This window comes from Apus apus, chromosome 3 (assembly GCF_020740795.1).
Source record: "Apus apus isolate bApuApu2 chromosome 3, bApuApu2.pri.cur, whole genome shotgun sequence".
NCBI lineage: Eukaryota > Metazoa > Chordata > Aves > Apodiformes > Apodidae > Apus > Apus apus.
In genome coordinates, this window is record NC_067284.1 from 7,579,858 (window position 1) to 7,868,215 (window position 288,358).

Here is a 288,358-nt window from a genome sequence, read left to right on the forward strand (position 1 = left end):
TTCTCTAAGATAGTGACTACAATGTCTTAAAATAAACCATATGCTTTTTCTTCTCCTGTACAAAAATGGAAATAAAAGAGGACTTTCCCCCAAAGATACTCAGCATTGACTGAACTGCTCTTGTGCCTTGCTGCATCTTGAGGAGGTCTGACATATGTCCACAGGGTTTCTTGTTCCAGACAAAAGTCCAGACAAATGAATCATTTAATTTTAATGTTAAAACGAGAAGAAATTAAACTTCCATAAAACCCCCATACCATATCAAACTCAAATATCTTTCCTCGCCCTGCTCCATTTATGCAAATACATTTATAATGTTTCATAAACCAGCAGCGTAGCAGCTTAAATGTTTAAAAATAAAACTTCTGCAGAGACATTAGCTTTAATTCATTTCAAAGTGCCCTTCCCCCCCCCCCCCCTTTTTTTCTTCCCTAGGGATTTTGTGAATTAAGGTTATATTGTGTGGGATTTCTCTTTAGCTGTGAATTTCTGTCCTCATTTGGGTGCAGAGAGCCCTCGCACAGGGCAGTGCTGTTGCACGTCAGGAGCATCCCTGCCTCTGCCAGGCAGGAGCAGGTGCTTGATAAGGATGTTGACAGGTCAAAGGCTGTCACCATTCATCCTAAAAAGCTATTTCTGACTAACCATCACAATAGATACACACTGTAATATGGCTACCAGGTTCAGTATTGATTTCCCATCTAATATAATATCATGATTGTATATTACTTGTTTTTTGTACTTTATTATTCCCTGGAATGTTAACTTTGAAGGTTTAAGAGCATTTAGTTCTACAGCTGCAATCCTTAACACCTCTGCAGACTCCTATGGATCACTTTGTCACCCTCGTGCCTGTGTGCTCAGCTGACCTGATGCAAGGGAAAAACCCTTCCTGTTCACTTCATCAGAAGGCACCAGCTCCTGAAACACCAAGACACAGTTTTAAAAGATGCATCACTATTAGAAAAGGGCTTCTTAAAACAAACAAACAAACAAACAAACAAACCCAAACCAAAAACCCCATCCACCCTCCAAAAAAATCCCCCCAAAAGCCAAACAACCCAAACAAATGCAAAAAAGCCCAGGTCTTTCCTCTGGAACACCTTTAGAGGTTCATCAGAGAGCCCTGTGCTGGTGGGGACTTCAGGGGACTTGTCTTTGGGGTTGGATCTCAGGAGGGGTCACATGCTTCCTGCTGGTCCCTCTCCCCTTTTGCTGTCTTGTGTCTGCTTGGCCCCTCTGGACTTTGAAGCTTCTGGGACATTCTTCTGCTGAATGCTCTAATCCACCAATCATCTGGGTTCTCCCACATGCTGCTGTAGATGTCTATAGCAATCCAAGTCAATTAGAACATAAAAATGTTTAATTGAATTCTCCTTTGTTCCCTGATGATATTCAGGACGGCAGCACATGGTACCTGCAGATGGGTGGCAGCTAAACAGCCATTAAAGCTGCAAGCAGAAGTGGAAGTTTGTTTTCACTCATTTTCTCTCTCTCGTTCAGATATGGCAAAACATTTATTAATCCTCCTCCAAACCATATGCCATATGTCTAATGAGTGGTAGGTTAAGTTAATCATATAAAACCAACCAAGTATAGCAAAAAACCCATTGCGGAGTAGGTGAAAAAGCTAATACTGTAGATCTGAGTTACTTAAATAAATGAAGGAGATGAAGAATATGCAAGGTCAGACCCTCCAGGAAGCTGAAGTAAATATTGAGTCAGCTAAAATTTTTCAGAGTACTTGAGATGGTCTCTTGGTAACTTTTGAACCGCTGGCTGGGACATCTTCACAGCTTTTGTGAAGGCTCATGCTGCAAGTACTGCTGGCCCTGCTTTGTAAGGTTCAGGTATTATACTCAAGTTTTAGCAGATATAGATATTTGTTCAGGACAATCACATGATTGCTTCAGGCTGCAAGGAACCAGTGGGAAACTTGAATCCAGAGGTTTTCCAGTCTCACCCGTGGAGTATCTGAATAACTGAATGAAGAGTTTTCCAGATATCTTCTACTGAAGAAGTGACATGACTGCTCATAAACTATGATAACACAGAACATCTGCAAACTTAGCAAGGAAATGATGGAGGAATTTGTTGTTTGTTTGTTTTTTTGTTTGTTTTTTCCACCATTTAACCAGTTTTAACAGGTTTTGGTATCTGTTACTCTCTTCTTTCTGGGACAGCAAATGCTGACTGTGAACAACGAGTGTTGACAAATTCTATGCAAATTTCTGTGCATCGTTCAGTGACAAGTTATAACCTGCAACAGCTCTTTTATTCTCTAGAAATTAGCCTGCAATGCTAATTGCAGTTTTGAGAGCAGTTCTGTGGCTTGTGCAAACAGGACTAGGAAGACACTATCATATTCATTCCATTTGAGCCCTATTTTGACCCAAAGATTCGATATCCAGCTTCCCTAAATTCAATATACTACTAGCCTACTCCTCCAGCTAGGCCCTTGAGTCCTTTACTCACTGGAAATTATGCTCCTATTTAATTATAAATATTTATAAAACCTCTGTGATCCTTAAAAATGTGAGAACTATCTCGCTGTTTATAACTGTTATAAAAAATATCCCGATCCCCCTAATTGAATGAATCTTTCAAATGTGAGTAATTTTTTATTTGAATTCTACATCCTTATGTATTATGTAACAATTAGTAATGATGTGATGGATAATTTTTTTGGAACAGTTCCTGATTCCATTACTCAACTACTCGATCGACCAGTAATTATGAATCATATCTTTAATTAGCTGCCGCTCTTCAGAAACATATGAAAGCCAAGGGCATAAAGTAATTGGCATAAAAGTTTTCCTAATTAATTTATCTGTCCATGTGAGTAACCAGGACTGGAGTCAGGGGAACATTTATAACTCCAGGAAGGCCAGCCCTAAAACCCAATGTCAAACGAGATTTATATTTCTGAATTATAAAAAGAACAACAACAAGCCACAAAATTACATTATCCCCAACTCCAACAATGCAGCACATAATGCGTTGCTCAGAGATGAGCAAAAACTTCTTATTGATCCAATTCATTTTCATCATATTCTCTAGTGGGTCTTTCAAATCTCTCTGGCTATTTCCCTCATTCCACATAGTAACAGTAATCAAGCACATTAAGCAATTCATTAAACAACAGCCCCACTGACCACAGGGAGTATTACAGCTAACATTCATTAGGCTACTAGCAACTTTATTTAAGCAGAAGAGAGCCCATGAGTGCAAGACTCAACTCTTTGTCTTTCAGGAGGAGCCTGTGGCCCACCTAAGCAGTGCTGTATCTGCTTTTCACAAACTACAAAACCTTGAAGCTGGCTGGCACAGACAGTGCCTTTTTCAAGGGGCTGCCTGGGAGAGAAGACAAAACAGATCATGTGCTGCTTTAATTCTCAGCCTGCTCGAGATTAAGTTAAAATCTGAGCTTGTTGTTAAGTACGGGTGGTTAAGATTTATACCTGGTATAAAACTAAAACCTTACAGTATTGATATTTAGGTCCTATATTTTTCAGATCTGATTTCAAGAGGGCCAAAGTTGTAAAGCATCCAGGTTTGTTCATTTGAATATCTTGGCTTGCCTGGCACTTTGCAGTAAAAATGATATATATTGTCCTTCATAATAACTGAGGAAAGGCTAAAACAACAGTAGGAAAAAAGCCTCTCTACAAACAATGATTAAAAAAATGTTAGAAAAGTTTCACTAACGTTTGGCCAATATGCCTGCCTGGTGTTTCTGTCCCTATTAACAAAGAATCTAAGCTTCACATTTGTTGCACAGTCCTGGAAAAGGAGATAATTCTTACAAGTAAATGTACTGCTGTTCTTGCTTGCTTAGTTATTGATTTCTTTTTTAAAGCCAGACCACATTACAGAAAGGAGACAAAATTAGGTAATATTACTCCTCATTAATGTTTATATAAGGATTCTTAAAGAAATCTGAGCTATTTTTTGAAAAAGTTGGCAGTCCTGAAGCATTAAACCAATGTTTAATTAGTTATTTTCACAGTCTACTCAGCGATTCAATGGCATGAATATATATGCACAAGGCTAAAGAGACCCCACCCCCCCTTCCACAGTGCTCTTATTTTCTATTCTATGAAAGCATAAACAACTTTGGCACAGATACTATTAAATTACACAATGCTTGAAATGACTTGGCTTCTTGTATGGTTTAACTTAGCATAACTCCCTTGATTTCAGAGGAACCAGATAAACCTAGAAGCTGATTCATTTTGTCACAACCCTATTCTGGCTTTAAAAGCTTCCACTCCAGCATTCATGTTATTCCCTGTTGCTGGTACAGAAATTATTAAGAGTATTAAAAAGAATTAATGGCATTGCTGATTACTGATATTTGTAACTGGAGGGTAGAGTCAGCCCTGCTATAATTTGAAAATACATTTCTGGGGTGTTTAATTATTTGAAACTCGATGATTAAAACCTGCAAAGCAACTTCTCCAGAGTGACTTTTCCCGCTAGGACATCAGCTTTCTGTCTAAACCTTGTATCTCATTGGCAAAATACCAGATTCATTCCTCCTAGCTCATATGTATTGATTAAACATTTGAGATGGTGCCATCAGTAAATAAAAAGAGAAAATATAAAAAAATCCCATGTGCCTACTCTGACAGAGTGGTGCAGTGTGAGGCTCTAGGGAAACCTGGGCTCAGCCCTCACTTCAGTCTCGCTCTCTGAGCTGCCATGGCCAGAAATGTGGGAAGAAGTAGGAGGGTCCTTGCCAGAAATTTGAAGTTTGTCCTCTCCAGATGGACCCAACCCTGAGGGGGGTGGCAGTCTCCCACTGCTGAGAAACCACAGGACAAACTTATTGCCCTACTTCAAGGAAGATAAAGTGAGGGGTGGGGCTTAATTCCAGAAGCTAACTGAGGGAAGGGTGCTTGAAACCTCTTCACCTGCTTGCAGGGCAAGGTGTCAAAAGGAAGATAGGTGGGGGCCAGAATGCTGGTATGAAAACAAGGCCTAGCAAGTGGTGTGGGCTGATGGGAGAGCACCAAAATCCAATACAGCTCATCAGGCCCCTTTGCCTCATGTGCCCCACCACTTACAAGCACTATCGTCTGTAAGAAGCCATAGGAAAAAATAAGACATTTATCTCACTCAGACATCTTGACAGCTTGTGAGAAGAATGGGTTTGGCTGGATGACTAAATATTTTGGGATAATATGAACCCTGGGTCCACATTTCTGGCCAGACAGTTCAGAGCCCAGGTTCTAACAATGTTATGAGATTTAAAGGGCAAGGGGGTTATTGTTTTCTTCCAAGACACAGAGCCTGCAATTTCAACTCTGTCCAACGACCCCTGGAAAACAGAAGTGTATCTGTTTACAAAAAGTATATCTAACATATACAGTTGACTGCTTGTATTTTCTGCACTCTGTTCCAATACTGGCATATAAATGCATTTGTACTTGGGCAGAGAGTTTATTATATATGATGAATGGCACTAAAATGTCAGTTTTATCCTTCCTGTAAAAACAGGGAACATAATTCATAGCAGGTGCAGCCTCCAGACGCCAACAGTGTTATTGGTTTCAGGGCCAGGACCAGGACAATACAGATAATTTTGCTAATTCCCTCCATTATATTATTATATTCTTACCTGAAGTGTGGGACAGCTTATCACAGAATCTTTAGAGCAAAAATGCATGTTTAATGTTATATTACCAAAAAATTAAATGTGTGCTGCAGCTTTAGCAACTTTCAAACATTATGCATTATACACTGAACTCTGGGAGAATCTAAAGTGTTTGTATATTTATTTATTTGAGGTATCTGGAATGTTTGAAAACAATTATTTTTTTTTAATGTTGAGAACTTTAAAAGGTCTCCACCAGCATAATATCTAGGCGTGGAGGTCCTTATTATTTATAAGGCTTCATGACAAATGACCACTGAGCACTGTCACAGGGCCTGGAACAAAATTACTTGGTTCCTTCTTTCCTTTCTAGTTCCCACTGAGTTTAACCCCCTAGATAGGGACTACTTAGCTGTGACTACATAGGAACAACTGCTGTAGTAATGGAAGGGAGTTGTTGCTTAATTTCCTAATACTACAGGACCACAGGGGAGCCTGCTCGGCACTCCTCTACAACCTTGATTACACCTCCCAGAATGGGGATAATATTGTAATTCTTGCTTTATAGGTGAGGCACAGAAAGGAATTTACTTGTTCACAATTCCCATAGGGAAAATGTAACAGTGCAGGTATGAAAACCAGGGTCACTCAAGCACCCTATAAATGCTGTAATCACTGGACCAGTGGGCATTTAATAGATTTCAAATTGTCTTTTTTTTTTTTTTTTTTTCACTTTTCTCTTATTTAATTTTTCCATCACTTTTAATTACCTCATTGATTTCAAAGAGATCCCATTGCCTCCTGGAAAACCTTGAAAAGCATTCATTTTTAGAAACAATTCTGCTGATATGTAGTTTACCTTATATAGCTTTCTTACTTTATTATTATGCAAATGCCTTTGGAATAGAATAAGTGTACTTCTGAAGAATTGCCCTCCTAATACTGCTTATTTGTGTCTGAAGCCATTCTCATCTTGCTCTTGTAAACACAAGCAGCAAGTATGGAACATGCAGGAGAGCAGACTGTGAATCAAGTGTACATTTTCCTGCAATATTTTGTGAAGGTGCCTTAAGAGTACTGGGAGTTTGCAGTTCTACCTTATCTGAGGCTCAGGTTTTATTTTCACTGAGCCTTTGCAAAAACAGCCTCTATAAGAAAAGATTTGGCTGCATTAGAATCACACTCTCCTGCTCTCCTGCTGATCTCTTCTATGACAGATGGGATCAACTGAGCTGCTTTAAATGGCAGTGACTGCCCGAGGACAGAAAGGGAAAGGGACTTGCCATTACTCACAACCCATCAAAACACAAGTCTGAGTTTATTAAGATCTTTCCAGCGTCCAACACAACACTCACACATTCTGTCCAACAAAACACAGTCTAAATCGCTATGTGGTGAGTACAAACTGGTCAAAGACTTCTGTTTTCAGAATGGTACCAGTGTCCTTCTGCCAGGAAAAGATGCAGGTGAGTTTTGCAACAAGGTGCAGAGACCACACAAGGCTTGAGCGGAGACTGGTCTCTTCATCATGCCCATGATGGACAATGCAAAAGTTAGAAGGCAGATGATTGTGGGAGGGTTACCAAAAATTGGAGAGCACAAGGTTCAGGAAGATATTAGAAACTTCCGCTCACTTCTACACTCATTTTCTCCCTCCCTTAGAGCTTCTTGTACTTAGTTCCCTTTGAATTGCTCTTCATCCCTTCCCTCTCTGTCCTCCCCAAACATGGCTGATTAATAAAAATTAGCCACACATGTAGGGTGGGTAATCAAAGTTGCTCTGGTTGCCTTCCAGGGCAAGGGATGGAGATAGAAAATATTTTAAAGATTTTAATGTTCCTGCAGTGTTTTCAAGCCATCATTACATTAATTCTGATTACATCATCCATTTTGGTTCCCCCCTCCTTACTCCGTCTTGCCCATAAAGATTAAACCCTTGAGCTGGAAACTGTCAGTGTGTTTGTACAGCAGGGTCCTGGGCTTGGCTGATCTCCAGGTACAAGTGTATAAACTCGTATCATAACAATGCTGCAAAGTTCAACTACACTTGATGTGCACATAGGCAGTATAATCTAATTTTTTTCTTAGCATTTAAAAATGCTTAAAACTATACTAACCATGAACAATTTCATTGTCAGGCTCCACACCACTAAGTCTCCCTAACAAATTCTCAGTTTCAAAGGCACTTGGGTGCCTGACTCTCCTTTCATTTTACCAAATACCTTCGAGGAAATTCAGCTAAATTGCTAGGATCTACAACAGATACCCAAGATCCAGTGTCTACATCACACTTAAGATTTCACATGAGCCCTTCCTCTGAAATGCTTAATTTTGTCCTTGCATCAGATTTCCAGGTTTGCATTTGCAAGTGGGCCACAAAAGTAAAACTCATGGATGCGGTTATCCTACAGGAATAAACCAAGTTAAATACTTTTTTGCAAAAAAAGCATTTTATTGTCATGGATGGGAACTTAGGCTGTTCTCCCACAACAGTGGCACAGAAATCAGCCATGGAGATCATGATAAAAATCCCCCCATGAAATTCCACCATGCCAGCTAACATCCGTGGCATCTAAAGTACCTTTTAAATGTTAGTTTTCCACCATCTTTCAGTAAAACCTGAGTTATAATCAGCTAGAAATTAAAACACTGTGCAATTTTAGCTTTAAATCCATCACTGCAACCTTCTTTCTATTAAGATGCTAGATTTCCCTTGTACCTGTTGGAAAAGAAGATCCAAATGGTTGTAAATTTTAGGAAGCCTCTGATTTAAATAAGTTAGGATAATAGTTTCTTAGCACTACTTAGTCCTCTGCAGCACTTTATTAGTAATAAGTATATCTAGTTCAGTGTTCTACATTCTCCAGTAGTAGGAAAACATGAAAACAAATTGTAAATATGTCATCACTGAAATGTGAGTACAGAATGGCAGGTTATAACTTCTTTTTCTTTACCTCATTAAAGAAGGCTTAATGAGTATAAATACGGTTTTGTCAACTTTTCTTGTACTTTAAATTTACTGACATATATTGTATTGGTACTTTTTATCATCTGTTTGAAAAACACTGGAGCAGAACTACTTACTATAGCCCTATATTTCTATATCACCCAGTGTTAACACATATCTTCTGCACATTTCCTTAAGCTGGACTGACACTCACACAAATCAACACAGACAGTTCCATATAAACAACCTGATACAAACCTCTTCTTAATTAGAAAGTAATTTGGTTTTTTTTTCCATAAAGATACGTAATTAGAGTTTTTTCGCTGCACGAAAGCTTGGGAAGTTTGAGGGTTGTTTTCAAAACACTACCAGTTGAATCTGGGACTAATTTTGTCCTGACTGCAGCAGGAATGGCGTGCAAACAGAGACTAGATGCACAAAAACCTTATTGTCTGAAGTCATCCTAGACTTTTATCAAGGAGGTTGGTGGGTGGGCAAATTGATGCTATTTTGAGGGTTCCTGCTCCAGCGCAAGAGCCAGCGGGCATGGGGAGATGGTACCTGAGCAGAGGCTGATGTTCCTGTCCCTCCAGCTCTTCCCTGGGAAACCTGGAGCAGAGCAGAGGACAGACTGAAAGGCTCGCTCAGCCAAGCCGTTTGAACCCACCCCTAGCACTGAGATTCAATGTTAAGCATCTACTTAAAAAAGAAAACAGTCTGGGGCGAGACACATGCTCAGTGCTGTAATTTAATAAAGACTTCCCCTCTGAAAGCTTTACTTTCCTTTGCAGCCGCTCCACACATCATTATTTGGCACATGCTTTAGATCTTTAAAGTGTGTACGTGTTGGTTTTGTTCCTTTCAGCCAGTTCTTATTCTTCTCCTGCCCTTAACACTCCCCACACCCCGGCTGCTGTTCTCTCCCTCCCACCCGCATCCACCAACTCTTCCTCCCCCCCACCCCTGGCATTGCGGAACCACTGCCTCAAACTATATAAAACGCTTGGCCTCAAACCAGAGAAGACCTAAATGCAGGAAAGTAAGGATAAATTAAAGTGACAGGGTCTCAGCAGTGGAAATTAGTGCAACTCTTCTAATTGCATGTCTAGCCTGAATGATGGGATACTTAATTCTTACACATCCCAGACAATTGCTTTATACTAACATGAGCTCTGGGAAAAAGGCAGATTCCTGAGACATATGGAGCAGTAGATGGAGTGGAAAAATAAATCAGTTGTCCCAGCCACAGTGGAAAAAATGCTTTATCTGCACTGTTAATATAAGGTGTTGCCATCATTAAAGAAAACTGATAATGTCTCCTTCATCCATTCTTGCTATAAAAATAGAACATTAAATAATTAAGTGGCAAAGTGGGCTTTAGGCTCTTCTTATTGTTACTTGAACAAGAAATGAGCTTTGGGTGAGGAGGTTACATTCTTCTAGTTAGTGGACACAGTCCTAAACACAGGATCCCCCGAGACACAGTCAGGGCAGCAGAATGCTCTACTCCACTTCTATACGAACTGCTAATAAAAGGCTTCAAAACTAGTATGGGTTCTTATATCTATTTAACCTTTTGCCCCAAGAAGCAAAGAGCATCTGGTTAAGTGGAGAGTAAAAGCACAGCTACTTTTCATTATCAGGGCTTTGAGCCAGACTATGTGGAAGCCTGAGCTGCCAAGCCTGGGTTAAATGCTTGTTGCCTTCACTGCCTGAGGCCATCTAGCGTGTTTAGAAATGATTAAGTACTGCAGCCTAGAAAGGACCTGTCCTGAGCGTTCATCTCTGACTTCTAGCAGAAAAGAGAGCCTGGCAATGACAGAGGCAGATGGATGAGTCTCATTAGTATGGCCAAGCAGCGAACCAGACTGCCTTCACTGAGCTGTCCAAAAAAAAGAGAGCAAATTAAAATAGGAGCAGAGAAAACCAATGAGCAACTGTTTTAACTCTCTGATACCTGGATTCATCTCCAGCAGGTTAGGCAGCTGGCTGTCCTTCCCAAGAACCTCTGATCCACGAGCGCTTGGTAGGCACGGACATTTTCAGCTCTCTGTACTTTAGTTTTGCATCTGTTTTTTGGTGAGCTTTGAGAAGATGTAGAATACTTATGCACACAATACCTCAGATACACATACCTGAAATATTCTATAGTATGGCAAGAGCAAACTAAAGCATCCTGCACTTAACAGTATTCTCTTCATGCTTTAATGATTATCAAAACCCACAAAGTATGATAATTAGGTTATGACAGGAAATTATGGCATACAACAACAGCAAGGGGATGTCAAATCTCTTACATAAATAAATACTATACCCACAAGAATGATGAAGATATGCACTAAAGAGGATTATTGCCACTCTGAAGAACAACGTCTTGCTGCCTGGGGAGTTATATGAAACAACCTGGCCCAAAAAAGTAGCAACTCTAGCACTGAAGTGCAAGAAGCCCCAGTACAAGAGTCTGGTAACTCCATGGCATCAGACACGCCACCCTGGAAGTCTTCCTAGTGTGATGGACCAGCGAACCTGCAGCTATTTTTGAATGAGACTTCCTGCAAGACTGATGGGAAATGATATCAATTTATTACCCGCTTTGATTTGTTTGAGTTGATTCAGGCACCATCTAACCATGAGAAGAGGAAGAAAAAGCATCTGAGTAATTCAGAGTGCAAATTGCTGCATGCAAGGCAGCCATTTTGCTTTGTCTATTCATGCAAGATGAATAGTGTAGCACAGCAGAAATGTACCTAATGCCCTTCATTTTTCCTTCAATGAGGTAAGTAAGATCAGAAGCCACAATTTAAAAGAACTTTGAAAGCAGTCAGAGATCTAGGACCTTCTCACTGTAAAAGAGGCAGTAGAACTGCCCCAATAAAAATAACTCCGCAACGGATCGTTAAAATAATCAGGATTTTGTTATAAATAAAACTTTGTGTGAAAGTGCTGGTACCTGAATACTCAGGAGTATATTGGAGGAGGTGCTGAAGAAAAAGGTTCATTCTCCACCACAGGTCTCTGCTGGATGAAGTCACATAAGGAAATGAATCTCATGGAGGTTTTGTTGTTCGTGGAGCCATAAAAAAAGCCTTCCATAATCGCAATAGAAAGTAGAATTCTTGGGCACACTTTAATGTCTCTGAAGTCTACAAGGACATGATTTTCAGATATGTTAACATCTCTGTGCAGTCCCACTTCTTGTTTCCTACTGAGCACTCTTGGCTTGTGATGCTTTCATGTTTGCTCAGAGACTTCATTCCACCATTGTCATTGTGCCCAGGAGAGTTTAGAAATACAGATGTTATTTTTTTTTTTTAATTTGACTTTTTCTGTTCAAAATGAATGAGGGATCACTGCTGCAAGGGTATTAGAAGCCTAAATGTTTCTGAGGAGGAGGAACAAAATTACTTTTCTCCTCCAGTGAAAACAAGCCATTACAACAAGGACTGGAAAACTGGGAGCTGCTGCTTCCTCCCCAGTTCCTAAGTTATTTAGTATTCAAAGCAGGAAAGATGACCTGACAGAGCATCTTTGCTATCCCTTTATTTTCACTTACCACATTATCCTCTGTGCTCCCTTCTACCTGCCAGTTTGAGGCAGCTGATCTCCATCTACTACTAATTCACTTTTTCTGGGTGGTGCTGGGGCTGTTAAGGGCACAGCTACCAAGGAGAAGATTATTCTTTCTTCTCACAATTACGGGATCTAAAAGCCTATGGAAATATTTCTTCTTAGCTTTTGTTTGTTTGTTTGTTTAGCTAATAGAGACCAATGCAATTTTTTCCCCAATTGCTTCAGTTTAAGGTTATATGAAGTTAGTGATTAACTTTCAGGTTTCAGGAGAGACCATGGCAGGCAACTAATCTGAGTTGTGATATAGCAAGAGTACAGACAATACTGATTTCTTATATTTAATATTTGTTTCAACTGGAGCACTTCCTTTTCTGAAAATCTAATCTTGAATCAAAAGCTACTTGAGATAGTGAATTAAAGGCAGTTCTTAATAAGTTTTTCCACTGGTCAGATGTTTTTGATAATTAGAATTCCTCACTAATCTGAATGTGTAGAATTTTAACACTCAGCCATTCATCTGAACACCTAAGACATTTTGAAAGAATGGTGGCAATAATAAATGGTCCAGGCTTCAAACTGCAGTTTTTCAGATGGGCACCTGGAAGATGTAGGGCTTGCTAATAAAGGAAAGACTTCAATAAATTGCTTTAAAACCCAACTGCTAGCTGCAGACAAGGGCTTGGGTATTTAAAGGACACTTAAGTTTACACCTCTGAAAATCTCAGTTGAAAATCTCACCTAACACTGGAAATACTAGAAACCACAGTCTCTGCCATTTTTCACCTTCACGTTTCTCACAAGTGCCTCAGAGTTGCCAGGAGTGAACAGTCGGATGCCTTGTTTGTGCCTGAAGCCTGTCATCACCCATAAGTGAGATGTTCTTCCTCTTAGCTTCATGCAAGGTTTGAGTAAACATACCCAATCACTCTCCTCCCAAAAGAAGGTCACTTTCTTCAAGAGTCCAGATTAAGATAAGTTTCCAGTAAGTTTCTGCTTGGAGGACTGTTCCCAGATCATAGAATCATAGAATGGTGAAGGTTGGAAGGGACCTTAAAGATCATCAGGTTCCAACCTCCCTGCCATGAGCAGGGACACCTCACACTAGACCAGGCTGCACAAGCCTCATCCAACCTGGCCTTGAACACCTCCAGGGAGGGGACAACCACAATCTCCCTGGGCAACCTATTCCAGTGCCTTACTACCCTCATGCTGAAGAATTTCTTCCTGATGTCTAACCTAAATCTCCCCTCTTCCAGTTTAAAACCATTACCCCCTGTCCTATCACTGCCCTCTCTGGTGAAAAGCCCATCCCCAGCTTTCCTGTTGCCCCTTCAGGTACTGGAAGGCTGCTAGAAGTTGCAGCAAGTCTTCAGCAGTTCTGTTCTTAGCCTCGTGAGATTCAATCTTACCCTATCTCTGTCTCAGTGCTTCCCCAGTGCATGGGGTATTCTCCAAGCCTTTGAGATGGTGTCATTATGAAGATAAGGTAATCAGTTCACCATTTGCCTGAACTTCATAATTCACAGTCCACCATAGGCTATTGCATTGTTTTTTCCCCAGAGCATCCTCATTTTCTGTTCTAATGTCATAGTAAAAACCTGCTGATTGCAGACAATATTAGGGATTTCTTCTGGTCCTTGAAAGTACAGAAGTTTTGTCTTTTTCTTTGATAAAAGTCAGTGAGGGAGTGGGTAGAGCCATAGTGCCAGGAGCAGGAGCTAACCTATACACTTCATGAAGTGTCAGCTCTGCAGGGAGAGCAGTGGCAGGAGGCAGAAGGGAGGCTGGATATCTACAGCACATACTTGGTCCCAACACCCTAGCAGCTGGGTCAGAAAGAAGCTCTGGTACAGAAAGGATGAAAGATTGAGAGCACTGTTTGGAAAGCTCCTGTGGTGGAAAGCTGAAGGAGCATTGTGGAGACCATGATGCATCACCTGCCCAGGCATCACTGCTGGGATCCTGCTCTGAAGGCAAGAAAAGGGAACAAGATTATTGCCCTCTCTCAAGATTTTCAGCAACATGGCAGCCCTACATTTGTCATCTTGAGGGGTGTATCTGGCAGTGAGAAGAAGGTGAAGGGGGAAGGAGGAACCTGGGAGGGGGGCTGGCCTCCACATACAGCTCTCACCATGGCCTGAGAATTTCTACATACATGGCACTCTGTGGACACAGCGCAGGGTAGATCTTCCTGGAAAATACTATTTAGCTCCCCCATATTCAGGCCAGCTCAGAACCAGCCACCTGTAGACAGTCAAGTAATGAAAGATCATCAGAGTCAGTGCTGAACTCCCAGGGGGGCTGTTGTGATGGGAGGGGGCCTGGGCTCCTGCCACGACTTACATTTGGGGATGAGGATCTGTGGGTCTCATATCTCACACAGAGTCAAGCTACTGACTGAAGGCTAGAGAAAAGAGATCTCTCCTTCAAAAAAATATTTGGTGCCAGTTACAAGAAAATGCTCATGGACAGGGGTCAGGAATTATACTGCCATGCTGACCTCTGAAGAAGAGAGAAATAGCAGTAGGTTTACAATCAGATTTAATTACATATTCCAAATTGACTGTGAAATTTTATCATTATGTAACTAACCTCTTTTAAGTAGGAAAGGTGAATGATGGAGTGAGACTGCCTCATTGACTATTATTGCTTTACCTGGATTCCTGTGTCTCCCTAATGCATCTACTAATCCTTTAGTTTAACTTAATATGAGGAAGAAGTCAGCTTTGTTTAATCCATTTGCAAAATGAGAAGATGCCAACTTTTCCCTTATACGCTGGTATTTATTTTAACTAACAACACGAAAAAGAGCACTAATCACTTTCAATCAATGTCAACTACATTATTAGTTAATGGGAGTTTATACTGCATAATATTATTTGTTTGTGAGCCATTTTCTGACGTTTTACATCTAGTTAAATGCCTTATCCTTGTGTATTTTAAATACAGAAAAAAATGAAGGCTAGAATCAGTGAATTTGTAAACATTGGCACATGGAATTAATTTTACTTAATCATAATGAGGACATAAGTTAGTGGTGTGAAAGTATGACTTATTTCTGCAAACCACGTGTAGCAAGCTCTACATAGAGCCACATTTTCCTTTTTAAGTCTTTTGCCATCTGATTCTGAGCAGATAATTATTTCTAAAATCTGGTTGTTAAAATTAGTATTTATAAATAAAATATTCTTTACAGAGAAAACAAAGAATTGATATGGTTTTGGTAGCTGTGCAAGCTTCTTAAACCCCACATGGACATCCCACATTCCAGCCTCTTACATGCAAACCACTGTATTGCATTCTCTTGATGTAATCTCACTTTTTGTGGGGCTGGGAAAACACTTAAAACCTGCAGTTTTCCTTTGTGTATGAAGAAAACTCAAATCAGCAAGAAAATTGCATCGTAATGAACTTGCCTATAGCTGAACTGCCTGGGAGTTTTGCATTTCCCAACATTTTCCAGTCCTACTTTGACCTAATATTCCCTCTTTGCTCCTATACATCTCCTTTGCATCATCCCAATCATTAACTAAATGGCTATGAGTAATAGTAGAGTAACAAGCAGATGGAGCTTGAATGAGAAAGGAATGAACTATATATGACATAACTCTTTTGCTTAAAAAGGACTTCCCGTGCCATTATTACTTTATAGTACAACAAAAGCCTGACCTGAAAGCTAATAAAGAGAGCATGTTTACTAATTAGGATTTATTCTCATTGGTCCATGTTAATTGCAAAATATCAATCTATCTCACTTATGAATATGCAAATGTATGTCAAGAGTGGCACAAGTTTCCAGCACACAGTACTCTGCTAGCTTTAATTAGATCAAAAGTGGGTCCAGCTCAATTCAACAAGATGGGCCCTACTCTTTAATCAGGAAAATAAGTTTGTCTCCTAACAGTATCTTCCTTTGACAGTCAGCAAACACTAATTAACAGACATAGCTATATTAATTGCATTACTCCACTGTATTCTTATCAGCTAGCTGATGTTGCCTGTTTGCTAATGCAAATAGTTGCTGCTTTAGTAAAGTCAACTTGCAAAAGTCTTTCTAATGCTAACTAGCAATCAATGCATATAAGATTTCTAAGATTTCTGTAGGGAATTCTGCATAATAGATGTATTCTGTCTTTTGAGGTATCCACGGCCATTTAGTATAATTATTCCTTAGAGCTGCACCTATCATATTATCAGCTTTTTTGGAGGATAAAGAACACAACTTATTTGTTTAAGAACAAAGGCCGATAATCGTTTCCTTTAGGAATCACTAAATCACTAAGTTAAATGAAGATGTATGACCCAATGGAAAACTTGCATTTATAGTAATTATGTATTTTTTTTCCCCTTAAGATCCCTTTAACATCTTTTAAAAGGCAGCTTACTAGTTTTACAAAGTAGTGACTTGACAGCCCTGGAGACTGTAATCCCACAGAATGGGTTTATGTGGACTGTGCCAGGCAAAGCCTCCCAGGCTGCCCTGTCCATGGGTTTTGCCTTCAATCCTTTTCTTTGAAGACCACTGGGAGGGCCAAGAGAGTAATCCAGTTTCTATTTTCATTCAGCTCCTAAACTCTGGATTGCCAACTTGGGTGTTGATCAATGCCACTTGCAAGAGAGTTTTCTTCATGTAGACAATAAGCTGCCATGAGCAAGGCTGAGACCACCCACCCCTTCCACATAGACTGGCAAGCAGCTGTTCCCAGGTTGTTAATGTTTTGTCTATGCTGGTTAGCACTGGTATCCTAAAAGGAATCAACACTATCATCTATCAGATGACATCTCTCTCTGCAGCCAGCCCAAGCTCTCCCACCTCTGCTTGTATGCAAAGCAGGCCATGATAAATGGATCATGAGAAACATATATGGTTGCATTCATAAAAACCCATGTGCTGCTAGAGCTGGGTAAAGCCAGGCATGCAGATTTTAGGCAACATCATAACTAAGGTGGCCAGGTTGGATGGGGCTCCAAGCAACCTGGTCTAGTGGGAGGTGTCCCTGCCCATGCAGTGGGGTTGGAACTAGATGATCTTTTAACGTCCCTTCCAACCCAAACTACCATATGATTCTATGATAGCTGTACTTTCTTAATAACAGTGCCTTCTTGCACTTGGCTGTGGGAGGATCTGAAGTAAGAGATTGTCCACCCAATCCAGACTTCCAGGATTAGATCAGACGGAGGCCACCGTCATGTCAAGTTGAGCTGGTGTTATTTTAGGACTGCAACCTTTAACTTTGTGATGTAGAAGGCAAGAGAGTCAATAGGGCTCACGTAGCACAGCGTGAGTGATACCACACCAGCTGGGTGTGATGGTACTGAAGGGAAAGCCAAATGCCCACTTGGTATTGCAGCACCAACATTATTACTACCAGTGGAGCCACACCAGAACAGAATAGTGCTTATGATTTTTCCTGGTAGAAGCAAGACTAACAAGGTTTGGGGCTAATATTCCCAAGTGGAATCTGCAAATGAAATTATTATGTATTATTTATATATTTATGGGTCTACCTTCACACAGTTGACATTTTAATGAATCCCTACAGGGAGAGAGTGGAAGTGATAATGAAACCTCCGTGTCAAAGCCTCTCCAGCTTTCTGGTGTAGCTGGGATCCCCCTTTATCCTCCCTCCACAATTTGTTTGCCTTTCCCTTTATTTTTTTCTGGATAGAAAAAAGAAGTTGCAAAAGGATGCTCAAATACATTTAAAGTGTAAGAGCAATAAGCTTATGTACAACAGTGACATATTTTTCAGATCCTACCAATTCTTTAAATAATGTTCCAAATCTAGGTGCAAAGACATAAGGGGGAATCTCAGTTCTAATGATCTTTTTGCCCTTTTTGTCTTCTGACATGATATTTGGGGTATGAAACCTGGTCATGCTTTCTATACTCAGTATGAACCCTGAGGACTGTCTCACAGCAGGATGAATTTTGTATAGGAATGGCAGATGAACCTCAATTTTTGCAAAATACACTGTAAGATTCAAGTGGGCTTTTGCTTTACCACCAGCTTTTTATGCATGTAAAGCTGGCTGTTCTGAGTATCATATCTTAGTATTATGGTAGTAGATTCACTTAAGTAGCTTTGTTAAACTTTAAGTGGCTAGAACTTTCCATGCTGGAGAGGCAGTATATATTTTCTAGGTTTCAGTTAAAACTGGCAGATCACTTCTAAAGGGAAGGCTAGTGAAAAAACATGGGGTTTGCATGTTGAGTAATTCTACTGGATTAAAGAGAAGTTCAGTGATGTAAGCTTTCAGGCAGGTACTTGATGTTTGTCTGTGACAATTTTGGGGGGTTAAAAAATGTACCCACTGTTCTCCCTGTGAAAAATTTGTTTGAATTTGGACAAATTAGAGCCTCTGAAGGAAACCTATGTGCAGGTTGCATGTGTTGTGTAGATATTTCTTGGAGGACTCTTCACAGCTAAATGTGTTGTACTTTAATCTTCACAAAGGCAAGAAAGCCATCCAAAACTTCTAGCTCTATGGTTGGCTCAGCCACCAGGCTGAAAGACAAGCAAGAATTATGCTCTGGGTTTCAGTGTAAAAGCCAGAACAGCTTGAAGAGTTTGGCACCAACTTAGGACCCTACTTCAAACCCCTAAAAGGCAAAAAAGGAAAGACAATCCAGGTGCTTCCCCTCTCAAAAATTGTGTATGATCTGAACAAGACTCCCCTACCAGTGCTGACCACCTTTTGTATTCAACCCTGAAACAGATATGGATGCTGATTATGCTTCTCTGTCCTGGTGACAGGGTTCATCACCCCAGAATCAGTTCTTATCTCCCTCACTGTTGCCTCAGCCTGCCAGGGTGAAAATGCCAACTTGATGGACCAAGGGAATCCCTCCCTAAAACAACCAGTGTTCCCTGGAGAGGCTGAGGCTCAATTTGCAGCACAGAGGAAAGATCTGCACATCCTTCCTCCCCAAAGGTTAACCTAGTGACTGCACCGTCAGGTAAAGGGACATAGATTATATCCTCTGCAGCTGATTTTGGATTCAGCCCCTCACATCTCACGTTTGTGTCACAGAAGAAGAAAGTAAAATACTGTATTAGTTTTAAAGAGAGTGTTTTAAGTGAAATGTTTCAGGCTGGTTTGCTAAGGAGATGAGGCTTCTGTCCTTTTGGCTCTCCACTTCTCTGTGTCAGTCTTCTTAATAACTTTTTAGTCTGTTGAGCAATTTAAGCTGAACTTGAAAGAGGAGCAGAAGTTTTAGAGACAATTAACTGAAGTCTGCAGCTGGGAAGTGGAGAGAGACCCAGCATGAAAACCCCATTGAAAAGAGGGCAGGAAGAACTCGGATGTGATATGTTATGTGGTGTGGTAGTAGCCAGCTGCCCAATCTGCATATGCATGGCTCCAGATTAGCCAGGGTATGTGTTATTTCTTGCCTGACAGATGTCAGAGGGTTTTCAGAGGGAGACAGAACTATTGTGGTGGGAGTGAGGGAAGGAAACGGGATACAAATCTGTAGGAAATCAGGCTCCATGAGCTGTGATACTCACAGGACAAGTTGTTTTCTTTTTCATCTTTGGTAAGAAAAAATTACAAGCATTGTCAGGTTGCACCTATCCAAATGCTTTTCTGTTCCTTCATTTCCTCTATCAGTTAATTAAAAATCTCTGTTGTGTAGCCTAATATTTTTTTAAAAAGGCAAATTATGGAAATATACATAGTAAAAATTGCACTAATAGTGATTTCCAGTGTCCAGAGGACTAGCAGGCAGCATCAGTCTCCCTAAAAGAGACAGAAAGGGCAGGATGAGGTAGGAAATAAATTTGGTGCCTCCAGTCCCTTTTTCAGGGAATGGTGGGAGCAGTGGCAGGAAAAGAAGACACCTCTGGGTTAACAGGGCTTGACAGCAGGAGCAAACAGGAAGGCTAGAAGGTGGCAGCATGCTATGGTGAGATCTCAACACATAGAAATGCATCTCCAAGAAATGGCAGAGATCATTTTGTCAGATTTCCTTTTTTATCTCATGGCAATTAACCCAAGCTTTCTACACCCAGGTTGTTCCACTACCAAAATCAGACACTGGGTTTTGTTAAAAGGTTTTTTTGGAGAAAAAAAAAACACACCTTCTCCACCTCCTCCTCCTAACCCGGAGCTCTAACACAAAAACTAGAAACAGATAAACAGGGAAGACCAGGAAAACCATCCTGCTCCCCCTAGCTGCAGTGCTTCTCTCCCCCTCTGCGTGGCTCTGAGCAATCTGGTCTAGTGGGAGGTGTCCCTGCCCAAGGAAAAGGGATCTATCCGATCTTTAACGTCCCTTCAAGCCCAAACCATTCTATGATTCTATGAACACTAGGGTCCAAATATGACTATGATCTCGTTAGGCTGCCTTCATAGCACTTAGAGCTGTCCCTGCAAACTGGTGTTGCTGTGCATCCTCCAGCATGCCTGGCAGAGTCTGAACAGTCTTCTCTAAATATTCCCCATGAGAAGTATAATTTTGTTCCAGCTCATGGTCTTTCCTGTTAACCAGCCTTTTCCATCACTTCCCTGTATGCTCACTTAAGGCAGGCGTCACTATATAACAAACACCAGCACCCTGTGACCCTCCTGTCAGAGCCAGCTGTGCTCCTCCAGGCTCGAAAGACATTACAGCCACACAGGCTCTGATGGAGCAGACCCCACTAACTGCAATTCACGGTTTGTCTCAGCCTGTATATATGTGATTTTTCTTTGTCTGCCTTGATCTAGCACAATGCAGAGCACTTACACATTCTTTGCTGAGCTTGTTCTCCTTTGGATTTAAAGCAGCGCTTCACCAGAGCTGCCTAAAGATTAATTATCATACAGAACAATGCTTAGAACATGACTGACCATCCCAGTAAGTATCAGGTTATTGTTTAACTCTACTCTCTTGTCTGTGCATCTATTATTAGCTCCTATTAAATGCTTAGCATATGGTTACACTTAACACTTTCTTTAGTAAAAGACAAAGCTTGCACTGTAGCTCCATGGAAAATCACACTGGCACAACGATAGAGTATCTGGAGTACCGTGTCCTGTTCTGGAGCCCCCAACACAAGAAGACATAGAGCTGTTGGAGCAAGTCCAGAGAAGGGCCATGAAGATAATCAGAGGGCTGGAGCACCTCTCCTGTGAAGACAGGCTGAGAGAGTTGGGGCTGTTCAACCTGGAGAGGAGAAGGCTCTGGGAGACCTTATAGCACCTTCCAGTGCCTGAAGGGGCTCTAGGGGAGGGGCTGTTTACAAGGGTGCGTAGTGACAGGACAAGGGGTAATGGATTCAAACTAGAAGAGGGGAGATTTAGATTAGACATTAGGAAGAAATTCTTTCCTGTTAGGATAGCGAGACATTGAAACAGGTTGCTCAGATAAGTTGTGGATGCCTCATCCCCTGGAAGTGTTCAAGGCCAGGTTGGATGGGGCTCTGAGCAACCGGGTCTAGCAGAAGGTGTCCCTGCCCTGCTCTGTCCAACACCTTCCTTGTGTTGCTTTTCTGTTTCTCATGTTTTCTCGTTGGGAGCCACACATGGAAAACATAATGATTTCATTAATTTTCTACACAGATGTTAGCTAGGACATACCACATCAAGGACTTCACAAACAAGCACTTTTTCCTCTTTAAAGGGCCTGTAACCAATGACGTCAACCAAAGATCTCAACAAAGAATATTTTAAGTTTGTCTCATGCTGCAATCCAGTTGGAGAATGGAACCAAATCAATGGCACTTGGTGAAGATAAAAATCTTTATCTTGTGAGACACTAGAGCTTGTTTTTCTCCCTGAGAAAACTGCTGTTAGGGGCTGCCCATAGAGATTTGAGGCCAGACAGAGGCACCTACTTGCCTAGTTGAAAAACCTCCATGACCCAGTCATCTCAGTGTGCAGCAGCCCTCTATGTAACATGGACCTGGACATCTGGGATGTCATCGGTGGTCCTGACATTTCAGAGAGGGGGTCTTGCAAAGACTAAAGGCTGAGCATCAAGGTGCATTTAGAAAAAAACACTTATCCAATTTACTCATCATGCTGCTGATTTTCAAAGGTACACTGTCATGCCTGTGCAGCAGTCCTGAAAGCAAATTCTGGTTCCAAGCAGGTGACAAACACCTTAAACCCTGCTGCATATTTCACAAGTCAAGCTGAACCTGGAGCATTTGTGCTGTGGTTTGGTGACTTGACAAGCACAAACAACAATGGCTGTGAGGAGCAGGGCTGGATTCTCTGTGTACAAAAATACAGCTTTCATTTACAGCACAAATATTTGAAGGCAACTCACAAGGATCCCTCCAGCACACAAAAAATGGTTACCTCTAGACATCTTCATTGCCAAAACCTTAATCCTTATCAAATGGAAATCGCCATCTGTCCATTAGATCAATGACTGGCACTTGGGTCTCATTGATCTAGCTATTATGGAAAAGATATCATATAAGATACATGATAAATTAGACTCTGTCATGGATACTTGGTCAGATTTTGCTCAGCCTTTCCAAATGAGATAATTAGCTATAGCTTTCTAATTTTAAACTAGTGTAAATGTTACAGATTAAGTGACTGTAATCTCTCCTTCTTATCCACTTTTCTTTTCACATACATGCATAATGAGGCTTTTGTCTATAATTTTGGTGTCACACTAAAAACATTAAGATGTGAGGAGGAGATTTCCCCCCTAGCCTGATATTTCAAACTTTTTTATTAGTCAGAATCAATCACTCTACAAAAATTCAAAATTATTTTCTCTGCATATTAAATAAGAAAACTTCAGTCATTTGATCAAAAATTGCACAACACTTTTACCTCCTAAACACCTTTGCTTGAAACAATCACAGTGCCACCCCAGATGTCTATCATGGCTGTCATAATTTTTAAGGGTACATGCATTTGTTTTAAATGTCATACCAGAAAGACAAAGTAATAACTGCAGAAACGTGGCAACTGCCTGTGTTCAAACATGCAATCTAGGTGGTTGTTGTCGTTTTTTTCCAAGATGAGATTTTTAAGGTCTCGCAGACCCACGCTTGAAAGCAGCTGCCATTGTCACCAGCTCTCTGAAAGTCAGTCCTCCCTGTGGCAATTGTAGAACCTGGCTTTGTTGCAGAGGAAAGGCAGTGCTGCTTATTATGGGCTACGTGGACACATTGATTTAATCCATATGATTGGCTACTATCTTTCTTCCATCTGTGTCCCAGCCAGCAGACTCAGAAGGCACTTTTCTCCACTTCTGTGTTGTGCCCATCGGTCCTAGCAAGTTTTGAGTACAATTACAGTGGTCTACAGCTGACCTTGAGTTCCTCAGCCCTCTGCACTCTGCTCTGTACCCCACTGTCACACTTTAGAGGCTTTCAGGGGTGCCCAGCTCTTTGCATCATGCAGGCAGAGGGAACAGCACTGACCTTGCTGCCAGAAGTTGCAATTTCCTTTATCCCCTCTGTTCCTAATCCCCAGCTCCCCATGGGCTGCCCTGCAGGCAGCCAGCTCAGGGGACTGACCATGGTGATTTCCATTTCCATGTTATGTTTGTCCGTGGGGTAGGTTGCACAGGTCAACCCTGGGAGCTGTTTAGACCTGTGCTTGCAGGTATGATGGCACAGGCTAAGGGAGGACGGATGGAGATGCCCACTTAGGGCTGGAGACAGGCAGGACTCCTGGTGATTTTAGCAAAAGTAATTCATCAGTGGAGCTACACGTTTACGTGGCCTCACTTTCCCAGTGTCAGGTTCATTATCCCCAGTTTGCTTCAGAATGAAGCACCACAGCTAAGGCTGAAAACAGAAGTTTCTTAGTGGAAAAGGCTGGGGAAAGAAATGAGAGGAAAGCAGCCTGAAGGGCTTGAGCCTTCACCTCAAGCTGATACTAGAAGCTGTATCTCTGTATCTAGCACAGCACCAAACCAGCTGTCAGCCCTACCTGGTTAGCTCACAAGCAATACCACCCTCCAGCTCCCCCCTTTCTCCTTTCCTACCCCACAGGCTTTTACTAACTGTTTTAAAGCACTTCTCTCTGTGAGCAATTACCATGTCCTACTTGTTTAGATTAAGTTGCTGTCAGTTCATTTTCATCCAGAGTCCTACTTCAGTCAGACAGTAAGGAACTGCTAATGAGACAGTGTAATCTCAGTTCAAAGAAAAGAGCAGACCAGAAAACATTTTTCCTGGTTAAAACGTCCTCAAAATTACCTTATACACTTGGCTACATGTCTCTTGAAAAGTTGTGGCTGCTGTATCTGCCACAGGATCCAAGGTAGCTTGTAAAATTATGATCCTACAAAGTTTTCTTGAAAATACTAACATTGAAATTAGTCCTTACGGGATTTTTAAGCCTTCCAAAATAATTTAAACCAGGGAAGATTTGTCATCTTGAACCTCCAAAAACCATGCATCAACATTTCTTGGGGAGGTGAACACCGTCCCATCCATTTCCTGGTGTTATTCCTGAAAGCTAACAGTGATGATGTACAATTATTTAGGTGACAATTATTTCAGTTGTCAGTCCTCCTGATCAAACTATGGCTATACTGTTTATTGGCATGGTTATTTTGCGCCACACAACTTCCACTCATCAGGAAAGTCTCACAAGACATTTCTCCTCAAATTCTACATTGGAGTTATGAATAAGTAGTATATTATTACTTGGAAATCAACACTAGAATAAAGTTAGCAAACAACATAATAAGGGATGTCCTTTGCAATCATTGTTATGTTTACATTAATTACAAACAATATTATTTTTTTTGGGGGGGTGGTGGTGGTATCTGAACTTGCCTCAGAATTTCCAAGGAGCTGTTACATATTGATGTAGGAATTAATAAATCTAGCCAGGGTAGCCAGCTGTAGACAACCTTGCCACAGACTACTCAGAATCTTGATTTTATAAAGACAGGAAAGAGGTGCAACATCTGAGGGTACAAAAATGCAAAGGACTAGGCAGCTAAAAGTACAGACATACAGGCACCCCTGGCACTAGCACCTTCCTACATCAGCCCTGACTAATAAAAATGGAGTTTTTAGCCACTAAAAAGGGACAAAATCTGCCTGTCTTTTTCCTGCTGCTTCTCCAGAGAAGCCAGTGACATTCTTTGACATCTCACGTAATATATGCTAGTGCAGAATTTGCTGCTGTTGCTGCTTTCTCCCAAGCTCCCAATTCCTTAAAGCTGGCTGTACTAGAACTTTTAAAGCCAGGCAAACCGAATCTATATTAGCTTCTCCTTATTTTTTCATGATACCTCCTAGCCACTCTTAAGTTCCTTTGTGCTGTGGGATCTACAGTTTATGTCCTGAAAGAAAGTACTTTCATGACTCTGAGGACAAAGTATCATGCAGTTCCAGTTTTGCTGTGTTACTAAAAAATAAATCCATACCAACAAAACAACAACCCCCAACAAAAAAAAACAACAAACAGTAAGACACAAATTCAGAAAAAACCCTACTATATAGGTACCTAATAATGAGGTAATACACAAGATCCTATTTCACAGCATCTAAACAGTGTACCAGCATTATCTCACAGCACAAAATGATGTAAAATGAATTAACAGCCAGTGTGCTACCACTGAAACTCGCTGCTGTCAACTTCTAAGTGAGAACTAATTGCTCATATGATTCACTTTTAGGTTCTCTCCTTCCTTCCCACGTAACTTCCCCTCTATTTGCAGTACTGTTTTCAATAAACCTAATTAATTGCATAGTTACTATTTCCTAACGTGTCTTTGTTTGAGTAAGTCAAGAGTTGGCATGGGAATCTTTTGTTATTCAGCAGAACTCTTGCTTCAGCAAAGTCACAGTCACACTGGTTCTCCTCTTGCTTTTTCTTTCAATAAACGCCATGTGTGTTGTCACTTATTTGAGGGGTTTAAAGCTCCTATAAAGTGAAATTCTCATCAGAAAATGTGTGAAATCAGAATCTACCTCTACTGCACACATACTGTAAGATATATTCAGGTAGTGTCCTCTTTGTCTTAATACTCTGTATCACAGATATTTGTTCTTAGGCTGTCATGAAAAAAAACACCTCAGAAAACAATGTTAAAAACCATTTCTACAATAGCAACAACACCACACAGAAAAACCCCAAACAGACCAGAGCAAACCCCCCTACCCTATAGTTTAGGCCAAGCTGCAAAATCCTATTACAAATTCAATCCTATTAAAACGTTCCCAGATTTAAGCCTGCTTTGGAGTTTTTTCTTAAAGAGTGTGTGACCCCAACCCAAACCCCTCCATGTGTGGTCAAGGGACCTGCGGATAATTGTAAACTTCACGGGCTCCCATTAATCTCGGCACAGTCAGATATTAGCGCTTGTAAATCAGCACCTAAACAAGGACAATAGTTAAAGCCATCAATAGTCTTTTAATGAGGCAGATCAAAAACAAATGAAAGCAGCGGGACACTGGGATCTGCCGAGGAGGGGCAGGGAAGCCAGGGGGGGCTTTGTCTTCCTCCCTCGCACACCAGTCGGTGCGAGGGCTACAAGCCCCTCTCCTCAGCCCCGACGGACCCGCGCACCGCCCCGGGAAGCTGCCGGGCGCCTGGGAACAGCCGCCCCGAACCCACCGCCGCCCCGCGGGGCCCGGGAACGCCCTCACACGGGGAGAGGAGCCCGGCCCACCGCTCCCGGCTCCGCGCCCTCCTCTCGGGAGCAGAGCACAGCCCGCCCGCCGAGCCCCTCCAGCCCGGCGGGGTCCAGCCCGCCGCTCCGGCGCGCTCCGGCTGCCCCCCCGGCCGGGGAACGCGATGGGCCCGGCTCCGCTCCCTTCTGTGCTTCCCCGGCCGCCCCTCGCCTCCGAACCGCGAGGGAGGAAGAGGATGAGGCGGAGGATGATGATGATGAGGAGGAGGGCGGCGCTGCCCGCGGCAGCTCGGGTCGCCACCAGCGCCTCGGCACTTGCCAAGGAGTGTGGCGAGGACGCCGCTCCCAGCCCGGCCCCGCCAGCGCTGCCTCGGGAAGGGGGAGCGGTGCCCCGACGTGTGCCGCTTGCCTTTGGAAAGCACCCGGTACTTCCCGAGGGCACCCACCTTTCCCGCCCCCCCCCCCCCCCCCTTTCCCGCCCCCCCCCCCCCCCCCCTTTCCCGCCCCCCGGCTTAATCATCCCCCGAGCCCATATTTTGGGTTCCAAAAGGTAAAGAGTTTAGCGGGAAAGTGGCGGAGGTGAAACCCCAGCCCCGTTTACAGGAAAGTCCTGCGGGGAGCCCCCCCACGCCCAAGCAAGCAGGGTTTTTCACCTGTGTAGCGCCACAGCGCCGGGGGGAGGGTGTGAAGAAAGTGCCCGCAGCCAAAGCTGCTCCCGTGGGGGAGTTTTGCGTGGGGAGACGATGTTTTGGCAGCCCCTGGACGTGGCACCGAGCGACAGGGAGGCTGCAGGAGGCTGAGCACGCCGAGCCGAGGCTGCCTGGGCCGGGAGGCACTGCCCGGGCAGCCGGACAGACACCTGCCTCCTGCTCTCCAGCAAATATTTGGGCTTCTTGTTTGTTTTGTTTTGTTTTGTTTTTTCTTTGTCTTCATCCCCATGTAAGAACTGCAGAGGCTGTGTGTGAGTAGGAATGAGTCATTAAAGCACTAGGAAATAATTCTGTGGCTGATAATATTTTCTTTCTAATGAGATCGCCTCACGCTCGCTGGCACCGACACAAACATTCACAGCTAAGTGCTCAAAAGAGGTTGAAAGTACGAACTGTATATAATTCACCGCTTGAGAAAACACTATTTCAGCACAACACAAGGCGAGATACTCTCAAGTGTTCCTGAGGCAGGAAGAGAGTACCACAAGTCGGGCTGGAGTGACTGTTTACATCAACCTGATTGCACTTATTCTTTAGTTAAGCTAACAGCTCCCTGCATTATTAGCCCATCTTCTCACTCCTGAGGACCTCCCAGATAAGGGATGAAGCCGAAATGACGAGGTGCCCAACACGGTGTGTACCGCACACCTGCAGTCAGAGAAGTGCTTCAGCTTTGGGTTGGAATGCAAGCGTGCTTTTTTGCCGGGTGCCCGGCGAACTCTGGAAGGAAGCCTGGCAAAATCTCCTCCTCACGGCGCCCTCGCCGTGGTCACAGCCGAGGTGTGACCGTCACACGCAGGCAGGTGCCGGCCTTAAGGAAGGTCTTTCATCTCACCCCAGCGCTGTTCTTCTGGCCGTTTTCATTGCAGAAAACCTCCTCTTTCCCTGGACTGTAAACCCAGAGGAATTAGGAGAGTTAGAAAACCTTTTAAGCTAAAGAACAACAAACAACAACTCCCTTGGTTTCACAGGTTCCTCTGCCCTGGCTTTGCTGAGATGTTCCCAGACAACTTAGTCCACCCATGATTTGGTTTTCCTGGTCTCACAGCAAAATAGAAGCATGGAATTTAATGAAATTTGAGGGTTGCTGACTTAAGTTTACGGTGTCAGGTGTAAAAAGTGATGCTTCTATGAAGCAGAGTAATGCAGAAGTAATGGTTCTCCAAGGCATACTGTCATACATACCTTGAATTGTAACACTTAGCACATGCACACACACACTATATACATGTATATATATATATTAAGAAGCATTTTTCAGTTATGAATATGCAATCTGAAATTGTAGATAAAAAACATAGGTTTGATATTTTTTTTTTTCTGAAATAGCTTCATTTGTCTAATAATTTCTTTCATATGAAATCTAGAAAGTAAAAATAAAATGTGGTCCTGAGTGTATACAAAACCAAGCAGATCACTGGATTTCCTGCGAAACCCCAGAAAATCAAAAGAAAAAATAATGCCCAAAGCAAGTATTTCCTTATATATTTAATGGGAGAAGCCTAGTCTTAACAGCTGTGTCTTTAAGCAGGAATTATTATCCTTTTTATCGATATAGGGCACCATGGAATGGAAGAGCACTCAGGTTCACATACTGAGTCAAGGGCTCAGTAAAGAGTGGAGCGTAGTCTGTTCTCTGTCTGCTGCCCAATGCACTGTTGTACTCTGCCATGTAATTTAATCTAGTACAGGCAGCAGCATTAAATAACAGCAGGGACACAAAATATTGTTGGTGTGTCAACCCTAGAAACTATAAAGCCCTTCTTAAAATGTTGCTCTTTTGTCTGTTTCTTCCCTTTTTCCCCTCCAAGGGAAAAAAAAAATGAAAGGGAGAAATAAAATTGCTGTATTTCCAATCCCAAGGTGAGAACATTCCTGTTTCTCCTGATCTACACAGTACTACGTGTGTAACTGAGTGGAAGGGAATACCACAAAAAAGCAAATTGACCTGCAAGGATAAAACTGGGGATGAAGACCTTAATTAAATACACATTATTAAATAGGGTCTGATTAAATACCTTTACACTGGGTGCAGTACTGGGTTACAAAATGTGTCCTGTTGGCTTGGCTGTAAGAATTGTAACCCCAATCAGGAGAGAGGGAAGGAATTCTGGGGTAGTCACTCAGAAGACTTGCAGATTCTGTGTACTCCAACATCAGCCTTTGTCATTAGGGGCCTCAAGGCATTCGGAGCTGTATGTGGGGTCAGTTAACTCACACTTACCTTCTTCCTCCGAGAGATGTCAGAAGGTAATTCTAGACACCTGCTTACCCTCACCGGGAGTGCCACATGCCACCTTCCTGCTCCATGTGTATGTAATTGCAAAGCCAGCAGGGGATATTGGATGATATTAGGAACTATGGCACCATTAGTATGCGCTGCAGCTTCTTGTCATTAAATACAGAGTATGCATTCTCTCTATTGTCATCAGGCCTGACTAAGGCAGGAAACTACTGGAGAAGAAACTGATTTTCCAGGCAGAAAAAAACAGGAGCAAGCTGAAGTGGTTAGAGCAGGACTCTGGGGTGCTTTGCCCATCCTCTATCAATTTATTTTCCTGTCTGTCCTGTCCCACTGCCAGATAGACATGGTTTCTCGAGGATCAGCTGTGGGTTCCACCTTCATTGTCACCTGCACCTGACATACTCTTTTGATGTGCAACTCACTGAAGTCAGCCACAAGCCAGGTACTGAAAGTGCCTCTCTTCAAAACACCCCCCCCGAACCATGCATGAGCTTCTCTCTTCATTGCTGGTACTTTGTGCCTCCATTAGAAGTTCAGGCATTTCTATACACAAACCATGTAGGTCCAGACTCCTACTAATACACTGCATTCCTACTAATTTTGCCAGGCAGTTTAATGAGTGGCGATGGCATTAATGCCACTAGCTGGTCAGGAGTTAGATGTTCACTCTAACCTAGATGTCTTGATGCCATCAGCAGTTGTTGGTGAGAGACTGGCACCTCCATAAGGCAATTAATCTCTGTTTCAGAAACCATTTCAGAGTGAGAGGAATTGTTTGCTGAAGAGCAGTTTTTCTCTCTTTAGTCTAGAGGGAATCTACATTAGCTTAAATGGTATATCTAACTTTTCAGCCATCAACTTTGTGTAAATCAGTCTCAGCCTGGTAATTATTATACATCCTTGAATGCTGCATTTCATTTGTCCTTGCCTGCATGCTACACATTTGGTGACTAGTTGGTTCCTAGTTTATTTAAATAAAGTTTGCAACATGCAACTTTGTACACTAAACTATTAAAATATCATGCTCATCATCACCAACATCTTGTTTTATAGGACTTCCATATTAATTAGGGGGCAGCTCACTTTGTGAGGGAGATTCATCAACCAAAACCAGATAGTATGATGCATGATTCTCAATATCTTTCAGAAGACTGAACCTCAAATTATGTTGTGGATTAGAAAAATGTGTGTGATGTTGTATGGCACAGAAAATTAGAATAAAAACTTCATAAGAATAGGTCCTCTGTAAGCTTTCAAATTATTCTTATGCCCTAAGAGTGGTGAAATATACTGTTCAAATATTATAAGTATGCCTATTCTCTCAAAATTTGAAGCATCATTTTCTAATTTTAAGAGGTTTGCGAAACTGGAGTGGCATTATATTATCCAAGCTCTCCTCTTATTCTAGAACCTGGTGAGTTTAGGGTAGAGAAGAGGTTCAAGTGTAAGCACATGGCATGTGCATCTCTGGGAAATAGTTTGTTGGAGGAGGACCTTGTGAGCACCTTAGAGTGAAAAGCTTACTAGGACATTCTGAAAATTTGCATGATAAGTGTCCGTAAAGTCACAGGGTGCAGTCCTAGTCCTGTTTAAATCAGTAGGGTTACTGATTTAATAGACCTTTCTTCTGACTTCAGTGCTGCCACTCTTGTTCTTATTAAATCTGTTTTGTGGCCAAATTATTGAAATTTTTCAGGGGCATTAATTGTCCTAGAAGATAATCAAATAAGAACGCAAATTTTATGTCTTATTTAACCCACGCTATTACTACAGGTAAATCTGGAAAGCAAGAAACAAATTGAAGGCTACAGTATGAGATTTTTTTTTTTTTTCCATGTGGAGAACTTATTAGTTATACCTGCAATCATTTGGTTAAATTATGTTGCCTGAACTGTAAAATATTAAAGATCCGAGATAAAAAAGTGCTCCCATGCTTCAAATCTGACCAATTCTATTACGTGCACTATTGAAGGATGAAACTTTTATCTTGGATCAAAATGCTGGCAAGAAATATTTATATTTTATATAAAGTTATCTTTCAGGAAACAAATAGACAGAGTGAAGCAAGCAGCAATATAATGACTTTTTAATTTTGAAGTAGGTCAGCACTGGGTATATTATTCTTATTGCAACAGTCATGTTAAGCTTTTCAATTAGGAAAGGATGCATCTATGAGGTTTGTCCAGGTTTTATTGATCCTTATGTCATTTTCAGGGTGATGAATATCTGTACCTTATGCAACTTGAGCTAAGGAAGCGTTTCTTTCCTGACTTCATCTGTCACTGAAGGGAATGGCTTTGGCCATTTCAGTGCCCATCCACTTTGCCATCAAACGACTTTATATTAAAGGAGGCTTAATGTATTTTTAATGTCTGTTACAACACTGCCAAGCCCTAAACTCCTCAGCAGACACTAGCCTGCTGCAAAAATTATGGTCCTTGTATTTCCAAGCCCCCCAAACACGATTCCAAGTCTGGATCCCTGGGAAATTATCTCAAGTGCTAGATACACTTTGAAGCACTGGAACCCTCTGTTCTGTCCGCTCAAGGCAAATGAATGTGTTGCCTCAGCATCCCCAGGTCCAGACACATGCTTCCAACTTCACTGTGGAACTGGAGAACCATAATGTACTTTGGAAAAAAAGGAATTAGGCAAGGCAGAATTACCAGTTCACTATTAAGATTATTTCTTTCTCTTAAATAGGCTATTCTGCTCCTGAGTGCTGAAAAACCACAGGCAGCCTCCTTGGTCTAATTCCCTTACCACTGTGGTCCCAAGGATGGGCAGAGTTCATCATCTCAGGCAACCTGGCACTTTGACGTATAAGAATGGAAAACTTCTGCTTCACAGAGAGGCTGTTCCTTAATAAAGGAATAAGAATTTGTCTTTATTTTTGTCCAGCTGACAGAAGGAGCATTTTCAGTTTTCTAGCTGTGTCCTATGGGAAGTTCCTGTGCTTTCTATTTTTGGCAGGTCATTGTATGGATGAGCTACTGAGTCCATGTACTCAAACGTTCTATGTGGTGACTTCCAGAAATAAGGGCAATTTCAATCCTGATGAGCACAGTGCCTCTCCTACCTAATTGGGTAGGTAACCCGTGCCTAGGGGGATCTAGATCTATTCGTCTCCAGATCGTATAAGAAGACAAAGTGTAGGTGACAGTGAGGGTTGTGATCCAGCCAGAGTTAGAAATGGAAGGGTTTGTGCAATGGAAATTGGGTTAATCACAAGACAGGGATATATTCTTTTTCTTCAACATATCATAATATGTAATTTTCTTGAATACTTTTAGACTGCGCTGCAAAAGAATAACTCTATAGAAAATGTTAATATTTGTTCAGAGTAATTCTTTTTATCATGCTTTGAAAAAGTAATAAAATTGCAGTCTTGGATCTGTTTTATGTGGTTCTTGGACATGCCTGCATGAAAATTAAAAAAACAAGAAATAAAATTGCTATGAAATCACACAATCCTCATACACCTTCCAAGACACACCGAATGGTTGGATAAAATCTTTTCCCATGTGGCCACCTGGTGCTGTGGTGACCTATTTAGAAATGAGCAATTCTGCCTCATCTTGCAAGTATGAAGTCTCCATTTTTTAATTTACAGAATTTATTTCCTAGCTTCACAGTGCTGTGCCAGCAAAAGGAGATATCCAGAGGTGCTGCATTACTTCCCATTATCTCAGTCCCATTTAACAAAGATTGCTCCAAGGGCTTGTTGCTCCCTATCCCTAGGAAACATTTTTGTATCCAGTATGTTTTTTTAACTTGTCTCCTTATCCCCACCAGCAGAATACGTTTTTTTTTTTTGCAAACATTCCCACAACAGGTCATGACCACCATGACCACTGAAGAAAAATGAGAAAAAGCAAGGAAACCCAGTCTTCTGCCCTTCCTCAATACCCTACCAACACATCAAAGACACAATTGCTTAGTTTTTCAATCCTTGATGCCACCCAGTACTCCATTCAGAGTGAATGCCACAGTATTTGGTTTCATTGATCATGCCTCCTCTCCCTATGTGGTGGATGAATGTCACTTAACTCTTTTCTCCTCTTCCCATTGGATCTGCCTTGCGATGTCTCAGAAGAACATCTGGCCCATCCTGACATTTCCCTGTTCTGGTGGACCCTGCCCTAGTCCCTCAAACATAGACCAAAGCAGCCTCCCATTTTAGGGTTCTTTTCTCTGTTTCTTAGTTTTTTGCTGGATGTGGTGGCTGCTGCTAACCTAGCTGAGAAGGTGGACTTCGGGTTTGGTTGGCATGGCCTAACCCACCCTGCCTTTTGTGCTGTACCTTCAAGGAGTTTTTCTTACCAACACAGCACGGCGGACCGGATCGGCGTGCCAGGCTGCGTGTTGTTAACAAACCAGCAGAATAACTGGAATCTGCTAGAGGTGCAATTAAGCCTTTCTTCCAGTTTCCTTTCATGTGTGCCAGATTGGCCTAGCCTGCCATTTTATTGAGCCTGACAGCAGCTTTCATCCAAGCGACATTGATGTTAGTGCGTAGTTGCTCACACCATCAGCCTGCCAGCTCCAATGGACAATCTGAATAGCTGTGATCCTACATTAAAATGTCAGCTTTAAGGGAGGAGAGTGCACCATTTTGTTGCACAGCTGTAAAACCACTTCAGCAAGGCTTTCAAGCTCATTATTGCACAAGCAAGGGGTTTCAAGCATGAGTGCTCATGCCCCGTTCTCCATTCTCCCTCCCCTCCCCCTTCCTTGTCAGCCTTGCTTCTATAAATATGCTTTTTTTCCCTATTTTTTTAAATGGTATTCCCTGTCTCATCAAGGAGCAGCTCTCAGGCTGGGGCAGCAGCAAGGTTGCAGACATAGCAACAACACAAACTTTACAACTGCAGAGCAGGACAGTCTGAGCAAATGAGGGGCCATCTTTTAGAGACAGTTAGCTCTCATTTTCAGTAAATTGCATGCAGGCTGTCTTTCCAGTATAGAAACAACACACTACCAAAAAGGTTTTCCATAAATGGCTGAGGGTAATTCATTACCCAAACAAAAAAACAGCAAAAAAGAGGTGTGACATCTTAGAGCAACACTTACTTTCCTTCTGGTAGGGGGATGTATCTGATCACAAATTCTTCATGATAAGGTCCCTTAATTCTTTCTTGACTGTACTTTGCACTTTGTAATGTCTTTATGCAGAAGGATACTCTGGAAGGTTAAGAGAACATAAAAAATGTACTAGAACGTGATGATGAAATTTAAAAAAACCCCTTATTTTATTAAAATAAAATTCCGTGTGGAAGTATGCATACACATTTATATTTACCATTTCTCTCTTTGAGCCACAGCTTTCCTTTAAAGCATTGTCTTCTCTTCTAATATCCTAGAAAATCCTGCCAGGTGCTGGAAAGTGATCCTTCCCACATACTCCTCTCCTCTGCTCTCCTCTCCTCTGCTCTCCTCTCCTCTGCTCTCCTCTGCTCTCCTCTGCTCTCCTCTCCTCTCCTCTCCTCTCCTCTCCTCTCCTCTCCTCTCCTCTCCTCTCCTCTCCTCTCCTCTCCTCTCCTCTCCTCTCCTCTCCTCTCCTCTCCTCTCCTCTCCTCTCCTCTCCTCTCCTCTCCTCTCCTCTCCTCTCCTCTCCTCTCCTCTCCTCTCCTCTCCTCTCCTCTCCTCTCCTCTCCTCTCCTCTCCTCTCCTCTCCTCTCCTCTCCTCTCCTCTCCTCTCCTCTCCTCTCCTCTTCTTCATAGAATCATAGAATGTGTGGGGATGGAAGGGACTTTTGAAGGTCATCTAGTCAAGCCCCCTGTAGTTCACAGGGACCTTTTTAAATAGATCAGGTTGCTCAGAGCTCAGAACCTCGTCAAGCCTGACCTTGGATGTCTCCAGAGATGGGGCCTCCACCACCTCTCTGGGCAACCTGTTCCAGTGCTTCACCACCTCATTGTGAATAACTTCTTCCTAATGTCTAACTTAAATCTACCCTGCTCTAGCTTAAGACCATTACATGTCCTATCGCTATGCACCCTTGTAAACAGCCCCTCCCTAGCTTTCCTATAGGCCTCCTTCAGGTACTGGAAGGTGCTATAAGGTCTCCCTGGAGCCTTCTTCTCTCCAGGCTGAACAGCCCCAACTCTCTCAGCCTGTCTTCATAGAAGAGGTGCTCCAGCCCTCTGATTATTTCTGTGGCCCTTCTCTGGACCCTTTCCAACAGGTCTATGACTCCCACTTGTGCTGAGGGCTCCAGAGCTGGACACAGTAGTCCAGGTGGGGGTCTTACGAGAGTGGAGTAGAGGGCTTTGTTAGAAGTTCTTGGTTGCTTTGTGTGATTGTGGGCCTATTGCTAGTTTCGGTCACTGCTGAACACAGCAACCATTTCTCGTCCTAAGGAAGCATTTTCCAACCTGTATTTTTGTTTGTCTGTTGCTCTCCTTGGAAATTCCTGGACCATTTGCCCTTACTTATGTCAAGTAGACAGATGTTGCAGTGGTAGAAACACACATCTGTGTGTGAACCAACATGACCCCTAGAGAATTGTCAGAATAATTTAAATAAAAAGACTCCAACCATTGAAGATAAAATCACAAACAACATCAAAAGCTAAAAATGTATTGTGGCTATCAGTACTGAAGAGAATAGTGTTATCTATGCTGATATTTTGAGTTTGTATTTGGTTGGTATTTGGTTGTTCAGTAGCTGGAAGTGAAATTTTGCAATGAAAATCTGGTATGAATAAAAGGAAACGTGCTTTTGGAATGGTGAATTTTAGTAAATAAGTATGATTACTGAGTTCTTTCTCAGGCCTCCAGGTAGTTCCTACTTTTATTAGCTCAAAAGATAAATTGATTAATACAATTACCTGCATTTGAGTAGAAGCACAAGATATCCATTAATATCAGAGCTCATTTTTGCTAAATTGTAGGCATCTGGAGCTTAGGATCTAGTGCAAATAATCATCTAAGATCTCTGTGCAACCAATGAAAATGGATAAAATACTAGGGATAATGAATCTAATGACAGAGGAAGTGTTAGGGTGGAATGACTTGCTCTTTGGAAGTTCTTGTTCCCCTTTCCCTGGGGGGAAGGCTCTGAGAACAATCATAAAACCTGTAGGTGCCTGTGACCAGGTGAGGTGGATTCCACAGACTGTTGTCAATTGGCTTCCCGAGCGTGCAGCCAAAGTAACTACTAATCTTTAAGATGATGTTTTATATTGGTCCTGAGTCAATGGATGTGTTTATTTCTGGATTTTCTCAGGCTTCCTGGTCATTTTAACTTGAATATGGGAGAGGTTTCTACCTTCAGCAACACGAATGTGCAGAACAGCTGAGGGACTTGATGCATCGGGAAATGATGCGTCTTTTGTGGTGTTCCACAGGGTTCTGCAAATTATGTTAATGGTGCCTTTAAAAGGGTAACCATGGTTTTTGTCTCATGGTTGAGGATCTAATAGAGCTGCCTGTTGAGGCCAAATTGGATCTTAGTCCTGGTATCCAAATGTTGTTGATACGAATTTTGCAGCAAAATTTGTCCATTACAGGCTTTTTCTGTGTGACCCATCATTCTTACCAGTTCTTTGAAGGCATGTCTCAAAATCCTTTTGTATGTGATTCAACTTTTACTAGTATTATTCTTCCTGATTTAGTAAACTTCATGTGTTTAGTTAATTAATCTGATTGTCTTGAAATTTTCTCCAAGTGTGTCTTCCATCTGTGATCTATTTTCAGTTATTTTTGTTTAAATTGTTAAAGAAGAGGTCTATTTAAGAAGAGGAGGCAAGAGTAATCAAATTCTCACAGGTTTTACTGGAAGTGGTAGCTGGAGGAGATACCCACATCTGGCACTTTCTGAAGGGAAGGCAGGGACAACTGGCACAGCTAAGTGGTTGGGCAGTTAGATATTCAGCCAGATCCAAATTGGCCCCAGTGTAAGCTCTCCCTTGCCCAGGACACTTTGCAGGGGAAGATATTAGAGGGATGGTGACAGAGAGCAAGGCTCTGCTGGAAACCACTCTACTTTAGAATACACAGAACAACTGCTTTGTTAAAATGTTGATAAAGCTTTCTATTATGCAAGTCCTTTTTTATCACTTACAATGAATTATTACTTTATTTACTGCACTTTAGGAGAGCTAATACATGTGAGGACGCTCTCTAATAATAGTGTGAATCTTCTTTGACTGGTTCTCAGGTTGTATTGGCATGCTTAAGTTGTCATCTGACCCAAACACTTTCCTGTGCTCTGACTCTTTCCAAACAATCAGTCATTTATACACATTAGCTCTTGAGATGTGGTTGGAACTTAACAATTCTTTTTATGCAAAAATTCGTCATTGAAGAACATCAGATATAATTTTAGGATTAAGTGGGCAACTTTAGGAAGAGGTGGCAAACAGCCACATCTGCTATTTCCTGATGTATAAATTCAAAAGTTTGCTAGTTCTTCAGGTTGTTTATTTAAGATCAGCATTCTTCTGGGCAGCTGCCAAGGAAAAGGCTACACCAAGTCAGTGCTGTGTGAGTACCTGTTCTTTTATGCTTTCCCATATGTACTGTTTAAACCAACCATGACCTGTAGGCACAATTTTTTGCTGTATTTAGAGCTTTTTTAAAAAAAGCTTTCTTCCTGTGCTGTGGGAAGGCAGTAAAGAAGAAAAAACCCAACAACAAACCCAGCACAATACAGCATAACTCCACCTTCAAATAAAGATTTTCTTTCCTCTGGGTTCAATTTTCCTGATATCTTAAATGTCTTTTATGCTTGTGGATATTTGTTTTACTCTTTGATACGACCCACCAGATGCTCACAAGGGAGCAAACTAAAATGTATTTACCTGCTTGGAATTTTTCTAAAGTGGCTGTGGAGAGACCCCACCCAGAACACTGTCTCATTTGCATCATCTCTCTAATCATCCTTTTGTCCCTCAGAAAGCAATCCTGCTGAGAGCTCAGGGAGAAATCCTGCAATTCCTTCATTTTGGTATCTTGCTTTACCATCTTCATTTCCATTTTTTGTTTGATAAATTAAATAGATAAAAGTGAACATCTTCTGCTTGGAGATGGCTAATCTTGCAGAATGTTTATTCATCAGGAGTTGTAGTTTGTCTTCCCATTTTGGGCAGTTGGCACTAATTTGAAAAGCTAGCAAAAAAAAAAAAAAAAAAAAGCAGATAGCTTCTTTGTTTAGAGCAGAAGAATGATCCAGCTCTAATGGGTCACACTGGACCCAGTGTCCACTTTAGAAGAAGAAAAGGATGAGTAGATAAGTATGTTTTACATCTCTCTCTAGTTTGTGGGAAGGGCTGTTTCTAAATGATCCTTGTTTCCCATCTGAGCTTTCTGGAGCTAAGGCCAAAGGTGTGGCTGCATTATGAACCACAGATAACAGCTTTCACTGCTCTCCTGGTTCTCCTCGTGAGACTGGCAAGAAAGTACCAGGTGGCAACATCTCCTGTCATTAAGCAGAGTCTGATGTCCTGGAAAGCCTGACTAGTCTTCCCTTCTGACACTAGGACTGTGAAATGGGCATCTTCAGCAAATCCAGCCTGCTTTCCAAACACCACCTTTTCGTTTCGTTATAATTTCCCTGCTTTGTAGGAGTTATTTTGCCACCTCAAAGGGGACAGCTGCAGTTCTGGATGGTGCCATGTGCTGGAGAAGACATTTGCAGAATCAGTTGATGCAGAGTGAACGGTGGACATCATCTACCTGGACTTTTCCAAGGCTTTTGACATGGTCCCCCATGGCCTCCTCCTGGAGAAACTGACTTGTTATGGCCTTGACAAGTGGTCTGTGCAGTGGGTGGGGAACTGGCTGGCAGACCATACCCAGAGGGTGATAGTAAATAGTCCCTCCTCAAACTGGCAACTGGTCAAAAGTGGGATCCCCCAGGGATACCTATTGGGCCCAATTCTGTTTAATAGCTTCGTAAGTGACCTGGATGTTGGGATCAAGGGCACCCTGATGGTGTTTGCAGGTGACACCAAGAAGTCTGGAAGGAAGAGCCGCCTTCCAGGATGACCTGGACAGACTAGAGTGGGCTAGCAGGAACCCTATCAAGTTCAATGGGACTAAGAGTAAAGTCTTGCACCTGGGAACACATAATCCAGGAGTGCAGTTCAGACTGAGATCCACCGGGCTGGAGAGCAGCCCTGTGGAAAGGGACCTATGGGTCAACAACCCCTTGCAACACTACAGGCTTGGGGAAGAGTGGCTGGAAGGCTGCCCAGCAGAAAAGGACCTGGGGGTGCTGGTTGACAGACAGATGAACATGAGCCAGCAGTGTGCCCAGGTGGTCAAGAAGGCCAACGGCATCATGGCCTGTATCAGGAATAGTGTGGCCAGCAGGAGTAGGGAAGTGATCCTGCCCCAGTACTTGGCACTGGTGAGGTGGCTCCTTTGAGTACTGTCTGTGGTTCTGGGCCCCTCAATATAGGAAGGATATTTCGGTGCTGGAGCGTGTCCAGAGGAGAGCTACCAAGCAAGTGAGGGGTCTAGAGAGCAAGTCATGAGAGGAGCAGCTGAGGGAACTGAGTTTGTTTAGTCTGAAGATGAAGAGGCTCAGGGTAGACCTCATTGCCCTCTACAACTACCTGAAGGGAGGTTGTAGGAAGGTGGTTGTTGGCCTCTTCTCCCAAATAAATAAGGATAGGACCAGAGAAAATGGCCTGAAGTTGTGCCAGGGAAGGTTTAGATTGGATGTGAGGAAGAATTTCTCTACTGAAAGAGTGGTCAGGCACTGGAACAGCCTGCCCAGGGAGGTGGTTGAGTCACCAGCCTTGGAGGTGTTTAAGAGACGTGTAGATAACTGAGGTTGTGGGTTTTTTTGTGGGTTTGTGGGGTTTTTGTGTGTGTGTGTTTGTTTGTTTGGGGGTTTTTGTGATAATGATTTGACTTTGTGATCTCAGAGGTCCTTTCCAACCGTGACGATTCTGTGATCTTGTGATTCTGTCTCAGTAGATAACAGGCTCAACATGAGTGAACAGTGAGCTACAGTGGCGAGGAAAGCCAACAAGATGCTGGGCTGCATCAACAAGGGCATCACCAGCAGAGATAAAGAAAGCATCATCTGGCTCTAGGCAGTGCTTGTCAGACCACACCTGGAGTATTGCGTCCAGTTTTGGTCCCTGCTCTCCAAAAAGATTGTGAACAGGCTTGAGAGGGTCCAGAGAAGGGCCACAAGTATGATCAGAGGACTGGAGAACCTGCCCTATGAGGAGAGGATGAGAAAACTGCATTTGTTCAGCCTTGAGAAAAGAAGGCTTTGGGGAGACCTTAGTGCCATGTTCTAGTACTTCAAGGATGGCTACCAAGAAGATGGAGACTCCCTATTTACAAGGATTCACGTGGATAAGACAAGGGGTAATGAGCACAAGTTGCTCCTGGGGAGATTCTGATTGGACACGAGGTAAATTTTTCACCATGAGGACAGTCAAACATTGGAATAGTCTCCCAAGAGAAGTGGTAGATTCCTCCACATTGGACAGTTTTAAGTCTCAGCTTGACAGGTGCTGAGCCATCTCATATAAACTGTAGTAGTACCTAGAAAGGTTGGACCAGATGATCCTTGAGGTCCCTTCCAACCTGGCATTCTACGTTTCTATTATATGATTCCATGATTATCTTTGCTCTAACACTGGTTACTTGAAGTCTCAAATTAATTGTCCCCTTTGCTTTGAGAAACATACTGTGTTTCCTAATGAAAAATAGCTCATAAACTCAAAACCCTTGTTGTACACAATGAATAATAAAAAAAGCACATGATGCACCATTTCTCAGGCATGAATTTCTCCAAGTGAGAGACTGAAATATATTTACAAAGAAAATTAATTACAATGCACAGTTCTAGGCTCACTTAAAGTGACACATTTGGCAGAGGTTTTCCTTCAACAGTCATCCCATCATGCTGGCCTTTGCTGCTGGACCTGATACCCTCCCCTTGTAAGGGGCTCATAAGCAAAAAAAGGTGATGGTCTCTTTGTCAGTAGCATCAGGAAAACCAGCCACAGACCACATCTTCTTTAGGAGACAGATTTTAATTCCAGGTCACTTCTCATAGTCTACCTCAAAACACCATATAGCCTTTCTTTATTCCATACAAATTTAGTGAGGATTAAGTCTCCTTTCTGAGCAATTACTATATTTGAACAGCTGAAAACATGAAAAGGCCATATTTACTACCAAACTTATTATAAAACACAATTTTATAAGAAAATTTAGGAGGAAGAACTCATCAATTTCTTATTACTCAGATTGGCCTTTGCTGGAAATTCCTGCTGAGCGACTGGCTAGGTGATGGCAGCAACACCCACCTGATCTGACCTTGCTGAGTCTTAAGAGAGATTTTGTACATGTTGTTGAAACAAACCTTCTCCATTAGTAGAATTAAATAGTAGGCTTTATTACAAGTAACCAGTCTGCCATTTTGAATGAGAATGTTATGATGCAATGCTGCAATTCAACAAGAATACTATGATTTGTCATTTGTACTGTGATGAATTTTAACTGAGAAAGTATAGGAAATATACACTCTCCATTTTTTTATCTGGCTAATAGTAGACTTTTCCCAATTAAGTCTGCAGAAGTGGTGTGTAAATGTTAAGCCCTACCTGAGTTTGCAAGTTGAGCTTCAACTTTTGTCTGACCAAATATCTGAGGATAAGGTACATCTACATTTTATGTAGGAAGTCCTGAGAGAACTTCTGAAAATACCTCTACACTTAGAGAATGAGGAGGGGTGGACATTTCTGAAGATCTCGAGAGGTCTGTCTTTGCAATTCCACTGAATGTGGAGGAAGCCAGCACAGTTCTTCTCTCAGTTTGAGTTGCAAGCTGTCCAGCCTCTTGCACAGGTAGGATCTTATGGAACAAGGTGCTCTTATGAGGTGGTGGCTTAAATACACAGATGTGACTGGCTCAGGAGCCAGAGGGAAGCTGAATGCCCACGTGCCAACTGTGGGGATTTCAAACAGGAGGCAGTAGAGATTCTAGTAGTTGATGTGAGGCCCTTTTAGAGTTGAAAGGAAAGCAGGAAGGTAGGATCCTGACTTCAACCTGGAATAGTGCATAGCTAGAATTTCAGACCTTGGCCCTTGCCCTTGAGATGAGTCTAAGTTTACCATCACTCCATCACTGATAAAACGCTGACACTCCCAGGGCTACCTTTCCTCAGCAGAAGACCTAACCTAGAAGCTTCCTGGGCTTCTTTGTGTTTCTCTAGCTTGTAGGGAGTGAGATGTACACCTAGCATAGCCCTGGCCTGATATTTGAGGCATTTTTGTGGATCTCTTCTTTGGATGTTTTAACTCTTAAATAGTAACAGAAAAGAACCCCAAGAGCAGCTTTTATGTTAAACCACAACCAAAGTTCCCAATTCCAGTTGGTAGGATGTAGATGACTCAATGTCTAGATCTCAATTTCCTCCTCTTAGAAGTAGGTTCCTATCCTGCAAGAAGAGAGTTTTTCTGAGTACATTTGTCTCTAATCATAGACAGCTCAGGAGCTTTCTACAGACTGTGGAAGAACATGTGGAGTTTTAGCACTGAAGACTTCGAGTAATGCTTGGGTGTAGGCAGTCCAGATTGCTATCTGTGTTGTAGGTGGAACTTTGGTTCTTAAATCATAACTTAGATTGGGTACAGGGGAATGGTACCAGGCCTTTACTTTCTGAGCAAGAGAGCTAGGAATTTCACAGAACCACCAGTCAGTCACCAGGAGTGAATTTTGTAAGTAAAACTTTAAATCTTGCAGAAATCTTGATAAACATTGCAGTATAATTTGATAGACCCTATATGTCAGAGAAATATTTTTTTCCTGTCCCAAATCCTGAAAATGCTAATATGATTTTTATCTACTAAAGATAAGGTAAGAATTCAGTTTACAGAAGGCCTGAAATATAATTTAATCTTAGTGGGACCATTAGCAAACATATGCAATTTCAACTACTAGCACAGCCAAAGCAAGCAGGAATCCATCATTAGAGGAAGGACAATATTGCCTAATAGTTTCTGTTCTCTTTCCTGGTAGTAGTTACCAGTGTTCGTGGGAAAGTAATATTAAATCTAGTAAAATGATTAGTAACTGATAGAAAATACAATTCAGTTTAGAAAAAAATAAAGCACATATAGATCTGAGGGAAAGTTTCTAAATACTCTGGAAATCCAGGACTTCCCAAGCTCTATGACATGTTTCTGAGAACGTGGTGGTTTGGCTGCAGGTACTGCATCTTCTTAGAGCTAAATCAGAGGACAGGGACAGTTGTGGGATTTGGAACAAATTGCCTAAATTAACCCCCAAAAGAACCCACTGTTACCAGAATGGTTTCATCAGTAGGAATCTGAAGTCATGCTTGGTTACTGAAAGTCAAATAATGTTTTTGTTAAACAGAATTATATATGGGGTGAGGGAAAAGCTAATTCAGCAAGCTTGCTTTATTTGCATATTTATTCAACCAAAAATCAAAAGAGGTTAATATCTGGGCAAACTAAGCTCCCTGATGTCACTGAGCTAATATTTTATTGGTATTTATTACCAGATATTTTGAAGGTGAAAGATATCATTGTGTCTTGACACACTGTATATTATTTGAAGAAAGAGTAGTCCAGCTTTTCAAGAACAGGAAGGAAATGTGTGGCAACTGAGAGAAGATTAACCAGAGGAAAGTATCTCTGCAGTGTTATCTTCACAGGGGTGGTTTAGATTGTTTTATAGAGGAGTCAAACACAGGCTATCATTTCTTCTGAAATCAGCAAGGTGGAACATACATGCCTGCATAAAATTTGACCCATAGGATTAAGTCTGCCATTGCAAAGAGAACATCAGTGCTATCATATACAACTATGTGTACATGTATGTTAAAGAATGATTATACAGATATGGAAAATCATGTCTACTTTATTGTTCTTCTAAATGCCCTCCCAGGAGCTTTTCTCAACACTGTCAAACATTAAAGACTCTTGTTTGAAAGTGTGGAATTTGCTTTGTATTTCCTTGGAAAGGAATACATCTTTCACTACCACAACCTTCTGTAACCCTCCTGCCCTCCTCACTCCCACACCCCCACACAAAGACACTCCTTAATTGTATTACTGTTAGGCTGACCTCCAACCCCTACTAAAATGAGGACAAGGCTAGTTTTGTGTTTCATGGGATAACAATTTATGAGCAATTAAAAATGAAGAGACACAAAGCATTCATCACAGTCTCAGCTAGACAGGCAGCTGAGGTCAAAGGTTCTAGCAATGAAGTGTGCACAATATATTTTTATTTCTGTTTTCACTAAGAAGGAAACGGGTTAGCTAGAAATTATGGCATACAGCTTCCAGTTCAAAATAGGTGCACTTAATCTTTCAAGACAGTCCATGCTTGGGCAGATAGGTTACGGCAGCACACACACACGCTTCCAGTATCTGTAGAAGAATTCAGAACATGTTATTGGCAAACTCAAACACACAGTTGCTTAAAATGAGATGCACTGAGTGCCCTGAATGCTTATGCAGCTTGCAGCTTACAGCTTAGCAGTTATAGTCATCATGCAAAACATACTTTTTTCTCTGATCCCTAAAAATCAAGCATGGTAGGAATTTATCCCTTTTGTTCATATTTCAAACTGCAGTTGAGAGCATGGAAACATCATATATTTACATTCCTGAAGCTACAGTAGATAATTTACACAAATATGGAAGTTAAGGTACTTCTGTGTCTTCACAACTGAATAAAAATGTCCTGTAGAGACTTTTGGGTTTGTTTCTATTGATTTTAAAGATAGACCATACAGTCCCAAACCTGACCCTGATTGCCAATTTAGGGTCTGTTGTCTCAGTCTGGCACCAACAGAAGTACTGGTGAATCATCTATTCCATTATGCCATGAATTCAGCTCAGTGTGATTTTGCAGAGTGTCATATTTTCAGCCTGGATCCAGACTCCAAGCTGAGAGTGAACAGTTTTGAATTGTTATTCTAAAAGGACTCAATCTCCTTGTTTAATCAAAGCACCTGAATGGCAGTGCTGAGAAGAACCACGTGAAACATCACCTAATAGGTACAATTTTGCTAGAGATGTGAATTAACATGGGCTTATATACACATGTGCAGTGCTTGTGGGATTACAGTAATTGAAAGTCCACTTGCATAAATAAGGACATTTCTAGCCTTCTGTAGTAATTTTCTATTAGAAGAGGAACTGTAAGTTAAAATGTGTTTTGTTTGCATCAGCATCCCATCACTTTACAGGTGGATACATAACGCAAACTACCACGGGGTGCCTAGGATTTTGGTGCTGTATTTTTGTTGACTGAAATGACACTATAGTTTATTCAATAAGGGATTCTTTTGAGTGAAAAAAAGTGATTTATGTGAAGCATGACATCTTTTCTTCTGGGTTAAGCCAAATGATCAGTAAAGAGAGCTGGTATTGATTGGACTGTAGAATGTGGTGCATTTGTTAATGGGAGTTTCTTTTCACTGGGGCTGAAAGCCAGTAAATAGTTCTCACAGAAAACAGGGTATAGGTAAAAACTCGATGAGACTTTTAGTCATTGCTGGCAACTAGAAAAAAGAAGGCTTAATAAGAAAGCAAGGTAAGAGATTTAGTGGATTGTGTCAGAAGGATTAATTTCATTTCTGCAATTTTGAGAGCATTCTTTGACAAAAGATATGGTTATCTCAAAGACTCTACTCAGAACACAGCCATAATGAAAAGATGATTTAAACATCCTAAGCATCTATCATGCAAACATAGTCTAATAGGGTTAAGTGCTATCCTAAATGCCAGGCCAAAACCACCCATGGGCATGCACACCAAAAGCTGATGGGAGCTGCTGGCATGATGCTCATAATCAAGTCTGTTAACACATCAGTCATGTTTGGGACTCCCACTGCAACAGAGCCGTGGCTGCTCCTGAAACATCTCCGGGTCAGCCACAATGGCAATGGGGCAGACCCATTCTGGTTCTGGGAAATTATTAGTCATCAACTACTGTATTTTTTTATTTTTTATTTTTCATATTAAAGGACAATAGTGCATAGACTTAGTTCCTTCTGGCTTAATAGCGGTAGTGCATAGGAAGAAAACAGTCCTTCAGGATTCAAAGAGCTGTGTCATGCAGGGGGATTATGTGAGATAAAATATGAAAATTATTGTAAGAATACTGATTTAGGTGTATGGTATATATAATGTATACGTATATACAGTGTACCTACAAGAGTTTATGTATATATAGTGTTTCAGCTATCCTTACTGTTAGAATGTACAGTGAAATATGACATTTTTACTTTCTTCTTCAAGGAGTGAGGCATCAACAAGGCATACAAAGTCTTTCTCCAAGATATTGCAAACCTGGTAGTAATGATAATTTCAAATTATAAGTTATTTTCTGGAGAGTGGCATATTCCAGAAGAATTTTAAATTGAAACAATGATAATTTTAATTAAATATTTTGGCATCAATGGTAGCTAATAACAGATGGCTAGGGAATAACAGAAGGAGGAAAGAAATGAGATTACAGCAAGGCCTTTTTGAGTCTTTAAAATAATATAAAGAAACCTGTCCTACAGCACATCTCTCTCTTATCATTCTTTTCAGTGAAGTTTATATGTTTGGGCTGAGGAGTGTATTCTAGTTGTAGAAACATACACCTGGCAAATGTGTCCTGTCCAGCCACCAAGAAACCAACCTGTGAGCCAGAATACCTCAGAAGGCTGAGACATGATATGCCCTAAGGACAGTGGAGATGCATCTTTCCACTTAAAGTATTTCTGTTCCTGGCCAGAGGAGTTCCTGGGATTCAGCATGCAAAATGAGAATGAAGTAGTTTAGGATTAGATTATTATGGATGCTTGTAGAGCTCTGTTATGGAAGTGCCCTTTGTAATTACCTTCTTTAGCTTGGTTAAGTTTATATCAAGGGGCGTTTGTATGTTCCATCTTCTTTTCTACGCACAGAAGAAAGATCCCTCAGATTCTCTGCTCTCCAATTTCTGGCAGAATCCACAAATATTTTAATATGTCATTCAAAACCTGCTGAGGGAGAATGGTTCATTGCTCTACCAGCACGATATCTAGACCTTCAGGCACTGCTCCAGTGTGAGTGTTCAAGAATTTTGTGCTAGTCTGAGAGTAGTTTAGTGATTCTTTCTTCTTGCACAGAAAAAAAAAATGCCTCTGGTGTCTTACCAGGTTACAAATGGCAATGGTTATGAGAAAACCTGTTGCATACATTGTCTTTAATGAGTTTGTTTCCTGTTATTTTGGAATTGGAACAGCCTGCCTACAAGGTGAGCTTGGGCTGGGAGAGGATTTGGTCAGCTTGGTGACAAAGGTCCTTCTTCTAAGTGACTTCCAGTTTCTAGGTGAGGAGCAGAGCAGACAGTATGGTGCAGAGATGTCTAAGATGGGTTGTACTGCCTTGATTGGATTCTGTCCATGTATGGGCTAGGTTCAGTGCTGTTGCTTTGGCCAGTACAAAGTTGGACCACATCTGGCAAGCCTTGACAAAGGAATAACCACTTGTCTTGATTGCTAAAAGTTATCAAATCTTGTTGTTTTTTATTTCCCCAAGATGGTCACTAGTATCAAAAACGTATTCTATGTTGTGGGTCTGTGGTTGGATTTTTATCCCCAGGTACTTGTTCTTATTGTGGCCATCTACCATGCTGCTCAAACAACTTTCCAGTGTCCACATCCTGCTTCTGTCTGGGACCAAAGTCAGCAAAGAGGGTATTTTCCTGGAAGTCACCATTGGTAGTTTGGGCACCATGCTCTGCTGAGGAATGACTGTGAAGGATGGAGTGAGGGATGGATGGAGGGACAGGAGAAAGCAGGGAGCGTGTTCTGCGGTTCTCTTGGCCAGGAGAGTGATGGGTTCATCTGCACTGAGGAGACACCTGATAGCCCCTGGAGACAGCTCCCTGGGAAACCTCTGATCTGATTATTTATACTGAGCTCATTGGGATAGTGTTAGAGGGTACTAAGAGGTCACAGGATATTAGTTAAACCATCACCAAATTTTTGGAGGATTAGTTCTGACATTATGCTTCCTAATGTGGAACACTTCTTATTTAATTCAGTTAATAAATTCAATCAATTGTTAACATTTGGTCTGCAAAGTGAGGAATCAAGTCTCAAAAGCATCTTGATAAATGGCAAGAATCTTAAATAGGTGGCTTCATAAATTATAGATGCATATATTTACGAACACATCCACATCCACTGTGCTGTGAACGTGTCCTTTACTGAATGAAACACAGCACATCTGAGGCCTGAATTATTTCTTTGGTGGATCTTGGAGATAGACTGTTGGACAACGCTGACTGACCACTATGAGGGCAGCTCATTTACTTCTTATACAGCTGCACTAAGTGTGTTTCACCTTGGGCTTAGCTCAGGCCAACTTACATTTTGCAGAGACTGGATACAAGCCCCCTGAACCATTTTGGCGTAACCTAAGCTTAAATATTTTGTTGGTAATGTTAGAGTTTTCACTGTGAAGAACTGTAAAGTCAGGAATCTTAAAATGTTTGTAGAATTGACAAGCACAGAGGGGTAGGTGCAAAGCAGAAAACAAAATCCAAACCCTCCAGAACAGCACATTCATGCACTGACTCTCCTTCTGCATGGACAGGAGTTTTGCTCCACATCCTCCTTTTTGCCTGCTTGTCTGCTGGTCCAGTGTTGCAGCAGCACTGTCCCTGAGGCCAAGATCTGAAACAGGACATGGATGATCCTTGAAGGCAATGGGATCTTCAGCAGGAGCTTCTGGGGAGCTGAGGATGTTTAGTAATCAGCTGGCTAGTTATTTAAAAACCCTGCCCTAAATATTTACGGGAACTATGTAACGTTTCACGCCTCTCTGCTGTCCCTCTGTGTGGCCTAGATGAAAAACATCAGAGGAAGAAGTGCCCTGCTCCTGACTGGTTTCCAAGTCTCATTAAGTACAATGGGTTTGCAAGTGCTTCCCTACATACCGGCTGCACTACATCATCCCTTGCATTCCTGGGGCTGAAAGCTGCAAAAGGCAGCCAACGGGGAGGGGATAAAGAGCACACTTTTTGAGACTCTTTTCCCAGCTTCTATTCTTTCCTCCGACCAAAGGAATGAAATCGCAAAGCCATTACCTCATTTGTGAATGGTTTGGAAGGCAGCTCGCTCCCCTGTTTGGAGCTCAGGGGGGATTTTTTCCGTTGCTTGAAAAAAAGCAGAACTTTTGTGATGGGATTTTGTTTGTTTGTTTGTTTTATAAGACTCACACGTTGTCGCAAAGTGAACATGAAATGGTAGCGAGTTGGAAGTTGAAATGCGAGAGTTTGCAGGGACTTGTTTCCCAGTATTTGATTCCAGGCATATGTCTCCCCTGCGGCTTTGAAGATTTTAGTAATTAATTTTTCTCTCTAGAATTTAGATGATGCTCTGTCTTTTTTTGCATCCCCAACTCTCTTGGTTTTTTTTTGAGTACCACCAAAGTTTGGTAAGGAAAAAAAAATAATCTGTGGGATTTTGTGAGGCGCTCTGATAAATCCTCTGCTTTAATTTGTTTTCTTCAAATTGTTCAGTACAAAATGTACTAAAAAAAGCCATGCTAAGAAAAGCATCATATGGAGAGGCTTTAATTGTTCAAGTAAAAGAGCAAAGTCTCACCTCAACATAATCATCAATGGAGTAGTTTGTTTGCACATGCTATCTAATTAATTTAGTTTTTCTAATGAAATTTTTTTCCTTGAATGGAGAACCTCAAAATATCAGACAAGCCTCAGTGCCTGTCGTTAAGTCTTAATTAAATCAACAGATGTTCTCACATCAGAGCTGGTGCTCGGAGATGGTCTAGGCTTTGTATCCATTTTATACTGGGTACTCCTTTTGTGGGGATCCAGGCTGAGCAATCAGGTGTCTTCTGCCTGCTGGTGCCGTAGCAAAACAAAAGTCGTTTTGCAGTGCAAGTCAAAATGAACGACTTCTTCATCAATTGTGTAGCTCTTCTTTTGCCTCAGAGTTAATGGCAGCCTAGACCCAAGTTCCACAATGCACTCTTCGTGCAGGACCTACTGTGCCACATCCTGTGGATGGACAGTGCTTGGGTGCTTCTCACCTGGCCCCAAATCTGAAGTAATACCTCTTTTGTCCTTCAGGTTTTATAAAAAATTAAATTTCCCTGATGTAAAGAATCACCTTTTAAAATTTCAGTTTCCCAAATATAACTTGCCCTTGTTTACACATGTAAGCACCTTTGATTTTTTTTTCATTCTTTTTCTATTGAAAATATTTATTTAACCTTGCATATATGACAGCTACAATAAATAGTTGCTCCTGGTTAGTAACTAACATATACTACTATTTTTATGCAACAGCTGAATATTATTTCATGAAATAACCATCAGAAAAAGCCCTTTCATGGCTTATGTTTATTTTCCAGAGGTGACAGTATTTGCCTAGTCACCAGGTTCAGAGTGATGGTTCAATTTAAAACACAAATCCTCAAAATCACAATATATTTTTCAAACTGAAACACATACCTTAAAAATCACAGTAAAATTAATCTAGCTATTTTGGCTCTGAATCAGAAAACCATACCCTTAAAGACTTTAAGCATTAAAATTAATATCATTTAAAAGCTTATGTATGTTCTTAAGCTGGAGATCCTAGAACTGCCATATAGCAGGTAGTGCCTCTGCTGTTCTAAACTTTAGACACCCAATTTGCTGTGGAAGAAAAAGAGCTAGGCTGAACTTCTTTGTTTCAGTAAATAACAAAACATTTTGCAGAATTTTAATGGTTAAAATTGTAAAAGTCACTCTCCCGTATCCTGTTGAAAACATCAACTTCAATACAAATGTCTTCATACGAAAATTCCAAGCCAGAATAAAAACAAGTGTTAAAACCTCATGAGTTGTCATTAAAAGGAAATGCTCCTTTAGCTTTGTTGGCAAATCCAGGACCATGTTTCCTCACTGAGTGTCATTAACCAAACCCAAAAAATGAATCCAAAAAGTGTATAAAAGTTGCTGTCTGCAGTAAAGGTAGCACCATCTCCTTGTGAGTTATTGGTGTCAAACCTTTAGTAGAACTTTCTTCTCACAGAGGCCTTGATCCAGCAAGGAATTTCAGAATGTGCCGAGTTCAAGTGCAGAAAGTAATCTAATATTAATGGGATTATTCCCATATTATTTTTTAAGTTTAGACCTGTGCTTAAGTTGCACTGGAACCAAAAAGCCCTTCATTCAGGGAGTTATGGTACAAGGAATAAAGCCAAACTGTAGTACTGGTTGTACACAATTGAGTGTATTTACTTTAAAACTAGTAAAATGACTTCTTAAGAGATGCGTTTGAGCTGAGTTTATGTATGGCATGCAATGCAGAGGATGAAGTAATGATTTGGAGCTGTCCTCTCTTTCTGCTTACTGTGAAATTATCTTGTACAAGAGGGGACAGAGTATCTGCATGGCAGTGTTACAGAAATGGTGCACACATTGGCCATTGATAGCATATGGACTCTGCAATATTTTATCCATGTGTTTTTTTAAAAGCAACTTTGCTCTAACCCTTATAATTAATACAAACATAGGCGCATGTTCTTTTTTTCAGTTCACTTCCCATCTTCTCTCATATCTAGTGCTTAAATGTCTGCTACTCCAGCTAGCAAAATGTAGGAAGATACTGTACATGAAGGGAGACATTTTGACAGTGTAAAACTGTAAGAGTTCAGATTCATTTCTAATAGTGAGCTATTTCTCATTTAAGAGTGAGACATGTGTCCCAGGATACCACAGTACATGAACACAAGGGGAAGCCTTTGCTTGTAACCAAATGTTGTAAAATTTTAGCTGTCATTGCTGAATATAACACTTCCCACAGCATATTTTCCTTTGAATGATGACTGACCTTCAAGATGGTCGACTCACCCTTTCTGCCACAAAGGCCCTTTTGTCTCTGTGTGTTTGTGTGTGTGTGTGTCCCTTCTGCCCATTTCCTCCTCACAGTGAAAAACAACCTCTTGAATTTTTCTTGTTTTTGTTTGAGAATCACAATCTGATGGAAAGAGATTAAATAAATCAGCAAGTGATAATATGAAACCATTAATATAACTTTTCTGCTCAAGTAGTTTGGCAGCCTTTATCTGCTGGCTTAAACTTAAACAATTACAGGCTTCCAAACTAATTACAGTGGAGAACATTATAGGATTGATGAAATTTGGCAGCTATCACTTAAAAAAAGGGAAAGGAGCGGAAGGAGAAAAAGTTCATATCTATCCATTATGAAAATGTCCTGAAAGTTCCTCAGAACAGAAATAATACACTACTGGTAAAGCCCTTCAGCAACTCTGAACATCTTGACTTCTAATTTGTACATTTTGTTCATTTTTCATGCTTCATAAGCAAGCTATGGAAAATGCTGTGCAGATCTTATGCCAGCAAAATGTCTTCTATACTATTTAATTTACAGCATCAATGCTTTAATTATATTAACTAATACACAGCCTGTAAATAAGCTGACAGTTGTCTAGTAAAAAACACACTGTAGTTACCATCCTTTGCCAGACAGAGCTCTAGTCCTTGTTGATGGAGACAGATCACAACAGGGAAAGCCATGAGCATGACTAAAGGGTGACAGATCATTTATGGACTGTGAGAAGCGAAGCTGGCACCAGCACATCCCAGTGCCTCTGCAGAGGAACCTGCAGTTGGGGTCACCAGGACTAGAGGACAGGTGATAACTGTGGACCAACATGAACTGGCCCCGCAGGAGTGCTTTGGGGGCATTTTTCCTCCTAACCAGCGACTTGGGTTTAGTTTGTCAGCTAAACACTTGAAAAGCCAAACACCACATGCAAGAAGACTCTGCTCTCTTTTGGATCAGTGTAGGGGCGTATCGGAGTAATTTTGTTGGCTATGCTGATTAAAGTCCAAGAGCAGTAGCTCCAGTAAGGGCAAAAATGGTTTGGTTTGTTTTTTTTAGCCTAGCAATGACTATGACACATTTCAGACAACACGAGTAAGATCTCCTTAGATTCATGAAGGTTCCTTCAGAATATGATTTAATATATTTATTATATTGAATTCTGATTCCATAGGGCTGCAGCACTTGAGCTGAGAAGTGGAGTTGTAAAACATGGCTACAGGAGCAAAGGTTTAAGAAAAACCTAAAAAATGCCAGAGTGGACAATGCATCATGGGGTGACATGTTCCCAGGCTGAGGAGCCATATGGAAACGATGGAGTTCTTGTTCCCAAGGAGCATATTGATGTCTGGCATTGTGTCCATGCCTTCTGCTCAAGAAGATCTCCAGTCATAAGAAGATCCTCGTGAACTTTTTCTTTCCTTAGGGTAACTTTAGTTGATGAGCATCCCCTGGAACACATGCTAAGAAAGTAGTCTCATTTATAGCACCAGTAGTGTAATTCCTGCTCTGCATTGAGATTTCACTCCTGATAAAGCACAAGCATCAGATATAGGGGTATATAGGGAAGGAACGGCAGAAAAATCTTTTTAAGTAAGACCAGACTTCTGTTGAGGGAAGTAGCAACTGCATTTGCAGATTTTTGTAATTTACCTACCCGCACACCTTAAGAACCTGTCTGAGAAACAAATTGGTTTAGTGAGTCACATTAAATTAGATTGCACTAGATTTGTAAGTAAGCAAACTTGGTTGGGCCAACTGTGACACAATAGATGGGTTGGAGAAGGCCACATTTGTGACTTGAATTGCAATCCACCATGGTGAGTAGGAGCCCAGCTAAGCCCTCCAAAATACAGACTGACTTAGAGGCTCAGTTTTAGCTGCTTTTATTATTCTATTTTGGGTGGTATACAGTCTAGGAACTGTGTAAAGATGAGTGTTTTTTCTACATTGTCCCTCATCACTGGTTTTGCCGGAAGTGATAGGTGAGAGTCAACAGGCTGAGAGCTAATTCAGGGAAAACATGGACTGGGATGAGGCAGGTTCTACCCTAGAGACTATCCATCACTATCAGTCTGTACTGGGGCAAAAATAGCCCAGCATCCTTTGAAGCTGTCCAGTGCTGTGTTCTGTTCTCTCTTAAGCACCAAACTCCTAAGCATTAGTATCACTTTTTTTCCCTGTGATTAATTAAACAATCATCTTCTTTAAAGATTTATTTCTTTTTTTTGAAAACATAAAAAATTGATGGCATTTTTTTAATGGAATCTTAAGAATTGATCAATGTCCACAAATGCTATAAAATACTGTAGGCAAAGCCACAATTTAAAAATTGATCTCTTTTTCTCTACATCCATCTCATTCCTCTATGGAGGAAGTCCACAGACAAAAACTAAAACCCAGGCTGAGGTGAATATAAAAAACAAGGCATGCTTTTAAAAACACACCTGTAACCTGATGATCAGTACTGGAACTGATTCAACACAGACACTCCAGTGTTTTTCTTGGGTCAAAGTGCCTTGAATTCTTGCTGTGAAGTATCACATGCACAGACACACACGTGTATGTGCATAAATATAGACATGCCTACAGATACACACATTACAGACACATACACGCTTAGTTTGCTAACTGTTGCTGAAGAGCCATTAATTAGGTATTGTGATTAATGGCAGAATAGTATAAACTTAACCTGGCTAATTAAGGTTAATTCAAGTGAAGGTAGGTTTGCCTGTATTTCAGCATGGTGCACACTCCAGTGTGTGCTGTAGAAAACCACAGACCTTCAGTGTGATCTTATGTTGCTAAGGAAGTGTGCTTTACTATATCTTGGGTACAACTACATGTGCAAACTAAATTGAAGGTAATATGGGTAAAAGTATCCATGTGACTTTATATCTGCAGTGCTGTTCTACGTGTTCTGATATGTATATGTATATATTCTGTATATTCTCGTGAGGCTGAGTGGATCTAGGTTTTTAAAAAATGCCATTTAGTTGTTGAAAGATACAATCAGACAAGTTTTTATGGTGTTGAGGATACATTAAATAGTGCTAAAGCCCACAAAAAGCATAGAGGATGCCTAAGTACATTAAGAAGTCCATATTCAATGAAGACTCCTCATGAAGCTCCTGCTCTGCTTAGTTAACAGTTCTCCTTCTGACCTGCCTTTCACACTACATGTCATACTGACAGCAGAGTGCTGATGAAGTATAAGAAGCAGATTTGCCAGATCTGTCTAGATTCAAATGTTTTCCCAGAGTATCCAATCCAAAGTTGACTGAAACATTGAATATGAGTGTGATGCTGGTGGCTTTCCTTCCTTTGCCACCTCAGCAGAGTCTCTCTACCAGCCTGTTTGTTGGAAAGATAGAAATTGATGAGGCAGGGGATGTACCAGCTATCTTTTCTTCTCCCAAGAAAATAGTATCCTGTCCTCCCTCGTGAATGCTGGATCCAAATTCTTCAGTTCTAGATGGTCCGAGTTATAATCTTAACTTGACACATGACAAACACTCTGAAACACAGATTGCTGAAGCCAAATATAGACATCTGGGAATATGAAAAAAACAGAGAGAACTAGACATGTGCTAGTGGCTTTAAGACAAATGCTAATAAAGGAAACAGAAACGTGATGACTGCCTTTCCTGGAGGATTGAAGGAATCAAGCCCAAGCCTCAAAAAAGGTGCAAAAGTTTGAGAAAGAGGATGAGAAAGATGATATGTGACATGACAGAATTTTAGCAAATCTGTAACTTGAAAGAACTCAAATCCTCACCAGGCAGTATTCAGCTTGCTCTCAATTTCCACAGTAGTTGATACTGTTTTTAATTTTGTGTGACAGGAACTGGATGCTTTCACATGGTTTACCTTAAATTCAGGGAGGCCAAGGGTAGGACATTTTATGGCATAGAGTCCTGTTATGCAAGAGAAAGTGTGTTCTGGCCCAATATGTGGCTACTGGAGAAAATCACAGTGTCTGAGAGTAAGGGTTGGCTTGCAACCTACTGCAAGGATTACATCTTTGATTTAGTAAGGACAAAACCATACGAGATCTGTGTACTTGAAAATTAAGCATATGCAACATAGAAGTTCCCTCCATTGTTTCCTGAAGATCAGTGTGGACTGCTGCATAGAGTTAGTTTTCTTTCTTTGGTGTTTTCTGTGTGATGTAAATTAGCATTGGCTAGGCAGCACACATATTTCAATTTAAGGAAAAAAACCCAAATCCTGTATAAAACTTTGTATCTATAACATCTTCATGCAGTAGAGAAGGTCACTGAAATTTTAAAGACAAGTGAGTAATATTAAGGTCCCAAAAACATACCTGGGCTCATAAATAGGAGGTGGTGGTGAAGTCACTCAGTTTCCATGAACTTCACAGAAAGCAGAGAGCTGCAGATTTGCTTAGTTTAAAAAAACTATTTTGGATATTATTACCTTGTGTCTGCGGACTTGAAGCTCTTAATAGTCTGCAGGAAGACAGGCAGAAGAACAGGAAGGAAACAAAGGTGCAGGAGAAGAGGGAGACAGATGTGAAGGGATTGGACAAGGAAGAAAAACATGTGAAACAAGGGAAATTGCATGTTGGAGACCATGAACTGGAAAGAGAATGGAGAAAAAGAAGAGGACAAGGAGACATAAAAGAAAAAGATGGAGGAAAATGGATGGGCTGCAGTGAAGACAAGAGAAAGAAATAAGAAAACCCACCCAGGGACTCTTGCCAGTCATAGACAACACAAAGCACTGACCCAAGATGAAATGATTCTGAATCTGACTGGAAGACTTTTAGAGCTGTGGGCCTCTGCATGGGATTCTGAGGAAGGGACCTTGCTGATTTCCCTGAAAAGTGGGTCGCCATGGGTTTTAAATGTGGAAGAGCATATATGAAAAGGCATTTTTGATCCCTGTCAGAAGACAAAAATTGGAAGAGGAGTTGAAATGTACCATTCTGTATAAGGTGTCAGATAGCAGACAGACAGAGAACAATTAAGACTGCACAAGGCTCTCCATCAGCAGCTTACAATGGGAATAGGATTTTCTTTTTCCCCGGATGTCAGCCCAGCCACTCAGGCGAGACGAAGAGAATTTCTTCCACTTAAGAAATCCTTTGTTCAGGAAAGAGCTGTTCAGGTCTCTCTGTTCTCTCCCCAGCCAAATTGTGTGTAGTTTTCAGGGAGAAGACTTCACTTTCTGAGGGGCACTGGTAACCAAACAGCTTCTGGACAAAATGCAAAGCGCAGCGAGTCCAGAGTGTCCTTGGAGTTTGAAAGGGAGTTTAAAGAATGAACGGAAATATTTTCAACTGCCAAAAGGTTGATATTTATTCTTGCAAAATTTACCATTGTGATTTTTGTCCTGTGAGCCTTGCAAGAGAAGAATTCACGTTTGTTTTCTGCAAGGTGGATGCTCAGTTCTGTTCACATTTTTGTTGAATTGTGTTGGCTGTATTTTCAATACAAACAAACTGTAAGTAAATCTGTAAAAACCTGCCTAGGTCCTTGTGGAAGTATAGAACATTCCCATGAAAACTATTTAACTAAGCCATGCATAGCCATCATCTATGCCAGTTTAGTTACAGCTTTTCTTTTCTCCTGGCATGTAATACTGCATATTAAAAAAAAAAAAAGGAAAAAAAAAAAGAAGCAGGGAGCTGTTCAACAAAGAAGGAAATGAGACATCCCCACTATCAGCATTTGTTTAGCCTTTGTTCAGTGCAATTGAAACCACTGGATTCAGCAGAAATTACTTGTCTGACTTCTTTCTCTTATGCCATGAATGCCTATGTGCACATACATGCAAAAAAGCTGGAATGTACATGCACACACTGCATGCATGTGTGTGCACATGCAGATAGAGAGATGAAAGCTTGGAAAGCAGATTTTAACACCCAACTAATTGTACCAATTTAGTAAGCTCTGTGGATTTTATTACCCTGCTGATACTGTAGCAAAGACACCCGTTTATCAATTGACAGGTTTTTTGTGTGAAATATTTAAAAACTCATAAAATTATATTAAAAAAATGTAGGACTTTTCAGCTTGTGCACGTTACTTGAAATTTCTCTTTCATAAGGGTAGAAGAAATCCTGGGCATAGACTGGAATATAGAGGTACTGTAATGAGGAAGCTTTCTGTTTTATATCACAGTGGCTATATATAGTGTCAGTATTTACATGTAGTGCCCTGTTTGCTCTTACAGACCAGACTAGAAGTCTCACAACTGGGTTTGACACTAAATCCTACTCAGTGGAAGGAGAGCAGGCTGTCTGTCCCATCACTGCAGGAAACTATGCACCTAAAATGCACATTCAGGTGTTTATATCGTAGTCTCAATGCAGAAATGCTTAGGAGTCCATTCTGTCAGCCCTATCTCCCTGATAGGGTTACTGATTACTGGTAACACACCTGACATGAATCTGCATCTTAAGATGGCTTGGAAATGTCACCTGTTGCATATAGTGGCCATTCACTTGCTAATGGGTGTTTCTCACCAGGATCTCATTACATCTGGGCCCCTTTGTCTGCTCTCACTTCTAGTTCATTTTCAAGTGTAGTGTTATACCCTGGTTCAAATTTGTGTGCTTTTTAATAGTTTGGTTCCTTGATACCCAAATAAAACACCTCTCCCTTCATGTGTGACCAGGAGGCTGAGATCAACAGACAGGGATGAAAACTGTACCTTGCTTCCCAAGCTGGCCCATCAGAATGTGGGCTGGCTGGTTGATAGGTGATAGAGCAAAGCTTGGCTTTTCTTCTAGAGGAAAAGAAAGAATGGGCTGCACTGATTGATAAGGAGGCTAGGAATGCTTGGTGCTTGGAAGTGATTTTAGTTTTTTTGGATAGCATCTCTATATTTAGAGGTTAATTTTTGAGCATGTATTCAAGCATCACATGCCTGTATTTATAAATCCATCAAGTGGATTTCAGAAAAAAAATACCAATTAAGCAATTAGCTACAGCACTTGTATCTGCAAATGCTTTTTGGTGCACATATTTGTCATCCTTTTGCTGGCACCCTGTGCTTTGTAGTATGGATGTCTTTACACATCCTAAAACTGCCTCTTTCTAATCCTTTCTTATTTTCAACCATTTAATTCAAGTGAAGTTGTGTGTTACAACAGGGAAACCCTTCAAGTTCTGTATTAGCTTAATTTTACAAAACCAGACCACTGTCCCTGTTGCCTCATATTACAGAAGCTATGAAGCCCACACAGGACAGGACCGAAATTCCAGCTTTAAGCAGAACACATGCTGTCATCATTTTTCTTTGACAATCAGGAATAAATGATGGATTAAAATAAATAATAAAATAGCCAGAAAATAATATACAATGTTTTGTATTCTCTCAGTTATCTGCAACTACATTTGTACTGCATATTTACTGAAGCTAGAGCTGATCTACCTAGTGCTCCTCATTTTAAAACAATCATTTATGGGTGTTAAAGTATGCTGGTGAAAGCAGAAGTGTACTGTGTCAATCAAAGCTAATCACTGGTACAGGCAAAGTGCTTTTGTTGGCCTCCATGCTCTAAGCCACGCTTCCACATCTGTGTTTGAAGAGATTAGAGAGGTGCTTCATACAAGAACTGTATTAGTTAAAGCTGATCGACAGTATTCGGAATAAATCATGAAAAAGTTCAGTGCTAGAAGGAAAGGCACTGGCGAGCAAGTTTGAAATGGACTAGGGCTAAATCCGTCTCCTTCCCATGCTTCCCACTTCTCCCTCCCCCAGACAGAGATGTATAAACATCTACACACTTGTTCTTCTGAGAGCACTACTGTTATCTCCCTTCAGCTACTTTACAGCTAATGTGCAGCTGCACAGCCAAACGTACTCCAGCTTGTTTTTACTGAGATACATACTGTTTATTGGCTGAGGCACTGATATCATATTTGATGTGTTTATATCAGTCAGGACTGGCAAGGGATGGGGAAATGGGTGCTAAAGGAGTAGAGCTCTTGCAAACTGCTGTGGTTTGGAGCTCTGCAGCTCCCCCCACCTGCATTTCCAGCAACGCTCTGGCCTCATGAATGCCATACACTTTCAAATAAATTATGAGTGACAAGTATTTGAACCAATAAAGAGGGCACCATATTTTATATGCAGTAAATTTAATTCCAGATTGTGTTTCACCTCAGCAGTGTGACATGTTTATTGCTGCTGAAAGATGAAAGCACCAGGAGTTAGAGACAAGCGTCAGCAGTTCTAGTGGGCACCAACAAAATGAAGATTTGACAGACTGGTGGCTGAGCCCGTGAAATGAAATGCCAGATCAAATTTTACCCAAAAGGGGTCAGATGTACTGTCATGCCCCCAGACTCTCAATACCGACTGAATAAATGACTCTGGTTCAACAAGCTGCTGAGGAAGATGGTGCGTGATCCATAATTCACTGCTAGAGGGCTATGATGCCTTTCAAAATACACCGATGATTGGTAGTGCCAGGGCTGGCTTTGAAGGTATAATATGATGAAGTAACTCTGTTGGTGTTCAGCTCTTTTGGGAGGTACAGTTTAACCAACTTCCAAAATTTGTTATTGGAGCTCCTTTTGTTCCACAGTTAGACCTGGAACTGCCAGCATTAACAGTGAAAATCAGGCAATAAGGCGTACTCTTGTCCAGTAGTGTATGCATACATTTGAGAAGTTACTTTCCATTGGAGTGGCCCAAATCTGAGGAAAAATCTTTTGGCAATCAGCTGCAAAATGGAGTTTGGGTAGCATCACTTTGGAGGCTGGAAATAATAAAGAGAAGCATTGTGCTTGTTCATTCCAAGGCAAGCTTTGCCACCTTTCGTCATGTGTAGCAGCACTTACTGATGTGAGTTGTCCCACTGGGAATTGTTAGAAACTGTTTGTTTGAGGGTTACTTAACATAAGTAAGGCTGGCAGAATTGGATCTATTATTTGCATGCAACAAATCATATTAGAGGCAACTTGTATGCAGATTTAATTGCACAGTGCAGGAAAGACATCTAGAGAATCTTTTGTCTTTAGTGAGACATTGTCACTCCACATCTTCTGGTCAGCAAACTAATTTTTACTGACTCATTTAAAAGTTTCAGATCAAATATCATTTATTGCCAATGGCCACAAACACTAAAAAATATCTCTCAGTGCTCCCTATAGGCAACAATACCTCCAAGATTCAGAGAACAATAGAGTGTCAAATCTGCAGGTCAGCAAACTCTGCTTCTTAAATCCATCTTGTATCTCTGGGAAGACAAGACATATTTCAAGCTGCTGCTGCTTAGAAGTAGTTATAATGTTTTGTCTTCATGTAACAGTGGGTGGCTGTTCCAGATGTTTACCTTATTCCTGGTTATAAATCCTCTGATTTCCAAAGTGAACCTAGTCATGGGCAGTTTATACCTATTTGTTTTTGTGACAGTCTTTTCAAAATAGCTTTAACCCTGTATAAATAGCTTTTCACTCTCTCAGATGTTTTCCAGACTGATGAGTATATGGCCAGTCAACAGGGCTTTCTTTTGCTAAATGCACTGAGATCTTAGATTTCCTTCTGATAAGACAGACCCTGGGGTCCATGGCCATCATAGTATTTTCCCGTCACTATTCCAAACATACCAGCAATTTTATAAACCCCACAATTTGAGTCCAGCTGAACACGGGTGAGTAGAGCTCTAAACATTATTCCAGGTAAAGAATAGAATGTTATATAAAGTTATCCATAGGTTTGAATGTCTTTCAGAAAGACATTGCTGGATCATCCTAATTTTGCACCTGCTCTCTTCATGGCAATCCCAAGTGGCATGTTGTACATAGAGTACAGGTACCACCAGCTCTTGGGCAGGGCAACATCTCTGACATCTAGGTATTCCCCACTGCCATCTCCCGTTGCTCACCTGCACCTGTACAAAAAACTCTGGAGAAGATATTGGTAGCATTTTAGTTGGCTCAGACACTTATATTAGTGGAAATGATTAGGCCTGTAGGGCTCCAAGCTACTCATACGTGGCTGGGTCTCAACAGGAGGTTGGTGGCCCTGAGGAAACAAGCCCAAAGTGAGGAACCTGGCACTAACACTGCTCAGTCTCATTACCCTCCAGGCCCATTTCTCAAACCTTATAAAAGCAAAAGGTTTAAATGACCTGTCTGAAAAGAAAGAAACGTGTGGTTTTCCATCCCCCTAAAGAGGTCCCTTGCTACATGTTTGGCGTTTAGGTCCAACTTTGTCTTCAGGTCTCTCGGTGGCTCAAGGCTGCCTTCACCATCAGGCTGCCTGGACCCCTTGCTCTGTTTGTCACTTCCTAACTAGCATGGACATTCAAATCCCTGCACGGGTTCTGCAGAATAAGGTGCAGTGGTACAACACATCTTCACCAAGATGCAGGCTGGAGTCCTTGAGCTGATAGCACAGAGCAGGAGACAGGATTAAAGCAGGAACATACTGTTTGTGTAACAAGGTGACGTGCTGCAAGGAACACCAGGCAAGGTGCCTCCATTTGAGGAGAGCATTTTCTTGTGCCTCTTGCAGATCAGTTTAATCCTAACTTCTGCTCGTGTTGTCAGTCCTGTCAAATGATCCCAACAGCTAACTCTTAAAGTGTTATCATCTTGAATAAACAATACAGGTTTTATAAGTTAAGAATTTGTTAAGCCATGCTTTATTTCAATTCAGCTGTAATAAAGTTAATGAACTACAGTAATTGCTACAATAAAACCCCATGCAGTGCCTTGTACATAGACTACAAACGGCACCAGCCCTTGGGCAGCACTAACAGTGTGCAGAGATGCCACAAAACACTTCAGTATCTTACTGCCAAGAAAATGGAAAAAAAAAAGATCAAATTTATCTGGAAATTTAACAGATGACATTGCATCAGGTCTTGCTGTTATTCAAGATACAAACTTTGTTACCACAGGCCAGTGATTCCTAAGCTAAGCAAGTGCCAGGCCTAGGAAATGATCAACTAGAGCCATGTTTTACTGCATGCTACATATATACATGAATATCCATATAAATATATATTAAGCTGTATTGACTAGTGCATATATATATATAGATATAGATATAAATAATAAGCTTCTTTAGCTTTGTCCTAAATTTAAATTGCTCATACTCTGTTCTATAGTAACTATCACACAGGAAGCAAGCCTCTGTTTTCATTGAGCTAGTGTCTTCTCTAACTTTTGAGTTTACTGTTTTCAATATATAGGTATTGCAGAAGCAATGCATGATTGAATGTCTCCCAAAATCTCTTAAATTAAAAGCCTGTGGGAAAAAAAAAAAAAAGCAGCCAAATATTTATCTAACTCCTTATCCAACATTATATTAGAGATTTTTGTTTGTTTTGTTGTGTTTTTCCCCTATTTGTAAAGCTAGGGCATCACTGAATCTCCTCTGCAGCAAATGTAAAGGTCTTATTCTGAAGCACTTTCTGTGTGAGAATTACCATAAGAACTGCAAGAATAGGCACAAAAATATATGAATACACATAAGTCCTGAGTTTTACTTTGGCATCAGTAACAACAGATTTTTTTTCCTAGAGAACCAGAGCAAGTATTATTACTAGTAATAGAAGCAAAAATTAATCTTTTAATAAAAAGAGAATCTAGCAAAAGACTATTCCTATGTACAGGGCTTTTTATTTTTAGCTTTTTTATGAGTAATTTTTTCTACATTATTACATCATCTGTGTCTTTTTATTGCTTGTATATTATTTGGATTTTTAAAATATTGTAAAACCTTACCAGATTTGATCCTGAGATATACCCAGAAAACCTAAATAGTCGTATCTGGATGAAGCAACTTTTACATTTTTTTCTTATGATGTCTTTCCAGTTTCCTTTATATTGTATGAAAAATCTTCTGAAAAAAATAAAAATTAAAAAATTATGCTGTTCTAATTCTTTTCAACCTTGCTTAAGTTGGTTAAATCTAACTGCTGAAGTCCTGTAGAGGACCAGATCTTTCTACTTTATTCAAATAAAGCTTTTCTTTGAACTCATTTGGGGTTATGTGTAATTAAAAACTTATGAAATTTAGCTTTTACTCATTCTGTATTCCAAACCCCTCTAAAAGATGGAAATGTTTTTTATGGGTATGATTTTGTTATGCGAATTATCTGTGTTAGTAATAAATTATAATTTCTTAACAACTGGTTGGTAATCAATAAAACATATGCAAGCATTTAATTTTAAGTCCTGTTTATAGATCCAATAATGTTGACATGGCTATCTGTATGTTTTAAATTATGTAAAAGCTCACAGAGTTGTACTCTAAGACTTGTTATAGTCTGGATCAGTTCACCACAGGGATTAACAGGGTATCTTACTTTGCCAGACCCTCAGCTAAGTATAAGCTGAAATAGCTTCAGCCCCTCATGATCATGCTGAGTAGTTCAGGCTCTATAAAGTTTATGTTATTTTAATATACATCAACCTTTTGGGAGGGAAAAAGTATTGAAGTGGAGCATGAAGAAAATGGATTCAGTGTCTAGCTCAGACAGAGTTTCTCTGTCAATTTGGGTAAATCCCTTGATTTTTCAGTGCTTCAGTTCTCCATCCATAAACTGAGGAATTAATATTAGCTCCTTTATCTGCCTTGTCTATTCATACAGAAGACCCCTTGGAGCAAGGATTGTCTCTTGCTGTATATATTGCATTATTGAAGTGACATTGCATCCCTTCCCTTCATTTCGCTTTATGTTCATCTGAGTTAGCCTTTAAGGTTCTAAAAGCATGCACTATTTTCTTAATTTTTGTGAAGTGGTTAGTGCCATAAAAATGAGGAATGATAAAAATAAAAAGCAAGTAATAAATCATATTTAGCTATGAAAATACTTTATGACTGCAATTGATGGTAATTTCACCATTTCCCCAGTCCTCCTCTGTAAAATCATCTCAATTTAAGCTCCTCTGACAAACATTCTTCGTTCTAAACTCTATGTCAGGTAATCCTTTTTTTGCAGGCCAAATCTTCAGCTGGGGTAAATAGAAATAGTTTCAAAGTTATTCTGTCAAAGTATGAATCTCTGAAGAGAGATATTGACCTGCAGGTACCGATTTATGCTGACTTGGATCTCCTGTCTTCCTTTACACCACAGAAAGATCTTGGTCCAGTCCCTCTCAGTGAATGTCACAGAAAATTGTTAACATTAGAGCAGCTCACACCGTTGTCTTTCCTCCAATTTTGAAGCAGTTTACCTTCACAGAAAAGCCTCTCAGCTGTTTGTTCTTTTTAAAGTTTTATTTGTTTCCATTCATAGAAGTTTCAGGTTAGTTTGAATGTTTACTTTGCTACCTAAGCAACTGGTATTTTGAGGAAAGGAACTATCAATTTAAAAAGTCAAGTTTGCCTAGAATCTGATTCTACATCTAAATCTCGTTTTTTGCCTAAATCTTGCAGAAGAGAATGCATCAAAACTTTATGTCTGTTCACCTAGATGTTAAGGAACATGCAGGTATCAAACAGTGATAGACAATACAACTATTTTCAAATATTCCTTCTAAGATAACACACAACCAAAGTCTTACCTGTTTGCATTACTCTGGAATGGCTTTACAAGATTAGAAAATATTAGGATGGATTTTCTCCATATCAAGAGCACAGTCACACCTTTTGAGCTGTAGAAGAGGCACGGAGGAGACTCCATCACATGCACTGAGGCTGTGCTTTCTCATGAGACCTTCACAAGAAGTCCTGCCGACCCACTCTGGTCGGGAGACAAAATATTTTTGTTACTGTATTAAAAATTTCTGTATACCAAATCTCATGAGAAATTAAGGCAGAATAGTATCTGAAAAGTGAGTGGCTATACAATTGGGCAGAATATTCCTGTAATCTTTCATGAAGGAACTTTAAAAACAGAAGAATCATTATTCCTAACCCATCATTGAATTTAAATTGCACACTTAAGCAAACTTTGTACTGTACCACACAATAAGCATTTCAAGTAAACCTATGCTTTTAATAGTTAATCATCTGATGCATGACAAGTATCATTTGAAATCCTGTGTGAACTGATTCACAAAAATCATTCAGTAAATGAATGTAGTTTTGCAATATTATCAGTAAAACAGGCAAGCAGCCAAATGTCTAATGACAAATTGAAGGGCTTTGAGATATCTCTCTCTCTGTGTGCAATCCTGAAATTGTTTTGAAAACAGAAGCACCCTGGAAAAAATTGAGCAACACCATGTGAACCATAGCACTATTATGAACATTCAATAAATAAATAATGTGACTTATATGCAAATAGGTTTTTCTATCCTTCAACTTTGCCATCAGACATTTTTTAGTGGCCCACTCTGAATTCCGCTGAAATAAATGGCAACTTTTCCTTTGGGTTTCAGAGAAACTGATTTCCTCCTATAGCCAGCATTTATTCAGATCTGGTGTAATTTTTAGGCTGTATAAATACAGCATTTGTAAAGCCTAAAAAGGAGCCACTCTGGAGAGAGGGTAGCAATCTGTCAAAGCAGTGGTTATTGTCTGGAGCATTACCTGTCTTGCAGGTGCTATTCCCCTCCATTTATCTTCGAGCCTTGATCTGATGGATTGGGGATTATTGCTCTTTTGGCAATCAGATCCTGAACATATCTCCTATTTAACTCTGGGCTGTAAAAAAGGGAAAATTAAAAACCATTATGAGACCTCCATATAATTAATCTTCAGATGGCTTGAAGCTCAAGCATGTAATGTCCTCTGTATACTGTCTACTATAACAAGTAACAGGAGGGGGAAAAAGTCGACATATCAATACACTTTATCCAAGGGAAGAAATTCCAGTTGTAGCATTAAATATAAATACAATAGTGTGTTGGCATAATGTAGTAAGGTTCCTGTACTATTAAAGGCTTTGTTCTAAAGCGTATCTGTGTACACAATGAGATGATGAACACAGTGCATCACATAGCTAAATTTAATATATGCAGGGGTATGATGTTTGCAATGCATGCATTTCAGCAGGTCCCATTAGTACGCCTTTCCCCTCCAGTGAAAACAGAATGAACCACAGCCCCTTCTGGTTTGCATAAAGCAAACAAAATTAGATTTGCTTTGCTGAATTGAAACCCGCTTGGGATTGTGAGCCTCTCTCGGGGACAAATTACTTCAAACAATCCCTTTGTACCATAACAAAATCAAAAAATTCAGGCCAATCAACATGGCTCAAAACCCTTAACACAAGAATTAATAATACAACCTAGTCTATTTTTATTGCTTCTGAGCTACAGATCCTTGTTTTAATATAATTACACTTATTTGTGGTCCACATGTTAAATAAGCTTGCATATGTTAACTAATGTGACATAAAACAACTTCTATAATTTCACTATTGCAGCCAGTTTTGTTCCCCCTAGAGTAACATCCCTAACATAGGACAAGCTAAACTTTGGTTGCATTCAATTAGATCTATATCACGATTTTTCTGGCCTGTATAAGTAGAACAGGAAACATTTCTGAAGTTAAGTGTGTCACAAATATTTCATTTAAATTCCACTGTAAATCATATTTCCTGATAGGTTTCCAAATCTAACTCTTCCTTCAAAGAAATAACTTATTCTCTCTAGCAGAGAAAGCTCATTTAAGGTGGCCCAGTGTTTTCCCTGCTTATTAATAAAATACCTTTACCTTAATAGTGTAATCCAGGTCATGAGCACAATGTACTTGCGTGCCACATTTCACTCCAAACTAAACTGATTTTTACAATATTTCCAGTTTTTTCTTAGAGTACAGAATTTTGAAGCATGGTGATACCTAACTTGAAAACATACTGTAAATGAAAGCAGCGGTTTTCTTTGCTTTCTTCGTCAGACACACCCAGAATGAACCACAAGGAAGTGTGTTTGTCTTTTCTACTTACTTCAAGATTTTATATATTGCTCCAGACAGTATTATTTCTTAGCATTTTTCAAACTCCAACCTTGGTGTTGCACGATATAATTTTAAATACAACAAAATAATGGCAAACATAACCAGCTCTGATTTTCCATCTTAACGTAATACAAGATTATGGACAAAAAAGCAGGAGGTCACTTTTATTACTTTCTAATAAGACTTTACCTTATATGAGGCTATAAGCAATATATCAAGATGTCATTTTGTGCCTCCTAATATGACATTGTGGTGATGGAAGGAACCAAGGAGTTAGCACAATTTTCTGAAGTATTCTCCCCAGAAGCATGTTTTTGCAATGCACAGTCTCAAGCACTTGGAAAGGAAAATGCTGACATAGGGCAGAATTATACCCTGACTCATAGTCCATGTAACCCAACTGATGGATGCATAACGTATCAATCAAGACAGTTCTGCTCCTGGAATGTATATTTTCTTCACAGAAAACAAACAAAAAAAACCCCCAACCTTTGCCCAATTTAACCTGAAAAATTAAGCCTGGAGATATGCAGAAGAAATAAAAGGTTGAAAAGAGTAAGCAGTGCCTTTTTATTATAGCCACAGGAGTGTTGGAATTAATATTTACATTTAAAAATTGTGCCAAGAGACTAAGATACAGAAGAAACCTATCGAGAACACCTTAGCTATGCCCTGTAGTGTCACTGTGCATGCATAGATGGCTATCAGATAATAACACTTTTAATCTCAGTAAAGTTGATGATAATTTCTAAAGACAGCTTTGCTTTTTCCATTTTTCCTCTCACATGTTACTGGAAAATGAACTTAGCTGGACTGCGTCCCCTAATCAAGTCTTTTGCTGTAGCTCTAAATTCCTTAGGACTGCAGTCAACCCATTGACACCTGTTTTCCTCAGACTTTTAATAGATGTTCTGTTTCTAGAAGATAATAACTCATGTCCTCCTTCGTTTTGCTCCAGACAGACACAAGAAGTTTTGTAGTAATACCAAAATGTAATTTTATGTTGGAAGGAACATGGTTTCCAGAAGAAGGTCAGATGGTCATTTGCCAGAGTAGGGGAGTTAATAAGAAACACCATAACTTGAGAGAAATGATACTCACCGAGACAGAATAAGGAATAATAAAGGTTTGTTGAGCTCCGTGTTTTAGACAGATTTTGGTACTTAAAACAGACGAAAAATAGGTTTGTCTTATGCATTCCTTGTTCTAAATAGGTTAGTTGTGACACAATTTCATTTTCAGCCACTGATGAGTTTGTTGAGCTAAATCAGCAATCCACAGGAGATACAGAAGCTTCTGCAAGCTCCAGCCAGTTCATGAAGTTGAGTGGGTCAAAAGCAGAGGCAATGAAAGGGCAGCTCCAGCAAAAGCGAGAGGCATGAATGTTGCAAGGGTGCAAGAGGAATGACTGATGGAAGGGCAGCCTTTAACACAAGTGAGGGACAGGCTGGCATCTCTGATCTGCCCAACTTCAAAACAGTCATCTGATCTGAAGGTTAGTATTCAAAATACAAAACTACTACTCCATATTTTCTGGAACATTTCTTACTTCCCACTTTCTATCTGTTGTTGTTTTGTATCAGTCTAGACCTGCAGTACAGACAGCTCGACTCTGTAGCTTATAAAAGCCTCAGAGTTATAATATGTTTTTTGTTAAAAATCTCTTCTAAGGGCAACTGCACAGATGCTTGAATGAACACTAACTCTACAACGTGTTTAAATACTAGTAAAATCAATGTCTATGGAAACTTGCTGTATGGTATAACAAGTTCTGCTATGTTGTTGTGTTGTAATTCTTGTTTTGTGCAATACTGTTCTTTTAAGTCTCTGTTGCACCTTGCAACCACTGCATGTCACTATAAAGACAGAGCAATAGAGAAAGATTTCAGAAAGATTTCTAAATTTCCACTGGAGATGGATGCCTCCACCAGTCAGGTAAAAGCTGCCCCCTATTTATATGTTCATTTATTGTTTAAACCCCAAACAGCTAAAGTGCTCAGAAGAATTCACAGTCCACTCTGTGCTACACAATTTAGATTGTGTAGGGTTTTCCATGTATTTGTTATGTATTTAAGTGTGTGTTAAACCATTAGATCCCCAGAAAATCATAGTAATTCATGATTCATTGGGTCATTCATATCTGAAACCTGAGCCCTAGCACCAGTGTATTTTCTTGGGTTGAGATATGTTCCTCCTACAAAATATATAAAGTATTATCCATGGGCAATTACCCACTTCTACCAATATTTCAGTGGAACCACTTTTAGTAATATAAATTATTCATATTATATAATGCAGCATACAAGTGGTGTACTCTGTCAGAAACTCGGCCTTTTTGCCCTTTTTATAGTTTTCTTTTTGTTTTGCTTAATATGAGGGCAAAATCCTCTTCAAATCCATTTTGCTTTGGTATTTTGGACTTCTTAGATGCTCAGATTTCCAACTGGTGTAAAGGCAAATATGTATGTCAGTACAGTAGATCAACGTAATCAAGAACTACAGAGCAGATGAGAGGAAATTTTGGCTTTGCAGGAATATGTCATGCTTTCAAAGGCAAGTGAGGTTAATTAAATTTCTCTAATCAAATCGATTATTGGTACTCATGTATTTCTTAAGTTTTAGGACCTGGAGACTCTTTATGTCTCCATGTTTTGATGCATCCCCTCCTGCTGTGGCCTGGCTCTGTGCTAACACCCAGCTCTGCAGCATCTCTCCTTGCTTCTTTTCCCATTTTACTGGGGAGAAAAGCAGGTCTTCATCTGGTGGGGAGGCTGGATCCTGACATGGAGAGGAAATCAAGACCATGCCTCCATTAGCTCACATCTGCTGCACAAACACAATGACAAAATCAATGCAAGTTGTGGCTCCTCTGTCATATGTTGGGCAAATACAGATGACAAACATCCCCACTGCAAAATGCTTAATGCTTGCACTGTAGATAGTACACAGTATGATATTTGATTGCTCTGAGGAGCTGGATTCTATTTTCCCACCTTCAACCCCAATTTACCTTCTCACAGTCATTTTCCTATGAATTGTTTTAACAAGGGTTCACCAAGCAGTGGTGGTGAACCTTACCTGTGCTCTTCTAAGGGAGTTAGACATCACCATTGCAAGGACTGCTCTAACAATCGTATTAATTCACTATCTTTGTATTAAAACCTTGATACTGCTCTTATAAATAGTTTCTGCTAATGCATTTTGGGTGAGATGCTGCCAGGTTTTAGTGATGCAAATTAAGATGACTGTAAAATTGTTACTTAGTGGTTTTGTTAAATGTAAATTTGCAGTGTTGGGTAGTGTCATTCTGCTTCTTGCCGTATGTTCAAGCTAACAGGCAGAACCATGCTCATTTGTATAATGTTAATATCTTCTTGCTTAACTTTTATAACATTCTGCACAAATTAACGTTAAGATCCTAATAATCAGGCCAGCTATTAAAGAATTCTGTGATGTGTTCCAAAGTGAAGTGTGTAACGCCTATTGGGTTCACACAATAATTACAGCCCGACTGCCGTCTGCTCTTCTCATCACAGTGACACCTGCTCACAAATATGCTGCTAACTGTGTTTGCAGCATTGCAAATAGGCAGGTGCTTATTGGCTGCTACAGGGCCAGGGTACTCGGCCTGTGTACTCACCAGTGGAAGGTGATTTAACAAGTCTGCTTTGATGTGCTGCTTTTCACAGTGTGAGGCTGTATTTTGCATCCTGGAGTTCCCAGGTACAGTGTCACAGAGCGGGTACTTCTCTTGTCACCTCTCCCTTTTCCTGCTGTCACGTCCTTTGGTGGTCACAGGGTTTTTTCAGCTTGTTGGCATTTCTGCTGAAAAAACATTTGGACAATTTGGGAAGCTGGGGGCCAAAAACTTCCTTTTGTGTATGTCTGTGTGCATGCGAGTGTGTTTTGGTGTATGAGGCAGAGAGAGAAGAGCAAGAGATAGATTCTTTCCTTACCATTGCAACTTTATGTGTACAGTATGTAGCTACATGTAGACTGGTATGCAATAAAAATATGAGACATACCTTTTTAGAAATAATTGTGCATCCTTACTAGGAACAGTTCAATGATCTAAAATGTGTTTCTGCAGATATACTTAGGTAATGAAAAAGGTAACTGTAAAAACTGGTGAAAGAAATTGACAACATCTTAAAAATACGATGTCTAGTTTCACACAATGCACAGAGGCATCCCTGGCCCTTACCCTACTGTGAATAGAGTCTAAGATTTGGATTAATATGTGAATTTTAAACTGGTGAAGTGAACTATTTTGATATATTTTTATCCTCTTTTATTTGTTTATGAGAGTCTAGTTTGAATTCCAAATACAAAACCATAACCCGAAAGGTAATAACGTCTTCCTTAAGCACCAGGTTCATGTTCCTTGCTACATTTCAGACAATAAGTGATTAAATAACCCTGATGATCATACTCAGTGAAATAGTTCTTATTCAGCCCTACGACATATGTTGACTTCTTTACTGCTTCTGCTGGATTACTAGAAACAACAAACTTTCTCAAAAATAAACCTTTAGGTCTTCCAAAATCAAATTTTCAGAATTAAAATCGAAAGCCTATTTTTAGATAGGATGGGAATGGGGTGTTTTAGAAAGGGAGGGATTGTTTCATATCAGGATGCCAAAAAATTATTTAACACTATGAAATGTTGCTTTCAGGTTTTGTAATGGCTCTTCTGAACATGGGAAAGAATATGCTCAAAAGACTAAACAAGCTTAGACAAACTGAGTATCCAGGAGTTTGCCAATGTCTCCAAAATGGGAAGAAATGAAACCACAGTCTGTTTTTTCCATTAAACTACATTGTCTGTATGATGCAAATTTTTGCGATTTGGGCACAGAGCTGGCTGTGGGAACAGATGACATTTGACTACAAAAAAAAACTGGTCACAAAATCTACAACCTACTGATGTAGATGGTTGTTTTCCCAACCCATAATGCATTGGAAGAAGAGCTGAGAAAAAAAAGGTTGATTTATGAACAGCTGGAAACCAAGTAACCTTCAGCTTGGCTAGTCAAGGTCTACAAGGTCTTGCCCATAACTAGAAATTTGAACTGCTGTAGTGTGAACACTTTAAAGTGCAGTTCAAGTTACTCTGATGTAAGATATAAAAGTTGCCCTCCTTCATACTCCACTATCACTGAATCTTATATTTCAGCTAAATTCTGAAAGTTAGAGAAGAAAGGGAAAAACAGGCTCTACGTTCACTTTGTCTTACTATGGTCCTCCACATACCTAGCTCTTGTGAAAGGTCTTTCACAGGGAGGATGTAGACAAATCCCAGAGGCTCATTAGTCTCATTAAACAGTTGTAATGGGACTTCCGACCCTCTGAGCTTTTCTCTACTTTCTTCCATTCCACTTTTACTGAAGATAAAAGATTTGTTTCTGCTGTTCCCTGACATTTTCTTACATCTTTTCTTATATCTAACCATGAAAAAGCAAAGCTGGGAAACTAAAAGGGGAAAATATCTAAAATATTCCCAACTCTAATCCTACTCAGGAACAGTACTTACTTTCTTAAGAGTCAATCATCCTAACATCCATAAGGTAAGGTGGGAATGACAGATGGTGGCATGCCTCACTCTAATTTTGGGCTTGCAGATAGATTGCCTGCTTGGCTTCTCTTCTGGTTTGGAGTGGACCAAGAAAAACCATTTCCTTAGCTACAGTGTCCAGAAGTTTAGGAATTTTATATTGGTAGAGGCTTATTCTCAATATCCAGAGGTGTATAAATGCACGCGGATGTATAAAAGATTGGTGTTGATCCTGATATATGTGCTATTTCATTGAAGAGTATTTTTCATCTATTTGAACCATATAAGTGAACTTTCTAAGACACTACATGACTTTTTTATGGCACCTCAGTTAATGAATATTCTAATTTTAAAAGGCTGATTTGTAGTTTTTGCATTTTATTACTCAATTATTTAAGATCAAGCACATCAAATGTGAAAACTAAAGCCTAACAGTTTGAGATTTAGAAAATTTGTGATGGATTTTTAATTCCAAGTGAACAATTGGTTTCTTAATCTTATAATTTGTCCTTGATTCATGGTTGGTTCTTTTTCTGAAGGAATTCTTGCAGGATTTAAATTTTATAATATTCAAAGGACATAAATGTTCAGGATTTAAGTGATTTAAATTCACACTCAACAGGAGACTGAATGGCACAGGGACTGTTGTCAGAGTGTGCAGTCTATCACCTTCATGGCACCGGGCCTATCTGTCTTTTTAGGTGCTTATCTATGTCCATAAGAATATAATCTGTTAGTTCAAATCAGATACAGAACAGATTGTATCATGCACTGGCTAATCTGAGGTGTATGGCAGTCAGAAAGATGAGAAAAAACCACCAACACTTGGCAGCAGTTGACGTGGGCTGGGTTGTAACACAGCTCAGCTCTTCCCTATTGTGAGCACAGGTGAAGACACCCAACTGGTTTCGTACTTCATGGTGGGGAGCTGTTAATAAGTATTGGCTTGTTAATAGTGGTATGACTTGGTGATCCAAAACTTAGTGTCCATATCAAATGGTCCCTCTTCCCTCTTCCTCAGGGATGAATGAACATGGAGACTGAAAAATGTGTTCATTTTTGGAGGTGCCACAACTAGGTCAGGGTTGAGAGGCATCGACAAGATAGCTTATGGAAAATTGTGCTACTTGCAACATAGCTGCAATTTAGATAAATTATGGAGTTCAGTCCCATATGATGCCAATCCAGCTTCTTTTACAAGGCTGAAACTAATTTTTGAAGACAAAAATTCATTGCTATAAATTACAGTAAAACACATGGTTATTACTATACAAACCATTTACATTTCCAAGCTATCTAAATGCACAGGGTGCCTTGGGTACTTTTCCTGTATCTTCATTTTGACTTACTGTAAATATTATCTTTTTCAATATATTATATTCTTTCATAATTACAGGTGCAGCATTTTCTTTTTGACTAATAATATGTTTGTCAAGAATGGCTGTCTACATGCTACTCAATTATTTCATCTCAGCTACTGTTGCTCAAATTATTTGGCTTTCAGTGATCACTCTGTATACAGCTGATTTGGATAAAATCAAGATAAGGTGTGTATTTCAGGATGAAATTTTGAAGGCTTGGTGTTGTAAGAAGAGTCCTGTATATGTAATTTGTCATTAAATAAACCCACCAGATTTACTCAGGTAATTCAGGTTTAGTTGGTTGTTCTTTTGGGGGGTTTTCTTACCTTCCCTTTTCTTACCCCCTCCCCCCCCCCCCATCAGGGTATCTGAAATGTTATTTTACCTAGAAAGTGAAAAGGAATGCCTCCTATTTAACTGAATGTGTCTCTTGAATCTGTTTCTTCAGTGCTTAGCATCCTGATTTCACAATCTTGCAATTAAATCATGACCTTTCCCACACACAGTTGTTGTCTTTAATAATTTTCTTTTCTTTTCTTTAGGACTGCTGGCTCAAATGTCATCTCAAGTCTTATTTCCTATTCCTTGTCTGTAATTTGGCAAATAAGAGTAGAACCTAGAAAAGGTTATCCATTATCAGTTACATCCTTTGCTCACAAGCATCATTCCTTGGCCCAAAATAGACAATTCACCAGATCTTTTGCACCTCTGACTTCTTAATTATATTAATGTTTAGATCCTGTAAAACAACTGCAATAGAAAAACTCTCTCTCTAATTAGTGGCCTAGATGTTTGTCACATACATTGCACTGTAAAATATGCTACATCCCATCATACTCTTTCTGTATTTGTGATTTTGTAAGCTAAATAGTTTAGGAGCACAAATACCTGAGTCAGCTTTTTTTTTTTTTCCCCCCCTAACCATACAGGAAAACCAAAGCCAAGCTGTGTCAGAAGGATCTCCCAATAATCAGTTCCATACAGTCAGAGTAATCTTCCTCCTTCCTTAGTTATCTTGGGAAATTACACTTTTTTTGGGGGAACTAATTTCTTCTCTGGTACTGAATCTGCTATATAAATTGGGACTTGGTGGGATGGCAGGGAGAAGAAGCTTTTAGAGAACCAAGACTTGCCTCCAGTTGTGCCTTGCTGACCAAATGTAAACAGAATAAATAGCAACAGCAGATACCTAATCTTATTATAAAAAATGTTTTCTTGATGAGAAGGGTACTCACACAATTTTGTAAGGAAAGTCACCTTCTTTCACCCTTTTAATCTTGATTTAAGGCTCATATTCAACTCCAAATCATCTACTGCTCAGTCTCACAAATCAACATTAAGATGTTCTTATTTATTGTTTAGCTTAGCTCAGATGAATATATAGAGCTCATCTGACTATTCAAATCACTTATTCCTTTGATAAGCAAGAAATTTCCCAAAATCAGACTCTCAAAAAAGTCTAGAACTGTGACATATAATTTTCGATTAAAATGCTAGCATAACAGTTAATCTCGTCACACTTTTTGGCTTAGAAGACACAAAACCTGGTTGCTTGCAAAAACCATGTAAAGGTTATAAGAGGATAAGAAATGTATAGATTAAAAATGTGCAGAGATTTTGGGAGCAGACAGACCTGAGATCCAGCTTAGTTCTTTACAAAATATAGTGGAGTTGGTCAAATTCAATAATTTCCTTCATAAAGCAAAGTCTTAATATTGTTCCTGACATGTTCTTGAGGGATCCAGCCCTTTTGGCTGTAATAATATCCCTATTCTAAGGCTCAGTGTTTAACACCTTAAATAGTGTGGGATACTGAGACTAAGCTATTCATAAATAAATCAAGGTCAAAAGAATCATAAAGGGGCAAAAGCAAGCAATTAAATGAGCAACACAACACATAACAACATGAAGAGTTCATAAAACTGAAATGGAGACCTGAACTCTGTGTACATTAGAATACAGACTTTCCATGTTTTGATTATTCTTGTAAATAAATTTTGTAGAAAAAAAACCTGAACCAACAAAATGAATAAAAGTGAACGTAGGAGCCACATTGCTGAAGGTCACCAGGACCTGATGTGCTGGTAACATGAATTTATGGTGTGAATATTAAGAGAAATCTTTGCAATGCTTTTGGCCACGTGACCTCTCTACATGCTGTGTGTATACCTCACAAATACATATCCCTCTCTTCTAAGCCAGATGTATCTATCAGGGCTGTAAAGGCTTATATGTCATATCACAAGACATAAAAGGCAAAGCGGTCACAGTTTCCTTGTTATGTATCTATACAAGCATTGGTTAAAGGCCTCTACACCAATGGGGAAGGAAGGGCAACATGGGATCTATCTACCCAACAGCATTTCAGAGAACTTTAATTATTGTAAGATAATCTCTGTTCCTCCAGCAGTGGTCCAGTTGGATCTCTTTGTGGGCAGCTACCCATTACCACACAAGAAGACAGGTAATAAAATGTTTGTCTAATTAACAACTCCAGGGGACCTCATCTAGAAATTCTTATCCTGAGACAATGTCTGGTGAGTGTTTCAACCAAACTCCTGGTAGCTGCCCTGGGCAGCAATGAAGTATAGGTTCCCCTAAAACAAGCTACAGATGTTGTCTGAGCCTTAGTAAACTGAGTCCTAATTGAGAGGGGAGGGACAGTTTGTTCAACGCATGTGAGACCCTCGTACAATTTGAAACTCCTTTGAGAACCTCTGGAAATAAAAAAAAATTAAATCTCCCTGGGTTTATTACCAAAAGCTACAAAAAGCCTGAGAGATTTTCAAAATGGCTTTGTTCTAGAAAGATGAAAGAACATAGCTCAAAGAACATCAAGTGTATGAAGTTTAATCTCTGTGGGAGAGGCACGAAGCTTGGGAAAAATACTGGTAAATGTATAAACTTATTTGAATAAAAACCTGAAACAATTTTAACAAAAAAAATAAAATAATTCTGGACCATAGGGAATAAGCTGTTGAGGGACCTACCAAAGTCTGCGTTTTGCACATGCTGCAAGATGAAGTGATAACTACCGTGAGTGCTGCTTTTTTCGAGAGGTGATGAAATGATATGTTCAGAAAGAGGAAAAACACCACAATATTAGATTCCAGATAGAAGAGAGAAAAGGATGGCAGTTTTAAAAAAGGAAATCTGAACATGGTGAAGTGTGAAAGATCTTAAGCTGCAGAACTTTGTGTGGACAGCAGAGAAAATACAGTCTAGTAGAACATACACAGATCCCAGCATGTGCCGTGGAATTTACTGAGTAGCATTTATTTTCAGCTTGTTTACTTCTGCCTTCTGTATTTGAATATGTGCTATATGCTTTATCATGTAACTGATCAATGTTTTATGGAATCAGGGTGGTACAGGGAAGGCAGATAAAATGAAATTTGGTTCCATTCTTAGCTATTCAGAGTAGCTTTGAAAAAGTTACTTTAATATTCTCTGCTTTGATCTCCAAATGTATAAAAGGAAGCTAATAATAATGACCTGTTTGTATGAAGTGTTTCAAGATCTCAAAATAAAAGGGATAATATTAAAGCACAGCATTATTATATTATTATTATTACTACTACTACTACTACTACTACTACTACTACTACTACTACTAGAACTACTACTACTACTTGAACTAATTGAGATATTTCAGAGATAATATCCAGCTATTTGAAAGATAAAAATATTAAAAATAGAGAAAATATCAGAAGATTGAATATATCTCTGAATAGAGAGAAGAAAAATCCCTTCCTTTATATGTAAATCTTGCAGACATCTTTTTGTGCTGGATCATAGTTTCTTGAACTCCTCATAAAGAGCAGACAAAAAGATTATTGCTCAGGACAAACAGTGAATTTTGTGAACTCAGGTTTTGAAATGGGGGTCTGGGAATAAGGCCAGATTTGTGTCTGTTGGGTAACTTTTTTTTGCTAGAAATTGCTCAGTACCTTATGGAGAGAATCACTTCTAAGAAGAAAACTTGAAGCATAAATTGTACCCAAAAAGTGTATTTTATGTTTCTGGAATCATATATTTAGTCCTTGGCAAGGTAATAGAGGTAGTTTCAGCACACTAGTTCTGCGAAAAACCTAGAGGTCAGTTTTGGTTAGTTGACTAGCTTATGCAGTTATTTGAAAGGGGTCTAGTCTAGTTCTGTTTGAGCACAGATGCAGGGTAGCACCACAGCAGCTTTCATGGTAGATGGATGCAGAGCAGAAAGTGGTTATGAACCAGCAGCAAGCCATCACTGAGAAGTGACTTCAGCATCAGAGACACCTCCTTTGATATTTCCATCAGAAATCAACTTTAGATATCATGCTTTCTGACATCTGCTTAACCAATGACTCATGAACTGAACTGCTCTCTGGCAGATGCATTCCTGTTGGCAAGAAAGCCGTTTAGCCTTTTGGTATCCACAGCCACGGCTGACACACGGGCAAAGCAGATTTTAAAGTCTGGAACTCAAGTGTCGGCCCTGAGACCTGTGTCTCAGCACTTATTTGAGACTCAAAAGCTGATTTGTTTCTTCTCTTGAAGGGTTATTTCATGTTTTCTCTCCTTTTTGTCAGTAGGCTGCAGAATGGCTTGTAATACCAACAAAACCTGTGTGGAACAGAGCAGTTCCTGGGTAGATAAGGCTGATGAAATTTTCTGAGCTCTCATGTATACCTACAGAGGAATCCTGTCAGAAATGAGCTTAAAGTCTAATTCTTTCTAACTTGTCTCTCTACAGAAGCAAGTCTTAAGTGTTTGAGTCTGCCAGTCTGTGTTCATGCATCTATCTGACCAGACAAAAGCAGATTTGCATCTGGCTAGCAGTTTTTACACTCATAAGATTCCTAAAAAAATCATGAAAATAGATTGCTGGGAGAGGGGACACCTCCTTGCCTCAACCCGAAGGAAAAATTTCAGAAGCAGTGAAATCCTTGTCAAATCAGAGAACCTGCCCAGGAGGAGAAAAGCTGTGATGCCCCCATGGCACAAAGAGCATCAGTCACAGCTCCTCCACAGCCAGGCACTGGGAGACCTTACTAAAGCACATGAATTTCTGAGAAGTCAAGCTTCCCTGGTGCCACTTCTCCTGGGCCTACTAATGCACAGTAAAATAGCAACAGAGTGCTAAACTCCAGAATTTCTTGTCTTGTGGTGGAAGCAGAGAGAATGGCTCGAGGGGTGGCATGGCAGTTGCAAAAGAGGAAGAAAAAAGGCCGAGGAGCAGATCTGATGCGACTACCTTGATTAATGTTTGCTTACAAACAAAGATTTATATTCCTTGCTTATATCAAGAACCTGAAGTGAAATACTGACCAATTCGAAGCTGGTGACAGATCTCCCATAGCCAGGATTTCATCCTGATTCTTTTCTGTAGACTCATCTGTGATTTGTGTTATGTTAATAGCAAGGGGAAGTTAAAATGCTCTGAATCAGGAGAAATATTTTACAGAGTTAGGTAATTTGAGAAACATCTTTCATCTGTTAAGGTTTGAGCTTCTCCCAGTAATAACAAGAATTTGATCAAGCATGAACACTCCCTAGCTATCTATAGATTTGTACTACACAACCTTAGAAATGTCATTGGCACACTTCACAGTATAATCAATACATTCTTTTTAACCTTTGCGCAAGAAGGTTGGGATACAGACTAAGATTGATAAAAAGACTCTCCTGCAGTGTGAAGGATGCAAAATTAGAAAAAAAGCAGAACTCTGAGATTTTATTAGTGTAATGCCCAAGCTGAAATGTTCTGTGTTCATTCCCACGGGCTGTGTGTTTGAGCAGCAGTTTAAGTCCAACTCAAACTTCCAGAGAAAATAATTCAGATGTTCTCTCTCCTCTGGTCCCATATTCCTTCCCTTCTGGGAGGCATCAGAGTCTTGCCACTCTCGTCCACTTTGCCTCGTTTTTTGTGCTCTCCATCATTTTGTATGTCTCAGTCTCCTAAAATCTGAAGGTCTTCCTTCATTCTACATAAGCTGTAATTTTTGGGAGAGGACTTCTGCTTCAGTTCCCCTTTCAGCATGAGGAGAATCATTGCCTGGGATGGAATATATAGCACTAGAAGTTCTGCTATAGCTACTCTGCTGAGGAAGGAGCAGGAAACACTGCAGTTTCTAGTATTTTTACCTAAGGTAATTCCCTAAGATTTTCTAGCAGCTGACCAACAGGAAAAAGAAACATAATCTCCACAACATGATGCTTTTTATGAATCTGAGAACAGCTGAAGTGCTTAGCAAGTATTTTTCTTCTCCTGCTGTCTTATTAGAGGGCAGGGATTTCTTGACTGTTGACCCTGTCCCCCATCAAAAAAAAAATAAAAATCTGCTGTGCCAAAGGAAATGTGCAAGTGACTGTGATGGGACCTTGTAATGACATTACAGGGCTGTGTCTTGAATATCAGCAGTGAATACTTAGATCACATACTGAGTAAACCCCAAAATGAGCCTGATCCTGTCCAGCTATAAAGTCAGGATCTCATCCCTATTAACATTTTTATGTACTTTTAAACTTATTTCTTATATCATCAGAAACACATTTCACCACAACTTGGCCTTTTTATTCTGCAGTTTTACTCTCTGGAAATGTTGGCTGCTATATCATCTTTTTGTTTTTAGTGTTGTTTTGTCTATCTCAGGTTCCCATCTCAGGAGGAAATATAAAGATTTGAAAATAGAGACTAACAGAACAAAAACTGCACATTTTTTGAATGAGGGCTGAAACTTACAAGTTGTTGCTTGACCCTAAAGTAACTCCTTTTCACAAGCAAACTAGCTTTGGCCACTATCAATATTTTATTGTCATAAGCTGTTTGGTGCAATTCATAGTAGATCACATTTGTAGATGTGTATGAATTACAGTGGTAAAATGTCTATTTTGGTCATTTGTGTACAAGATAATCTCCACAGTGCAGCTGGCAATTGTTTCCAAGGAAACTTTTGTAAAGCAAAGAGTCATTAGGAGAAACAAGGGGACTACTGAAGTGAACAAACTGGAACCCTTGAAATCTTGTCTTTTGACTGCTGATCAGTGTCTGGTACAAACAAGAGGCACTGAAAACAGAACCAAATCTCTTTCTCATGATTCTTTGTGGTTTGTTATCATATTTCTTTAAACTTTTTTTTTTTGTAAAAAATGAGTTTATAAGCTTTCTTGCCATGTTGAAAAGAAAATGGTATGGTTTGTGCCTCGTGCCTTTTGTATAAGCTAATTTTTAGGTGGTCTATAGGCAAATGAGATCTTCATTGCTTATTTGCTCTTCACAGGTCCCATTTTGTTACAGTTTGTAAACGAAGGAAGGAAGAGAGGAAAAGGGAGCTCTCTGCAAATCAGAACCTCAGCAAAAAATATTTTAAATCATGAATGACTCAATAGCAACTCACTTGTGCCATGAAGTAGCAGAGAAATACTTGGCAGCTGTGAGGCAAACAATAGAAGCTAGAAAATATTTTTTGGCTTGACACATTGTTCACAGGAGCAAAACAATTAATTCATCAACATTTCTTACTGCATTGGGAGTGACCAAAAAAATGAAGTGGTCTAAGAAACTGTGCCTACAGAAACTGACAAATTAGCCAAGTAACAGGGCTTGTACTGACATACTCATACAATTTGCTTGATTTAAGCGTTTAAAAGAGATCTGCATGTTTTGGTGTTGAAATGTTATTTACATGAGATTTATAAATTATACAGATTCTGTATATTGTGATAGATGAGTGTTTTGTGATTACTAGGTTTAATGTTCATATATTATCAGGTAATCAAAGTTCAGGAAGTTTTTGTGTGTGTCCTTAGGCATGTATGTGTGCAGATATCTGTAACTGTGTATATGTGTGTACGTGTATATAGTGTTAATGGATAATTCATCATCTGCATGTATTTTTATTTTTTTTTAAAAGCAAAGTAATTGCTCATCTGTCAACTACAATACAAAAAACAAATGAGGGAATATCATCAAGTGTTGCTGAAAATAAATATTTGAAAGTCTCCATGTAAGTTTTAGGTAGTCAGAGTGCTCTGAGACTCAATATGTTTAAAAAATTTGCTGTCACTATAAAACATTGTATTTAGTCATGCAAAAGAATGAAAGTAGAGGCAAAACCCTTTGATACATATTGAAGGCAAACAAGGAAATTTAGGAAATGTATTGTTAATCCAGGAAAGAAGCAAAGGTATTCAACTACAAATCTGCCTTTAAATGAGATAATAATATAAGGAGATCTCTTTCACTTGCTCTTTCCTTTCTTATAGATATACACTTGATATAAATGTATATATATGTCTATATGTATAAATACACATGTACCTGTGTATGTAATCTAGTTTGGAATGTGAGACAGTTGAATACAGGATGGATACAGTACAATTTATGTTTTCATCCTAGTATCTTATAAAAATTGCTGTTTCTTTTTCCGTTGCACAGTTTTGCACATCAGGTAAAATTTCAGAAGGAATTAATGGAAAAGCTGCTAGTGACTAAAATGGAATCAGTATTTCACCTCCACATGACATGGTTTGCTTCCTTCCAGCTAGCATTAAATAGCAAGCAGCAAATAAAGACACATTGCAGTGGAACCAACCACAATTGTTTCTTCAGTCTATGCACTTGACAAATACCCTAGAAGAAGATGTATAAGGATTATTTTATACTAAATTTAGTATAGGAAATCTTTAATAACTAGAACTGACAATAATTTCCTCCTTTAGAGTGTTCTGTTTCAATGTTTCATAAATCCTTGTATTGATTAGCTTTACATGGAATGTTGTACAGCCCTAAACACAAGAAATTAAACTGAGTGGCAGGTGAGTTTTAGTGCAGTCCTTCCAGCCAACACAGCAAAACAACAAAGCAAAAAATCAAACACAGAAGTTATAAATCTAAATATATGGAAAGGAATATTAATGCCAGTAAATTAGTTGACTGTTAAAGTTCTGATTTTTTCTTCTTGAGTTTCCAGAACCAAAAACCTAATGGAGGAAAAAAAGAACTTTACGTGTACTTGTGGCACTTATTAACACTTGCTTATAATGATTTAATGCACATAGTAAGGTGTGCAAATAGAATTAAATAGTAGAGAACATAAAAGAATGAAAAGTAAACCTGGAAAGATACTTAGCTGACATCTGAGAGAGAATTTCTGTGTGAATCTTCTCCATGGAGGTTTTTCTGGTTAGAAAGATGGAATGGAATGGAATGGAATGGAATGGAATGGAATAAGAGAAGAGAAGGGAAGGGAAGGGGAGGGAAGGGAAGACTTCAATTACAAGGGACCTGACACAATAATCTAATCCGTCTGCAAGATCCATTGTGTTCATTTCCTATAGAGTCCTCCAGTTCAGGCCTTGGACTTGATCACCTATGTTGAGCATTTTAAGGTTCTAAATTGCACTGTCAGAGCCCCATTTCCCCCCTTTTCTAGCTAGGGACTTCCACGAAGTCTACATTTTACACAGTCTATAAACATTTGTGCTTGATTTTAGGAGTATGAGTAGCGTCAAATTGATGAGCAGCCGCACTTGGACCCATTTTTAGCTGAAAATGTACAAAAATATTTTGCAGGAAAGCAAATAATTTTAGAAAACAGTCCTTTCTTCTGTATTCTGAAAAGAACTGATGCTAACATGTTGTGGGAGGATCTTGAATGGTGCTGTTGTCAAGTTCTTTTAGCTGCTTTTCAACTAAATACCGTTTTAAAATGACATCCTCAGCACAATGAAAACAAACTGCTGTACTGCATTTGCAAAGACCTTTTTCAGAAGAAAGGTCTGTCTGAAGCTTTTTTGGCTCAGGATGCCCAGAAAAAAAGGGGAAGGAAAGAAATTGGTGGGAACACAGGTGAAAGTGCATTTGCTCTTTGGAGAGCAGCCTGCTGACATTTGCCCTGGAGAAACTCTGAGCATTGCCTTTTTTCTTCCACTCTGCCCCTTGCTCTTCTGGGCCATGGGAAGGCTTCTGAGAAGTACTGGGGCTTCCTGGTTTATTTCCCAAGGACTGCCAGCTGGGCCAGTCCCCTCTTCATGTGCATGAAGGTCAGTTCATGGCTATGGAAGTTGCTGGGGAAAAACACGCTGGGTTCGGCTCTCCTCCATGAAAATGGCTGTAGAGTAGGTGTAGATTAAAACATTATACATTTAGAAAACATTTTACAGCGTTGCAACAAGATCAAATACTCTTCTTGTCTTTTGTGACAGGCCGTTCTAGCAGCCCAATTTCTCAGTCAAAATTAGTGCTAGGATGAGCTGGGAAAAGGACAAAGTTTAGATGATTGTATCGAATTTTTTGCTAGTTCACAGGTACACCAGAGCTGACCTAAGCCATCAGAAACCTCCACCCCTCTTGCATTGCTTAATCCAGCAATGCATGTAGCCAAGGAACTGAACAGATTGTTCCTCAGTTTGATATTATATTTTATTTTTTCAACAAACTAGAGTGTGCCACAACGTCCTGATGGTAACTGCCTACTGAAATGCTGTTCTGTTTCTGTCTTTGCTCTTTCAGAGCTTGAATGTGCAACGTGGTTAAAAACTGACTCAAGGTTTTGGCTTTGGGGAGATAAAATTCATTTTTGGCACAGAGCAGTTCTAAACTGAATGAGGAAAGAAAAGAAAGTATTTCAAGCTTAAAAATGAATTTTTGTTGCTGCAAATTTTGAACTTGGCAAAAAGGGAAAACTTTGAAGATTTTGATCAAGAATAACAATGAATGTTACCAGATTTTAACTGCTGTAAGTCTGACTATCTACAAAAGTGAAAATTAAAAAAAAAAAAAAAAAGTGAATATTTCTGGAGAAAAAGACATATTCATAGAATCATAGAATCATAGAATCCTATGGGTTGGAAGGGACCTCGAAAGATCCTCTAGTCCAACCCCCCTGCCAGAGCAGGGTCACTTAGAGTACATCACACAGGAACTTGTCCAGGCGGGTCTTGAATGTCTCCAGTGAAGAAGACTCCACAACCTCTCTGGGCAGCCTGTTCCAGGGCTCTGTCACTCTCACAATAAAAAAAAAAAAATCTGATATTCACCTTAAACCTCCTGTGCTCCAATTTGTATCCATTACTCCTTGTCCTGTCACTGGCCATCACTGAAAAAAGCTTAACTCCATCTTCCTGACACTCACCCTTTACGTATTTGTAAACATTGATGAGGTCACCCCTCAGTCTCCTTTTCTCCAAACTAAAGAGACCCAGCTTTCTCAGCCTTTCCTCCTAAGGGAGATGTTCCACTCCCTTAATCATCTTTGTGGCTCTGCACTGGACTCTTTCAAGCACTTCCCTGTCCTTCTTGAACTGAGGGGCCCAGAACTGGACACAATACTCCAGATGCGGCTTCACCAATGCAGAATAGAGGGGGAGGAGAACCTCTCTTGACCTACTAACCACACCCTTTCTAATGCACCACAGGATGCCATTGGCCTTCTTAGCCACAAGGGCACACTGCTGGCTCATGGTCATCCTCCTGTCTACCATGACCCCCAGGTCCCTTTCACCTACACTGCTCTCCAGCAAGTCAGCCCCCAACCTGTACTGGTACACGGCATTTTTCTTCCCCAAATGCAAAACTCTACACTTGCCCTTGTTGAACTTCATCAGGTTTTTCCCCGCCCAACTCTCCAGCCTGTCTAGGTCTCTCTGAATGGCAGCACAGCCTTCTGGTGTGTCAGCCACTCCTCCCAGCTTGGTGTCATCAGCAAACTTGCTGAGGGTACATTCTGTACCCTCATCCAGGTGGTTGATGAAGATGTTGAACAACACCGGTCCCAGTACTGACCCCTGAGGGACTCCACTAGTCACAGGCCTCCAACTAGATTCTGCCCCATTGACTACAACTCTCTGACTTCTTCCTTTCAACCAGTTCTTGATCGACCTCACTATCTGATCATCAAACCCATACTTGATCAACTTATCTACAAGGATGCTGTGGGAGACGGTGTCAAATGCTTTACTCAAATCAAGATAGACCACATCTACCACTCTACCATCATCTATCCACCTAGTAATTTCCTCATAGAAGACTATAAGGTTGGTCAAACATGACTTACCCTTGGTAAAACCATGTTGACTGCTCTTGATGACCCCCATGTCCTTGATATGCCTAGAGATAGTGCCAAGGACAAGTTGTTCCATCACCTTTCCAGGGATGGAGGTGAGGCTGACCGGTCTATAGTTACCCGGGTCCTCCTTCTTGCCCTTCTTGTAGACTGGAGTGACGTTTGCTATCCTCCAGTCCTCAGGCACCTCTCCAGTTACCCATGACTTACCGAAGATGATGGAGAGTGATATTAATAGAATCATAGAATCATAGAATCATAGAATCATAGGGGTTGGAAGGGACCTCGAAAGATCATCTAGTCCAACCCCCCCGCCAGAGCAGGGTATTCAAGTGGTTTCTGATGAGAAGGATCAGAATAGACAATGTTCTCAGCAAGAAAAAAAAAGAAAAAAAAAGAGAGATCCATGTCTCCAAATAATAATATGCAGAGAAAAAGAAAAGTATATTTTCAGAGTTTTATAAAATTTCTTATACTAGGAAAAAAACAACAAAAGTCTTAACTACAACTGCTACAGTAAAATTATTTTGGAATTTTGCAGTCTATTTTGAAGTACACAAATATTTTTAAAACTTGAATAACAATGGATTTGGTTTATATAAAGCAATTTTTTTATCTTTACAGACTCATTTTAGACACCAGAAAAAATCTAAATACGAATATGATTGAAATACTATAATAAAGTTTACTTTCTTTTTGAGAATATAAATAGTAGGTCTAGGTGACTTTTAACAGATAACATATGAAGCTGTTTGCTGACTACATTGGTGCACATACATAAATTTTGCTTCTAGTGAGCTGAGGGCTCTTGCAAGCAGTTCTACACAACCTTTATACGAGAGAGGAAAGGTTTGAACACTTTGTTAAGTTTGCAAAACCAATTAGACTAAAGTGAGGGAATGTTTAAATCCTGAGTTGAGTTTCCCCACAGAGGTTTTGGCCTTGCAATGTATGTACAATGAGCAGTTCAGACTGGATCCAAATCAAGAAACATTAATATTAAACTCCCTGTGTTTACCTGTCACCTGAAAGGAAAGGAGTAACACTTGGGGAGTCCTAAAGCCTGAGTGTATGAACTGAAAATTTGTGACAATTTGTTTCCCCAAATTTCTTAATATTTTGGTTTGGCAGAAAGACTTTTAAATGGATCAACATTTTCTTTGAGGTCCTGTGTTTATTTCCCTGTTCCAGGAAAACTTAAACGTAATTTACTGTGTTATCAAGGACTGGCCATTATCTCTCTATCCATGTCGGCTGATACAATCTTTACTTAGATAAAAAGATACAATTATTTATCCCTGGAATCCCCTCTTCCTTCAGGGCACGGTGTGGGATATCACCATGTAATGCACATCGTGCTATTTAACTATCTGGCATCTCCTCATTGTTTTTCTTGGCTTTGTGCCTTATTTACCACTCACTTCAAAACCTCTGCTCTGAAGACAAAACTATTAATTTCCTTATGCCTTTTTATTTTACTATCTGAATGCTTCTCAGATATACATTAAATTTGTTTTCCCTATATCCTTGGTGTGTGAGGATTGTGATTATTATTCACCTTGTCTACGTGGAGAACCAAGGTAGAGGGAGGTGAAGGTCCAGTTTTTCCATTAACTCTGTATTCCCAGCTAGCAGTGTTTATGATCTGTGTTTGTTGGGTTTTTTTCCCCAGAGATTTTAGCATTGCACTGTACAATGCTTTATGCAGTCAAAGTACAGCTCCCGTTATTGATTTTGGTTGCAGGTGTGACTGCTCCGAAGCTCTGTAAATCAAAACCCAAGGTCTAAACCAAGGGAGCCAAAATGCATAAAATAAAGGTGGTATTCCCTAGTTTCCCAGATCTTCATCTCCCTCTAAGAGAGGCATTGCTTTTCAGAGCAGTTTGGCTCTCCCTTAAAGGACCACCTGTCCAAAGTTTAGTTTAAGTAACATGACCAGCATCTTGGAGGAGTTCCATGGCAAAGGCTTGGATAGAATTAAATCTCCTGGTCAGCATTTTTTACCATAATTTGTGCCTTACTCTTTCTATTCCTGCTGTCTCTACTTCAGCCTACACATTTTTGCACCAAAACAAGATGTCTAAGGAGAGTAACCACCTTCATTACTTAACTCTGATTCATCCCTGCTGCAGGTGCATCCCATGCCTCCAACGATACAGGGGAAAAACAACACACAAGCAGATAATTAAAGACTATACCATAATGCATGTGAAAGGGAGTGCACATGCAGACATTAAGGTTGCCCAGGTAGCACAGATTCTGGCATTTCTCACCTTTTGAGTGATTCAGTTTGTGACCTTGATAATTACGGCTGATCAGCACATTTTTGGAAAGTGCTGTTCTGCTGAAAGTGAAAACAGTCTGCATGGACGTGAGGATTTTAAACAACAGACTGATGCTAAACAGGCTGCTAGGGTCTTGTTGATTCACTCACCTAGTTATAAGGTGGGCTTGGGATTCTTCCACAGGTCTCAGGGGTCCTGCTTCCAAGATTAGCTCCTCAGGCATGTAACAGCACCCCCAAATTTATGAGATATAGCTAAGAAGGAGGGAGAAGGTACAGTTTTACCTGTTTCTGGGAAGCTTGCATGTACTTGCTTGATACCATGAGCTATCTTCCTGCCATTTTGTTTTGTTGCTTAGGTGTAAATTGAACCTGCTCACCTTTCAGCCTACAGCAAAAAGTCACATTGCTTGTTGTCACACAGATGTTAGGAGGGCTGGAAGGTGACCTTTGCTTTGTGAGCTGAAGGACTGCTGCTGACCTTGGTCATTAGAGTGCTGTTCCTAGAAGGGAGAAGTTGCAGTGACAGCAAGTTTCACAGCTATATCCTTACAAAGGGCAGAGGAGCAACAGCATTCAGAAAACGTCACTCACATTTCAACGCAAGAAGAGGGTAGGCTCTTGTAGGCTCAGGCTCTCCTCCACCTCAAGGGCCTTTCCTGTTCCTCTCTCATCATGTTTTATTTCTCATCTTTTTTTTTCCAGCCCCATAATCCGAGTTCAACTGGTCCTAGTTGCCAGTCTCTAAGTGTCCCATTCCTGTCCTAATCTCCTACCCTCACAAATCTTCACCTCATCTCTCCTGGCTTTTCTCAATCTTCTTTTTCTTTCTTCCTGTGGCTTTGTAGAGCAGGATGGCACCTCTTACTCCTCCAACTGCAATATTCCAGTATCTATTTCTTTCTCTCTTTACTGTCCTCATCTTCCACCGTCAGCCAAAGGGTTTGAAATCCCCTGTGCAGTCTTCACTCTAACTAAAGAGGAATCCTGGGAGAGAAGCTCCCAGCCTGGCCCTGGGTCCCTCTGCAGAATGCCCCAGAAAGACACTTCCACAGCTGGTGAGGGACAGTACTGGCAGTGCTGCATCCTAACTATTAATCCTAGTAATTCTCTATTTCACAAGTATGATTTCTGATTTTTTGGTTTCATTATTACTATTTTTTAATTGGGATTTTGTGGGGTTTTTTTAGATGGATGTCTTGACAAATTTGTGTTCATACTCACAGGCACTGGAAAAGACACATCCTTTTTTACAAAGACAATTGTCCTTGCCTGTACAAAAAGCCTGTTCCAAAGAAGAATTGTTTATGTTTAGCATATGATTACACTTAGTGTGAATAATTAAAGAAATCCATGCAAGTGAGTAATGAAAGAGCAACTTACAGCTCAGATGAAATACTCTGATGAGCAAAAAATAGAGTCAGGTGGGAGTGTGAGAAAACCCTCGTTGACTACAAGTAGGAAGCCGAGCGAGCTGCTATTATCTGTGGCAGTCAGTTATTCCAAATGGAAACCGAGAAAAGTTACCCTTGCTGGGAACAACTGTTCCCAGCACAACCACACATAAATCCTGACATCCTCTCTTTCTCAAGAGCTTTTAAAAAACATTTTCCTCCAAACTTCCAATAGTAGTAGAGCTATTACTAATGCCAGGCTACACAGAGCTGTGAAAGATTCATGAGGGATTTTTTACGGCAGGCCTTGTGACTCTGAAAAATCCACCCAACTCTTCTGTACTTCATTATTGAGGGATATGCATTCACTTCACACCAGCCCAAGCACCAATCATAAATAAAGTGCAACAAGCACTGTGAGGAAGTACACAAAGTTACATTTCAAAATGTTATGCATAATATTATCAAAGATATGATAAAATGAGACAATATGTGTGCACAGCTTTAACAAACTTAAAACCCAGCTGATGTATCATCATTGACTTACATTCAGAATTTTTTCAATACAGCATATTAAATCAAGTTGTTACTTTCAGTGTCCTTTTAGAGGTTTTTACAGCCACCTTTTTTGTTCACATCTGATGTAAGGTACATCTGCACTATTAATAAAATAACTAAGCCTTTTGATTTATTGTCTTAAAGTTTCATGTCATGGATGTCATCCCAACAAAGTGCTTTTATAATATCTTTTCTGCCTTGGTAATTCTGCTGTAAATTACAAGCCATACAGTTTCTTCACCTCTCCCCTTAATGCTTTGAGATAACTGGGTTTAGTATAAAGCTTTTCCTTCTGGATCTGGGTGTTTTCTCCATCTCACACTTTGCCTTCCCATCTTCCTAGCTGCCAGTATTTCTAAGCTTCTATAGATGTGATAGTTTTATACAACTAAGCTAAAGAGCATTGGTGGCCTTCTACCTTCTTATGTTCATCCCTGTCATCATGTACACCATTCACAGCTTCAAAGGTTTCCCCAGGGGTCCTAGCACAGTAGAAAATCCTGATTATAAGTGACGTTTGAGTGGATTTTTAGAATTAGTGTATTAACAATTATACCCAACCTTAGGATCTTTATTAACAGCATCAAGACTGGAGTCTAGTGCAGAATTCAATGCAGCTGTGTCATCTTTTCATGAAAGCAATTGCCAGTGTATGCATTGATCTTAACGGTGATCTAAGGTTGGACAAAGAGCTCTGCACAATCCTTTTTCTAAATAAAATGGGGATCTCTGGCTTCTTCTGAAAGGTGAAACATGGTTGGAGTCAGTGAAGCTTGCACCAGTTGAGGTAAACACCTTATTTGCCCTTCAAGTTTTCCACTTGCAATATTGAAGGCTGCCTGGGAAAAACACAGATTTTTGTCTGTAAGAAGTCTTCTGAAATTAATCTTTGACAATCGCCTAGAAGTCAATTTGCACTCCTAAAAAACATAATTTACAAGATCATCTCTGCACATACGATATTAAGCAGTAGAATGCAATAGCTATGGAACAGACAGGAGCTGTAGGTTTTTGTGGCTTCATCAGCATAGATATAACTCCATAGAAAACGTCATTACCAGTGTTTAGCAATACACTAAGACACTTTCATCTGCTGTGACATCTCAGCAATTTCTCTTACCGTTCTAATTGAGGTTAAGACTGAATTCTATCAGCCTATGTGATTATCAATGAACTTTAATATTTTGGTGTCAGATGATTCTTGTTTGTTTGCATGCCTGATGCCAATTAGTTACCATCAAGCAAGTCCTAGATTAGAAATTGTAGCTGTGATCTAAACATAAAATGGACTCTGCTACCTGCCTCAGTCAGTGTTTTATTGGTATTCCCTCTATTGTATGTAAGAGAGAACAAATTTAAGAGTAATGTGCCTGTTGAAAGCACCTGCGAGTACAGATGACAATCGTGGTGATTTAAGATACTGATTAATCTGTAAAAAATAATAACCAGTTTAACATTTTCTTCCTACATAAGAAACACTATTTATTTTTAAGGGCGGGCAGAAGACTAGAGAAGTCAAGTATCAGGCCAAGGTGATTACTTAACATCTGTGACCAAGGAAAAGGCTCAAGGAGAAAAATCATCCAACATCTGCACTGTCGGTAAAATACTTGTAAAAAAGCACAAGTGAAGTGTGATTAATCACCATGGATGTATGATTGAGTCAATTGACTGTTACTTTTTCGTGATGATTAATCAGCTACAAAAATTATAATTGTCCCACTTGTAGTGGCTGCATGCTGTGCCTGATGACATCACTTGGGCTACAGATACTCAATGAGTGGTTTTCAAAAGAATATGCAGATGAACCAGGAAGGGTGGGTGAGGTTAAAACTACATTTTGAAGAACATCTCTGGCTTTAGTAACCCAGACTTGAAATTGTTTTATCAGCTCTCTCAAGAGACAAATGCTCTGTTATCTAATGAATATAATAATCAGATTAAACTAAAATCAGAGGCAATTTTTTTTTTTAACTTAGAATTGTTAAATAATATTTAAATTAGAGAAGCGCTTAGAGGCAGAGAACAAAACCAAAATTATTTTCATGGCATTAGATAAATGAATGGTTCACACTCAGCATACTGTGTATAGGGCATCTCAGAAAACAAAGTTTCCAAAATAGCAATGAAATGCTTAGATGAATGACTGAGGTTAAGAAATAAGAAAAAAAAGAAAAAGGCCTGAAATTGCTTGCTTTAGAGTATAGGTGAATGGCAGAAAGAAGTAGGAGTATTGATGACAAATGCATAGCAGGAAAGAAAAAGGAGGCTATCTATTTACTAATCTTTATTTTCTAATCAAATTACTATATTTTCTAATCAGAAGCATGGGATCAATGAAAAAGAAAGAAAATTCAGGTGCAACAAAAGAGATTTAAAAATGCCCAAATCAAACCAATTGAATTGATTAATTGCAATTTGTTTTCTGTGACTTGGTTTCAACTGTGAGCTCTGAGACCTGAAGTCGGCTTGGGAACTAGATATTCACCATTTCCCCCAGTTGTAGCCAGGACTTAGCTCCCAGGCAAAAGAAACTTGGCCACCTAGCCCAAAAGTGAACTGCAGCCTGTCTGGGTCAGCCCTCAAACTGGATAATGATCAGGGAAGTGGGACTGTGCTGTGCAGTCTAGACATAACCTTGAGATCAAGAATGTAATACAAACATTAGAAGGATAGTGACAGCTCCTGTAATTATGACAAAACCCTGGTACTTTTTAAAGCATACATGAATCATGCTTTAGGGCATAAACCAGCCACTTACTAAGGGTTTAAGAAGCAACTGCCTTTCAGGCAGGTGTTTCTACAGTTTTTTTTCTGTCAAGGTTTTTTGCACCTTCTTCTAAAGCAGCCAGGATTTGGCATCTGTCAGAGACAGGGGACTGTGCTAGATGGATCGCTGATCTAATCCAGTGAGGCAGCTCCTGTGTTCCTAGGAAGAGTGTTCAAGCTTCATGGCAGATATTGGTTTTGCATGTAAACCTGAAAATGTCATCAGACTGTTGAGTGAGTAAAGTGCTGCATTTTACAAACATACAACCCTCAAGGCTCTTTGGAAAAGATTGTTATTCTGGGATCTTGGATAATCTGAAAGAGATGATGTACTAAGATGTGACACAATAACCCAAATGATGAATTATTCCAGGCAATTTTGTCCCATCAAGCTAAATTCAAATATACTAATGGACTGTGCAAAGGACTCTGTGCACTGCAAAAACCTCAACCTCTCTTTGCTCTCTGTTATTTTAAATGTCTTTGTGCCTTCAAAGAAATAGTTACTTGCAGAGTACAAGATCCTGTTTTAAACCTACAGTTCATAGTCTTATTTAGGAAGAGAGATTTTTTAATGGAAAAATTCTTTAAAATCCTCAGAGATGACATCCTTGGAGAAATACCACCTTTTACATTCATTTAAAATAGATTTCAGACTTTTTTCCAGTCAGTTCAGAGAAGGCAATACCTTCCTGAGCTGTACATAAAAACCTCACTAATGATCTGTAATGAAGTGCTTCTTTTTGCACATCCAGCATTTTTCCTGTAAAGTTCAAGAAAACAGCACAATTTTGCCAGCACTATTCCCCTTTTAGCACACTGGCTTTGCTCTTGAGCTATAACACTAACAGCAAAACCACAAAGAATAATCTTGAATCTCCTCCTTAGGATGTCAGTATGAGCAGTCTTATAACCATGGATCCTAAAGTTCAGTTCTGTTTTATTCCTCAACTATTAACCTTTATTAAAGCACATTTTTAAACAGACAAGGAAGAACAAGATTGTATTTACAGGGTTATATTTACAGGTAATAGTCTTAGTAACCTCTTATATTCAAATAAGAAAAGGAAATCTGGGAGCTCTGGTCTCTTGAGTTTTTCCTAGGTACCTACTAATTGTTAATTATTAGAGACTAAGTAAGTCACTGAAGTGAGTCATTTGGCTGGTGTCTCAAATGCTGTCATTTACTACTACACAAATCAGCCTAGTGATAGAGTGTCTTTAAATTAGGTTACAACCATGCAGTTATTGGACAGGGAGTAATTGATAAAACCATTAGTAACACTTGTAGAGATAACAGCTAGCAAAATCATGCAACCATAATTATTCCTAATGGATACATGCTATAAATTGTGGCAAGAAAAAAAAATCTTGCATTATCTTTCAATCAAATTTGACAGTCCTAGTAGATTACTGTAGACTAAATGCTCCTGTATGAAAAAAATGACCTATCAGAATATCTTTGCTTTTTTTCCCTTTCTTCTTCCCCATCAAATTATGTAGGGTTTTTTTATTATTATTTTTCCTTTTCTTTAATTGTTTTGTTTTGTTTGTCATTTCCTTCTTCAGTGGCTTTCAGGCTAAAGAAAATCTAGTCCTTCTTGTTAGTTGCATTTACCAGTGTTTTATATTTTCAGTCAGACACAAGATACGTCGAGACTTTTTGTAATGTGACAACATGAAAAGAATTACCAGTTTGAATAGATGATTCCAGGTTGCATTACATTTTTCCAACAGCAAAATGCATTCTTTAATAATACATAAAGTTTTGTCTGTATTCTGGTATTAACATTGGTTTCACTGAACAAAGGCTCCTATTCTCTGTGTCTTTCCCCACCCCCTTTTGACTTTTCTCCCATCAAAAAAATCGCTGTTTTTTTCAGTGAATTTTTTCACTCTTCCTTTGTGGATGACAAAGACCATAAACTGTCTTTATTGACTAGAAGATCAGACTTATAGATCAGATGTATATATCTTCATTATATCTTTTCCCACCCCATCATGTGCAAGCTGACACTTCTCACTCACATGCATGAAGGGATTAAGAAGAAATGGGTGAATCAGCAAAAAAAAATAAAAGCTAATTACATATGGAAAATTATCATATAATAATAACAACTTGTCAAAAGAGAGGTGCATAAATTACTGGAGTTCAGTAGTACTTTTAAAAATACTTTGCTCCTTCGGCTATTATTGTGAACTTCAAAAGTCACAAATAATTCATACAATGATTCTTTCTTCCCAGGGTGCCTCACATTATACAAATATATATATATATACAAAGGTGGAGATTATAATGACTTTAATCCCTTAAGATTGAAAGCAGCTCAGGAGAATAGCTTAGCTTGAGAGTTTTCACTGGCTCCATCTCCCAGGTTCCTGGTTCAGTACCACTCGTCTGATGCTTTATCTTTGAGGCTGGTGAAAAAAACTCCTCATAAAAAACCAAAACAAACAAAACAACCCAAACCCTACTGTAATCAACTACCAGTGCTGAACTCCTTCTGTGTCCAGTAGAGGCAATTGTTTGAGAAGGTTTGAATTACAGAGCTCATCACTGATGCAGGACACGCTGCTGTTCCTCTGCAGGGAAGTTAGGCAAGGAATCCATGCTCCCCATGTGTTATTCAGCCCCATTTTGCAGGTGAGACTCCAAAAATACACGAAGGATTTTGTTTCCTACCCTGCAGTATGCTTAAGAGCCAAAGAAGAGAAAAAGCCCTGGAAAAATGCTGTCAGACAGTGTTTTTCCTGACTGGATTGCCAACTGTGTGGATTTCCTCAACTTGTACAAACCCATACTATGCATCCTGCACTGAACCCATCCACTTCCACCTTGTCCCATCTCCTCAGTCCTTCTGGGCAGCTTTACTCCTCCATCATATTCTTACACTCCAGGACACAAAAGGACAACATTCACAGAGCTTTGCACATCACAAAAGGTACTTTTTTCATGTGCTGCTTTGTAGAAATGGAGGAACTTCTGGGGTAACCTTCTCACCTGTGAGAAAATACTCTGGTCCTTTGTTTTCCCCCTGGAAAGGTATGGACATAAAATGCAGCTAAGCCTAAACCTGGCATCTTTCTGCAAAGCAAGGAATTGGGGGATTTTTATTTTCCTTCCCTTTTACTCTGACACATGGGTTGCTGTGTACCTACTGTTTCTGCATTAGGCAGACTTAGATTAGCTTCGCAATATTTCTTGGCAACTCCTGAAGTCACACTAAAATGAGTCATCAACATCTTAACAGCATGTCAAAATGATTCCTTTGCTTCTATGAACAAGCACCCCAACTTCTTATTGATTTGCTGCATGCAGATTTACTGAAGAGAAGTCAGCATGGACACAGAAATATTAGTGAGAAATACCAAGACATTTGGATGTTTTAGAAATCTCAGGTGTTGCCTCTGCTTGGGAACAAGGCAAATTCTAGTTCCTCATCCTGAGAGAGGATTTATTGGTTGCCTCACTCTGCTGCAGGCAGGGCAGAAGCAAGGGTTCTGGCTTTGCTTTCCAGTGTGGATGCTGCTCTGCTACAGTCAGGTGGTGACTCGCTGTAGTTTTCCAAAAGCCTATTGTGTCCAACTCCCTGACTTGACAATCTAAATGGATTAGTTTTATGACTGAAGCAAGGACATCCCCTTATGTATTATATGCATCAAATTTCAAGCTGGTAAATGCTACCCTCATCTTCAATAACCACATCCACTTGATTTTTCTTTCTGAATGATTTGTTGAATGTGCATACAGACCCATACATAAAATGCTCCTTATTACAATACAAAATTGGAATCCAGCCTAGACTTATGTGCATTTTTATGATATCACCCCAAACTATAAAAATTCCATTCAGAAATCAAGTTAAACATACAAAAATGTTTCAGTAAAAATCACAACTGAGCTTTTAATACAGCTTTTAATGGATTGTTAAATGCTTATAGACCAGCTTTGAGTATAACAAATTAACTCAGTGAAAATTAATTCAGGTAAAACCCTTTTATTTTCTCATTGTTCACCAAATTAAAAATTAACCACCCTGGCACATACACTATAGCAGAGCAGTATGAGCTTTTAATATATCCAGACTCATACAAACCTCATACTTCCCTCGAGAAAGTTGAGTTTCTAAAGATTTAATTCAAGTTCCAAGGTCAAATTGAATAGATCTGAATTTCTCCTTAAAATGAGAATTTCATTCCAATGAGGACTCAACTTCAATTTACTGCTTCTTCCTAAGTTGTGACAATATGGCACATAACATCACATGCAGATAGCAAATCAAATGCACTGACAGCACAATGCCAAAAAGGGTGCCCAGGAGCACACTGTGAAGGGTAGTTGTAAGATGGGATTCCTTTTTTTTTAAAAAAACAAAACAACCCAGTTTTAAGACACTTCCAAATCACACGGTTGCAACTTTTAACAAATCTAATACATTTCTTGTGTCTCGCAGAAAGTCACAAAAGTAACATGAAACAAAACATCTCATCCATTTTGCAGGCAACAGAAGCACATGACAAAAATATTTTCCTTTTTGAACATTTTATCTCTTTTTAAAATTCATTTTACTGTAAATCTGGGTGTCTCCATATTTAGTTTGAATGATGAGGAAAAAACCCACACATTTTAGGGGGCAGTTTCTGGCCTCCATTCAGTTTGCCTGAGTGAGGAACTCCAGATTGAGAAATGGAGTATTATGCTTGTATGTTGAGAGATTGCGGTGATGAAGCTGAATGACTGGCTCTGTGTTGTGCCTTCCCCAGCCTAAGGACACCACAGTAGGGTGCTGTGAAAGGAAGGCTACCAGACTCAGTTACCAACTGACCCAAGTCCTCCAGGAACAAGTTATTGATATTCAAGATTTCTCTACATTGAGAAGTGGGTTGGAGGTTCACCATGGGTGAGGGAAGGTCCCTTCTCAGACTCTGTTCCACCAGTGCTATGACTGCATCTAAGGACTAGGAATATGTGCTTACATCATGCAGGACAGTGCTCTGTGACGGGTCTTATGCTAGGTCTCAGCAAGCTGGTACCTCTGTGAAGCGTGGCAAAACTCTGCAAAGATATCAGCTGAGCTCCAGAGAGCAGTCAAAGTCATTAGCAAGGTGTTCTACCTGCACTAATGAACCTCCTGTCTCAGCTGCCGAGGCTGCCACACTGTCAGCTCTGGAGCTCAGGGCCAGCTCAGGTATCTTTCCACAGTGCTGTGTTTTGTAACAACTGTTGGTGAAATTCATTATGCTTTTTGTAGCTCTCCAGGGAATTAAGTAAGGATAATTATCCTGTTTGACATATGAGAAGATGAGGAGTCGGCTGTAACTAAATCAGATCCCCCTTTTGTTGTAGTCTGTGGTAAAGCTTCCATGAATAGCTACTCCCCATCTCATCACAGTCACTTGCCAAAGTCACACAGAACATCTGGGGCCAACCTGATGCAAAATTCCTATCTTCCAGCTCTCCAGCTCTTCCCCCCCTGTCTTTCTCTCTTAGAAATTCTTTTAACTGTACCATAGGTACAAGACCCTGCCAGAGAGTGCTTCCCTGAGAGCTGTAGAACAGCAACACTCTGGATATTTGCTTGCATCCATCTAGTACAAAGCCATAAGCTACCACTGCAGAAGCTCCAGACAATGGATATTTCATGTTCTAGTCCCTAGACAGTCTCCAAGGACATGTACACACTGTAAGTAAAATGATTTATTTTTTTTCAGTAGGACTGCCGGGAAAAAAAACAAAACAAAACTACAAGCATCTGAGGCACATGTTCAAGATTACAGCACACCAAAGAAACAAGACTTCCCTTGAGTTACCTGCTATTTGATATTTTCTGCACAGCCAGGTTGCTGTCCTTGGATAATTTCCATGCTCTTTCCAAATCTTTCTGACGCAACAAAAATTAAGGAGTCCTCTGCTGGTTCAACACTGAAATGGAAATAGTGCTCTGTAATAAGCCCTCTAATTTATTACAGTATTTTTACAAATTATGTTCTGCATAAACTATTTGCTATAAAATCTGAAAGTGTGCCTGTAGCAGTACTTTACTGGAGGACTTGCATCTGAATTGGAAATATCAGAGAAAGAATGTGAAGGTGTGTAACTACAAGCCTGAGAACCACAAATTAAAAATTGGTGGGTTTCTATAAAAGTGAAGCACATCAAGAAAAGCAATTCCAAACATAGAGGATTAATACTAAAGAAAAAGATTAAAGTGAAATTAAAAATAAATAAATAAAATTGCTCCATCCACTAAACTGGTATTTACGTGACCATAAGAACTAAAGTTATTAAAAAAAAATTGTCAAGCTCTGGTCTCAGAAATATAAAATTCACTTAAAGGTGAATAAGATGTAATTAGTGCACCTGACTTTGACAAGAACCTTTAAAAAGTGATTTCAAAGACATGATTTCTAGGACAGTTACCCAGGGCAGCAGAATATATGTGCTTAAGAAAGTTAGAGACAACATTCAAGCTGTACAATGTTACCTTTGATATATATTATAGATGTGATATTGCTGTTCTTGAAAAGGTGGCAAGGTTGGAAGTACAAGTTCTGAGGACAAGCTGAACATCTAAATCGGTGAAGTCTAGTAAGAAAAATCACTTAAGTGGTGATTTAATTCAAGTATTTAAAATTTTAAATGGAACAGATAATGTCAACACGAGCTGCTATTTTCAGACCAGCACAAGAAGATAGGACAAGAGGAACATAAATGGAAATTAAAGGAGAACAAATTCAGAACAGACATAAGTACTCATCCATGATGAGAATAATAAACATGATAAAAAATTGGCATGGCTGGTGAGGATTTGAGGTAAAAATACTGGTCTCTTTCTGATGGGATGTTCAATGGCTTTTTTGCAGTCAAGTAAAAGAGGTGTATAATAGAATCATTAAGGTTGGAAGCGACCTTGAAGATCATCAGGTTCCAACCTCCCTGCTATGACCAGGGACACCTCCCACCATACCAGGCTGCACAAAGTCTCATCCAACCTGGCCCTGAACACCTCCAGGGAGGGGGCATCCACAACCTCCCTAGGCAACAAGACAGAGATACACTCTATTTAATAATGCCACACTGTTTACCCAAAAGACTGTCTGCAAGCAAGGAAAGATTTTTAATACATACTATTAGAATAATGTATTAAAATATTAGCAGGAGTCTGGGATTTCCACTGAGGTGAGCATTGAGAGAGAAGTGTGACAGACTATAACTTTTAGACCAAAAAAGCAAAGTAAGTCAGTGAATTTCAGGTCAACTAGAGAAATGTGCTCTTCAGAGTTCAAACAAGAAAAATATAAGCAACAGGATAAAGATTAATGCATACAGATGGTCTGCATTAGACATAATATTGCTCTGATTTTGAAAAGCCATGACCATAAAATGAAATAAAAACAGCCAACAAACCCTACTGACCCCATCCTTAAAAGGAAGTTGGAGTTGTTAGTGTAGAAAAAGCAGAAAAATATGATGAGCTAGGAATCTGAAAAAATGCCCAAACAGGTGTTAGTAATCATGAGCTATGGCATGTATAGGTAAAGATGAATTTTCCCTGCCCCATTTTTTCAATCTAATAAGTTTGCTGTGTTTCCATGTATACAATGGAATGCAAATTATTATTATTATTGGAGTGAGCACTATCTTCCTGCCTGTAGAGATAAGGCAAGTGTTTTTTTTCTGAAAGCTGTACATTAAGCTCAGTTTGTGGGGGTCTTGGGCAACCCACTCAGCAGCTGGAATTGCCAGAAACAGGTTGTAAGAAGCTTAAGCTGCTATTTTAAATATCCAACTGTTAAAATTCCCAGCTAAGTAACTCCGGTATAATGATTTTAAAGGTGAGAATACTGATCTATCTCTTAGGACAGACAACTTCACAGAACTTCTGTAATAAAAGAAATCCCAGGGTAACTAGACAGGCATCACACATTGAAGGCAGTCATTATTAATTGTAAATTTGTTTAGGTATGGTAATGTACATTTAGAATACCAAAACAACCTTAAGTGTGCCTTTTGATAACGTTACACAATAATCAGGAAGTCAAGCTTAACGGAAAGAATTTCATGCTTGTAGTTTCAGATTAAAGTGTTTTCTGTGTCCCTCAAACATGGAGACTCCTGTGTGATGTACTGTGTGGCAGTGCTACAGCTGTTTTATTTGCTTCATTCATGTACATATCTCAACAACTGGAGAACAACTGTTTAATCTTGCCTATTCATGTAATGGATTTAAAGTATTTGCACTGAAAATTGAAGTGACGTAAGATGAAATATCACCTAACTTGCACGTGTGTGCACAACTTTTTCTCCCTTCTGGACTCCACAGCCCCAAATCACCAAAGACTTCAGGAAGGAGACCAGTCATCTACAGTATCTGCAGGCAAAATAGTGGGAGTCTAGGCAGTAACACAAGAACAGAAGGAACTCTTACAATCCCTACTGTGATGCATCTGTAGTGGTCCAGCTCATTCCCTCCCACCTCAGAATGAGCTACATTAGTTATTTATTTCACAGCCAGTAGTGGAGCTGTATCACACTGTCACAGGGCAGCAATAGTTTAGACAAAACCTGTATTCCTCATTGTAATTAACATATTTACTTGTAAATTCTCAATAAATTAATTCAGTACTTAGGGAGTAAGTGCTATAATATTAGGAGAGTTATAATGTTGTGGGTTTTTTCCTTTTAATTCATAACCAAGAGGTTGAAGTAATAGTTGTAAGAGTTTGTTTTTGTGGTCTTCAGCTAAATCAGTAATTCTAGTTCAAGTAGGGGCTATTAATTAAAAGGACTGAACTTTGTGTTTGTTCTCCCTCACTAACATTTATATTTTCTTCAAATAGCACAAAGCAACTACTTGATAAGGGAATGTTTTAGTCATTTTCAATTCGCTGTAAAGTATTTTTTTACAGTAGTCTGGTTTCTGGTTAACTGACCACCAGAACAATGATGGCTATTTTATACTGCAGAGATGGTGATGACAGGGGGTATAATGAGAGAAAGTGTCTCAGATTTTCTTATTAACAAGTGTAGCTAAAGCCCCCGTTGGCCCCACTAAATGGCTAATAACATATTACTCTATTGGCAGAGGCCTTTAGGAGATTACAGACAAAGTTGGTTAATTAGTGGGATCTGAAGTGTTACTTCCAATGCTGTCCCAGCTCTGCAGTTTTCCTACAGTTTCTAATTATTTTCCTTTGAATAAGAATACAGGACTAGATTTCCCAACCTTATTATTTTGTAAAATCTGAATGGATAATCAAGAACTACTTATTTCAATCAAAATACAGTCAAATTGAAGTTAACCACAGATGTATGAATACGGCAGATTTGGTATTGATATTGATTTTCCAGTAAATCATCTTAAGTTCAAATGATCAAAAATCAAGACAGGTCAACATCAAAGAAACAGGAATATTGGCATGAAAGCAAGCTCTCTTGATTGGTACAAATTAAAAGATCATTTATTAGTGATTATGCTGTATAATACTGCCAGTGCCAAATGAATGCAATTAAGATGAAATGGGCCCCTGCAGCTACAGGGGTTAATAAAGACTGAATTCCTAATGATTTTTCCATTAATTATGAAGATGTCCACAAAACAGCTTTAACAAAGCTGTGGCCACCTTAGACAAATCTTTGTAATCTGTATAAAATGCCTCCCTTAATTGACATGTTGTTCAGACAATGTAAAGATTTAACAGCTCTGAAATCATTACATGCCAAGTAAGGGTCCTCTGCAAAGAAAGCAAAACTTGGGTTGGGGAAATATTGCAGTGACTATAAATGTTTTGAATGAAAAAAAAAATAAATCCATGTTGTTTCCAATCTAAAGCGACATGCTTTCTTATTAGAAACATTTCTGTGCTTTTCCTGAAATCAAGAAGCCTTTACCTCCTCAGAGTGATTGTGTTTTTTGGGGCTTAAGAAGACAAGAAGTATGAGGAAAGATTGGACAAAGGAGTCTTTTCCTAACACTTCCATGGGACTAGAGCAGCTGTCTCTACAGACACTTCTTTCTAAAGTATGAATTTGAAACCTGCTTGCCTGGACATGCTGTTTCCCAGTACTCTAGCTCTGGGATCTCCTAGGCCTGGTTTGTGGCTGGCTGGGTATTTCAAGAGCAAGAGAAGGGTCTGACCTTTCTGTGGGAAGGGTAATGCCAGATGGTGCCTTTCTCTCCTTTTTTTTTTTTTTTTTTAATTGTTGCTTATCAATGTAGAGCCTTCTCTGATTGCTGCCGAGAGCAGGATTGCCAGGGTTTTGGCTGTTCCTTGCTTATTTCTGGGATTTCCTCAGGTTTTTTAAATGATCCTGTTTCATCAGTACCATCATTACCACTCATCTGTCGGTTAAGAAGGAAAAAACCCCAAAAGATATAAAAATGAAGAGATTGCTTGGATGCTCGATTAGACACCTGTTGCCTCTCAACATTCAGTTAATTTCTCTGCTAATTATACGTGTTGAATACTCTCTGTCTTTCCATTTTCTGTTTTCAAGATGACATCAGTTTTTACGTAGATTTCAAAGCAATTGGAACTACAGAAAGGGAACTCCAGAGTATTTGCAGATTGGAGTATTCTCAGGTAACAGGTCATTTTCCTGCCAGGCCACCTTTACACATTCCTTTAAACTATGTGGAAATTTGAGTGACCAGAAACCTGGCCAGTTGTGCAGACATCAGCAGCCTGAATGCTTTACATCAAAGGTGGAGACATGGTTGTGTCTACTCTGAATAGAAAGAAATACTGACATAGTAGTGTCCAAGACCATGCAATGGAAGCAGTCACCTAAACTAGGATATTGGGAAGGTCTGATCAGCACAGAGACAGTAGAAGGATGTAATTGGAAAAAGCCAGCTGAGTCACTAAGAATAGGAATACATTTCCAAGTTTCAAAAATCTTTGCAGTATTGCCTCATAAAATTCATGGAATCATATGGTAATTTAGGTTGGAAAGGACCTTTAAGATCATCAAGTCCAACTGTTACCCAAGCACACTGTCAAGTCCACGACTAAACCCTGTCCCTAAGCACCTCACCTACACAACTATTAAACACCTCCAGGAATGGTGACTCTACCACTTCCACGGGCAGTGTTTGAAAACCCTTTCAGTGAATAATTTTTTCCTAATATCCAACCTAAACATCCCCTGGCACAACTTGAGGCCATTTCCTCTTGTTCTATCACTTGCTACTTGGGAAAAGAGACTGGCACCCATCTTGTGGCCACCTCCTTCCAGGTAGTTGAAGAGAGCGATAAGGTGTCCCCTCAGCTTCCTTTTCTCCAGACTAAACAACCCCAGCTCCTCATAAGACTTGTTCTTCAGATCCTTCAGCAGCTTTGTTGTTTTTCTTTGGACTCACTCTGGCACATCAATGTCCTTCTTGTAGGGGGGGTCAGAGGGGCCCCAGAACCGAACACAGTACTTGAGGTGTGACCTTACCAGTGCTGAGTACAGGTGGATGATTACTTTCCTAGTGCCACTGGCCACCCTATTTCTGATACAAGGCAGGATGCCATTGGCCTTCTTGGCCACCTGAGCACACTGGTGACTCATGGTTAGCTGACTGTCAACCAACACCCCCAGGTCCTTTTCCACTGGGCAGCTTTCCAGCCACTCATCCCCAAGCCTGTAGCTTTCCATGGAGTTGCTGTGACCCAGGTGCAGGACCTGACACTGAGCCTCACTGAATCTCATAAAGTAGGCCTTGGTCCATTGATCCATTCTGTCCAGATCCCTCTGCAGAGCCTTTCTATCCACAAGCAGATCAATACTACCGTGCAACTTGGTGTCACCTCCAAACTTCCTGAGGGTGCATTCTTATCTCCTCATCAAGATTAGAAAAAGATATTAAAGAGAACTGAGCCCTGGGAAACAGTACTTGTGACTGGCCACCAACTGAACTTAATTCCATTCACCAAAACTCTTTGGGCCCAGTGATCCAGCCAGTTTTTAGCCAGTGAAGTGTACACCCATCCAAGCCGTATGAAGTCACTTTCTCCAGGAGAATGCTGTGCGAAATGGTGTCAAAGGCTTTACTAAAATCTAGGGACACAATGTCTACAGCCTTTCCCTCATCCACTAAGAGGGTCACCTTGTCATAGAAGGAGGTCAGGTTAGTCAAGCAGGACCTGCCTTTCATAAACCCATGCTGACTGGTCCTGATCACCTGATTGTCTTGTACATGTCATGTGATGGCATTCAAGATGGTCTGTTCCATAACCTTCCCCAGTACCAAGGTCAGCCACACAGGCCTATAGTTCCCTGGATCCTCCTTCTGGCCCTTCCTGTAGACGGGCATCACATTTGCCAGTCTCCAGCCAACTGAGACCTCCCTGGTTAGCCAAGACTGCTGACAAATGATGGAAAGTGGCTTGGTGAGCACTTCTGCCAGCTGCCTCAGTATTCATTGGGTGGATCTATTTGGTCCCATAGATGTGTGTGTCTAAGGGGTGTAGCAGGTTGCTAATAATTTCCCCTTAGATTATGGAGGCATAATTCTGCTCCCCAGTGGAGCTGGGTACCTGGAGAACAACTGGCCTTACAGTTAAAGCCTGAAGCAAAGAAGGCATTAAGTATCTCAGCTGTGTCCTCATGCTTTGTCACTATGTTTCCTCCCACATTCAATAAAGGATGAAGATTCTCCTTAGTTCTCCTTTTGTTGCCAAAGTATTTGTAGGAACATTTTTTATTGTGTTTTATGACAGTAGCCAGATTAATTTATCTTTGGGACTTGTTGCTTTGAATTTTCTCTGCATAACCTCATGACATCCTTGTAGTCCTCCTGAGTTGTCTGCCCCCTTCTTCCACAGGTCATAAGCTCTCCTTTTTTTCCTGAGTTCCAGACAAAGCTCTCTGTTCAGCCAGGCCAGTCTCCTTCCTTACTGGCTTGTCTTTTGGCACATGGAGACAACCTGCTCCTGCAACTTTCAAAGTTCTTTCTTTAAGAATGTCCACCCTTCCTGGACTCCTTTCCCTTCGGAACTGCCTCCCAAGGGACTCTGTCAACCAGTCTCCTAAACAGGCTGAGGTCTGGTCTCTGGAAGTCAAATGTTACAGTTCTGCTGATCCCCCTACTTACTGCTCTAAGAATCAAAAAGTCTATTGTTTTGTAATTGCTGTGCTCAAGATGGCCTCCAACAGCCACATCATCCACAAGTCCTTCCCTGTTCACAAGCACCAGGTCCAGTAGAGTGCCTTCCCTAGTTGGTTCATTCACAAACAGTGTCAGAAACCTCCTAGATAAATTCCTCTCTGCTGTATTGTATTTCCAGCAGGCATCTGGTAAGATGAACCTCCCCCCCCAATGGAACAAGGGCTAGTGACTGTGGGACTTCTCCCAGCTCCTTGCAGAATATTTTGTCTGCCTCTTCATCCTGTCTGGGGAGTCTATAACAGACTCCCACTCTGATATCTGCCTTGTTGGCCTTCCACCTGATTCTTACCCATAAACATTAACTCTGTCACCATCATCATCAAGCTCTAGACAGTAAAAACACTCCCTATCACAGTGCCACCCAGCTGTCTCTTCTTCCTTGCCTATTCCTGCCCCTTCTGAGGAGTTTGTAGCCACCTGTTGCAGGACTCCAGCTGTGTGAGTCATCCCACCATATTTCCATGATGGCAAATATATCATAGTTTTTCTGCTGCTTTTCATGTGTAGCCATGTAAAAAAGAAAGCAGATAGAGAAAATGCAGCATTGTTAAATGATTAGAAGGCAATCAAGATTAAAAATAATCCAGATAGGTCCCACAATTAAACAAACCTTTCTGCTTCCAATAAGAACAACATCAATGGTGTGGACCAGGAGGAAAAGCAAAATGGTAATAGGAATAAGAATTCCACAAAAGGAAATGAAACTTCAAGCTTAAGGCATTTTGCAATAAAGATGCTGATTCTAAATTTTAAAATTAGTACAAATGTGAATTTTCCTGGATTACTAAGTTTGAGGAACGATAACTGTTGGTCAAAGTGTTGCTCAAATTTCCTTGGTGGGAGAGAAGTTAAAAATGTGCAGAGAACTTGTAAAGGTGTCAGGGAACACTTGAGAATAGAGACTTATCTGACTCTAAGGCAGTAAACTGCTTCAAGTCATAGCAAAGAGGAGATTTACTGTGGATAAGTATGAAGCAGAGTCAATACTGGTTTTGTAGTTGGAAGTCAATGCTACCAGAGTTCTTAAAAGAAATCAACAGACATTGATTAATCCAGATCTATCAATATAATAAAAATGGGTTTAATTTTTTAATTTTAATTATTTTTAATAAATTATATTTTAGAATAAATTACTACCTGGAGTTTCCTCTTTCTCTCCACTGACTACAGAGGGAACACTTGCTTGGATTTGCATAACTGATTTCTAGAATCCCAGTCTAAACCTGAAGTATTTCCTGGGAAGAGAAACTGATGCTGCATTGGAAATGAGATAAATCCAAACCATTGAATAGCACATGTAGTAAAGCAACTTCTTGTTTTGCAGGTGGTAAGCTTCCAAATATTCCAATGCAGGATGAACCTAACTTTACCTCCTGGAATTTTTCAAAACCATGAAAGCTCATCTTCTTCAGCAAATAAGGTGTTTGTGACTTTGGTAGACTGTCAAGGTTTTTAATAAGGTATCTTTTTACAAATTCAGACTCCACAGGAGTAGGAGAAAATCACAGCAAGAATAGTTTACCTGCATCTTTGAGACCTTACTCAGTTCTGAATAATCCCCCAGAACTCTGAAATAGGTTACGGTTTAGATATAAAACCAATCCAAATCAGATTTGAAAAAGGACTTGTGGAAAATGAAGAATGCCAGAAAAATTTTCAATGTATAGAAAGATCACGACTGGAGCTCTGAATCTTCACTCTTCATTTGAATTATTTTGGCCACCCTGATCAAAATGCATGAACATTGAAAGTCACATGAAGATATATGAATTGCTACAGGCAGTATCTCTAAATCCTGCATCTCTAAAAGAGTTGGAGCAAATCCAAACTATAAGTTTTGCTCATTGTCCCACAAGGACTCTGCAGTTATCACAGAATCACAGAATTGTCAGAGTTGGAAGGGACCTCTAGAGATCATCTAGTCCAACTCCCCTGCTAAAGCAGGATCCCCTGGAGCACATGCCACAGGACTGCATCCAGGTAGGTCTTGTATATCTCCAGAGAAGGGGACTCCACAACCCCCCTGGGCAGCCTGTTCCAGTGCTCTGTCACCTTCACTGTAAAGAAGTTTTTCCTCATATTTAAGTTAAGCCTCCTATGTTCCAGCTTGTGCTCATTGCTCCTTGTTCTGTCAGTGGGAACCACTGAAAATAGTCTGGCTCCATCCTCCTTGCACCCACCCTTTAGATACTTACAGGCGTTAATAAGGTCTCCCCTTGGCCTTCTCTTCTCCAGGCTAAAGAGTCCCAGGTCTCTCAGCCTTTCCTCATGAAGGAGATAATCCAATCCCCCAATCATCTTTTTTGCTCTCTGCTGGACTCCCTCTAGTAGCTCCCTATCTTTCTTGAATGGGGGAGCCCAGAACTGGATGCAGTATTCCAGGTGTGGCCTCACCAGGGTAGAGTAGAGGGGGAGAATGACCTCTCTTGACCTACTGGCCACAATCTTCCTTATGCACCCCAGGATTCCTCTGGCCTTCTTGGTGGCAAAGGCACACTGCTGGCTCATGGATAATTTGCTCTCTACTAGGACTTCCAGATCCTTCTCCTCAGAACTGCTTTCCAGCACATCCACCTAACCTATATTGGTGCATGAGGTTGTTCCTCCCCAGTTGCAGGAGCCTACACTTGCCCTTGTGGAACCTCATTAGGTTCTTCTCTGCCCAGCTCTCCTGCCTGTCCAGGTCACACTGGATGGCAGCACAGCCTCTGGAGTGTTGGCCACCCTTCCCCCTTTGGTATCATCAACAAACTTGCTGAGGACTCACTCTGTCCCCTGGTCCAAGTCATTGACTACTATGTTGAGCAAGACCAGACTGAGTATTGACCCCTGGGAGACCACTGGTTACTGGCCTCCAAGTCAAGCCTACTCCATTAATCACAACCCTCTGAGTTCTGTCCCACAGCCAGCTCTCAATCCACCTCACTGTCCATTCATCTAGCCTGACAAGGATGTTATGGAAGACAGCTGAAATCATTTAGGGAAAAACTGTCTGAGGATGTTCAAGAAAGAATAGATACAGGAGCAGTTAGAACTGCAGGATGAAACTTACACAATATTTAATAAAGAAAGAAGTCAAAGACCTCATTGACAGAAGTGTTGGAGACTGAGAATCCAGAGACAAGAACACTGATCAGCAGCTGCTCATTGCTTCTGCTGTGGCTCAGGGCCCAGGTACAGAAGATGGAAAGACTGACCACTTTCTTTTTGTACCCATTTTCCCTCTTGCTTTTGACTCATCAATGTAACTCTGAGCTTGTTGTTTCACGAAAATGTGCTCCTTCTGCCTACTTGCAGGTATTTGTTGCTCAAGTCTTGCTGAACCTTATGCACCAACCTGCCTTGTCCCACTCAGTTTTATAGTATGGAACAGCTCTGTTCTTTGCTCAGGAAGTTTTACCTCTAGCCTCTGGCTTCATCCAGTTTTCTCCTGCTTTGTTTTGGTGATGCAGTGGTTTTGCCATTTTCAGAATATTTCCTCACCGTTTCTGGCATCAGTGCAACATGTCGATTTCTCTGAATTCTCCCTAACTCAAGTGTCGTATCTCATCTAAATCCCTAATGTTCACTGATTGTATCAGTAAATATATACACTGTGCAAGTACACTGGAATTTCCTTGACATGAGCTGGGGTGATGTATTTGCAAAAAACTGCCCGTGTGTCGTATGCGTAAAAGTTACGAGTATCTAATTGGTCTCATCCTAGAGGGTATTCTTAACAAGAGCTAGAGCTAAACAAAAAACCAAACAATTCTGATATAAATAATCTATTTAAGTGTGAAATTGGATTTTCAACATGAAGATCAAATTCATTGACTTCAGATATGTTACATGAGGGATAAATCGGCCTTTTAGTCATTTTATTGCATCTGCAAACTCAGACCTCATGCCTTATCTTTGTCTGATCTGCTATCAAATACTTATTCGTACAGCAAATAACTTATTTGACTCTTTAGCAAAATAGGCACCAAATTCAAATGATATTTTCTAGACCAATAAATATGAAAAGGCTGCCAAATATACATGAATAAATCCCCATAATCTTACTCCTTAGATTTTCATCCATACCAGATGTGTTAGGAAGAATATTATAGAGGAACTGGGTCTCATTTTTGATATCTGTGTATGAATGAGGAGTAGCTTTTTCATAGTCAATAAGATTACACTGTTACATAAGTATTCATTTTCCTTTTTAAAGCTATTTCAGCACTGTGGAGTTTACAAACATCTGAGAAGTAGAAAACCACCCCGATTTCACTATGACCCTTTTCCTTCATAATTAAAAGATAGACTTTTTTTCTGCACTAGTTCAATTCTTGGTTATTATAGTCACTCATTTTTAGAATGCAGTGGGGGGCAGTTTTGCAAAGATGTCAGGTGAATCATCAGTGAGCAAATAATTTGGGCAAAGAACCAGCCAGTTATTAAACAAGGAGCCATTTTGTGTGCAGTTGCACCTATACATTAATTTCAGGAATATTTATTTCTTTCTACATTTTTACACATTTTATACATTTCACACCTTCAGTTGATGCAGGATTAAAATTTGTGGTGATTTTAATCTTCTTGGTGGTTTGTAAACATTTTGGTAAGGTTTATAAAATGGTTGTGAGCTATGTAATACTATTCCTTGGTTATACAAATAGACTGAGGAAGAGAACTATGACCTGACATTTAACATGCATGCTCCTAGTTACATACATTTCAGTCATACAAATAAAACACAGCTGTGAGTACCCAGCACTGCATTGAAAATCAAAGAATCATTTAATGGTTTGGGTTGGAAGGGACCTTAAGCCCCTTGCGTGGGCAGGGACACCTCCTGCTAGATCAGGTTCCTCAGAGCCTCATCAAACCCAGCCTTGAACACTTGCAGGGACAGGGTTTCCACAACTTCCTTAGGAACCTGTTTCAGTGTTTCACAGCCCTCACACTAAATAATTTCTTCCTAATGTCTAACCTAAATCTCCCCTCTTCCAGTTTTAAACCATTACCCTTTGTATTATTACTACACACCCTTGCAAAAAGCCCCTCCTTATCTTTCCTGTAGCCCTTTCAGGTACTGGAAGGCCACTATGAGGTCTCTTCAGAGTCTTCTCTTCTCAAGGCTGAACAGCCCCAACTGTCACAGCCTGTCTTCATAGGAGAGGTGCTCCAGACCTTGGATCATCTTCGTGGCCTTCTCTGGACTTTCTTCAGTAGCTCCATGTCCTTCTTATGTTGGGGGCTCCAGAACTGGATACAGTACTCCAGGTGGAGTCTCATGAGAGTAGAGTAGAGGGGGAGAATCACCTCCTTTGACCTGCTGGCCACATTTCTTTTGATGCAGCACAGGACAGGGTTGACTTTCTGGGCTGCAAGCTGCCCACCCAAACTATCACAGGGTTTTAGAGTTACAAGAGTGGGGATCTGCAGCTGAATGAAAATTCAGGTTTCTGCCAAACCCAATGGCTGCTCTTGTGTTCTATCTAGTCCACTACTATGGCTGTATATTTTCATATATGTCAAATCCATATGTATTATTTAGTAATCAGTTCTGTCTCATCTAGTTGCAGCTGATCAATATTCTGTGAAACAGCAGCTTCTACACAGGGAAAATAACAGCCCTAATTGCCTTAGAAACAGTATCTTACAGGTTCACTTCCTCACATCCTCCTTTCCTAAATAAACTTAAGAATTAAGAATCAATATCAGCATAACACATGATTACAGATGCTTTGAAACATCCTAATAGCTAAGCTAAAAGTGGATTTCAAGTAGCACCTGCAGTGCCTAGTGTCATCACATAGATCTACTCATACCCTCATAAGAACATAAAATGCTCTCAGATCTTGGTTTTATTTCTGGTTGTGCTGCACCTGGAGGCGTGGCCAGCATAGATGTGCTGTCTCCTGCCTGACACCTTACAAAAAATATGATTGAATTCATGTTCATTGCTTCTTTGCCTTCTGGGATATGTGGTTGTCACAAATGTTTCTTCTGGCTTTCCCATTGCTTGTGACCATTGTTGCCATTCTGAACATGCTTAGAGAAATACTTAAGATCTAGCAGCATTTGCTTTGCTTATTTATTTTATTTTTATTATATATCTGATAAAGTCTCTGACATCAGCTTCTTACAATATGTGTTACCTTTTCTGTTTAAAATTTGAGCAGGTGATAACCCCTTGTTCCCTTGTTAATACTTTGCAGTTTTCTAAAGTTCAGTATGTTTTATAGGCTGGGGGAAGAACAGCTAGAGAGCAGCCCTGAGGAAAAGGACTTGGGGGTGGTAGTTGATGAGAAGCTGGACATGAGCAGCCACTGAGCATTGGAGCCAAAAGGGTCAACCACATCCTGGGCTTCATCAAAAGAAGTGTGGCCTGCAGGGCCAGGGGGGTGATTCTGCCCCTCTACTCTGCTCTGCTGAGACCTCACCTGGAATACTGTGTACAGTTCTGGTGTCCTCAGCAGGAAGGACATGGAGCTGTTAGAGAGGGTCCAGAGAAGGTGATCAGAGGGCTGCAGCACCTCTGCTACCAAGACAGGCTGAGAGAGTTGGGGCTGTTCAGCTTAGAGAAGAAAAGGCTCCAGGGAGACCTTATAGCACCTTCCAATACTTGAAAGGGGCTACAGGAAAGCTGGGGAGGGACTTTTCATCAGAGAGGGCAGTGATAGGACAAGGGGTAATGGTTTTAAATTGAGAAACGGGAGGTTTAAGTTAGACATCAGGAAGAAATTCTTCACCATGAGGGCAGGAAGGCACTGGAATAGGTTGCCCAGGGAGGTTGTGGAAGCCCCCTCCCTGGAGGTGTTCAAGACCAGGTTGGATGAGGCTTTGTATAGCCTGGTCTGGTGGGAGGTGTCCCTGCCCATGCAGGGAGGTTGGAACTTGATGATCTTTAAGGTCCTTTCCAAACCGTTCTATGATTCTATGTTTCTATGATTCTATGATTCTATGATAGTACGACCATCCGGTCTTCTAACAATGAGTTTCTGTATCTTTAATCTTCTAGAATAAGGGGATGAGAGCAAAATGTACCTATATACATACCGGAATGCAAACTGCTAAAATACATGTCTATGAAAACAGAGCTAATTGTCAAGCCTTACTGGGTCAGGTAGATCATGTTTAGGAAAACAGAGTTGTTACAGCACCTTCTTAGCAGATATATCTTCCAGTCAGTTTACCTAACTTTTTATCATGAAGTTTGTTTTCACAGCAACAATTTTAACCAACAGGAATGGAAAGAAGAAATCTAAATCAAAGAAACTATCAGAATTAGCCTGTATTTTACTGAGCATTCCCACCTGTTGGGAGACTATCCCACTTCTAAGTTATTTGATTTCTTTTTCAAAAAGAGCAAGTTTATGCCCCTAGTTTGATGAAGTGAATGTAAACTCACATGATGAGAGAGAAAGAGATATCTATGTAGAGCAGGAGCCATAATTCACATTTTCCTGCCTTTTAAAATTCTCAGATGACTGTTTTCCATTAGAGATCCCTTTGTTTATGATGATTTACCTTTGTATGACCTTAATCTTGCAAAGTATGCAGAAAGAAGCAAAAAAGCACACTGCTATCTATTATAGCTAAGAATAGATACTGTGTATAGTATCTCTTACAAAGGTTATAAAATTCAGCACTGTTAAGCTCTGCTTCCCTGGAATGATTTCACACCTTTAAAACAGCAGCAAGGTCTAGGTGCAGCGTGGCTGTGATGAGAGTGTAGATCCTAATGCAGCCCATGCCAGGGTGAAGAAACTCCTCAGGTCCTTGTTTTCTGATGCCAAGCAGAACAAACTGATGATGGTGCTGTACTCTCGCTAAAAGGCAGGAATCAGCTTTTTCTGCTTTCCTTTTTCTTCTTCTTTTCCTTCTTTTTAGCAAGACCTGTAGGGAGAGGACAAGGGGTAATGATTTTAAACTGAAAGAGGGTATGTTTAAACTGGACATAAGGAGGACATCTTTTTATGATGAGCATGGTGAGACAGTGGAACAGGTTGCCCAGGGAAGTTGTAGATACCCCCTTTATGGAAGTGTTGAAGGTGAGGTTGGATGGGGCCTTGAGCAACCTGGTCTATTGGGAGGTGTCTCTGCCCATGTCAGGGGGCTTGGACAGGGCATCTGAGAAGCCTAACTAAAACCTAAAATACTGATTTACTAAAGAAGTAAGGAAAATTTATGCCATAATCAGCAAAAGTTTTCTCCATAGCTCAAGTTTACCTCCTGTCTGCCAACGTTCTTGTCATTTAGAAAGTTGGTGTTCTAATGTGATGGTTCATTTTTTCTCCTGTACTTAGTATGCAACTCCAAGATATACTAATTGGAGTTCCATGCATAAATTAAGAATATAATGTGCTAGTAAAGATGGATAGTGTCTCAGATTGTCCTAAAAAATAAAAAAACAACAACATTAAGGCGCTCTGTCATAATACGTTATTTCAATATTTCATCACACAAGCAGTTACAAAAATGTGCTACAGGTGAGAAACAGGTGAGAAAAAGAAAAACAATTATTCTCCAGTTGGGATATCCATCAGACTCAATTACTGTTAACTCTGGTATCCTATAGGAGATAAATCCAGTTTTACAGTAAGAATTAAAAACAGGAAATGAAATAGTTCGGAGCTCGTGTACAAGGATTAATTGAGAAGATTCCTTTTTCTTTCCTTAAGGATAAATCATTCAATCAACAACACCCGTAAGAAAACATGTTACATTACTGTTTTTAAAATGTTTGCTAAATCTTGGTACAACTGCTTTTTTTTTCAACTTCTAAAAATATATTTCAAATTACTTGAAACAGCTGAGGCCAAGGTCATGGTACTGAGACACAGACAGTGTGGAAATATGGTTAGGAACAGAATACAGTTTGCTTTGACTTCTAAACAAGCAGTTAAAGCACAAGAGACTTTTACATTACACAGAAAAAATACAGGAAAAATACAAGGATATTCTAAAAGTAAATGTTTCTTAAAAATTTCATACATACAAGTCATCACACTTTCAAGTTCACATTTTATGAAACATGATTCTAAGTGAAAAGTGTTCCAGCATGTCCTTGCCAGATCCTAGTTAAAATATTGTTTGCCAGACAACAACAACAGAAAATTCTTTACAGGGAAGGATAGGATAAGGAACTGAAAGAATCTACACTAAATACAATGTTAAGGCCTCTCTCTGCCTTTCACATTCTTCTAGAAAGCTTTTTCAGGTCAACAAGGAACTGCAGACTTAAGAGACTCTTGCTATTCTAACACATAACTAATGGTCTATCTGTTCCACCTTGTAATGCTAGGGTCTGTTGTGTTACTAGTCTGAAAGTTTTTCCAGGAGTTAATATACAAAGAAAGAAGGGCAAAAGCCTTGCCTGTTGTGTTTTTTTGTTGTTTTTTTTTTTTTTTTAAGATGCACTTTCACCTCAGAAGCCCGTGTAGTTACAGAGAGGTGAATAATAAAATAGATTTGAGCCTTTCACTCTGTTAAACAGTTGTACTCCTTATCAGTCACTACAGTTTTCAGCAATTGTACTTATCCTCTTTTTACAAGACAATCAACTATCAGAAGTGTTTATTTAATTCAGATGTTTCTGTAAAGTTCACAATTGCTTCCCTCCTGTTTGTTTTAGTCATCTGTTTCATTATTGCCATTTCCATTCTGAGGTAGATGGTTCACAATTTCATTGCTTTTGCTTTACCATGTGTCCCATTTTATTATTTTCAGAAAACATTGAATACATTTGCTAGAATTCCATAACTGTACGGTTGTGCCTCATGGGAATTAGAAATATTTACCTTTAAGGTGTTTTTTTAATTATGCCTCTCTTGATCTCATTTGTAAGTCAAGTTTCTTGTTCTACTAGAGATTTAATGATCCCTTAATATTATCATTGAGATCCACATATGAGCAATGGGGCATCTTCAAAGTTGATGAACATCCTATAGTTCTTGTAAAAAACCCAAATTCTAGCATGTACATGGTGTAAGCATCTGTAGGAAGCACATAGGTGTTCAACCTGAAGCTTTTCAGCCTATACACTTTGGTCAGTGTTTCCTATTATCTACTAATATTCTAGCTTGTGAGAGAGTGACAGAAAGAATAGGATACCAAATAAGTCTGGCAACATTTTACTCATTCCCCATTAGAATTTGATGAAGTGAAATAACTTCTGACCAGTTCCTTCCTTTGAAACCCCAGGCCCTGCATAGCTAAGCCTTTCACTTCTGCCACCTGCAGAAATCAAACCAGTGTCTTGTGATGAGTGACACCCAGCTGAGCAGGTTTCTTCTGCTTTGCAAGAATAGGGAAGAAAAAAGAAACCCAGTGTTGTTCTGTACCTTAGCCAGTGCTTTTGCTGTTTGATATTTGTTCCTTTTCGTATAGTGTGTAAAGAAATACTCATAAACAGCTTTGCATCCTGTATTTCACTAAACCAAGAATGATACTGAGATGCTAAGTCAAAGAACATGAACAAAACCGAATAAGCACAGACTGCTCTTAACTGTGTTTCATCATCAGGAAAAAAAAAAGAAGAGAAAGGACAAGGAAGCCATCAGGAGAGAGGAAATGCTAAGAAGTCTATATATTATTGTGAATTGCCTCAATAATGTGTCATAATTGCACAGACAACCTTGAAGAATGAATACAGGAGAATCATAAAGATATCCATGAATGAAAACTGGGAAAGCCAGTCAAAAAGGCAAGGAAAGTTCCTTTTACTTCTGCATTAGACATAGCCCAAAGAGGCTGTTTGAACAAGAATAATATCACAAGAAATTTAGGAAGGGTAGGACAAAATGAACATCTTCAGTAGCAGCTTTCCACTTATCTTAAAATCCTTTGAAACAAGCCAACAAGAGGTGGGTTTCAATTTCAGGCCATGCAACCTGGCAGTGCAATGTGCTGCAACAAGCCTCAGGACTCTGCAACAACATGCATCTTCCTCAGAAGAGGCAGACCACCTCAGTTCATGGCAATAATGTTGATGTGAGCAGTATTTATCACTGCAGTTTAGTAACTCTAAGATATCATTTAATTGAGCCACAGAGTGTTGTGTTGTGACAATTATAAAAAGCCTTGGGGGGGGGTGTTATATGACACAAAGCTCAAGGCCAAGTGACTACCAGCTCTTGAAAGATACAACTGAAAAAATAGTATAGCTTCAGAAACACACTTAAAGTCTTATATTGCTATTAGGAGAAATAACATATAAATAAAACAAAACATAAATGCAGAAAAGGTATTTTTTGAGGATTGCAGTCATGGGTAAATAATGAGTATTAGTTAAAACTACCCCAAACCTCTTTAACCGTGTTTTTTTGAGCTTTAGGTAAGAGTCTTTGCAGAAGCACCTCTCACCTAAGAGTGGCAGTGCCTTCCAGGCAGGATCAGTGGTCACTTGCTACCTTGGGCTACACTGTTTTTCCTTTCTTTGTTCCTGGTTTTGCTGACAGCACTAACTGCAGTAATCCAGAAGGGACATCCATCCAGAACTAAGACTGTAGAGTTTTACCAAGGACAGCTCAGTTTGGGGGCACAGACACAGTAACTTGGACCTATGGGGGGAATGAAACAAGGTAGTCTCTTTGAGGAAAGAAACCTTGTGGGGAAAATGAGGACTAGTTGTTTGGCATACTGGTTGGGTTAGGGCTAGTAAACAGCAGAAGAGTCCAGCTCCTTCCTCTGTGGGGCTTTTGCAAACTGAGTATTCATATCATTTTAAATCAAGGTGAAATTACCTTGTGTTACTTCTCCATGACAACAGAATATGTAGGAAGACATGTACATTTGGTTGCATTATTTAGAAGTTTAGAAAAACAGAAAGAATTGAGATAATCAGAAGAGAGAAAATCCAGTGGGTGATAACTCACAGGTTAATTCAGGTTAGAAGGGACCTCAGGAGGTCTCTAGTCCAGCCTCCTGCTCACAGCAGGGTCAGCATCAAGAACAGAACACATTGCTCAGGGCTGTGTCCTGTCAGGTCTTGAAAACTTCCTCAGAAAGAGACTTCATACCCTCTGCCAGCAACACAGAAGCAGTTCAATTGTTTGATATTATATCACCAAAAGAAACTATCATAGTGCCATACTCTGAAAAGTACTGATTTCACACCTTAAGGTACTGCTAAACCTACATTCAGAGCTGCTAAAAGGTATGTGAGTGTGTGTGTGCATGAGCATGTATGTATGCGTGTGTGAGGAGTTTGGATTCTTTTGGCAAATGAGAATTGAAGCAGAAAATTTTCTGAACCAGTCAAATGTTACAGTGTTGTGCTAGAAGGCCCCACCTTTCTAATTTTGTGTTAAATGAAATAAGTCTTCCTTCCACTGAATTAAGGTAGACATAAAAAGAACAACATCTGAAATTTAAATCACGTTAGCTAAAGGCTACAGAGAAGTGCATGAGAATGCTAGGCCCACACAAAATCACATCAGCAGCTCAGGGTTTGTTTCTTTCTTTCTTTTTGGTGCTATTCTTGATGTGACACTAGTGGAAGTTTTCAACTATTCTCCTTAGAAACTCTGCATTTTTTTTATTAGGATCAAGTTCAGCCTGCAGCAGATTTGGGAGAAATAAATATTATGTTTCCTTTGTTTCTTATTAAACATCCAAAAGAGACATAGAAACCTAAGCAGAAGAGAATATCTGATTTATTTCAGGAAAATATGAAACAGTTAAGTGTCAGAACAAAGATTCTAATTCTCAGTTTTTATAATATGTTATTGTGGTTTTTTTTCAGTTTTTAATACAGGAAGTAGAAGAGTGATCATCATTTCCCAGCATCTGCTGAAGAAATGTTAATGAGGAGAGAGATTGGTGGGAAGAACCTGCAAATAAAAAACTCTACTAGGTTTCAGTAGAAAGAGTGCAAAGAACCAATTCTTGAGTCTTGGGTTTAAACAAAAGCTTCTAAACAGAAAGGCAAAATATACCACTATACAACATTAGTCAGCAGTTGCTACATAACCTACTTCTCTGTCTTCTGTTAGAAAAGTATGGATGGAAGAAAACCCCTTCAGAAATATTGTAAATTTTCACTCAAAATGAGTGAAATTTTTGAAAGTTAATAAGATAATAAAACTTGTAAGTTCTTATCTTTTATAGTATCAAACACTACTGTAGACCTTCATGTAAACAAAATAGATTCATATATTTTTTAACTTGGTTTAATGTGTGGAGTGTGTTGTGTTCTAGTATGGGGATCTCATTTGAAACTGCAGTGGACTTACTATTCCAGAAATATTTTTGAGATATCTGGAAGTTTCTCCTTCTACATCAAGTTAAGCTCACGTCTGGAGCTTTTGATGAAAACTGAGAGGAATGCACCTAATAACCTCATGGTAGGGGAAAGAGGATTACTTTTTCATGCCATTGACCTGAAGCAGAGACTTGATTCTGGTTTATCATTTCCCAGTGTTAAACCAGGGTCATGGTAAGTCCGACTGCTCAATCCTTGTCTGTACTGCAGCAGTTGGAAACACTTCCCTCTGCCCACATCTGTCTGTATGTGCCTGAATTGTTCTTTAACTCTGTTACTGTGAAATCCAGAGAAACATCCGGTTTTTGCAGACTGAAAACACAGTTGCCTACTACCCCAGAAAGAAGCTGCGAAGCCATCCAAGTACATGTTTGTCTAAAAGATCAAGAACATGAGCTTCCTGGCATGTCTCAACAGAAGTGATGACACTGACCATTGTATTCTGTGGTTGCTGTGAGGCTTGGTCTATGGTGTCTCAGCCACCTCCAGGTGTTCATCTTCCAAGTTAGAGACAAGCTTTTGCTTCTTTTTGCTTGTGTGGTTAATAAAAAGCAAATTTTAACATCTCATGTTCTCAAATTTGGTTGTATTGTTAATCCTTTTTATTTATCCTTGGGCTAACAAGGCCTGAAAAAAAGCACCTCTGCACAATTTCTCACCTATCACTTCTGAAAGAGTGTGGTGAATTTCCAACACTAGTTTCTGAAGGTTGAATGATAAATGCTTCCTGTCAGTTTATCGGCAGCTCTTATCTAGGCAACAACACAAAAGGGAGCAAACTTCAGTAAGGATGAGCAACTTTCCTTCCACTCCAAAAGACCATGAAATCAAAGCAAATGTCTCCTCTCTGCAGTTTTACACCGAAGAAATACCAGTTCTTAGGGAAACAGTTGAGAATCACTGCAGGTGGGAATTGAGGCAGCATGAACTGCAAATAACTTGAGCATTTAAAAAACTTTTAGACTTGGGCAACCTGTTGGTTTGAAAGTTTGAACACTAAACCCTAAATGCTACTTTTGCTAAGTATCAAAATGTGCAACAATCTTGGGAAGCCTTACCCTGATGTCCTGACTTTGGACTATTTGCCCTGATAATCTGACTTTGGGAGAGAATCCTTAATTTGACAGCTGGTAAAGTATAGAGCCTGTATGTAATATATGGTATGGAATAAGGGGTGGAATGTCCTGGTTTTAGCCAGGATTAAGCCAATTTTTCTTTTCACTGATTTTTTTTTTCCTTCAGTAAGCTTTCTTGTAACTAGCAACTGTGTGTTCTGCTAGGCTGATAAGACAGTGGAATGTTTTTCTAACTACTGAGGCTTCAAGGTTACACCTTCACTCCGCTGGCTCAGACACTATGGGGAGATCTCTGACCCCCCCGTGGGAGGCTGAGTTAGACAGACAGCAAAATTGGCCAAAGATATTCCATTCCATATATCTACGTAGGCTCAGAGGAAGGACAGAGATCTTAGAAGACAGCTTCCTCCTTCTTCTCGCCGCTCTCTTCCGTCCATGGCCGGCGTCCGGGGAGGACTCTGCTCATCCATCACCGCCGACCCTTAGGCTCGAGCTCTCCTGACCCTCATAACTCTCCGCTTTCTCCAGCAGCGGCTCCGGGATTTCTCGGGACTCTTCCCAGTTCAGGGGAGTGCTGTGGGAGTTGCTGGGGGTGGGGGGAGGTGAGAGGCTTTTGCCCATATCTGAATATATCTGTATATAATTGTATATATTTTCTTGTGTGATTCATTAGTGTTCTAATTAAAGCTGTGTAGTTTAGTTTTCAATCCAGCCAAGTCTCTCTCCTTTTCTCTCTCTCCTTCCCTGACTGGGTGGGGGGGGGGGAGGGGATCGAGAGCATTGTTGTCGGACCTGAGTCAAACGGTGACACCTGAAAAGAGCTGAGACAGACTGTATTTTCATTTTAGAGTCATTCAATAGGATCTGCAGGGACAGTGATCCCCTCTGTTCAGGGAATTGGAAAGGGAAGAGCAAGCTCACCAAAGAAGATAAAAACCCAAAAGAACAAAGGTTAACTCCATGTTAGCAATGAGGGGAAAATCAGGAAAGTGAAATAACATTTCAAGTACTTGCAGGGTTAGTTTGAAGAACTTCAAGCCAAAGGCTACATTTAATTTTTTATTTTTAATTTTTTGTGTGTGTCAAAATTCTTGTTATTATTCAAGAATCACTGTAATGCCCCATGAAGCCAAGAGCTGGACACCCATTTGGCATTCTCTACCTGTTTTCCTAGCCATTTCCATCTTGCAGGCTCTTTTAATCCAAGAGTGCAGGGGTTTTGCTGCTTTTGAGGGAATGACAGTTCAGTGCTACACTCTTAGCTCATGAACATACTGAAAATTCCCAGTGTTCCTGTCCCTGCTGCATTTTAAATTCCTAAAATACCCAATTTCACTAAAATATACATAGATTCATCTATGTATGCCAGGAGTACTTGAAAAACATAAGAACTTCCATGTAAGTGATTTTTCCTTCTCTTTGTAAATATCAGAGTATACTTTGCTTAGTATTTCTAAGCTTCTTCACATTGCCAGCTAACTTTGAAACAAAAACAACCTTTTCATCCATCCTGAAATTCAAACACATTCTTAACCTCAACATCTCCTCATACTTCAGTAGAATACATTGTTTTACTTTCAAGAAAGCTATTAGGTTCAGGTAACTGTGCAAGAAAAACATTATATACTCAGGAAGAGAGATACAATTGTCATCACAAGTTCCATTTTTCCTGGGCAGGAAGAAATTTTGAGATCAAATGTTGCATCTCTTTTCTTTGTCTCACAGCAGAAAGTATGACTTGGTGGACCTTTCTTTCTTCACAAGTGAGCTGGTGTCTGAAATAAGAAGCAGCCATTGAATCTGAACTCCTACAAGAGGCTACTGTGCACTGGAGCACTTGGCATTCCAAAGATTTCTAAAGCCAGAGGGGGTGATTTTGATTACCTGATTTGATGACCTCCACCATACGAGTTGCAGGACTTGTTTCAATTTCTTCCTTGAAGTTCACTAAGAGCTGAAACACTCTGAGGCTTGGGTCATTTGCTTTTTGTAAACAAGGAAACGCACAAAACCCGAATACCAGAGTATTCTGCAGAAAACAAGTTTTTAAATTTAAAATAATAATTTAATTTTCCAGTTTTAACACGGAAGGCTCAATTCCATGTTCAACACTTAACGCATATCTCAGGCATGTGAGAAAGAAAAACATACCATCATCTATTTCTTGCACAGTTGAAAGATGGAGGATACCATCTCTGGGAATCTGAGCATCAAGACATCCCTGATGCTTCAGAAGGACATGGTCAAAACTTGGGGCGGTTGACAACTCTGTCAAAAGGATCAAAAATATGTGAAAATAAAGGTGTGAACGAGATAGAGAAAAAAGGAGAAGAGAAAATACGAAAAATTGGGGACTCTTGCATTGCAAAAAAAGGCATATTTTATTTCTTGAGTCAGATTTTTTATAATTATGCATCTATAAATAAGATGTAAGAGTTATATCACTACATAATATAAAAGTTTATTATAATGTAGTTGATTATATTATTAAGACACAATTAATTATCAGTACACATGTGTTTTCATCAGTAACAAGTAGATAAACACAAACCAAATTTTGAAAGGTATAATTAAGTTAAAACTTGGAAACTGAGTTTGGACTTTATCACCATTTCTGAAAGGTGACACTTGGCATTTATTTCTAATGTACCACACCAAGTATTTGTGAAAGCATAAGTGTGAGAGATTTTTCTGAGAATGAAAAGAATCTAATATTTAGCTGAGAAATGACAATTTTTCCTTGTAACAGGTACAAAATTCAGTATCTAAATTGCAAAAGAGTGATTTTTTTTTAAGTTTTGACATTCATTCACCAACAGAAAACACTAATGATAAATTATAACTTAAGGTTGTCCTTTTAACGCTGTAGAGGAATGGGACATTATCTTGACATATTTCTCTTAAAGAGGAATTCAAAAGCTTACAGAATTAGCTTTAAAAAGTAACTGGAAGGCAATAAATAACTCAATCATATACATATTTATTTATTCATTTATTTATTTTAGATTTTTAAAATGAATCTATTACTTTAAGTTACATTGTTTTAACTGGTCCTAGCTCGGAAGTGTTAACCTAGGATGAAATCATTAGCCTGACTCTAGGCCATGTATTTAGTGGATGCAAATAAAGATGCACATAAGTAGCCAATTATCTGAGGAAATGAACCATTAATGGATTAATGTATTTGGAATATATTCTTTTATCAAGAGAGACATTCACTGTACTGTGGTACAGTATTTGCTTTACACATGACTTGTTGCATATCTAATGCAACCTATTATCACATATTCCAAACCAGTGACATACTAGGAGGAGTAAAACTTGCGAAAAAAAAGCCAGACAGAAAGAGAGACAAGGCTGACAAGTAGCCCCCTCTTTCCTCCTCAGCACACAAGTGTTTTGATGCATCATTTACATGAGCTCTATTGGAGAAAATAAAAACCCAGAGGTAAGACAACAGTGCACTTGCAGCAGAGTGTTTGCTGATCTTCCCTTACAGAAATGTTTAGTTTGTATCATGGGTTTTAGCAGTGCCATGATACATTTGCTGCATACAATGATTTGATAATGAGAAGCATTTCTCAGAAATTTTTCCAACTACATGTCATTTCCTATAACAAAAAGTACAAAGAAATGTATCATCATTGAAAGGGCAAGTATTCCCCGTGAAAAAATCCAAACCATTTCTCATCTTTTCTCCCTTTTTATGCCAGGGTTATTTTGAGGGGAGAAGGAGAATAAAAGTGTTTCTGTGAACATGATGGTAACCTTTGTCTGGTTTTTTTGGTCCTCGAAAAATGCTGGAAATAGATTCTATTTAACACTGTGAGTCAAACACAGTAAAATTTTAATAGAGAAACTATGAGGAAATCAAAGTCCTTGACAAGTGTAATAGGAAAAACTATATAAAGCTATCTTTATATAGATAAAAGAGAAGAGGAGAAGGGAAGGAAAATGCAGATAGCCATGGTTATTAGTCTCAGAGCATGGAGAATGGATGTAGCTCTAAATACTTAGCTTTCCTGTCTTTCAGAAACTTCTGGAAAATGCCAGAAAGGTACATCTTTAATAGTACAGTTTTACTCTGAACACTTGTGTACAGGTATTGGTGCCAATAGAATAGATTATTTTACATTTGTATACTAAAATAGTAATAACAAACATGTTCTTATTCCCCTACATATTAGTTGAATCTGAATTCATGAATTCAAATGAATTGAAAGACACATACCAAAGGTAGGTGCCTTTCCTTGGTGGGATTTTTTTCTTGTATAAACACGGAATTTGGTTCAAGACAAAATTTGAATAACTTTTTAGTACTTTTTTAGGTAGAAGTACTGCAGCTTCCTTGCAGCTGCAGAGTGATGGACATCTCCAGGAAATGGAGATGTTTATACGTGGGCAAATGAACTGACCCTTGACTAATCCTGTCAGGGAAACCAGAGAGGTCCTCAGCCATTCCAAAGGTAGCCATCCTGCTGGTATGGACTCAGCTACACACAGACGTCTTGTGTCATCCCATCTGCAGCTGGATGTCCTGCCTAGCTTCCATTTGTCTTCTGTGAATGTTTGAAACCAAGAATTAAACTTTCACATCACACTTTATTTCTGAAAAATTTGTATGATGATGTCTGTGCTTATAAATCTCAGTAAATTTGGGACAAACCCAGCAGAGTTCATACTTATATCACTTTATAAAATAAGATAATTTTGTATCATGTTAGTGCAAATTTAGAAGGTATTTTCCAAGTTTAGAAGGAAAGCCATTAAAAATATTATTTCGGAACATGTATTCTTTGCTCTAAGGGTTGGGACTGATTTTCTATCAATCATTTTCATAATTTGCTTTCTATGTCCAAATATCTAAGTCTATCTCAGTTATTGTAGATACATAAGCGATATTCCAAATTTTTACTTACATAAGTAAGTTTTTGAGGAGGTATCATATTTTTATGAGTCTTGGAGAAAATAGGTTGATATATTTTATAAACAACGTGATTGCTTTCCAGGGAAAATTACAGTTTAATTTTTTTTTTTCCTGACATTTTCCTCAATAAATAATCAGCTGTTTTCCAACAAGACAACACACAGTCTGAACCCTGAGCCTGGAGGTTAAGGCACCATCCATTTATCTCTGTCCATATAATGTGAATTATTGGTTACTTGTTTTTCATTGTAACTGTGTTACTGGAAAATTATATTCCAAGATGTATTTAATGTATTTTACTTAATCTCTACTCACATTTAATTTTCTAAACTCCATGCATAGTGTTTTGCCTTATTCTATTGACAAAACATAGGCATCAGATTTCATTGAAAAGCCACTCTAGCTCAATATGGCTGTTGCTCTTGACATTTACACACATCCCAACTTTATTTATATTGCAGCAAAGTACCTAACTTGTGAAAAGAAGAGTGCACACTCAGCAACTTGTGCAATTCCAGCCACAGGACTCTTTTACTGTCTCTTGAATAATTAGCAACATGAGTGCAGATAGAATATACAGTAACTTGCCTGACTTTGGGGTAGAAAAAAAAAAAGATTAGAATGACAAATAGTCAGACTCCAGGGTCAAATGCTTTGCCAGTAGTTGCATATGTTTATGCCAAAATACATAAAGAAATGTCACTTCAGCACATGAATGATGACAAACACTCCAAGTGGGACTGCACTTCATCAATCATTTCAAACGTGCAGATTGGGTTTACCTATATAAACAAAAGCAATAAAACTACTCAAAACCTCACCTTAAACTATTCAGGCATGACATAAACAGTGTTACTGCACAGTCAATCCCTGTTTTACTTGAGAGGCAGTCAAAAAGCAAGCGACAAACTGATTTATTAAGATTAATAAAGCATGCCCTTAATAAAAATAAAGCCAGCTAATATTTTGCATAAACATGGGAATCTTGTTTGCAGCTAGAACAGACCAGGATGCATGAGAAACAGGGAATATGATTAAGAAATATTTGTGCACTTTGTCCTGCACTACTGAGAAGATCTGGGGAGGTTTTAATTATTAGGTGAGGTTCAGGGTGCAGAGACTTTCTGCACATCTAAAGTGCGTGTCTGAGAAAAGAAAAAAAGGGTCCTCTTGGGAAAAAAAAAAAAAAAAAAAAAAAAAGGCAAAAAAAGGTGACCCAGAGGAAGGGCTCTAAGTCAGCAAAACACTGTAGGAGCCCTCTCTGGCTGTGTCCCCAGGGTCTCATCAAAAACACACCGAAGTCAGTGGGAATCTTTCTCTTGACTTCAATGAGATTTGGAGCAAACCCCCTGTGAGGGAAATTTAATTGAATTCCTTAGTATTGATCTCTTCACTTCACATGCTCATTTAGGCTTTTTCTTTTCTTTTTTTCTTTTCTTTTTCTTTTTTTTCTTTTCTTAAATCTGTACCTGCTTTTTCAAAGAGAAGTGAAAGGAAAGGAAAGCAAGCATTAAAGTTTGAGTTTTAAATTGCTCCAGCAATTTTTTACATAAGTACAGTCATAAGAGATTCAAAAAATATTATATATTTCCAATTAACACCTCACAGACTGAATAAACAACTTGTTTAAGCGCTATATTTTAACCCCTTACAGACACACACAAAAGTGAGCTTGGTGTTACATTTTCTCACACTTCATCACCTATTTGTGTTTCACTGTTTCATTATTTAATTACTGTGTGCCAGAATCCTAGTTTAAACTTAGCTTTTCCATTTCTTCCTTTGCAACCAGTCACTGAAGTGTTACAGGACCTTGCACACAATTTCCTTAGTCTAATCTGGGCAGAATTAGCAAATGATCAGCAGGCTACACTATACACAGAAGGGTTTCCCTGATTCAGAAGATCTTGATCCAGAAGGCTCCTGTTATGCCCTAACATAAGCCGAATATCCATCACGTACCAGAGCCTATCCACCAATAGCACAAGCACAGAAAAACAAGTCAACCATAGTACTCAGATTTGCATTTTTTTTTACTGATGCTCCACCCCTTCAAAGCTAAGGGAAAGGAAAGTTATCTCAAATCTTTTGTTCCTTGCAATTACTCATTTTCCCATGGCTCCTATTGAAACGCCCTCACCCAAGATTGCTGGTTGTCTTTATCTCGCATAGTACAACTGTCTCTTTATGCCCATCCTGCTCCTCATTTCTGAACTTTCAGACCTCTCTTGCTTCTTCAGTGTAAGTCCAGCAGATTTCATCAGCCTGGGTTTTGTGCCATGTCTATTACTGGCCTGTTTTTTGGGAGTATGCCACTGCCTGGGAAACAATACACAAGGCATGAGCTGATGAACTGAAAAATCTTCTCATAAGTTTCTACCCTCAGTTTGACAAAGAAACTATTTGCTTAAAGAACAATCTGTTTTACTGTTGTGTCTAAAAGAATTGTCACTAACTCCAGTATATTCCAGATTTCAGGTCTGAAGTTCCAGTTTTCTTTAAACCAATGAATGATGCTGATTTTTTTGATGTTTATTACTGCTCCTTAACCTGTGCTCAAGCCATGCAGTACAGCACATTATTTTCTGCTCATCTTTGACATTCTTCCTTGAAAATGACATTGATTAAATGAAACTTGATGTTTAATTTATAAATTAACTAAAAACCCTGCTTGGATCCTGGAGAACCTAGTTAGTCATTTGCCAATATTTGTAAGCAGTCCACAATGAAGTTACTGGTTCATCTCACACAAGATTGTTAACTCCACTATAATGTCATGAAGATAGTAATATAACTGCCTGGAATATCAGAAAAATTCTCAGCACACCTCATGCATAAATAAGATACTGTGATTAGCCCTTGAGGCACAGAAAGTATACTTCTATTTTATAAGTAGGAAGATTTGGAGGATCTAGTGCCTATCCTTAAGGTCACACTTGTAAACAGCTGGACATCTCAAAAATGAAGAGGCTTCACAGACCCTTCCTTCAAGCTCTCTTGTCTAGTTTTGTCTCCTGTCAGTTAGAAGCAGGATTATGCCACAAGAATAACTGCATTCACTTCTAGTGATCTTCATTCATAGGCAGTGGTAGGAGTTATGAAGGCAGGGAAAAACAAGATTTAAGGTGTCGGTTGCAGCCATGTCATCTAAGAGAATTTCCCGCTTTTATTTAAATGTCATTCATTCATTTAAAAAAATACTATAACTGAGTAGAAAATCTAACCTGTGCTCTAGGGAATGGCAACCTGTGTGAAGTATCAGGATAACAGTGTCTTTAACATAGGGACCTTTGGCTTTTTTTTTCAGCCTCACACCTGAATCAGGAAGTTTGTGTTTTTCTCAGAAAATGCCACTGTATCAACAGTTGTAATTTTTCTGTCATGCAGAGATTTGAAAAACATGAGACACTAAAAAGCCATGGTAAGGAAAAGAAAAGGCAAAGTAATACCAAAGGAACTGCTGCATAAAATTCAACTACTCTCTGAAAAGATACCTTCTTCATCCAGCTCGTGCTTCAGCCAGCCTCCTCACTCAGCACAGCAAAGTTGCTGGTATGTGTAGGTCAATACTGTACGAGGAATACAATTTACTATGTGGAATTTATTGTGTCTTAATTAATAGAATTAATTTTAGCAGTACTTTGTTGTATACTGAGGTTTCAATATTCTGATAGATTCCATAGGATTGTACAAAAAATATAACTAAATCCACATGTTGTCAGAATTAAATCTGAAGTTTAGATTCATCAAGCTGACAAAATGTCAGTTCCAGCAAGGAACTGATTGTACTTTTATCATCTTAAGACAGTCGTTGTTGACTGGACTGTGATATTTGTTGTGTACAGCAAGCTCTTTGCAATATGGGTGTGAAACAAAAACTAGTTGTACCTTTGAGAGAACTCACTAAATCTTTATAAATTTCTGTGACAGACTGGAGAGCAGTTGGGCCTTGAAGATAAGAAGGGAACAAGTATATAATAAGTTTGTTTTAATGTAAGAAAAGTCACATGTTTCTGGTTAATGCAGAGCAATTAGCTTTGGAGAGCTTTTATGTATTAAATGTCGAGTGTAGCTAACAGAGATGTTTTTGCACTCAGGTTCTCCTGAACACAGGCACCTTTTCCAAAATGTTTTTGAAGTTAATCTTCAACAGCATGGTTCAGGAAATACCATATAAATGTGATATTAACCCAGAGATAGATCATGAGGTACAGCCTATGGGGTAAGGTATATGAGATATATGGGGAAAATACTGTTTTAGGGATAAAACACTATGCATGTAGAACGGAAATAAACTGCTCTTCTGAAAAGGCATCTCTAACACTGCTCTCTTGCAATGTTTCTGCCTGTCCTCAGGAAGGTTATAAGAATTGCTAAGGATTTGATTTTGTTAGAAAACACTCTCAAATATTAGAATAAAAAAAGAGTGTTAAACATATCTTAATTTGCCTGTGCAAATATGCAGAATATCCTGTAGTAGTTTTAATTACTATTTATCATGGGAAGGGTTAGAAGGGCAAGCACATTTAAAAAGCAGGTGTTTAATTTCCAACATATACTTGATCAATATAAGCTAACTAGCTTTATCCAATATAAATGACAGCAATAATTAAGGAAACTTTTACAATTGTAAATTAGCAAGTTTTAAAGCTTTCAGTGATTCTTAAAAGAGAGAAATGGATGTGACAGTCAACGTACCAGATTCAGATCTGTATTTCCTATCAAAGCAAATTTTGAAAATCTCTTTGTTGTCAGAAATGTCCACAGTAAAGTGGAAAAAAAAAAAAATCAATTTTGCTTTATGGAACTGGCAAAAAGCAGAAGGGAAAAACCAATTAGTTTGAACCATATTTCCTTTGCTGACATAAAAGAGTAATTTGGGTTTTGACCAAAAATGTTATCTGGTTTAAAATTCAATATTTTGACTTGTTCAGTTTTGAAGTACTTTCTCTTTTTTATTTTTTTTTTTTCCCCCTTTTTTAAGGTCAGCTTTGAAATGACAAATGCTATTCCAAAAGGAGTAGCTGAGACATGTTGCTATGATAAAAATGAAATCTTTCAGCTGTTCTGAAAAAAAAAAAAAATAAAAAAATATATATATATATTAAAAAATATATTAAAATTAAAAAAGCAATTTTTCTTTTGGCAGAATCATTCGTTGAATTCCATGTGAATTCTTAAACAGCTTTGGTCTTATCAAATGTTATTCAGAGAGTTCCTCCTTCTCTGAAAAAATTCAAAGTTATGCCTCATTACTTTTCCTTCTGGTACACAGGTGACAAACCTGAAGTTATCTTAACATAGCTAAGTCTGTCCCCTGGTTTTGTTTCATGTTTGTCCAGCTGCAGTGCTGTGGAATTTGAATTTTTTAAAGTAAAATCTGGCATTCTTATTGGCAATGTCAAAATATACTATAGCAATCATTTTTATTAATGCACTGTCCTTTTTTTTTTTCACAATTTCTCCTGACAGCTAGTAAAGGTAGTCACACTGGGAGAGAGGGGAGCACCTGAATATGCATTTCTGAGATCTTGTCCTACATGATCTCATGACTTGTCCTTACCATCCTGCGTGATGGCAACAAATTACTATTAAAAAGCCAAAAAGTTGGGCAAAAATAACTCAAATATGAAGTTTTCTTCTCTGCACATTCAGGTTCAATTTTATCAAAAGTAGCTAACACTCAAATAATTGTACTTAATAAAAGGTTAAACTAAACCAAATTATACAGTAAGTAGCACATGAAACTGCAGGCAGCCTGATGCCAGGTCCATTTCCATGAAGGAACCCATTGTAGATATATGATGCTGCCAGTTTCACTTTGGGATGAGACTAGTTTAACCATTGACAAGCAAGAGCAAGTGGCTGGAGCTTGTCACCAGGTCCAGTAGAGGATTTGGGGACCTAAAATTTGGCTGAGCTATGTCAATACAAGACTACTATCCAAAACCTTTTCAAGGGATTAGAGGTGATCAAGCTGACCTGAAGGTACCTTTTTGCATATAATTTTTTTCTGAAAAGTTAAAGGTAGCCTCTGTATGAGAAAAAGACCACTTTGAGCATTTGACCACTTCATTGTTTATACCCCACTTAAAATCTAACATAGAGAAACAAAAGAACACCCAAGTCCTGTGCTTAATCTTTTATTCCTTTATTTATTCTTACTCCACATAAACCAGAACCACAGTGAGGGAGAGTTTGGTTCTGGAGACAAAGATTACATGTGTTCACTTTTTGAAGATCTATACAATTAATTGCAAATGAGCAGCATATCAAAGAAATGCAATTAAATTTGTGGATAGAGACTGGAAAAAAGATACTCTGTGTTTGTTTCTCTCTGCCTTCCCCCCAGTAGCTCTGAAGGATATTAAATTCCAATGAGTCTTGTAAAAATCAGGAACAGGGATGCAGGAAGGACATAAAGAACTGGGCTCAGCTGTTATTGTTCCATAAGGCCTCCTGCCCCACAAATCTGGGACCTAGGAGCAGTAAATGCTGCCTGTCCCTGAGGAAAAAGAAGGGTGCTGAAGTACCTCATGGCTACGTTGGGACCTAAGACAAATATGTGTACTCATGTGTGTGGAAGGTAAAGGCTCCTCAGAGGGCAAGGGGAGAAAGCAGGGTGGGTTATTGTAGTCAACAGTGAAGGGCAAAAGCAAGTTATTGTTGTGTGAAGCCCCTAGCTGAGCAACTACTGATAGAACTTATTTTTCATCCCAAGGATGATAAAACCCAAGCTCAGCTCCCTCAACACTCAGAGGTCCTAAGCAATGTGGAGGAATATGTATGTCTACCAACAAGGAACTTCCTACTACATTCCCAACAGGCTCTGAACCGCAGTTCAGGTGTTATCAGTGCACCAAGGTAGCAGTGAACACTCTGAAGTCCAGCAGAGCAGTGCTGAAAATTTCCTCGTGTTCTGCTGTTTCTAGAAAAAAGCACTCCTGCTCCCAGCATGGCATCTCTGCTTGAAAATCTTCTGCACGTAACTAGCCACAGGCTGTACCAGAAGTTTCTAATAGAGCCAGGAATGCAGCTCCAATGGCTCACCTCCATCTGCTTAATCATAAGGTTTCCCTATTATACTTGTTGAGAAGCAGTGTTTTTGTATTTATGTTCTGAACATTTTAACCACAAGACCATCATTCTTCTCTATTATCTTTGATAAGGGAAAACATTTTTGTGTTTATGCACTGAGCACTTTAATTGACTATTTCCAGCTAACACAATATTGCATCTTCTCACATGTAGAAGAGATGAGTATGTGTACAAATCCATATGTAATTTTTAATGAAGTCAAAATTAAATAAGACTTCAGATAATTAAAAATAGATACTATATCAAATATATACAAATGAAGAAAATAATTAATAAATAATTTAATACTCTAGGTACTGAAATAATAATGCTTTCAAGTAAAGGAAAAAATATGTGAAAAATATTTGATACAGTGAAGGTGGCTATTGCTCATTAACTTTTCTGTGATTTAATATTTGCCAAGGTGCAATGGCAGCTCCAGGCTCAGGAAGGAATTTTTTGTTAATCTCGTCATAAAAATGGAAGAGGCTGCTGCCAAATGCTCACAAACTCCACCATTGGGAACCACTGGCTCCTCAATTGTTTGATAATAATTACAAGACACAAGCTGGAAAATTTTTTAAAATCCCCAAGATTATCTTGCTGGAGAGAATAGATTTATAGTCATTATAGTATTTTCTCTGAACATGCACACAGATATACACATAAACTCACAGGGATTTATATATGAATTCACTAGTACTAAAAAGACTCAGCCTAATTTTTGCCATACAAGACAGTTCTGATGAATGAAACTTCTTTTGGACCCACAAGCATGCCAAGGTGTTTTGCAGGTTCATGCCTTGTTAGTGTGAGTACTGTTCTGTGTTCTCATGCTGGGTTTAGCATGAGAGCACTCCAGGCTTATAAAGCTAAAGCTGTTCTTAATTGAAAGGACTGTTTGCAGACAAGTGCATCTGCAAATGGGAGTGTAAGTTGAGCAAAAGATTGCTTTCCAGTCCATCTGCCATCCCTTTTCTTCTAGAAGTATCTATTTATCCCTCTAACATTGGGAGTTCAGAGCTGTGTAGGGGAATGTAGAGCTAGAAAATGTGGAGATCCAAGGTAAAGCTACTATTTTGATTTGGTAACCATACTAGTTCTGAATAACATTAATATCACTGCATGGCTCCCTTTTGATGAGGTGTGCAAATTAGACCTACTGGGCTGCCTTGCTGACCATATCTGTGCTGTACTTTGCTCCCCAGACAAGAAAGCAGAAAACAACCAGCATGTTCTTTGCTGTGTTTGGTAAGAAGACAAATAAAACTGATTTTGCCTGGGAAACAGAAATGTTCAGGCCTGATTCAAAAGTACAGGTACATTTTAATGGGGTAAAGAAAAAAAATTAAATGCTGTATAATTTTTATTTTACATCATAGAAATACAGGATACTTACAGCTCAGTCCACTGTCAATTCCTTTCTTTAGAGACAAGATGAAAATAATGTAATCATAGCATTTTATCTTCACTGACTAGTGAATTATAAAAATGGGGACACGGCAGAGGAAATTTGCTGCTTATGTTACAGTGGTAAACTAAGTGCTTCCAAGTCAATCTAATTGTTCTTTCAGGACAGAAGAAGAAGAACAAGAATAGCGGAACAACAGAAAACAATTTAAGTTTTCTCTGGAACTTTACTGCCAATTTTTTTCCCTATATAATCCAGCTCTTGCTTTAGCTAAGAAAACTATGTCTCTCATATAGTGAGTTACACTAACATCCCTGTTAGTTATAAAACAGCAGCAGAGAAGGTAGTTGCATTCATTTATTTAGATTAGTGCAAAAAAAGAAAGGGTCTCTATTGGAAGAATGGGCACATCCATCTTGGCTGAAAAATAAGTGAAAAAAAATATAATAGCCATTTCAATGCAATCTCACCAATAAGCAGAACTCCGCATCCTCTGGAATGCAAAGTTCTTTTCCTGTGCAACCCAAAGCCTTTACAGAAGTTTACATTGCAGCACACAACCTTATGTGGTAATATTTCTAGAAGAAATTTCACTCACACAACCAGGCAAGGTGCATGCATCAAATTATTAATGTATATGACTAACGTAACTTCTTTGGGCTAGCAACTTCCATATTAAATGAATAAAGCAGTACTTTCTCCTACCCTTCTGTTTAATATGAGTAATATTTTTACTCCTTAAACTAGATGCCATGATAAAAGCCCCACTCAGGCTCTCTTCATTGTCTTTCTTTTGGGATAAGATTGAGACAATCTGACATTATGCAATTTCATGCAATGTGCAAATGTTAATCTTTCCCTTCTTTCTGACACTGGTGAACACAGCTGGGAACCTCTCCATTTACTTGAACCCAGTTTCTCTAAAGCTTTAGTAGTCTATTTAAACACAATGAAATTTTTAACTGAAGCTTTTAGTGTTGCTTAAGTGCCATTTCATTTTAGCAGTAACCAGTAACTAGCCCCACCGTACTTTTGGAGATAATTTTCCTTGCTGTCTTCAGATAGATATGATCTCCTACCATCTATCCCTCTAAAATTTTCAGCTTAACTTTTAAGAGTCTGTTGTAGTCACTTTTCCCCCTATTGTGTTTAATGTTGAGCTTCGATATTTACAAGTTCAAGAGTCTGATTTTTTTTTTTCCCCCTGAAGTGTATTTCTAGGAGATACTTTCACTCTTGTAGTGCTCTAGAGCTTTGCTCCTTCCTATTTCAGATGATAATAACTGCTTTGAAGGCTCTCTCTTGAAAAGTTGAGAAGTTTATTTTGCAGTACAGGTGACAGTGCTTTGCTTTATTGCACAATAGAAACTGCACCATTTTCTCTTTACTATACTCTTACTTTTTCAAGCACATTTTGTATTCAAACCACTCAGACACAAAGTTTGCTTCCATAGACACAAGTTGCCCCTGTGTGTACAAAGGGTAGCTCCTCCCAGAAGAAGCATCCACCATCCATGAGAGGACAGACAGTAGGTTACAGAAGAAGTATCTGTACATCACAACCAAAGACTTGGGAAACCTCATCAGTGGCAATGGTTGTATTTTTACATGGACAGGAGATGTTCACTCTCATTACTTTTAGTATCCATACAAAGATCTTTCACACTGCAACAGGAGGGCCAAGGAATGAAATAAACTTCATAATGTATACTGTGTTATCAATAATGATTCTATGAATAAGACTAGAGAGACAACCATATATGTCTTATCAGTTGCCTTCACTTATAAGATTAAGAAATCCAGGTTGCTAAAGACAAATGAGGCATCTGTGAGAATATAACAATAAATTGGCTCAGTTGGGAAGAGATGTTTGGAGGTCTCGTGTCCATCTCCCTCCTCAAAGCAGGGTCACCAGAATTGTGTCCTGTCAGATTTTGAAAATCTCCTAATCTGGAGACTCCACAACCTCTCTGGGCAACCTGTTGCTGTGCTCTCTCACTCTCCCAATATGTGGGTGTGTATATAGATGTCTGTTTCTGTGTTGGTTTCTTTAAATCAAAAGTTCTGTTTTTCAAAAAAGAGTTTGGGTTTGCCTTCTTACAGCAGGTTTTTTACATATTGATCAGATCCCCCTGATCCCTCTCTTCTCCACTTTGAACAAGTCCAGCTCTCTCAGACTGTCCTTGTATGTCAGATGCTTATCTGAATATGCTCCAGTATGTCCCTGTCTCCTGCAGAGGAACAAACAGGAGGAACTGGAGCTCCATGCCTGGTCAGAAAGCTATGATATCATAGGAATAACTGAGACATGGTTGGATGACTCACATGACTGGAGGATCATGATTGATGGCTGTAGGCTGTTTCATAAAGACAGGCAAGGAAGAAAAGTAGGAGTTGTCACACTTTGTGATAAGGAGACGCTTGAATGTATAGAAGTTGACTATGGCAATTGTGGAAGCCCTATCAAATGCCTCTGGGTCAAGATCAGAGAGGTCATCTCCAAGTGGGATCTTACAATAGGCATCTGCTACCGACCTCCAAACCAAGATGATATGTCCAACAAAGCAATATTTGAGTCCCTAAAACATGCTTTGGGTCAACAGAACCTGGTTATTACGGGTGAATTCAACTATGCAGACATTTGTTGGAAGAAAATTCAGGAGCTCACATGTCATTCATCAAATTCCTGGAATGTGTAGAAGACTGCTTCCTCATACAAATGTTAGATCTACCAACTAGGAATGAGGCACTGCTGGACTTGCTACTCACAAACCAAGAAAACTTACTTTATACTACCTTGGTCAGTGATAGGCTTGGCTCCAATGATCACAATATCGTGGAGTTTGGGATCCTGTTGAGCACACTGAAGGTTAGTAGTGGGACAAAGATTTTCAGTTTAGAAGAGCAAACTGCAGCTTGCTCAGAACTCAGTTGAGAGGGATTCTGTGGGAAGCTTCCATGGAGGATAAAGGAGCTAGCAACTGCTGGGAGTTTTTCAGTAATGCTCTCCTGGAAGTACAAAAATAGTTCATTCTCTTTAAAAGCATAGGAAGCAGGCAGAGCAAGAGACCCTTTTGGGTTAACTGCAAGCTTCTGAGTTTGCTCAAAACCAGAAGAGAAACATACCAGAAATGGAAAAGTGTGCGAATATCCATTGAGAACTACAAGGGCATCCGCAGAGATGAAGTTAGAAAAGCAAAAACTCAGCTCAAACTGAAACTGGCCAGAGATGTAAAAAGCTACAAGGAAGGGTTCTTCAGGTGTGTAAAATAACCAAGCAAAACCAGGAGGAAAATACTGTCCCACTGTTAAACAGGACAAGTGGATTATTCACCAACAGTGCTGAAAAGGCAGAGGTTCTCACACTTTCTTCTCCTCTGCCTTTACAGATACTCCATGTCAAACTGAACCACCAAGGTCTCAGTGATGCACAGCACCTCCATAGCAGTGGGAGCACTGGGCCCTGATGCTACTTCTCCTGGGGTGGCTTGCAAGACCCTACTTTGCTTTAGTAAATATGTGTTATTAAGACAAGAAACAGCTTGAAGAAATGAAGGGGTTCACTGGTTCCTGTTCATGTGATGTGGGGAGAGAAACCTGGAAAAATTTATATTATCTTTAATAAAATCATATGGGGTTTATGACTGGCTCAGTACTTGAACTTCACTTCTACCATTAAAAAAAACAACAGAGCTCGATTGTTAAAAGCAAACAAAGCAAAGGAAAACTTCTCAAAAAGTCTCTGTTGTTTGACATGAATTTTGAAAAAAAAAATTGTTATCTTGACAGACTGTGATAGTTGCCTTTGTGCCTGCTATTTGAAATAACTAAAACAGAGAGCAAACAAACAACAACAATTTAAAGGGTAAGGGCTGGTTCTCTGTTTTGTCCTCAAGATTTTTAAAGCTTCTTTTCCCTGTAAGAGAGATCTTTCCTTTGGCAGCCACTTGTCACTTCCCTTATGAGTAAAGACTGAGAGAGCTGGGTCTCTTTAGTTTGGAGAAAAGGAGACTGAGGGGGGACCTCATCAATGCTTACAAATACGTAAAGGGTGAGTGTCAAGAAGATGGAGTTAAGCTTTTTTCAGTGATGACCAGTGATAGGACAAGGAGTAATGGATACAAATTGGAGCATAGGAGGTTTAAGGTGAATATCAGAATTTTTTTTTTTTACTGTGAGAGTGACAGAGCCCTGGAACAGGTTGCCCAGAGAGGTTGTGGAGTCTCCTTCTCTGGAGACATTCAAAACCCGCCTGGACGCCTTCCTGTGTGATGTGCTCTAGGTGACCCTGCTCTGGCAGGGGGGTTGGACTAGATGATGTTTTGAGGTCCCTTCCAACCCCTAGGATTCTATGATTCTATGACTGACCTGTTATCACCTTCACTGAAGGGTAGTGTGGCTGCCTTTGTTACCAGGAGCCAGACTCCCTAAGGGACTCCTGTGTTTGTTCTCAACTTCCCTGACCCACACAAGGATATCTCCCAGGTCTTAACTCCCCTCAGCTTATCTCTCCTCATGTCTAAACTCCAGTTTACAGAGTGTATGGGAAAGAACATTTCCAAGCACAGTGACCCTTCCCTGTCCCACCGCACACATTTGCAGGCCAGGAAGTTCTCTCATGGGTACCTTTGAATCTGCAGCCATTAGGCACACAAAGTCAGTACAGCAATTAGTCTTCTAACTAGATATATTAGCTTTTGACTGCACCTTGATTGAATTCTCTTTAGTTCAAGTGTTAAGGCTTAATTTATCTTGGCTGGTGGTGCCTCACCTTAACTTTGCTGTAAACCTCTGCAGATGAGCAGCATGTTGAAGAAGATACCTAGAACTACTCAGGCCATTGAATCGATGGTAAAACATTTTCTGTCAGCTGCCACTTCCAGATTTGAAGTTGGTGTAGGTCAGGTACCAAAGCAAGCATATCAGCTTTTAACAAAATGCACCATGTTCCCAGTGTACACAGGATTGCACACCTCCCCTTCTGTTGCATTGTAGCTACTGAACAGACTCTAATGCATCACAGTTGTTGTTTTCTGCTTTTAATAACCTCTGCATGACACAGTGATACTGTCAGTTAGAAGGCAGGAACTGAGAAGATTGGAACAATGCTAAGAAGTTGCTTCAACAAAATCTGCACTAATAATTTCCACAGTTTTATTCCTCTCAAGGGCAGTTAACTGAAATGCAAAGTCTTTTTCTTTCAATAAATTGAGTACAGACAGTAAAATTTTGTGTTTGCTAAGTAGATACCTAAAATGTGTGAGACAGTACTTTGACCAAACAGGTGGTAGAAAGGTTGTAACTACAAGCCCTCTATCTCCATTGAGGTTGGACCTGGCAATGTATTGATTTGACAGAGTAGCTCTAAAATTGTGATAAATAAATCCCATACCACTGAACTGTTCAAAAGCACTCTCCCACCTGGGTCTGCTAATATCATTACAGATGAACAAGGTCAGGTTGCCTGGGATACTGAAGGCATCCTGAACAGACTGGTAAATGGTCCAGATGTATTTTCTAATACTAAATTCATTCTGTTTTCTATTTTCTCCTCCCCTTTGGCTTGATTCAAACCAAAATGTATCAACGGAAATACATCCATCAGCCAAGAGGCTCAGGACTGGACCTTTGAGAGAACTTTCACAATTCAGTATTTTGAAGAAAAGCAGTAGGCAGAAACCACAGGGAGTCTGAAAAATTCTTATGACAACAGATAATCTATAACAAGAAAAAACTGTAAGGACAAATTCACCATTCAGCATAACATACTTTGTTCTTTTAAAAAGGAAAGTTATTTTTTTTCCTCTGCAAATGAGACAATATGATGGGGAAATTAAATTAAATGGTGATGTTATTCCCTTGGGGCAAAACAATTCTATTCAATAAATTAATTTTACATCAGTTGCTCTTTCCTTTCTTGAAAGTGACAGTAATAACCTGACAGCTTAAAGCTTTAATAAACTGCAAGAACTAGGAGACTGTCCTTCCTTGAAAGAAGAAAAAAAAAAGCCAAATGTATCACAGGTATTAAAGTCTTTCCTTGTTCATTGCAACATAAAAAGTCCTCTAAATTGAATCTCAGTTACTGTATTACTTGATGAACCAGACTACTTAAGATAGTTTTTGACAGCATATAGTTTCAGTATCTTAATGTCCCCATTCTTCAGAAGACACTCAAAACCTCAATGACATTTCCCATTAGGTGGCTCTAAGTAAATATTATACGAAAAGGGCAAACACATGGAGGAGAAGTATTCTGTCTCTGAGACAGTCCTGTTTGTTAAAAAAGAATAAGTCATTCTGTGTGAGTTAAGCCAGAAGGCATGAGTTAGTATACCCAGTGTCTTCGAGGGTTGGGAGATCTTTCATCACCAGTGCCTGAATTTGATATAAAAGACATTATAATTTCAAAGATATAATTTGTTTTCTATTATATTTTCTTTATTTAAAAAAAAAAAAATTATTTTATTTTTAATTTTGAAAGGGAACTCAGCAGGAGTGGGGTCTATCTATCAATAAGCCCATCGTGCTCAGAATCCCATGACAGTAGCTCAGTATCTCTCAGTATCAGCTGCTGCTGTGTCTTCTGAATAACCATAAGGGGAAATAAAGGACTTTGACTTTCTTCCTCAATCTTTTTATTTTTAAGTCTCAACGTCAGCCCACGAGTGCAAATATTAACCCCCAGCCCTAGAATAAGTCATCTCTTTTATCATTCTTCTCATAAAAACTTTATGTTTCTCCGAAAGTATTTTACAACTGTGACAGAAAGAGCTGTGACAGATTCCGGTAGAAGAGGACCAAGAGAAAGCCTGGGAAGTCAGCCAGAAATTAAGAATTATTCCCCTTTTGCACCCGCTCCAGAGTATGACATCATCCCCCTGTACTTCGTTGCCTCTGTACAAAGCCTTTGGATAACAAACCAAACATATTGTGCCAAATATCTTTGCTATTATTATCATTTTTCATTTGAGGATGATTCTGATAAATGATTTGTAAATGCAAAAAGGCCATTAAACGGAATAATACGGAGTTGCTCAATCCTTCAGCTGCACTGAGTAGTTCCAATTAGAGTCTGAAGGAGGAATATTGCCTTTCTATCAGTCAAGCCTGTGACACAGCACATCTCCCTGAGGTCATGGGTCCTGGATACTCAAAGAAAGATGTCACTTGTGTTCTGAAATAGATTATAGGGGTTTGCTAATCAGTAAAAATAGGAGTCTCCCTAAAGCATTCATGGGGTAGTTGAGCTGAAAGGGCACTTTAATGGCCTAAACTCAAGGCCCTAGAGCACTATCATTATTCAAAGGACATTTTGGAATACTGAATAATTAAGTTGAGTATTTGTTAGTTATTCCTCAGTACTGAATAAGAAAATTACTTTTAAATGTTGAACATCATTTCAATTACCTGAACACTTTCGTTTCCCCCACTGACAATGACTTATTCTAGGATGTAGCAGGAAACCATTAAAAGAAGATGAAAACATAAGAGTAGAACTTTACGGACAGGAAATACTGTTGTTAAAGACTAGGCCAACTGGTCCACTCCTCACCCCTTTTCCTGACTTCTCCTTCTTCTGGTCTCAGTGACCCCTCAATAAGTTTAAGGAGACATAGTGGCTAACTAGATCCTGAAAGGTACAGGGTGATACTGCAACTGGGTTCATTAATGAAAGGGAGCACCCGGGGATTTTTTGGGTGGGAAATGCTCAGTGCTCAGTCAAACTGAGGACTTGGTAAGCAGCTTGTGCATTGTAGAACTAGTGCTGTCATCATTACAGTCAAAGGAAAAGCTTTCCTCAAGCTGATTAGAACTATAGCTGGACTTCTTACAGCCAGTTAGATTTAATTGGCATACCTTGCTAAAGTTATGAGGAGGTGGGTTTGCACACATGCAGGTGCACTTGGTGCCCTAGATATAAAAAGCCAAGAATGAGAAGGCATTCTGGTAAATTCTCTATTCAATTCTATTGAAAATATTGATTAAAATTGATTCTCTGCCTCCACTGTTTTTCACTGAAAACAAACAAGAGGTCATTTTTAAACCCTAGGGCCTGTGGGCTTTGGTAATTATGGACATTTTTTTTGAAAGACTCAGAAGACCAAATTGGCCATGGTCAGGCAACGTTATTAAAATGTTACATTAATGATACCTACATCCAGCTCTGCTACTTGGCAAGTCACAGGGTGTGGAACACGGTCTGAGCCATTCTTACAAGGTCACCCAGGTGATTTCTTTTGACTTACAGCAGCGATTCGGCCTCCATTTCTTTTCCCACTGGGCTTATTTAACTTCCATATCAGAGATGAGACTCTTTTATAGTACTATTGGCATAATGATAATGTCTTTATAATAATAGTGATTTGGCATTTTATTAAAAATATTAATAGGGAATGACTGCTCCTATGAAAACAGCAAAGAAAAAGAATGAGTTGTACACTTTCATTTTGTAAATTTCATCTTTTGACATCAAACTAAGTGTCATTACAATTTCTTTTTTAAAGCACCAAATTTGAAACAAAGAGACCATTAGACTTTTAGTGCCAAATAACTCAGATTGTTCGATGAACATATGAATGGTATATCTGCAACAGTATGAAGTTTATGTTTATTCCTATTTTCATACCTATTTAAGATTTACTAAAGTATTTGAAGATGGATAAAATAACTACAGCATTTGTTATGTGCTATTACTTCCAATAGCTATTGGGTTTTGGAAACACATGTGGAAGAGAATAAGTGAGGAAGAACTCTTCAGTTTCCCTCAATTTACTTACAGATGTATCTGAAAATCCTCAGGTGGATGCCTCGAATACCTGTTAAAACCCAGGCAGATCCTGCCCTGCAGACACCCTTCATGCCTCAGGCTTACAACCTCCCTCAATCAGCAAGTGTTTCTTCTCAAATTTCAGGGCCAAAAAAAAGAAGTTTTTCTCCTTCACACTGGATATTTTGTGTGGCCCAGCCCCTTCATCTGCCACTCCTGCCTGCATCCATTTTCGCCTGCTCACTGATTGTCCTGTTGGATGAGGAATGAGTACATTGTCAAGACTGCAGACCCACTAAGAAAGCAGGGAGGTGGGGGAAGATCTGATGCCTTGACAGTGTGAGAAAGAGAAGGAAGATCTACCCATATAGAAATGTCAAAAGCATTCTTATTTCAAAAACACACATCCTAATTACTAAATTCCATCCAAGGGAGACATTACCATTAAGTCTTCGAAAAAAAGATGAAACAGGAGGAAAAGGATGGGTGTACTTACTGGGTGGGATTCATCTCACTTAAATTTAGACATCTAAAAATTTTTCATCTGAGTTAGTCATCCCTGACTACCCACAAAGTCAGCAGAGAGAAATAGGCACAACTAAAAGACATTCATCCTTCCTACCTTAGGAGAAGATGAATTGCTCTTTAGAGTTACCTGCTTCTCTCCATTGATTATAAAGGTGACCATGAAGTAAATAACTCAGACAACTGACTTCTAAAAATCCAGGAATTAGGCAATGTGAATCTTTTCCCTTCTTTACCTCTGAGAAGGGCTGAATTTCATCCTCAGAACCTTGAATTAAAATGGTAGCCAAGGTCTGGTTTTCATTGCATTTTTCTCAATCATTGGTGTTAAACTGAAATGTTGCCATCAAAGCTGCACTTATAGGACTTAACACATGAAGCTGTAGCTCTAACGAGGAATATATCAAGAACTTCCAGTGTATTTCTGGACAAATCTCCTAGAGAAATAAGTACAGAAAAAAGATTAGGTGACCAGAAATTCTACAGATGCAGTCAGAAACATGTTGATCAAAGCCAAGATTTTTTGTATATAAAAATAAAGAGAATAAACATTCAGTGGGAGTATAAAACAGTACTACTACATCTGAAAAGCCCTGTGAAGTGAAAAACCTTTCCAAGGTTTATTTTAGTCTGCTAGATTTGCTAATTCACTAATAATACTATTATTTTACTTCTCTAAAATGATCTAGAAGTCATTGATTTCATAAGTCTTTCTAAAGACTTTGAAAGTCCTTGAAAGATTTGAATTAAAACTGAATTATTTTTTGACTGTGATAAAAATATGGCTCTGACTATGTTCCCAAAGTATGTTCCCAAAGAGTTTTCAGGATTGGTTAAGGCAGAACTTTTTCTTTTCTTCTGAGTTAGAGTCATAAATTTATTGAGTGAAAAAAGCTACCATCATTTTGATCAGTATCTTCATGGTAACAGTATTTCATAAGGGTATAAAAGATCATTGCACGGTTTCTTTTTTGGATTGGGCAGATTTAAATAACAGCTTTCATGAAAGGCTTCAAATCATAATGCTATAAAGTACAGGGGAAGGAGTTAACTTTTTAAAGTTGGTTACTGCAACTGAATTAATCTGTGGGCTGAAATGCCAAAAAGAAAGTCTCAAAATTCCTCCACTTCATTTAAAATATGTTAAACTTTTAGTCTACAAATGCTAATTCACAGACATGGCGACGTTCATTCGGCTTTACAAGGTGTGGTTTCACTCATTTTTGAAAAAGGTCTTAACCAAAGAAAGCGAAACAAAGCATTGAAGTGAAATAGAACTGTGTTTTACATGAAAAGAATAACAATTAAATATGTATTTAAAGGTTTTGTGTTGTGCCTATTCAGTCATGAGTTATTTCAAAAAAATAATTCAGATAACTAGAATCTGAATGGAGAAGCTTGTATGGTGAGTCTCACATGTCCAGGAAGAAGAATTTGAGTCATTTTGTATGATAGAATTTTTTGTTTATTTATTGTTTTTGTTGGATAAAGAGGTTCTTCTGTTGGTTATTGTGGAAACATTTTATTAAAGAGGAACATTTGGCAGCAAAAACTTGCTCTAAATTTATCAATATGCATATTTGGACAAATGTTTCCAGATGGTTTTCTGGGCCTTGGACTTTCACAAAACCACACAAAACAAACACTTGTCTTTCTGAAATATTCTAGCTATGAAAGGTTATTTTTTCCAGTCACTGAAGTGATATTTTTAGTCCATCTTGATCTGGTAAAACAGAAAAATCCCTCCAGCAAGCTGAACTTACTGACACTATTTAGTATTTACACACAGCAGGGAGGCCAGTTTGTCCCAGGTATTTACACTTTTTAAGGGCTCTGCAGTGTACAAGAACACACATTTATGTATCTGTAGACATGGTCCTAGCTCAAACTGATTCCTCTTTGGAAGTATGACATGCTAGGACAGGAACACTGGGAACATGTGAATAATAGTAGAATGTAAGTTGGTGTGATTTTAGAGTTTAGAAATATGTAATAACTTGTAAACAAAATTACAGTCTCTTCACAGCTGTGTAGTTTCATGTTTTCAAAAGATAAGGTTTCCTGGAGCATCTCCATAGGGTTGTGCAAATTGTTGCATAGAAATTATTAAAATCCTTCTTTCTTACCTCATCATTTAGGCTCAGATGCAGATAAATTTCAGACTAAGTTCAGCTTTCAGTTAAAAATTCATTAAGATAAAGATGCAAAAGCTTTAAGTTTCTTCTTGGTGCTGTATTGAGAATGAAAGAGCTTCAGTACTTGCTTCAGGTTTTGGTTCAGTAAGAACTTATACTGGATTTATTACACCTCCAGTCTTCCAATTTCTGAAGTGGCTTTTTAGTGAAGCATAACATAGAGATGGAGGGGATCAATTCAAATAACAGTTCAAAACCTTTAGCCTTTATTCTTATGAAAGAATATGATCTGGGGGGAAAAACCCCTACACAAACCCCCCCGAAAATCCCAAACTCACTAGACTTTTTTTGTAGATTGTGTCCAGAAGAGACAAGTGATCCTTATATACTGACATATTAATAACATATGAGTAGTTTAGATCCAATTTGTTTCAATCACATTCTATAAGAACCTTCAAAAATGAATATAAGATACATTTCCAAAGCCAATTTTGCTCTGAATTTGTCCATTGAGTTCTTCATGGGAATCTCAACATTTTTCAAAACTTTGTTGTTCTCACACTTTTCCTTGTTCTGAAAAAAAAGAAGTAGAGCCAAGAGGAATTTAACATTAGTTGGACTGCGTGTCATCTATCAAGATAAATTCCTAGAAGTTTTCTTGTCTAGTTACACATGCTCCATGCTCCTTGTCTGAGTTCCATGTTCTCAAAGCTAGGTACTAATGAGATCACTGTGAAAGAGTATAAAGCTGGCATCAGTCCCTGCAGCTGTGTGAGGCTGTCTATGTGATTTTGGAGGCCATGTGACATGAACTTGGATGCTCTGACTCACCACTGAAAGCAAAATATTTCACCACTGCTCTGTTGGGAGGAATTAGAGGTTGCAGAGCTGGACAATCTGAGCAAGTGACAGTATGGATGGATTTACAGGAATCAAGTTTACTCATATAAAAAGTAAAACTGGTCTTGTAGAAGCATACAGGGAAAAGGACCCTACTTGTTCAAGTTCATGTGTTTCTCATTAAGAGTGGGTATGATATAAAGAGCACAGTCTGTCAAGCTCTTTCAGATTTCTACCACGGCCTGTCTTTGCATAGTCTGTCACACTACTCAAGTGCCTGACTTTGCTGGTATCTGTGTTTTTCTGTACAAGATTCTGAAGATTTTAGCACGTGATCACACAATGTCCAGACCCTCTCCATTCGCTTTGCCATCTGTAAGATTCCCCAGCTTTTAATCTATAAAGTCTGCAGTATCTAGTTAAGCAGTAAGCTCTGTTAGTGTACATGGTGGGTTTTATTATGCTCATGTTAGAAGCTGAACAATGAGCACCAACAACCTAAGATTCCTACTTCATTCTGCCAGCATACCTTCGGTCTTGTTATCCTTGCCTTGAGCTTTTCTTAGCACAAATTATTGATTGTGCCCAGTCATGCTAATTTGTGTTTCTGACATTGAACAGAATATGTCCACCTTCTCCGGTCAAGCCATGAGAGAGGAATTAACCTTGGGCTCCTGACACAGTATAATAGAACTGAACTGGGATCTAGCATCATCTATTGGAAAGGTTTATGTAGTTTGTTTAAATGCCTTTACTTCTTGCCTGTAGAAGTAGTAATTATGAGACCAAATTGTTTCTTGAAATCAAATTATTAATTTATACCAGCATTATAAAAGCTTTGACAGAAGGTTTCTATAGTTTTAAGAAGATTAAATCTTTTTAATTTCTGAAATTAACCCATAAGTATTGATCCCTAGTATTCTTATTTTAGACAAGGATAAAAGACGTGGTTTTAGGAAATACAATAGCTTGTATTTTAAGCAAAAAATACCGATTTTGAACAAAATCTTTGAAAATTAAAATGAAACCATTGCCTTCATGTCCAGAAAAATATATCAATATTTCAGCCTAGCTAAAAACCTGAATGTACCTACAAGACTTTGGTTTATCTTTCAGAACTTCACTGTATATATTTATTACCAACACCTTTGTTTTTCAGGCAAGAAAATCAGATAAAGAAAGCTTAGGATTTTTCCAAAAGTCTTGATAGATTTTGGAGGATTTCAGATTGAATTCTCAAACCAAAGCAACCATGTGTTCCTTGACCACGTAATAAAATAGGTCTCAGTGTCTTATTCAAGGATGTATGGATGAGAAAGCAGTGAAACACAAACCTTGTTATTTCCTGGTCGGTGCTGTCATTACTATGAAAACAAGGACTGTGCTTAAGGAAACTATATAACAATGATGGAAACAGCTCTGGGTGGCATTTATATGAACCTGAGGGTCAGGATGCAGAGAATTTTTTTATTACATTAGGTGGATTTCCTTCAACACTGCACTACAAATCCCATAGATATTTCCTGTGGCCCTGACACACTTGATTTCAATCACTTTTGAATTCATATTTAACAACTGTATCTGGTAGAGGAATACTGTGTCAAAAGAAAGCAAAACCAAAAAATATAGAAACAATAAAAATAAATGAGAATTAAACAAGAATGATTGAATTATAACAATACAAATATGGAAAGACAGTCAAGGACAATGGAGAAGGAATTATAATTAATTTGAAAAAAACCCAAACAAACCACTAGATTTCATGCTCTGATTTAGGACTGAATCAAGCAATATTTTGGGATCTTTTATAATAATGGGAGACCTTTTACCTCGGAAAGTAATCTCATTAATTTTGTTTCCTAGGACTACCTATACAAGTGGCTTTTCACAGATGTGAGAAACAGGTTCAAACTTACTGGCCCATACTACTGAATGAGGAGAAAGAGAAACTGGATTTTTTTGTTTGAGTGAAAATACATGCATCTTATTGCCTGGATGTGAGCTGTCTGAGGACATAAGCTTAAGTAGCAAAACTATAAAATGTAACTCTGATTACACTAATCCTCCTGAAATCCGTGCAAATTTGTCTAACATCCCATATATAATGTTTCAAATAAAAACACTGAACTGTGAAAACATCCCTGCTTAGGCTTGCCAAGCCTATAGCATATTTAGGTGCGTATCCTGATACCATTGACCTTCAGAAGAAAAAAAAAAATCACCTTCTTGACACATCAAAAAGTAACACAGCACCAAAGCAGATGACAATTTTTATTCTTAGGTGTGTGTCATGTTTCCTCTGGATTTTGTAAAAGACTTAGCTACTTATCAGGAAGAAATTAAAATATATAGGAGTAGTGTGTACAGATCTGAAATGCTTGAACTCTACTGAAAATATGTGATTGTCTGGTATAGGGAAGTGGTCACAGGGAGTCCAGAGCAGTATGTCATCAAAGCAAGTTACGGGGGAGACCTATTTCCATGTGTGTGGCTCTGAGAGTGAGGCAGCCGAGACACTAGGTGGTCCAGGGACAAACTAGTAGTTGAATCTGGCATTTCAGTCTAGTCGTTGGAGGCAACTGCTGTGTATGTGTGTGTGTATCTTTGAGGGGGTCTGTACTGACTACTGGAGTGGGGCTGTGGACCCAGAAGGCTCATAAATCCAGCTGCCAGGAACTGAGGAGATCAGGATCCAGTGGCAGCTCCTAGAAGGACTGTCTGCTGTCTGTACTTTACCATACTCATATGCAGCTTCTGCTGCCCTTCATTCTGCTCAGCCAGAGAGAAGAACAGGATGAGGCCATTGGTGCTGTTTGTGTTTGCATGAATGCTGTGTTTTCTGTCTGAGTTGATGGCCATGTGTGCATGTGTGTATGCATAAGGGGTGTGTGTACCTGCTGGGAATACCTGCTCAGATGCAGGTGTACTGGCTGGACCTGGGGGCACAGAGCTCCTCTTCTCTCTTGGATTGCAGGATGGATGGAGCAGCTCCATGCTCTGCAGTGAAAGTGTCTGAGATTAAGTGGAATAAGTGATGAGCCTGAAGTTATAAAATGTAGCGGCTGACTCCAAAAATAGTCCTGAAATGCACACATATTTGTTTATCCTCATAACACTGTTTTAGATGCAAGTTTTAAACTGTGAGAACTGTTCCATTTCAATTTAAGAGGTATGTTGAAAGCAGATACTGTTTAGTTGCATCTCCTTATAATAACACTCATTTTTTTTCATTGAATTTTATCAGGGTAATTACATTGATTTCTTTAAGAGAACCACTCCTCAATATTTTTATTGATATGCTGGACTAAACTTTCCTCAGAAAAGCAAAAAAACTCAGCTCTAAGGCCCATCATGTCTACTGTTTCTGCAATGATTTTCATTTACAAGAAAAAAAAAGGGAAGATTAAACTTGACATACCCCTTTCCCGCTTGCATTTTTCACTTTGTTGTGTTTTCTTGCTCAGGTATGTAAGAATGAGTCTATGTAGCATTCATTTTGTAATATGTTTCTCTTCTGCAGTCATGCACTAAATGCAGATTAAGGGGAAATACAGGTTTTTTCCAGACTACTTTTGAATGTTTCTTGGATAACCAATACTCTACAGAATACAGGTGGAGAAACAGCTTGAAAACAGTTAGAGATCTTGTGATGTAAGTAATACATAGGAGGAAAGTAGTACCACCACCAAAGAAGATTGCTGCAAACATCCTGTGTGCTTTGGCTATGAATTCACACCCTGTAGGCAACAACCACCTTTTTTCTTTGGCATGAAAGCAACATTTAATCTTGAACAAAATGCTCTTCTGTAGTAGCACAAAATGCATGTTAAACATGTATTATTTAAAACTCTATTGGATTGAATATTAATATATCTGAACATACAAAAACCATCCTCTGATCAATGAGAAAATACTCAGCATTTGTTTCAGTTCCCATTGAGGGTAGCAGGAGTTTAGCCTTGTATTTCAGTGGAAGGACAGCTAGGCCAGAGCTGAAACCTTTCCAGAATTCCCTCTCAATTCCTTCTTCTTCCCATGTGAAGTCCCAAAAGAGAACAAACAAAACAAAAAAGAAAGGAAGATACCCGACAGGCTCTGAACTGTGTCCCTGCTCCCTGCTGGTCATGAAGGACTTCTGTGTGGCCTCATAAGTTTTGCGGTCAGAGAAAAATTCCTTGAATTTCTTCCACTGTGGAATCACTGGGAAGCCATAACATGCCAACAGTCTGCTGAGGGATGCTCCACACACAATTAATAGGGAGTTTTGTGTTTGGGAGCTGATGGAGGAATGTACACCATAGATCTGCCAGAAACTCTTTGCTCAGTTGCATCAAAACATTTTGTTCTATTTAGGTACCAGCTGGAGCTCATGAGTAGCTCTTTGAGATCCTGGTTATCATATGAGTCGTGACCTAGTGAGCTAAGAAGAGGACTAGGTCAGGAATATTGGACATCTAAGCTTGGCTCTGCACTTGGTTTTCTCTTAAGGTTGAAGAAGTAAAGAAGCTTTTCAGTTGCATTAAGGAAAACACCTGATTGCTATTGGAAGTGTTGGTTTAAGTAATGTCATTACAATCATCTGCTCATACAAGTAGGAATATTGTTACTCCTCCCCCCCCCCTTTTTTTTTTTTGTTTGTTTGTTAATTTCTCACTTTAGGAGAAGTTAAGAAAGTCTGGGCAATCTCTTTAAGAGAGGAACAGACCATTGTATTAAAAAGACCAGACAGAACAATTAAAATAAAAAGAATATACATATGAAAAAACAACCATGAGCATGCTTGTTCTCTCTGGCATCAAAAGTAAAGGGCGAAACAATGAAAATTTTCATGTCAATAAAAAGGAAATATTTTTACATTTAACTAAAAGTTCAGTTCTGGAATATTATTGTCATGGGATAATAACAAAATGTTAGCCAAATTGGAAAGGCATGAATGAGATTTCAGAATCATAACAATGTTTAACTGTTGTTCTTTAAGTGGACAGAAATAAAATACATTATGACGAAGAGCTAAAACCCACAAAATTACACAAAACATTTTTTTTCAAACATACTAACTGATCACAGAAATTGTATGCCATTTTTCTAGGAATTTAGTTCAGGATTTGTGTCAAAAAGAAGATGCAATACACTCTGTAATAATAGTATAATGTAGTATCATGTCATATACAAATATTGTAGCAGTTTTCAAAAAGTTTCTGTGAGAAACAGGAGTAGAATATATATTTTTAAAGAAGGTTTATCTTCTATACAAACATCTTCTCATAGTTACATTTTTTAAAAATTTCAGTAATGTCAGTTCAAATTGGCAGAGAGTGACTGGAGACAGCAAATATAATTAAGTTAAAGGATACCAAAGAGGGATTGTTCTCCAGAACTCAGCAACCAATGGAGGAGACCAGAGTTGGGGATCGATACACAGTGAAGAATTAGAGAAGCAGAAAATATGAATAAATATATGAGACACTTCAAAATCAGAAACTGGGTATTGATAGGGAATAGAAATCAGATAAAAAGCAAGAAATAACAAAACAGAACGATAAAGGGAATTGACATACTCCAAGAAAACAAGGAATGTAATAATTAAAATATCTGCTATAAAAAGAAAACAAAAGGACAAGTAAGAGAAAATAAACGAGTAAAGAAAAAGTGGAATCAAACAAAGGAACTAGGATCAAATAAAAATGGCAACTGACTTAGGATTTCTAAAAGTCTGACATAGATTGTTATATTCCTTCTGTCTTCTTGTTTCTTTGTGTTTAATAACACAATCAGAGAAGTAACTTATTTAATTACAGTTGCTCTTCTTGCCTTCACTACACAGATAATTTCTGTGTTCAGTGAAGACTGACTATGGGATTGCAAGCAAATCATTTAACTCTTCTCTCACCCCAGTTCCCTTGTTTGAAAACAGTGAATATAAAATGTCCCCTTTCCTCTCAAGATGTTTTCTTTTTAATTTTTATTCAGTTTTCTTTTCCACAAACCTTCTTTGAGCATCTGATAATTTTTCCAACCCCACCATGCAAGCCTATAAGCCAGGAGGGCTTTGTTTGCTGTTCTCTGCATTGCTGCTCATTTCTTGCATGACTCTGAATAGGTACTTTAACCTCCCTGGGCTTCTGGTTCTCCATTCCTATGGTGGGATCATACCGACCTACCTTGGGAGAGGGTTGTGAGGCTGAATTAGTGTTCAGAAAGGACTGCTGAAGTACAAAGTGTAAAGTATTATTATTCTGAGTGCTTCACCAGTAAGAAACTAACCTCACGACTGAAAATCAGTTTAATATATGAAGCTCTAGCAGCTAGCATGGATTTGCTGATGAGAGGGGTGGCTGCCCTTGAGAATGGAAAAACACAGTCCCACACTGCCCTGACCACATTCACTTTGCTTACTCAAGAGCAGACAATGACAGGCAGGGGCTGGAGGGGGAAGGAGGAGGGGAGGATTTAAAGTTAATCTTGCCATGCGACTGTGTACAAGAACTGCTGTCAATACAGAAAACTGACACAAGGAAGGGAATGAATCCAAAAGACATAAGCTAAAAATGTGAACAAGAAAGATGCTTTTATTTTACTTTTTTTGTTTGTTTTTCTTTCCCCTGCCCCCCCCACTTTTTTTTTTTTTTTTCTTTTTTTCCCCTGTTTGGTTTGGGTTTTGTTGGGGGGTTTTCTGTGGATTTTTTGGGGTGCAGAAATCTAGACCACCTTCACTGCTCCCTCCCATCCCCCTTCCCTGGGGAAAAAAAAAAGAGGGAACTCTTATTAACTGTCACCTTTTTCTACTGTGAGTAAGAAAATGCTTAAAACTAAGTCTCTTAAGTGTAGGTTACCATGCAGCCATTCTGCTCACCTTGAATTTTGTCTGGCTATTGAAAGCAGATATTAGACTGCGTGTGCAGATACCACTGTACATATTAGATCAATCCAAATAAGGATACTTCTGGTGAGGCTGGAAAAAAGTTGTAGCTCGGACATATTTATGGAAAAGAAGATGTATTGAGGTAGGTGAACTAGTAGATCAATGCACCAAAGTTTATGGGTACAAGTCAGCTGTCATGGGCATGGTTAAGGGAGTTATAATATTCCAGTGAAGTCCCAAGCTTAAAATAAAATAATAAAAAAAGAAGATTAAAACTGCTCTGTCATTTAATTGATAGACCAAACCTGAATCAATCACTCTTGATTGCTGACCAGCTCACACATTCACCATATGTCTCTGGATTTCTAAACGCAAATATAAATCTTTTCATCACAGGCAGATTTGAACACCACGAGACCTTAATGGTGGAGTTTCTGTTACTGAGCTGAAAAGAAAGGCAGATGAAGAAGCAGAGATTCTTATTCTGCCACTATCATTCATATAAATAGCTCTCTTGAATCACTGTAGAAAAAATGGGTACTTGAAAAGCAGAATCTGGCCCGGAATATTGATATGTATTTTAACAAGAACACTCCTTGTAAGACTTACAGTGTGTCCTCTGAGCACGTGAGTGATTGCTGCAAGTGTTCCATGCTATATAACCCCCCCCAAAAGAGGCTGTATTATGAATCAACCAGCAGCAAAATTAGTTGAACAGGTCTCTTGTCTTTTTTGCCCCCAGCTTCCATACCCTAATCCTACCCCACTCTGTCTCCTCCATGCAAGCTTTCTCTTCTGTCCATTAGAAACAAGCAAACAAGCAAGAAAGATCACTTCACAGTTCCAATTTAACACAGAAATATACACACACACGCATACCTACATACAAATACTCATTTATGCCCATATACTCCCACACACATATGTATATACGCACATATGTATTTCCATGTATGTTTCTATGCGTATGTAGTGAATACATTCAAGGTGAAAATACCCTCCACTGGGGGCAAGTTGTGAGGAATCAGCAGCAACAGTTCAATGATCCAGAGGGTGGAAGAATCTCTAAAACAAGCTCTGCTACCAGAAAATTAATATGGTGAAGCCACAGATAGCAGATCATCAGAAGATTCCAGGTAAATTTTTCTTCACCTCGTGAAAATAATTTTGAGAATAACTAAAATAGAACTGTTAGCACAATAGTTGCAATTAAAAATGTGATTCCTGCAGTGCAGCTACTTGTGTAATGGCATAGTAATCTCCTGTGCTAAGCCATGTTCTACCTACAAGAATGTATTCAACACCCTAGCAAAGTAATTTTGATCTGCAAGTAGCAAACCCTTCTGTCTTGTTGTAACATGCACTATGCTTCACACTTCAGATTTGATCAGATTAAGCTATTACCCTGGTAAGGCATGGACGTATAATGAATGTATATTCACCCGTTTTCTTAAAACATTCTTATAAGAAGTGATAATTACCATACCCTTGGTTCTGCTGCCTAGTACAGATATAAATAATAACCACATCTAGAGACTACTCTGGGTGCAAAGCCTGACAAGCAGCAGGCTAACTCAAAGCAGAGCTGAAGTAGGCAGCCTATGACAGTAGGCAGATGGGGGCAGAAGAACAGCCATGACCCCTCACCCTCCCATTAATTTTCCCCAAGTCTGGACCCTGGAGATCAATGCTGGTCAGTGCTCTCATGAGGCCCTGGAATTTGTGCTGCTGCTGGGATCATGTTGTCTTGTTGTGGTTGCCTCCATCACCACCCTTCCTCCTACCTTGGAGGTCCTGGCCTGGCCCTATGGGACTTCCCCTGGGCTCTTTGCTCCAGGTCTGTCCATGCCATCAAACTCCCTGGGGAAAGAAGTGCCTGGTTTGGGGTGGCTCCAGATTCTTGTCTTGGGCATGAAAAAATTCAATTTTTCAGTGGAGCAGGTAACTTTAAGACACCTCTGAGCATGCATTTCCAGGGTCGGGGTCATAAACCATACTGCTGTACATTTCACCTAAACAGAATATAAATAATTGATACTTTTAATTCTGTTTTGGGAATCATGTACCTCCAAAAGTGAGAAACTGCTGCGTTTTTTTTGCACGTGATGCTCTCCTTAGTATACTTGACAAATTCTAATATACCCAAACTTCAGCTGCTAATTCAAGATAATCTAGCTTTTCTCCTGGCAAAGTTGAATCATAGAATCATAGAATCATAGAATCATAGGGGTTGGAAGGGACCTCAAAAGATCATCTAGTCCAACCCCCCCCACCAGAGCAGGGTCACCTAGAGTACATCACATAGGAACGCATCCAGGTGGGTTTTGAATGTCTCCAGTGAAAGAGACTCCACAACCTCCCTGGGCAGCCTGTTCCAGTGCTCTGTCACTCTTACAGTAAAAAAATTTTTTCGGATATTCACCTTGAACCTCCTATGCTCCAATTTACACCCATTACCCCATGTCCTATCACTGGTCATCACTGAGAAGAGCCTAACTCCATCTCCCTGACACTCACCCCTTACATATTTGTTAACATTGATGAGGTCACCCCTCAGCCTCCTCTTCTCCAAGCTAAAGAGACCCAGCTCCCTCAGCCTTTCCTCATAAGGGAGATGTTCCACTCCCTTAATCATCTTTGTAGCTCTGTGCTGGACTCTTTCCAGCAGTTGCCTGTCCTTCTTGAACTGAGGGGCCCAGAACTGGACACAATACTCCAGATGCGGCCTCACCAAATTGAAGTAAATACAAATCACTTCCCCTGATGATGTTTACAATATTTATTCACGGACTCTTCAGTATGAAACACTTTGATTAAACAATTTAGCAAAAGCACAGCAAACCCACCTGCTGTAGGCAGAACAAGAACTGGGCATCTCCAAGGTTGTTATGACCTATTATAGGTATATGAAAAAGAGGTTTTACATTTGCAGTCAGAGACCCAGAAAAATGACAGTTACACAAATATGTGTGAACAAAACACAGCAAAATGGGTAACAGGCTACTCCCTGTAAAGCCTTTTACATATGCTTTACTAAAGTGGAAAGTTTTTGAGATTATCTACAGTAATTAGGAGTCCGCAGTTGTGTTTACATGGTTAGCAAGTGTAAAATTTGATGACCTGCTGAGGATTTGCAAACAGCTAAGTTATAATGAAGGATTGTGGTGAGAGGACATGTAAGATTTCCCAGACTTCTGCTGGGAATACTTAAAAAATAAAGCACGGTGTTTTCCCTTGGGGTTTCTAACACCTCTTTGACTTAATCAGCTTGTTTTTTTGCTCTCAAGGAGAAATTTCTCCAATTTTACTCATTGAGAGAAATCACAATGTTCACAAGTAACAAAAAACTGCCCTGTAAAATGTTGTTCATTATCTTGTAAGAATAACATGTTTGAAGAGAGGATATTATAGGCATATCTGTGCGTGTTTATGAATGCATATTATACATATATAAATATATGTTTATGAGCTATACTTTTGTAGGTCTTTATAGACAGATAGACATAAAATTCTGACACTAAAGAAACAACTTAGCCTCTCTTTTAAAAGACTGAGAACATCACAACCAAACAAATAGTAATTTATTTCAAATTGTATTAAGCAATTAAAGGCAATTTCTGTATTTCATTTTCATTCTTATAGTGCCCAAGAAAATGATTCCCCTTCTCCATGATGGGATGATGTATGCAAGCCATGCTCACTTATTTTAGACAGTAACATTTGAGCAGAGCTATCACTGACTACGTTTGCTCTTGTGGCTCAGAAAAAGCAAGCAGGGAAATGAGCAACTCTTTATTACTGCCAAACCCTGCTCAAACGTGAAGACTATCCCTAGGCATAGTTTGAAATATTACTATAGGGTAGGGGGAGCTTTGCATGTCTCTCTGACAGGGCCACATAAAGCAGAGTCAAGACATGAAAGTTATTCAGGAGAGATGTTTTGTAGCTTCTGGACAAACCATTGCCACCTTTGCTGATATTTCTGGCTAGGGCTAGTTGAGTAATGGGGAAAAAAAATAATCGAACATCTAAAAAATGGAAACCAAGTGCAAGACTTGACAATATTATTCTATCTACTGTGTCCAGGACATCAAGCTTTTTTAGGCTTCTCATTTCTAGTGCCAGGCGAACTAGCCAAAACCTGGAATCCACTGTAATATGTGTAAGCAGATACTCCTCTTCCATCCCTGCAGGTGGAGGTGATGGCTGAAAACAAAGGGTAAGATTCATCTCACCTGGCTTTAGCTGTCTAACTGTCATCAAGCTTAAACTAATCATACAAGCTCCCTCTATAGTCTACAGAGAGAAACAGAGACCAAGAGAGGGATTTATTTTTTCTGAGATGGGCATTTGAGAAAAATTCCCCTCCTGTTTTCTGGCAGAATTGAAGAGGGATCCTTTCTTAAATCAGACGGCTGATTTGTTTGAAGCAAAGTGGAATGAAATTGGGACACGATGTTTATTATCACATTTTTTATTTGCTATGAATAAATCTCTTGAGAGAACCCAGAGCTTTACATTTTCCTTTATGTTTTGATTGTCCCTCTTTTTTTTTTTTTTTGTTTTTCCACCCCTTGACCACATTAGACCTGAAATCTTGCAGAAGTTGTTTTTCTTAGTCTTCTATTCCTTCTTAGGAACAAGTTTGTCTTTCCATCTTCCAGCCTGCTGAGGTAAACATTGTTCCTACCTTTCTTTCTCTATGCTAGGATGATACTTTCTCTTGACAAAGCTGTACATCACATCATATGTTATTGAACTTTTCTGGTCCTGAGTCTGATTTTCACTTTAATGACTGAGTTCCAACTCACTTTATTTTGTGATTTTATATGATGAAGGTTCTTCCATTCAACAAATTACTAAACTTTCTGCTGTTGTTTGCAAATTTAGATTAACATATTATGCTTTTTAAATACTATTCCATATTTATGTTAAGCAGGTAAAAGAGAAAAGGTAATAGTAGATCCAAAGGGCTATTTTTTCCTTTTTTTTTTTTTTTTCACAGCTTACATAATATTTTCTTATTTCTTTATGTGAGGGAAAATATTATCATCTTGAATTCTGAAAGTGGTACTTAATGCTTCTGCTACTTCAGGTGTGCTGAAATACCACATGCCACTTTTCATCAGGAACTTGCAGATTAACAAATATTGATGAGCTTCTGAAATTCCTATGAGATTAGTACATGCACGTTACATAATGAAGGCAGGGCACAAGGAGGTTGTACATGATTCTCCAATTCAAAGCTTTCTGAGGTAGATTACTTAATGTTTATGACTTGTGTATATGTCAAAAGATTTCAGAATATGTTCTCATTCACTACCACTACAAGCATATACTGCATACTCAAGATTTGATTGCATCTTAGTGGTGGGATTGCTAATGTTTTATAAACTGCATTCATACTTTTAACTATCTCTTTCATCATGAAGTGACTCATTGCCTTTCACTTTGTGAGAGGCTCTCTCTTTGATGTTCTCTTCTTATCATGCATAAATTTGTTTTTCAGTACTTCCTATCTGCCATTTAATGCTCTGTCATTGTCTGTCAGTTGCATTATTTTTATTACCATTCCAATGACATATTTTTGATTTTCTAGTCTCTTCATCCCCTACACTGGTTGCAGGTGGGGTCATGTCTTCAAAAGCTGAGCATGAAGAACAGGGCACAAAATCTTTTCCCATTTATTAACGAAACATGCACTTGAGAATTTTGCATATACATATTATAGGGAATGTACCCCCATTAATTAATTTAGTAAGCTTGGCTTTGGCTCCAAATATAATCACTCTACAATGGAGAAACCAGTAGCTACAGAAAATACAGTAGCCACCATTAAGATGCCAGCATTTATTATATGATCATCGGTCATAAACAAAACCTCTATTTTTAGAAGGAAATCTGTTCCAATGGGCATTTAGATGTCTATGAAAAATTAAAAAATAATTAGCAAGTTTCCAGTTTATCTAATATAGTAAATCAAACTAGGTGAACAGTGTTTGTTTCAGCGTATTTTCAGTCAATCATTTCTATGTATGTAAACGAAGCATGACACTTACTCTCATGGACCGAGCCAATTTGGAGGTTTTAAATAGAAGCAGAATCAGTTCATGGAAAGCCATATGGTTGCCTTATGATCCTCCATTAAACTAAATAACAGATTCACAGCCAACAGTGACAGCAGAAAAATGTAAACTCCTATTTTTCACTTGTAAGTTATATCTGCTTTGAGGGTCTTATTTTTCAACAGCAACAAAAGTGCTGTGAAGTAGAATACTACTACTTTGTGTGTCTTTTTCAATTATCACCATACAATTATTATTGAATGTCTACCAAGACAAAAAAGATCAGTCAGAAACCAGATTATAAGTTAGCAGTATATAGTTACAGCAAGTCAAACATTTAGGAATTTCTCACTTCCATTTCTTCTTTATTCTTTAAAACGGCTGGAAGATGGAAAGAAGAGATGTTTCTAAAAGTGAAAATGACATGGCACATGAGGCAAAATAGAAGAGCTGGTTCAAGCAGTCCATTAGTTTCTGCAATTTTTCCTCTCTAACTCAGAACCGAGGCCAATGACATGCTTGGCTAAATGTTGTCTCCCCCATAGACACTCAGTTTTCATATTAGGAAAATACCAGAGCTGCAGAAGCAGTGATTTTCAGTGGTATTTTGTTATGTTGGTTAACTGTCTGTGCTTTTTAAAAAACTGTGGCCAGTTTTTCTTTTACATTCATATGACTCCAGTTACCAGCCACAAGTTCATATTATGCCATTTTCTAGTGCATTTCAGAACCTTGTAATATCCATTCTTTTCTCCATGTAGAGGTACCAATGTTCTGTAAACAGGTCACCTCAAAATCTGAATTCGTTCAATATCCCCCTGGAAAGTTTTATTTAAAATGGTTAAGGTTGGAAGGGACCTTAAAGATCATCATGTTCCAACCTCTCTGCTATGAGCAGGGACACCTCACACCAGACCAGGCTGCACAAGCCTCATCCAACCTGCCCTTGAACACCTCCAGGGAGGGGGCATCAAGAACCTCCCTGGGCAACCTATTCCATTGCCTTACTACCCTTATGGTGAAGAATTTCTTCCTGATGTTTAACCTAAATCTACGCTGCTTCAGTTTTAAATTATTACCCTTGGTCATCTCTGTGGCCCTTCTCTGGACCCTCTCCAACAGCTCTATGTCCTTCTTGTGCTGAGGGCTCCAGACCTGCACACAGTATTCCAGGTCTGGTCCCACAAGAGCAGAATAGAGGGGAAGAATCACCACCCAGGACCTGGGAGATTTTTTCAAAAATTCAAGTATTGTTTGGACCTTAGCTGCTATTTCAGTTTTCTAATAACCCCTTTACAGGTCTAAATGTGGACAATGGTACCTTCTGAAGTAGTCTAACATCAGTCTTACTGTTGCTGTATATAAAAGGAGAAGCACTGTACCTCTCGTTAACACTTCCCTCATTATGAACCCACTGACTGTATTAGTCCATTTTACCACCACATTTCACTGGGAGCTTGATATGAGTTGTTTCCTACAACTAAACACAAACCTTTTTTGGAGTCACTGTGTTAATGAGGTAGCCCTTCACCCTGCACACATATCCCTATATGCCTTGTTCCTAGAAGCACGACTTCACACTTCCTGATATTAAGATGTAGTTGGTTTGAATCAGGCACAGTTTGCTATGCAGTTCAGTTCAGCTGGTATGACTGACATCATCATCATTATGTACCACTTTGCCAATCTTTGTGTCACCTGCCAATTTTATCAGCAGCAATTTTATACTTACTTCCCAACCCTTGATGAAAATATTGAACAGTGCTAGGGGAAGTACTGATCTCTGAAGAACCCTGTTAAAACCAAATGACAATCTCATTGACAGCTACCTTCACAAACTCACCAGTTTCCCAGTTTTTAATCCATACAACATGCATTACTAATGTTTAGTACTAAAGTTCAGCCAGAAGATCATGTATATCTAAGCTAAAAGCCTTAAAAAAAGTCTACATTTATTTTTACAAGAGAACATACAAATTTTTTTTGAAGTTAGGTTCGTTTGATAGATCTTATTTCCTATAGAGTCAATCATATCTATAATTCCTTATTAAATCCCATGTAAGATTTGACAGTATTTTGCCTGATCTAATATATAACTATACTATATATAGTTCGTACATATATTAAATAAGACTGCAGTAGAGTGCTTGATAAGAAAATAATCTTTATTTGTTAGCTAGTCATGAACATATCTCTGGAACTAGAGAAGCCATTTGTATTTTTAGATAGGTTGAAAATGTATTCAGTGCTTATGTCTAACTTACTCCTTCAGAGATGATCCAGTGAAGTCAAAAGTGACTCAGAAAATGCATCATTCCTTCAGCCCATAAACTTCAGGAAGAACCAAGGATGATTAGCTCTCTTCAGTGTCCTAATCTAACCCCTTCACTCTCTGCAAAATCTTTAAGAAGGTTAAAAAAAAATAATAAAACAGCTTCATAAGGGGATTGAAATCTTTGAGGACTGCAGTATTTTCATCTGCAAGATTTTACCTTCCTTTAAAAAACTATATATCAGAGTATTCACAGGACACTTCCATCCAAGAGGTGCAGTTACTGTTTAACCCTCAAAAACGTTCCATTGAAAGTTTCTTCCTTAACAATTTTTCCTACGATGTAGATGAATGATAGTCACGATTGCATCATTCTTGGTAATTCCTTCTTTCCATTCTTTCACACTCAACAACACTCCACAAAACTCTGTTGAGCTTTTTAATCATGTGCTCTGAAATTTTCACAGGCAAAGCGCCAGCCACTTAATTGTGCTAATTATTATTCACGCAATAACGCCTATTAGTCTGCACTTTTTTTAAAGGGGTTCAATCAGCATTCAGATCCTGCTTGCTTGGCAGAATGTCATTATAGTGGCTTTCAAAATCTGGCAATCAGCCTAAGAAGAGCCCATTTTTGCCACTGGGACTGCCTAATCCAGACATCATTATCGATCAATCTGACACATGCCTGCCAAAATGGTTACAAGAAAAACAGGAATCTGCATAGCTTCAGTATCTCCAGACTAAGTATGCAAAATCATAGGGCTCAAAAGACAAAATCGTATTTAGATGAGAAATCAGAACTTATATCTACAAGCAGAAGAGTAGAGCTCTAGAATTGTATTTAGTTTCTGAAGCAGTCTTCAAAAGGGAAGACCACTTGATGAGTAAAAGGGAAGCAAGACCTGGAAGAATCAGTCAGTTTAAGTCAAGGCCCAAGTCTGGTATTGGCAACAACTTAAAAAATTACAAAGCCTGAGCATTTCCTACTCTTTGCTCAGAGATTTACAAATCCAATTCATATTAATTTGCCTGTGGAGTGAAAGTAGAGTTGCAAAAGTAGCTGGAAGCATCAGGCTTCTCAAAGAAATGTGATTCCCCGACATTAAGAATTGCAGAAAGAACACTGGAGTCATTAAAATTTTTCTACACCCTGGTTTCACTGCCTAAAATGGAGTTTATCCTGCATGAAAGAATGAAATTGATGTATGAAACACAGTGTTATTTGAAAACTCCATAGGCTATTTTTCATATTGCTTAATAATCAATTCCATGTGACCATTTATTAACACAAAGGACATGAGGTTAGATGTGCTAGTTAGCAGTTAGCATATAATGAATGGCAAAATGTGGCCCAAAGCAAAGGAATAGAGTAAGATAGGCCTGTGTCAAATCCCCCCTGTCTAGCTGGTACTTTATGTAGCAATATATGCTCTCTGGCCATGCAGATCGGCCAGACTCACCTCTTACTTTCCCTCACCCTGGCTGTGACAGTTTCTCTAATTCCAGGGTAACCATAGTGGTGCAGAGCCAGATTTTTTAGTGTATCGCATTTTGAACAAAAAATATGTATCTGGTCTTGCACAGTCTGCAGAGGCTTCTGAATATGAACCTTCACAGAACACATACTCAGCTAGCTTTCATCATCATGAAGCTCACAGTTTAACATACAGAAAGTGTATATTTTCCTCACATTTCCTGAAACTCTTGTACTCCCATCTCTAGATCCATCCATTAGTCACACAGGAAGGAACTTTTTCTGACTGATGCACTGAACTGACCATCCAACAGTTGCACAACAGAAGTCAATAGAAAATAGAACTTAACGTTCCTTGCTTTCTCTCCCCATAGGAATGAAAATGTCAGGCATGAGTGAAGTGTTCGCTGATATTAAGAAATGTTCGTTAAAAAAACAACACTGAAAGAGAGATAAAACTGACAAAAATTTGAGGGGTATAATGGAGAGGTGTAAAAGATTTTTTTACTTTTTGTGGAAGCCTGTGAAAAACAGAAGATAAAAGAAACAGGGAAATATATATAGAAAAAAAAAATAGCTCAAGAAGAAACCTGTTGAAAACCAATATAAATTGGATAGAAGTTAGAAACTTCTGGCCAGTGAGAAGTTCCAGTGATATCTTCCAAATCTGAAGCCTACTACAAGCTCCCCCTACCATTGCAAGAATAATCCACCCATTATAAATACAGCCTCTTAAAATTGTAAACCAAAAGTCGTTTGCATCCAAATAAATTTTGCAGATCTTTTATCTTAGTTCAATGGCTTTCCTCTTCTAATGCAGAATCACTTCAGCACAAGGATCCATCCAGAGATGGACAGAGATGGACAGAGATGGACAAGGATACTGAAGTTGAGCAGAATGATACTGTGAGGATTTTTTAACTGAAAAATGCTAATGCATTGGACTAAATTATTACTGGAGCTTATTGGATTCCACAAAACTTTGACTGGGAAGGGCGCTAGGGTCAAAGATGAAAGTTCTGATTAGAACCAGAGAAAGACAAAGACAGAAAAGACTTCTTACTGAAGAAAAGCTAAAATGTAATGCCTGTTATCTGAAGTATGAGGTTTTTTAGAAAATCTCACACTTTCTTTTGTTGCCCGTGTTTCTTTTGGCATAGATATGAGGGAACAGAGAGTAATGATGGAGACAAACACATGAATTATTTAGTATGGAGATGTGGCAACATCAAAGATCCTGGGTCACATCCCAGCTCTTGCTCAGTCTTAGTTCTGGGTGGAAACTGCAGGTTTCCAGATCATGATTGTATCCAGATAATAAGACTTTAGGTTGAGGCAAGTAGTGACAGATGTCTCTTCTCCTTGTATACCACAGCAGAAAGAAAATATTGAAGTTGCAATATTTTCCACAACTTTGAGCAGTCATTTTCCAGTTACACTTGAAATTAATGTCTTTCTATGCCTTTCATCTCCTAGAACTAGTCTTACCAGCTGCTCTCTTCAGTCTTCTCACACTGCTGGTGCATGTTAAGCCCTAGTATTCTTTGCTCCACTTCTGAGAGGACAAGAAGCCTCACATGCCCACACATGGTGTCAGATGGTACCAGCTTTCCCTCATCATTTTCACGTTACCTTGCCACCTGTCCTTTACTCACAGTTTGGTTTCCTGATGTGAGCTACTTCAATGTTACTAGAAATCAAAACAAGTCAAAGGAAAAACTGGAAATAAAGTTAAAGAGGAGAGAAGACTGAAGTAGGAGAAAGATTTGCGGTTCAAGAAAATGATGAATCAAGAAAAACTCCTGAGAAAGCTGCAGTCTGTCTTCTCCTCAACACTCAGAATTTGCTTTCTACACCAAATCTGCAAAAAGTTACAGAATAAAGCAAACCTTCATGAAACTTGTAATATAAAAGTTTTTTAATTTCAAAGAGTAAAGTGTGTTTTCAGTGAATCACGGTATATCTAACTGACACAACGGCACAACTAACCACTGACAATAAGGGAAGAATCCTGCTTTGAGGGCTTTTCTAGTGCTGGCATCAAGTAGCCAGTGATGTTCACCTGCTGTTCTAAATAACATGACTAATTGCATAAACTTTCTAAGTGTCAATATGACAAAACTTAAATCACCTCTGTTATTAGTTCTATGAAAATTCAGTTGCTAAAAGGATCAGCCAACTCTACTTTTTCACACTTGCACAAGTCACCAAGTCTATAAGTTCAGTGTAACGAGTGGGTTTCATACTATATATGGGACAGAGAGGTTTACCATCCACCCAGCAGAGTTGATAACATACAAAATTAAAGGATGAAATAGCTGCTTATGTGTTTTTCCCAGAGAACCCACTAAAGTGTCAGAAAGGACCTTGCACCATTTCAAAAGCAAAAAGGAAAGAAAATATCACCAAGCCTGTTACATGGAAGAAATTAAATTAGTGGCATCAGAGAAATAGGACTGTTGGAATGAAGAGAGATTCTTGTATATAGAGGTACCTTTTCTCCCAGTTTGTCCCAGTAATCCTTGTGTTCCACATACATAGCTCTTAATACTTGTGCTTTGTAAATGCCAGGTTATCTAATTTATAGGCTTCTGAAAAATTTTACCCATTAAGAACTTAAGTCACTCTAATTTTCAATGAGACAAAGAGTCATAACTGATTTAGAAAATAAGATCTGCTTTTCTATATTCCAAGTACAAATTTGGAAAATCTACTTGAGTCTTCATGCATGTAGATGAAATTTATGCTCCTAAATCACTTTGGAAAACAGAAATTCAGTGCTTCTGGAAATATTGCATGTTCATGGTCTTTTATTTTGTGGTTAATCATTCTTGGTGGCTAAAGGAGAATGTCTTTTAAACTTTATTTATTTCATGTTATCTTTAAAACTATGTAGAAAACCTCTAAGTATTCCTCTCACTGGGTGTCCTTGCTCTCCTTTGTAGTATTACAGCACGCCCATTGAGCCTTTTCATAAATTAGATCATCCATATCCCAGAGATCACATTGTGTATCCATGGGAATTTCGACAGTGATTAGAACAATGGGGCCCTGATTCTGAGCGGTGCCTTCGGGATTTCCTGTGATATCAATTACATACAATAACAACCCTGTCCATGAACAGCATTATCCTCCGAGCCACTCAGCTCCAATTGCGTGATACTTAAAATTTCTCACCTCATCTCCTTTGGCCGTGAGAGGAGAAGCAAAGAGTAAACAAACAGAAGATGACCTTTATGAGTAAAACATCTAAGCATAGAAAGATTAACCAACCCCCGTCAGCCAGTCATTAAATCAAATAAGAGCTTTTCTTGTACTTTTAAAGCTCAGATTTACAGTCAGGCAAATCGTGCAAAAAGGCTGGTAATACAGTGACGCCCAGTGCCACTGGGCTTTAGAAAGCTGACAGTTGCTGTAAAATAGTCATTAAACAACCTCTAGAAGAGACTCATCAGCAGATGCCCCCAGGTGAAGGAGAGAGAAAGCTGAGAGAATGAAGGAGAATCTAACATCTTAGCATGACTGAATTAAACAGAGCATATTATGCTGATTTTCAGAGTCAGCCCAGTAATTTAATTTTCATAGCAGTTCCTTTGATTGTAGCAACCATTTTATGAAACATTAATAAAACTTCTTTTTTATGTAGCACACAACCCTTTTCCATTTCATTAAGGGGAGAAAAAAAAAAAGGCAGGATGTACAAATTTGCTGACCATTAGCTCTGTAAATGACAAAAACAAATGAAAGATTATTTTTAATGCAGTACCACTGTGGTGGGTAGACTATATTTGGCTTCACAATAATTTCAGCTCAGATTGGAAGAGACAAACAAACTGCACATGGCTTTGCCATATCATACTACAATGTCATCTCATAAATCAGAATAGACCACGGGGTGTGTGTGAGTGCATGTGTGCACATACACTGCTTTTATATGCAATTATAGTTAGGAATGATATATGATTCATTGGAACAAATTCTTCTCTTGCTTTTATTCACATAAATTACAGAATTAATTGGAATTAATATTAACATAAAACCATTGTAAATGAATAGCAGAGAGAATAAATATGGTTACCTGCTTAGGAGAGTGGAATACATACATGTAACTACATGTCTGCTGGCAGTTGTCAGCAGCACTGGCCCACTTACCTGTGAGGAACATGTGAAAAATGTAAAAGTTTTGAAAATTTCCAGTAGATTTCTATTCTGCAGGTGTGGACGAATTTATAAAAAAGTAGGAAGAAAATAATTTACATTTTATTTTTTCTTCTTCCTTCCATCCTGTCTTTCTGCAACTCCTCTTTCTCTCCTTTTTATATCTACAATCTAGTTTATATCTAAATAAAGAGGTGAGTATAAAAAAAGAAACAACAAAAGAGAAAACACAGGGAAAAAGAGAAAATTAAAGTTACACTGAATTACATTTTCTGGCTCTGTTGGGGTACTGGTCCATTTCTCTTTAAACTGGAATTTCTCCCTACATTTTTAATTTGGAGAAGAAGCCAAGCACTTTTTCAACAAAAATATCTTCTTCAAGAAAATGCTGACACCTTTTTAACTAGAGAAAATGCATTTTGCAGACAGGAAAGTTATGTCACAAAAACATGTTCTCATTTGGTTACAGAATCTGTTTGTTGACTACCTCATTTAAATGCTGCCACAAAGTCAGTCTCCTATCATAACAAGCAGACACAGAAATCATATGTGAAATACACACATATTTATATTTACCTATATGTATATTTATATATGTATTTATTTATGTATATACAACCATTCAGTCACAGACAAACTATGTGTAAGAATAAAGCCCATGAAGTGAAGCATTCAAATTACAAGAGTTTTCCAACTGTCTGCTCAACCTTAACTCTGCCCACATACACACAGGCATGAAACCCCCATGACTACATGTCTGTTTTTCTCTCATGAGAACTTAGTTTCTTACAAAAAACCCTGGTTGGTTAGTGTGCAGCCAGTGGTACAGCTTTTTGATATTTATTTTAATGTTCCCTCATGAAGGAAGAAAATGACTCATTCATCTCACAGTGAGGGACCAGCCTCTGAAAGATGCTCTGGAGTTTATTCAGAGAAATGAAAGCACCAGTGGGAAACTGCCATGTCTTACACAAACTTTTTGTGTGTTCTTTACCAGATCACAACCTCCCTTGACACCTCAGATTTTCACTAGTAAAATATCATTAGAGATGTAATGGTTGGAACGAACAGGTGGGGTTATCTGATTTCACTTCAATTTTTCATTTAAAATCAGGTTTTTTCTAAAATTAAAGCACTTGTCAAGAGCCAGAGGAGAGCAACAGATGCTGCGAGAGGGTCTCTTGATTTATCCTGCCATCATAGGAGGCCGTGCAGGGCTTTCCCTTTGGTCTCTTTTATTTAGTCTCTACAGAGAGACTCCAGGCAACTCACAGAGATCATGCAGCTATTTTGGGTTGTCAGGTGGCTAATGCTTGCTTAGAGGAAACCTATCCTAGTCTTGTTGATCTTAGGTTGGCTTTACAGTCCTTGCACAATAGATTGCTCATCTGATTCAGAATTTTGCAAGAGTAAGTCATATAGCACGTGTATTCTATTTAATATTGATTTGGAACAGGAAATTTCTCTTTCCTCAGTATCTTTATCTGTAAAATGAGGATAATGTTTATCCCTTTGCAAAGCAGTTTTAGATCATCCTGTGACATATACGGTTTGAAAGTGTCATAAACCTCCAACAGATTCATTTTTGCCGACTCAATGTTACAGTGATAACAACTGAATGGACACATAAATTACATTACAAACTGTGGTTGCTTTTCCAGGTTTTTTTTTCCTTTTTAAAAATATATTATGCAATAATAATATGGGAAAACATGTCACTTACACATGGAAAATACTTATGAGTAGCTACTATGCATTCACTTTTGGGTATTTTGGTAGTATTGTATTCCTGCACAGCTGCTAAGTAGTGTTATAAAGTATCATACAAAATGCATTTTCTGCAGTGGTACCTTCTGTGCCTTTTTGTGTTTGTGCATGAAAGAGCCTTGTATTATGCAATGTGACGTTATTTAAGTATTAACTTTGACTTAACAATCAGTAGAAAGTCTAGCAAGTACACATATCAAATGTTTAAAAGTACTTACCCAATAAAATTCCAGCAGGATTTGCACATTTTTTCATCTAACACACAGAAATACTTGCCCTAATTACATCAAATACATTAACCCTTTATCTCCAATTCTAATGGAAGGATTTAATTATGAAACAAAATTGATTTCCTTGTAAATAAGTTAGAAAATATATACTACAGTCTATAAAGCTGTTACTCTGAGCAAAGAAAAGGAAAATGTTGCAAAGTGCAGCATAACACAAATTTTAGTGCAGAAGGGAAAGGCAGAACGTAGCACCACATTTACTGAGAGAGCTTTACAAAGTTGAATTTGCATTTGTCATATCTGCTATTACACAGAAAGAAAAGTGGGCTTCACAGGTGTTTGCTTTTGTTTTGGTTTTGTGGTTTTTTTTCCCTAAAAATTATTCTGCAGGCCACTAAAATAGAGGGGTTTTTTTTGTTTGGTTTGGTTTGGTTTTGTGGGGTTTTTTGTGTGTTTTATTTTTGTTTTTGTTTTTGTTTTTTTTTTTCCAGGGAGGAACACAGAAAGGCTAATGGGCAACAGCATAACTAGGCAACTAAAATTAATTAAGCAAAACTTTTGCCAGAACCTTGAAGTGAGACATGCAAGTTCCTGCTGCATTACAGTCACACTGCTCAAACAAGGAGGAACAACACTAGTTACAGCAGGCAGAGTTGTTGCTAAAGGACTAGAAAAGCAGAAAGAACACACTGGGTTATTTTGCCATGTACTAATCATGCCTTTCAAAAGGCATTTAAAAAGACAGAAAAAAAAAAATATTAAAAAAGGTAAAATGTCAAGAAGTTCAGTTACATGGTAGCCTGGGTTGCAGTTTCTCAGAAGTTTAATTTGTACCACTCGTCACATAAAAATAAATAGATGCTGGCCTCAGTATTTTCTAGCAGTGTTGTTTTTGATTGAAAACTTTGTGAATGTTTGTGATATTGCTGAGAGCCTATTGGCAGATGAGCATCTCTTGCTATAGTCTCCATCATTATTTGCCTGTCTTGTCTATTAACGAGCACTATCATCCCATCGTAAGATGACAGCTGCAACACGTACTCAGGCGCAATAAACAGCTAAATGAGGCGCACAGCAATTTCACTTGTCACCAGAGCCCTCGGCACGACTGGCTGCACAGCTTGATGCATAAATTCATGAGGCTGTTGCATATGATGGAGTATGCCTGGCTGAAAGAGGTGATGGATAGCAGGGCAGCTAAAAATGGCCATCACCTTGACTCTGTCAGGACATTTTTTAAAAGTACCCCATCAGCTCTCTTGCATTCTTTCGTGCACACTATCCCCAAGCTATAGGCTTTTGAAAGTACTGATATGAGACTTTTTCTTACTGAAGGTTTTCAGATCTAAAGTCAAGTTACTTCTTAGGCTCAGGGAATGCAATATAAGCTACTAATGTGCAGGGTGAAATGGTCCTATAATAATTGTTCATTCAACACGCAGCAGAGTCATAAGGTTAAACACTAACAACAGAAATTTTCAGTTTTCCAGAGTATGCCTAAAATGCTGGTAAAATACATAAACACATAGAGAAACATTTATAAAAGCAAAACATAAAAAGTCCTATGCAAAAGTACCTTCAATTACATGTATGTGTACAAAATTGTTTTACAAAAAGCTATAGAAGCTTTTCACGAGTACATTATGGCAATTATACATTGTGCAAGAACACTGCAGGTTAAAATAACTTGCTCTGACATACTGTTAGGTCTGAAATAACAAGGCATTTCCTAGTAAGTTGATAAAACTGAAACATTAGAGCAGAGGGAAATGGACCTACTGCTTATAGGGTTTCCAAATGAAGCCCAAAACTCCAGTTGCCATAAGCACAGTATTTGATGTCCCAGTGAAATGCATTGTGTCCCCTCTATCTGTGTTCCTGGAAGTCACCTAAGGAAGACAAATACAAAGGCAACAAAATCAATGAGGCAGTTTCCTGCAAAGCTTTATGCATTAATCTCTATCACAGGGAGAAATATACACCACTAAAAGGGAAGGAAGTCACTTGTTCTCTAATAAAAGAGAAAACCCTTGGTAATAAGCAATTAATAAAGTTGTCATGATTAGTTATGCAACTATGAATCAATGTTCACGATAAAAATGACCACTTTCATAGCTTTACTTATCTATGATGTGGTAGTATTGCAAAAAACATTGTCACATTGAAACCTACACAACCATTATGGCCATTTTCTTAATACTGCTGATGAGAGATTTCAGTGGGAGGTGGATTCCCCGTCTTGCAAACACACATATTTGCACGGGTCTGAACCTAGAGTGTCTCCTCCTCCCTGTACTCTCTCATCTGCTCTGAAACTCTCTTCCAGCTCTGCCTGGTTCCTCTCTGCAGTAGGAGGACTGCGGACCTTTCATTCTCACAGACCTCTGGCAGTAGCACTTTGGTGCTTGGACACGGCTCCTCTAGGTCAGCAGTAGCCATGACTAGGTGCTGCCCTGCCCACTTGCTGCCCAGGTCACCAGGTGGTGGGAAAACATGAGAGTGAGGCTTAGGTGGAACTTGTGGTCCATCAGTCTCCCATACCCCACAGACCATCATGTGATCCTTGTAGCTGTCATGTCCATGCACACCCTTTGGAGGCCTTGAGGAGCATAAGTTGCCCCATGGCATATTTTATTTTCTCCATAGTCCCAAAAGTAGGCTTGGAGGTATTGGTATCCCTTCAGGACACCATCCTTCCACCTGCTGGCTTCTCTGAGGACTGGCAGCACCTGATGTGCCTGAATTTCTGAGGTGGTGACTTTTTATTACATTTAATGGTCGAATAAAAAATAAAATAAAATAAAAAATTAGATGCCTAAATATTGATTGAAGTGACTGATTTTCGATATGGCATGCTGCCATCTGGTGGACATTGCTCTGATTTAGCCTTTGACCAGCGTTGTGAGGAGGTGGGACACGGAAACAAAGGGGTGCATTGAGTTTAGGGGTCCTCTTTGAAAGAGCTTGGATCCAGTGTCAGTCTCCACACAGTAAGCAAACCATCTCTGCAAAACCTGAGAGCCCCCACTTCCTCACAACCGCTGTGTGAGATACTGAATCCAGAAAGTGTTACCTTATTTTCATGAGGCCCTTGGGAAAAACATGAAGAAAAGCCTGTCTTTCATGCTGTCAGGGGAGGAGGGGAAGAAAAAGAAAAAAAGAAAAAAGACAAAAAAGAACTGCAGTAGAGAAACACTGAAATTGTAGCAGTCTCTGAGACTCTGAGCATCTTCGCTTTGTGGATTGTCTTCTGACTCACTTGGTAGGTCAGAGAGAAGCTCTTATGGGCAGGGTTGCATCCTGGGAGGAAGCACTGACAAATACTCAAGCACTTAGATAAGCTAAACTGAACCCCAGAGAATGATGCATTTAGGGAAATTTTAAATTACACAAAACAGAGTGCCTGGATTTGTGGAACTGTCCAGCTTCTATTAGAAGTACCTACGGGCATGAGATCTGACCAGATTCTGGAATCCAGACTGTTTCAAGTGCTAAGGAAATCCAGGACACAATTCAGAAAGTCTGATGAAAGGAAATGGAAGGGGGGGAGGGAATCAACTACACGTTTCTGAGAGGGTAGCTGTTTGCCCATAGTTTCAATTTTCCCAGCTAATGCTTTTGTGAAAATAAGACAATATGGCTTTTCTCAGTGCTAAATTTTACTGTCCTGCATATTGGGGCTCAAGGAAAAAGATTCATCCTTAAATGGATACAGTAGTACAACATGCAGCCTAAGCTGTGCTGTAATTCAAGAACTTCCCAAATGTTATCACTAGGTAAGCAAAAAATGAGACTTATGTCTCATGCTATGTGTGTATCAAGCTCTTTACAAAGCCTTCTTACACTTTATCCTAAACCCAGTAATCAAGTTTCTCAATGTGAGATTTGAAGATCGAGACTAGGGGCCAAATTCTGCTCTTGCAGTTACATGTTCACCTGTGTAATCGACAGCAGAATTTGCCCGTAGGACTTTAAACTTGAGCTGCTATTCGATGGGCAGCTCGTGCACTGATCTGAGCACCAGAGTGATGTGCTCCTGTCAACCTGTGAATCAGAGGAATTGCTGCTCTCCTACAGAGGGAGGAAAAAGCTCCTTGTAAATTGCTCTTGAAGTCGCCCCATACCTCTTTCTAGCAAGGATGGGCAAATTTTAACACAAAAATCAACACAAACCTAAATAATGCTTAGATATCAGGGAGACAGATGCCACAGAAATACAATCTGGTTGATGATTAATTGAGTTTGCCTTTCACTTAGGACACACTATGATAAAAGGAGTTAGTGAGGAGAAAAGAGAGAAATTTAAATGAAAAAACACAAGAAGCACACATAAATATGTACATGTTGCATATAAACAAAGCAAATTTAGACCAGCTTCTGCATACTTCTTCACTGGCAAACACAGAAAGTGTACGGAAAAAAAAGCTATTCTTTTGAAAACTGCCTTCATCCTCTGAAACAAAAATAATACAGGCAAGGTAAAAAGTTCCTATTGCAACAACTACAGAATTATCTGTTGAATCCTACAGAGATTATCAACTTTGTGAAATGGAATATATTTCTCCAAATTTATTGCTTTGCATGACATTAGTTAACACTGAGCATGGACTGTCAAAATGTGTCTGGTAGAATGAGAATGTGGGACACTTGGGGAAGACTGCTGAGTTAATTTTAGATGTGGGTGTACCTTGACCCCTTTCAAACAGCACATGCAACCAAGATGTACCACACTGTGTTATCAGGCAGGTAGTCTGTTCTATAAGGAAATATGTAGACTTCTCTCAGGCAGCCAGGCAGCCTTCCTTGCCAGAAACTTCCTTCCCTGGTTCCAGGCTCCTCTTCTTCCAGTTGCCTAGCTACCACATTAGCCCACTGAGCCAGAAGTCACAGGAGAGGGAAGTGCTGATGTTGCCCTCATGCTGCCGTGGAGAATGTGAGTTAGTTGCAGTCATGTCCAAAGCCCTTGGGGATTAGGGACTGGTCTAGTCCAAGCCGTTTGACCATCCAAATAACACTAGAAGGTATGAACCTACCACATGAAAGATGGAGGTGCTCATTTACTTTGCAGAACTTATGTGAGTGCTGATATAATTCTTAAACGGGAAAGATGGCAAGAAGACTTTCCTACGTAAGTTGGCTGAAATGTATTTTGTTAGTACTTCATGAATCTGTGATCTTTAAACCAGAGAGGTAAGGGTTACTATTTGGGTACACTAAAGTAATACCAAGGCCTCAGTTATGAGCTGCTGCTGCTTCTGTGGTGCTGTATTCTGCAGAAACATAGAAGTCCCTTCCTGAAGGTAACTTCCTATTTTTGTTCAGAAAACAAAATAAAGGAAGACTAGGAGGTAAACTATTTTTTAATTTATTTTTATTTTAAGTTAGGTACACAGTTTTTTTGACTAGAAAAAACCTTATAAAACTCATTGCATTGATCAGCTCTGTTCTTGCAAATGTAGAAACAGGCCACTTCTGTTGCTCGGTCACAATACTGACATCATGGCTTGAATGAGTAAGAAAAGGGGAAAAAGAGTATTTTTAAAGCATTTTTATTGTGTTTGCTTGTTCTTCATTTGCAAGTTATTCCATTTTCAAGGTCAACTGTCTGATAGAGCACTTGGAAGGATATTCCCTGGACATATTTTTGAGGGGGGAAAAAAATCCTGTTTGTAAACAAATGAAATAAAAAGTGACAGAAGATGATATCAGGCATGTAACATTTGTGACAGATGAAGCTCACAAAGATTGCCCAAAGATTTCAGAACATCTCCTTATTTACCCCCTTTTCCTCAGGAAAGACTTGCTTCTGGGTTTTCCTGGCTACTTCAGAAGTTCATTCTAGTATCTTCATTGAATTTCTGAGACTAGACACAGTAAAATGAATGCATTTTAAACTGCCCAAGATGTTACAATGGGCATCTCACGTGCTTGGAATCATGTTGCTTCTCCTTAATACAGAACGTCACTTAAGATTTTTCTCTTTCCTCTGGTTTTCCTCTCTACAAAAACCTTTATTCCTTTTCCAATCTAAAAAAATCCAACCAAACAACAATAACAACAAATAATCCTGAGAAATTTCCATAATCAGTCTGCAAATTGCAAAGTGGTGGCTGAAGTTCATCTTCCAGTCACAACTGGAGAATTTCCCATCACAATTGCTTTTGCCATTTTAATGCTAAGCAGTCCACAACAGGAAAGGGACAAGATAGGCTCCTTTAAAGGAAGAGGGTATAAATAGATTGGCTTGAGTTGGAAGGCACCTTAAAGATCATCTAGTTCCAACCCCCTGCCATGGGCAAGGACATCTTCTGCATGCCGGGTTGCTCAGAGCCCCATCCAATCTGGCCTTGAACACTTCCAATGATGATGCGTCCACAACCTCCCTGGGCAACCTGTTCCATGGTCTCACCACCCTCTCATTAAATTATTTCTTCCTAATATCTAACTTAAATCTACCCTCTTTCAGCTTAAAACCATTACCTCTCATCCTATCATTACATGCCCTTGTAAAAAGTCCCTCCCCAGCTTTCCTGTAGCTCCTTCAAGTGCTGGAAAGCTGCTATAAGGTATCCCCAGAGCCTTTTCTTGTCAAGGCTGAACAAGCCCAACTCTTCCAGCCTGTTTTTGTAGGAGAGGTTCTCCAGTCCTCTATCATGTATGTGGCCTTCCTCTGGACCTGTTCCAACAGCTCAATGTCCTTCTTATTTTGGGGGTGCCAGAACTGGACACAGAAATCCAGATGGGGACTCATCAGAGCACAGTAGATGGGGGCGAATCACTGCCCTTGACCTGCTGGCCAACCTTCTTTGATGCAGCCCAAGATACAGTTGGTTTTCTGGGCTGTAAGCACCCTTTGCTAGCTCATGTTGAGCTTCTCATCAACCAACACCTCCAAGTCCTTTTCCTCAGAGTTTCCATTCTCCTCTCAACCTGTATTTGTGCATGAGATTGTCTGACCAAGGTGCAGGACCTTCCACTTGGCCTTATTGAACTTTATGAGGTTGGTATGGGCCCACCTCTCAAGCCTGTCAAGGTCCCTCTGGATGGCATCCCTTCTCTCCAGCATGTTGACCACACCACACAGCTTGGTGTTGCTAGCAGACTTGCTGAGGGTGCACTCAATTCCACTATCCATGTCACTGACAAACGTGTTAAACAGAGCCTGTTCCAATGCCAACCCCTGAGGAACACTACTCATCACTGATCTCTACTTGGATATTGAGCTGTTGACTGCAAACCTTTGAGTGTGACCATCCAGCATATTCCTTATCCACCAAGTGGATCATCTCAAGTCCCTGTCTCTCCAATTTAGAGACCAGCATGTCATGTGGGACAGTATCAAAAACTTTGCACAGACCCAGGTAGATGACATTAATTGCTCTACTCTTATCCACCAGAACTGTAACCTTGCCACAGAAGGCCGCCAGATTTGTCAGGCACAATTTGCCTTTAGTGAAGCCATGTTGATTGTCAGCATTCATCTCCTTATTTTCCATGTGCTTTAGCACAGTTTCCAGGAGGATCTGCTCCATGACCTTGCTAGGCACAGATATGAGACTATGTCAGACACAGAGATGAGACTCCAACATCTCTCAGTTGTCTCAACAGATTCTGGCAAAGTCTTGTCCAAGTGTTCGATCCTCAGAGTTAATATTACCTCAGGAATCACCTTTTCGCACCTTCAAACATAGATCTGGGCCAGTTTGTATTTCTTGTCTACTTGCAACTGCTATGGCAAGACCCAGAAAGCTGTAAACATTTTTTTCCCACTGAGACAGAGAGGAACAAAGTCTTCTGCAACAAGCAGTTGGTGGAAAGTAGATAGGTTCATGAGCTCTGGGAACACTAACAGTGCTGCAGACAGGGTATCAGACAACCTAAAATAAATACAGTTAAAGAGTAAGAAAAATATACTTACTTTTGCTCCTTTAAACATTAAACTATTCAAGAAGGGTGTGAAGGAGATCTTAGTTCAGAAGGGCACAAAGCAACTTGCTTGCAGGCAGCACAGTTGCCTCACAGATGAAAAAAAGGGAAATTGGATTTCAGAAGATGCACATCAGAAGAGGCATAATTGTGAAGAACATGAGACTCAAGCCATTAGGAATGAACAGAAAAACTGCTCACACCATGATAAGTGTCCAGAGATGCATAATTGCCGCAGATGTAAGGAATTTCTCATATCAGGTTTTCAGTACTTATTAGTAAATTGCAAACAACTCTCAGAATATAACTATAAGCTGAACAGACTTGAGAGGGGCATTTTGAAGATTTTAGAGTATTGTTTCAACTTGCACTTCACTTGTTTTAGTGGCATAAAATCCACAGTCTCTAATGCTGCAAACAAGACCGTACAGTATATAATATTTTTTGCTGTCTGAGGGGTTTGTTGTGGTTTTATTTTGGTGTGTGGTTTGTTCCTTTTGTTTGTTTGTTTGTTTTTTTTGTTTTTTTTTTTTTTCTCTTTTTTTTTTTTTTTTTTTTAATGAATAGTGCCTGGAAGGCACAACAAGAAAACCAACTACTGCATTAAATCAATATTGTGTCTTGTAAAACATATAACAGCACTAGAAAATAACACATAATCTGAGAAAAAACTGGCCATGATGCATTTCTATCTCTGTGGAATGCTACAGAATGTGAAATATTTACTTGTTTCTCCTTTCAATTTAAACCCTGCTTTCTTCTGAGATTATGCTCAAAAACTTACAGTTGAAGGAATTAAGATAGAATGCTTATATGTTACTAGAGATGTGGACTCAAAAAAAAAAAAAAAAAGAATTAAGAGAAAGAATTGTGAGGGGTTTTGCCCATCCTCCATCAATAAAGTCCTTTTCTCCTCAGCTTTGCACCTTATCCCTCTGTCCAGCCTGCACAGCTAAATTACAAAGAGATTTCATTACTTCTGTAACCCAAGTGGTGTATGATTTTCTTGGCAATCACTGTAGTTCACAGAATCACAGAATCACAGAATCACAGCATCACAGAATATTAGGGGCTGGAAGGGACCACTGAAGATCGAGTCCAACCCCTCTGCCAGAGGGGAAGATCACTCAGAAAGGCATCCAGACAGGTCTTGAAAGTCTCCAGAGAAGGAGACTCCACAACCTCTCTGTTACAGTGTTTTTGCCTATTGCTGTTCCTCTTTTTTTTTATGAAAACTTGGTTGATACTTCTAATACTTCTGTTAGCCAGACTGGTAGCAGGTCACCATAGTCTTTTTCCTTTATGCAAGAATACTGACATTTTGTAAGGTTTCTTTTCCATTTAGGATGAAGATTAAGACCTTCTGAAGCTTAATAAGAAGGAAGATGAAGATGAGAAATGCCCCTGAATAGTCTGAGTTATCATGTATGTGTCTGGGGAAACTAGAATGACTTCACCCCATTTTTACTTCTCTTGCTCTCTCTCTCCCTGTCTCCTGTGTGCCTCAGCTACTGTTCTTTCATATTTTGGGATGGCTCTCTTTAAATGGAGACTACAAGCTTCTGCATAAATTAATATTTATTGGCCCAAAATTTCAAACTTGAGTTTCCTACATCCCGGTAAATAATCAAAAGCTGTTTGGCTAGAGACTGCATCTTGTGCTTATTTTTGCAGAGCAGATCTCCAACAGGAAATAAACAGCTAGTCAGAGCATGCACCTGTAATGTAGAAGACTGAATAAAAGCCCTCAGTTTGAACTATGACTTAGGGGGGCTTTATTTGTCTTCTTTTACAATCCAAGTCAGCAGGGTCATCAGTCTATGAGCTACTCTGAGACTTCCCTCTTGTCTGACTGACCTTGTAGCCTGCACCCAAGAAACCTTTCATGAACAAATTTGTGCCAAACTGGCACACACTAGCAGTGCCTGTCACACTCTTGACAGACTGCTTGTCCTTTGGCAACACCCCTTTGGCCAAAACACTCCTGATATAGCACAGCTCTATGTTCCACATATAAATTTGGTTTAACCAACCGGTATCTACTGAACCAAAGTCTGACTGACACAAACAAAAAAAAAGTTATATCCTCTTCTGTTTCACATAGATTTTTATGCTGCACTCATGGCTGTGCTACTGCCAGCACCGTGTCAGTGATGCATATATGAATCAGTACAAACCATTCACAAGTTCTATATTTAAAAGGCTCCGGATGTAGCAGTTCTTCCAGCCTTGTCAGATGTTCGGAGGCGCGTAGGCGTGAAGGGAGGGGAGAGGAAAGGAGTGTTCCACTTCGAATTTCCACCAGTTTGTTTTGACATCTCCCTTGGACCGAAGTGGCTGGAGCTCACTCGGTGGCTCACAGAGAGTGGTGCGTTGCCAATCTGATATGATGACTCTGCATCCTCCGCCAAAAACCGCAGTGGGTTTTTCAGCTCTGATCACAAAGCAAGCTCATGTTTAATTTGGTAGCTACTATCATCCCAGCTCTTTTGTGAGACGTTGCTGCTTTGCATGTGCATCCCTGTGTTTTACAAGCAAATGGCAGGCATTTTTTTTCAGATACTTTGCCCAATTATATAAGATTGTCACAAGTGTGTAGAAGATGGGGAGAAAGAGAGCTGTTCTGGTGAGGGAGCTGATAAAAGGGAGCAACTCGGTTCCCTGTGCACTCTGGACTCAGCAGAAAGCCCTCCTGTAATTTTCCTGATTCTCACTATAAGAAGAAAACAAAAGCTTGGAAGGGGAGGAACTGGCAAAATGGGGGCAAGGAAGCCAGGCAACAGAAGAGTAAAACCTTGGGGTTATTGTCCTCCATAGCAGGGAAATATGCTGAGGGTGTTGTTCAGACCTCCTCCCTCTCTGCCTTAATTTTCTGTTTCTACGTTGTGCAGTAGCACACTTCCATGTCCTGAAGGCATCTGCCCTCTGAGAATGGGTTCTGTTTTGCTTGTGCCATTATTATAGGCCTACTGTCTCTGATACATGATTGAGACCTGACTCATAAATAAGAGCTACTATAAATTTAAGCCACTGCCTTGTTTAATCCCCTTTTGCCCACGCAGCGAGGAAACTGACTGGAATTTATTGCCTTGCGTGTTCTCCCTGATTTATTCAGTCAGGAGCCTGCTTGCATTTCCCTCTATTTGACATTATTTTATATCTTGGAACGTAATATATTTTCATTATATTTAATTTACCATGTGGTAAGTGCAACCACACAGCAAAATTTTGGAATCTTTCTGCTTGTGCTGTTATTTCTTATGTACAATAATATCTACTACATGATGAAGACCTGACTCATAAACAATAGCTTAGGTCACTGCCTTATTTATTTCCCTCAACAGTATGGCCAAGGAGCTAACTGCTTGGTAATTTATTTGACATTTGTATCAGGATGGTACGATCTATGCCCCTGCCTAGCAATGCAGGGCTCAGCTGCTGACCCAAGCTATTACCAAGTGTAGGAATCTGCACTAAAACACTGAGAAAGTTGCACTGGCTCAGTTCTGTAGGTGCAGCCTGTTAATTCTAATGGAGCATGAGATGCCTGTTGTCATCTTCTGTGTAGACAGAATGAAAGAGTTGCAAACCTTCTGAGGAAATCTATGAGAACAGAGAGCTTGGAGAAAAGATGAGTCCAAGGATTCCTTATCAAGCATCACCAATTTAGCAAGTCTTTGGGTGGGATAGGAACAGAGTGAGCTCATACAATCCAAGAAGTCTGTTCCCATATATTTTTGGTTTGTTTCCAAATTAAAAATTAGAGAAGTTCATTTTTTTTTAACTAAATGTTTTCTCCTCAGATTAACTTTTCTAGAAGAAGAAAATGCCACAGCAAATTGATTTTCAGTGGAAGCAATTTTTTAAAATGTTTTTTACTTCCCCACTGTACAAATTAATTCCCGTGGCAAAACAGAAAACTAAAATGAGATAGAACTGAATAAAAGAAGATGAGAGCCAGAATAATTATCAGACTTCAAAAATTTGTTCGTTAAAATTTCAAACAGAAATTATTTTCACCCTTTCTGCACAAAGGAGGGTTTTACAGAGAGACATCACCGACAACTGCAGAATCACAGGTGTGGAAGAGAGGACAGTTTTTCGAAAGAGTCACCTTTCAGCCTGGACTGGGTACCAGGGTGTTAGGTCCAGGGTTTACAGCACAAGATGGGGACATCACTGGCTGCAGCAGCTGACAGTGCACGACATTGGGGAGTATTTTGGGAGTGGACGTTTCAGAAGCCCAAAAACCTGAGGAAAAAAGACAAGCTCTAACAGATGATAGCCAAGAGGCCAGTAGCAATGCTATTCTGAAATATAGAAGTGACACACTCATACCTTTACCAGGATTAGTCCTGTACTTGCAATTGGTTCCCTACGTGCTTTCACCATAAGGCAGATAGGGCAACTGCCTCCAAAGGTTAATGTCCAAAATTAAGCCATATGACAACACTTAATAACTTCAAGTACTAGTTTAAGTCTTCTACAATACAGGTGGCTGCCATTGTACTGGCTATTGGTTATAGTTTCTGCAGGTATTTGGAAGAACAGTTGCTGGATTAATTCTGGAGAAGACGGTACAAGCACCTTCTTCATAAGAGCCTGGTGCATGGGATGTTCACCTGAGATTATGGAAATGCACATCCTGTGCTGAATCAGAGACTTTACCACAAGAGAGCCCGGACCACTAGGCTCTTAGATATTCTGGGAAATTCTGAAAACTGAGTCTTTGTTTCCATTAGGCCTTCCTGCCTCCCTCAGCTTCTATCCTGAGCCAAAAATACACGTTAAATAATGCCATAAAACCTTTCATACTGGTGTGAAATGATCTGGCTTCAAGAAATCAGCTCTTTTGTACACATGAAACAACTTCATTTGAAAATGCTTGATCAACCTGAGTCAAAAATAGCTGTTCAGTTACAATACATACATGGTTTGGTAGTAATACATAGAATCAGAGTTGAAAGCATTAGGACATGATTAGTTCAACAACAAACACTACATCTGAAAAGGGATAATCTTATTGCCTATCAAATCTGAAGTGTCTGCCATTTGCTTGTTTTCAGTAAAGCAAAGTTTGATCTGCTTTTAGAATAATGGTGGTTTCTAACTCTTCCTTGTGATTTTCTAATAGCAAATGTAGCATAAACTCTGTGCTGAAAATACAGTCTATTGCAAGGGATAGCATGCAGATGTACTGCCCTAAGAGCATAGCAAGAAAGGTTGCAAGTCTCATCAGGGCTAAGAAATATTTTTCAGGTGTTCGTTAGTGTCATCTTTTTTTCACATAGTATTAATACTAGAAATTTAATGAAATCTTCATTTTTCACTCTACAGAGTTATGTTAATTGGACTTTGGCTTTTGAATCAACTTACCCAGCTTCTCTATTTCTCTTGGCATTATTTTATTCACTTAAATAGGTGAAGCAGATCATATTATCCTTCTTGTACTATGACCTACAAATACTTCCTTTATTTCCCAGTCTAGATGTGTCAATACTCATACATAAAATGTAAAAGACTGTGCTTTTTTTATTTTTACCCTTTTGTTACCAACCTTGTCCATCTATTTTCTAAAGTTTTTTGATCTGAACTGTAGGATTAAAATCTGGCTTGGATGAAGTTAATTTTTTTTTGAGCAGCCAGTATGGTGCTGTGTTCTGGATGTGTGATTAAAGCAGTGCTGATAACAGGCTCCAAAAGGGATCCTGTCTGCCATATAATATGGTGCTCAGCAATAAAAACTGAGTGGACAAACATTTTGGGAGGTAACAATTGCGTGGAGCATGGCTGGACATCAGCCTACTCGTGGAAGTGGCAAGTGATTATATTTTTGTCTGTTTGTTTGTTTATTTGTTTTCCTTCTTCTTTCCTTTGCTTAATAAGTTATTTTTGTCTTGTCCCAAGACTTTTCCTGCTTTTACTCTTCCCTCTGTCCTGCTGGGGGGTTAGTGAGCAAGTGGCTGTGTGGTACTTAGCTGCACCACAGATGCATACCTGTTCAATCCCTCTCCTTTCTATTCTGATTCTGAGGATTACTTAAACACTTTAGGTCCAACAGGGAGGACAAAGAATGAACGGCAACTTTATCAGCTTCTTGGTGACATTTTTAAGCCCCAGACCTATTACTGTCAAATGAAAGGGCATGAACGCTACTGTAATTTCTTTATTATTTTATTCCTTTTGCTCCATCATGACAACAGACTCAAAGACCTGCAGGAGTCAGCATGAAAGACATGAAAGACTTACTGAATCATTGGTTCAAGTCATGCTGTCAGCCCACTCTCTTTTTCTGTAGTCTGAAATCAATAAAAAAATGGAAATTGAATAGGTTCCTATCTTACCACTCAACATGAAAGTCTTCCTTTAGAGGAACTGTAAAAATTAAGATAAATACTCCAGGACCATCTTTTTCAGAAGAGAAAAACACTTGGGCGGTGTTTGTTTCGACCACCCTGCATCACTGCATAAGTGAGGTCTGCTGCCAATGGTATCAGGGAGAAACAAGAACATTCCAGCTCTGCTGTTTTGTCAGAAGGGAGGGTGAAATGTAGAGGGTGAGAGCTGGGAGTAAGTATTTTATGGGTTTCATACCTGGTGAGTTCTGAAAAGCATTTGGAATATGGTTTGTAATTTTATGCCTGTTACCTACTTAAAATTACAACTTTTCTTGAACACTGCCTTTAGGCATTCTAGAACAAGAACTAAGAATGAATATGGCCAGGGCTTGAAAGTGGCCTTACTGTGCCATGGACAATGGCAAAAGAGTAGATACTTATTTCAACAGGAAGATCACTCACCTTCATTTCCGGAGGCTAAACCCAGAAGCAATCTCTTTTGTTGTCTATGACTCAAGAAGAGATTTTTTTAAAAAATCATTTTAATGTTCTTTGTGAGTGTTTGCACTATATTTTGTTTTTTTTGTTATGGTGATTATCCTTTTATCTCCCAGCCACCATACTATCATTTCCAATGCAGCAATAGCTCCTTAGAGATTCCAGCGATCATCAGCCACAAATTCCCCCACTGCTCAAATCAATACACACACTCTGCTCAAGTTCTAGCCCAGGTCTGGTCTTGTAGTACTGGAAATAGTTTTGATTTGGCTATCTCTTTTTTTTATAAGCTATGTTTGTATGATCAGGACTGAAATTAATCTGTGTGGTGAAGCTAAGATTTAAATTTTATTGTAACTGAATATTAAGTCAACAGTTTGAAACTTTGGCTTTTTTTCCAAAGTATTAATAAAACAGAGGAAAAGACAGGGAGAAAATTAAAACCAAACCAAACCAAATTCAACAGAGGAGAAAAAAAGATGTTCCTCTTCCTGCCTTGGAGAAGAGCTTTCAAAAGAATGGACAATGTTCAAGTGACAGGCACTTTTATTAACACAAAGTACCTACACGCACTGACCTTTCAAAGCTAATGCAAGGGTGTTTGTAATCCTTACAACCTGAGACCTTCCTAAGGATATGATTTGCAAAGTTGATATTTACAGATTTCAAAAACAATAAAAGAGTAACTGATTTTTAAAACAGAGATTCTACGAAGAGTCAATATTGTTTCTAAAGCATACAATTTGTGCATATTTTTATTTGCTGTGATAAAATTTACTTATTAGACACATGGATAGAATGCCAAAAATCACAGTCATGTTTCTTGTGATATTTGCAGGCTTATATATGAAAAGGCTAATTTTCTCCACATACTGGAAGCACCATGTTATCTTGTTACTCATTGCCTGTCAGTAAAATAAAAACACCATGCATGTAGTTTTACTAGGTAAAGGTAAAAATGGGTTAGATTCTTCTGCCTTTACTAATATCAGGTAAAAACTTCTTCCCTGGATTTTGCAAATATTTGTGGTTGTAATTAACTTAAGCATACAATAAGTCACTCTGAAGTCAGTGCTTAATCAGTCTGAAAGACTTACAAAGAAAATTAGCATTTATGAAATACATTCTAAATAGAATCATTTGCACATAAGGACCCATAGTAAAATATTTGGTTTGCACATTTTACACACTCTAAGAAATGGAGAAACGTTTTCACCACCTGTTCTTTCCATTAAACTTATTTTTTTTAAGGGGAAAATGTTCCTAAACACTTTGGCAGCTTAACATTTAACTTCTCATATATTTTATTCAACAAGAACAAACCAGGCTTAAAGTATTTTAAAATATATTTATTAAAAAGTCAAAATGCACTCTTACAAGTATTATTTGTTCTAAATAAATTGTTTTTACTCCAATTTCATTCTATTAAAAAAAGTATTTAGACCACACAATTTTATTGCAAATCATTTATTATAATGAGAAAAAATATTAGATTTATGTATTTATGTATTCTTTATAAACCTATACAAAATAAATGATAGTGCATTAGTCATCATGACATTAAATTTAAAATTCCAATTATCTGTGATATTTAGTTAAATACGAATCTGAAACATTTGAATACTGACAGCTCTATAAAATTCCTTTGAATTGTGCAAGATCAGCAGTTATTCACAGAAAGTTTCTCAAAGTCTATCACAGTCCTGAAAATTCACTACATATCCCATCTCTCATCAAGAACACAAAAACAAACAAACAACACTTTTTAGTTCTCTAGGGAGATTTTGAAATTTGGAACCATATTTTCATTGTCATTATCCAGCAAAGTAATTGTTTAGCCAGGAGATGAAACTAGATGATCTAACAATGCCTTTCAGCTTTAAATTTGCCAGGCCTTTTAATGAGTCACAGGTAAAACGTTAAGCAGGTGCTTAAGCACTTTCTAGGTGTAAACACTTTTTTTCCCCTGCTGGCTGAGTTGAGGAAGAACATTAAAACTGTAATCACAGTTTCATGCCACTTTAATTCTATTCTGAACCATTCTAACTTATGCTGACCCACAGGGCACAAACGAAACATATTTAGGAAGTGTTAAACAGTTTTCCCAAGACCAACTCCTGACTTCATGTTTTAGATATTAATATCTGAAGAGGTTGGGTTTTTTTAAAGCTTCCTCCTTTTTCCTTCAAAATATGTTTGTGATGAATCACAAGTCAAAAATCATCTGCCTTTTCACACATCTACTTGCCTCCAGTTTCAAATAAATACTCCTAATGTATTAACACTGGAAATCACAATGTGGCCCCTTACACTTTTAAATTTGGTTAGTTTAGGAGAGGTTAGAGATGATATTCATTGCAGAACTACCTTACTCTTTTTATACCTGCCTGCCTCAGAGTTTCCATTACTTTTATGGGTTGCTGAGACTCTTTCCCAGTGTTACTGCTTTCTATTTTTAGACACATGGACACCAGTTAGTTTGGGAATCTAAGGTAAAAATGGAAAACTGAACAGGAAGATAATGTTAAGAGCTAGAGCAGGGCATTTAGTTACAACACAGGAAAACCTAATGTAAAAATCTGTTTATACCAGTCTTAATAGAGAAAATTATTGGGTTTGAAATCTGAGGCAGAAAGAGATTTGAGATATATTGACTTTTTAAGAACAAAAATCTCCTCCTAAACTTTACCTAAGAACTTTATATTCCAAGTAACACTTTTGTTATTTGCTTATCCCTCAAAGCTCAGGCAGTGTTGGGTTGGTGATTTAAAAGGAAGGGTTTGAAATACCCTGTGCTCTGATGTTGATCACATTTATAAGCTAATTAAAAGGCTATTTTATTTCAGAACAGCTTATTAAAGGGCATTGCTCACTCTGCCTATGCAAGTAATTGATGGTGTATGTATTATATCACAGTGCTGGGAAGATGTACTTTCTTTATTAACATACACACTAAACCACAGAGGAATACACATTTGTGGGAGGTTTTGAGAAAGAAAAAACAAATGCTTGAATTAAGCCAAATAAAAAATATATTGCAAGTTATTACAGAACATGGAATATTACAATAGTCCCATCAAACAAAATGAAAATATATATATATATATATTTGGGGCAATTTCCAATATTGACATGATAGTCTTCATATATTTACAGTAGTAACTTTCCTTTCTAAAGCATCCAATAGCTTTGTACCTGAACCATTATCATCGTAGAAAATATCTTATGACTCATTGTCCTTGACCTCATGTGTGCTTTCTTAGATTCAGAAGCTGAAGCTTTATAATTCTTATAGCATGAAATTCACTGTAAGTTTCCAGCCATGTGTTTATCCATAAAGGATAAGTTGGGTTGTTGTTCAGAAATTGCTTGTATGTGTAACAAGGCTGACTTGAGATTATACTGGCCAAGGAAGGCAGAAAAAACATTTTCTTGTGCATTTCTGTAGTTCTTGCTACTGAGATAAATCACTATCCTGGTGCACTAGTTGAAAAAAAAGTACTTGCTATATCTAAAATGTGTAAAACTCATGAAGCAAAAGGATCAGAGTTAATATGTCATTTATCTAGATTCAGTTGTGATCTCTGTGGGAGAGGAGACACAACAGAGTAGACTTGCCTATAGGTATAACTGCATCTGAGACACCTACATCCAAGGAGTACTTTCACAAAGAGGGAAATGCATCAGTGTTCTGGATAGATTAAGAAAGCAAAGCACTTTACAATTTATCTATGGATTTTATTTGCAGTGTAGGTATGGCTAAAATATTACTACCGAACATTGGCCAAGCAATTTGTGAGCCTATAAACTTTGATTGATGGATGCTGGTAAGAACAGACCAAAAGGTCTTGTACCTGAAGATGATGTATTGAGAGACTCATGATAGTTTACAATTATGTTTAAAACCTTAACAGTACTGCTTGTTTCTGTGTAAGAGCTAATTTTATTACTTGGGCCAAAGGCCACTGACATTTTGGTTACATAAAACATACATATATCCATCAGAACAAGTTTATACTCATAATTTGAAAATCCACAATTAGGACTTTTTTCAATTACTATTGAACTGAAGTAAAATAAGTGTTTTCTTATGTGAAACACCATGGGAACATGGTAACGTGGAGAAGTGGGAAGAAGATATTGACTAAGCCTTTAATAACAGACCTACATCATGTACTTTGTACATATGTTTTATTGACACTTGAAAAGCATGGTGAAATGTGATTTACTGTTGACTATATCTTACTTGAACACTGGTTAAAGATTGAAAGCTCAGGAAACTGGTATTTGTAATGAGCAGCTCCCTAAGAACTGCAACCTGTACTATGGCTGAGCAGAATGAACATAATTTTAAACAGCTCATATTACTTTCATCCTCTTTGTTGAAGGGGTCAGTAGCTGGAATCAGATTTAAGCCAGAAAGAGACTGACAGGTTCCCAAGCAGTCTATTGAAGTTGTAACTCCTTCTAGCAGGATAAACCCATAAGGCCACGTGAAGTTCAATTCAGATGGTTGAGGGAGTTATCAGTTTTATTATTGTAACCATTTTCCATTTTTCACAAGGTCTATAGCCCAAACTGCCAGAATTTCAAGTGGTAAATTACACCCTCATTAAAGTTTAGTTTTCATGTCAAAGATTTCATTTTTTCATTTCACTTGTAAGTGGATACAAGTAATAATCTATGTAGGGTTAAGATCAAACTTAATCAAAGCTGTGGAATGCATGTAATGATTGCAGACACTAGCTAATGCCCCTCAAAAGCTGTGGTACAGAAAAGCTCTAACCAATGCAGGAGATTTAAAATGTTGCAGACAATTTTCCCATATACCTTCATTTTTAACTTTGTATTTTTAAAAGTTTTCTTTTGTAAAAATGAGGGAACAAATACTTTTGGCACAAAAGAGTACTGTGGTGATTTGAGCATGTTCTTCAAGTGACAGAAGAAAGTGATGGACACTGCACTGTATGCAATAGAGTGTTTGTATTCTAAGTAAATTCATATTGAGGAGAAATTGGTGACTACATCTTAAAATCTGCTTCTGGGTGGGGACAGAGCAATGGATGGAGGAAGCAGATAGTTTTTTCAAATGAGAGGCTGCCTACCTTGTCTGTCACTTCTTATAACAACTCAAAATGTTTCTAAAAAAAACCAGAACAAGTAGGGTTTTTTAGAGCCTTTGAAGTCCCATATTTATAGATTTGCTGCTGTTCAATCGCTCACCTCTCCTCCTTCCACTGGCAATCAGCACAAACATAATGTCCATGCCTCTCATTAGTAGGAAGGCTCATTTGTAAAGTCTCCTCAGACCTTCTGTCAACAGAGAGAACCTTGGTCATGGGTGTGCAAAATGTCCACAAAATGAATAATCCACCATATCAGGGATGGCAGAAAGTGTTTTAAAGCTGCTTTAGGAAGAAAAATTTATTGCAGGATTTATTCAGTTCCCAAGCTGAAGTATCTGCTCTTCCACCTGTTCTCTCCCCAGATTAAGAAATCTATAATGTTTCATTCATTGACAAGAGCATCACAGGCAAAACACTGTATGTCTATATATACATATTTCCAAAAATAAAAATATCTATAAATTGAATTTAGAATTCTGTTAGAAGTTCTACAGATCTTGATTTAGAGACCTGTAGCAGTCCATGGTACTAAAACTGTATGCAATGCTTGGAAAATATACTCCTTCAGTTTTTACAAATATGTTTGCATGTGAATGCAGTTCTTTCACCAAAAAAAAAGTAAAAAAGTTGCTTTCTTGCACTGAAATATCACTGACATACAAAAGTGCCACAGCAGTCATGAATAGTAATGTTGACAGATTATATATAAATGTGTATCTGTAACTGTGTGCACTGGGAAGGCTGTGATTTAGTTTTCAATTCCACTAGCAGTGTCCCATCATTCCCATGAGACCCACTGATCACTCAGGGCTGCATTTTGGGGTGATTGGTCCATTTTTGCTACATCTTGCTATTTTCTAAGTGCCAACAGCATCCCACTTTATATAACATGCCTGCAGTTCCTGCTGCATTCTGCTTTTAATGCTGGCCAAAGCTTGCTTGTTTTGATATCACTTGTGCTCAGTGGGCAGTCTAATCAGCTTGGTTGATGGCTCCCCTGATTCTCACAGCTCCCACTGTGCTCAAGGTTGCAGTATATTAGCCTCAACACAAATATGAACTTAAAAGTATACACAAAGTATTTAGATAACACATGCAGATGAATTCACATATTCCCTGAGATAACTTCATGACATTTATTTGAAATACTTAATCAGAGAAGTGGGTATCTGTGACATGCAGGTAGACTAATTGATGAATGTATTGTTTTATTATTACAAAAAACATTAGTTCTTGATATAAAATAAAGGTGGAAATGTTTTATAAACTGTGTTGATCAGTACATTTATTAAATTGAGTTCCTGAAATTAGAGGTATTCTTTTATTCTTAAAATATCAGGTTAAGTAGTCAGTTTTATCTATTTAGTCCATGAAACATCAATTTAAAAATTGTTTCTGAGTTCCTGATCTTTGGAAACCCTTGCTTTCCAGAGTTATTTGGTTTCTGTTTGCTTTCCATAAATAAAACAGAGAAGTCCAGAGGTTAGGTTAGGTGGGGCTGTGGTGTCTGAGGTGTAGCACTGCGATGCAAAGCGACAAACTGTGGGGCATGTCACAGTAAAATGTTCTGTGTTGCAACATCAGGCAATGCTGATACTTGAAGAATCTGGAAAATGAACCTTTGGCAAATCAGAATCGTCTGCAATATGAGCCTGCAGATTTTTTTTGATAGATTAAAATTTTCTTACAAACTGTCCAACCAATACTAACAAATATAATGTAATTCACTAGTTACAGTCACAATATTACCATGTATTTTACATGGATTCCTTTTACCATATTCCTGTACTATCAGATTTATTAAGCATGAAGAGGCATTTTGATTTCCTTCTAATTAACCTGCTCCACCTCATGGTTGCTCTCTGTGAAGTCACACTAATTTTTGTAGGTGTCTCTCAGCCTTTTCAGCCTACAGAGATATTATGGAAGCTGAGGTGTATGAATGGGGCTTGTTCCCAAAACAGTTTCCACCGAGTGGACCTCTGAAGACCCGGACTCTGATCTCTCTCTTCAAATGCTGATCAAATTCCTTTTTTGAGATCTCATCAGGACATTTTCTAGGGACTGAATTAAGTTCTTCCTGCTCCTAGAGTACCGAATGAAGCCATAGCAATGTATCTAGAAACAGGGCCTATGCCTTTGTTACTAAAAATTAAAAGGGATTAAAACAAAATCAACAATGAAATATTTCTCTGAAAGGAAGTTTTGCTTTTATTTTTCAAATTTGGTATCTGGAAAACCTGTTCTGCTGCAGTTCTATCTGCAATAGATATTAACTTCATGCATAAAAGCTGTATTAAAATGGTGTTAAATTAGCAGGAGTTGGGAAGTGCACAATTTATAATGACAGGCTGCATTTTATGTGCATGACAACAAATGCCTCAGTTGTATACCAGCTGATTTCTTTTTACATTAATTGTTACGTTTGCTCTCCTTCCCATTTGTGCTTTTGTTTCTGCTTCTTTCTCCCTCTAAGCAAATAATTCATCCCCAGTGGAGTTCAGTAAGAACTGAGAGCTCCAACTTGCATTGAATTAAAAGTAGGAGTCTGTTTTACAGACACTAAACAGTACATAAAAAAATGAAATACACTCAAAACATAGATGTCTGCATGCAATAAGAATTCCCTCATTACAATGATGAAATAATCTGTATCTGATCAAGATAAATTCCAATATCCTTATGATAAATTCCTTCTCCCCTAGAAAAGAATACAAAAAGCTTGATCTCTCTATTGGCATTTATCTTCTGTGATGTGGAGGGATAAGTCAAGTGCAATAGTCACCAGTGACTTATTATTTCTCTCCTCACAGGTGAAGATGAATGTCATAAGGGAGATAAGACATTGTGTGCATATTATTATAAATATAACATTGCGTATGAATAAGGAGATATTAAACACACGATGAACGTTTCCTTTTCTCTTTCTACGTTTTTGTTCTCAATCCTGATTGTGGTTAAAGAAAATTAGAAGATGCTGTAAGTTCACAAAATGAAAAGCTTCAAAGGCTTTAATATTTCCTTCAATACTACAGTCTGTCATCAGTGAAACAGACACAAACTCTGCTTCTGTTTGACTGAGAATTGTTTGACAGAGGCACTAGACTGGGACTGTAGGTACCTGAAATTTATCTACTTGTTCTGTCAGAGATTTCTTCTCTATTCCTGGATACTTAACTTTCCAGGACTCAGTTCTCCATCTCATAAACATGATATTCATAACTCTTGCCTCTTTAGGTGTTGTGCAAGCACCTGGGAGACAATGAGGTCAAACAGCATTGTATTAGAAGATGTGTACCTGTCTTGGAAACATATCTGATATTTGGCTGACATTTTAAAATGTGTCTAGAGATAAAAAATTACCTACACCTAAGAAAGTCTATCATGGGTCTGAAGAAAGCCTTGTTTATCCTTTTTTGTCTCTAAAAGTAGCTAGTTGCAAAAGCCTAGGGAAGAGCATTAGAACAAAGCAGCCGCAGTATTTTTTAGTGAGGGAAGATTTCTGGCCAGGCAGAACTCTGATGGGCATGGCTGAGGATGCCAAACTCATATACATCCTGCAACCCTTTCAGCCCCTGCTGTAAGCTCTTGCCCCCAACACTAGGAGGGGGCAGGCAGGTGGTTTGTCTGCCCACACATCAGGGACCAGTGGTCCAGCTCTGAGGTGGTCCAACTGTGTCCCCTTTACTCAGGCTGCTGAAAAAGGGCCATGAGGAAGCCTCCAGAAGGTAAGAAAGGCAACATCACAGGCAGGGGTAGGTTGTTGAGACAAAGTCCTGAAGGAAAGAAAAATAATAAAAAGGCATCTGGGGGGAGGGAAGGGGGTCTATAGGTCTGCAGAGGTCACCTGCTGCCTAGGTCTATAGGCAGCAGTCTGTAACTGTTGCTCTCTGGTGTTATTATATTGGATTCATCACTCACCCAGGTTAACCACTGATGACAGCTCTATTCTAGTAACTCTAAACCAAAATAAATTTCAGAAGCAAAACTAAACAACCTGACTCCTTAGATGAGCTACACATGTCCTAAACTAAAAAGTGACATATTCAATCTTGTCACCAGCCTGATAGCCTGACACTTGCACTATAGACTAGTAAAACTATCGTGTCGTACATGTAGTGCAATATGTGCCTGTATTGTATATGTATAGGAACATATAAAAACATGCTTGCTTTACTGATTTTAAAGGAAAAAGATATTTGAGATTTCTGCCATGTTATATCAATGAACTCCACACAGTATTTCACATAAGCAACAATAATCTCTTCAGCCTGCAAAAATTGAAAAACATCAGACTCAAGATATATTCCAAAATACATACGTAACTGTCAAAGAAGATTCAATGAAGAAATTTATTTAAAATACCCACCTGAACTTTAGATCATTAATTTGTTGATATTGCTATGGATTAATAAATAAGATAAAATGTATCTAAAATAAGTTCTTTTTTTTTTTTTTTTTTTCTTTTTCTCCCTCCCCCCTCCCAAAACCACCTCCTAAATTAGCCTTTCTACTGAAGTAAAAGGAAATATTCCTTTTACCTCATTAAGTTTAGGACTAGGCATTAAGTCAATAAGATGTCATTGCTCAGATTTCTGCATAAGAGCAATATTTTAACTCCTTCAACTACAGCAAGGGGGGGAATCCAATGGGAAGGATTTTTTTGTGTTGTGACGACATTACAGCTCATCATTTGACACAGAACTACATAATTACCTGCAACTGAAAGCATTGTACACAGATGTTCATTACATAGATGTTCATTAAACTCACTATTTCTGTGCCTTCTTAAGTATTAGGAATGAACAGAAATTTTAGGAGCTATAGAAATTAATACTGAAAGTATAGCTATGCATCAAATATGGTGTTCAAGCTCATGTTTTTATTCTTTGATGAGGAAAAATATCCTTTCCTTATCAACACATTATGCAGTCTCAGCTGTCTGAGAAATTTTATTTGTAAAATAAAAATTTGTGCCTTTTTTATTATTATTTTTTTCCAAATTGAAAAATTCATATTTTACCTCTCATCCTTCTGAACTTTTATTTTCTAGAAAAATGAATCTGCCTGAAATCCTCCTTTGTCTTTTGTAACAGTCAGTCCAGAATAGCTATACATGTTCAAATCAAATGTTGCAAGAAAAGACAGTCCATATTGAACATTTTCTATGGCAAGTTTCAGAACAACATGAAGTAAAATATGTAGGTTATAAACTCCTTGAAAATAAGGTTTATAATGGAAATGCTGACAGACATTTAACAATAGCAGCAATAGCTGGTGCCACAGTAATAAAAGGACTTAAATGAAAAAAAAAATCTATATGCTTCACAAAGGCTTGTGGATTTCAGGACAAAGCAACATGCAGACTCAATGTAAAGATGGATGTTAATATACTCAATTCAGTTGCTTGGGTGTCATTTACTGAAAATCTCAGAAACTCAACTTGAAGTCATACAGTGAAAGAGTCTGAAAGAAGAAACAGAGTACTGCACTTATCACTGGTATAAAATCACTCATCTGAGTTTCCCTTGTGCCTAAGATTCAGTGCCCAGAACAGTGTGCTCAATTGCCATGCAAACGGCAGCCTCTACTCTGCATCAAAACAAACACAAATGCAGCTGCAAAGAAATAGTTATTGAAACACTGTCACCCACTCTCTGATGCTCAGGTAAGATTTCCATTCACTCTTGACAAAATGTCTTTCCACCAGTGGACGAAAAGGGATTGACAGGAACCGATAGAACAGTGTGTCCAAGTGCAGCTTTCATCCTACAATGGACCTGCAAGCTAATGGCTGGTGAGGTACTCAAACCAGCAGACAAGCAACTTTCTTCTTTAAAGAAAACATATACATAGGTACATTAGCACTCTTCTTGCATCATCCAGCCCAGATAAAAAAAATAAAGCAAAGACCTTAGACTTCTCCTGGTGTTAAACATTTCCTAGTCATCCAAAGGGCATCAAAAGCTAAAGATACTTGGCTTTTCCTCTTTTTTTTTTTCTTTTTTTTTTTTCCATTTCTCTTTCCTTCCACTTGCTTTTCCCTCCCTCTGTTTTTGTTGGCATCAGTGTATTTGACTTGACCACTCAGATACCCACTAAGGTCCATTTGCTATCCCATAGCAATTTATAGATAAAACTGGACACTTAGATATTCCTGTCTCCAAATAATAATCAACTAGGTTTCTTTCCAATAGCTTCTCTTGGTAAACCTTTCATGTCTATTCTGCTTCTGAGCCATTTCTGTAGAGCATTGTCTAGTGGGAAAGGGATGCAAAATGAAAAGGAGCAACTCTGTGAGTCTGTGTGTGTTCTTTCTCCATGCCTATAAAATCCAGCCCAAAATGTCAAGGTGACAATCCAAAACGATAATCAAAACCACTTTTTGCATTCCATCTTGTAACTGCCACAGGCAAGTTTTAAAGGAGATGCTAACAAATCCCAAAGAATACCATGTATTAAATATTTGATATGGCCAGAAATGTATACAATAGACATAAAACTTATGTTGTTTATCTCTGTAATTTCTATACCATAGGTAAACATCCATCTTTCAATAAAAAAGTCTTAGGTGGGTATTTGGAAATCCACATAAAAATCTGTTTACATTGTAGAAACAGCTCTGTTGTTTCCACATGCAACTACAACAACAAAAAGGGATTTTTCTTGGGAATAGTATCTCCCATAAATACACTACGAAGAATATTTTCAAGGATGCCTTTCTAGCTGTTTGCATTTTTATAAGTATTTGCTTTAAAGCGATCTTGTATTCATACTACAGCCTGGTTTAAAAAATGTAAGGCTGCTGATTTACAAAATAGTTTACACTCATTCCTGCAGTCTGCATTTTAAATTTTTCCAGGACTTAGGTATTAAAATTCAGTTCATTTTTACAGTGTCCTTCACAGGGAGCAATGGGAAGGCTGCATAGAAAGAAGGGATCTTATGAGTGAAAGTAAAAAGAGAGCTCAGAAAGAGGTGTAAACTGAGGTTACTCTACTTGAGAGAGGAAGATAAATATGCCAAGCCAGTTGAAAGAGTGACCTTGCCCTCACACTGTACAGTCAAAGAAGAGAAAAAGAAGTGGCTTTAAAAAGACTTGGTCGTAATGTAGGTTGATAGTAAACAAATGTAATAGAATAGTGTGTTTAGAAAAGCAGGTGAGAGAACACGTGATCCACTTAACATGTGTCAGCTGAACCATGTAAATTCCAAGTATGTGTTTAGCTCACAGTAAATGGAAGATAATTTGACCTAACTCATATAAAAGTAGTTATATGTCACACCAAAGTAGTTCACTTTTGTTTGGGGTAGGGATCCATGTGTGAGTAGTTACTAGGAAAGTATTTTTTGCACAACTTCAGACTGCTGCAGTGTGGAAATCTTCATCTCAGCCATTTCTTTTAGACACTCTTCATAATCAATGGAGAGAAATAAACACTCAGGGGACATGATTCATCTGATAGATGTCTACTGCAGAATGCAGCCTAAGAGTGACGATTTTTTTTTCACTGACTACAGAGAAAGTCAAGATAACTAGTTCAGATGTAGCAATTTACTCTGACTCAGACGATTTGCCATAGTGAGTAACAAATCTAAGGTACCTTGTTACACTGCAGTAACTTAATCATGAGTCTAAGGTCCTGACATTAAAAGCCATGGATAGGATTCTTCTAGCACAGAAAATGCTCTCCAAAGAGAGAATCTGCGCTCTATAGTTTTATGCCATGCCTTTAAAATAAACAACAGAAGAGGAAGCAAAAGAGAGGCATGGAGGGTTGAGTGGCCCAAAGTCACCCAAAAAGTCAAAGTCTCTAGCTGGTTCAGTGACTTACCATTGAACTTTACTGCCACTAAATGAAAAGTTGCAAAACAGCACAAGGCAGGAGGAATTTTTGCCAACTATTTGTCTTCAACCTCTAGGGATGGATGAGCACAGAGTTTATTGAATATTACTTAGGTGGGAGTAAAAAAAAAATGTAAACAGTGTCTGAAGAGTTTCTCCCTTTATTGTGCAGTGCAAAGTTCACAAAGGTGATCCTTCTATGCTCCATTCACAGCATTGCAGGATATCTCTATTGGGGGGTTTGAAGGCTGTGAAGTAGACGCCCTTCAGGGTAGCAGACTTGCTCACATTTAGCACACATGGCAGCAAATCCAATATTAGAATAAAGTGTCAAGTGTAATTAACAAGAAGCAACTGAAAAGCCCAGGAAGCTAAAAGTTATTTTGGGTTGTGACCCATGTCTAATCAAGAAGTGGTAGCTTCAAGATCTATAACCAGTATATTCTTGTTCTGACTCTCTTCAGTATCCCTGGGATGTGGATTATGATTTCCACAGTCAGAGATACTTTGTTTCTTATAGGTCTTTTAAGATCTTTTTTTGGCACCCTGATTTTCCAGTGTTGAACATAGCCTGTGGAGCAGAGTTGTGGTATGTTTGTGCTAGTGCAGTGTTTGTGAGGAAAGGAAACTGTATTCTGCAGGAACTGGAGATTTCAAGGATTCTTCACACTTTGAATCTGATACAGTGCAATGTAGTAGACAAGCCTGAAGGGATTCTCAGTTATGGATCACTGTAACAAAGTCTGCATTTAAGAGGAAAATGCGCCAGCTGAGATGATAAAATAAAATGTTTCCAGTCACTGCTATCTGAGGGCAGAAAACTCTGATATGAACTCAGTTTCTGAGCAGGCATGTCATCCTTAGCTCAGGGAGACAATGGACTCAATCAGTTCTTAAAAATGCTGCCTTCCACATTTCAGGATCACATCTAGCTTCCACTTAGGAAGCCAACCACAAGACTGAAGAACAAAGCAATAATTCTGTTTGCATCCAATGAAAAACATCAGGCTGAACTGACTCAATTGGTCTGCTTATGGGCTTAGGAAAAGTGTGAAAGAGAGGACAACAGAGCACAGGGGACAGCAAGGCTAGGCTTTGAGAGAGACCCCATAAGGTCAGGGAGAAGAACAGATAAGGGAAATGATGTTTTCTGCCTTGTTCCAGCAGAAACTGAACTGTCACCTAAAGTTAATAGGTAGAGCTGTTTCTCATGACCCACTGGTTGTAAGTATGCTCAGAGAACTGGCCAGATTTTGCCACACAACAGGCCATACTTTAATTTTTATATCAACAGCACAAAGACTGTTGGATAGAGTGGTATTTGGTCCAAAATAATCCTGGATATTGATTTTTTTTTTTAAAGTTACTTTACAGAGACAGATTCCTGTGAAAGCCAAGCACTTATTTAATAAAAGTAAATACTATATATATCCCAACACTTCTGTGACATTGGAAGTTATTGTATTATTTAATAGCTCATATTAAATAATTAATATATTCTTGGTTTAGTCCTGATCAGTTTGAGGAGGCCAAGGGCTATGGAACAGAGGGACCCATAGTAACAACAGGTGTCTTCCAAAAAGCTGTCTGACAACAGTCCCCAAATCCCCATTTCCTGCCACCTGAAGAGAAAAATCCAAAACTAAATGTTTCATTTGATTTTACTTTCCTGCCAAACCAGCCCATTCATTTGGGACCCAATCAAACAGGAAAAGAGAGATGTGAATATAAGGATTCCCAGGGAGTTTTAATTTTTTTTTTAAATTGTATCAGTGCTGTACATTATGCTTTGTTGTCAGCCACTGATATAAATTCCATCTGCAGTCCAAGAGGGTGGAGCATGACAGGTAGTGAAGTAGCATTTTAATTAAGAAAACAAAGAAAAAAAATAAAAAATCTTATGGAATATGTTATAATCACACAGAATATGTCCTGCTCAATAAGAAGTCCCAGAAGGAAATTTATTTAGGTTGCCCATATCCTTTCTCTACAGTTCCTTCTGCTCAAGAAAAAACCCAGCCTCACAAGGATGAACTGGCTACTGAAGAAATGAACACAGAGAAACACTCACATTGTATTATCATTTCTAAATATTTAGGTTATGGTATGACTCAAAAATCTCAGTGATTACCCAAGCATGTCAGGCCAAAGCTATCAGAAAGAAGCAGGTACCTGGATAGACATACAGGGTTGCTTTTTTGCTTTGATTGCTCTACTGAGATACTCTCCTGAAAGAAAACAAAACAAACAAGCACAAGCAGATGCACAAACAGAACTTAGGAGTCAAACTAATATGGAATACTTCCCTGCAGTTATAAGAGCTTGACTAAGACCTTCATTCTTTAAAGTATATTAGATTTCAGGAGCAGAAAACACCTTCAGTTTGCATAGTATGAATCTTCTACATAGCAGAAGCCATAGTCTTTCATGCAGTTGCTTCTGTGTTGACCCTTTATTTTGCCTTTCAGAGTAAACAAGATTGCTGCCTTAGGAAAGAAAAAAAAAGAATAAAATGTAGATCCTGGAGATAATTATGTTTGATGTCTCTCCCTCCTTACTTAACATTAAGTCTTTTATACATTTTGACATGCTAACAGAAAAGGGACAGAGAAAACCTGATACAGGTAGTTTACTGCAAACCTTAACAAATGCTTAAGAAAGGATAACTTTGTTGCTTTCTACTGTATGTGGGGTTTTGTTTTGTTTCATGATTTCCTTCATTTTTGCCTACTGCTTTGAAGTTCTTTGCAATCCAGTTGAACCACCCCAGTTTCTCAGATTATTGCATTACGATTTCTCTGATTTAGAGGAGCTGTCCCTTCTTTTCAAAGGTGTCTGTGTCACACAAGACAAAGTGTAATATGATGAACATGATACCAACTCTCTCCCAAACTTCTACTTATTCTTTGTTGCTGACATGATGGTTTTTGTTTTCACCAAGAGAAAGACACCATATCTGGGAAATTTTGGTTATCTGAGGTGCTGATCTGTTTGTTACAGATGGACAAGTCACTCCTTCAGTACTGACTTGTACTGATGTCAGCTATTGATAATAAAGTTATTTTTGACCTGTCCATACTTGTGTGTATTGGGTAAACATATATCTGACTTTGCTAATAGTCAATTACTTTATCAGTACGATGAACTAAATCTCTGATGTTGAAGAAGGTGGTTGGGGTGAGTTTCACTGGTGTCAGAACCTCTTCCTGGAGCCTTCTCTGTATGGCCTTGCTTGCTCCTTGCCTGGTGTCAAGGAGCTGTTGGTTTAAGATGTTGCCCTCTTCTCCCATTGCCTGCCAGTGTGGCTGATTTCTCCAATTCTGGTGGATTTAGACAACAAATGAAAGATAATTATTCAAACTTGCAGAGTTTGCATTATGTCCCTTATCACCAGAGCAGTAGAAATGAACATTAGAAACAAGCATGTTTTAAAGAGAAGTGGGGCTACCATTCATTTACTTGAAAGCCTACTTTGGAACTCTGTGTTTGTGAAGCATTTTCAAATGCTATGCTAATTTCAAAGAAAGGAAGATTGAAGGAAGTTTTCTAACATTTATATTATCTTTCAAATTAATCTGCAAACTGCTGATCTGGAAAAAACGTGACTTGGAATGTGATTTGGAATAAATATGACCTCTAGAGGGGACAACTGGTTCAGAAAAAGGACATTATTCAAAGTCTCTCTTTGCCATGCATCTGACTTCTGGCCACACTGCTTGCCAAACTCAGGTTATAGATTTTTCTTTGTTTCAGTAGTGGGCTAAAAGAATCTTTACAACAAACACAGTTACAGTAACTATGCAAGTCCAGAAATAAAAATAACTTTTCGCTGATTTTATATTCTAGCTTTTTCATGTAACTCACGTTTTAAAGTCATTGGAAAGTACAGTCCAGGTTCTTGAAGGTCACGTGTTTACCCCGTAGTGGGCTCAGTTTGTGGCACCACCTGGAGCAAAGGATAAACTACCACTAGAAGTGAGAGTTGTGTGCAGAAAGTCATGTAGTCGTAATGCTGGTTTACGGTAGTAAAAATCCTCCATCTACCAGCAATACACAGCCATATAATCCTGTGAAGTATGAATGAGAAAGCATCATGTAAACCCAGCCAATAATTTTGTCCAGGATATAAAATGCACAGTGACTTATGTTAGATTTACATGAGAGCTGACAAGAGGTGATAGTGATGCTTAGCAATAATAATATTGTTAATTACATTGCTATAATAAAGTTATAATAAATAATACTATTAGTTCCTCTGTAGCATAACACATCCTTATGGCATTGTAAACACAGATAATATAGCTGGCAAGCATCAGTTCTCAAACATGACAGCATGATGGGAAGCCAGTCTGAAGCCAAATGAAAATAAAGGGACCAAAATGTTGTTTTGATCCATTACTTTATGGCTTCTGTAACTTTGCATAAAATTTCCTATGAAAGTCTTACTGACTATGCCTATATGAGGAAAGCAAACAAAATTTATAAAAATATTAATTTCTAGGTGTCAATGGTACTTTTGTTGCTTTTTTAAGGGGGGGAGGGGGAAACAACAACCTTGTCAAAAACTAAGACAAAACAGTCATTCAAAAGTGTCAGGTGTATTTTAAGATTATCAATTTGCTTTTGGGAATCTTTAAAAGATTTTCTATTTTTCACATATTGAAGATAGTTTACAAAAGCTCCTTGCATGTATATTCAATGACCCATATTTGTAATCAAGCTTGTGATTGTGCATAGTGAGGATGCTGCAGTTGTTAAGTCTGTTAAAGGCTACTTTTCTGAAGGTAGTAGACAGCACCATTTACCTCTCTGCTGTACGTCAGAAAGCTATACCCCTCTGGTATTTGTACACATAACCTAACCTTTAACCAGACCTAGGCAACTAGTTAGCAAACAGACTCTCTTAACCTTGTGGTTGTGCCCCCTCCCCAGTGTATCCCTACACACTCAGTGAAATTCCACCAGGAGAGTTCTGGACCATGTTTCAGAGCTGTACTCCTCTTCATTTGCATCTGCGACCCTGTTTGGAAATAAGCACTGCTACTTCAGGGATAAACCCTGTATCGGTTTTGCAATCCAGAGCATGCAGATCACCTTAACTGTGGAAAAACTGCCAACTAGTTTCCTTGCTATCACTAGCACCCTATTTTCCCATGTTTGCTTGGTCAGATATTCCACACTTTTTCAGCACGTGTAAAGGATTACAGAAACCCTTATGTGCATCTCCAGAGAGCAGCCAGAAAGGGTTAAACAAAATCAACCCTGACAATACTAGAAACAGTTCTCTCAGTGTGTGTTGGTTCACTGCTCCACAGGGCATAGCAGATGTTGTGTCTGGTAGTAAGAAGGGCCCAGGAGGTGTGAGCTGTCAATCACTTTTTTTCCTAACTACAGGCTGTGCTATGGATATGAAGCACGACTAAAACAATCTGTCTCAGCTGGGGTGTGTGAGGTATCAATAACCCTTGGCAGAGGTGTCAAGAGCCTTGCTGGAATCAAACTACCCTGCTGACCAGCTGCTTAGCAAGTTAACAAGGCGGCATTCAGCACTCGCTGCCCTCCCAACCCAACAATTAACACAACTGGAGCGGGGCTCCGCTGAAATGCGGGAGGAACCTCGCCCTCGTGCTGGTGACAAAGAGATGCACAGATCTTTATTCAGAAGCATCCGTAACAACAGGCGAGGAGTGAGAGAAACTAGGCCAGAGAATGTGCTTTATTCTCAAATTGAATATGTGGCTAAATATTAGCAATATACAGCAAATCTGAACCTTCTCAGGAAAAACACATTTGTAAAGTATTTTCACACACAGGGGCAGCGGCTGTAGAGCAGAAGGGGGGAAAGAGCTCAGGTAAGAAATACATTGTGTTGAGAAGCTAGAGTAAGGTAAATTTAAACAACAGCAGGAACACACAGTGTAATGAAAGAGTTCTCTGGCAGTGGTAATCCAAACAATAGCTGCTTAGTGGCTTGTTACAATCATCCACATGGCTGGTTAGGGTATTATAGAACAACCAGGTTGTAAAACGAACAGGCGACAGTTGGAAAGTCTTAAATGTTTTGCACTCGTGGGTCATGTACTACTCAGCCTCATACCAGTATAAATTTGAGAGCAGTGCCATTAAAATCAATGGCTTCACAGTGATTTAACAGGGAAGGATCTGGCCCATTTGTAGAACATTATCCAATTTTTCATTTTACAAACTGCTAACTCCGGCTCTTGGAGTTAATGTTTTTCCTGAGCCCCCAACATATTTTTTGTTGTTTTTGTTTCAACAACTGAATTACTTTCAAGATTTTTTGTATTCTACATTGCTTTATTTTGTGGTTTTGTTCTCAAGGGCATTAACCAGTGATTATACACTATTCTACTCTGCAAAATAAATAAATAAATAAAAATACATGGTGTATGGCAAAACATGAATATTAGCTTTAAACAGTTTAATGTTGTTTGCCTTTGCTTTGAAATTCAATAATGCCATCAGCCCATAAGACCTTTTAGAGCAGAGTATTTCACACAGTGAAAGCTGCTTTCTGCTACAAAAGCACAGCAGCTGTGGCTCCTGCAGATACTCTTAAAGACAGATATAATAAAACACTGGGAGGGAGTAGGTCGACACAGGAGCATGAAATGGACGAGATGAAGCCCTTTGTCACAATCAAATAGGCTGTAAAGTTACTATAGTAACATACAGTATTAAGCTCCAGGTGGATTGACTTAATGTTGACCAAACAAAAAGAGGTTAACGAAAACCAAACCAATAATTATTACGCTCTCCCTACCAAATGTTTGCTAGGATGCTGCTACTTTGATTCAGGCAAGCTGCACAAAGCACAGTGTGGGTTGCTTTCTATGAGAAAACCTGTAACACAAAAACAAATTCAAAGTTGTAAGAAGGAAGTGAACAGTTTTACGGTGCCTTGGACAGACACTGTAGCAAAATCCAGGCAAAAGACCATGACAGAATTAAACTGTGTCAAATGCTTTCTTTTTTTAATCCTCTACAGTGAGAAATGTAGAGGAGAGTATGTTCAAGCTCATTCTGACCTGAGCTAAATGAATGAATGATGGAAAAGATACATTGATCTTCGAAGGTCCCTTCAAACCCCTAATATTCTGTGATTCTGTAATTTAGAGACTTGTTTTAATTTTCCCTGTAAAAACTAGACATTGCATCTAAAAAACTACCAGGAAAGATTCCCCTAATTATATATTCAACATGAAACAAGAATTCATCCTGCTTTCAGTGCTTATTTCAAATTCTGTTCTTTACTGTAGAAAGAAGATGCCTGACAACTTATGAATGGGGTGCTTCACCATTCTCTGTTAGCTATGTCTCAAGGACACCTCTTTGCTTTATAGATGAATTCCACAGTGGAAGGAAAGCTTCTCATAACTCCAGTGACCATTTCTTTCACTCCATTTCAGTCTGGGAATTGTAAAATCTGAGGATTTAAGTGAAATTCATACTTTTATTCTGAAACTTCTGATGCTGTCAGAATTCACACCTTCCATCAGAACTGTAATTTCATGTGTCTCTGGTATAGTTAGTGAACTCCAAGCTGCTGCCCTATAAATCTTTAAAGGTTGCTATTCAAAGAGAGAAGGAGATCATATTGGTTCCAATTTAACAAAACGGAATGGGTCTTTCTTTGATAAAGTGTAGTATACAAAAATCAGAAACCCACTTGGATAGTCTCAAACAGTCAAAACCCTCTCATCTGTGTCGTAAACTTAGTCTCAGTGAGGTCTGAATTAGTAACACACAGCCAAGGAGAAAAGAAAATGTGCTAATTGCATTCAGGAAATGAAGTTTAGCCTTGGTCATTAAAGAAAAAGGACAAAAAAGTTTTAATTATCAAAAGTACAAGACAGCTTTAAGCTGTACTTGTGGACATGGTTCAAGGACAACATTTGGGAAAGAAGAATGAAAGGAGGAAATAACTGGAGATCTAGTTTGAGGAATTCCTTGTTATTACAGCTTCTTGGCTAGTAATATCACAGCCAGGAAAGCAGTACCTACCAAAAGATGGTGGAAGGATTAAGCAGCTAGCCAGAGCCTGCTGGCAAAAAAAGCAAGGGTTACTCAAGTGAAGAATTTCTTCTTCATAACTTGGTAGAAATATAATGTGGCTGCCTCCCAGACCATGTGGTGAAGTGTGGTCAGAAGAAGCACAGTCAAACTGAGAGTTAATGCTGAGGGCTTCAGTGGGAACAAATATCATCACTTGAAGAAGTATCAAGTTCTGTTGTCTGAATCTATTAGGGAATGGTTCACATTTGGATTAGACTTGGAGAAGTACCTGTCACAAGGTGAAGCTGTGAGAATAACAGCATTGGAGCCCGGCCAGCTTTCCCAAACACTGATGAATTCTGGGTACTTGTAAAAAAATATCTGTAATGAACATATATATGAAGGTCCAAGTCTTCCAGTTCCTCTGGAGTAGTATTACCTCTCATTAACAGTTATGGCATGCCACAAACAATTCTATATCTTGCATGACACCTGGAGGACAAGATATTTGAGAAGCCCCTTGAGATTATTTGAGTTGACTGTGCTAAGTTGGTCTGCTAGAATGTCCTGAAGACTTAAAGTTAAACAAAGTGAATACCAGAGGAATGCCATTGGTCCAGAAAATATCTTAAATTGCTTGAATCTTCTTGTAAGTCCTTTTGAAACTGCATGCCACATTCTGACATCATCTGTCTCCTAACTTAAGTAGGATGCCTGCCGGTATCAGGGTTATCTGTATCTTCATCAACAAACTTAGCTTTGGCTATTGAAGAAGACAATCCACAGAACTGAAGTCTGCAGTTCAGGAAGCCAGCATAGGCATCACAGCACCTGTAAAGATCTGGCTCACGAGCACAGGCAGGAAGAAGAACAGAAGGGTGGTGAAGGCCCATCTCAACTCCTTATGTCCTGACACCTGAGAACAGAATTGCCCAGCAAGATCAGCCTGCTCACAAGGCCCTGCACACTTTAGGAACGTGTTACCTGAAAACAGGGAGAAGTGGAATCTATACAGAAAATGCATTGGATAAAAACAATCATGTGTTCATCAACTGAAGAATAGATTTTATTTAATAGTTCATGTAGGAAGCAAGCTTACTATTCCTACTTATGCGTTCTTACAGCAGGGATAAGTGCCAACATTTGGAGACAGGATGTGGGAAATGAGCGAGGTATGCAGTTAGGTGTCTAGCCAGAGTTTCTTTGCATTTTTCCAGACTGCTTTCTCATGGCCACCTGAATACATAGAAAATGAAGAGAGAATGGTATATCATTCTGGGCAAATACCTCTGTTTACTGTACTTTTTCAGATCTTTGTTCTTCATGGTTGATGTTAATATATTACTGTAAAAACTGGATATCATCCCTTCTCCTTTGCTTGTGGAGTCCTAGGTAAAGCTTATCATCCTGCTCTGTCAATTCCTGGCTTTGGTTCTCTGCAGGGAACGATAGGCATGGAGACCAGGTGCAGCTGGGGCTCATCTCTAAGGAGCATGCACACAGCAAAGCTCCTCTGCAGGTGGGGTTTCCCTGCTGTGCCCCTGGAGACCCACATGGAGCAGGATAGCAGCAGTCACCTGCTTCTTTCTCCAACAACCTCTTTTACCTTCCTGCACTTGCCCAGCTTAGCTGATGGGATGGAATCCCTTCCCTGAGCCCTCCCAGCCAGAGGAGATTGCTTTTCTGTTCACTGGGCTCAGCAGCAGCTGGGAGCCCTACTGCGTCCTAGGGGGGTCTGCTCTCTGAAGCCCCAGCCCCACAGCCTGCCCTGGGGTGATGCCCTCACCATAATTTTGCCCCCCCTCTTTAAGAGGATGCTGTTTGTATTCTCTGTTGGCCTTCCCCAGTATTGTGGTGGCCTCTGCATGTGGTTGTCTGTTAATCAGTGAGGCTCAGCTGAGCACTTGCTTAGAGGTAACTCTAACCTAGAGGTGCTAAAGTTTAGAACAGTTAAAATGCTTGTTTTTATCTTTTTAACTCCAGGAACTCACATGGCTATGTGGGCCTTCCTTGAGAGTCATTGTATATTAAGAGACAATTTGAATTATAAACCTGATCCAAATAGTACTGCTTCTGTGACTTTGGGCATGCCACTTAACCCCTGTGAGCCTTATTTTCCCTATTATCTGAGACTAATGGTATTTTACCTGTCTCAGACCACAAGGGAGCTATGAGGCTTAATTAATGTTTGCAAACTGGGTTGTTGCATAGCATAACTAAATAGCATTTCCAAAGTTTAAAGAAGTAGAAAGTATTGAGACCCATCATCAGTAAAATGAGACAGGGAATGAGAAAGTCCTGGTTCCCAGGACAGTGCTTAATTCTTTCTACCATATGGCTTTGGAGGGAAAAAACAGCACCAAATTGTCTTCAAGAACCTTTTTCAAAGTTCAAAAATGTGAATTTTAAAGCTAAGGTGGCTATTCACAACTTTAAAGAATATCCAAACAGTAACATTTTGGGTCTTATATAATCATTTCCTTCTGGTTTGACTTCACAACATTTTTACATTTTTTTCAGATGTTACTGAGCTTCCAGCCAATGGATTGCTGCTAAAAACAACCTTTTACAGCCTCAGGTCTACTCAGTTACAACATTTTTAATGATCCACATTTATTTTCCCCTTAAAAAATGAACGGTTCTGTTCCAATTTAATTTACAGTATTCAGAAATGTCCAACAGTTTCACAGGGTGAGACCTACCATCTATCTCCTGTCTTATCGCTTCCACCCATAACTTCCCCATAATATTCTAGAGCTATTCTAGCTACAAAGTTGTAAATAAAAGAATTTTTTAAAATTGGCTTTCTTTTCTTGAAATACTTGCTTTAGCTTTTTTCTTAAAATAGACTAAGAAGATACTAAAAATGAAATATTTATTAGTATATCACAATTCTGTAGCGATAACAGCTCTTTAAAATAATGCAGTTCAAATCCTAAAGGATCTAATTTATTTGAAGTAAAAACTCTTAGCAAAGGTGTTTCTGAAAGGTTCAAGTAGGACTTTGCTATTTAGATCTTACATACCAGAGAAGAGCCTGTATATACTCAGGATGGCTACTATAGATGATATGAGAGTTCAAAGCTGGGGATCTGGAGCTGCATGTCAGGATCTATTGGTACCTCATAGTCCTTAGAGAATGACCATAACACAAGAAATGGAGAATTCATGTTAACCACCATTCAGGCCTAGTTATGTCTCATATTGCCTGTTTCCCTCCCAGCCTTCTTACTTCTTATAATCTGCAGATTGACGTAATAACTGAATTCAGGGTGGCTTTCCAGTTCTGCATGACTGAGAGAAATAATTTATATCATGAACAAAACTGTCAGAAAGCAAAATGATGACAGTCATTCTGACCAGCAGCTTATCCCCTTCTCTCAACAAAAAGGTGTCTGTTACACCTGCCCCATCTCAGTCTCCTGGTTAAGGCACAAGTAAGGCAGGAGAATAAGACTGTATAGAATGCAGACAACTGTGGATGCTCACAATGAACTTGAAAAGATGATCAAGCAACATTTTAATCTGTGAAAAAGGTGAACTTAGGGCAGAGAAGGAGATGGAAAGACAGGCAACTGTAAATCATGTTTTCATCACCCTGACTCTTAAGTAAGACCCACAGCAAAGTAAAAAGGTTGGTGAGAGGCACTGTTAGGAAGGGTGTTGCTTCTTTGCACTATCCCAGTACATTTAGCAGATTGTATTTTCCTTTGTTTCTATGAATACCTGCCTTGTTTGCTCTTGCAAAAGGTATAAAAGTGTTTATCCTTTGGCTCTCTGCCTACTTGCAGTCTCTATCTCAGTATATTTCCAGACAGAGGCTTAGGGCAGCTTTCAGACATCAGTACATTGAAACCTGAGCAGAGATCATCCATGTCACAGCAAACTAAGCTATCTCAAGTAAATCAGTTAATTAAAAGGTTTTATATATCCAGTTAAAATGTCTTATAGGAACTCACAGTTATACAGTATCACTGAAAAACATAATTGTCTCTGTGAATAGTTTTCTGTTAGGAGCAGGGAACTAGAAAAATATTATTTTCCATAATCGTGTTCCTCTTCCTCATCAAATCTAGACAGAAAAAGGCAAATAAAAATACTTCTGTCTCTTACTACTGTGAGAGGCGATTAGTATCTAATAAGCCTTGCCAGACCATGAAGGGAATATATTACCTTGGAGTCTTCTGAGGAGCAGACAGAGATTAGAGACAGGCAGGACCAAAACTGGGGCCTTAAAGCAGTCAAAAAGAGAGCAGTTATCTACACCAGCTACAGAGATCTCAGTGGGTGTGTATGTGGAGGGGGGGAAGCAGTTAGCAATCTAGAGTAGTAAGTGAGGCAAAAATTCACTTTCCATCATGTTTCTGAAGCAAAAAACCTAAAAGCTTCCCCTAACTCAGTCTGAACTACAAGTCAGTGAGACTTTTAGGAAAAGGTGAACGTCCTGGGCTAGAGTCACCTCTCAGCCTGGGAAATGTTGGTGCCAGTGCTCTCCCAAGTGTGAGAAGGTAAATACTCACAAAACGTGCATGGTCTAAAGAGAAAAGTAGGGAAATATTCTAACACCTGACTGGAAGCCCTTGCTGTCTCAGTCTGGGAGTTTCTTTAGCCATTTATGCTACAGCTGGCAATGAAAATAAAATTTTAAAAGGTCAAATTGTTCAGATTGCAACTCTGATAATGTTCATATGAACATGTGAAAATACTTCACATGTTGGAGTCTGCCAGAGCAGGATGAAAGATGCAGCTGTGCAACCCATCTTGCTGCTCTGCACTTCCACACAGCAATAGTGACTGATTGCTGTACATTAAAGTTTTACATTTCTAACAAGTCCCCAATGGCAAGGGAAGCTATCTTTGTGTGAGGAAAAGTGAAGGCAGCATGTGACAAAGGAGACGTAAACGGTCCGTGTGGAGACTCTGCCTTTGTTCCTTTTCATCTTGCAGTTTCTCTTAATCCAAACTAAAGACCTTTCAGATTGTGTGTATGAGTCTCTTCAGGACTGAAAGGATGTGTGCATGTGAGCTGAAAAGGAGAGGAGACAGCTGAGGTAAGAAAAATGCCAGTGTTTAAAAATGCTAAAACCTGGAATATATTCCCAGGATTTTTTGCCGCTTCTATATTTATATATGTGTACAAACAGGCATAAACCCCTAGGCTGTGTGTATTGATTAAATAATTACCTAAAAAAGTAATTGGTTCTTAGAACATTCATATCAGTTAAAAAAACCCACAAACAAAAACCAAAAAAAAAACAACCAACAAAAAAACTAAACACCAAAAGCAGATGAAAAACCTCTAGCAAAAGCATCGCATCATAGATCTAAGACAACACCAACAAATTCTCATTTCACTGGGATTTTATTTCATTCTTGTAGGCTTAATATCTCACTGCATGCACAAAAAATATCACACAGAAGGGCTTCAGGCTAGCTGCTTCCAAAAAGATTCGACCTTCTGACTACTATCAGTATCATCCCTATACCCACATGGTTAGCACTTCCTAATACACTTGCTGGAAACCATTAATAAAGCAACATTTTTAGTCTAGTTCTTAACCATGTGTCGCACTGCAATAAGTTCATGTAAATCTGTGAACTGCACAACAATGATCAAATTAACAGTCATTTCAGCAAAAATGCCCCTCAGGCTGAAAAATAATTAGTAGTCTCTCACTCTGTCTTTTCCTACTAATAAAAATCATGCTATTATTGTTGACTCTGCTAATAAAACACCTTCCTTGACCCTGAGGTAGCTCAGTATAAAATATAAGGACTATTCTATTGTGCAGATGCACACATGTTTTATTGAACATTTCTATTTAGCTTCTCATCCAGTAATGGCATTCCTTCCACGAGAACTTTTGTCAGAATGATGCAGCGCACACGCTCTTTTCCTCCTGTGCAATTCATCTTGCTGATGTAAACCCCAAATTTTAAAAACTCCACAGATTTGCAGTTTAACTTCTGTGTGTGATGATCGTTAAACAGTGCCCTAGCATGAGGATGCTTTGTTCCCCTTTGATAATAACTCAGAACCAAATTATTGATTTTAACAGGTATATTCTTACATTACAGTATTCAAACAGAGTCATTCAGCCATGCAAAATAATCTACGCATATTCTTATCAAAATGTGGGTCTCAGGAATCTGACTCAGTCTGAAATACAATTTACCCTGTGCCATATTGCCAAAGCCACCTATTCAGGTATTTACCTTATTCATACCTGTGCCTGCATTTAATCCTCTACCAGTGTGGCACATGAGCACAAAACAAAGTTAATAAGATTGTGACCACAATGTTGCAGTCATACCCCTATTCTGCCATAACTATGTCAGAGTTTTCCTATTTGCAGGAAATATAGCCTATTTACTGTATCCATATGAGGGAAATCTCTCATATTAACTGGGTGGCAAAAGTACACCCAACTATAGAGCAATGTCAACTCTTCCCTTGTGCATTAAGGGAAGGATCCTATGTGGGGCCACATAGAATCATAGAATTGTTTGGGTTGGAAAAGACTTTAAAGGTCATCCAGTTCCAAACCCTGCATTGGCAGAGACACCTCCCACTAGACCAGTTTGCCCAAAGTCTCATCCAACCTGCCCTTAAACACTTCTGGGGATGGGGCACCCACAGCTTCCCTGGGCAACCTGGGCCAGGGTCTCACCACCCTCACACTCAAGAATTTCTTCCTAATGTCTAACCTAAATCTACCTTATTTTAGTTTGAAGCCATTGCCCTTCATGCTATCACTACTTGCCCTTCCCACATCTTATTTTTATTTACTTTAATTGGTCATGGAAGCTACATAAACACAGAGACAGGGAGAGAGAGCTTGTTTGAGTTTTAGATTCACAAATAAATGCAAACATTTGGGATTAATTTACAGTAGTAAGCAAATAACAAGAGCTTTCCAAAATGGCTCCCAAGAGCACTTCGAAGGAAAGTACTCCCACTAATTTGCACTAATATGAAAGTCAGAATGAGGTTCTTCTGTAAACACATTTCTGAAAGCACTTTGTGAGTAAGTGATCAGGAATCACAGCACATACTGGGGGGGGCAAATAAATGGGCTGACAGCCTAGAAGTACCTACTGAGGGCAGCAGAAAGAGTGTTGCCAGTTTTGGCAGGATTTGTAGCCAACCTTTACCTCCTCAGAATGCTGCTCTTTGCCTCTGTGTGTGTGTGTGTGTGTGTGTGTGTGTGTGTGCAGCTGCATGTGCACATGTGAGCACAAGTGTGAGAATGTATGGTCATGTTCACATGACACAGCCCAGTGCTGCTCTCCTGCAGAAGGCTGTGAGCCAGCAGAGCAATTAAGTCAGATCCTAATGACTTTTAATGGCCTGAAGTTGTGGCAGGGGAGGTTTAGAGTGGATATGAGAAGAATTTCTGTATTGAAAGAGTAGTCAGGCACTGGAACAGCCTGCCCAGGGAAGTGATTGAGTCACCATCCCTGGAGTTACTCAAAAGCGGTGTAGATTTGGTATTCAGGACATGCTCTAGTGGCCAAAGTTTTTTATGGTTTTGGGGAGTTTATTTTTTTTTTCTTTTGGGTTGACTGCTGGACTTGGTGATCTTAGAGGTCCTTTCCAACCATAACAGTTCTGTGATTCTGTAATTCTGTGACCTGTGAATTTCCCATTTGAAGGGAAGGGCACTAACACTGTGATCAAAGTGACATGCTGCCAGAGGGACAGGATGGTTGGAGCCTGTTGCACCATCAACCTGTGTATGTCAGTACTCTACTTTCCTCTGTGTACGTTCTCCATTATGATGCTAGAAACTTGGGTGATCTACCCTGCTCTCAGCTTCTGCATCAACATTAGAAGAAATTTTCCTAATTTCATAGAATCATAGAATCATTAAGGTTGGAAGGGATCTTAAAGATCATCAAGTTCCAACCCCCTTGCCATGAGCAGGGAACCAAACTCTCTCAGCCTGTCTTCATAGCAGAGGTGCTCCAGCCACCTGATCATCTTTGTGACCCTTCTCTGGACCCTCTCCAATACCTCCATGCCTTTTCTGTGCTGAGGGCTCCACAGCTGCACACAGTACTTCAGGTGGGGTCTCACCAGAGCAGAGAGGCAGAATCACCTCCCTGGCCCTGCTGGCCACATTCTCTTGATGCAGCCCAGGATGTGGTTGTCCCTCTGGGCTCCATCACACACTGGCAGATCATGTTGAGCTTCTCATCTACTACCACCCCCAAGTCCTTCTCCTCAGGACTGCTCTCCAGCCATTCTTCCCCCAGCCTGTATTTGTGCCTGGCATGGCACTGACCTACGTACAGGACCTTGTACTTGGCCTTGTTGAACTTCATGAGGCTGGCACTGGCCCACCTCTCCAGCCTATCAAGGTCCCTCTAGATGGTGTCCCTTCCTTCTAGGGTGTCAACCACACCACACAACTTGGCATCATCAGCAGACTTGCTGAGGATACAGTCAATTCCACTGTCCATGTCTCCAACAAAGATACTGTACAACACTGGTCCCAGTACTGAGCCCTGCAGAACACCACTCATCACTTGCCTCCACTTGGACACTAAACCATTTACCACAGCTCACTGGGTGCAGCCAACCAGCCAATTACTTATCCACCAAGTGGTCCATTTGTCAAATCCCTATCTTATCAGTTTGGAGACCAGAATGTCATGTGGGACACTGTCAAACATCTTGTACAAATCCAGGTAGATGACGTCAGTTGCTCTGCCACCATCCACCATCTCTGTAGCCTTGTTGTAGAAGGCCACCAGATTGCTCAGGCATGACTTGCCCTTAGTGAAGCCATGTTGGCTGTCACCAATCACCTCTTTATTTTCCACGTGCCTTAGCAGACTTTGCACAAGGATCTGCTCCATAACCTTGCTGGGCACAGAGATGAGACTGACTGGCCTGTAGTTCCCTGCATCTTCCTTCTTCCCCTTTTAAAAATAGGAGCTATGTTCCTTTTTTTTCCAATCAGTAGGAACCTCACCAGACTGCCATGACCTCCCATAGATTTATGCACCTTCAGGTTCTTCAGATGGTCACAAACTTGCTCTACACCTACAGTGGCGGGTAATTCATTCTCCCAGTCCATGCTTTCACCTTCTGTGGCCTTTGTGTTGAGGTTGGAGCACTTGCCAGAGAAGACTGAAGCAAAAAAGTCATTGAGGACCTCAGCCTTCTCAGTATCCTGTGTTGTTACCTCACCCTTTTCCTTCAGGAGAGGGCCTACACTTTCCTTGGATGTCCTTCTCTCCCCAGCATACCTAAAGAAGCTTTTCATATTGTTCTTAATATCCCTGGCAAGATTTAATTCTAGCAGGGATTTGGCTCTGCCAACCTGACCCCTAGCTGCTTGGACAACCTCTCTGTAATCCTCCCAGGATACCTGCCCCAGCTTCCACCCCCTCTTTGCTTCCTTCTTCAGCCTGAGCTTTTCTAGGAGCAGCTTACTCATCCATGCTGGCCTCTTGGAGTTTCTTTGAATTGTTGCAATGCAGCAATTTTTGGAAAAAAAATTGTTGTTTTGCAAATACCTATTATTTATGGGAATTTTTAAAGAATACATAAAACCTCATATTTTCGAGATTTGTATTTCATACCATCATATCTACTTCCTATTGTCTTATCAGAAAAGAGGATAAAAGGAGTGCAAATAGGTAACAGGAACTAGATAGATGTTTTAGTATTTCTCTAATATAACATTACATGAGAATCAAAACCTGTCCAAATTACTTTTGTGGTATGTGGATGCTATAAATAACATGATGGAAAAGGGACTGACCTCTTTGACTGTTCTTTACCTGAGAATATGTTGTAATCAGAAAGCCTAATGTATTACCAAATCCACCTTTTCTTCCCTGTCAGAGTTGAAGATCTTGGACTGAGAACTCACCCAAATGCCTTCTATTGACAGGAAAGCTGCTGAGGCTACTGTACTTTTGCCCTTCAGAAATGACAATATCAAATATTCAGAAACTGAGGACAACCCATTTTTTTCTCACACAGGCTCTTACAGCTTGTTAGCATAATATTTTGCTTTTACTTGGCCTAATTGTTCAGGATTAGACCTTCAGAATAAAAAGAAATACACGTGTTCCTCTGGTAAAACTAAGAACATTTCAGGCTCTCTTCCAGATATAGAATGGAAAGCATTTTCTATCTTTCAAGGATAATCAGAAAGCAAAAGTTAGTAAACAGTGGGTAATGAGTAAATGATGGTGGGAGAAGTCAATGACAACATCAGTTTAAGGAGTACAGCTTGCTGACAATCAGGATGATACATATGAAAAAATACAAATTTCATTAATGGAGGGGATCAAATTAATTTCCACATCCACATTGAAATGTCTGTTGTTCCTAATGGGATAAGAACCTGCCATTTTCTTGGGTGGTAATGGAAATCCTTACAGAGGTGCTCAACACTTTGGAGAATGATGGCTTGAGCTATTGAGCCTAGACATTTCCACACAGACACAGAGCAAAGGGTTGGTGTTTGCTTAGGAGTGGTGCATCACTATGTAGTTACACTTCTGGCTGCAAACAAGAAGACAGGATTGATTCTTAATGCCAGGCTTTCAGTCATTAGCAGGATACTTAAGAATTAAAAGAAAGTCTGCAATACTATAGTCTCATATTTTTTCTCGTTATGCTTTTTATGATGATGATTTTTTTTCATGGGTTACATACTATTATTTGTCTCACTTCCTTATGATCTTGAAATGCTCAGTCTAAGGACTCTTTTCAACTTTTTGTTTAGCACAAAATGACCCGATCATCTAGTTAGGATCTTCAGGGAAAAGTGGTAACCACAGATTAATGGAAATGTTGCAGGGGAAAAAAAAAACAACAACTATGCTCAGCCCCTACTTTTGAGGGAAGTCCAGCTGGACCTGCCAATTCCAAATAGCCACTGAGCCTGGCTTTGAATAGAACAAAAGATATAACTGCAGTTATTTTTTCTAGCCCCCAGAGCTCGCTAAATTGAAGTACATGTACATGTACACAAAATATTCCTGCTGTTCTAAACAGAGATCTCATGCAGGTGTGGACTCAACAGGTATTGCTAATCAATGCAGTTTCTCTGCAGTCAATTAAGCTATGCCAATTCTCACTGGAATTCTGCTTCATATTTAGATGTTCCTTTTAGATGGCTGAGCTGTAAACTGAAGGACTAGCCTATCTTGCCTATGTTTCACATTTATACTTAGGTACACCATAGAAGTCTGGGGCTCTTTAATCAACCAAATGTTAGGAAGCACTTCAGATATCCTCCAGAACAATGGCTGCATTTTGCCTTTGATTTACCACAGTATCCAAGAAATAATTAAGATCAATTGCTAGGGGATAAGGACAGAGCTAACTTATAAAATGTTAATTACAAAGGAAATATTTGTGAAATTTTGTACCATCTGCATTTTGGACATCTCTGAACTTGGTCCTGTATTTCTCTGTGTAGAATGGACTTTTCACATGGTTGCCATATGGAGGAAAGGAGATGTAAATTAAACTGTAACACAAGGATGAAAGGAAAGAGGTGGAACAGCAAGCACAGTCCAGTTAACAAACCACGTACACAAGGTGGATCTGCTCTCACTGTGCAGGGAGCACTCATTTCACTAGCACTTACATAGCAGTTAAGTTGACATCAGCACTGACCTTTCAAGATTACAAGAGTAGCTTTTTCACTTTAAAACAACATTTCCAGTGCACCAAATATAATACAGATTTCTTTCAGCATCAACACTGCAAAGAAGGTCCTTTGATACATTTCTTATTTTTACTCTGATGGATGAAGACCTTGGACCTAGAAACCTTTAAAAAGCAAGGTAAGAAGAAAATAATTAATGTTATCACTGGAAGGCAGAAATTAACAGATTATGGTTCATGCTAGGAAAATTATTATATTTAGAACTACTTTATGCTCTGTCATAGATAATATTTTAGAGCCAACAGATGATAGTGAGGCAAGATATCTGTTGCTGAATTCACCCCTTATTCTGTAGTCACTTGAAGTTTTGTAACAGAAGTAGGAGACTTCTGACTTACTAGTTTAGTCCTGTTGAGAGCAACAGAACTAGCTGTAGATTTAGCAACTTTCAAGAAATCCAAGTTGGATCACTACCAACAAGCATGGCCCTGTAATAGTACACTAAATTGATTCTCCCACAAAGCAGCTCATTCATTTTCACAACAGCTTGATGGATGCTGTTTTTTTGATTAAGTAGGAAAGTGTGAAGAACACTGCCTACGACAAGGCTGCTGGGACAGACCTCAAAAGTTAATACTCATGAAAGTGGTGAGTGCATTTGAATAGTTGGGTCCCATTTATCTAGTCAAACCAACCACCTAAGAGTTTGAAATTTTGCTGATTTTCTCTTTTCCCAGGGTCTTGCCTAGACATTTTGGTTTGAAGTGTTCTCATTACAGAGCTGCCTTACAGGAAGTCACAGATACTACACATACAGTGTGCTGAGTTGTGTGGGACAAAAAAAGAAGATGGGGAAGAAATAGTTTTAAAATGACATCACTGGGCAGAAGGAAGACAAGCTTAACAAGTTACTATATTTCAGTAAGGACCTAGAACCTAAAATGTAGGGAATTATTTTTAGGACAAGGGAACTAAGAGAACATAATGAATCGAGGGTAAGAATTTCTCAGCATAATTCACTGATCAGAAAAGAGTTTGAGCAATCACTTCTGATCCAAAAAATTCCTACTTAAGCAACCCAGCAAGCAGAAAAATTCAAGATACACAGAAGAGGCAAAAGGATGGTATTTCTTAATGACCTGTTATTTACCTTTTCTTTTTTTCTTTTTCATTCGTCTGTACTTCACTGCCAAGACCTTCAGCTCTTATTCACAGCCTGTTGTGCACTAACTTTATTGACCTTAGAGAGAGCCAGTAACTGGTAGCTTTTGTCAGACTTGCCTGGTGTTTTCTTGCATGTAGATGCCATAACGGTTGCAGTACCTGACTTAATCATAGTTGGATGTTTCACTATGCATCCTAGCACTTCCATCTTTCTGCAAAACTTGGTACGCATAAGTTCTGTCAATTTGAACAGCTAACAAATGTTCCTCATTTAGTTAAATCTTCCCCAAACTCTCACTGTCACTTGAGAACTTTTGTGCACTCACATAGCTGAATAAAGAATTCACTCATCAAGTAAAATATTCACTGATGTTTGAAACACAGTAATGAATGATACAGATAAAGAGTCAGTTTCAGTGGAAAGTAACATACATAGAAGCAGTTTGTATCAGCCACAACATGGTCAAACATTTATTATGGGGAATTAATTGACAAGGAGAACAATAGCAACTAACAATGAGAGGAGAGATGAAGCTCTCTCTGTAGCTTCTGGTATGGGCCCTTTAGGGGTTTATCTGAGGGTAGCTGCTAAAAGGTCACAGACACAGTCTAATGTCTAGAGCTTCCTTTGCATTTATACACCCTCCCCCAAGGATAAAATAAGGCTGAAAGAGGTGGTTAAAAAAAAAAAAAAAGGGCTTAGAAATGCAGTAAGTTTTACAATTATCAGTGCTACTACAACAGATTATTTATTTTTATTTACCATATTTGCTAAACACAAAAAATTCTCTTTTCCAGGCCACAAATATGTATATATAAATCTTAGCATTATTATGGAGCTAATTTTAGAAAAACGTACTGTTAACTATTCTGTTGACAACTGTATATGAAAACAGAAGGGCATATGTGCTGCTCTTGGGTGAAATATTACTAGACCAAATTTATTTTAATTTCAAGTTAGTTTACCTAATTTACTCAGAGTACTGCAGACTAGGTAGTCTGTAATTTTTTAAACCATGTTGGCATATCTTTTCAGGCAAGTCGCCATGAATAAACACTGAATTAAGATAATTCAGAAACTGAATTGACATGATTTGTCTCTCTTTAATTCATCCATCATATCAGGTAATTTCTATATACCCCAGCTGAAGTAATTAAAGATAGTAATTTCTGACTGGCTTATGATCAACTATTTAACTGCAAAATACACAAAAGTAATTAAACCAAATTTAAACAATTATAGGAAAACAATATTCAATGACTAAGGTGCCAAAAAAGTTTTATCATACTCTAAGGATGCAAAAAAAAGTGCCTAAGCAGCAGTAATATTATTTCACATGTTACATTTATTCCTGCAAGCTAGCGAAGCTCAAATTAATTGTACTGACTAAACTTTTCTTCTTGGAGAAAATTAAAGATATGCTGTTGTCAACACTTGAGCACAACCTCACCGACACTTAAACGCAGAGAAGAGTGTGACATCCTGCCCTGGCTGCCTTGCGCTAATTAATCACTCTGGTATTTAGGACCATTCAAGCAGACAAATTAATGGAGAATAATTAGTGTATCTTTGTTCCAGCTCAGCTTTGCACACCAGACACTCTGAGGGAGAGAGGGGGGTATGTAGAAAGTGAGCCATTAGCATGCACATAGTTTCACTTCTGTTCAGCAAGTTCTGCAGAGATTAAGAGAAAAGCCAAATTAGCAGTCGTGTGACTGGGGTTAGGACATCTCTCAGTAAAGAAAGCACTCTGTTTGGGTATCAGCTTTCAGAAGCAAGTTGTTAATCCAGATGTTACCTTTCATAAAGAACAAAACACAATTAAAGACCTCCTCCTCCCCCACTCACACGTGCACACAAAAGAAAACCAAGGAATTGTTCCTTTGCATTACAAAGATCTGTCTGCAATTCAGCTACTGGGAACTAACAAAAAGAAATTTCTAAATCTTCAACTTTCCTTTCCAGACAATTTTTGGTCAGCACTAACTTTCACTGGGAGCACAAGGGAGATTATGACAAAGAGCATAACCCATGTAGTTATTGCAGTCAACATCACCACTTACAGTTATTTGTACTGAGAATACAAAACTAAGTAGGTCTTTAAAAAATAACAAATAGTGGCAGATTTAAATAATTTCAAATCTAAAATAAAATAATGCAATAGCTTAAAGTATGATAAAATAGGGATAGTTATCAAAGAGAACAATTATGTTAAAGTCCTTAACACAGAGATACTTTATAACAAATGAAAGAAGTATTTTCACACATTCCATAAACTGTTTTCTGCTTTTTTGTATCAAATTTTTTGTGTGTCAAATTCTTCTGTTACTTGTTCTTACATGGTAAGATATTAAGAATTTGACTCCCATTAAGATGCAGATGATCATTGCCAGTTTACTTTGACATCATCACAAGTTTAATGTGTCGAATGCTGCTTGGTGGGACTGGACCCCAAGTGAGCACAATGTCAGTATCTGTGGCAGTTCAAGACAGAACTCCAGACATTATCCAAACTCTCTGACAGGTGCTAAAGTCTAAGAATATGTAACTCATGGCAAGAGCAGGACATAAAATGTCTCACTGTTGAACAGCAGCACATTTAGGAAGATCTGGTATAAAAACTTGCTGCTCAGGCCCATTTGTAGTGAACAGAGCTTACAGGCAAAAATGCAGCATGGCTCACAAAGCACAGTGTCTTGAGGGGGTGGGTGTGGGTGAAAAGGGTCAGGGAAAAAAAAGCAAGAAAGACCACACAGTGAGAAAAGCTGACCACACTCAGAAGCTGTATCAATACAAATCAATCCTATAAAATCTTTTGTTTTGTAAGAACACAATAATGTACAAACTATAAAACTGTGCTAAGTGCACTTTAATTTTGTGCAGCGTGAACAAGAGGGTGAGAGGAGGGGGAAAGAATCCCACTGGGGTTTTGAAGTTATATGGGATACAGCTCTAAAACAGCACTACAGAGCTTCATAAAAATATGATATTTCTATTCAAAGTGTCCTGGATTTTTTTGGTTTAGGGAGACTGCAGTTACCAAAGCATGACTCCTCACAATTCCTCACTGGGTGGGGGGGAAAATAAAGCACCTCTCAACAGCTTCCTACAATGCCAAGTTACTGTGAACGATAACACCAGATGCCATTAGAAAGGCTGCCATCCTGGGAGTGGGTTCGCTCGATCTTTGAAGGTGCATAATCCTCATTAAAGGAAAACCCTGAGCGTAGGAGGGGCAGCACTGACATCAAGGCACCTGGCCATGACTAAAAGAGCTGGCCCCATATGCGGCTGCTGCTGAGCAGCAGAATGTAATTTAGTCGCACCAGCAGGAGCAGAGGTCAATGATTTTATATTAATGGGGATCACGACAGTTCTAAGCTGTGGTGTGCTTTGAAATAAGTGTTGTACAAGGCAGCAAAGAGAGCTCAGCAGAGGAAATGAGCTGTGTCACTGTCTCCTCATGCCTCGAAGCAAACACTGACATGTTTAAAGTTGCTATAGACTTAAAGCCATAATATTTTACAAACAACAATTACCTGTTTTAATCCAAGAGCTAAATAGCTTCTGAATTATTACATCTTCTGATGTAATTCAAACAAAAATAAAAAATGAAAGTCACAGGGCTTTTAGACTGCAATACAGACAGAAGCAGAAGTGGAGGAAATGTGAGAAGTCCTTTAAAAAATCAAATACTGTTTGGAATTAATCATTTGAGTGCAAGAATTATGGTCACATGGAATTAAATCACAATGCATCAGTGAGCAATCCATGTCAATATCACCTAACGAAAATCACAGATTCAACCACACAGAAGGGTCCAAGTTTTGATTAAAAGAGCCTCTGGTGTTTTAATATGTACACTGCAGATCTTAAACTAAAGTCACATTTAATCAGTCTTCTTTGTGGAGATGTAATGTGAGCTCTTCTGTGGCTTTTTGGAGGATTTAAATCTGGCCTTTCATGTAAGTGCATGACACAGCAATCCTTTACATGGATCAATACCTAACTCAAGGGATACCTGAGGTACTTAATGAGGTTTCTGGGCAGGGGTTATTATTATTATTGTTGTTATTGTATTCTGTTGGCACCAGCAATGCACTAGGTGCTCTTCAAGTGCCTGGTGAAGACATGGTCTTCTCAACAAAGAGATTTCCTTCTGAGGGGATGCCTACATGAGCCGGAAAAAAAGAGAACAGTATTATGCCCTCCTCTACTAATCCCCAGCAAAATTCAAATAGATCTTCTCTCAGTATTGGTCCTAAAGCCTTTTGGTAAGTGTTACAAAAGACAGCAGAATCTGAAGGTAGAGTCACAGTCTTGAGAATCTGCTCTGAGACATTGTTCTGTGGAGTAAGGCAGCACAAAGAACAGAGGCAGTTGCAAGGCAAGAGAGAGGGAATGAAGATGGCAAAACAAAGAAGATAGGAGGTGCAAGATACTGCCTCAGCGTTGAGGTTAGTGAAGGATCTCAGAGGAAATGGGAGGCAGTTTACATTTTACTGAAGGGTGGAAGAAGGGATAATTGACATGGTTGGGGTGGTAACCCCAAGAAGAACTGAGAAGCTGTATTTTGAACTGAAAAGGTCTGACAAACAATGTAGGAGAATGCTCCAACAACTGGACAAAAAGCTGGATGCAAAGTTAACTAATAAAATGTTAAACCTTAGAATTGAGAATGAAGGAAGAAACAGTGAGAAGGTTGGAAGAGGGACTGGACTAACAAATATGGATTAATCTAAAGGTACAAAACACACTGATCTGGAAGGACGTTGTGTTAGTAACAAAGGGACATAGGAAACATTTTCAGGAAAGACCATTTTCATAGAATCGTCATAGAATCATAGAATGTGTGGGTTTGGAAGGGACTTTTAAAGGTCATCTAGTCCAGCCCCCCTGCAGTGCACAGGGACCTTTTTAATTAGATCAGGTTGCTCAGGGCTTTCTCAAGCCTGACTTTGAATGTCACCAAGGATGGGTTCTATACCACCTCTCTGAGCAACCTGTTACAGTGCTTCACCACTCTTGTAGTAAAGAATTTCTTCCTAATGTCCAATCAAAATCTGCCCTGCTCTAGTTTAAGGCAGTTTCCCCTTGTCCTGTTGCTACACACCTTTGTACACAGTCCTTGTCCAGCTTTCCTTTAGGCCCTCTTCATGTTCTGGAAGGACTCTACAGGGTCCCCCTGGAGCCTCCTCCTCTCCAGGCTGAACAACCCAAGCTCTCTCAGCCTGTCTTCATACCAGAGGTGCTCCAGCCCTCTGGTCATTTTTGTGGCCCTCCTCTGGACTTGTTCTAACAGGTCCATGTCCCTCTTCTAAGGAAGAAATTGTTCAAGGACAAATGAAGAATTGTATGCAAGGATTAAAGCATTATGTTAAACCACTATAAATAGTTAAGAGCAGCTGGAAATGAATGAAGAGGGCTGTATATCACTAGATGGTGTATAGAAAGGGATACCAAAGGAGTAGATAGGGTATCTCCCGGAGATAAGCAAGCCCCTGCAGTCCCAGAGTGCTAGCCAGAAGGGCCCATTGCCTGATCTGGTGGAAGCAGAGCAAAGCTGCACTGGGGAGACATGCACAGAGTGCCCTGATCTCAGGGAAAGTCAGCCTGACCAAACACTGTGAAACAGCCTCATCCTAAACTCGTAACTGAGGGTGCACAGCTGTGCTTCCCTACCAAAACCACAGATGTTTTCACTATCATGATTCTGAGTGTCAACAATTTCATGCAGAGTGATTCATGTACAATATCAGCAGACATACACACAATTTGTGTATCAACAGTGACATACAAACATCACTTATTATTTCTCCATTTATTTTAGTACAAGTTTAATATATGAGCCACCCTTGTAACAATTTGACTGTTTCCATACAAAACTATTGCCCAAAACAGATCTTGCTTGAGTCCAGTGATCCCAAAGGTAGCTTCCCCAGACGACGATGACGACGACGACTGCTAATGCTACTACTACTACTGGAAAAAGGAAACCAAGGAAAAAAGAGAAACAGTATTAATGATCAGAAAATGTGTCCTATGTGCTCCCTCTGTCATTAGTTTTCAATCTCTAGCAGCAGCCAGGGCACCATATAAAGCCAGTGCTGACCAGTTCAGTGGAGAAATCTTTGCGTTCCATGAGGAAATGTTTATTACGACTCATGTACCTCTGCGATTAGGGGCAACTAAGCAGGTTTCTGAGACAGTATCTCTTGGATGTGTCAGTGAAAGCCTGACTCCTACAACAGCAAGGGCATGGCAGCAAGAGCCGCACTGGATACTGGGTGAGCAGAGCAGCTGGCATCTCTGTCATACCTGAGAGAGCCACTGGCACAAAATCAAGAACCTTCTGGTCCATGCTCCTGGGAGACAGCTCCCTTGTCTGACTCTCACTACATGCCAAAACACTGCACAGGGTCACAGGCTGGAAGTCTCTGGCCAAGCAGGCAGGCAGAGTGTGGAGGTAGAAGGAGTCCAAGAGCTGGAGAGCAGAGTTTCAGAGGGCTTTGGATCATTCCCAGCCTCAAAACAAGGCTGTAAGATTAACAAGGATCTTACAGGCATCAAGATTTTGCTCTCGGAGCGAAGCCTTGCAGAATGCTGAGGATTGATTTGAGGCACAGAACTTGGCTGCCACTAAATTTCACAGCTAACCCTTTTAAGCAGTTTTTAAAATGAGTGCAGTATGAGTCTAATATTGGTGTTCATTAACTAATAATAAATTGTAATGGAACATCATTGACATCTATATGAGTACTAATCGGATTGATGATCACAGCCATTACAATGAACGCCAAATGGATTCATGATAACGACACACTAACTCCAGAGTACATATGTTATGCTGAGAATCACTTATGCAGAAAATCCCAAGAAATAACAGGGTAATTCACTTCTTTTTTCCCCTGACCCGCAGCTGGTGTGTGTTACTTCTCCCATCTCCTGGACTACCTACCATTTCACTTGGGAAGTGATCTGATGAGCTGGAAACCAGCAGAAAGACTCCAGCTGACTTCCATTGCCTGGGATAAGTGAAGAATTATACAAGGGAAAAAGTATTAAAGAACCAAGTAAAGTATAAATACCTTCATCCAATAGTCATTGTCCAACCTCTGTGTTAATAAGGTTATTTTTTAATGACAAAGAATACTTTTAGTGATTCAGAGGAGTGCTTCAATTGACAACTGTTTGCAATTTCCTATCTTCCTAACATTTCTTCTAATCTCTTTGTTCTTTAAGTTAGTTTTGCACATCATATTTTACTAAGTTCTGTTTCAGGTGTATATAAGCCTAATTTGCCACCTCAGACATAAAGGAGAAGTGCTCTGCTTCTCAAATTGCAAGCTACAGAAAATATAATGTTAAATTATCTGAATATAAAAGCTAGTTAATGACGTAAAAATTGGTGCTGCTTCTCTCTGTTCTTAAGCAACATGTTTTCTCCTTTTCTGCCTGTCTAACTGACAGGAGGAAATATTTCCTCCACTAAAGAGCAGATTTATTTTTACTATGAACTGTAGTATTACACATATTGCAGAGAACATAGAGAAGGCCCAGTCCCAGATTAGGACTGCACTGCCAAGGCACTGTAGAAACAGAAGAATTATGTCCTCTGTCCTAAGGAATATTTTTTGACAGCTGCCTGTGAGTCCAAGTAACTTCTCCTGCTTTTAAAAAATTCAGGCAGAATTTGCTAACATATTCTCAGTGAGCTTTTCTGTAAAATGAATATCATTATAATCCATTAATGACTGAGGGTGGGGTCAAGTTCACCCAGGTTAGACACTTAACTTGAATCTAATTTTAAAGTGCCCAGTGTACCAATTCTCATTAGTAACTAAGTGCCTAAATTCCCTTATGCAGTCAGTAGGGAGAAGTAGATGGGTTTTTTGCTTCTTACTTAAATGAGTCAAGGCCACAAAATAATAATTTACCACAAAAAGGCAAGAGAAGAGAGATCAATACCCTAGTTCCACGTGATAACAGGGCATTTGATAGATGTTAATGCACATATAATCCCAGTAAGTTAATTGCTTCTGTATGGTAAGAAAAGACTAAAAAGGAAGCCACAGTGGTTCCTGTCAACCTGACCTAGAAGACAGAAGTATTAATTCACATCTCAGACTTTGGACCAGGCTAGTTCTGAGCATATAGACATGTTATAAGTCGTCAATAATAAAGACAAAGGCAGGGTCTACTTCTTCAGAAAACCAAACCACATTTTTCTTCCTAAAGAATGATTTCCTCACTCTTGCAGGCCACCTGCTGGGAAGTCACCTAGTCCACCCCTCTGCTCAAAGCCTAGCCAACACATATTATAAACCAGGATGGTCAATATATCGATTCTTTGGGTCTCGAAAAGCTTCAAGGACAGAGATTTCATAACTCCTCCAGGCAGCCTGCTGCACTGGACAGTCATGACAACAGAAATTCCGTATATCCATGCAAAACCTCCCTCACTTTAAACCTCCTCCCAGAGTGCCAGCCAGTCCACAGCATGTAGCTCTACTGTTCACAGCATGTTCTACCATCCCAGCCATGCCCTTGTTAAGTTCATGAGGTTACCACCAGCCTATTCAAAGGCTTCTTGCACTTGAGCAGTTGAACTTATACCCCAGTTTGCTTCTGTCTGCAGGCTTGACGAAAGTGCAATCTGATATTCTGTCTCAAACTCATTGTTAAAGACATTTAAAAGTACAGGTCCCAGGAAAGACCCCTGTGGAACTCCACCACTGGGATGCCAGCAGTGGAGACTATTTTTCATACACCTCATAAGTTCATTTACCTAGATAAAAATGTCCCAAATTGGATATAAGGATGCTGTGGGATACTGTGGAGAAAACTTAGATAAATAGATGACACGCACTAATCTTCTGCCATCCACAGACAGAGTAATTTCATTTTAGAAAGCAATTAGGGAGGTGAGAACTCATTTACCCTTGGTAAATCTATGCAGACCATTCTCAGTCATCACCTTCACCTTCATGGGCCTAGAAAAGTCTTCAAGGAGAACTTGCTCCATGATTTTTCCAGGGATCAAAATGAGGCTGATTGGTTGGTAGTTAAACACCAGAAAAGCCCAACTTTCTGTTTTCCTCTTCTCAGGAATTAGAGAAAAATAAAACCATCAGAAATAAGCTGCAATGTACAAGCTGCATTCTCAAAAAGAGTGTGAAAGGAACCCCTTTCATAGCTCTAGGCTATTAAAACTCCTCTCACCCAGGAAAGTTTCATTTAAACGTATAACCATATTTGTTTATGCTTCAGTTTATTTAACATGCCTACATAAAATACACATGTTCTTGAGCAAAGCATTCCTATTGAATACTATGGGCTTGATTGTTATCTGTGGTCAAGATGTTTTCTCACACATGTTAACACTAACAAAGGACTTTAAAAGGGGTGTCAATTATAATGTCATGGTAGGCCTTTTTACTGTAACAGGTTTTTCTCAGGAAGTGCTAAAATAAGAAGATGTGGATACAACTGGGGTTTATTTTAATACATTTGTCGTTTCTGTAGTATTCTACTTCCATCATGTTAGGGTGTAATCTCACAGTGTTAGGATTCTGCCTCATGATCTGATGTTCTACAGTATTTTGTTGTCACAATGGTAAATACAGAAGTGGCATTAGACTAAGTAGTTAGAAAAGCAGGCTTCATTCATCATAACATGTACACCTGAGAGTACTAGAAGCAGGGAAAACACAAAGCATGAAATATTCTACTGAGATAATTTATGTCACGATTTTTATAGAGTTATTTAATAACACCTAGTGTTCTTGACAGCATCTTTATACAATACTGTTGCCTAAAGGGAAATTTTTAAAAATAGCAAAAAATGCGTATATTGTAATGATGTGTAATTTTTATAAAATAATAACATACATCTACTTATTTGAAAAAACAACAACAACAACAACAACCAAACAACACCACAAAACTAATTTGTAAGTATCACAGTTTTGTGTGTCTCATTCCAAGACCTTGCATAAACAGCTCCTTGAATTTTTCCCATGGCAGGATTAGGTTTATAAGCATAAAATGTATTTTCTGGCCTTCAAGGAGGTGGTTATGATAAAGATCTTGATTCATTGTGGAATCAAAGTGCTAGAAAATTCATGAAAGATTCTTACAACAGCCTTAACTCTGGCCCTCCATTATCAGCTAGAACTGTAATACGTCATGGGATATAAAGTCTTCTGTTGTAGAAACACTTCAAGTGGTACAGTTGAAGACAAGGAAACCTTCATCAGAGTGAAGTTTCTTCTCCCTCTGTGGGAAAGAGTACTGTCACACAAGTCATCATCACATACCCTCAGGTTTATTTCCTGTTTCACTCTTATCAAGTTAATTAGTATGAAGTAATTTACATTTCTTTCATTCTGTACAAGACGCAACTGTAAAAACCTCTGCTCAGAAGTCAAGTCTGCATCATCAGTTCAGCCTGTTGTACTGAACTGAAACCAGCACCTACCTCACGCAGCCTAATGAGGACTCCTTCTGCAGCCTGGTACTCACGTGGCAGAGCACTGGGAACCACAGCTTATCCCAAAGAAGGTGGAGAACCTCCCACCTCAAGTGTAGTACCTGACTGGTAAAGCTTCTGATCAACTTTAATGTAAACTCAGAAGGTGAGTTTTAACTAACCTTGACAGTTTTGTCTTTGTTTTACAGTTATGGAAAGTAAAATTTTTTTCCCCCTAGTTTTACAACAGCCAGGAATGTCATGGCCAAATCAGCACTGATGCGCCAATGCATAATTCAGTCCATGGTACACTTAAACTTGAGGTCAGACAGCCAGCTGGATAGCCATGCTGAGATGGGTTTCTGTGATGCTCTCAGCTGAGCAGATTCACACATTTCTAAGTCCACAAAGGAAAATCAGGTCACCTATTATAGCACAGACTTCAGAATCTTTCCTCTGTTTTTTCACCTTTACATTAAGGTCAATAGTGGTCTTTGTTCTTTTGGTTTTGGTTTTGGTTTGGTTTTTGCAGCTAGGCTAGATACAAATTTTTCATATGCCAAACTAGCCACTTGTGTTTGGGTTAGCTGCCCTTTCATTAAAACAAAACAAAACAAAGCAAAGCCTGTGCCACACAGTGCTTAGGAGATAATGAAAGATACCTTAGTCTCACATGGGGACACATATCTTTAAGCCAAATTTCAGGGTTTAACAGAGGTTAAAGTTTAAAAAGTTTTAATATTAATATTAGTTTCCATCTTGAAATACCAAAGCTGAAAGTGTCACACTTTTGTAGTGATCAGTGAGAATCTCAGCACAGCATTTCATACTTAAAACATCACTTAAGTCACTTGACATTGACCGAATGTGTCCCCATTAAAATGACATTTCACAAATATTGCTCGATTAAGCAGTAGCAGTTGCTATTTGTTGCTGGAAAGATAAATCAGTTTCCTGGGAAAAGTGCCAGTAGATAGCTTGTATACTCTACTTACATACTGGATTCTTGATAGATTTGGTGAAGATGTCTTCATGTTCGTATAATAAAAGCCTATTATCAGTTCAACAGCAGAAAACTGTTTTCATTCATCAAGAAAATAGCAGGTTAGACACTAGTTGCCTTTTAAAGTGAAAGATTGGACATATCCTATGAAAAAAATTCTTGCCATTGCAGAGGATAGCACATTCAAACACATTTTTAAATTTAATTCCACTTCTCAATTCAGTTGTCAACCTCTTTACAGTAAATTACATGGTTGCTATTAAAAAATGTACTTTGACTTGTTCCCAAAGTGATTTTTTAAAAAGTTTGAGCAAAATTCTTTCAGCCATTTTGGATTTATGAGAAGATTAAAAAGTAGTCCTCATTTCCTCGACTTCTCCGAACAGCATAGGAAAAAAATACCTTATTGTGGCTTTTTCCTCTCCCTGTGGGAATAATTCAAAACGGGCTGAACTGCCAAACTTCAAACTTCTGCTGTTGTTACTTAGTATTAATATTTCTTTCCTGTCTAGGACTAAATGCCCAATTTGATGAGAGACCAAAAAAACCCCAAAATATGTCAGTCCTTGCTTTGAAAAAATATGATGTAACAGGTGAGAGGAATTGAAGAAGAGTGAATTATGGTAATGAGGGTTGCGACACAAGGGAAGAAAAGGAAACATTAGTAACAGGTTCTAGTATCACAGGCATTACTCAGGGCATGCTGAGGGAAATACATAACAAACAAAAAGGTCTTTGCTAAATTTAAAAATTAAATAGAAAAGATGTATGAGACATTTTTCCCTTGGAAAATAACACAGAAATACGAATTCTCCCTCCCTTGTGCTTCTGCTGCATACTTGGCTCGGTTAGTTAGGTATGAGAACAATTAATAGTTATATGCTTTCTAATTTAAGTCTTGGAAAGGAAAAAGGAGATGAAAGAGATAAGAGGCATCTGAAATAACTCAATCCTAAAAACCAATGTAAAAGGGTAAAATCTATACTAGTTGAAGGATCTCATGGAAATTCTCAAGTGTGCTTCCAAGAAGGAAATGAGCTCCACAGTGTCCAGACTTGGAGAATGTTTATTAACTGTATTGGTTCTCTACTAGCAAGTGCTCACTACCTGCAGACCCTCTGGAGGAGCTGGGCTTGAACATAAATACCTGTATTTTTAACTCTTGTACAGACTGATAAAATTCTGGGTGTAAGAAAAGATGTTTCTTGAATGCTTCAATGATGAGAGAGAGAGGTTAAATATCTGTTTCTGTAGCAGTTCTAGGCTTATTAGAGAAATCAGCGATTAAATGCTGAAGTCTCAGAATTTTAATAATTTTTTAAATTAATGAAACTTCATCAAAACAGAGATTATGACCTTAGACATATTTGAAGTCCCATTTAAACAAGCTGTCACATATATTTTAGCCTCTTTCCTTGTCTTTGAAAAGGAAAGTGACAGCTCTTGCTGGTGCAGGGAGCCAGAGGCAGTGAGACAGCTTTGCTCCACAAATTTTAGCAAAGGTGTTTCTTTAGCAGAGACTCAAGTGCAAGTTATCTTAAGCTGTTGTTTGCTGGGTGATGCCAAGGCATGCAAGTGAGCGGTAGACAAGTGGGTGCATGACAGACAAAGACACAGAGCAGGACCAACCCAAAGCAAGGACTAGATGCAATCCAGAGTAACTATATTGTCCTGCAGTGCTGCTCTACGACCGCCAAGCAGTGGACACACCCTTTGTTTTTATAAGCAAATATTTTGTCCATGCTTTGGCAGCAGCAGTCGTGAGGTCTGACATGTGGGATCTTCAGTAAAGGCTCTCCATTCTCCCTTCCCACTCTGGAGAGGAAGCAAATCACTGCATTCCCTGCTGCTGTCTTAGGACTACTGGCATAACCATGGAGTGGCGGCAGCTCCAACACTGCTCACATGTCAGGCAGAAGGAGAAGGACGCAGAGGAAAGCTTTGCCTGGCTCCTTGGGCAACACCTACAGTGGTCCAGGAGGCACCATTTCTGCAATCTGTTAAAAATCAGGGAGAAGTCAGGCAGATTTGACACCAAACAGCTCCATACACTTTAAGACTACAGTTTCTAGCTAAATCAATAGAAGCAAGATGAATTAAGAGCAACTGTGCCAAGTTTTTTAACTGATGTAATTAAATCAGTTTTAAAATGCGTCTTTAGTTACACTGATGTGTTCAGATCAGATCTTGGCCATCTTCTCCCCCTCACATACTTTCAGCCTGAATCCTCCTTGCCAAAGGGGCAATATGATCAAATCTGCATATTCTAATTTTTCAGAGCTTGTAATATGAAAGTCTTTGAGAGCTGGTGGTATTTAGGTGCCCAAGTATCTACGCTAGTTTAACACTGTTGAATCTAGGCCAAATAAGTGCTTTTAAGTTTTCCCCTTAAGCTCTTTGGGCTTCAGTTTTCCCACTTCTGAAATCAGAGTTTTGAAATCAAGATTTATGGTGGGAGAAAAATATCAGCTGCCTCTCACACAGAGATCTTTTCTACTCTCACTAAACTGCCATGAATCTAAATTCTGAGCAAGAGGTTTTGAGATCCTCACAGCTGAGGATCACTGTTTTAGCACCTTCTGCAAGCTGAAGAGAAAAAAAACAACACCTCAGTACTGTCATTTTAAACCAGCCTATAAAATTTCCTAAGAAGTTATTTGGGATGTAGAATTGAAACACACCAAACTAGATCAGTCATCTTTCCAGTGAAAGATAAGAAAAAAATAACTATTTAAAATGTAAGTATTAATGTTTCAACCAGCACAGATCTTTGCGTACAGTGAATGAACAGTTAAATAATTAAGCAAGAAACAAAATCTAAAACATTACATGCTGGATTAGCTCCATCCTCCACTTCCCAGCCCAGTGACTTTTCCAAGTGTTTTTATCAGACATATTTTTTCTATGAAAATGTAATGTAGCTCTGCCTTAAAGTGCATCTACAAGACACATGTGAGAGTCAGACTTCAAATGGGATCTACATTTTCCAGACCTGTTTTGTCACATCAGTATGAAATGCACCGTATTTTTGTTGTTGTTTTTGTTTTGTTTTAACATTCTGCATATTCAATTTATTCAGCTTGCTTACAACCTTCACTCTCCCCTGACATCCAAGATTTGAAAAATAATCACTTTGTGGGTTTGCATCACATAGTTTTCTCTCATTTAAAAACACACACAGGAAGAGAAAGCTCAAATCCAAAAAATAAAAAAAAGGAAAAGCAGAGGGAGAAGTGAAGGTGTTTCTGCAGGATAATCCCTGAGCTGAAAGTATTTTTTGTTGGCACAACACACACAGACAGCCTGCAACTGCCTCCCACCTGCCCGGTGTGCATCCACCCACGGTGACTGGGGGGAAAACCCAGGCTCAACTCAGGCCCCCAGCAGCACCAGCACACTGAGATCCTGGTAATGGGTTGTACAGCAGAATTCAGTTTCAGATGATCACCCTCAGGGTATTCACCCGGGGACAGATCTTGCAAGGTGTTAAGCACTCTGGCCCCAATCCAGAAAAATATTTATACTCACAAGGAGAACATCCAAGTTAAACATGCATTTCTGTGCATTTCTGGATTCAGCTCAGACAAAACAGCATTACTTTTCAAGAGCTTTTTATTTTGTGGCTCATGAGAATGACCTTCACTCATCACCAGTAGGTTTAATATTTAGGGTTTGAAAGAGGATCAGGCGTGACAGCTTTCCCTCATTTCTGATTTCCAAGGAAAAGGGGAAGAATTCCTCTTTTCCCCTCTTTGAAAGCTGGTGGATTGCAAGAAAAGAGAATGCAGTTTTTGCACTGTCTCATACAACCTGATCTGTCTTGTCATTGAAATCCCTCATGCATGTCTTATTCTTGGAAGGTGGAAATAATATTTCTTCATATGTACTAAATTGGGGAAGTTCATTGTTTAAGAAAACTGTCTGTAGTGTTTGCTTTGGATATAATAATAAAACCACTTAAAAATTCTTGTGTGCATCCTTTCCTTTCTCAGTAGGAAACATCCACTGCCCAGTGCACTGATGCCTAATTGCAATCCACAGAATGCTGGAGAGAAGAGAGGCCACATTGCAGTCCCTTGAGTCTTCTCTGTATGGTACAATTAAGTTCCTCCATGCATCTGTCTTATTTTCCCTTTCTTATGTCTTTTCCAAGCAAAAAAAAAACCAACAACATACTGTCCTCAGGGATGATTTTATATTTTGTTTTGTTTTAATTATCTGAAGTAGAACATGTAAAAGTAATTATTTTACACTGTACAAAATAAATCCTGTCCTATTTATTTATTTATTTATTTTTATTTGTGTTTTGAGAAAAGTTTCTGCTGAAGTTAAAAATCAAGTCGATTTACCTGCAAGGCAATTAAAGCCCTATTTATTTCTGAGTCAGAAATATCATTGGTTCTGGTATTAAATCAGGGAATAGAAAGCTACATGGCATGGAGCCAGAGAGAAGGACAACGTTTGCAGTCGTTTAGTGCTGCCACAGTAAGAGCAGAACAATCTGACACTCAGGCAGTGCTGAACTCAGGGAAAATGCAGCACTCCCTCTCCCTCCTCACTTTTTCGTCTTCTTGTCTGTGATGGATATATAATAATTATATTTTACTTGAATGCCAGTGGAAATGGAAGTGCTGTTGCTAATGTAGAGGCTGTAAAGCCATCAGAGGAGCTTTAAGCAAATGTTATCTGTTTTACTGAAGAAATCAATTACACACAGATTGCTTAAACCAGTGACAGGCATAGCAAGGAGTAAAAATCTGTTAAGCAGAAAAGTTACAGCCATCAACATGTACAGATTTACATGATATATGAATACAGCTGATCGAGGATTCTAGCTTACACAAATTAAGGAAAAAGAGAAAAATAAGATAAATAAAGTCTAGGAAAAAAAATAAAATGCATTTCTTAATGTTCATCTCTATATCTTATGCAGTTGACAGGCTCCACCTTTTTTCGGTTCTCCTTTTATTGTCATGGAAAAGAATTGGTCAGGACTCTGCTACCTGGGAGATGGACAATTTTGAGGGACCTGGGCTTTGAAATTAGTCAGTTATTCATGGTCTTTCCAAGCTTGACATTCATTAGAAATCTCCCTAGATTATCTGTGCTCTGTGATTTCTGGGTATTGCTTTGGTCAAGAAAAAAATGTAATAGTGCTGTGGCCTCTGCATTTAATCTTATTATACCCTCATTGTTTCTGGGTACAAAACAATTTCTTTTAATTCTAAAAGAATGATTTATAAGATGATATGCATGTTAGCACATATTAACAATTACAACAAAGCATGAATTGAAATTGCTTGCCACATAATCATTTATCTTTTACTCACAGAAGAGTGTTTGCACATGGTTGCACTGGATGAGGCCATTTTGCATCTGTATTTTATTTTTAAGGAATGGGAAGCTGACATCTCTACAACTTATGAGAAAGCATTGTGTGACTGGGTACTCAAAAACAGAAGGACTGAAAAATTAGCTACTCCTTCTGCCTTAATGATTCATAAGATAAAAAAATATATAGATTAAACTCTTTTGACAAAAAAATCCCTAGTCAGATCTGCCTCTGTCTTGGCTTTTGCACTGCTCTGATAGTCAGAGCATTAAACATCCTTACAGAGAATATCACTGTTCAAAAGGACTGTCAAGACTGTTAATTACTCAGGTGGAGTTAGCATACAGCTCATTAAACCATGTCAAAACTTTCAGTCCTTCTCCACTGTATCAGTCCCTTTAGGGGCTCTCACATCAGGATAATTTGATTCTTAAAAATACATTAATTCAGATCATACATTACACCAACAAATTATTCCACTTTCTTTGTAAAACAGGTCTGATCGAACCAGAATCACTATTGCAGCGAAGACAGTTTCTGTAATTAATATGTAGTGGGTGTGTCTGGTGCAGGCAAGGAGCATTTGCAAGCTGTACTCTCCAGCTAGCACTTAAAGAATGGTTATTGCCAGACCTTTAGAAGACATTTATTTCTTCCAGTAGAGATATAAAAATGTTTCATTATTTGTATGAAAGGTTTATTACGATTTTTCAAAGTATTCACAAGTCCCTAGTTTGAACCTTGGGTGTTTGTAGGTTAAACCATTGCCTCAATTTTGTTCCATAACAGTGGAAGTTATGTGAAAATCAAAGATCAGGTCCCCCCCACTCCAGTGCATGAGTGATCAACACTTGTTCCCTTCAACAAACAGCAGCCCCTAGAGCCATTTGAAAAAAACAACAAAACAAAACCAACCAAACAAAAACACAACCAAAAGCAAACCAAACCATAACAAAACAAGACAATCAAACTAACAAAACAAAAAAGAAAACAAAACCCAAAACAAAACAAAAAAACCCACCTCATTGTTCTCCACAGCTACCGAAAAGGAGGTTGTGGTGAGGTGGGTGTTGCCCTCTTCTCCCTAGTGACCAGCTATAGGACAAGAGGAAACAGAGTCAAGTTGCACTGGAGGGGGTTCAGATTAGATATTAGGAAAAAATTCTCTACAGAAAGAGTGGTGAGGCATTGGAACAGGCTGCCCAGGGAGGCGCTGGAGGCACCATCCCTGGAGGTGTTAAAAAAATGAGTAGACGTGATGCTTCAGGAGATGGTTTAGTGGTTACGGGTTGTAGGGCAGGTGGTTGGGCTTGATGATGATCTTGATGATTCTATGATTCTATGCATTTTCAGGAGCTGCTTTGTGGTTTAGAAACCTATATCTGGTAGGCCACATCTGGAATATTGTATTCAGTTCTGGGCCCCTCAGTTCAAGGACAGGGACTGCTTGAAAGAGTCCAGCGCAGAGCCACGAAGATGATTAAGGGAGTGGAACATCTTGCTTAGGAGGAAAGGCTGAGGGAGCTGGGTCTCTTTAGCTCGGAGAAAAGGAGACTGAGGGGTGACCTCATCCATGTTTACAAATATGTAAAGGGTGAGTGTCAGGATGATGCAGCCAAGCTTTTTTCAGTGGTGACCAGTGATAGGACAAGGGGCAATGGATGCAAACTGGAGCACAGGAGGTTCCATGTGAATATCAGGAAGAACTTCTTTACTGTGAGAGTGACAGAGCCCTTGAATAGGCTGCCCAGAGAGGTTGTGGAGTCTCCTTCACTGGAGACATTCAAAACCCGCCTGCATGCATTCCTGTGTGATGTGCTCTGGGTGATCCTGCTCTGGCAGGGGGGCTGGACTAGATGATCTTTCAAGGTCCCTTCCAAACCCTAGGATTCTGTGATTCTGTGATTCTGTGATCTGATTATCAGAGGTCTTCCTGTTTCTTACAAACCCAAACAACATTTAATCGGGGGTGTTGATCAGCATGAGGATAGGGAGGCTCTACAGAGAGACTTGGATAGATTGGATTGTTGGGCTCATGTTAAAGGTCTGGGCTTAAACAAGGCCAAGTGCCGGGTCCTGCACTTGGGCCACAACAACCCCAGGCAATGCTCCAGGCTTGGGGAAGTGTGGCTGGAAAGTGTCTGGCAGAAAAGGACCTGGGGGTTCTCATTGACAAGCAGCTGAATAAGAGCCAGCAGTGTGCCCAGGTGGCCAAGAAAGCCCATGGCATCCTGGCTTGTATTAAAAATAGTGTGACCAGCAGAAGTAGAGAGATGATTGTCCCCCTGTACTCAGCACTGGTGAGGCCACACCTGAAGGATTGCGTCCAGTTTTGGGCACCTCAATTCAAGAGAGATATCGAGGTGCTGGAGCAAGTACAGAGGAGGGCAATGAAGCTGGTGGAAGGCCTAGAGAATCAATCTTATGAAAAACACTTGAAGGATCTTGGAATGTTTAGTTTGAGGAAGAGAAGGCTGAGGGGAGACCTCATCAGTCTCTACAGCTACCTGAAAGGACATTGTAGAGAGGTTGGTGCTGGTCTCTTTTCACAGGTAATTGGTGACAGAACAAGAGGGAATGGCTTCTAAGCTGCAACAGGGGAGGTTTAGACTGGACATTAGGAAAAAAAATTCCACAGAAAGAGTCGTTAGGCACTGGAATAGAGGTTGAGTCACCATCCGTGGATGTGTTTAAGGGTCATTTGGATGTGGTGTTGGTGGATATGGTTTAGGGGAGAACTTTGTAGAGTGAGGATTATGGTTGGACTCGGTGATCCCAAGGGGCTTTTCCAACCTGAGCAGTTCTATGATTCTATGTTTCTATGATAATCAGAAGAGACTTTTCAAGGAGACCTCAAGTCCTATCCCTTCAGGGGAATCTCTAGGTATTTTGATGGAACTGGCAGCCTGTGAAGACATTTGGCACTCAGGATGCTGGGGTCCAAGTGACACAGAACCTCAGGGTTCAAGCTATTTTGGAAAAGATCTTTAAGAACACCTGAAAAAGCTATCCAGAAGACAAGCTCCAAAGGTGCCCATGTGTTAAATGTTTGTTAGGGTTAGTTACTCTTATCTTGGTCATTTTTTATTTATTTTTTTTTTTCATTCAAGCAAAGCATATTTGAACTAGTGAGTAAACTGGCTGAGACTGGTTTTATTCTAATGTCTTCAAAACAAAGTACAAAATTTTGTTGGAGCTCAAGATGCTTGAGTTTGCAGTACTTTATAATTATGTGTATCCTCACCCAAAACAGACAGGGCTGATCTACAGGAGTATGAGCTTTTCCTTTAGGGGTATAATTGCATTTGGATGCAGTTTGTTAAAAGATTTTTAACCAGGGAACAAAAAATAGTATGCTTTATATCACTCCACTGCACCAAATAGAAGCTAAGGAACCTGACAGTTGAAAAGCCTTTTGCAGGGGTAACTGGTTGAGGTGGTAAAGGACTTGCTGCAAATTTTAGAACGAGGACATGATTTTGCTCATTATGTTCAGCTACTCCAATTGGCTTTCACAGAAAATCTTTGTGTGATACATCTCGCTGGATCAGCCCAAAGTTTGCAAGATCTATGACTGAGGAGTAATCATCTACTGGTGAGGGAGACCTCACTCTGTTAACCACATTTTCAAAATGACATTTCTGAAGTGTCTTTCAGCTCTTGATGAATGAAAGCCATCATCACTGTTTTAAAGTCTAGTTTGTTGTTTTTAAAATGTGCACTCCACAGGAGCCAAATGCTCATTCTTACGCTGCCTTGCTGAGGAAAAAAATTCGGAACAAAACGTAGAGGACAATTAAACATGCAGAGCACTTTGTCCTCCAAAATCCTCACATTAGTAGAACTACAACAATCTTCAAATTTATCAACCCAGACCTCCAAGTGTGATAATGCATCTTTAAAATATGAACTTCAAGCTAAAATATTAAACATGTGTCTCCTCCTCCTATAGGATAAGTGCTGAAATGTCACACACTACTGGGGAAAATGACCCGTAAGTAGGTTTTTTTTTCCTCCTACTGGAGCAGTTAGAGTGGCGTGCAGTGAACCAAATCAACAATGTGATTCAAGCTGTCTCTGCAGCGTCATGGTGAAAGAAAGGATAAACTATAAAAACTACCCTCCTACAGCTCTTAGTTCTTGCTTCCCACACTTTAACATCTTCTGTCACCCCTGGCGCTGTTACTGACCCATGCTAAGCTAAACTAAAGGATGATAAGTTTGCTGCCTTTGCCCTTGTCCTAAGGGGCTGCACATTATCCTATCAAGCATCAGAAGCCATTTCTGTGGGATATTTGTCAACCTACAAAGTCCTTTTAGAACAAATGAAATGGGCAGCGAATTACAAAAATGTCATTCGCCAAAGGAAATGGATGAAGGCTTTTGTTCTCCAGTAATAAATAGACGCCATAGGCTTATAACACTATTTTTGTATTACATTTGACAGGGTTACTATTTCCAGTTCATTAAGGAAACAGCTTGAAAACTATTTTTTCATATGCTTTTAAAAATAATGTTTTCCCAGTAATAAATATAAGCAATAGTTGGCATAACGTTAACTTCAACAACAGGATTCATTTCAAGGTACTTGTGATTAGGGATTACTGCTTATAAGATGACAAGTTTTAAACATATATTTTTTCAGCATAAACAGATACTTATTTAGCTGGCAGGTGATGAGGATATAAGGAATAATACATGTCCACAATTTTTAACATATTTTAATACTATTTTCAACTTTATCTTTTGGTAGACCAATTTTCCTGTGCATCATGGTCTTACGGAACCTCATGATATATATACCATAGGCTAAGGTCAAGCAAAGGAATAATAACTCACATCCTTAAATGAATGCTTCAAAGTAAATCTTCTACGTTTAATAGCAGTAAACAGAGGTCAGGATGACACTCTCCCAGGCTTGATAATAAAGCCTGTGTGTTAATATTCTCCAAGAATTACAGCCGCATCTTTGGGTGACAAAATGCTTGCTAAAGTGTGTCCCTCACAAAATATTTTGTAGTTCTATGAATGCTGTACCTTTAAATTTTTACAAAAAGCTAGAGTGAGACATAGGTGTAGAAATACACATAATGGTTGTTTCTTATTTTCCTTTGCCATTAAATATTGTATTAAAATGTAGAGCATCATTAAGTATTTTTGCACACAAAGTTCTTTCTGAAAATGTTAGCTGACTACAAAATTAAGTGATATATGATATATTCACAGTACTGAAATTATCTGCTATGTCAGTCATAGCATTTAATATGTAAGGTGTCTTTCTCTCATCATCCACTAATCAATTATTAAAGGAACACTTTATTTACATCAAAGTACTATAATATTTCTTGTGTTTACACCATATTTTTGCCTGCAAAAAAAGTCTTTCAACTACTGCAGTGCTGGCACTAGGTACTGTTCATTACAAGTGAACATTTTGTTAATAAGAAGAGCTCAAAATTGATTTTGCAGGAAAATAAATCAGTAAACCAGACCATTAACTGGTCCCCTGCTTTGTTACTATTTCGCTAATTCCAGACTAATTATATTCAGATCTTTATTAGTCAGATCTTTTCACAAAATCAGCTGGACCTGGACCAAATACAGGGTGAACAGCGAAGAATATATTGATAAATGCACTCCTTCATTGCAGTGTATTTTTCAAGACACACACCAGTGCACATTTCAGATTAGACTCTGTCCCTTAGTTATCATTAGTCAGGCAGAGACAACTAAACTTTACGATTAATAGCTCCTGGCAGCCCTGTACACGCCAGAGCTGCTTTCTTTCATGCTTGTCCTCCCACTCTCAGGTCAGCCCAGGCTCTTGGAGACCTGGAGAAGCTGGACCTTGCCAAGGTGCACTTACAGGGGAGTTCAGCTTTCCCTTCAGTTGAAGCAACTGGAATTATTCTTGGGTTAAGGCTGAGCTGTTTGTTTTTTTGTTGGTTTTGTTGTTGTTGTTGTTGTTGTTGTTTTTTAAATGGTGAAAGTACTAACTAGTCAAAGAATTCTTGAAGTGAAAAGTTTCATGTGACACTTGCAAAATGCTTAGCTTTCAAGCATTTTAATAAAAGTCTTGGAAATAAAGGTTAAACTCAACAAATATTGTAATGGAAGAGGATACTGTGATGGAAGCCCTTCATCTAGACAAAGCAGACATAGTATTAAATTTCATCCTCTTCCTGATTGATAAAGTTAACAATGTCTCCCCCTCTATGATTCAGAGCAGGTCATCAGCAGTAGAGAGAAAATAACCTATCCTTATGGCTATGATATATTCCTGGGACATTGGATATTGCCTGTTCAAAATTTCTCAGGAAGACCAGAGAATAGACCCATCCCTCCTGCTGCTGGAGCCATGGTGTGACCATGGGGCCTACCAGCTAACAGAGGAATCACCAGCTCTGGTGGGAATAGGTAGAAAACGTGGACTTTTATTTCGTCAGGCTGTATCAAACCAAGCTACGAAACTAAATGCTGTTGTTAATCCCTGAAGATATTTGATCTAGGAAGATCTTTCTAAGGAAATTCTCATATTTTTAGAATTTAAGTGAAATTAAGAATTTAAGGGAATTCTTCCCTTAAAGTGGGAGCCCTGTGAAGCCATATTCCAAGGGGATTTTTGTTGCTCCTGTATTTTCTGAAAGCAAAGCTGCTTTCAATGTTAATAAGAGCTCCACATAGGCATGAAAGAGCACGTTAACTTCACACAAAGGTTAAAACTTTCAGAATGTGTTTTTTGAATTATATGATTAAGAACATTATGTCATGTTAAAGGTTATTAGCAGTGTTGAGATCAGAATTTCAGGATGCTCAGATCCTGTTTTTTTCGGAAATACTGAACTTCCTGTAGCTTTTATGGATTTCAAGATAGATGCCAGCCCTCTTCACCCATGAAAGACAGGCTCACCTGCTGGGATTTAGCTGCCAAAAAGGTATTTTAGAAGCTAATTTTATTACACCTATTTATGAAAAAAATCTGTCTTTGATTTTTTAGCATTCAACATTGCCTGCTCTAAAGAATTTGAGGATATTACTGGGTGTTGTCGAACAGCTGCTACATTTCATTCCGGGCATGTACCAAGTGATCACCATAGAGTTTTTCATACCAATTTCCTAGGTTTGCATAGCACTCTGGAATCCCATGGATGAAAGGGCCTGTATCCTGGTTAGGCTACTATTATAGTGGAACCTGTGCTGCTAGGCACGTTCTGACCTTAATCACTTGTCTTAATACCCGGTGAAATTTTGGTCTCTGTGAAAGCCCCCTAATATCAGCTACACTATATTATGTGACTACCTGTAATAATGGCCAAAATTATACTGGACCCTTTGTTGGCTGATGTCATGATCCGGTATTCGGATAAGTGGCAATTTTTTACGATCTTGCCAGGACAAAACAAAGATAACACAACATCAGGTGCACAAAGAAGCACTGGGGCTGGCGTGCGGTCTTAGGAGAGATGGGGCAGAACCCCCTTGCTTTCCAACACTCTTCACCACAGAGGGAGGCTGGGGCGGCTGGACTCTGCTGTCCCTCCCCTGGGATGAGCCGCACGGCAGCTGCACCCTTTGTTGTCCGGCAGGACCTGAGAAAAGGTTTAAAGGTGATCCCAAATGGTGAAATTAAGATGCAAACGAGGTCAGATGTCACACACACAACAAACTTTTATTAGAGTAACACAGCAAAGTCCCTAGAGAGGATCGGACAGGGAGGAAAACAGAGACAGAAAAGAAAGGAGAAAGCAGAGATACAGAGGACAGCAGGCGAGAGCACAGTTACCACCACGGTCCAGCGATGTTGTCGGTGGGGAAGTGGTTCCTGATGGGGAAGTGCTTCACTGCACCCATAGTGTCCCAGATTTTTATACAGTTCTTGCCCACTGCACCCCCACTTTTCTTCCTGAATAAGGGAGAAAATCCTTCTATCTTCTCCGTGCTCCTCTGAGATAGGAGGGGGGTAGGTATGGCTCCAGGGCTATGTCCTGCAGATAGTCTTTGTTTGGCTAATTGATGACATCAGCCAAAGCAAAAGAGGAGGTTGAGTCAACTGGCACCACAGGATTAGTTTATTGCAGTGGAGGTTCGGTCCTAGGAAGTGGCTTGAGACTGGCACTCTTTGTCCTGCTAAATTGGTGATTTTCATGAGATATCAAGGCCTGCTTATCACTGGATATTCTGCTCCCAGCGTCAGCTGTAGATCTCCTTTGTCTCCAAGCTCAGCATGTCCCACACTAAACTCCCCGGTTCTCAGGTACACATTGCAGGAGGGGAAGCAAAAGGTTGGGTGGGTTGCTGAGACATCTCTTTAGTCCGTCACTTATCTCTTGGATTGTTCGAGACAAGCACTATAACATCCTGAATGCCACAGCTGATAAGAAGGTTTTACTTTTGAAAGTACCTAAACCCATGGAAAGATTCAGGAACAGGAAAAGACCATCTGGTGCAACAAGCTTGCCTTTGCAAGCACTCACAGCACAGCTTTTCTGAAAGTGGATCTGCTGTAATAGAAGGCAAGGCTGAATTCTTTACAGTCATAGTTTAATACAAACTCTCCAAACACCCTGAACAGTAAACATGAAAGGCCATTTTAAGACATATACTTATTTTACTCTGACGATTTTACAGTTTCTATTACAATGGGCCTTAAAATGCTAACTGTAATCCCAGAGTCGGCTTCAGCTCTAGGAAAGCTCTTCCATAAATACAGAGGTGTCTGCCCACACTGCAGCACATGGCGTGTGTCTCGCAGCCGGCTGCTCGCAGAGCACTTTGATGGACGGATTATTGCACCTGAGCTCTCTAAGCTGGTAAAAATCAACAATTTGCTGGGTTTAAAGATTGCATTCGTACTTACCCATGCAGAGTGGTCATACTTACAAGTCTGAGAGGTATTACTGGATCCTGTGTTTTTTTCCTTCTTTACCCACAAACCCACAGTGCAGGATTTCTCCACATAACTAAATAAAAAAGTCCAGTTGCTGCAAATCCACACATACACACACTGTAGTTTTATATAAACAGGGGCAAAAAGGAATTGAACATGTACAATAACTGTTGAGATGAGTAAGTTCATCAGTTATTTTTCTAACAGTCATAGCTAAGGCAGAATAGCTGGTACCATTTGAAACTAAACAGAAATCAAAAACGTCATGAAATTTTAAAGCAAGAATTTACTTACAAAACCATGATCCATAAAACCAAGAAAAACATCCCAAATTAAATAGCAGTTAGCTATGTAAAACCTTATTAATAACAGTAATAGTTAATATTATTAATAATTAGTAATAAAAATAATAGCTACAAGAACATAATTATTTTGCAGTCATACTTAGCCTTCAAGTGTAATTATTTAAATAAGCTTGATCAACATGAAATATCTGAGAATTCCAAGTCCTGCAGATAAATAAATTAAGGCCCACACCGCAAGCCAGGCTAAGTAGTAGGACTCAAAAAATCCACTTTAGTGCCATGCAGTATTGCACAGTTCCCCAAACAAGAGTAACCCATTCCACTGCAAGCAAGGGCTCAAAAATGTCAAAGTTTAGATTATGATAGTGGTTTACTTGAACAACAAAATATTTGCATACAATTCAAAGCATCTGAGAACAATTGGTCTTCATCATGTAGGGTCGTTAGGAGTCTTCACAAGTTATTTGGGAAAAGGGGTAAAACAAATTAAATTATGATGTTAGCAAGCAAGGAGAAAAATGTTTTTCTTAGCTACTGATTCACGTGTGCTACAGCTGTGTGACACCTATAGAAGTGGGAGATATTTCCTTCCTTCCAAATCCTTTCACATCTCTAAATTACCAGAGGGTAATGACTAGGCCATGAAATCAAAGTCAGTTCTCATCAATTTCAATGAACACTTTTACAAAGAGTGAGCCTGGTACAAGAACTGTAGTTTTCATTTACCAAGACACCTAAAAAGAGCTAATATTTTGAGGAACCTGTGAATTTCCTCGGCTATTTTCAGCATAAAATGAAACCTGACTAAAAGCAAGCATTTCACAGCATTTGTCATGTGAGTCCAAAAGTGTAATTTTAATGCTACCAGACAAGGACGAAACATCTACCACCTCACAGAATGTGTAACTTAAAGAAATGGACATTATTCCAAAGATGGCATAAATGGCACTTCACTTACAGGCTCAGTAAGTGAAAATATACAACTGACATCTGGTAGTCCAAGTCTGGTTCTGTACATGGGTCTATCAGTGGCAACAAAATTAAAGGAAAATACAGAGAAAATCCAACACACCAGAGAAAGTGTTTATGTTCGGCTGTGTTCTCCTAACACTGCCAGGCATTTTTTTTTCTCACAGCAACTCAATGCCACAGGGCTGTTGGCATGGGAAGGTCTCAGTTTAATCAGCACAAAATATCCAAACAAGTCTTAATCATATACATTGCATGAGATAAACATTTGCAAAATGAATATTGACATTGCCTATGCTGGTGAGCAAACCTGCCAATGTGGGAGGAACATACCACAGAGCCCATGTGTGACTGAACCACTGACCTTGCTCCTACGTGCTTCACTGACCTGTTTCTCCCTGATGGTGTGGGCTTCTCAGCCATACTGAGCAAAGTTGTCTTTTCTTCAGTGAAGGAAATCAGAGATAATTTCTTGCAAAGCTTGGTTTTGCCACGTTCAGTGTTTACTGTGTTGACCTAAATGTGTACAGTGACACAGAAAAGTGTTCTTCTCTGTAGTATTTCTGGAAAACATAATTATTTATGCCATTTTCATTGCTGTGTTGTTTGCATATTAAAATACCAAGGTGAAACCAATACAAACACTTGTCTTTTTAGGTTCATGAATGTTTTGAATTCCTTGCAGAAGTCTGTACAGTGACTCACCTCTTCTTATGGAGACCAGAAAGCATCACTTTAGCTGAACCACAAGGAAGGTACTGGAGTCAATAGGGAGCAAGAGATCTCCAAGCATAGGTTACAACCATACTGATGGTTTTGTTCAGAGTAGGATTGTGTTTCTGAAGTGAATGTCCTAATTTCTCCACTTTATGCAATTTGATTTGCATCATGGACTGGTCTAAGTGTGCCCAGGCTGTTTTCCAGTTAAACGGGCAGCACACACCTTTCTGCTCCAACTGGATGTTTGGATCACAAGGATTACAAGGCCAGATGACATGCAGCACATAGTAAAATCTTTGCAGGGTATATGCTACGGAAAGTCTGGTGTTTGGCATCAATATTTTCACTCTAAAGATGTATTAATTCTGGGCTACACTACTTGCTAAAGGCAGCCTAGCTTCTGTGAGCCAGTGTCCTACTGCTGCTTGTTCACTCCCCTGGTGTGCTGGACCCCCTTGAAAATATATGCAGAAGTATATGCAGGAAAAGAACTGAGAGAAAAAGTCAAATAACTTCAAAGACAAATTAATCATAAATTTCAGCTAATTCTCTTTATTTTTTAAGCTACAACATGGCTAAAACATTTCAATACCATTTTAGAGCTGAACACACAGGAGCAGTATAAATGAGGAGAAAATTAAAGGTGAATGGTTAGGAGATCTACAATAATACAACCACTTTTTGTTGCATTGCTTTTCCCACCCACCCTCTCTTCTGCTATGGTTTTTTTCACCAGTTGGCCTATCTCCAAACTCCATGGGTTTTGGGTTGATGCTATTGTAGCCTTCACACCTATGAAATGGCTGTAATTCTTCAGGAAACCACTCACAATCTGCAAGGTCCCTATTTCTTCTACCTCCAGTCCCAGCTCTGATTTTCATTTCCAGTTAATTCATCAGCTTTGAATCTGTAAAAAACCGGTTTGTTTAACCGACCACAGTTACTTTGTACTTCTAATTTAACTGCTTCAGATCTCCCTAGAAGGCAGAAAGCAAGATGTGCATCACGAGGGGTACCCCTACTATTCCTCAGTCAAAGACCACAGAGTTGTCATGGTACACATTCCTAAAAAGATAAAAAATAGAGAAATATTCTCTTTCCTCTCACAGTACACACACTGCTCACTGCAAAAGAAGCACCACGTATGCCAATATTAATTCTTCATACTAGACTAGTGTGATTAACTTTAATGGGCCTAAACTGATTTACACACCACTAATTTTGGCCCATAGGAACTATATTAAAAGCGAACTTGAACGGATGTATTCCAAATAGAGAAATTAATATGTTTGTACTTCAAACTGATGTTATAGTGCTCAGCCTACTGAAAAGGTCACTGAAACATAAAAAAATAGTCTATTAATATCAAACAATAAGTTTTTAAATTGAGGATAATCCAGCAAACATTGAAATTACTTCCAGCTACGGATGACCTGTCAGGTCATTTTCTATAGCAAAGAATGAGTAATGACCCTGTCACCTTGTTATGAACTACTTCTAACCTGCCTAAAATAATTTCAGGACCCCCTTGTGTGTATTTACCTACAGAAGCCTAACTCTGTCCATCTCCAAGCACCTCTCCATACACATCCAGTCTTCAGAACATCCTCCTGATCTGCTTGCAATACTGTAATTTGTTCAGGCTTGCCAACAACTTGCACTCTACTTATGTAATTTGAAGGCAAAGAGGGAAGATGGAAAAGAGGTGGCTGCTCCTGATGCAGAACAACTTTTTTCCTCCTTTCTAGTGGGCAGACAATGAAAGACTTGTGGAGGCAGTCTATGGGCTCAAAAAACACCCGACCCTGGATAAAAACATCCAGGCAACACACTGTGATAAATAATGGTGATGAAGTTGAGGTGTGTGAGGGCTGGTAATATCTACCTTATTTTTTATAGGTTATCATTTAGTATTTAACCTGGTATGCATGTTTGTTTTTTTTTTAATTAAGTGCATATATCTCTGTTATATGTTTGCATTACATATATATGAAGATATGTTTCCCTGCAGATCACATGGCAGGTTTTCCTGTTCCATCACATTATCAAGGAAATGTATTACCACGAAACATTCATAATCACACGCAGATATGCACACTCCAAATATCCAAATTAGTGCCTACACATAGAAACACTTACACAAACACATACAAGCACTGCAGCATCCTCTGTGTATAGATATAGCCCTCCTAATATGCTGCAGGATTCACACAGAGCTACACAGCACTACCAGTATGAAAAGCAGCAGAAGCTAGCCCAGTTCTTCCTGCAGGGAAGTCTGTGGTAACAGCTACCACTGAACTCCACGGGGGCAGAGCGGTACCAGTGCATCTAGTGAGGCATCCTGACCACGTACACGCCTGCACCCATAAAGTGTATGTATGCATAAACTATGTACTTACTGCATGCCAGAGGAATGCACATCTGCCTATAGCTACATAAATCTTAAGCACAGAAAATATATGCTAAGGTTATAAAAGCTGGCATGCTAGAACTCAATGGGATGCTCACTTTAGAGCAGATGAGGTGGGTATTGTCTGAGCTTTTGTGTGGTTTTGGCTGTGACACAGGCAAAAGACTGCTCTTCCCTCTCTAGTTTTGCTTTTTATCTAAACAGTGTGGTCGGATGAGTACTAAACCTCCACCACAGTGTGGAAAAAACCCCCACTTCAATCAACAAGTTCAGTGTTTTCACAATTTTCATGTCATTGTGGGTGATAAAATATACACAGTGTTCGCTTTGGATCTGTAAAAGGCTTTTCCCCCTGCTATAGCTCTAAAGCTTATTTTACATTTTAATACTTCAGGCAGCAGCTTGTCCAGCTTCTTTTCATCTCTACCTTTCCCCCCTCTTCCTTCTTTCTCTTTTTTTTTAAGCATTGTATTACATGAAATTCAGCCCTTATTTGGCAGGATTTTAAGCAGTCTGTGGTGAGAGCTGAATTCTGAAAATGTTCAGGAAACACTGGCTAAGTGGGGAAATTTATTTGCCTGAGCCAGAGATAACATCTTTCTTAGACTTCTTTTTAAAACACTGGCACTTGTCAAGCAGAATTCTCCTGTTCCCCCTTTCCCCTCTCTCTCATAAACACACACGTGCACGCTTATTAAGGATGCAGCAGAACTTAGCTGACACTAGAAACTGGAGTTTTTATTCATTCTGTTTCTACACCCAGTAGAAAGAAAAAAAAGAAAAAATCAGAGATGTTGCAAAAAACCTCCAGTTTTTTCCTTCCCTTTCCAGAATATTCAGCTTTTCTCATCTTCTTGTTTTTAAAAAATGATCTATGCCTCCTGTGCCAGCCAGGCTTTAATATTTTTCTTCATTAGAAAATACATCTTTAAAGCAAAGTCAAAATTTGGCATTTATTTTCATGGTCACAGGGTAATGTTCTTCACGTAACATAATCTGAAACATAACAGTGAGGGTGAGGCCATCATTTCTCATCCAGGACACAAGACAAAATTGAAGAGTAGCAGCGTGCACACTGATGCAGAGCTCTCCTCTGCCCCAGCACAGCTGCACTTTAGGCCTTTTGGGGAGGACAGCTGTGGACAAAGCAGGTGATTTGGCAAAATCATCTGGGGGTGGCGAGGAGCAAGGCTGAGGATGGAATTAAAGGCTCGAGTCCATAAGGAGAGAAGTTTAATGCCTGAGCGCTCGTTTTGAACTGTGACCCAAGGTTTGGCTGGGCACTAACCACAGCATGCCTCATCAGCTCCTGTCACGGGTACCCCGGGGTATTCCTCCAGCAGGGAGCCAGCTCCAGAGCCTCATCCTCAACCACCAGCTCACTCACACACTGCCGAGACCCTGCCGAGAAATCAGCATGCAACCCAAGAAAGCATCCTTTCCTCTGGAATAAAAATTAATATTACTTGTCATATTTCATGTCTGAGCTCTTTTCATGCTTTATCCTCTGGTAATGAGGGCTAAATTACCAATATTAGTAGATTTTCATGGCTAGCACAGAAAGAGCTGTTACCAGAATAAATGTTTGCATTGCTTCTGTTGGACACAGGCTTTGCTAATGCAGCTTTGCTAATTATTTCTAAATAGGCAATAATCTGCATCCCCTAGTGCTGGGTAGTGGATTGGCCACGTACCTGCTATTTCCCTTATTTACATGTTTTACAACTTTATCAACTACACTAATTACACTCTGAACACTGTTTAAAATTTTCTGTTAATAGAGATACAATGATGCACCAGAGGATGTGTATTTATGCCATAATTACGCCTCTGTTCCTGCGATGCAGTCTCCAATTAGCTGTCGACGGTGGCACAAGCAGCTGCCTGATATTCTAAAGCAGTGAAACATCTGCACGGCGGATGATACGCTCACATGGATTTTTTATTTTTTTTTTTTAAGCCTAGAAATTTACACCCAAGGGAGTGCAGACAAATAGGAGCCTGTCATGTGTAGGGATGATTAGAAATCCTCACCATGGCAACATTGGAGCAGCCATGTCACAGAGTGAGGGGACACATGTCTAGATGAAGGCGCTAAAAACATTTGCCTTTTTTTTTTTTTTAGCTCCAGCATTCCCAACTTCCCTCCCTCCCCCTCTCCTTTTCGTATTCTTCTCTTTGCATCTAAAGCCAACCAAAACAGCAGGTGAAAAGGCCAAAATCTGCAGCCCATGCAAAGAATATGACACAGTAGATTTAGTGTCAGGAAAACAACGAGCAATCAGAGGATGCTGCCAGACATCCGCTGGATATTTTCTTTCAGCTGGGGGAGGGAGAAGGTGGCAAAAGAAAGGAGAGAAAAAATATGGGCATCATTCAAAATAAAGCTCCAATGTCTGGATCCCAGAATGACATTTAATAGATAACTTCCATTTAACCCTCATTAACAATTTTTCTCTGACTAGTTGACCAGCCAGCATATACTGATGAGGGGGGGGAGGGGAGGGATAAAAAGGTGGCAGCCTGATGTGAGCCTCTGTTCCCAGCAGCTTCAGCTTTGAGCCATTGTATGTATAGGAAATGTAACAGATGATGGATTCACTGTATTCTCATCTTTATGTTGAAAACCTTAATTGTTTAAATGAGGAAGTTAATTTTATCAGGCTCCTTCTGGGCCATTGCCATTTGCAATGTAATACCAATTTTATATAATAAAATAATTATAATTAGTCCAGGGGATCATTCTAGAATAAAGGCTCCTCTGACTTGCAGGGAGGTGGCACTGGTTTGGATCCAAAGCTCTGGTCCTTACCCCATCTACCTACATTTTCTGCCACCAGTAAAACAGATATTTCCACCAACATGTTCAGAAAATACTCCAGAGCAGTCCAGAAATCTTGCAAAGCCAGCATATTTAATAAGATCTCCTTCACTCAGATGGATGGAGAATCTGAAAGACCAGCTGCACTTGCCTGAAAGGAGCTCACAGCATTTTGCTCCGGCTGGCTCTTGAACCTCAAACACCAATTCTAAGCTACTGCTTCTACCTCTTTTAAATAATGATGTTATAATAAGAATGTTATTGCTAAACCACTGGCTAACCTCGCTGATATCTAAAATATTTAGTAGGGCCTTTATTTTGAACACATAATTTGTTATTCTTAAAATATATCTATAGTTTTAGTGCCCAGGACTCTAACTGATCTCCTGAAAAAAAATCAGTTTCAAGCAGATAGCTCCTAAAAACTGAGTTACAGAGCTGTGGAAGGATACTTCTGTAACACAGCATCTCAAGAGTGAATGTCCCAACTACACCATCAGAGGCTGCCACACCTACAGACACACCCCAGACCTCAGCGTCAGGCTTTGCTCCGAATGTCTCTGCCTATGCTGTAGAAGTAAGGTTCCTCATGCTACTTCTAATTAAGTTCCAAGCAAAGTAAGTAAATTAATTAACATTCACCGACTTCAGCGTGTGTGCTCTAAATAAATATCTTGAGAATGAGTAACTAAAATATTTCCGGAAGGTAATGAGGAAATTTCCCAGTGTAATTACTGAGTGGATACAGAGAAACTCTGCCTGGTGTTCTAGGGTACCTGTGTCACCAAACCATGTGCATAAATTTCGCTTGTTATTCATTGTGCATACCCTGTTTTGCTCAGTTCTCATCCAGGAGAGCATGATATTGAAGAGCCACTATGTGTCAGTGCAAGGACAGAGTTTATCTGATAAACAAGTCATTTTTGGAAACTGCAGATGCTCCTACTGTGAAGCATTAAACGTGGCCCCTCTTAGATACACAGAATGGGGTTCTGGTCGACTGAGCACAGGCTGATAAGCTCTGCACAGCTCTGAATGCTGTTTGCCCACATACTAATGTTAAACAAAAGAACTGCAGACTGCAGAGAAAGGATGCGGGTCAGACAACTAAATTGCTTAAACCCTCAGGCAGCCTTCTGAAAAGAAACGGCATGAAAGAAGCTGATATGAGCTTTTATGCAGAATTGTTCTGTTTATTATCCCTGTTAAGAAAATGATGGCAAGTATCTTGTTAAACTATATATTGCTAAATAAGACAAGAGGACAGCCACCTACTAAACAAGATACAGTATGCCATTGGTCATTACATGATCAGCCATATATCTGTTTTACATTATTTTCAGATTATGAATATAATAAAAAGACAATAATAAAGCTGTACAGATAATAACAAATGCTGTTCAATTGCATTTTTTGCATTAAGTAATCTGATTTGTCATTGGAAGTTTACAGGTAATAACACTGTTATTGTAGAAATCTGCTTCATGTTGAAATTTCACAGTCTTCTATTAAAACTTTGTTAGAGTACAATTGTTATAACTCTATTCAACTACATTATGCCACAACTTAATAATAAATCTATGACAAAGTGTATCACTGTGATCTCATCTAAACTTGCCTTGGATGAAACAGTGATGCGATTTTATTACAGGATTTCTCCTGTTGCTAACACAATAAAATAATGAAAAATAACACTTGTCTGGAAAAACGGATGGGGTGGAAAGCGTACGTGTGTCAGTGAAATCTGTAGTTTCCCTGAAGCCCACTCGGTTTGCTTGCCCCAAACTTCACAGTAGAGTATTTGTCTCTCATTGTAGCTTGTTTCTGTCTCCATCTCTCTTACACACCCACAGATGCACAGACACCTGCACACACGTGGCACAGATGAGGTGGAGCAGAATGATACCTAAGTCTGGGGATGCTGAACTTCACCCAGCAGCAGATGAGCTGCTGGCAAAGCCAAAGTGTAGAGAGGCAGCATCCAGAATTTGCTGTAGCCTGTGGAAAGCAGAGATCATGATTCACTGGTTTATCAGGAAGAACAGAAGAATGCCTCACCCTCTGAGACTCACAAAAGCAACACAATTAAACCCTTACCTTTATTTATTAAAAACATACAAGAAATTTTAGGATTCCATTGTTATCTTCCCGGCATAATCTTCGTTTGATGACCTAAGAAGACAATTTCTAAAGAGGCATCGCAAGAACCCCCTGCAACGTCAATGATTGCTGGACTGAAAACTGCTGCTTTGCAAAGAAAGTAAACACATTTATTACAAGATGTAGTGTAGCCCTGGTCACCAGGAGAACAGCTTCACACCTGGAGCAAGTTTGACCTCTGGGACAAGTGCCAAGACCGTGTCTTTCAGCAGAGTCCAGTTACAACCTAGAACCTGCAAGGATCCAGAGGCCACTCCAGCCCCTTTGGTCCCTAAAAGTGGGCGCCTCTCAGTGCTGCCCAGGATGATTCCAGCATTTACACCTCTTCTCATAGCACACTGGTTGTGGAGTAGGGTACACAGTAGATCAGTTCAGAAAAGAGGAAACTTTGTTCAAGGGAGGAAGGAGATGTCACAGCTCAGTAATGTAGAAGGAGTGTGATCATCCCAGCAAACAGAAAAAAAAACAAAACAGAGCTGGAGAGCGAGCCACTGACACACTTCTCAGGTGGAGGTAAAATACATATATATATATATATATATATTTAAAGGCAAAGAAGACAGCACAAATACTATACTCTTAGGAGGTTTTACTTCTACACCCAGAAAGCAAAGTCAACCCATCAACTCGGATATTCTGGATTCCTTGGAAACAGAGACAAAAAGTTGCCTATTGCTTTTTAAAATATCTTATCTGGTACTCACCATCTCAATGAGAGATGGTTTTCCTACATGTGATGTATAAATATCCTAAAGAATATTGATCTTTCAGATTGGTAAATAGGGAAACTATTTAGCTTGAGTCAAAGGGGATGTGTTTTCCCCTCTAGACACTGAAATAACTGAATATTGAAAAAGCATTTAGCTTAATTGTATTTTCTTACTGTTTTGTTTGTTTAAACTTGTAAATTTAAAAAGATTGAAAACATAATTGCAAAATAAAAAATTAAATGTTTGTTTTTTAAAAGTACCTAAAGAGCTATCATAACATTAAAATTTATCATTGCTTTACACAGCTTTTCTATCTGAACGATTTAAATTAGATTTTCAAATAATCTTGGTCAAGCCAAAGTAGCCTGACAAGTGGTAAGAAATAGCCTGCTTTTATCCAACCCCTGCCCAATGAAGTAAAGAAGTGTAGCTGTCAGTATGTTCAAAATGAGAAGCAGGATCAAAGAGATCAAGGCTGCCTCTGCATTGTAGTTTAGGTTGCTGGGCCAGAGAGCAAGTTATATCCTTGGACTCCTGATCCCCAACCTGTCACCTGCATTATGGATTAATCGTGCTCCTACAGTTTCTGGGTGCTAAGAGAGTTTGGATTTGAGCATGAGCTATTGTAGATGTGCCCTCAGTCAGCAGCACTCACACAGGCAACAGGAATTCAGCCTGTGCCTGTATTTACCTGAACACATGCACAAAGAAAATTCATATTTCATACATTACTATTTTTTACAAAGGCTTAGCTCCTCTAGCTCAAGTTGCTTTTGTGGAGTTTTATATATGGGTTCTGTTCTGGAAGTGGACACCTCCAATATGATCTGAGGACTATCTGTGCCTCCTGTTGTCACAGATTAGTGCAGAATAAATAGTCCAGTACAACCTGAAAGGTGCTCACAGCTACAGCATCTGGTACCAAACTGTCAGAATTAGTCCCTTAAATGACAGAGCACATGTACACTGAATTTAGATTCAATTTATTTTTAAAAGTAGGTGGTTTCATAGTCAATTTGAAGAAAAACTATATACGGCTAATAACCTTTTTCTGAGATTGAGACATTTTGTGATTTTATTTGTTAGGGCAAGGAACAAAAAAAGGGACAAGCTTTATGAATGTCTACCTTACGTTTTTCTTCTTCTCTTTTATCTTTCTTTCTTTTGGGGCATAATCCAGTAAAATGCTGAGCATCCTTGATATGTTATGTTTCCTCGGGGATTTACACCTTTCTGTGGCAGGAACATTACTTACTTCGTCGGAGACAGACTTCATCATCCTGCAGAATAATATGGAATTTATTGGATTTCACAAATTTAGAGGCTCGCTCAGATATAATGTATTTCAGTATGTTTCCAAACATATGAAACATTCTGTGCATTCCAATGATAGGACTGTAAATTAATGAAACTATTACAAAATCTTTATAATTTCCTTTATTTTATTTATTTTTTTAAAGCCACTTTTTTTAAAGCCATATAATCCACTGCTGGATTATATGAACTTTACCCCTCCAGCAAGCCTACTCAGAAGGAAGCCTTGTATAGCAATTCCCAGATGGTGAAGAATTGTTTTTATATTTCAGTTAAGGACTGAAATTGGGAAATTTCTCTTTCACACCTCAATTTCTGTATAGCTTGCACTATTATGCTCAGCTGTATTATAGAGCAAGAAGCCTTTAAAATATGTAAATTTCCAGATGAATTTCTGAGCAGAGAATGGTCATACAGACTCAACATATTCCTAAAACAGAGAATGTCAAAAGAAAGGAAACAGATCAAAACACTGGTTTTGACATTACTTTCAATTAAAGCTGCATCTGTGAGGTCCACACACGCTTGGTGAATTTTTAAAGAAAGAAAAGACATGAAGGAATTATTTTATGCTGGATGGTGGAGGAACACCGAATAAATGGCAAATACAATTTCAGTACATTAAAATACCCTCTGGTATTGATTTCAGAAGATCAGTTTCACCGTCTTAATCCTCAAATTATGTTATTCTGCAAGGAAAATCTGACCTCAAATTGTAGAAAAAAACCTCAGAAATCTTATGAAATAAATGAAACAGAATATTGTCCACATTCTGATTGAAACTCAGAGCCCCGTTATTCTTTTATACTGTCTAAGTCAATAAATGGATTAATTGATGGGGATTCTATTATATCTCATAGGATATTCCATGGCAGTTCCAGATTTTAAATACCTGATCTTTTTAGAGAAAAACTGAGTGTCAACACAACTGTACATTTATGAGAACAACTCCCTCAATACTGCATGCAAATGATGCATTTTAGCATTCAAATGAGCATTTAGGTTTTTAAGCAGAAGTTCACACACAAGTGTCTGACATATATATATTCCTTTATATAGAACTAGTAGGAAAGAAGCCTATCAGCCCTAGTTAAAGGCTATGAAAACAAGTAAGAGGAAAACAAGCCTTGTGGGCAGAAGAAAATGAGAGCAAACGGGAATTTTTAAAGGTTGCTCTCTCACAGAATAAGAAACTTGAAAGAGAAATAAATAAATAGAACCAAGAACAAAACAAAAACAAACCTGCCCAACTTTTAAAATCTGGAGCAAAGGTTTATTTATTTATGAGTGATTTTATATTTTCATTTTCATTGATACCTCCTGATTCTTGGAGCAGCAGATTTTTCTATGTCTAGGTCTTTGGTTAGATGTTTTCCTGAGGGTCTGCCCCACTTGACACAAAATTCCAATGCCCTGTTGGTGCAATATGCACTGTCCTTGCCAAATGAGGCTAAGATCATCAGCTTACTTGAGAGGCAGGAATTACCTTGGTTGGCTGTAAGATCATCTTGCCAACAGATTTGACCTGACATCCCCAACTGGAGTTGATATATGTGCAGCAGTTACTCAGGCTAAATTCCTGATCAATATGTCAGATTTTAAAAGTGATTGCAACAAAGTAGACCTGGAATTATGAGGTACCTGGATTCACAGAGACAGTGGAAAGACAATCCTCAGATGCTTGTCTTTTGCTTGTCAACCTTGATGACGTGATGAAAGATCTGAGCGTAAGGCCAGCACTTCCACAACCAGTTCAGTTGTGACCCATTAAGGAGACCAAAAATGTACAATATGCATAAAAAGCTGGCTAATGATGCACACACACACACAGGCTTCAGCTACCCAGAACACCAACACTTTTTGAAAACCACATGAACCTCCCAAACCGCACCATAAACATCCATTAACATGATAATACCCATTAATCCAGCCAAACACAACTCATTTGTCATCTTTCTGTTGCAACCCATCTGTGAGCGTGTAGGAGGGGGGGGGAGTGTGTGTGTGTGGAATTCACAGCCTTATCTGTCAGGGGATTAGCTTCACAAGAAGGACTGATTTTAAGTAATTCTGTGGTAGGAAAAAGCTCATTTGTTTCCATTTATGGAAGGGCCTTTTGTAGCATTGTACTTTCATCATCTTACTTAAGTCTTAAGCAAAGTAGTTAGAATGGGGATAAGCATAAAAATGCCATTCAGATTTTATTTTTGCTGTTTTGCATCATAACTTCCTTAATATTTATTTTTTTTTCCTCATGAACCGAATGGTGCATTTTAGTGGCTATCTTGATTTTTGGTGTGGTGGGAACCATTTCTAACTGGAAAACTGTTTTTCTATATTCTGTTGTTTGCATAGCTCCCTTCTTTTGGCTATGAAATGAAGTAAATCCATAGGGATGTAGCCTAATACAAGGTATCCTGGCTCTAGAAATGTTGTGCATGGCAAAGTATAGATCAACATGATACAATCTCTAAACGGTGCAAATTACATGTAATATAGCTTCTTTCTCTTACAGTTGTTTCTATTCTACATTACCACAAATCTTATCCTGTGTAGCTCCATGATAGGCAGGAATTTTTAAGGCAACCTAGTCATTTTGAAGGAGTGTAAAACCATGTTACTGAAATGTTGAATTTGGTATGAAATATAACATAATGAAACCTCACACCGAGACATTTAAGACAAGCAAGAGTTTTATTTACCAGCTTGACTTGAAAGGAATTTAGAGTGTTTTGTTTTCCCCTCAATTAGAGCATAGTAATTCTGGCAAATATTTTGAAATTGCACAGTATGAAACTGAAGCGAAAAACAGGTAGTTTTTGCATAAAGTTATGAATGCAGAAACTGGCTTTAGCCTAAGAGCCCAGATCTAACCTTATTAATGTACAAGAAGAGACAGAACTTCTTAAACTTTATCTTAGAAGTTGTTATGAACATAGGAAGTCCTATATTCCTTCAGGTGGGAAATTAATACATGCAGAAATTAGCTTAAGTAGGAAATCTAGATTTGCCTTTCACTCCTAGTGATGTAGTTAACAGTTTTGGAGACTTGCACCTTTTTCTTTCTCTGTTAAGAACACTCAGAAAAACAGTACTAAGGTATCTGCATGGTTGCTCAGCAGTTTTTGTAAAGATCAAACTGTAGGTATTGCTGTAATGTGACTGAGGAATATTCTGTCTGACACAATCTTCTGAAGTTAATTTTTCATTACAGAAAGACCCTCCTGTATAACTAAAAGTTCATATGAAGTTAGTACCTTCTGTTTTTTGGGGAAACTGAAAAATGTATGTATGTCTGTATGACTGTGTATGGCCATGTGTAAAGAGTACAATTAAAATGGTGCAAATAGATCTGGTCAGCCTCAAACATTTTGCCACTAAAAAGTAATACAAAGGATTATTTTTTTGTTTGTTTGTTGTTTTTTTGTTGTTGTTTTTAAGAGTAGCAGTAGTGTAGGGCAGTAGGAGCAAACGAACAGACAAATAATCCAAATTATGGTGTTTTCAGCAGTTTCACTAATATTTCAGTTCAACCTCCTCTTCATGATAAATTAAAATCTGACACTGAGTTAGTCTGATTACTAAATACACTACATTATCCATACCAAAAACCTGTATGTTCCAAATCAGAAAGTAAAATAATTGAGACAGTATTTTTGTATTAATGATTCTGTGTATAGTAGAAAAATCAACTGAGGAGAGCAGGGAGAATTTAAGAAAGATCCTTTTTAGTGATTAGAAGTTCTAAAAGGAAGATCATAAATAAAAGGATGATGTGATGGAGGAAAAGCTTATTTGTTTCAGCATCAAATGTCCAATATCTGCCTTTCTCCCATAAGCACGTTTACACTCCCATCTCCACCAGTGTCAATAGATTTTGTAATCAACAGCCATCTAATTCTTCAAAACCAGAAAATTCTGTAAAACCAGAAAATTTCCTCTAATTATGGGCCTGAATTCACAGCATAAGTAATTTTCAGATCTCTGCAGTGAATGTGAATGCAAATAAATTCTCCCTTTTATTCAAAATCGTTACAATGATAAATTTACATTGTATTCATACATGAATGCAGGCCCTGCTTAGTTTCAGCATATTACGTGTATTTGTAATGGAGTTGTTCCCATTTCAGTACTTGTGAACAATATCCTTTATATCTTTCATATGAGAATAGACATTACGAGTCCATTAATGGGCAAGATTTGTCCATACAATACTCCAGGGAATTTTCATGTAAATTTGCATACTTTTCCTAAATATGTATGCGAACTTGAAGGATGAGACTCTTAAGACACAGAGGATGTAGCATTAGTGATAGACAAACTGATCTTTCATTCCTCACAGACTTGGTACCACACATGTGATAAATTGCATTTGTTGTTTCTTTTTAAGATGACATTCCTGAATTACCAGACTTTTAAAGCTTACTTAAAATTGGCAGTGATCGTGAAGATTTTCTTTCCTTAATCAGTTTCCTTAAGCATTTAGGCACCTGCACAAAAAAAGTCTCCTTTTCAGAAAAGCTGAAGAGAAAATAACTCAGAGTAACGAACACTACTTTTGGGACATGTTCTTTGAAAAGAGTCACCTCTCTTTGAAAAAAAAAGAAAATCCTCTTTTATTTGGGAATTTAAAACTAGGCAAAATGAATCCAGGCCAATGAAATTAAGTTTAACCTCAAGAGCCTAAATTCCTTTAACGGTTTTTATTCAAGTGTTCACAGTAAAAAATCCTTAGAAAGTATCTTGGAAAACACACTTGAACATCATATGCAAAAGTGGTGAAAATTCCATTTTCATTTTTTCATTTGAGCTTCCGACTTGTGTCCTCCTGTCTCTACTCCCCCTTTGGCTACTCTCGATTTTAGGCAGAAACCAGTTTTTCAATTATGTGTATCTATAAATTTATTCTAACTGTATCTTGGACTGTAAGCAGTGCACTGAAAACAGTATTGAGCAGAAATAAAGAGTGCTGAGGTTGCCTTAAAGGTGAACAATGGTAGAACAATAGTGCATGATCAGTGTCCAAGTGTAAGAATGTCCAGGAAAGTGCACAGTAAGGAAATAAGTGATGCTTTCAGTTACCAGGGCAGGTTCAACAGCTCTCGGCCTGGACTCTGCTAAACAACTGAGGGGAGGGATGGCCAGGTGGTACAGACAGGTTCACAGCCCTACTGCTCAGCTCTGAATCACTCTGTGGCAGACCAGTGAACACACTTCCACTGCTCTTCACTTGGCACTGGGGCTCCTGTGTGCCTCAAGCAGCTCTTCCAGTGCTAAGAAATACAATAATTCTGTATGTCTGCTTTTTCTGAGTTCACAATATCTGGAAATGATGTGAGGTCTGTCTCACAGCCATCACACTGGTGTCATCTCATCAAAGTCAGTATATATGTTGCAATCCCTGAGATGTGCTTTAAGGCACGGGTGAAGGTTGAAGACGTTTCCATGATTGGGAAGTGGCCTGTGGAGAATAGCAGTAATCAAAACTGATGTTACCTGGCCCACACTACAATTTGGGATTGGTTTCAGAATGAAATATCTCACAAAATATTTTACTTTCTCTTAAACAAAGTAAGTTGCAGCAGTCCAAACAGATAGAGACCCCAAACTACCAATTAAAGCCATGTGGTTAACCACAGCATCCATGACTGAGCCTCGCTTCTTTAATTTAGTGAGGTAGCTACCCTCTTTATGTTGAGGGTGACAAAGCACTGGAACAGGCTGCCCAGATTTGTTTTGGAGTCCCCTTCTCTGGAGATATTAAAGACCTACCTGGATGCAGTCCTGAGTAATGTGCTCTGGGTGATCCTTATTTAGTGGTGGAGCTGGATTAGTTGATCTCTACAGGTCCCTTCCAACTCTGACAATTCTATGATTACTACTGGAGAATATCCTGCCTTTCTAGTGTCTCGTGTATTACTGACATGTGACATATTTATATTAGTTACAAGCTATTTTTTACTACAACCTGTCATATTTCAGAAAGAAAACAGCTGCTTTCATTAAGAGTCCCATAACAGAGAAAATACAAGCATGTACAAAATGCTATGAGCAACAAGAAGAAAAATAAAAAAAGTATGAGCATCTATAGACAGTTTTTGGTGAAGTTTGAAAGTGATAGTAGAGAGGAACAGGCACAAATCTTGTTATTTATTAATTGGATTTGTGCCTGCACCTGTTGCACACATATTTGATTATACCTGCCTTTGAAAAAGGTAGATCATTTCTTCTTGATACTTTTACACTAAGGAACTGATGTATAATCTCTTTAAGATTTGTATTTCTGTGCATTTGATAAATTGTTTTGAACACTCTGGAGTCACACACATATATATATATATATATCTCATTGCCTGCTTTTTCAAAATTCTCAGCTCTGCTGTTTACTGTAGTGTATCACCTGTGCAGGGCAACCTGACTTTTCTGTCTTTGGTTCAAAGAAATCTTATCAAAAACATATGCACTGAGGAGATGCAGCAGGCAACGTGGGGAATGTAGACAAATATCTAGGGTACCCTACTGAGGGAAGTGAAATAAAACCTGTTTAATTGCTTAATTGGTTGAAAAGAAATCTGCCACAAAGCATTTGTTGATTCTCATATCTGGTCTATGATTAAGATCATCTTTATAACTGAAGGAAATTAAGTATTGCCTTGGAAACTAAAAATTTGAACATGGATCACTCTGCTATCTATAGCCAATTAGAAGCAGATACAAAAGTACAGCTCTGTGTTTAAAAGTATGAGAGTTAAATAAACAGTGGCAAGTATGGAGAAAAGGAAAGGAAAAGAGGACAGAGAAAGTAATTGCACAAGCTAGTTGCTAGAATGAAGAAAAATAACTTTACTCCATGACATGAAGTGCTATCTTTTGCACAGATTTATTATTCTTAAAACAAACCAGCCATAGACATTTACCTTAGGAAAAGAAAAGTTGCTTATTTCCTTACTGTGGAGTTTAACAGAACTATGGACTGATGGTTTCACAAAGCATTAGTTACACTTCCACAACATTTGCTGATATAAATATAAAAGCCTCATTTTAAAGGATAAATAAAGCAACACTATTATCTAAACAGGGTAAAATTTAACATCCTCCTGGTTTGTGGAAATTTTTGATGTGCCTGCTGGCTTTTCAATAAAAATCAATTATGCCTTAAATGCGAGCGGTAGTCAACATACTACAGACTATAAATTCAATTTCATACTCAGAAATATGGATTAGCTGAACTTGATGCCCTTCCATTGATTTCAGAAAGCAAAAGCTGATAAGGTAAATAATAGTAAGAAGCTCTCTGACACTCCGCATCAAGTTCCGGATTTCCATATTATTTTTGTAAGAACTTTCCAGCCACCACAATATCCTCCTTGTGAAATATGTATGATGAATAGATATTATATGGATTGCTGATTCATCTCTATTTACAGAATGGATATTTAGCTTTTATAATGCAAGGTGGGAACTGGATAGGAAATGAATATACTTATTTCTTGTAGCACCATGTAAGGTATATATCATCCAGGGTGAATACAGCTGGTGAGTAATTACAGAGCAGGCTGATTAAGCTCATGTTCTCTAGACTGCAAACTTTTCTAAATAATGTTTCCAGACATAAGGTAAGCAAGAGGAAATAAGTCTCTTTAACATACAAGACAATTTCAAGCTGCTGTAAATTTTAAACAAAACCATCCCTCTGCTCTCTAAGCAGAACACTGGAGACTAACGTATTCCAGAAAATGCACTGAGTTTGAGGGGGAGAGAGGCAATAATATTATAACTGAGAAAGATAGGAGGGAAGATGGCTCATGCACTAAAACTCTGGGTTATTTCTCAGAAAGATACAGGCGAAACTGAAAAAAAAAGAATAAAATTACCTTCCTGAAACTATAGAACACTTGGGCTGTAAAGCTTAGTTTCTTTGGCTTTCAAACGAGCTCAGTCATCCTCCTCTTCAAAATAATCTGATTCATTCAGGTTAAATTCAAAAGGCAACTTAAGTATACTTAACACAAAGACTTGTTCTTACCCCCATTCAAAGGCTTGTCATTATTTTGACTCTAACTTACAAACACTGCTTTCTTTTGTCACAAACCTAGTATGTTGAAAGAGACACTGTCAACTTATGTGGGCCTTTCTCAAGGAAAGCTGAATCCCAAGGAACATCTGTGGTAGACATATGGATACTAAAACCTTTTTGAAAAACTGAAACCACTGCTTAAGACCTACTGACACGAATAACGCTTACAGCATTGCAGAACCATCAACATTTAAAGTCTTAGTACTATGCAGTTGAAAAGGAGCTTAAAATGCCTAAATCCTGTAATTTCAGGAACTGTTTTAGAAAACCCAGAGCTTAATTCATCCTCGACATGATTTGCACATTATACTCTGTCAGCTCACTTCCACTGGTAGCTTCTGCCCTGGCAGAATGTTCCCAGAGAGACTGTACTGAATCATACATTCCTCTGGCTGAAGAAGATAGTTTTTGATTGTTCACTAGAGCAGTCAGTGCTTTCTCCTGTTTTTACACCTCATGAGTAAAGCACCTAATTATGATTTAGAAAACCTAAATGTTATTTTGACCCCTCCTGTTGGCTCTGGCATTGGCTTCCAATCTGGCACCATACCTCACCAAGCTGAGACATCTCAGTTTATGAAAGAACCAGACATTTCAGCTGTGCGTTTGCCTTCTGTCATCCTTTGTCATGTGCTGGGGCCATACTGCCTCTGAACCGGACAGGGGAAACCAAATTGATGAAATGGCACTGGGCCAACAGAGAGGACTTCATACTGAGGGTGTGCTCAGAGCCAGCACACCTCTGCTTTCCCACACACAAGATTTCAGACATGTCACGCAATTGCACGAGGTAAGTGAGGAGCCACATCAGGAAGACAAGCAGCAGATACGCAAACTGCAGGCCCTGGGACAGGGACTGGGAAACAAAGAACCCTAAGGGAATCTCACACTTAATGAGTGAGAGACGTGGTCCACAGGGGCACCCACTGAAGTTGTTCATAGTGTTTGGTGCACTGGCTCCCTAAAATTTGTTTACTTAATTCTAATTCTAATACTCATACTAATTTAATTCCTTCTTCAAATTCCTCTGCAGAACTTATTTCCAGCACAGACCTCTGTGGATTTTACCTTTTTATAATCTCAGAATGAGTTAATTTATACACCAAACTACTTTAGAAATGATTGAAATAAACTTCCATTATGCTTATCTAACAAAAGCATATCAACTTGTATTGTTATAGATCAGCTGCTTGCCCATAATTTCCCATCTTTCCCTCTGGTCAGTCTCAATGCAAGTCCCAATCTTAAAAGTCACAGAATACAGCAGTTTTCTGACAGAACCAACTGAAACCTGACTTCCAGGTGTTTTGCTTTAGAAGGTTTATTTTGTAAAGCAATATATTCAACATGTGTACCCTGCTACAACACAAGCTTTTAATTTTCATTTAAATGGAGGTATAATTACATACAGTTCTTGCACTGTAACTGCTGCAAATCACATCCTAAATACACAATTGTGTTAAATCCTGATTAATGAAATTTCTTTGCAAGCCAGACACTTCGTGTTAGATTTATATAACAATAACAAATAAATCTAATAAAACCAAAAAAGCTCCTAGTATTTCCTTATGTTGTTCCAGTGTAACTAAAGTATATACAGGAAAAATATACAACATTGTTTATGAAAATATAATTCTTGCAGATACACTCAGAAAACTGCAAACGTTCATAAACATCTCTCTCTTTGGGGAAAGAGAAAAGTGCCATTTAACAGGTGTTAGAATGTAAATGACATCTCATTAGTGACTTCTTTTTGCAGCTCAGAGGCAAATAAAACCTTCATTTAAAAGCATTAGTGTTGCTCCTAAGGGTTTCTGGTATCATAATGTTTTGGTTTATGATGATATTTAGCCTTTTCTAACATTCCCACTTATTTCTACAGAATAAAACAGCCTCTGTCTTTAAAGTTAAGACTCAGAATAAAACCAGGGGTGGAAGGAGATGACTGTACAGCTATTCATACCTTCATCCCTTGCAAGTAAGTTGCAGGGAATTATCATCTGCATTAATGTGAGAGAAAAAGAACAGCTCATCTTTATTCTGGGCATCAATTGGATTCCAATTTTCCTTTGAAAGGTGTGAAAACCTCTGTATGTTTCTTGTGTTTACACAGAATCACATAAAATTGTCATGGTTGCAAAATACCTCTAAGATCACCATATTCAACCATCTATATCCTTGCCCCTTAAAAAAAAAAACAAAAACAAACACACAACAAAAAAACCCCAAACAAACAAACTTTAAAAATGCTCACTAGAGCATGTCCTGAAGTGCTTCATCTATATGGTTTTAAATACCTCCAGGGATGGTGACTCCATCACCTCCCTTGGGCAGGCTGTTCCAGTGCCTGATCACTCTTTCAGTCTAGAAATTCTTCCTAATATCCAATCTGAATCTTCCTTTCTGCAACTTCAGACCATTTCCTCTGGTCCTGTCATTATTCACTTAGAAGAAAAGGGGCCAACACCCACCTCCCTACAACCTACTTTCAGGTAGTTGTAGAGAGCTATTAGGTCTCCTCTCAGCCTCCTCTTCTGCAAACTAAACAATCCTAACTCCTTCAGCTCTCCTCACAGGACTTGTTTTCCAGCCCCTTCAACAGCCTGATTGCTCTTCTCTGAACTTTCTCCAGTGAGTTTAGGGTTTTATAAAAGAGTTTCTGTCTAGCAGGCTTTTCCCCAGCAACACCACCTCTCACAAAAGAGTTCTGAAGAGGTGTTAAATTACTTTAAGGGTTACCAGGATAATAATTCAGTCTTTCTGGATTAGGTGATCACTACATACCAGGTTCTATTTTGTTAAAAGAAATAAGAACTCAAGCACGAGCACTTTTGTGGTAGCAAGAGGAACTTTCATTTGGCTTTTCAGAATAACTGTCGTCAAACAGTATTTAAAAAATGTAGCCCTTTGGCTATGAGATTCAATTTTAAGTAGGGTGCTGACCTAAGAAGCTTTTTTGCACCGAGGGTTTGAGGAGGTGGTAGGAGGTGAACTGTGTCCTTCAGTCAAAATGGGAAAATGCATGAGACCCCCTGAGCAGGATCTCAAGATCCCTTTCTAGCCAGCCAGCACCACAGGAAGGTGTGTGGCCTTCCAGCCCAATGTGTCACACAGCTGAGAGTCAAAGCCTGTCCCTGTCCCTGAGGCTGCTGAATAAGTCACTCAAGTGACAGAGTCCATTTTATATCTCATTTAATATGGCTTATTTATTTACCAGAGGTTCTTGACTTGACTTGTCTTACCTGTTACTGCAATGATGTACCCTTTTGGAATATTCTTCTGAAGATCTCAAAGAACATGGATGAAAACGTGTATTTTTCCACATTCTAAATTAGCTGTTAAGATAAAGCCTAAGGTATTATCTAAAAAGCTCAAGGTAAATGTATGCATAAGTGCAAAAATAGGAAATAACAGTGAAAATGATAAAATAATGGTAGTGGTAATAATGGCTGTTTTATACCATTTCAATGTTAATTTTCATTCCTATCCCATTTCATAAATCAGTTTACATCCTTGAGGAGAGAATTGTTTTTAGTCCCAGCCATTCCTGGGCAAAAGAACTTTGCAGTGAACAACTGGGAGCAGGAGGGGAAATACTCAGCACTTTATAATGGCAAAGGGATGCAAAGACTGTGTGAAAAGATAGGTAAGAAACTGACTTTTAGTGGATGGGAGCAGATTAAACACACAGAAAATTCTGAATGCTGCAGGGAAGGCAAGTAAGGAACTTTATTTACACTTGTTCAGAATAAAGGAATGAATGGAACATTCAGTGGCTCTGAAAAGCAAAAAAATTAACATGATGATTTTTCAAATACATCTACTCTTTGGAGTACAGTAATTTGCACCTGTAGTACTCATTATCACACAATATCATTGTATTTTAAAGTAATGCCATTTTGAGAATAACTTAAGTCTGTAATGAAAATGGCATTACAGGGAGTCTAACCATGGTCTACAAGCCTGTTCACACAGCTTATGCATAAAGGTAGTCAGTTTAAGGCAATGTTCTTAAGATATATTTATTTTAAAATTCTAGATTAAACCAGTCCGTCTCATTCCTAAATTACTCAATTCCTAAATTATTCTGTGTGTTTGTCAAATACAAAAAAACCAAAAAAAAAAAAAAAAACCACCACAACAAAAACCAACCTGGAAAAATGTGGCAATTTAAAGAAAATGTAAAACAAATTTAATTCCACTTTAAAAAAAGTTCTGGTTCAAACTCTTTTTTTAAAACACTCAGTATATATTACTATCCCAAATGAACAAAAATCCTTACATTTCACAGAATCACAGAATAATAGAATGTTAGGGGTTGGAAGGGACCTCTAGAGGACATCTAGTCCAACCCCCCCAGCAAAGCAGGACCACCACAGAATATAGGGCAGGTCACTCAGAAACACAACCAAATGGGTCGTGAAAGTCTCCAGAGGAGACTCCACAACCTTTCTGGGCAGCCTGTTCCAGTGCTCTGTAACCCTCACAGTAAAGGAGTTTTCCTTCACGCTGAGGTGAAACTTCCTGTGTTCCAGTTTGCATCCATTGCCCCTCAATCTACCACAGGTCATGACTGAAAAGAGATTGACCCTTTGTCCTTGACACCCACCCTTCAGATATTTATACACATTGATAAGATTCCCTCTCAGTTTTCTCCAGACTAAACAGCCCCAAGTCTCTCAGCCTTTCCTCATAAGACAGGTGTTCCAGTCCTTTAGTTTAACCATAATTTTCCAGTGGCTTTTTGTTTGCATAATCAAAGCACCTCATAAAACATGAATGTCTTCAGTTAGAGCTTCCCAAAGCATCAACATTTAACAAACACATAGATACGTTCTGAAAGCCATAAAACCTGCTACCTAGATTTTAGTTAAATCCCCTAGTAGATCTAAAGGGAGTATTTTGTTCAGGAGTCTTTTGACATCCTTTTTATTTTTGAATCAATGTGATTGTATGGAACAAGCTACAGTTTGATAGAGCACAATAAAGTATCAGCTAGTGAAAAAGATTTCACTGGATTTCAATCAATAATAAATTAGAAAAAAACATTTTCTGAATAAGTGCACAGTAACTGTGTTACCAGTTCTTTCTATATGAGTTTATTACTCAGCCAGTGTATCATCTACAATTAATCTGGAGATAGCAGTGGGCAAAGGGACACTGGGTGAGGATTTTTTGTATATGATAAGTGGAAAAATATTAACTGGGTGTAGGAATCTATAGTCTCAGACATAGTTCTGAGAAAACACTCTATTTGAGTGAAGAATATTTTACAATAAAGATAAGTAATAAGAAAATATTTTAACAATTCAATCAAAAAAACCAAACAACCCCAAGCTATTCCCTGGGTCCAGAAATCTGGTACTGTGATGGTTTGTGATTGTTCACAGGATCCAATTTTCCAGCAGCCATTTGATTTGCCCCAGAAGAAAGAAGCAGCAGTTCCTTGCAGCAAGAGAGGGGGGTACAGCACACAAAGCTCTGGCATGATGTAAGGCTTTCTGCATTTTAATCTCTGTTCTCTTGTAATCTCCCTCTGTGGTTCAAGTCAAACCACTTACTCCTTTTCTGCCACTGTTTCAATTTCAATACAATTTACTTATTTCCCAGGAGAAATGGAATGCTCATTTGTTATATGTAAAGTTGACTATAAAGCAAATACAACTCTCCAACACCTACTCCCCATTACTTTCGGAAATGTCTTTTAAAATATTGCCAACTGGGTGGGGGGGAGTGGGGGAAAGAGAAGAAAAAAAAAAGTGCAAAACTATTTGGGCTCTGCAACTTGTCCTTCATTAGGGATTATAGAGGTTTGTAGACAAAACCCACCTCTGTCATGCCAAGAAATCCTTAGTGACTTTCCCCATCATCCCATGCCAGGACTGCTGATACCTTTGTCATTACTGAGGGAAGAATCTGTGAGTGATAACCACAAGAACGCTAATCTTGTTATCCCTTGTGGTCCCCCAGCCATCTTCTTGCATGTCACTGACTTCAGTCAGCCTTTTGGTGACATCTTTAACACCTGTGACAAAGTGCCCCAGGTCAGATACCGTCAGTCCTCTCTTCTGCCTTTTGCCTAAGGTGAGAAGTTTGTTTCCTTTGTCCTGAGAACCAGATTATAGTAAATATGCACCCAAGCAGCCTTAAGATCCAAATGTACCTTCAGTAAATCAATGTTTATTTGAAAAACAAGAAAATACCACAGCAAAATCAAAGCTAAACTGTTCAAAAACACATATCCCAGAATTCCCAGTGGCAGAGATAGGTCCAAACAATTGAAGTGTCTGAAAGAAAATCTGAAAATATGATGCTGGGATTTCCAGAGTCCTGCACCTTTCTCAGGCTGTTGAAAGTCCTTGTATGACCCTCAGTACTCAGATACTTCTGAGTCCCCCAGTGTCACTGTGCTCAGTCTCTTGAAGCTGGATAGATATCTGTCAATTATATTCTTCAGGCTACTTTGATGTGGCCAGGTATGACCTTACTCATTACCATAACAGGCATGAAAGCATCTTTTGTATTGACAATAAGATTTGTTCATGCCATATGTAGTCTCCTTTCCTTGGCCTGGCTTATACTGTATTATTCAGCTGAGTTTAGTATTATATTTGTACTTTCTGAAATAGGTATGGTACTGTGTTTTAATTGCTACTTTACTCCTGCATCAGAAGTAAGTGGTATGTCTTTCTCTGGCCTTAGAGTGAATTAATATGCTTGTAGCAGCTTCTCAAATATGGAGAATATCCATCTTCAAATGCAGTTATTTAATGCTAGGTAGATTTTTATTGATATGGCACAGCATGTTACCTAAAATGATGTCAATCAGAAATGTGGAGGGATCATATTTCATAACAATTCTGAATGAAATACTTCTATAACAGAAGTAATCCTGACACTGTTAAAAACTACTTAAATTACAACAAAGACAGTCTTTTCCTCATGCGATACCTTTGCAGGCAAAGTTATACATACAGTCTCCCCCCTCCTCTCCCCACAGCCCCCAAGTAGTATATTCTTTAAAAGAGAGACTTGGTATTCATGGGAAGCTGGTTATTTTAGTGTCATCTTATTTCTGAGACACTAAGCAGAGCCTATATGGAGACTGGTTCTCCAACACAGCAGCTTGTTAAGGGGAGTTGAGTGACATCCCAGCATACATCTAGCTTCCTACTGAGTCTCCAACATCTGTTACTGCCTAACTGCCTGAAATAAGTGGTGCTTTCTAAGAAAAAAAGTAAGGTTTGTTTTTGTTTTTACACATATGCTCAGCTGAAAAGTGTGTGAGCTGATCCCTATCACATCCTTGGACATCTATGTCATCTGCTCACAAACTTCAAGGTATAAGCTGATTTAGAGTAAGCTTTGCTCTGTCAGTATTTTCTTAAAGACACAGAAAAAAGTAAACAGCCAGAAAAAACCATCCATATATAGTGTGAGCATTATTATACAGGCAGAAATTACGTCAAGTTGGCCAAAAATTTGGGTGCTTTTTTTCAAATAAACTTAGTGATGGAAACTTAACAGAGCTGTAGTGGGTGATAAATCCTGAGGGCACATCCCAGTTCTGGAGATGGGCACAAAGTTTAGGCTGAAATCCAAGCATACTGCATTAAACCTAAATATTTTAAGTCTGCTGTATATCAGACAGCTAATTTGTTGGATCAAGTCATCATCACTATAAAAACCCTGTACCCTGGAACTGCCAACTTTAAGTTCAGAATTTAGCAGGGAAATGTCTGGCTCCTGTTCAAAACGATGGTGCAGAAGTGCTTGTGCTCCCAGAATCAGTCCCTAGTGCATGACCACCTCCAGGTAGGAGCAGCCAGAAGGGAAGGAACAGTGCTCTGCATGGCAAGTCCTGGAAATATTCCAGATGAATGACAGGTAGGAACCAGCAGTAAAATTTAAGCATTAAATACCACTAAGACGTGCATAATGTAAGAAATTATTGAATCAAAACTAAATCCTTTACAGAAAATTCAAGGTCAGTTTAATAAATAAAACCTTCTAGCCTGCAAAAGCTGGGGTTTAGCTGAACCCAAGCAGAAAAAAGACAGTAGATTTCACAGTGCATTGTTATAGAGAAATAATTTTGGAAGTTTGCTTAGGAATAGTTCCAGCATTAAGAATACAATCTAGCAAAAGCTGGAATAAAGAAGCATGGGATACTGAAAGCAGCTGGCTAACCATAGAGTGGCTAATCTAACCAATATAAGATCTACTAGGTGAATCTCAACTGTGTTAGATGAACAGAGTTCAAAAAAATCTTATTGAATAACACACATATATATATATAGATAGATGTAACAATAATTATTAAAATTATTTAGTAGGTTACTTGAAAAACAACCAAACATCACCACCAAAGCAAAGATGTTGGCTCAGTCTACTCCATTACTTCCTAGGGCCAAATAATGAACTTAAACAATAGGGTTCAAAATGTAGCAGTTTTTATTGAGGTAAAGTGTGCTCAAAAGGAGTTTGATTCTGAAGCAGCATGTTGCCAGTATAAATTTGGGAGTAAAAATATTACTCAGAAGGAGGCATTACTTGGTAGCAAACTGAGTCACCAGCAGCAAGTCACTTCGGGATTCCAAATTTTTTGGTTTGGTTGATTGTTTCTTTTTTAATCTAATACCAATCCATGTATTTGGGGCTTATCTTAAAAGAAGTATAAATTAGGGCTTTATATACATCACTGACAGTTTATCCCAGCAGAATGTTTCTCCCTGGCAAGGCTGGCAGCAAAGTCAAGGGTGAAGGCTGCAAGAGAAGTACAGCAGAGCCAAGGGAAGGGGTAGAGCTACAAAGGAAATGTGACATTAATAGCGTAGGAAAAAGGTGTCAGAACTGGAGGGGAAGCAAGAAGCTAATGCAATAAGTCAGTTACTGATGGAAATAGATTTGTCCCATGCACAACATCAGTCATCTCTGTTCATTGGTATGATGAGTTACCAAAAGACATCAAATTACACTAAAATTGGACTGATGAGAAGGAGGCAGACACTCGGAAAAACTGTTTGCTTTGACTTTCCTATAGGTGATATTCCAAATATTCCCACAAAGTTATGAGCAAATGAAAAACAACACCAAAAAGAACCTAAGAAATATATAATTCACAAGACACCAAATCTCTTCTGATACAGTTGGAATATACCTGTTCCCTGTTTATAATAGCAAATAAAATAAATACAAGACTTTTCAAAATCTGCTCTCAAAATGCACCCAGCTTTTCTTTGTTTTCCAGAAGAGCCACGCTATCTAAAGTGGCCTGGTACACGAGCCTCTAAGAATTAATGAGAAGGATTAATACATATTGTTATGACTGAAAGCATTTTATGATTAAAAAAGAGCCCATTTAGACATAATGAGTCAAATGCAGCTGCAGCAGTAGCAGCCGAAATTCCCATTGATTTAAGTGAGACTGAATTCAGTCCTCATTTCTTAAGCCTTAATGACACTGAGGGCCTGAATATGACAATGCCTCTTACTTTGTGTTTAACCAAAACAAATGTCTTAAAGGCCATCATTCATCTTTAACCCTCAATAGAGTGCTGCTGTTTCATCATTTTCTTCCCACAAGGTGTATCTCTTAATTCAAATGTATGCAATAAAAAGCATTCCCAAAGTATATCGTATCTAGTTAACCACATTAAGTATTCCTTAAATGGAAAGGTCATTGATATTGGATGGATTTCTCAGTTGAAACTGAGGACTGTATCTCAGAGGAATTTTTAAAGATGACACTCATATGTCTTAATTCTGAATTGCATAATACAGTGTACTTTTTGATAGATACATTAAACAGCATTATAAGGAAAAAAGCAACTAAGAATGAGAGCTTCCCTGTTCATTTGTTTCATCTCTTACTGCAGATTTCACTTGAGTCAAATATAAAAAACAAATAAATTCTTGTGAGATGATCTGTGATAGCATTTCAACAATGTACATATAAATGTCTGGAAATGTGAGTGTGCTGTGCACTGTCAGTGGGAAAAAAGCTTTAACTAAGACACACCAAACCAAATAACCAAAACTCCTGGTGTCTGGCTGAAATTAAAAAGACATTTATACAGCTTAATGCAGGCATTAATTTTGATTTTAAACAACAAAGACATTTGGCTAGTTGCACTGTCGTATACAGCACAATATTCACAAATTTCATGAAGTATCAAGGTGGCTTCCAAATTACTCATTTTTCCATCCCAGAGGTAAAGGTTTATTTCAGGAAACACGAAACCAAAAACATTTTCTCTTGAGAAGTGTCAGATCCCACTTAAAGCAACTCGTATCAAAATACATTTTCCTGTCATGTTATGACTCTGTATCTCAGAGGCCTCCAAAGTGCTAACCCTGCCAGATGTGCTCCTCCTGTGTAGCTCTTGTGTCTGCTTACCTTTATAGGGAGAGCCCTGAGAACAGGCCTTGGTGGCCTTTCATTGTCCCAGGGAGGAAGGAAGAAACAATAGCACAGAGGAGTGTTTTTCTTTAAAGCATTCCAGCCTGCTGCTGGAAACAAAGCCGTGGATGCAGCAGGGTGAGGAAAAGGCAACAGAAGTGTGGCATTTTGAAATGACAACTGGTTTTCCGAAATCTCTACAAACGCTACCACCACCACTTGGAATAAACCACCACCACCACTGAGGTTGTGAGTAAGCACCTCATTGATAGTGTTGGGAGTACGAAAAAACCATGCAATTGGTTTTCTCCTTTTGGTGAGAATAAAGGAGAAACTATGTAAATAGAAAGCAGAGAAATGTGGTATAGGAGGAGGCTGGAGGAGTGGTCAGTGGCCTTTTCTCTTACATCCAAGCCTGAACTCATGTGGGGATGCATCCCTTTTCTTGGGTGGCCCTTTCCTGTGGTACTTTCCCTCTGAACCTGCTTTAACCAAATTACTATACAAATTACTCCTGACTAGGGAGGGATCCCATACTGTTAAGATATGGGAAGGAAACTAGCAGGGAGGGAAGGGGAGGAGCAGGCAGTACAGAAGTCTTTAATAAGTACTGGCAACTTTGTAACAGAGATGTTGGACAATTTCAGCAAGGGCTTGAATAGCCAAGCTTTTCTTCATGCTTCTTGAAAAGACCGACCTGGTTAAAAAAAAAAAACAGGTGCATTTGTACAAAACCAGACTGCCAAGGATAATATAAAAAGGAAAAGGACCTTCAGTAACTTGAGTAATGCGTAGTTCTAACACACTTTTTTAGACACAACAGTAGGATCACCTGGCGAAAACTGCATAGAAAAATGCACTGTGTGAGTGGTGGTCTTGTGTTTCAGGCAAACAAGAGTTTACACACAGTTGAACATTCATCTTAGACCGTAATAACAAACTTTGATTGGCAATACCTTTTCCTCCCTTCTGTTCAAAGCAAGAAGGAAAGAGAATATCACAGTGCTCCTTAAAATGTACAAATTGTTTCTTCTTCTCCTGAGTTTGTTTTGCATCTCCATTGATTCTGCTGATGAGAGTTCTGCTGCAGCTGCAGAATCACACAAGGGTACCTTCCCCCACACACGGGTAGTGGCAACAGCTTCTTTCGAGCGAGACCTTTCCCGCTTCACCTTTCAGGTCATGCTGCCTCACTGATATTTAAATTTTTTAAATGGCTTAGCATGCACTTCTGAATCCTAATCTTTAGACAGACTCTTGGTTCACCTTCTAGCCCTAGACTCCTCCGAGATCAGTCTTACATAAATATTGTTAGTTACAGCTACTCAGATCAGCAGAGACTTATTCCATTCAGCCTTTTTTCCCTCCCTTTTTTTTAAGAAAAAAAAAAGGGCAAACTGTTTTATATCAACAACCATCTGTGAGCCTGTCTCTTAGGCCATCAAACTCTTCCATCCATTACAGAGAGCCTTCCTCACCTCCGCTGCATGACAGCGCAATAAAGATGACATACTAATTCAATGACTTGTAATTTCAGCTAAACAAAGACAAGTGCTGCAGCTTCTCCTTTTGTGTTTTGGTGCCATATCGGTGAAGCCAGCTATGCAAACATAGCACTGGGAGGGTTTTATGACAGCAGTTGAATGGAGAGAGTAGCTTGGTGTTGCTTTTTTATGGGTTTTGGCTCCATGATTTTTGGCTCGGTGCTGCTGGCCATTGCCATTGTGTCTGGATTCTGTGTCAGCAGCAGCTAATTGTTCCAATAATGTTTATCATAGGGATCCACCAGGGAGCTGTATATGTGGAGATAAGCTACAGGGCAATGATACTCGCTATCTTACTGATCTCTATACACAGTGCTTTTGCTTCATGCCAAAAAGCTCTTTAGGTTTCCAGTCTAAAAAAGAAAGAAAAGGAAAAAAAAAAAAAAAAGAAAAAGGAAAAAAAAAAAAAAGAAGAAAAAATAACAGCTTAATCATTGTGCCAACAATAGTGTCTAAAGGGATGTAATCAGGTTCCTCTGATAATCTTAGCAACACATGAAAGTCATGCGCAAAAGCAGTAATTGAAGCAGTTGGTTCTTTCTACCACCTGCTGTTGAAGTCACAGGTTAATCTAAATGAGGTCCCCTTCCTATGAAGTAGGATGCAGGGCACTTTTTAAGCCATAAAAACGTCTTAGGCAGGCTTTGCAAAATAATAAAGAAACAGTTCATTAAATGAAAAGTATGAAGTATCCAGTGCTTGCTCAACATTTCATGCTGCTATCGGGTGTCATATCCAAGTGGAAGAGCCGTGCTAGTGTCTAAACCCCAGTGCACACTTCAGTTTGCCTGGAGAAGTAGACAGAAGGAGTTTGTCAGGGAGATGCCCCCAAATAACTAGACATTAGGGAGTCAATGTAACAGGTTATAGGGAAGTGACTGTTTTTAAGGTTTGTTTTTGACTCCCAGGAATTATGCAAAAAACCCAAATATCAAAGTGCACAATGACACTCCTTTTGTGTGGATACTAGCAGAAAAAATGTATTCTTAACTCTCTGACAATTTCTTCACATTATTTCAAGGACTAGAAAAATAAAAAGTTGAAGATTTTAGCTCTGAAATGGACAATTTACAAGGTTTTCCTACTGTTTTTCCTGTTCTGAAAGCTAAATACAGGACGAAAACAATAAAATGAAAATGTCATTTTAGGTAAAACCCACTACCATTACAAATATTCTTTATACCTTTTACTGTAATAAGTGATTTATAATTAAAGGCTCAATGCTGTGGCTGTATTGCCAGCTAACTATTATTCTTACTGACCCTGTGAAGTCGCCCCAAGATCTCTGCCACACACGTTATTAATCTGCTTAAGTATTAGGTGCATACACTTAGCAGAGTTAATAAAATGCTATAGCTTCATCTCCAAAGTACAGAAATCCCTCCCTTTTGGAAAAGTCCTGAAGGATTTAATAAGGATACTATCAGTTATTTCCTATAGAAATTATTCTGAAATAATTTACATGATTTGATAAAATTATATACTTCCTACAGGCTTTTGAACCTTCCTGAGGGATTCTATAGCAAAGACAGCACATTTTCTGAAATTCTATTGGAGATTATAATATTCTACAATATTCTAGAGAAATCCTCCACAAGAGCTCTTGGAATCCTCATCTGAAATGAAACTGATCCTCTTTCTGGTAGCAGCAGGTTTTGAGTATTTTCTCCCTTTTGTTTCTTTTCACACACGGTGACAAGTAAAGCTGCATAGTGGGGTGTATCTGTAGAGCTGAACAACTGGTGCTGAGGACCCAGAATTCACATTACACATGGTTTTGGGTGGTGGATAAAATGGGCTAGTTTTAGCCTGGTCCCATGAACCAGCTGCAGTGGACTAGGTGTGCTCCTAGAGAATGTCTTCTGCTGTAGTTTTACATAAAATTGCACTGTGAGGGTTGTTTCACTTCAAAATCACACCTGTTCCACAAACAAATAGGTTAATGCAGGCATGCAATGTCTTCTGAGTACCACAGAAATTATAAACCATTATTACTTCATTGGAAAAAATTGTTTCTATGAGAAATATGTGAAGCTCGAGATAGAATACGACACATTAAGATTATTTCAAAGATAAAATAATAAATGAGTCTTCAAATGCAACTACCATCTACCGTGATGACTGGATACATAATAAAGAAATACAGCAAAAAAGTTCAGAGAAGTGTGGTTAAAAATTGAGATCCCCATCTAGGAAACGCAGGCAAGATTTCTTTACTTAGTTGTACGTAGTAAAGAAAGTGAACTGATCATTCACTTGTTTTTGTTAACTCTTCCGAGTGTATTCTGACAAAGACAATAGAGCTAGCCAAAGTATGACTATGTAACAGCTTCAGAAGATTAAAAAGAAACAAGTTTTAAGTGTGTTTCAAGAATCTGTCTTTCCCTAGCTTTCTTAGAAATTTTGGGACATCCCAGCTTTCCCTGTGTTATGAGAAAAGCTATGTACATGCTCAGTGTTCTGCAACCATCAAAAATAACAGTAATGGGAAGCAAAATACAGCACAGACCAGCATATAATAAGGAATATGATGATCAATTGGCTTGTGCAACCTACAAGGACATCTGAGGTCTCCTTGCTCTGTAGTCCAAGTGATATATTTTCATCTTTCACATTCATCTTGCTTTCTGTTTTGGAAAGCAAGGCCTGATTCTGCCATCATTAGTCACACAAAATAGCACCTGACTCTGCAAGTAATTCCTATTGATTTCAGTATTAATTCTTGTTAAATGCTGTTCACATAGGAGAAAAGGTGCCACTAAGGAGAAGTTAGAAGGATTCATGTACTGTTTCATCTTATTTGTAGCCTTTTTTTTCCCCCTCCCCAAACACATTTTAGTGTGTTTGCAGCCTCCCACCCCTTTCACTATTTCAACACTCCTGTTTTTGTCTCTGTTCCTTTACTGATCTTACTTGCTATTGTCTCCATTCCTGTCCCTTCCCCTCTTTCAATCCCCTGCAAATCTCAGACTCCATCACTTACATTTTTAATTGCCAGGAAAAGAAAAGACAGACTGGGTCCAAGTCTACCATGCTTTTGGTTACCAGTTGCCAGACTGCACAAAAACATTACTGGAGCTCTGTCAGTACTTCCTATATTCCTGGTATCCCACATCCCCACTTGAAAAGGACTGTTAAGGGCAAAAATAAGTGTAGGAACATTCAGAGATTTCCAAAAATAACATTTCCAAACCTACCTCTGGATGTAGGAGCAAGATTTGCCTAATTACTTGTTCTGCTTGCCTGTTTTCCCACTCAATGAAGAGTTAACTCCTGTGACCTTGCTTTCTTAACACATATAGGAATATGCAAATTTAAAATAAACATAAATGTAACCTTCCAAAACAAAATGCTCATTCATATTCCCTCAGGGAATGACCAGAGAGCACACTGTATTTGATGGCTAAGTCAAGTTGCAGCAATACAGGAATAGATACACAATAGCCTTATTCTCCTGTTTTTACTGTGCCATTATGAGTAGAGATTACATCCATTGTATTATGTTTAGAGGAAAAGAAAATACTGTAAAACGGGCAGGAAATTGCCAGAAAGACCCATCTTGTTCAAAATGCCCTGAAGAAGATCTATACAGTGCACTTTAGAAGTTTATCCTCTAGGACCTCACTGCTTTATTCTGTGTATTTTATGTCCTATGTAGCTGTTTCTAAGAGAAGCAGCAACCAGGTTTGCATGAGCAACTCAGATTCCAGCTCGTCCATATTTTTGACTGCTGAGTTAACTTTTTTAAGATCTACTACCATTAGGAATAATTCAAAATATATTGGCATCTGCTATTTTTTTGTACTCGGCCTGAGTTCACTATTCTCCTCTGGGAGATGAATCTTTCAAGCTTCACTTTTCCATTTCACTGCTCTAGTAGCTCTCTACAACATTCACAGAGTCAGGATGGTGGATTTGCAGCTTCTGAATGAACTATAATTGCTTATACCATCTTCAGAATATCAATCTTCAGGACTTCTCCTATTTACTAGTTCATTCCTAAAATAAACTTTGCTTTTAAGCACCAGATGGCTTTTCCACAGCAAGATGGCTCAGGGTACTACCCATGTTTATTCCATGCTCTCCGAGAAATTTCTGTTCGGATTCTGCATAAAATAGGTGATGGAAGCTATTGAATATGTGGTTTTAACTTCCTCCTGTTTAACAGTTTACTGTAATATGGCATTTAAATACTACCAAACTTCTAAATGCCGGATACAGATAATATTTATTAAATAAACTGAAAGTGTGCCCTTACCTATGGGCAAAATGAATGAAATACATGCTCGATTTAGAACAAATGAGAAAAAGTCATGTGTAGCCACTGTGCAAATTATTTTTATAAGAGGAAAGGAAAACATAACAAATGCTAGTGAGCATTTAGATTGGATTCTAGAAGTGCATCTTTCTGAAGAAACAAAGGCTAGGTTTTTTTGAACAAGTAATTTTTTAGTAGACAAACAAATGCATTTTTAAGGAGTTCTTAAAGTGAACGAAGGTTATAGGAAAGAGCAGCTGTTGGCACCTGCTATTCTACAAACTGAAGAACCCTACAACCCACTTAAGCACGATGACAACAATAGTCAATATTTGTAAAGCCCTTAAAGAGTCCTTATGTATACCTGTTTAAGAACTGGCTGTTTCCCATCCTATTTTCTGCACCATTAACACTTTTGCCAGCTAAGCTCTGACACCAGCATTGTTCTTGTTAAAAAAACAACGTGTGACACTAGGAATATACAACTCGGATTTCAGAGCTCAGAGCTAGTAACAGCTCTGGAAGCTGGAGAAAGGAAGAAGGATAGTGTTTTGTTTGAGTTTTATGTTAGCTAAGTTCTATCCAAAACATACAGTGAAAGGAAAAAAACACAAAAGGTTACAAAGTATAGCTGTTGATTGTTTACATTTTATATCTATGACCACACTATTTATGTCACACCAGATACCATGTTAGCCAGAATGGATTATCACTCCCTAAACAATTATCTTTTTCCTTTTTGAAAACCACAATACATCTGCTTATTATCATGGCAACAAAGTTTGGTCTCACTATAGCCTTTTCATTGAATCCTTTTAATTGCTGGTGTCTAATTAAATTCCTGAAGACATTAGTACCTCTGAAAAACGATTATTGGATTATTTAGTTTTAACTAGATTTAAGATGCCTATCTGTAAAGTTGTTGCTTGTAATGGACTATGTAACTAATATATATATATATATATATATACCTATATATATACCTATACATATATATATATATATATGCCAGAATTTTCACACGCTTTCCCAGTATGTAAAAAAATAGTTTAAACATCATATTTAAACATATTGGAGGTCCAACCTGCATAAAAAAAGCCCAAACCAAGACAAAATTAAACATTCCTTGTGAACTTCAGAGTAAGCATCTAGCAAAATAGCTTAATTTTGATGACACAATTAGTTCTTACTTCCTGCTAAATTAGTTTTAATTTGTTTTGAATAATCAGCTTGTTACCTCAGACAAATATGGTCAACTATTACAACAACACTTAATACAGAAGCCGGCAAGATTTGGCACCTCCAGCTCTATACTTAAAGCAACTAACTTGCCAGTTAAAAAATTCAATTTTACTACAGCCTTCAATTTGCAAATTACTATTGTTTTACTCTTCATATCAGTATTCATACCTAGGAAATCAGTAGATATTATTACAAATAAATTCCTATCCATCAGGGGATATTCTAGGGTGAAGAATATTTATTTCAAGAAATGCATGTAAGAAAATTCTTACCCATCCTAACAGCTCCAAAATGCTAAACTACAGGAATATTCTGATTTCTCACAGGATGGATTTATCTCCAGAATTACACCTACAATTTACACCTAGTCACAGGAAATATTATATTTCCATCTATTCTAGAACTTCCTATGAACATTTCTTGAATTCTGACAACATTTTACCAAAATAAACAACAACAAAAAAAGAAATACAGGAAAAAGTCCAGTATAGAAAGGTAACAACTAGTGCAGGTCAGCATCCTGGGTGTAAAGTAGCTTTCAAGCTGCCACAGAGCTTTCTTAGTCAGGTGTAGAGCTGAGCAGGACTGTCCCTCCTACCTGCTCTGATTTATTCCACCTACAAATGGTCCCCCAGGTTATTAACTGTAGATAGGTGTCTTAGTGCTGCAACAGGCTGAGGTGACAGCTCAATCAGCTTTATATTAGACCATTCTTCTGTTAAGAGAAGCTAGACTAAAATCTGGACATCATGACCAGATTGCAGTGAAAGAAGGATTTACATTTTACCTCGTGTTACACATACACCGTATTCAGTTTAAGTTAGATTATTTTTCAGCATGGGTTTTATCAGAAAAGAGCTGCTACTTGGATCTTTAAAAACTTGCAGATTATGCAAATGGTTACATTAATTCCTGTTTGTAGTCATCAGGAAGAAATGGGAGCCATAAAATAATTTTATGGAAATTATAAATAAAATCTTCAATGTAATGTCTAAATCATATTAGAAAAAATGGAAGAGCTGCGGCATTTCACTGATTTCAACTGCTCTATTTTGGTAAAATCCTGCTGGCATAGAAGAAAAGAGATATGAATTGATTTCTTCAGTATAAAAAATTCCTATTAATTTCTGTGGAAGCTGCATGAATCTAGGGTAATAGACCACCATTAAGATGCATGAAACTGAAAGGCCGTTGACTTTCAGAAATCAGTAAAACTAGATTGGCTGAAAGACAAGCTAATATATTTTTAATTAGATCTCCATTTGCTCAAGATAAAGATTGCAATCCCAGTGTGAAAAGTATCTCGAAATATCGAGCCAAATATGTGGTCTGAGAAAAGCTGTTTCTTAATGTGCTAAACATCTACACCTGGGCTAAAGGATCTGACTAAATAAGAAATCTTTGCAAGACTGATTACCTAGATGGAACGATATCTAGGCACTGTGTGCCTGTTCAGATCTATGTGATGTCTAGCAAGAAAATAACATAAACAGTAAACTATAAATAGTCTAAAATTACCTTGCAAAGCTGAACTGCTAGCTGTTGGTTAAGAGAAAAATCCTTTGACTGGTAAATAATTTTAAACATTAGAGAAATTAACTACTCCATTAAATTTTAGTTGTTACTAATAAGCCTTCCAAAGCATGTTATTCACACAAATGCAACTTGATATGTTGTGATTTTAAGCAAGTAGAAAATAAGGAACTATTGGCCCTAGTTCAGCAAAACTGTCAAAAGCCAGTGATGAGTCAAAGGCAACTCTTTCTCACTCTGAAGACTGAAACACCTCCTCTTTGAGATGTGTTAGGAACAGCAGGCTATCTGCAAAAGTCACATTGTCATGGTGAGAACAGAAACCTGGTGATATGTGATATCCATATATTTTCATCCCCTAAAGAGGCTAGAAAATCCATCTGATCTACCTACAATGCATCTGGAAAGGGAAAGAGAGATCTCTGGTTCCTGTGGGGCCACATCCTCGTCTCATGGAGCAAGCCAAGAGAAGGCTGACCAGTTTCAGCCTGTGCAGACAGCGAGGGCACATTTCTACAGTGACTCAGAAGTAGCCTTAAAAAAACAAAACAAAACAAAACACTAAATCTCTTTATATCTTACCTCTTGGAAGAATGCTCTGTGTACAGGTGGGGTGGACCAGATCTGCACTCCTCACCATCTAGCTGGGTTCCCAAAACCTCAAGGACGGTGTGGGATTACACAACTGGCAAAATAAAACTGATGCAGATTCCTGGATTAGCTGGCTGTGAGGCAAGGAAGTAATGATTTATAGTGTTCATGCTTCTCATTTTAGCTTGGATTTTTCATGAATTTTAAAACTGTCATTGGCTTCATTTGGCATTTGCTCTTTTCTCACTACATACACTCTACCACATACATAATTTAGAATTCCGCAACCACAATTTAAGTAAAAAAAAAAAAAAAAAGAAAAAAAAAAGATTCATTTCCTTAGAGCGTTAAAACAAAGCTACTTTCTGGGTTTCTAAAAATCTAAATAAATAAAAATTGTAGTGTTTTAAAGAAAAAGAACAACATGATTCAAACTACACAAAGGAAAACACGTTGCATTCTCCTTTTCAATACACATTCTGTTTTAAATAGGTGCAACCAAAATATCTGTAATGAACATTTTGTGAAGATGAAAGGCAAACCCAGCCAGTCTGCATTTGTTGTGTATTGATTGGTCACTAAATCTCTTGTCTTATGCTTGAACCTTGGTACACTGAAGACAGATAAGTCCACTGAAAAACTGCCTGACGTTCACTGTAGTAACTATTGTCCTCCAAATACGAAAAGAAAGAAACATGCTGTTACCAATGCTTCAGTGAGGATCCCTGGAGCCAGGTGTTTTAGATAAACTCCTCAGCATTGAATTCATCCAACTCTCATAACAATACTTAGCAGTTGTCCATTTCAGTTCTGTCCTTTAAGGATGGCAGAGGTGTTGATTCATGGGAAATGCTGTAGGTGGGGTTCAGGGGCAGAAAGAAGGAGATAGTCTACTGGCTCCTTTAAACAGCTACAGAATTTGTTATTTGCCTACATAGCAGAAAGTTGTAATGAATCCCTCTTGTACATGCAAGAAAATATGCTGATATTCTAAGCTTATTGGATTTAAAAGGGAAAAGGTTTTCCTTCCTGAAGGCTGGGAGCAAAAGACCAAAGTAGCAGAACTGTGTTTGTAGGTTACAGAGGAAGTATGTTTTATCAGAAGAATATGTTTGAAAGTCTGACCTTTATGAGGAGAAATACAGTCCTGACACTGACAAATTATTATGAGTAGTAGCAGCCCTGGTATCATTATTAGATGGCACTTTGAAGCCCACCTTGAAAGACTGAGTCTTTCACACTGTCAGTCTGTTCTCCCGTAGCATAGTTCTGCCTGGATTACATGTAAATATGATTGATCACATTTCTGAGTCACAGAACCCTCATTATTATCACTGACTTATGGCACCAGCTATGCAGAATTTGCATCTCCAATGAATATTTGGGATACCATGTGGTAAGCCTTGGGCAGAATGATCAAAAGCTGGAGGTATTTTTCACACAATTTTTATATCCTTGTGATGGATTTTTCTGGCATTTTCATGTGAGATTTGGAGGCATTTTTCTGACTAGACAACAGGACCATGTATTTAAGGATTCTGCCCAAAAGTGACAGTTGGCAATCTACTGGTAACAAACATCTCACTGGTTTGGACAAGAAATTAAAGATACTTTTCCAGTAGTAGTGCTAGTTTGAGAGAAATTGAGGTAACCCAATGAGAAGAAATCAAGATGGAAATACTAAAGATTGCTCTTTAGGTGACCTTTTATAAACAGTATATTTCTCTCATTAAATTAACATATTTACATAAATACCAAGCTTTCATACTAAGCAATAATCAGTTATCTTTCTCTGAAGCAGACAAAAGGAGTTATTAAAAATACATCAACAGTTTGGGGGAATCAAGAAAGATCAGCTTCCTCCTTCTACAACACTGAAGCCTCTCACTTGCTTTGTACTATGCAAAACAGATGTGTAGAAGAGAATTTCAGCAGGGAAGAAAAAGCGACCCCAGAAGGTGAGGTCTGTATTAAGAAATTTGCAGTGTGATTCCCCACCCACACAGAATCTGCTTACTTATTCTGCATAAAAAGAAAACAATTTTGAAACAAAACCAAATGTACTTTTTTGCACAAAAATGCACCTTCAGATATGTCACAACATTTTACGCATGGTTCTGTGTGATATGATTAAACAGCTAGTGTAATAATTAGATTAGACTCTCTTAACAGCCCCTCTTAGATTCAAAGTCCTTCCTCTGTCCAGAGAGTAGAAAGTGTGATGTACCAAGTTGTCCGCAAAATTTCATGATTATTAATCCTCTTAGTATTTGTATCAAAGAATAGTTACTACAAGATCAAGATAAAAGTGCATAAAGCTGTTCTCTTCTGCTTGCTGCTGCTATGAAAGTATCTTTTTGTCTACAAAGCCTCAGACAGCCACTGGGGCCCAGCCAGGATTCCTGTAGTGAAACAATCGACTTGGCATCATGTTGACACATATAAACAACAGTCTGTCAACAGGCCTCACATTAGTGACAGAACATTTTTGGCAAAACAGTAGCATCCTTCTGGGCACTATGGCAATAACAGCCAGTAGCATCCATTCATGCCTTCACTCTACAGCACAATATTAATTAAAAGATTATAACAGTGACACTTACTTACCCAAGAAGCTAAAAACCCACAGAAATATCCATGCAAGAGAGTGGAATGTTTACTGAATGAGAACATGCCTCTAGCTGCTTTTTTCATACTGGAATTTTAGACTTGCACACTGTATGTAACCTCTGTCAGTTCACAATTAGTGGATAAATGTAACTGCTTGCTTGCAAATGGCTATATGAAGTGTGTATACACACACATGTGCCATCAGCTTATGTAAATCAACTTCTCTATAACCTGAATAATGAAAAGCACAAAACAAATAACATTGTTTATGAAAATAAGCAGTGCTATGTGCTTTTTTCCTTCTTTTTTTTTTTTTTTTAAGTTATGACCCAAATTAAAAGAAAATGGCTACTTTAGATTTTTTTTTTTAATTCTGCCTTTTTTTTGGTCCTCTTTAACACCTAAAAATATATTTAAGGGAGGTTTTATATGCAAAATATCCATAAATGAGTTAAAACCATGTGTAAAAAATATTTAAGTTAGCTAATGATTTCACTATAACTGCTCAGCTTTTTCATATTTTTCTAAGTCCTTTAAAATATGACTTATGTTTATTAATAATCCTTTAGAGTCAATGGACCAAAATTAGACATAATGTATAGAAGAGAACTTGGAAGGGTGGGAAAACATCAATTACCTGCTGGCAACTGCAGAGAAATTTAAATAGTAAGAGAACATAAAGTGTAGAGGAAGGTGGATGGCATCCAAGAATCCCAGAAGAAGCATAACATCAGTTCTGGAAGCTGTATAAGCAAATTAGTACAGTAGTTTGTCTGGACTAATTATCCATACTGAGATACCCCACAGTGTCTTGCAAAGAAATACTCTAGGTTCACATGGCAGAGGCAACAAGTACACACAGCATTCACAAACCCAGTGTAGGAACCTGAAAAAACTGGAGGACAAAAAGGTCAGGAGAGACCTTTAAAAGTCAAATAATCCCTCTGACATAGTATTTTATGCCTAAACCATCCTAGACAGAGATTTGTCCTCACCTAAGCATTCAGTGGTGCAGACTCTGTAATGGCTTTTTGTCCATTTTAGTTCAGTTCCTAAAAACTTTCTGAGGATTGTCTCGTTTTTTACCCATGGAGCAGAGGGCTTGGCTTTCTCATTGCACTAGTTTATTAAGTGTCTTAAGGTTAGTCTGGCTTTCCTCAGGCCAAATCAAGCCAGTTATTCTAATCTCATGGGATTGATAGTGGCAAATATGAGTATGTAAGGACACCTATTGCCAACAGCAACTTGAGAGCTGAGCTCTCTCTGAGAACTGATCCCTCTTCTTTTGCAAGGCTGGATGGCAATTTGATTTTTCTCCTTGAGTTAAACATAAAAATCCTCCCCTCTGGAACGAGGAAAGAGTTAATTTTCTCTTTTAAAACAGCTGGTGATAAACTTACAGTAAGAGCCCACACTTCAAAGTGTATCCCAGCTGTCAGACTACAGGTTAGACAGGGTCTCTATGGCAAAATAAAGAGAAAGCCAGAAAGAGTATGTGATGTTTCACACAGGTACACTCATTTAAAAAAAGCTACCACTTGGTTTTCAGCTTTTGTTTGGAGGCTTCTTTATGAATTACATCCTGAGATTTTTTTTAAAGTGAAATGCAGGATCTAAAAAAGAGCATTATCTTGCAGATCACATCCTTCCCCCTGGGCTTTGTGTGCCCCTCCTGCCCAGCTTTTGCATTTCCAGCTGCCTATCAGCTCTCATTCTGGACAGGAGACAGAGAGTGCAATAGCTAAGCCTGGTCTCAGCTGGTACTTGGAGCCCTGTTCTGAGAAGAGCTTGTTGTGAGAGGGTTTGAATCTCCCTGGTCAGAGAGTGGCCGCACTCATGTCCCCCATTTCCAGGTGCAAGTCTTCCAACTACTGGGAATAATATGTTGATTATTTTTCTGAATCTGTGTCTTCCAGACTGAGGTCTTAATTTTTAGCAATAACGGGAGGAACCTAGCCAAACACTTCTCTGAAGCTCTCAATTAAGAGTCATATAATTAGCTATTTTTGGCCGGATTCTTTATGTGCAGATTCTTACAAGGTTCATTGCATACATGCCAGGAATGCCTGATGAGATCTAAAGTAACTTTTAATTGAAAGAGAATGCTCTTTTGCCTAGAGAAAATACAAACTACCTACAGATCAGCACAAACAACCTCACAGC